Source organism: Rhipicephalus microplus, chromosome 3, assembly GCF_043290135.1.
Source record: "Rhipicephalus microplus isolate Deutch F79 chromosome 3, USDA_Rmic, whole genome shotgun sequence".
NCBI lineage: Eukaryota > Metazoa > Arthropoda > Arachnida > Ixodida > Ixodidae > Rhipicephalus > Rhipicephalus microplus.
The window spans coordinates 98352514-98640871 of NC_134702.1; the positions used below are offsets into that span (position 1 = coordinate 98352514).

Sequence of the window (288358 nt, forward strand, 5' to 3'; positions counted from 1 at the left end):
GTGACAGAAAACATGCTTAAACTCCTTGAAGATATGCATACCACCAGTCGTGTATGTAATTAGTGTGAGCGCAGTCACCGACTCTTCTTTATCAATTGGACGTGTCATCATCATTTGTATAATTTTCTCATCTGTAGATATCATCATCAGTGTGTGCCAGCTCAAGCTCGCCTCGAATAAAGCTCTTCCTCATAAGTGGTGGAGGTGCTTCTCGATCCCCAAGTCCTCTCGCACGTTACCAGTGGAGCTCCGCTCGGGTCATCGTCTACTACCACCTGCCATGGCAGTGCAAGACAATCCTGGTCCATCCAACACCACCAGCCCAGTGCAGCCTCCGCCGTCGACCCTGGCCATTTTCTTCTGTCCCCTTCCCTCCTGCCTCGAGAAGCTATAAGAAGACATGAAAATGTGTAAATAGTATTATGCCTTGAAAAAGACGGGGCTCCCATCGAAACATACACACACACACACACACACACACACACACACACACACACACACACACACATATATATATATATATATATATATATATATATATATATATATATATATATATATATATATATATATATATATATATATATATATATGTATATATATATATATATATATATATATATATATATATATATATATATATATATATATATATATATATATATATATATATATATATATATATATATATATATACACACACACACATATATATATATATATATGCCAAACCCACTCAACAACAGGGAGCCGAGGGACACAAGGAGCCATCCAGGGTCCCAGCAGTGACGACGTCGCCACTCCCACCAGCGAGGCCTTACAACACCAGGCGGACGAATGCGGCGAAGACCAAGGCGGCGGCTTCCAAATGACACGGGGAAACAAAAGGTACGGGCAGTCTTAAACACGCATGGTCCCACTCATTTCTATCGATTAGGAAAATCATTGAAAAGCGGGTGCAATACGAAAAACACGCAGAACAACTAAACAAATATCTATCTCACGAAATTGCACCTAAGGGTCTCCGCCTAGCCTGCAACCCCTCAATGTCTACACTAAGTGAAGCAGAAAGGGGGAAGTGGGAAAAAATATTACTAGAAGCGTCCTTGCAACTGACTCGGGTCATTGCGGACCATTGTGAGCGTAAGGCCGCCGAACACAGTGTCACGGAGGCCACGCAGAAAGTGGTATCTAATCTCGGAGAGCATGAGGCAAGAGAACTGGAAAGATATGAACTAAAGAAGAGAGGCGAAATTTCAGTAGTAAAAGATAGAAAATTCAAGCGGGATTGCAGTAGCTCCACTGCTCTGCAACAGGAAAATAGGAATGAGGCCGTACAAGAACACCAGGGACCACCCGTACCTCAACCTAACTTTGAGGAGAAAAATGGGAACTCAGAACCACAGTGCAATCCTAATCAAAACATCCTTACTCTCGAATATGACGCTGACACTCCCGTGCCACGTGATAGCCAAGAGCAGCCGAAAACTTATGAGGAAAATGTACTCAATCTGTCAAACACAACACTCACACCCGCTCAGCTTCAACTTTTGTCGAGAGGCTTGACCTTTTGTCCATCATCCGGTAAATTCAATGAATTTGAACTGTACCAAGACCTCGATAACTTTGCGCGTAATCTCCGCCTCCGTGAATACTTTCATGATCGCAAGGACTGTACGAACGAGAATAGAGTGATTGGTGGTGACAGATCATGGTGTCCGGGTGAGCAGAGGGACAAACACCTCGATATGTATATATCAGCAGTTCAAAAAGATATCATCAGAGCGTATGGAAAAAATCGGCCATTTCGAAACAACATATCAAAGTCAGAACGAAGGGCACTCGATGAACTACGAAAAAACACTGGAATTACTATCAAACCGGCTGATAAAGGAGGCTGCATAGTAATTCTAAATACGTCGGACTACTTAAAGGAAGGGGAACGACAGCTATCAGACACAAAATTCTACAAAGAACTTCCAACGGACCCGACTCCCGAATTTGAAAGGGAGATAAAAGTAACCCTAAACAATCTCCGCCGGGACGAGAAAATTACCGGCAAAATGTTAAAAGCAATGTTACCGGCCCACTCTGTTCCCGGTCGATTCTATTTACTCCCCAAAATACACAAGGCAGGTAATCCGGGACGTCCGATAGTATCCAGTAACAGCACATCAACAGAAAATATATCAGAATTCATCAATTCCTTAATAAAAAACATCCCCCCAAATTTTCCCTATTACCTAAAGGACACAAACCACTTCATCTGCGAAACTTCAAGTCTCGACATCCCAGGCGACAGTTTTCTGGTGACCATGGACGTCTGCTCACTGTACACCAACATACCCCACCATGACGGAATAGCGGCTATGGTTTCTGAATATGTAAAATCTGACTCATCAACTAGTGTAAGTGGCGAGGTACTGTTTACACTTCTTGAACTTGTACTAAATTATAACCATTTTGAGTTCAACGGCAAGCATTTCCTTCAGGTCAGTGGCACTGCAATGGGCACGAAAATGGCCCCAAACTTCGCGAGCACCTTTATGGCTTCACTTGAAATCCCATTCATTGAGGGACGCACCTTGAAACCTTTCTACTACAGAAGATACTTAGACGATATTTTTATGATATGGAACCATGATGAGGGAAGTCTTTTCCGCTTCATAGAGGATTTTAACAAATGCCACCCGTCAATAAAATTCACGCACAAAATTTCCAAAACTAGCATTAACTTTTTGGACGTTACTGTCACGGTCGAAAATGACCGCTTGTCAACAAACCTTTACAGAAAGCCTACAGACCGTCAAATGTACCTACATTTCAACAGCAGCCACCCAAAGCATTGCAAAACGGGTATTCCATATTCTCAGGCCTACCGGTACCGAAGAATATGCACCGATATGCGGGAATTTGACAGACACGCGGAACACCTAAAGCACTCCTTATTGAAACAAAATTATCCGGAAGACATTATTGACGATGCCATACTACGTGCTCGCAACGTGAACAGGAATGATATAATTAAGGGACCAAACAAAGTACCTAAAACGACTTCCCAAACGAACCTTGTACTAACTTACTCCTCATCAGCGCCACGAATCAACAACATACTTTCCCGCCATTTCAACATAATCAGGCAAAGCGAACGACTAACTTCTATTTCGCGAAGCCACCTCACGTGGTGTACCGCCGGGATAAAAATCTGAAGGACATTCTTGTCAGGGCAAAAACAAACACCCCCAAAATTCAATCAGGGTGCCATCCCTGCGGAAAATCTCGATGCAAGGTATGCCCACAGATGCTCACAACACGTGAATCCAAAGCGAACTTCTCGGATTTCAAATTCTGCATAACTGAAAGCCTTAATTGTGACTCCAGTAACGTAATATACATGCTACATTGCAACATCTGCGGACAAGAATATATCGGCCAAACAGACACGCCATTTCGGCTGCGGTTCAATAATCACCGGTACCACGCCACTTCACTGCCGAAGCTACCTTTATCTAGACATCTGCGCCTGCCAAACCACAGTTTTAAAAATATTAGCGTAACTCTTTTGCAGTCCGGTTTTTCAAACAGACGCGAGCGCGAACAGCGTGAGGCATATTTTATTTTCAAATTTCGTACATTAGTAGCCGGTATCAATGAGGACCCCGGAAAACTCAACTGCCTCCGAGAAGTAAGCCAGGAGAAAATTGGTGACAAAGATTGATAGCTGGAGACCATGCTTTTTTCTGACTGACTCGTACGTGTACACTGTCCTCTTCTTTCTTTCTTTTTTTTTTTTTTTTTCACATGCACATACAAAGTGTTTACGTTCGCCTACCACTTCATGACCGTTGAAGGGAAACGGACGAAGATTAAAGGTAAATAGCCGACCGACCCATTAACGAGAAACCTTTCCTTTACACACACCGCCCGCCGCCCGCCGAACGACCAAACGACCAATTACGGGGAAACCCCTTTCTTTAGGCACGCCGTCCCGGACCCTCCCGGCACCGCGGCGACAATCTTGGGTGGCCCGACACACGCCAAGAACTGAACAGCACGTGATATGAACCATAGGTGGATGTAGACGGACAGTTGGCTTCGTTCCCAGTGTCGACAGTGGTTCTTCCTGTTTTTTTTTTTACTTTCTTTCTTTTCTTTCTTTTTTCGTCTTTTCTCTCTCTCTTTTTTTCCTTCTTCCAGTTCCCTCTCACTCTCGCAAACGTCTTTCAAGGCGAGAGGGACGCGGCAGCAAGGAAGTTCATGTCAGTATAACTCATCCCCTGATGAAGGGAGGTCCCCTCCCGAAACTGTTGGGAAATAAATATATTTATCCTTGTTGACAACGCTCCCGTTGTGATATATCCCATACCTTCACGAAGACTAACTGGCCCATTGAATTATTACTCCCACTATATATATATATATATATATATATATATATATATATATATATATATATATATATATATATATATATATATATATATATATATATATATATATATATATGTGAAGAAGTTTTTCCAATGGGTTAAACGTACTTGGGAAGAGAAGAAACGCAACTTAGCGGTTGTCTCAATTTTATTACCAACGGTTTCGACCGGTGGACCGGTCTTCGTCAGACTTGTGTTCGCAAACCCTGACGAAGACCGGTCCACAGGTGAAAACCGATGGTAATAAAATTAAGACAACCGTGTGTGTGTGTGTGTGTGTGTGTGTGTGTGTGTGTGTGTGTGTGTGTGTGTGTGTGTGTGTGTGAGTGAGTGAGTGAGTGAGTGATCATACACATGCAAACACGCCTGAACATACATAAGGGAGGAGGAGCCTCTCCTACAAGAAGTCTATTTACCGATGTGCTCTGCCCTCACCACATCGAGAAGGAACTTTTGATGTCATAAAGTCTATGCCTGCTACTGGACGGTGGTTGTGACGTCAAGAGACCTAAATCGCGTTCAGATGACGGACCGATCGGACAAATGCCCCAATGCATTGTACACATACTGTGGTAGTGTGAACGGCACAATGTGCCGAATTAAAATTAGAAGTCACACGCCATCAGTTTTTCGACTGAGCAGTGGTCGTGGCGAGCTAAGCATTTTTGTTGTTCGTTTTAACGCCCTTTACCACGGAGGAAGGAAAGGTATCCTTCATCCGTGTCCTTTACTTTCGAGCGGGGCGAACTTGCCCGCGCAAAACAGTTTCGTTTTCAGTGGCGCTGGTTCCATGAGTAGATGTCGCCTCTATCGATTTGTTTTCATTTCGAAGGAATCGGGCGAAAGTTGCGTTCTCCTTTTCGGAGTATTTGTTGGTATTTCTGCTAGTTAGCAAACATGTGAAGAGTGGAGGCCGAATTTTAAGGTAAATAATGGTTGCTCCTGATCGGTAGTGGCTTCGGTGTGACGACAATGAATGTAAGAACCAGGAAAGCCGACGCCTTGCCGTGCTCTCACATGGCTTTACAGAACCGAGGAAAATGTGTGCTTGTGTGCCTGCATCATCGGGCCGAGGCAGAGCTTGTCAATTTTACATGAGATTAGTCGAACTGTTGTAGTGTTGTGTGAAGTGAGATCTTTTTGTTGTGCCTAAAAGCCAGCGGAAAATCCTGAGCCACAACTGCGTGCTACTCGGGAAAGGTGTGCCCCTTGATCGGTCCCGTCTAACACGCGCGCTTGCGAAAGGTCCGCCAGCATTGCATCGCTCTGCGGCTGATAATATTTCGTGAAGTGTTCCGCGCGTCACCGTGTTTTCTACTGTGCTTCTTCCACGCAGCTGCAAGCATGTTGGAAGGTCTAGCGGCGTGGGTACTCAACACCTATGTTGGCGGCTATGTCGAGAACCTCAACACGCACCAGTTGTCAATTGGGTTGCTCCGAGGTGAGTTGCCGAAACGTCTACATAATTCAATTCCGAATTGAAACGTTGAGGAACGGCGTTTCCAGCTCGCGGCGCTGTTTCCATAAGCCTCGATCTGAAATTCAGTTTCACGTGTGCAGGCCAAGTTGAATTGGAGAACCTTCCACTCAAGAAAGATGCGTTTCGACATTTGCTGCTGCCGCTGGAAATCAAAGCGGGTAAATATTGGCTTTGTGCAAATATCGGACCTGTTTGTCGAGTAGTTTTAGAGGTTCCAAGAACTTACCTAGCGTACGTGTCGCGTAATTTCACCTATTCGTCTTTTGGAAACAGGTTTCATCGGCAAGCTGAGTTTGAAAATTCCAGTGACCCGGCTGCGAAGTGAACCCTGGCTAATCACCATTGAACAACTGTACATAGTTATCGGTCCAGTCTCTCTTGACGATGTAAGTTGTGTATACTTCTACAATTTGCTAAAACATATGTGTGTATACATTGCTTTCTTGTGAAGTCCGACAAACTGTAGATATTGTACTTATTAAAACTTGCACCCTGAATTAGCAAAGGGATCAGCAGGATTTCATTCATTGATATTGATCTGAAAGTCGGTAAAATATAATGAACGTTCTGATGTGTCTTTAGTGCGCATCAAATAGAAAATTACGAATGCTGAGATTTTAGTGTTTACTGATATGATATTTGAGCTATCTACACAATTTTTTATTGTTGTTTTGTCACTCAATTGTTCCATATTGTCGTGAAATTCTGATCGAATAGCATTTTGGTGTGGACAAAATTCGGAAACTTTATGTACCGCGTATTAGCATAAACTTGAATCACTTCAAATGATCACATTCTGCATCACTCTGCCACAGTGTTTCTGCACTGTAAGCGTTTATTAAGGTGGGTGTCACGTGGCTTCCTTCTGATAGCGATTGAGGCTCATCTGGATTTAATTTATTTCTTTGATTGGTTCCCTCATTTCCACGGCTTGCGCAGATGAGCCGAACATGACCGAGAAATTACATCCTGATCAAACTATCTGACACTCTTGTTATCTTGGTGTCACATGGCACTCTGCTGATTGCAACTAAGCCCGAATGGAATCAGCTTTTTCAACAAAAATTGGCTCCCTTTTACAGTGTGCATCAAGAAGCCAATCACGATAAAGGAATTCTATCCGTACTATGCTTGATTGCGGTCAAAAGTGACTGTGACATGGCTATTACACAATTCGATTGATCATAATCGATCATGTAAACTTTCGTCTGGAAGTTAAAATTGTAGTATTCATTTACTGAATCAGGATCAATAAAAGCAACTCAATTCAAAGTATTTAGGATGTGGCTGCAACACCCTTTTCTGTGTTAGCATTATTAAACAAGAGAGATCTCATTTACACGCAAAATGTGTTAGATAAAAGCGGGTTGGCAGAATCAACATTCCCCGCTTATGCATATGCTGCATTTTATAACAGAAGAAAAAAATTTAAATCTGCAACACATGATCAGCGGTAGTGTTGTTTTTGTTCAGTGTCACTTTGAGAATGAAACATTGTTCTCAGTAGCTTTTGTATTTTAAAGTTTCGTCCAATCTTGATCACCATTCATCTGTATCGAACATTACATTTCTTTCTACAGTTGCACAAACAGCTGTGGTTTAAAATAACTCTTTGTGTAGCTTGCTTTTGCTCATGTCAGATCAGTGTAATGAGTGTGTGAGGTGACTGTGATCTGGTCCTAATAAGTATACTCTTCTGTAATAGAAGACAGCACACACTTAAAATGTGCGTAATCATATTGCTTAAATGTGCCCTGCGTTCTGCCGAGAACGCATTGAACAAATTATAGTATAATATATAAATTCAGTTTATAATATAAAAAAGAATAATTGAATTCTCAGAAACCCATGCTTGCAGTAAATAAACACTAAGGCAAATTATCTCCAACTCTTTATAGACTGGCTCATATGGATGCTCCTAACTTGAGATGTCCTTGTTGACATCTTTGTTGTACGGTGACCTTTCATTTGTGTAATAATGCGACCTTCAAAAAAAAAACAGTCTATGGTTGACCTGTTCGATGGAAGTGCTGCTCCAATTGCTCTAAACTGCTCCAAAATAGAAATACTGCTCCATGCTGCTCCAACCTGCAATTTTTGTCAGTAACTGCTCTAAACCAGCTCCAAATTAAAGCTGAGAAACTGGAAACAGTGAACTTCAATCGCGGGACCATCCAGCGAGCATTAATGAAAGCTAGTACATTGACAATGCTACCCGTACTAATATTGTGAATATATATATGTGACATGCAGACTATTTTTGTGAAATGTGTGTGAGATTAGTTCAGCATCATAATGTTTACTAACTGCTGCTGTGGCGGCTTTGATGTGTGGTTGATTATATTCGATGCTTTATCAGCTTTGAGCTCATTCATGTCACAATAAGAAGCATTGTAAGTGTACAGCTCATTTAGTTGATTTTGCTTTAAAATTTTCACAGCAGGCTGTTTTGGGGAAATATAAAAATAATGTACAGTCCTCGTATAGATTATAAACTGGAGCTGCGACAATAGTTACATACATGTGCCCATGGCTGCTTTTGTGATTTGGGGCTCAGCTTTATCGCTTTTATATATTTTCTACCACAGGTATTCGCATTTCAAATATAGGTAGCTCATCTTACTCGGTGTTCAATGACCATCTATTTGCTCAGTTATTTGTTTTGTGCTATTTGAAGTGATTACTGTATGTGCAATATATTTGATAAGTATGAATATTCATAAGAAGCTTAGATGATGCGAACTCCAGCAGTCGTTCGGAATATTTTGCCATCTGCTCCGAAAACATCTGTTGTAACTCCATGCTAACATTTTTTTCTGTTTCAAAAACACTTACGGCTGCTCCGAAGCACCATTTTTCTGTTCCGGAATCTGCTACAAAAATAAAAGTATTACTTCTATTACTGGTTCTATGTAAAAACTTTTTTTGTGTGATGTTGAATTGCCAGAGATGCGCATTGATGATGCATTTCTGTGCATGTATCTATGCAGTATGATGAAGCGCGTGAAGATCAAGTGTTACAGAATACCAAAATTTCCAAACTGGATGCCATGGAAGCCAAGTGGAAGGTGAGGCAGAAACCACCCGCATTCATTCATATTGCCCTCCAGCTCAATAATTTTGCCTGTTGTAGGTTGCTGCACTTTATTGTTGAGGTTGCTGCACTTTATTGCTTTTTTTAACATACACCAAATAACCGTCAACCTATATGAGTTAACTAATATCTGTATGTAACCATGCATCATGCTCGCAATCAGTGCATTGACATTTATTGATAAATGTTAATGTGTCGATTGCATAGGTTTTATTGTTTATCTGTCATTTATCTTTCTGTTTTGACAGTCCACAGTTGCTCTGATCTAGCTTATCTCATCAAAACATTTACAAAGGTGGTGTGAATGTGCAGGAGATATCATGGCACAGTATAGATGACACACGCAGAGAAAAAATTGGGTATTTAGTGACTTTCCTTGTTTTGTGCATGAATCACCGTCAAGGCTGACTTGCGCTTTCACTATTAATTGAAAAATTAAGTACGCACTGTAGTCATGAAACTAATGCTGCTTACTAAAGTATTTGTCAGGGACGTTTTACTGGCGCTGTCCTAGTGTCTTTGTAGTTTCTTCTGAACATCATATTACAATGTTGGCAAAGTCGTATCAGCCCTTTATATGAATTGTCAAATGTTTGCACTAAGATGAGTTACAAGCAGAAGAAGGAATGCTCTGCAAAACTTGAAACCGTGTCAACGGAATGAGCATCTGTAGCAGTGCATTTTAACTTGTAGGAAAGAGTATGTTGTGCAAACTGACCAGTACTGTAACTGAGTAATTTATTCATGAGGAAATTTTCAGAAGCTGTTGCCAACACATTTCGGGAAACATTGGGGCTAAATAATCTTTAATCAAGGGGATGAATGCCAAGTGGGATTTACCTAATGATCTGATGCAGCAGCAGCACTGACCGAATGCCAAGGATGGTATTGACGGCCTAAGTTTTCTAAACATTGAAATGGTTGCTGGTGCTATATTGTAGCTCACCCTGAAGAAATTTCTCAGAAGAGAGAAAGTTGACCAAATAAATACAGATGGAAAATGTGAAGGAGTGAAGGTTGTGTTAGTGTACCTTTGATTGGGAATGCATCGTTGTCATCGTCAGTCCAGTCTATGTTAACTGCAAAATAAGGGCCTCCCCCAAAGTTTGCACTAGTTGTTCCATTTTATACGCGTGGATTCGTTGATTTTGTATTGATATAACCTACCCTTCTGTCGTCCTCGGCCATGTCTCCCATCTCTAATTATCCTATTCTTTTTGCACATCGCTATATGCCTGTCTTGCAGCACGCAGGTAACATGCCTGATAGTTGTCAGTTTGGCACCTGTCTTTTTAACCTGTGTTCTTTGTGCACGTCTCTCTTATCCCATGATCACTGCTGACCGCTGAGGTCATTGTTTAAAATCTTTCCTTTCTTTGCACAGGCCAGCTACGAATCAAAGCAAGAACCTTCGTACTATGCATACTCCTATGCAGCGTGGTTGACTTGTGGCACATCTGTTATGAGCAACATAATCAAAAACTTGCAGGTGAGCTTTACTATATAAAAAAATAAATGAAAGTCCCACTGTGTTTGAAGACATCTCTACTAATTATTTTTGGTGTCCACATATATACGACTAATTCCAAGAATTAATTTTTGTTTTTTACCCGACATCAGCGGGGCACTTAATGCCTTTGTACATTAATTGCTGTTGTATAAATGCAGAATTATAATGTAGTCCTAATGTATTTAGTGCATTCAGACATATGGATGATTACCTTAGCACTTTACATTTACTGTTGAAATGAAACAAGAAGTTGTTTTAGTATTATTTATGAAATTAATTAACTGTTTGATGTCTTCATGTTGGATAGATGAGATGTGAAGCAAAGTGCTGTAACTATTAAATCGCTTCTTTTATATGGTGCAGTAGTATTCTTCGAGGTATTTATTGCTTGCTGGATATTTGTATTCCTTAAAACAGCTACATGTCTAAAAATTTGTTTAGTCTTATAAGCTCTTAGTAATTTGAAGCATGCCCGAAGTTCAGGGGACAATGGAAGCTAAAAGGGACAAGAAATAGTTGGATTGTTAAAATGTCGCTGGAGCCAATATTTCAGCTTGTCTTAAACAGAGCCATTGAAGACGGTTCCTCTTGTCGAAATTTTCACTTCGGCAATATTCAGTGTTCAATCATTTTTGTTTCTAGTGATTTCGTTATATACAAGATCTCAAATTTGATAACATGGAGTTGTGTACATATCAAAATAATTCCCAACTGCAACTCTAGTAACATTTTCTTGTTAACTGCATGTCATTATCTTTTCTCAAGACTATGCTCCCAATAAATATCTTGAGAAAGTTGATGTTTATGACCTTACAAAAAAATCAATGAAATATTTACATGTTTTTGGTGTTGCTGCATTTTTTTTTGTGAGAGTTACTGCTGAAATAGTACTTAGTATTGGCTAAAACTGAAAAAGAATATTGCTCTTAACCTGTGGAATGTCTGCTGTCAAGATTTTCATTGCCCTATATGAAAATCATTTGTCAGTGAAGATAGACAGGTTACTGCTATATTCTACTTACTTTTTTTCTTCTGAAGTAGTATATGTGGTATTTCAAATTTGTTTGGCAGTGAACCTGCGCGGCAGTGAGTGTGTGTGGCGATATCATAGAAATCCGAAGCACTCAAAAAGAATGCAGTTATCTATTTCTGAATGAAAAGAGGAACTGTTCAATCACAATAAAAGAGCGAGACAAGGGAACAAAACAAATGACGTGGCAACGTCTACATAAAAATAAATGTAGGTCTTGTAAAAGAGATCCCGTCCAAAAGTTATGCTTTATTTGGAATGTCGGGATGCCTTTTATTGCAGTAGCGTTTAAAAAATGTTTTATACCCTAAAAATGGATGTGTTTTTTTCACATTTTCAGTTCAAAATCAAGGACATCCATATTAGGTATGAGGATGATAGCACGGATCCTCAAAACCCATTTGCCTGTGGCGTCACCATCCAGACTCTCTCGTCACAAGCAGCTGCAGCAGATGAGGTCAGTTTGACGTTTCCATTTACTGGCGCCCTTCGCAAACGTCTTTAAGACTCGCATATTTCAGATCAGGCTAACTCTTGTCTTGCAAACTAACTTGTCTGATCTAAATAGACTTGCCAAATGTCTAAGCTGCATGTTACATGTCTGTCATCAATCATGCAATATCTAAATGTCATGATATATTATTTTGTTTTAATTTTCATTTTTTACTGTGAATTCACTGGCAACAATACTGTATTTTCTCTTGTGTAAGGTGCCCTTGCACTCCTAAGTACAATACAAGAAAAAAATTATTGTGGGAATCTGTTATTTACTTCTTCCTCAACTCTTCGTTGCCATAATCACCATAACTCATTTGTCTCTCTGTCTTCATCGTCACCTTGTGTCATTATCGTCATCATTGTGTGGGTGCGTGCTCTGCCCGTTGGTTTTCCAAGGTCTTACCTCGAATTATCGCCGTCGCAACCAAGACGTCATAATATATATTCCGCAAAGGCATGTATTAACGGGAAGCCACGAATTGCACTGTGAAAAAGCATTGGCATGAGGTGTTGTCAAAAGGCCACCTTGCACACTGGAATTCACTATAACCCCCCTTCATTTCACATTTTCTCCATCTTTTGTGTGGGCTATATACCAAAAAGATACAGTTTACATTATGTGTTCACTTTTTGTATTCTTTTTCTAGAAATAAATGCACTAATGAGTAGTCATATGTATTTAAATATTATGTGAAAAATCACAACAGATTTCGGTCGTGGAGCGAAACGTATCATTGATATCTGAGAGTCTAGGACACGTGTTTTAGAGATAACGGTGTACGTCTGGTTGTGGATTTCGTTTTGTAGATGTGTCTGCTTTATTTTCACAGAAGTTTAGTGCCATTCTCACCATTTTTCACCTCTCGATATTTTACAGGCTCCCGCACAGGAGCCAGCTTCTGGGGCTGCAGATGACGTTGCCCACCAGTCGGTGCAGCTCAGCGGCTTTGCAGTCTATTGGGACAATGACGTGACTCTGCTGGGAGGCCTGGACATCCTCGCGATGGCTGTGAGTCAACTTCCTGCTTCCCTGCACGTGCTTAGTGAGCATGGGGCTTGTGTGTGAGAGAATTGGTCGTTAGGAGAGGATGTGGAGTCTTGCATCCAAAACTTTGAGCAGTGTCTGACGGTCCTGTTTGCAATTCACGATGTGAACATATAACCTGACGACATCTGTATGAGGCTTCTTATTTGTCTATTAGTGTCAGGCTGCCAAGGTTTCTTTTTTTTTTCTCTTCGTCGTGCTTATTGAAAAAAAAAAAAAAGAGGTGTCATGATAGGAGGCACATCTGTTCTTTTTGTTATCATGATCCAGTGTGGCACTTGCGATTGCCGATTCTTTGAGAAGTGATCTTTTGTGTGTTAACTATTTATGAAACGGATTTTGCAAATTCTCATTGGCTGTTTGTAGTTATTTTATTAGATTGCTCGTCTGCTGTTGTTTTATTGGAAGCCATACTCATGCTATCTCATTTTGCCCACAGCCTGTCACAGCAACATTGTTTTTGCGGTTGCGTGCTCGCAGGAGGCCATGAAGAAGCAGCAGACACATGCCCTGAGCACTGCACGCACCGTGAAGCCACACTCGTACCTGTTGGCCACCACGAGCTTCCAGGCACAGATCTCGCGGAACTGTTCACCGCAGCCGCTCAGGGTTCGGTCCAAGCCACGGCTTACCTGCAACTTGCAGCTGGAAAAGTTCAGCATCACCCTCAACGAAGTACGCTTCAATATGTTGCTCTTCTGGGCTTTCACTGTCATGTTATAATGTTTTTTGTTCGTGTTGAATCTTGCAGGAACAGTACCGACAGATGGTGTTTTGCTTCAGGGAACTGGAGAGAATCAACGTGTCCTGGAAATACAGGCGGTGGCGGCCGTCTGTCGGGATTAGTGGAAAGTGAGCACTTGTTCATGTATGCTTGAATGGGCAATTTATTTAGCTTGATAAGAACAAAATACTTCATGGCATGCAAGGCCTGAATTTCTACGGCTTGCTTTTAAAAACATGAGAACTTCACATTTTTTGCCTTACCAAATCGCCTCTGAAAATCAAATCTGGGAGCTAAAGTCGGAACAGTTGGGGATAAGTCAAATCAGAAAGTGTGTTATGTTTTGCGTGCATTTGCATTGTAGCTTGTCATTAGGCATGCAGCATCAAAGGTACGTTGCGTTCATGACAACTGATTAAGGCTGTTAACCCAGGGGTGAAATTGTGTCACTGCAATTTACGATGTGGGAAGAATGGACAGAATTGAATACCGGACAAATTTTTATTTTAGCACTCTGTAGTTGAAAAAAGAGAGTAGAAAACATTTGGCAAGCATTGCTTAGTTGCGAGTTCATTTGCCATTTTTAGTTGTCTGGATTCCAAGAGCGTTCGAAATCTAAAAGCACTCGCCTACATACTTGGACAGGCATTGACTTCAAGTTAATCTCGGTGCTTAAAATTATTCTGAAGCACTTAACTGCAGCATCCTCCATAGAATGTGTAAACCCCGATTTGTTAACATCCTCACTCAATTTACGAAAACTTTGCCAAGCTGTAATGAAAATGTCTTGTATGCATGTAAAACTTAGGGCAGTTTTCAAAATTGTACCGTGGTTTTTTAACACATGCCATAAAACATTGTTGCACCAGTGCTGCTGTTACACTGGTATGGTGTGGTACACTTACCCATCGTGATACTGGCATTGCAATAATTGATTATTGGCATTGCAATGCAATTTAAAAAACCAGAGGTTGTTGGGGGACCGTCCTATGTACGGCTGACGCAGAAGCCTATAGCTAATGTTTCAGCCGCACACAGTCGTTCCGTGCACGGTTAACGTCCCCCAACCGTAGCTTGCCTCATTGCAGCTACTACTACGGGTTCGGGCGAATAAGGCAACTGGCCAGATCAACAACAAACACTTTATTGCTAAGCGTTAGCAATCGCGCGTCACTGTCGCGGGGAGATACTACAGATAACAAAGGTGTTGACGCTTACACCTCGGTCGTGGACGTCCTCGGCTCGCAGGAGGGTTTGCGGGTTCGTCCTCCTGGGATGGTCGCTGGTGTCAGAGGGCGAGCGCCCGTTTGCCCGCTCGTTTTGTTCCCCGACCCGATTTCCCTTTCCCTGACGAGAATGGTACCTTTCCTCGCTGAGGGAGAGGGGAACCTGTTCCTGGCGCCGGGAAAGGGGGGGGAATCGCACGCGCCGGCCGTGGGGGAAGGGGTCCCCGCAACCAGGCGCGTGCGCTGCCCTAAAAGGGAAAGGGAGGCTGGGCGCACCTGCTCCCCACATCTCCTCCCCCCTTAAGAAGGCCCCCGAACGACAGAGACTGCAAAGAGGGAATAATTCGTTTTATTCGTCCTCTAGATAGGCCAGAAGGGCCTGGTCTACGTCCATGCCCTCGGACCGTTCGGTGTCTGCCGCGGGCACCGCCGGAGCCCCCACCGCTCTCTCACCCGCCTCCAAGGTCATTGACGCCACCTCCGGTGTCAATGCAGCCGCCACCAATGTCTCTCCCGGCCCCGCCGCCCCCCGCTCTACGGTAGCCGTTATTGATAGCGGCGCAGGCGGACTCTCGCTGGACGCGTGGCCTGAGGCAACTCTCAGCAGCCACTGCGCGAAGTCCGCCTCCTGGGCCGCCCGCGCCAGCATGGCCCGAACCGCGGCGCCGGAGCGCTCCTGGGATGATTCGCGGCTGGATGGTTGGGTAGCCTGGGTGCGGTGCCGGTGTAATTTCCCCAATTCGTGGGAGTTATGGATCACCACGGCGCCGCACTCGCAGAACCGCGTCCCTGCGGGCACTGGAAGGCAAGCCCCGTTAGCCCTCCGGTCCGCGTCCTCTACCGTGCGCCCCTGAAAAGGGCGATACAGGTGCGCTGGGGCGACCCCAACTCGGGCCCTTTCCTGCCGGCGCCAGGGCCTCGAGGAGACGTAAGACACCGGAGGGTCGCCTCCATCCTGGCTGGTCCAGGTTGCCACGTCTCGGTGGTTGCGGCCGTGAGGCGATGCGGTCGGCTCGCCGCGTTGGGACCCTGGTCTCGTTCCCTGTGAACCGGCGGGTCGTGATGGTGACGGCGAAGCCGAGAGTTGGTGACCAGGCGGCAGCGCGCGCGGACCCCCTCGGTGGCGGCGGCTCGAGTGGCTCTGCCTCGGCGTTCGCGGCCGGGCCGCAGTGGGGTAGGGCTGCCATGTGGACGTTGGTGGGGGTGGGGGCTGGCCGTAAGGAGGTGGTCTCCTCTCCTTGCTGTTCCGGCGGTGCTGTTCCCAATGGCGCTCCATCTGTTCGGTGAGAGTGATACAGATAAAGAACGACAGGTTAACAATCGCACATGTGTTGCGCGCTAACCCTTGCACCCCGCGTCGAACATATCAAACGCGGCCTACCGTGCATAGTTGCCTCCGACTGTTACGCAGGAAGTAGCGCGGTTCTGGGCTCCTGACCCGGTGTCGAACCATCTCACCCGCCGCGCGCGGCTTGGAGGGGGACTGACCGTAGTCCTCATGCGCCTCCCGTGCTATGTAGCGTTTCAAGTCACATACATGCACCGGTCCGCCGCTCGGTTTGCCTTTCATGTTCGCGAGTCGATAAACGAGCGAAGAAACTTTCTCTCGCACTCGGTACGGCCCGGACCATTTCGGTGCCAGCGAGGCAGCAAACTGTTTGCTAGCATTACTGAGAACATGATGGCGCCGCATCACCAGATCGCCCACTTCGTAGTGTACGTTCCTACGCGTGCGGTCATACTGCGCCTTCTGCTGTGCCCTAGCAGTGCTGAGATTATGTCGAGCTTTATGTAAAGCTTCCGCTAGCTTCTCGCGCAGCTGCGTTGCGTATTCAGCGCGTGCTGATGTCGCCACTGGCACTCCACTGCGGTCCGCGAGTACGGTCTCCATCGGATTCGGCAGTTCTCTCCCCAAGTTCAGAGAAGAAGGCGAATACCCAGTCGATCGGTTTACGGTCGATCGTAATGCAAAACCGATCTCTGGAAGATAGGTATCCCAGTCCTTATGTCTTTCAGAGAACGCGACAAGCATGTGCTTGATGTTGCGATTGACTCGCTCCGTGGGGTTCGACTGAGCATGGTAGGTGGTTGTTTTCTTGTGCTTAATGCCCAACGCGGCGCACGTGTCAACAAACACCTTCGCAGTGAAATAAGACGCGTTGTCTGTAATCAACTGCTCGGGGAACCCGAACCTGGTAAAAACCTCCATCAACTTCTCTAAAATCACTCGAGCCGTCAGCTTCCTAAGGGGAAAAAGTTCTACCCATTTAGTGAAGTGATCCGTGATCACCAGCAAGAACTTATTTCTGCTAGGAGTTGAGGGGTACGGGCCCATTACGTCACACGCTGCGATTTGCCAGGGAGTCTGACTGTTAATCGGTTGCATGAGGCCGGGCGGACGTCCTCCTCGCGGCTTGACGCTTTGGCACACACGACATGAACGGGCGTAGCGAATCACATCCCGCTTCATACCTGGCCAGGTAGCGAGGCGACACAACTTAGCGTAAGTCTTAGGGCCGCTCGCATGCCCACCAATGCACGAGTCATGAAAGTAGCGAAGAAGCGCTCCTCTCAACGCGCGCGGTATCACGACTTTAAATGACTCACTTGTGTCATCGTCGGATGGAATGTACCTCAGCAGGACGCCGTCAGAATCTAGCAGATATGAATCCAGCGCGCTCACAGCACTACCAGCTGTTGCCGAGCGCTCCGCACCGACAGCAATACCAGCTGCCCCCTTGTGCGCGGTGGCCTCACTACCACCCGGCTCCCGGAGCCCGTCGAACACCTTTCGACAAAATGGATCTTTCTGCTGAGCTTCTAACAGCTCCCTTCTGCTGAAAACAATCCCTGCGCTAACGACAGCCTCTACGTGGTTCACGCTCTTAGCTCGAACTAACGTTTGCTCCGCTGTTTGCGTTAGCGCGAGTGTCTCGCTCTCAGTTCGTTCCGAATTAGTCGCGTGACTTGCCTCGTGTCGAACTGGAGCACGCGATAGTGCGTCGGCCGCGGCATTGTTCTTACCCTTGCGGTAGCGGACGGTGAAGTCATAACGCTGCAGCAACAATGCCCAACGCGCCAATCGGCCACTTGGTTCGTTCAAACGCCTCAACCACGTGAGCGCCATGTGGTCCGTTTCAATCACAAACGCAACTCCGTCTATGTAAAAGTCAAACTTACGGAGAGCAAAAACTATCGCCAGACACTCTTTCTCGGTTACTGAGTAGTTCCTCTCCGCCGGTGTCAACGTACGGCTCGCGAACGCAATCGGTCGGAGGGAACCTCCATGCTCCTGAAGCAAAATTGCTCCTAAGCCCAGGTCGCTTGCATCGGTGTGAATAACAAACTCCCTGTTCAAATCGGGTAGCTGCAGCTGAGCCGTGTTGGCCAGCAACTTCGTGAGGCGACGCAGTGCGGCCTCTTGCTCTTGGCTCCAAGCCCAACGCTCACCATTCCTCAAGAGCTTCGTTAAAGGCGCCTGCACTGCCGCGCAATCTGGAATGAATTGGCGATAAAAATTCACCATCCCTAAAAAGCGCCTCAGCTCACCGACATTGTTCGGCGATGGATAGCTCACTATCGCTTCAAGCTTACCCTTATCCGGCAAAATGCGACCCTCGTCAAGCGTAAATCCCAATAATGTTATTCGGGTCGCCGCTATCTGAGCTTTGTTTGGGTTCAAAGTGATGCCCGCAGACCTCAGCCGTTCTAGAACGTCTCTCAAGTGGCGCACGTGCTCTTCGAACGTTTTCGAGTAAACCACTATGTCGTCTAGATATGCGAGTGCGTGCTGCCACTTTGCATCTCCCAAAACACGGTCCATTAGCCTCTGATACGTAGCGGGAGCGCCCACCAAGCCAAACGACATTCTCCTGAATTGGAAAAGTCCTCTGTGGCACGTGAAAGCTGACTTCTCTTTATCCCGCTCGTCCATCTCAACCTGAAAATATCCGCGGCTAGCATCGAGCGTTGTGAAGTACTTCGCCCCGCCTAGATTGGATACTAACGATGAAATGGAGGGAAGAGGATACGCGTCCTTCTTCGTAATTTCATTCAGCCTGCGGTAGTCTACACAAAGGCGATACGTATCCTCTTTCTTTGGAACTAGAACTACCGGGAAACCCCATGGGCTGTTTGACCTCTCAACTACGCCTGTTTCGATGAGTTCGTCCAAGGCGGCGTCTAGTGCTTTCCGCTTAGCTAAGCTGATTGGTCGGGGATTGCATTTCCAAGGGCGTGCATCACCCGTGTCAATTCTATGCTTAACCAGCGTAGTGCGGCCGGGACAGTCAGTAAACATCGCGTCATATTCGTACAACAGCGACGACAGCTGCGCTCGTTCCCCCTCTAGTAGGCTCTGTGCCTGTACCAAAAGCGGGTGCACTGCCCTTTCCTGCAGCGCAGCACATTGCTCCGGCGGGGCGTTTACTCGCTTTCTCGGCGCGCTTTCCTCCTCGCGTACTCGCGCCTCTCCCTGCGATTGGCATGCTTTTGTCAATGCGGAGGCCTTCGAGAAAAGCTTCAGCGCGTCTCCGTCGCGCTCTCGGTAACCACCGTTTGCAATGTCAATGACAATACCCGACTTAGCGAGGAAGTCTCGACCCAGGATTAGAGACATTGACAGCCCTGGAAGATGCACGAAACGTTGTCGCCTCACGCGTCTGTCCCAGCGGATCACTAGCCTAGCCGCGCCGCTCGATTGTGCTGTGCCCGTAGCTAGACGGAAGATGGTGTTGCTTTGCCTCAAGCGGATGTTGTTCTCGCGGAGATGGTGCAACACATCGTCACCGAATAAAGAAGCGCTTGCCCCAGTATCCAAAAGTGCTACGAACTTTTTCCGAGCTATCGTTAACTCGATTAGCGGCGCGGGCGAGTCTACGGCATCACCTGCGCGACAGACCGACGGTGCAAGTGATCCGAACGCATCGGTAGGATTACTAATCGCCGCGCGGGGTCCCATGTGAATCACCGGCGGCGCCGTCCGTTTCCCGAACCGCGCGTTTGCTCCTGACCCGGCGTGCGGTCGCATTCGCGAGCGATGTGCCCTGGCGCGCCGCACCGATAGCAAGGACCGCGGACACCACGCCGGTTCGCTCGTAACTCGCCTCGATCAGGTGGTCCTCGCTCTGGATTGCGCCGCTCGTTAGGCCTCGCGTCAACCACGTGCTCCTGCCTTGGAATGTCACGCGCAGGGGCGGCGTGTGCCGTACGGAGCGCGTAAGCGTAGGGGTCTAAAGCGCGGTTTGACAGCTCCCAACCGCGTGACACGTGCTCATCAGCGTACGATGCTGATGCGTTACCCCTAAACGCTTCTGAAGTCACTGCGCCGCCGTTCCATGCACAGCGAGGCTCGATTGACTGCGCGGCGGGCGGAGGGGGGCGATACGAACGCGCTGCGAGGATGTCCCCTTGTATGCGCTTCGCCTCGGTGGCGAGCTCTTCGAGGTCTGCGAACCTGCATCCCCTGAAGTGCGCCGCGAAAGTCGGGTGCGCCTGTCGGGTAACACGCTCGACCTTTTCCGCGTTGGTGGCGTGAGGGTTCGCGAGACGATACAATTCGTCCATCGCCCGTACGTATTCCAGCAAGGATTCGTCCGGATGCTGGGTGCGCAGCTCCAACTCCCTCCGCAAACGCCACTCATAATTAGCCGGTAGGAATTCGCCGCGAAAGCTTTCGCGGAACTCTTCTACCGTACGGGCGCGATGTCCGGTTAGTCGGAACCACCGAGCCGCTTGCTCCGTGAGCGACACCGGGACCACGCGCTCGAGAAGTTCGGCATCAGAAAGACCCGTCGCCTGCTGATAATGGAGCAACCGGTCGAGATACTCGTTGGCGCTCTTGCAGTCGTGGTAACCCGTGTAGGTCGGAACGTCTACCTTGACACGTGGTCGCACATTTTGCACGGGGGCCTGCGCTGTGTTCTGCAGGGCGCTCGCGAGGCTTTGCATAACTGACAGCGCATTCTGTAAGAGTACCTCGCTCGAGGGCAAACTGTTGCCCGAAGACTCGCCTATAGTTGAGGCGCGTGTCGTAACTTGTGGCGGCGCCTCTCTGTTCGCGTCGCGAGATGCCGGAGCGCCATGCGGGCCGCTCTCCGTCGTAGGCCTACTCTCTGCTAACGCGGTCTCTGCACCCTCCTGATCATCCCGCGTGAAACGACCAAGCTCTACGCTGTCGGAAAGTCCTAACAGTACCCCCGCGTTAGCCAAAGGATCGCCACTCTGCGACGCGACATCCGACAACATTGACAAATCTTGGAATTCCGACATGCCTATTATCCTACGTGTGGAAGAGCGCCCTGGCACTTGCTCGCGTCCACAGAACTAGCCGCGTTGCCAAATTCGTTACGTTGGGCGCCAGATGTTGGGGGACCGTCCTATGTACGGCTGACGCAGAAGCCTATAGCTAATGTTTCAGCCGCACACAGTCGTTCCGTGCACGGTTAACGTCCCCCAACCGTAGCTTGCCTCATTGCAGCTACTACTACGGGTTCGGGCGAATAAGGCAACTGGCCAGATCAACAACAAACACTTTATTGCTAAGCGTTAGCAATCGCGCGTCACTGTCGCGGGGAGATACTACAGATAACAAAGGTGTTGACGCTTACACCTCGGTCGTGGACGTCCTCGGCTCGCAGGAGGGTTTGCGGGTTCGTCCTCCTGGGATGGTCGCTGGTGTCAGAGGGCGAGCGCCCGTTTGCCCGCTCGTTTTGTTCCCCGACCCGATTTCCCTTTCCCTGACGAGAATGGTACCTTTCCTCGCTGAGGGAGAGGGGAACCTGTTCCTGGCGCCGGGAAAGGGGGGGGAATCGCACGCGCCGGCCGTGGGGGAAGGGGTCCCCGCAACCAGGCGCGTGCGCTGCCCTAAAAGGGAAAGGGAGGCTGGGCGCACCTGCTCCCCACAAGGTTCAGTGCTGGCTGCGGCAATCTCGTTTGGATGGATCTTAAATGTAAAAGCATTCATGTGCTTCCATTTAGCTGTGGACTGCAAGCGGTCAAAGTACAGTGCAGTCCACTTATAACGATACCACATATAACGATATATCGGTTATAACGATGGGTCGACCTAACAGTCTCATTTTATGCATTGGGGCTATGGGGAAAAAAACCATATATAACGATATGTTATCCACCGCATATCGGATACAACGATGAAAAGTTTGCCGTGGACGGCATGTTTCATTCAGAATAATCGTAACATTTAGATTGATAAGTTCCTCTGAAACGAACTATGCCGAGACAAGACGAAAAGTTAGCGTAGGCGAGTACCTGCCGCCACTGCAGCACAGCGCCGGCAGCGCGTCCCAGCCGTGCAAAAAGCCGAGGAGAGCGTCGCGAGTTGGCGCGACGCGCTACAGATGGCGCCAGCTGTGTCACGTTTTGCGCCTCGCCGCGCGTCGACCGCGGAGAGGCTGAGAGAATTAAAAAAAAAAATTGCGAAAAGCAAAGCGCCGCGCTCCGCGGCTCCCCGCCTTCTACAACGGCAAGCCGGCAAGCTACGAGTAGCTTGCCGAACGAAAGCGATAAGAGAGAGAAAATAAAAAAAGCGAAAAGCAAAGCGGCGCGGCGGCATCGGGGCGGGGCCTCGTTGGCATTCCGGCTGTGTACCTCTGGCTGTGCTTTCTTCCTCCCACTGCTCCCACCCCGCCGTCGGTCAGTCTCTCTTCCTCAGCGAACCCGTGATGCGTTCTTCGGAGTAGGAAATAAAGTCTTGTTTTTGACATCCTACTATCTACAATATTTATTAATTGGTGAAAATAGCGAAATGAAGCCTGGAGCTACAAAAGGTACGTCCGGCGACGATTTTTTGGCGGCAGTCCAGATATAACGATCACCGGTTATAACGATCATATTTTTAGGTTTTCTCGATATCGTTATAAGTGGACTGCACTGTAGTCTGCCGTCCCTCAATATTTCGCCCCTCGCGATCGTTTCGTGGTTTTGTTGGGGAAAACACCAGCATTTAATTCTGACAGATGTACTCACGTCTTTTCGATATAGATGTCTCGAGGCAAATGCTTCAATGCAGACCCAGTAAAAGGTGATTGGGATTGTCATGGTACTTTTCAAGTATGAAATGCTTTAGCTTTGATTGTCAGCGACTTCTACATGACCTTAAACCAAAAGTCAGAGCTATCATTCAGGCATTCGCACAAACACCTAGGCAACAAGACTTGTCGGCATTAGATATGTTAGTTACTGCCCAAACAAATGACAAAAAAACATTTCTTCCGAGTTTTTCAAGATGTTTGTTCACAGCATCAATGAAACTGTAACTTGCAGTACACCCAACTTTTAATTTTCATTTCCACTGCTAACGGGTTTTGCGCCGCCTTCTATAAGGGATGGCGCCACACAGTCTGATGGCTCGGTTAGCTTTCAGGCCTGCATTGCGTTGTGTCCACATGTTAGACCGTGGCTAGTATCATCTCCACGCAATACGCTTTGCCGTCAGCCATTTCGGGCTTACATCTACAATTACGGGAGGGTCAGCCATTTTGAGGGGTCATAACATGCAGTTACAGTCGTATTTATTTGCATGAATATGAATGCTCTGACCTCAGAGCTTTGTATCACCCGCACTACATTGCCACTACGTTTCTTTTTGTACGCAGTGCAAGCCTTTGGTGGCAGTATGCATCGCAAGCTCATGTTCATCACTTGACCAAGAAGCGCAGCCAGGCCACTTGGGAATTTGCTCTTCAACGCGCCAAGGATGTGAAAAGATACGTCGACGTCTACCACTGCCATCTTGCAAAGCCGGAGTGCCTCACCACTGAAATGCAGGTGAGTGGTACTCTTGTTTAGTACACTCAAACCTAAATACAATGAGCCCGGATAACACAAAATCTCGGTTATACCAAAACATCGGTTATAACGAAGTAAATGATTGTGAGCAATATGAGCTCGAACACGCGAGCGCATGTCAAATAGCTTCGAACCCTACATCGGCCACTGTCGGAAACAAAGTGGAAAGGGCGGCACACTTCCGCTGGCTGTTGACACTCCCTCCTCGGTATCGTTGCTGCAAAACACAGCTTACAGCACGTCAGTGGCTGCTATCGGGGATATGAATTCACATCAATGCACACAGCCACAACCAGTTGACCCAGTAGGCTATGCAGCTACAAAGGTAACAGCTGTGACCTAGCTGGCCACGATGCGTAGGCCATGTTTTTATTACATCTGATGGTGCTCGCTGAACATCTTGATACGCATCCTTGTTTTCGGTAAATTTAATTTTCGCGTTATAATTCATTGCTAGCGGTTGATAGCATGCGATAAACTGCTGTTTCACAGCAACAATCATGCGGGTATGGCGATGTGGGAGTGCCAACAGTCAGTGGAAGAGCGCCATCCTCGTATCACGTTATCTGTATTTTGAGGCTCTTGGCCGTGCACTCGCATGTTTGAACTCATATTACTCACAAAAGTACTTTTGCAATAGACATAGCACTACGAATATACATTTATAACGAGTTTTCGGATATAACGAACCTATTTTTGTGTAAGATGCAAATTGGTTATAATGTGGTTTGAGCTTACATCACTTCTTGTGAGACCACTGGAGCTAAGATGCTAATGCCCCAACTCTCTGCTTCAAGATTCATGAACCCAATGGTTTTGCACGCCTTAGCCGACACTTGTGCACTCAATGTCGCTGATTATCACCTGCTGTAGGGGTTGCAATGATTAGTTGCATTATCCAGTGTGTGGGCTCTTAATGTAACACAGGTGTCATTGGCGTGAAATAGGACTCCAAACAAGCTGTAAATGGCTTTAATGCGCTACTGGCTTTACGGGTTTGTACATCCTTGTACAGTGGCTTTTCTCTCATATACACCGTACCCTCAACAACAGTTCGCAGAAAATTAAAAAAAAAATCAGCCCTGCATAATTTTGCAAAGCTAGCTTTCTTGCACCGCTGTGAAGCACTGCTGTGAAGCTGCCTTTGCAAATCGAAATTTGCACATTTTTTTGGAGGGGAGGGGGCTATACACAGAACATTGCTAATTGAGAATCAAAACTGCACATTTGTGACTGTTGTTTTGTGTTTAGAAGCCAAATACAGCGAGTGAGAAGTACCGTCTCTCTGTAATCGCCAGGATCAGTTGTGAGAGTCTATTATATTTCAGTTCGTATTTATACCTGAGTTGATTGTTCCTTTGAACCACACCGTTATGGTGCCTAGCGGCATCTTTTATCTGTGAATGACCCTTTTTTTTAGGTAGCACTAGTGCATCTGTTTTGTAGGATATTGTTACGTTCATGAAAGAGTCGTTCACATGTCTTACGAGACACTGCCCACCTCTGAACTCACACCTTTCCCACTACCTTGAACCTTTTGTGTTTCACATTTAGATGTAGGCAAAAACCAAAAATATTATTATATTAACATTTTGTGTCAGTTTATGACTGGCATGTTTAGTTGTTGATTGGTTCTATGAAAGTGCCAGATTTCAGGGCTTTGCAACAATTTGGCTTGTTTCATAAGTGCGATATGATGATGATGATCTGTGGGGTTTAACGTCCCAAAACCACCATATGATTATGAGAGATGCTGTAATGGAGGGCTTCAGAAATTTTAACCACCTGCGGTTTTTTAACGTACACCCAAATCTGAGTACACGGGCCTAAAGCATTTTCGCCTCCATCGAAAATGCAGCCGCCGCGGCTGGAACTCGATCCCGCGACCTGCGGGTCAGCAGCCGAGTGCTTTAGCCACTAGACCACCGCGGCGGGGGCCCTAAGTGCGATAGTAATGCACAGTGTTTGTTTTTAAACTTTTGCACATATTTCTGTCTTCTCCATTCCAGAAAGAGAAAAATGTGCTGGAACAACAGCTGGAGTTTGAAACCCTGCTGTCTCTACGGGAACTAGTCATACAGAAAGTGCGCAGAGAGCAGGTAAGCCATTTTGGCATTTGTTCTGTCTTCCTTTCAGGTGTGGTGCTTCCTTTGTTATATTGTAGATTTTACGTGTAATGTGTTTTTTGTTGCTTTTATTCGAATGATTTGTTTTTGCTGCTGCTTTAAAGGTGGGAACTGGTGGAGGAGTTTGGTTGATACAGGATATTAAGTGTATCGTAGGGTAGCTAATGGGGAAAGGGAAAGGCAAATTTTTTTCATTTGTCATCTGTAATTATACACGCACAAGCACTTCATCCCCCCCCCCCCCCGAAAAAATTTGTGGTTATGTCCCTGAAAATGTTAATGACTCAGGCCTGCACCTTCATTAGGTAGAACTGTACAAGTCAGCAAGCTGTTTCAAAGGATGTTAGCAGTTAGCCATTATATCGAAAAATCGCAGAATGTATAATAAAAAGACATCAAGGCTCATACAATGATAACAACTTGGCCATGAGTCCACAACTACAGCGTAAAAATGATGAGTGAGCAGTTTCGCTAATTTTATTGGAGAATTGGTTGCTGCATGGGGACAAAATTAATGATATTAACACTTGCGTATGTAAAGTATGATCCACTGTTAAAGGGAACACTCAGATGGGCACTTTTTGATATGTGGGGTTTAACGTCCCAAAACTACTATATGATTATGAGAGACGCCGTAGTGAAGGGCTCTGGAAATTTCGACCACCTGGGGTTCTTTAACGTGCACCCAAATCTGAGCACACGGGCCTACAACATTTCCGCCTCCATCGGAAATGCAGCCGCCGGAGCCGGGATTTGAGCCCGCGTTGTGGGTCAGCAGTCGAGTACCTTAGCCACTAGACCACCCCGGCGGCCACCCCGACTAGACTAGACTAGACTAGACCCACTAGACCACCCCGACTTTTTATATTGATGATTTTCTAACTGCAAGCAGATGCGGAAACAACGTTCATACACAACACTAGTCTGTTGGAATATGTCCGAACTGTCAACCACCAGCAGTCTTATGTAAATCCAAGGCACTGTGCTCTTGTTGGAAAAGTAAATCCATATTTGTGCTGTGCGCATGTGTTCTCTTTAACAGTGAACCTGTCTGTACATGTGAGCATTTGTGAGAAAAATTGAAGAGAACTTTATAGAGGGAATAGTCTACACTTCTTCACGTTATTCCGAATTTTACATTCAGAAAGTAAGGCTGTGCGAATAGGAAACATTGATGGGGAGTTTTCTTTACCCCTGTAAATTGCACAAGTTCAAAGTATAGTATATGGCGCTACTCTTGACTGGCTGTTAGTTTATGAAAATCATGTAGCTTGAGCAAATGCTCAAGAAAAAATGGCCCCGTATCTGCATGTTAATCTGCAAATGTCGTTGAAAGACGATAGTCTTGCGTGTGGAGAGAGTGAACAAAACATTTATTAGATGTTCTGCGCAAAAAATCGGTGAATGGTATTTTGGAGACGCTGCGTTAGAGTGTCTCCAGCGTGCAGTGAAGGCGAACGAGCGCATCAAGTCACGTCGCACGTGAGACATGAGCGCTATCTGGCAGTTTCTTCGAAAACGAAGCGCGTGGCTCTGAGATAGGCATGTGCGTCCATCTCAGAGGTGATAAGGTGTAGAACACAAAGTGACGGGTGGGTGCCCCCACCGTGTCGTCTAAGCAAAGCGCTGGAAACACCCGCCTTGTCGTGCCAGCGTTGCATGTTCAGCGCAGCGTGATAGACGCTACGGTCCTTAGAATTACCTATGTATGCCTTTTCTAGTTAAAGACGCAGATACAGGATATATATCTGTTGCTATGGTGCCTCAGATATGCGCAATTATTGCTTATTAATTGACAATTGCACAAGTATGAATGCTGAACCTTGAGCCTCAATTTTGGTCGCTGCGGATGGGGTCGGCCATTTGGGGTATGGGTTAGTGTGTTCAAGCATGTACCGTTAAGCATGTACAAACAGACAAATGTACAGACAGACAGACAAAATTTTTTTTTGCGTCGAAGGTCCCCAAGAAAGACTATCGTTTTCAAAAGTGGTACAGTTGTGTACAGAATTCACATTGTTTTATACATTAGTAACCCTCTACAGGGGCATAAGGCAAAGTATGGGACTTGTATTTCAGTTAGCTCTTTTCTGCATAGTGCATTATTGAAAACAAATTGTGCCATGCAAGTAAAGACTGTCAGAGTCCTTGCAGAGAAGTTAAGGTGTGCAGACCACCTCTTGTGATATGCTGTAGCTTTTCAACAAGTTTTGTATTACATTTTGTCGCCACACCAAGCAATTCAAATTTGTTTACAAAAACAAGCATGATATGAAGAAACATTGAAGTCCTCACTTGTCCAGGACATCTGCTTGTCCGTAACATCCTAATCAGCCAAAAACTGAACTTTTGATTCACTCGCGCCACTTCCCATAATAGCGCCAGGTTCTTTTTTTTGTAAATCAAACAGGAACGGACAAGCAGCATTTTATTACATTTTTGATACACGAAAGTTCTTTTTTTTATTGCAGCTTGTTTGATTACTAGTAATTAATAATAGGTGGACACTCACGTTATCGGGATCTGCTACTGTTCCACTCGTGGCGCACATCGTGTGATACATTTAGCTTAATTTCTTGGTAAGTAAGGCAGTGCTGCTGATGATATTGCCATTTTAGACATTGTCACCTCTCTAACATAAATTGTCCTTTACCTTTAGTGTCCCTTTAACATCTTTTTGCTATTACACGTGCAGTCATATTGGCCCTCCGACTCCAGAAATCAGGGTGGTGTCCTGCAGTACTGGTTCCCCGGCTGGACTGGCTGGTACACGAAGCAAGACGAAGTGTCGCAGCCACCTTCAGCCGAAGTGACTGAAGACGAGGCATCAGATGTCGACGATGCTTCATCTATCAGCACATCACTGACAACGCAGATTGGTGCGCATCTGAGCTCTCGTATTTTAGTATGCCCACCTTTGTTTTGTGTGTCCATTGAGGTTTCTACATTTTCTAGCTTTATTTAGCTTAGTTGAGTTGATATGCTAATGAGTTTTACAGTGGGGAGTAGGGTGGTTAGGAACTCGCAGCTTTATTGTGTACTACTCTTTCAACAACAGATAATGAAGAAAGAGAATGACTTTTCGCTCCATGTTAACCGGAGTGTGCTTTGGTCCTTGCTTGAAATGTCACGAGTGTGCTCGTTTTAGTGACCTTTCAACCAATCCAGTTCACATTAGGCATTGCTGAAATGTCGTTTCCTGCACAGCCAGGTAACAGCAATGGTGCAATGTAGCTGTGTTTCTGGAAACCTAAGCCGTTTATATTGATTATTTAGGAAGCAGTGCTTAGTTGAACATTTGTGCAGTGTGCTGTCGGAGTTTAACTGTTCCTTCTGTACACGTTGAAGGTTTTTGCAATGAATTGCTCTTGCTATCTGTTTGCTCGAAGATTTTTATCAGCTCTTTTTGGTCAATGTTGCACATTATCTTTGTTTCAATTGCTGGCAAAAACTGGCTGGTGGTGCTAGCAGTGTGGCATGGTCGTAACTTGGTTGCTATGACCTGAAGAAGTTTGTATTGTAGAGCAATGTCTTGCCAGTGCAAAATTCACCCATGAAGTTTCTTACCTCACTGTGTGATTGGTCTGTCCAGGGCATTTCCCCTGATATGCTTACTTGCATGAAAATGTTTCCAACTTACCTTTTGTTATTTTGACTAAGCCTTTTGCCACCATTTTTGTCTGGTTAAAAAAAAAAAGAATGTCCCTGCTTTGTTCTCACAGAAGAGGAGATCCTTGATGCTTTGGATAGCGTTGACCGGGACACATTCCTGATGCGAGATGCGGTGTTTGCAAGGGTCTGCTTCTCACTCAGTCAGTGTGGGATCACACTGGTTGGGCGGCATCGTGTTGCACCAAACATGGGAGCAGGGTGAGTAGAAAAAAAGGTTTTAGCTAGTCTAAGCCACTCTTAATATACATGACCATCTGGCTTGTTCCACATATCTGCTTGAAATGTGGTTAATTGCCCATCAGCATAGCTTTCATTTGTCTTAGCTAGAACTTTTGGATTTGTGTTGAGAGCTAAGAATGATAGAACTTTGGACTGGGAAGTGGAGAACAAGAAATAGTTGAGGTGTGGGAGGTATCTCTTCATTTGAATCATTTCCATCACAATACTAGGCAGCATTTGAACATATCAGCTAATTTACCTACCATAATAAGTAATGTAGTTAGCTAGCCTATCTACCGTGGTAAGTTAGCCACCACGTTGTTGTGCGCTAAGGCACAAGGATGCGAATTCGATTGAAAGGCACGACGACCGCATTTTGTTAAGGGCAAAATACAAGACTGCCTTTTACGTGGGTTTATGCACACAGCACGGAGCCTTATGTGGTCATAATTAATACTGAGTTCCTAGTATGGCATAACGTATCACATCTTGATTTTTCATTGAAACTCCAGACTTTAGCTGAATTTATTATTCTGTTGAACTCAATGTGAATATTTGGTTTCTCCCTAATTGGTTGTTTACCATGCTGGATTCAACATGACAGTTGAAGTGACTATATCGGTTGAATGGGGGATACCACTGGAACCAGTGTTACAAGAAGGGTATTTTGATGTCTGTAATGTTCCTCTCTCGACCTTTATTCCTCCATTGTCTCAGAAACTTCTCTATCTTGAGAACACTGTCTGATTGTATAGTCGGACATCTGCTTTCGAACATGACTTCTTGTTTACCAGGGATGAGGCTATGCAACCTTTGGTGGAGCTTCGCTTCGCAGAGGTCACCGTGGACGTAGAGAGCCGGCCGCGGCTGGGATCATTCTTGTTTGCAGCTCGGCTTGGCTCATTGCATCTGCAGGACCGCACTGCACCCAACTCGGCCTACCCATACATGCTGTCACCCCATGCTGTTGTGAGTTTGCGCAGTTAATTTGCTTTGTGTCGCACATTTTTAGAATGCCCTGTTTTAGCTGATGCTGAATACTATACCATGAGAATTCAGTAAAGAAGGCATGTCTCTGTTGCTAGGGTTTTGACAAAAGGACTTGTCTTTGTCAGTGTCCTGTAAAAGACAAGTTTACATTGTAAAAATATTGACTCGAGTGACACTTTTTTTACCTATGACATCTCACTGTTCCAAGCCTTCATCTTTTTCTGAATTTCTGTATTGTTTATATACTGTACCTTAACAATACTAACTTGTGCTTAAGCATGCCTCTTTTAACAGCCAGGCTGTTTAAGCTAGTGTACTGCCCATGGCCAGTGGCCGCTCACAACTCAGCCCAGATGTGCATTTCGAATTTAAGCATAGCATAGCCATAAATATTATACTATAGCGAGGGGGTGGGAAAGGTAAGGGAGGTTGAGAGGGTATACGACGGTAAGGAGGAGGGAAAGAGAAAGAAGGGTCAAGCATAGCATGATCATCTATAGTGTAGTACTATAAGAATGTGTGGGAAAGGGAAACGAAGGTAGGTAGAAGTGATGTGAGCATGATAAGGAGTGAAAGCAGCAAAGATACTAGTAAAGCCCCTCAGTTTCTTTGCCTAGGAGTCCTCATGTTCCTGAATTTGACTGGTGGCTGCTGGTTTCATGCCCAGGAGCAAGTGCACATGTTCCCCAAAGCTCTGCCTCTCGATGGGACCAAGACACAGCCTTCCATTTTCAAGTTCCTGCCTTTCACTTCACCGTCACCTGCGGCCTTTGGCATTTCGCTGATGCACAGTCAAAAGCCAGACTTCCCTAGTGCTCCACTCTTCGAGCTCACTTACGAGAAAAAGCCCCTTGGATCCAACGCTGATCACAGGTGAATAAATTGTGCATAAGTAGTAGTGCTTCTAAGGTTCACAGCTACTCACTAGAAGTGGTTTTATAGTAACGATAATCCTGCTGACAAATGCAACTTAGATACTTGCATGTTGGTCTCGAGAATGGTTCAAAAGGGCATTCAAAGGTTCCAACTGATAAAATGAGCTAACCTTTGTGGGGGGGGGGGGGGGGGGAGTGGTTGAAGCTCTAGAGGAGCATGGATTTGTATATATCACATGGTCTATAACGTTTTCACTGTCAGTTCAGGGATAATACAGGAACCAACCACTGCACAGACTACTTCTTAGCATACTCATTTTGTGCATTCCTTCCCCTCAACAACTATAAGGTAAGCCCTAAGGCTGAGGTATACCTGCGGTGGTAGCTTATCATGTAAAGTGTCGCTTTGCTAAAGTCGAGGGTGCAGGTTCAATTCCTGGCTGTTGTGGCCACATATTGATGAGGATTAAATGCAAAGAACATGCATGTGCTTTGATTTAGGTGTGCATTAAAAAAATTCTATAGCGTTGAAATTCATCTGGAGTCCCCTGCTTCAGCATCCCTCACCATCATATTGGGGTTCTGTCATGGGAAACCTCAGCAATTACTATTGTTAAGGCTGAAGTACGCTCTCACATGTAGCAGCAGTCAGTGTAATAGCTCCCCTGATTCATTATCTCTTGCAGCCTCACGGTGAACACCCAGTCCCTGGACGTGGTGTACAATCCGTCCACGATCCGGACGGTGAAGCAGTTCTTCACGCTGTTCAACTATGAAGGCTCCTCGTCGTCCGGTGGTCCCCTCAACCTTTCGGCGGCAGCTCGCACCCGCTACGAGATGTTCAAGAAGCACACCAAGGAGGAGCTGCGCCACCACTGGGACCTCATGCTCGAAGGGGAAGAGAGCACGGTAGGGATTTCAGGGCAGCACTGCAACTGTGCGATCTTTGGAGTACATCCGAGGTCTATACAGGTTTCAGTAGCTACGCGAATGCATCATAAAAATCAAGCTGCCCACAGTAATGCTTAACTTTGCTTTTTGCCCTATTTCTCAACTTGCTCAAGCCACCTCACGACTGCTTCATGCCTTGCACCTTAAATGTCTTGGATCACCTTTTGTTACGGCATGGCATTAGTAAGCAGAGGGCAAAAGAGCAGCATCGGTGCTGAGTGTTATAAAGACAGCAGTTCACTGCAAAATTAATCAAATGAAACTAGACACAAACAAGGCATGTGCGCTAGCCAGTATTTGTTACAGTTTTGTAGCGACTAAGGTGTTCTGCTGCTGTGCACAGCTTTATTTCTGGCCCTAATGGCTGCACATTTTGGTGCACATCAACTTAGGCACACTTATATGTTAACTGGTGCGCATGCTAAAAACTTCAGGTGGCTAACATTAATAAGAAGCTCCCGACTTTGGCATCCCCCATAGTCAAGTGTTCAATGTTAAGTGTTTGATATCTATAGATGAATTCTTCACAAACTTACCGGAGTAGTATTATGCCTAGTTTTGTTATGTTGCTAGTGAGACTTCATAACTACACACACATTTGAATGAACATGCTTTGTACTTGCCATGTTTCTTTCTGTCGTGCTGTAAATGATTGGGAATAAAGTGCAGGGTGAAATGAATACCTTGTTATAGTTATTTTAGCTGCTTATAGGATACCCGCCTTGGTGGTCTACTGGCTAAGGCACTCGGCTGCTGACCTGCAGGTCGTGGGATCAAATCCCGGCCGCAACAGCAGCATTTTTAATGGAGGTTGAAATGTTTGAGGCCTGCATGCTTAGATTTAGGTGCACTTTAAAGAACCCCAGGTGGGTGAAATTTCCGTAGCCCCTCACTGCGGTGTCTCTCATAATTGTACGGTGGTTTTGGGATCTCAAACCTCAACAATTATTATTAGTAATATTATTAGCTGCTTATAGAATAAACAGATGCCGTAGAATTGAAGGTGTGTTACATGTTACTTGAAACACATAAACATTTTGATTTTCCAAAGTTAGAGCAGCTCTTAGTTGTACAATGCTCACAAATTAGAACTCGTCATATATTTAGTGTAATAACTCTTATGCTGAGTTGTTCGAGACAACTGCCTCGTTTCGCTACTAACATGGCTGCTACAAATAATCTTAGCTTTAGTGTAAATGTAAAGTAAAAATTGTGGTGACAAAATACAAGCTGAAGAGAGTGTAAAATGTGTGGTATGTATACGTACATGCATCACACAGCCCTAAATTGTGACATTTCAGTCTGTGGGCATATTACATCTGAGGAAGAGCTGATATAATGAAAATGGGTCTCATTGGAATGCAATCATGTAGAATTGTTACTTAACCGAAAGCAGCAACTGCCAAAGTACTATTCTGAGCTCAAGATTTTTTTGTTTTGCCCTTGCATTCTATACTAAAGCCACCGAACTTATAGTAATGTATTTATTGAGAAACTAAAATTAACAGATAAATACATAAAATTACTGCTTGTTTGATCCTAGTTTTTTCTTCTTCAGTTGCAGATTGCCAAATGGGACATCCATATGGACATCTGTGCACCGCAAATCATTGTGCCCGAGAGTTTTACTGATCACGCCTCTGCCACGGTAAGGCAGCGTTGTCAACCCTGATCAAAATTTTTCATTTGAAACAGCTTTCATGCTCATTACTCTCGCAATTTTCAGAACTCGTGTGCACATATAATACCTTACTTTCTGGGATTGTGTACTTCAGCTTTTGTCGTGGTGGAAAGCAAGTTTCACTAATATTTTTGCATCTTCATTTCAGGTACTCATCGACTTGGGACGTGTGCAGTTCTCCAATTTGTCAACACCGCCAGAGGCGTCTCGTACTGACGTGGAAGACATATCGGACGATGAAGGTAATTAAGAGGCTTGTGCAAATAGTGAATTTTATGTTCGACTCGAATTTGAAGCGAATAGTGATTTTGGTCTAATAATTTCGAAATCGTATTTCACATGTCATAAAAAAAATACAATAATTTGTCATGATTTAACAAACCTGTGCAATGCTTTTTTTTTTAATTGAATGACAGCCTATTCAAATGCCATATTTTTGGTTCAAAGGAAGTGGAAACAAATTTGAACGGTAGAAGGATATGACTTTCGGTAGAATGTAAGTGATAACCCATAAAGTATGTCACGTTTTGAAATTTTCTATACTCAAGGCATATAAGTCGATATAACAAGCTCTTAAACTTAAAAAAATGATAATCGATGTGAAGGTAATATGTTCATTCAACCTTGAAGTGGCGGTTTGTGGCACTGTGAGTTTCTTCTGGATAGGTGTTTTGACAGCTTAGCCCTCTTATACGACAGCGAGACCAGCTTTGCAGCGGTTACATGCGGATTAATACACATCTTTTCATCCATTACGAATACTTTGAAATTTTCAGTAACTACAATTCGAATCGAAGCAAATTTGAGTACTGTGATATTTATTCGAATATTTACACAAGCTTAGTAATTAAAGATTAGTGTATTTCTCGTTACCTTATGTGGGTATGTTGTGGACCACTGTGAGAGAACAGTTCCAGAATGGCAACAATTTATGGGCCGAGCCACGATGATCATTCGAGTTGTGCAGATGTAGGCCCATGATGAAACAAGCGCAAAAATACACACACTCAGAGAGGACACAGACAAGCGCTTACTAGCAACTGAAAATTTTATTTCGAAGCGAACACTAATAAATACATCACACGCATGTACGTCATTCCCGACTTCCCCTGTCATCATCAACAACGTGATATAACAAAATATGCATGCGCCCACAACCGGAAACAAACACGTGTCAAGAACTAAGAAAAGAAAATGTAAAAAAACAAAAAAAAACAGAAAAAAACAAAAGAAACTAAAAACAAAAAAAAAACGTAACACAGAGAAAAACACTGGGTTATGTGACGTCCAAAAAATCAAATTCCGCATCTGTTAGTAGAACTGACGCTTGGTTGACGCAACTGTCATCTCTTTTCCTTATTCTATACGCTTCCATTATTTCTCTCGTCGTCCGCTTGTTGTGCCTGTCAATTAATCGTGTGTCGGAAAATTTCGGTTGGCAGGTCCACCTGCCACGTGTTTAGTTCTTGACACGTGTTTGTTTCCGGTTGTGGGTGCATGCATATTTTGTTATATCACATTGTTGATGAAGACAGGGGAAGTCGGGAATGACGTACATGCGTGTGATGTATTTATTAGTGTTCGCTTCGAAATAAAATTTTCAGTTGCTAGTAAGCGCTTGTCTGTGTCCTCTCTGAGTGTGTGTATTTTTGCACTTGTTTCATTATGAACCTTTACCAACACGACCAACTGGCAGTCATCCTAGATGTAGGCCCTCTAACATATCTTATCATCTGTGTCACGAGACGAGTTTGTGTAGTAAGAACTACTCAAGATGATTTGTGTGATCAGTGTGATATGAAGTGTGGTGTTGCTGGGAGTATCCGCATGGGGATGAAAGTGGTTTTCACGGACTTCTGGTGCAGATATACTAGGTGTTTCAGCGTCTTGCCGACTCCTTGTTTTAGTTTCCGTGCAGGATATGATAATTAATACCCAACGTTGTTGTCATATAGCTGACTTCAAAACACCCTGCTCTTCACCACCTAAGCAAGAGGAGCTTGAAACTGTGGTCTCAAGTCCAGTGAAGGAGACTCCACTGTCTGATGCTGACATTTACAGCCATATGTACAAAAAGTGAGTGATCTCTTCAAAAAGTTTTTCAATGAGGGCTCTGCGGGGTATGTGTGGGAACGTAGCTTAGCACATCATTTTCTTTTACTGCATTTGACTGGGGAGCACTTTTTTTTGTGATCACTTGGTCCATTCATATCATACTCTGATGGGCACGCAAATTTTTTTTATTCTTGTGCATTGAAATCACGCAAATGTGCGCATAATTTTCTATTCCGTGCTGTTAGAGGCCACATGAATGTTTCTGCAATATCATTATTGTTATGGTAACTTTAATACCGCACATGTCCTTGTGTGTCAGCATGGTTTCAGCTGTATTACACTGTTCGACGGCATTCTGTTTCTGTCACCATCAGGTACACATTGAACCTGCAAGACATGCAGGTGCTCATTGGCAGCGGCAAGGACAGCTGGAAGTTTGCACAGTCAAAGGGAACCAGCCGAATGCATGTGCTGGATAGGTTCTCCATAACCGTCCAGGTTGAAAGGTATGCAAGCACTCATTTGAAGATAGCATATTGAACTCCTTTTTGTTATCTGGCTCTGCCTTCTACTTTCAAGAACTTTAAGAGCCATGACCTAGAAATTAAATTGCTGAAGGCTTGTAAAATGAACTGTTAACTTAACTTGTTACTTTCTGCTTGCATCTATGCATTATAACTGTACAATTAACTGTACTAAGACTAGATAACATGAGCACAGTGTTGCCTAATCTTGTGCCATTTTCTTTCTTTCTTTTGGCACTGTTTCCAACTGTCAATACAGTTAGCAGTTGCCTGTGTACTCGAATCTAGGCCACCCTTGATTGTAGGCTGACCCCCAAAATTCATAAAACCAGGGGAAAAAGGGGGGGGGGGGGGGGGGAGAGTGAAAAAGAAAAACGTAGCTCGAATGCAGGCTAAATGAAAAAAAAAAAAAAACACCTTTTAGTCAGCAGAAAACCCAGAATTTTTATTGCATAAGTGCTCACTGTGTAAGCGTACGTTCGTTCATCATCATCATCATCATCTGCAGCATGGCTGTCCTCTTTACTTGAACAGCTGGTTAAGGTGGGACACTTCCAGAACTCTACCACTGCAACTGCACTAAACGATCGCTATCAGGAAACTGCCAACTCCATGCTCGCACCTCCATGCTTGTGAGAGGAGGAGAGAAGGGGGTGTCAAAATGCATGGTGATCGCGGGCGTCGTAATCACATGACACGATCCACCTTTGCCGACTTGACGGCAAAGGTGGATCATGCCTGCTTGACGACCCTCGCTGCATGAACGCATGACTGTCCAATTTCGAAACAATGGACAGTACGAAGTGAACAATGTGGTTCACCTGTGTAGCTACGGGGGCCACTCCTCCGCGGCTGAGCCTTAGTGACCACGTCACCGGGCGACGCTGCAGTAGAATGCCGTGAAAATGAGCCTCGGATGCGCATGCCAAACTGTGTGCACACGACTGTCTGAGATTGGCGCATGGTGAGCCGCCATGCTGCTAGTGCTTGGTGTATGTGGAGGCTGTGGTAAAGCCATTGTACCTGAGCCTAAGCCGACCACCCCCACTTTAGCACACCATTATTCGAAAAAAAAAAGAAAAAAGACGAGCCTAGATTCGAGTAAATAGGATAATTCTTACATGCTTAAGTGTACTGACACTGAGTATGCTTGTCATAAAAGCAGTCTTAATTGTCGTTGTTACATTTTCTTTCAACTTCCATGTTGTCTTACATATCGGTTCATTGTGTACATATTACTCTTGCTTTCCTGCTAGGCGTCTTCTGGCAACTGACGACCCTCACTGGCCCAGTGTCGTTCTCAACATGAAGCTTCCCAGGCTCACTGCTCATGTAAACGAGCAGAAGGTGAGATGTTTGTTACGGATATGTGTTGAAACTTAGACAAACGGCCCAATTGCTGTGCTAAACGTTGTCAGGGTGAAGACTAACATGCTACTATTAATGCATACCTGCCAGCTTTTCTGAATTTTCTGACAAGTTTCCTAGTAACAGCTCCTCCCCACCTTCTCGGCATCATGTGTGCACAGCCCTAATGAATTTTAATATCCACAGACTGGCAGTTGTCCGTGGAAAAACATGATTCTGCTTACACAAATAGCAACCTGGCTGGCAGTGTTTTAACCATTATATTTTACAGTAGTTTGCCTGTTTCAATGCAATAGGTTTGTCTGTTATAAATGAAACTGTGCTATTGGAAACTATAATAACAGTTGCCTCATCCACATTGCACAGGTTCATGCCATGCAAATGTGTTTGTCAAGGCTTAGAGAAAGCACTTCAACAAGACCCGCTGGCTGGTCTTCTCAGGGCCCCTCTTCACCATGTGCGTCGGCTATAGATCTCGACAAAGCATTTCAGCAGGAAGGGATGAGTGAAGGGTGAGGCGCTCGTTTGACTGATCCTATGCGGTCTGTGGTGAGTGCGGCAAAAGGCTGCACGTTCCATTGGCATAAGGGGAGACATAGCACTACAATATTTTTTTTTATTTCTAGATCAGTTTTGATGAAACTTTGTGAGTTAATGTATATTTATCTGCAGATATCTTATCTGTAAATAATTTTGTTGTATAAAGTGCAGTTTTTAAAATACAAAATATTTCATCTGCTTTTAAGGGAGGCAGTTTTTGTCGAAATTAAGAGTTACAAACTAAATCAGCATATCACAATAATCTGAAATCGGAAATGATTGCAGTGCAACAAAAATGGATGTTCTGAATCTATTAGAAGAAAAGTTCTGATATGTTAACATTTGCCAGTGAAATCCTAGCTTGAAATTGTCTCACTCACAAATGTTGAACATGCCATAACTTTTGTTCAAATTGATGCAGAACATTCACTTTTGTTGCACTGCACTAAGTTCTGTTTTCAGATTATTGTGATATGCTAATTTACTTTTTTGCTCTCTCAGTCTAGAAAAAATCTTGATCCTTAAAAGGCACATGAGATATTTTGTATTATAAAAAGTATGCTTTATACAAGAAACAATTTCATATTTGAAGTTAACACACATACATAAACTCACCACCTTTCATCAAAATCCGTCAAGAAATGAAAAACATTTCTTTTGGGAGCAGTGTCTTCCCATAAGATAAGTTAGGCAAGAATAGTAGAGGTACCCTAGAGATGATACTTTTTGTCAGTCTTGGATATTACTAGCGCCGCTGTGTACAGCAGAAAGTTAATTGGAGTGTTTAAATCAGGAAACTTGCAGTCATAAAATGGAATCAGCCTACTCACGACGTACGTTCAAGCTCATGAAAAGAGGCCTTTGTCCTTTAGTGGACATTGAGGCAGGTTGATGATTGGGATAATTTCTATGACATGTAATTGTCAGGCAAACTTGTAAACGTTACATATTGCTTGTTATATATTTGTTAATGAACTACTGCAATTTGAACTCTTGCTTATAATACACAGTGCACCATCACTAAATAAACATGACATTTGCTTAATAGTAGCCATTAGTTTTCTTTGTTTTACAGTATTGAAATAGCAAAAAGATACCTTGAAAGTGATTTCAGAGTCTACCTAGTAGTGATTGTTGTGAGCAAGATTTAAGTTTAACATGTTTTTGGGACTGTCTGTATGTGTACTAAACCTTCTCTTTCATATTCAGGCAACATGCTTCTGCTTGTCTCTGGAATGTGACTTGCATGCTCGTTTATATCTTATTTGGGAATAACTGCACGCTGTTAGTGGCCATGACTTGATTAAGAACTGGCAGAAAGAATTTAGCGAGTGGTGCGTTCCTCATGCCTGTAAGTTAAGCTTGACTGTCATGCACTCATATTTTGGCGGAGAACTGACTCGCTGCTACGTGCTGTATTTCACTTTCTTCATAAGTTGTTTATTTTTGTGCAATTTTATTGAATGCTTTTTGTTATGTCAAAAATAGCATTCAAGGCATGAATTCAAGAGCAGCTAGAATGCACTACGGTGTTGTTATATTGTTAAATTTTGCTGCAATTCTAGATGGAAGATTTCGCTTATTGTTGTTGATCTCTGCTTTTTCTCTTTCAGTTCTTTTGCAAACAGATCCAAGGAGTCTCACGACACATCACTGCTGCTGGTAGCCCAGTGCTCCATTGAGCAAATGTGTCTGGAAGTTCAGAGCCGAGGTAACTCATCTTCACCAGAATATATTGCCTTTGTTTCTTACACGGAAAGCTGTATTGATTGATATGTGGGGTTTAACGTTCCAATACTACCACATGATTATAAAAGACGCCGTAGTGGAGGGCTCCGGAAATTTCGAACACCTGGCGTTCTTTAACGTGCACCCAAATCTGAGCACACGGGCCTACAACATTTCCGCCTCCATCGGAAATGCAGCCACCGCAGCCGGGATTCGATCTCGCGACCTGCGGGTCAGCAGCCGAGTACCTTAGCCACTAGACTGCCACGGCAGGGCGGGAAGCTGTACGGTAGACAAAATGTGAGACGATGTAGCATCGGTAATCTCTCTGTACCTATTGTGTTAGCTCAGTTCTATCAAGTAGTGACAAAACAGGTTGAAAGAGGAGCGTTGCTGGAGATGATGTGACAGCAGAACTTCAACAAAGTGTTAACTTTCCCTTAGTAGTATTATGACTGCTGAGGAAATGAGTTGCTGCCTAATAAAGACAAGTCCTATCGTAAAGATGACTTCAGTCATACTTCAGTTTAGTCAAGATTATTCATTCGACTTTTGAGACTTTTTGCTTCAGAGCCCTCGCTGTGATGGAGTGAATAAGGTAAATATTTCTCTGCCGGCACATTCTGTATTGAAATTTACTATCTTTGTCTTCTTACTTTGGGCAGTTTGTGTGGCTATTGTGATTTTTTTAGCCACACTTAAGAGAAGAGTTACTGAGACTTTTCGTAGGCATTAAAATTTTATATACATAGCATTAGGTAAGCTTTTAAATGGGCGTCAAAGATGTGTGATGGAGATTAGCACCAGTCCACGTGACAAGCTGATCTGGACTCGAGCAGTACTCGTATAAATTCTGTGTGGTTAGTGAGTATATGAAAGAGCATAATTAGAGCTCATTGTGAATAATTAATTGACCTGGTTTTACCATTTGAATGGTTAGTTCAAGTGTTTTGCATCTACATAGTATTGCGAAAAACACAGAACTCTCATGTGTGTTTGGCTATACTGTAAGAAGAAGTTTGTGTGAACTGGTGTTGTTACTGTGCAGGTCGATGCATTGCGGAGCTACAGGTGTCAGGCATTCACGCTACGTTTTCTAAGACGCCCCAAGATCTGTCTGTCACTATGTCTGTGCACGGGCTTCTGCTGGTGGATGCCTTACAGACTTATGGGCCTGACTTTGAGTTACTTGTGGCTTCTCACAAGCATGTCAGGTAAGCTCAGTGCCATTGCATCCATTGTGTTTACAGCCACAGTCTACTCGCTATGGCCTGTTCTTGCAGCCCTGGGAGTGTGGCATTGCTGAGGCTGAGGCCATGGGTTTGATCCCCTTCATTTCCATCAGAGGCCATTGGAAAACCATTTAAGTACTTTATTTAGGTCACATTAAATAACTTCAAGCGATCAGAATTAATCCGGTGCACACAGCTATAGTACTTTGAATGTTGTTGGGGCTGTGATGTGTCGCAGGTGCTTAAATTGTGAGGCTTGGCTCGTTGGAATCAAGGTTGCAAATCTTTTTGTTTATGGTATTTTTATTGTGTAAGAGTTCATTTTTTATGTTTCTTACAACAAAAAACTATAACTTCTCTTATAACTAAAGAAAATATTATATTACATTGTCACACACTTCGAGTGAGGCCCCGCCGATCCAACATCGACGTGCGGCAGACTCGCAGGCTTCCACTTTACGCTTCGACCTGCGACGCCTGAAAGGCCTCGAAGTGGCACATTTCGAATTTATTTGCGGGTTGGTCGACCGTGCGGGGTTGCACGTGTGGTGATGTGTGGGCCTGACCAACGCACTCATAGAGCAGACACGGTGTTTGATTACACATAAACAAGCATTTAATTGAAACAAGGGCAAAGGCAGGAAAATAACAGAGAGGAATAACACTGATGCGCGATGGAAAGAACAGCTATATAACAAAATATGCTAAAAAAACACTACAAAAGATACAAACTAAAGAAGAATATGCGGAACATTAATGAAATAACAACAAGATGGAAATCGTAAAAGAGGGTTACAAGGAAATAATTACAGAATGATCATTGGTAATTTCTTTTGAATTTCTATGTGCGTCGCAGCGCACACAACTACACAGATTTCAAAAAAAAGGCTGGTTAAAACAATTTAACAGTTTAAAAAAAGCCACAATAAAAAGTTCCATACGGACCAGGCCAGCTCTTGGTGCACGTAGGGGAGTTGACGGGTGCCGCTGACGATCTCGCCGGCTTGGTAGACGACGAGGGTGCCCGGAATTGCAGCCGTCTCAGTACGTTGCGCGGGTCACTCCATGTTCGTCACCCACGCGAGACTCGCGACACCGACGACCGCACTTGTTGCTGGCTGTACGTCAACTGCTCTTCCGATGCAGTTCAAACCTCCTCAGGGGCGTCCACGTGCTCCCATCTCATCTGGGAGTAATTTTCCTTGTTGAGACCGCTGGTTTCCCTTCCGGTCAGGGGCAGGGAAGACGAGCCGGCGCCACGCTGGGTCGTTATAGTCGCCGGATGTCGTCTCCCAACACAAAAACGCCCTTTCTTGGAAGATGGGGCCCGCGGATGCTCCGAAAATTGGAGTCGTTTGTGACATACATCATAGGCGGAGAGTACCGTGGGGCTGGGGGCCCAGACCTCTTCCGGGCTTGCAGCACCTCCGAGCTTACCCGGGATATTTTTTTAGGGCTTGGCTAAGGCTCCCATCCAACCCCAAAAGACTATTGGCCATCCGGTCTTGCAGCTATTTCACAAGAGACTGTTTATGCCTGTTGCTTTTCCTTTCAGGCTTTATTATGGGGCAATGACAAGTAGCATGATGAAAATTGTAGCATTTGCCCGGCTTTTGCACAAAAAAATACGGGATGTACATGTACACATCAAGCAAATGAAAGTTTGTTTTGTAACAGACGATTGTTTATTATTTTCATAATACTTTCGATAAGACGATAAATCATTTTCTCTCTATCTCGCACACGCAAGCATGCACGCACGCATGTGCACACACACGCGCGCACACACACACACACACACACACACACACACACACACACACACACACACACACACACGAGAGAGAGAGAGAGAGATAAATGTGGAAGAGCAAGCCAGGTACTTCACCCTTTCTGGAACTATGAAAACGCTCCGCCTATGAATTACATCATAAATGCGAGTTAGCATCACAAGGCAACCCAGTAATGCTCTCGTCTAATACGAAGAACTGCATTTAAAACCCTATTATTCTTTTACTACATTGTTCTTTATAAAAATGTATTGTTCGACATTTTTTGGTGTATTTTTGACACTTTTTAATCTGGCATTAAGCGCTGAAATTCTGCTGATGCTGCAGCTTTGGTGTACATAGAATTCTATAATTTAGTTAGGGCATTTATAGCATCTAATATTTCCCCATAATTCCTTACATGTGATACAGGATGGTAGGGATGCATCTAAAGACGTGTGCTACTGTAGTTAGAAGCTTCTTTGTGCATGCATGCCACATGCACCTATAAATGTATCATGATTGTATGCTAAAATTGTATCGTGTGGGTAATGAGACTTGTGTTTCAATCATGAACGATTTGCAGCATGGACAGTCGGAGCGGCAGCATCAGGGACAGTGATCCCAATTCGCCAATGTCTCCGTCAACTCCTCCTCTGCTCACAATGCACCCCGTTGCACCCCCTATGCAAACCATAGCAGTGCCAAAGGTCCTCTCTGCAATCCTGTCCACCTTGCAGTCGTCGCCACCAAAAGGTGCCCACATGTTTTGTTTGTTGACAATTGAAGAAAGGGGCAGTTTGCACTAGAATTGTGAGGCTGAGTCACACCAGGTTGTGGTCTCCTAGACAATCCTAGCTTGGCTCATTGTCAATTAGGAATACTTTGCATAATTAAGTACAATTACCATTATTAAGACTTGTGAAGCTCAAGTATCTTATGTGACATTAGTTCGGTTGCACACAACTTAATTAAGGAAATCTTCATTTGGGCCTAATTGGTATACATTCGTGAGGTAAAAGTAACAGCGCCCTACATAGAAAGGACACGACATGCACGAGGGCTTTTCTTGTCATGTCCTTTTAAAGTGGGGCGTCTTGTGTGTTTGTGCTGTTACTTTTACCTCACTGCTTAATTGGTTTTAATATTGATTAGTCTTAATTGAGGTTGGTCATAATTAGCATGCATGCATTATATTTAGAGATGCTTAATTGGGATCATCTCATTCACTTATAATTAGTATCTTGCTGAGCTTGGCTTCACTAGCCTCATTGGAAATTTTACTTGGATTGTCTGCTTCCTGTGACTCATACCCATTGCTGATGATAGTTTTCTAGTGGTTTAATAAAAATCTTGACAGCTTCATTGTAAAAACATTGAAAATAATTGTGCACTGGGCATGTCATTTGTTGAGCCGATACATGACAGTCTACTAACAGAATGGTTGCCATGGAAAAAGAAGTATATTGAGGAATAAAAAAGTGACATTTTGAGGGGCTGGTTGTTGCCTGACTGTAATATTGAGTGCAAGAAAAAAACACAGTGCAAAGGAAGTTTGCACATGGGACAAGCGCTGCTTTCAACCATTTAGAAGTGGCACTTGTACCGTGTGTTTTGCGTTGTGTCCTTTCTCAAGCTCACTCATACTTTCAAAATAATAGTTTAGCTGGCACGAGAATATTTGAAAATTTGGTAGGTATAGCATGTTTATTTATCTGGGTTGGGGTAGTGGTAATGGAAAATCGCACCATTAAACAGTGAAAATTGAACAGTGTATTAAAGGTGGTGTTTGGGTCCTGCCTTCACTAACACATCAACCCCATTTCATATGTTATTGTTGAATAAAACAGGTGCGCAGATGATCAGCCAATGCACTCTGTCTTTAGCGATTAGCATCAGTATACTATTGGACATGAATACATGGAATTACTGGCTATAATTGGGTAAATGTAGTCTTTATTACTGATATCTGCACTTATTAAACCTAGTTTATATCATACATCAGATGTACCAAAGTCTCTTCTGTGTGTGTGTGTGTTTGATGTGACATCATTAGGAGCCAGTCCGCTTTCTTCTCATTCTGAAAGCCTAAAACTTATTAAGTGCTCTTTCTCAGCGGTATTCATGTTTAACTTCTCGGTTTTACGTCCTCGTAGTGCTGATGGACAGACAACGCATCTCACCTATCGGAATGCTGGACAATCACGAGGCAGATTCTCTAATCAATGTGGAAATCTCCGTGTTGAATGTTCCGAGCACCAGCACAAATTGTGCGTCAGAGCAGCTGTTCATCGCAGCTGTTCAGTTCAACAACCTGGACGTGATCGGTAAAGTAGTCTTCCACAGTTTTACATTCTTTTTAAACCCTTCTTGCACGTGAACACTTCCCTGCTATAACAGTCTAATGATTAATAGTGGATCAGTGACACGTCACGGAATATGTAAGGCTAAAGAAAAATAAGAATTTACCGGTTTGACTGGTCGCAGAAAGAGTTTCCGTGCAATGAATCTTTCACCTTGTTTATTTTTGACAGCAAACCAAGAGACTATCGTCGAGTTAGTAAATTTTGTTCGTTGTCTGAGCCCCTATGAAGCAGTGAAAGTGCCCTCCAAGACGATCTCAACGGCAGGCAGATTGAGCATGTCATCCCAAGTCGATCTCAGCCCATCATTCCAGGCAAGTGAATGAAGTAAATCTGCTGTGGTGCCATAGTGGTCAAAGGAACGCTAAAGTCAAATAGCAATTTAAGTCGGAGTGAAAGCTCAATGCATGACGTCTAAAACAACAATACTATCAACAGCGATGCCCTACTTACTGAGAAATAATGTAAATGCACGAGAACACATGTGGCACGAGTAGGGCATTCGCAAAATGATCCCAATGACATCAGTACCGCCTAAAATTAATCACTAGTAATCGAACTAGCTGCTCTAAATAAAGAACTTTCCGCGCATCAAGAGATGCAATATAATGCTGCTTGTTCGTTTTTGTTTGATTCATGAAAAGAAAAGAACCACCGCACGCTACTATGGGGAATGACGCAAGTGGTTCAAAGTTCAATTTTCGCCTGGTTAAACTGAACAGGTCGTGCCATCTAGCAGGGCCCAGTTGAACCAAGCACGCCTGCCATCTCGGAGGCCATGGCAGGAAATTGATCAATGGCCGTTGTTGCTGCTGCGGATCCTGCTACTTACGTTCTGCTGCTATTTGTGTCAGCTACCGTGCTGTAAAGCCGGGCAACGTTGTGCACGGCAATGGTGACATGAAGGTTTTCATTTGAGGCGGGTAATTTGAAGTGTGCTTATGCAATGCAGACCACTAAGACGGGATTCTATTTCAAGATAAGCACTTGCTTGGCACAAATGTAGCACTACGAGGTTTCTATACCATTATTTCAGCAATTAACATCGACTTAACATTTGCCTTTAGTGTCCCTTTAAGGTGCTTATCTGCTGACCAGAAGGCATGGGTTCAGTACCAGCCGCCGATGCCACATTTTAGTGGAGTTAAAAGGCTCATGAACTATGTGACGTAGGTGCACATTAAAGGACCCAGCAGGTCAAATTATCTGGAGCCTTCTACTATAGTGTGCCTCGTAATTGTATTGGGAATTTTGGCACATGAAACTTCATAAATTAATGGAATGAATTAAATGAATTAAGCTATATGACAGTGAAGGACAGACAGTCTATTTCTTTTTTTTTTAGCATTCTACCCCTCATCAGTGTTATTTCTGTCAGGTTGGTTGTAAAGATAGAAGAAGGGGAGTAGCCATAAAGCTTGTCACAGTAGTGACTAAAGACGTTGCATTCAAGAGCGGATAAGCTGTCCTCTTTTTACTTTTTTAAAATTTTATGCTGTCAGTTAATGGATGGGCCTCTTACATGAGTACTGTCCTGACTTGAGTTGACGCAGTGGCAATATATGGTGCATCGGTACACACATTACATTGATGTTTGCATCACACATTGGCTGTAGTGGCTTGCTAACACCTTCCCATTTTTTAACACAAAATTGACTTGTGCTGGGGCCCATTAAGACCTCCGAGATGTATTTCCGTCACGAAAATGACGTTAAAAAAAAGTACACGATCAAATGTCAAAGAAAAGAATTTCTGTCAATAGGCGACCTCTCGGTTCGCAGCAGTAGATGCCGAGGATGCTGTCGACTGTGCCGCAGCCACAGACTCCAGCAGTTTTACAAACATGTCTTTTATATCTCACACTTTCATCCCTCAGCTCTCTTAGTGAGGGAAATGATGTCGCCTTTTTGGACCACTAAAGTAAAGTAATTCATCACTACTGTGGCCTCTACGATTTGCAAGTGCAACGCGCATACGCGTTTGTCTCATTTGGCACATTTGAAATACGAGCAATACAGTTTTGTCAACGTCCTAACTCACCGTATGGTGCCGACCTTAGCTCAAGCGTCAGCCTCGCTCATAGCATCCATCCAACCCAAAAATAGATCTGTGATGCATGCGTCCCTCACCTGGATGAAGTACTGTGTTCCTTGCTTACGCTTGTCTCAAGGAAAATCGTGGGCTACAGGGGCCACACGAACCGCTTAGCGTTTCCATCTTGTCGGACTGTGGTGCTCAATCACACTTAACGTGTCACGAGATGGCAACCTTAGCTCAAGTTCTGTCCCATTAGCGATGCTTTTCTGGCTGTCACTCCCGTTTCTCTAATTATGCTCTCGCCGTTAACATCTGGCCATTAGTCGTCATATCATGGTTATATCAAGGCCGTTAGTCGTCGGGATGGAAATGTACTACCAAGTGTCAGCGTGGGTGCATCCACACTAAACGGCACTATAGCTTCCTAACACCAATATGTACATAGTGCAAGCTCTCCTATTTTAATGCACAGTCAATCACCTCTGTAGGGGCACATTTTACTTTTGTGTTGTACCGGTTCCTTATAATGAAGCGATCAACCATGTTATTTCTTTTGGTTTGACCCATGCAGTCAACACCCAATCAGCTCAGTAACTTGCAGCTGACGTTTGATTTTCATCGCTTCAATGTGCTGCTGTTGCGTGCTGTGAGTAAGAAGGGCAGTGTGTCAGGCCAGAAGGTGGCCACGGCAACTGTCAGTGGAGCGAGGATACAGGTGTCCATAGGTGAGTACATTTGGGCATGCAAGATTTACCAAATTGACTGGCGTGCTTGAGTTAAGTGGTAGAAGTGATCTAACTAGGCATGTTGTTGAAGTCATCAAGGCGTGGCATGAATGACCTAGGTACGATCTTGATGCACAAGACAATGTAGGTGATTGCAGGGACCATGCTACAAGGCGCAAATTTTTTCATATCTTGTAGACATAATGTTAATGTTGCATCCCAGCTTCACGTAACAAACCTTCTAGACCAATTGTAAGGACTATTAGAATATCTCCTGCCTCAAATATGTTGACTTTGGAGAATGTCTATGAGAATATGTCCTGCCCAAAATATGTTGACTTTGGGGAATGTCACAGTATGGTTCAGTATATTGGTTATTCGATGCAAGACTACGAAAGAGGTGCAGGTTTGAGGTAGGATGATTCACTGCATGGCAGTTTTTCTCCTAATAATATGCTTGAGCACATTACATCTGTCTGTAATATGGAGCAGCTTGCTAAACCAAGTTCGTCATTATCAAGTATACCCTTGTTTCACAAGTCATCTGTATCTTGAAGCAAATGCCTTGCTTTTTTTTTATTTCTTCACAGCATGAAATTTTCTTGAATGCCTTTCCTGACAGCATACGCCAAAACATCACCTTGTTCATAGTATAAATGCCATAAATATTTTCCAATACTGAAGCAAGCTTGCAAGGGTGCAATGTGAAGCTGCATTCGATATATCAAAAATGACGGTGAACTTTTTTGATAAACTTATAGTACAGTTGTATACATCTTCATTGGGTTTCTGAGGCGATGTTATAGCAGCTCACTATGAACGAGAATTTAGTACGACAATACTTCAATCATTTATTTTGATAATGTGTTCATAATCTTAAAAATGTGTTTGTGCACTGCATTGCTTACTAGGTAGCCGCTGTAACATTCAAATTGGGACACTATTTCGCATGAAAAGGTTATATGATAATATGTTTAACAAAGACATCTTGTGCCATGTTTCTTACTGCTCTTTCAGGATCGTCACTTGAGATTCAGGGCACCTTAGGTGGGCTTCAGGTGTGCGACCTAATTTCCGATAAGACCCTGCACCGAAGAATCGTTAGCATGGGCAGTGACCCACACCTCGGGCATGACTTGCACGACCTGCTGGGCAAGCGTCATCATGTGGAGCTCTACCGTTCGCTACCGCTGGCTGGCCAGGACTCCGCAAATGCCGAGAAAGCCTTTGAGTTCACCATCAAGCGTTACGGTGCTCAAAGCAAACAGTCCGAATCCGAGTGCCTGGAGGTCGTGGCGCGCATGGCGTCCGTCTGCTACACACACTCACCACTGTTGCTGCACGAGCTGGCATCATGCGCGGTGGAGTTCAAGCACTGTGTCTCGATGCTCGCCCAGTCTATCAAGAATGCTGCCACTGAGGTGGCGCTGGGCATAGTAAATTTGCCAGCACAGAGCATGGCATTCTCTTTCCACGTCTACCCACCGGACAGCACACCGATGCCCACTCTGCAAAGGGAGATTTCGATAAACGAGCCGTCTGACGTGCAGTCTGCCCTGCCGCTGGATGTGAAGTGAGTTGGAGGAATAGAAGCTCTTTTTTATTAACCTTTTTTATTAATCTAATTCGAATTGGCACTAGCGTTTTGTTTTTGTTGTATTTTTTGCATCAGATGTTGGGAACTATCTCTGTTATCCTGCCTAGGTGAAGCAAGAGCCTGTACTGTCACATTGTGTGATGATGAAGTCAGGAGAATACTAAACTTGTGCAAATAATGAATTTTAGGTTCAAAGTGAATAGTGATTTCGGTCAAATAGTTTTGAATCGAATTCCAATAGCGTATATATCAATCACATTTCATTGAAAAAGTAGGTGTATTTGTCATGACCTAACTAACCTGCACAATATTTAAAAAAATTGAAACTAGGCCTGTGAAAATATCATTTTTTGGTGCAAGAGAAGAGAAAACCACTTTGAATTTGAGGATTTGAGTTTCGGTAGAAAGCAAGCAATAACTTGTAAAATATGTCAAGTTTTAAAATTTGCTATACTTAGAGCATATAAGTCGGTATAACAAGCTTAAAATATGAATGGATGTGAGGGTATTATCCTAATTTAATCATGAAAGGGGGCTTTGTGGCAGGGTGAATTTTGCTTGAGTGCATGTATTCACGGATCGACACTACCTTATTGCAGTGAAACTATCTTTGGAGTATATTACATGCAGACTAATATACACTTGAGTAGTAGAACAGACAGCTGGGCGAGTCGGCATGTATCCATATTATAATTTTTTTAGCGCACACAAAAAACAAGACAAGAAAGAGATAGACGAGTGCTAACTCTCAACTGATTTATTTTTGAAAGGAACAAAACATATAAGTACCTGGGAACCAGCATAGCACTTGTGCAAGTAATGGCACAGGCAAAAATGAAAGGATATGGCTTTGCAGAATTTAAAAAACTGTACTTTCTGTCTGTTAGAGGCACCGAAAGTTGACTAATACATTTGTTTGTACACCTGTTGAATGGAAGGCTTCCGTAAGTTCAAATATTAGTTTACTAGAAAACTCATTAGGAAAAAAACTTTTTGACACTTGTCAGGTCATTGTAATCATGTCATTGGGATCCCCGTATTTCGTGATACAGATATTTTGTTCTGACATAAAGATAAACTAACACGTGAACTTACAAAAGCCTTCCATATGAATAGATGTACAAACAAATGTGTCAGTCAAGCTTCAGTGGCTCTGTGGAGAAAATCTATGGCAGCTTTCACATATTTAGTAAGTAGCATAGCAACTAAGCTGGATTACTTGTCTTCATCCTTGCTCTTAATGTAAGTGGAACACCTCAGCTAACCTTTCTCGACTACTTTTCTTTCAGGCTTGATATCCTGCTGCAGACACCAGTGATCGTGCTTCCCTGTAGTCCCTCCAGCCGCAACGTGTTGGTCGCCCACCTCGGTCGCATCTCGCTGCAGAACACAAACTCGTCTGTTCTGCAGTCGGCACAGTTTGCATTCAACTCGTGCGACCCGCACAAGGCCGGCCTCTTTTTTGTGCAGTTCAGGGACATGAATCTGTACTCCCTGAACATTGACGAGAACCTCGCGGCTGCATCAGGAAAGACGGGCCCCACGGTTGGCTTGCCGCCGGCCGATTCACTGCCAGTCGCGGACCTGTACAGCTGCCAGGCTCATGGCCGTCCCATTCTGCACGACACAATAATCGAGTTTACTGTTCAGTACAAGCAACCACTGGATGAACTGGATGGTGGGTGGTTCAATGAAGATGAGGGAAATGTGGGCGACACCTTGGTTCAACCAAAGACACAGCCCATCCTTGAGGTAGTGAACTTTATAAAACATTATTTCTGACACTGAGTATTGAAAAACGTTGTTTTATTACACTCCATTTATTTTAGCAATCTAAGTGGTAAAAATATTATTATTATTATTATTTTGTTTGGGCACATGTATACACTCTTAATATTAAGAAAAAGGTGCAAGAAGACTGTCAGCTGTCGTTGCATGGGACTTGATGCATGCTGTTCAGGAAGGCAGTAAAATAAATGTAGAAATGGAAGGTAGTAATAAGTGCAAAAAATACAGATATATTAAAAGTTTGAATGAAAGGTATTGTGCACATAGTTATCACACTGTATGTGGAATGGATGTGAGAAAAATTTCTGTACACTTTCTTGCAGAATTTCGAGTATACTAAGACAAATAATGAATCAAGATATAAAATTGACTTATGTGTAGCAGTAGCCAGCAATGCACTATGCATTTACTTTAATGGTAGCTTTTGCACTTGTACTCAGGTAAGGCTTTAGGGATGACCTTGGATCAGGACATCATCACTTGATCTGCTAAACATAACCTGAGAGCTAAACAGAATATGTTCATGGTCGCATTTCATGTACTAGTATTTATGAGCATCTTGTCTCTAACCTGCACGTCAAGGAGCAGTCTTGTTGGTTGAAATTATTCGTAGCGGGCTTTGCGCAAAAGATGCAGCTTCCGAAAATAATTTCAGTTGCTTGAAACTGTGCCCTTTTTCTTTACAGTATTATTTTATTTTGTGTGTGTAGCTTACTTGTTATATAACATAGCACACACAGTTCAAAAGAGGTTGTTTGAGATGAATTATTTAGGTACTGCTTTGGTGTTATGACTTATCACTTCGGTGAACAAGCTGTGCTATTTTCTGTTCTCTAGGTTTCTGGAACCGTCATAAATGTCCTCAAGTTTGCAGTGACAAAGTATCAGTATGAACTGCTGCTACAGTCAACCAAGAACATGACATACTGCAAGGATATTAGCAGTGAAGATGAGGACATGACTGAATCTCTCCATATCTCTGCATCTTGGGTACTGCCTTTGTTTTTGTGTATATTGTAGCTTGTGAAGTTTCTCAGTACGGTATTCTTAATTTGTAGGCTACAATGTTGCAAATATGACAAAGTTTTAGATTTTTGGGCTCAGGTGTTCCCGAAGTTTGGCTTTATCAATTTATGGTTAAGTAAGAAAGTGCCATCCCCCAGTTCAGCCAGAGCAGGAACGTCAAGTTTACAGTTAGTACTCAAAGCTTTTGAAGGAGTTAGCGCAGCTGACTTGTCATTATTTCTAGTTCCGGCAGTCGGCTCGCCACAACTTAGTGAAGATGCCTGTTCACTGAAATGGTCACATCATTAGTGTTCCTTGCCTAATATTGAGAAGAGTTTCACAATGCCATTATCACATTTTTAGCACTAGAGAGGAGGCAATCTACAAGCCACTTCTAATGTTTGGAACCTTCAAAAAGCATTATAAAAATGCATTCTCTATTATGTTAAATGCTTGGCATTAGGCTTGTGTGAATAGTTAATTTTAGGTTTGAAGTGAATTCAAAGCGAATAGTGATTTTGGTTGAATAATTTCAAATTGAATTTGAATTGTATATGTATTACATTACATAAAGAAAGAGGGGCATATTTGTCATGACCAAACTAACCTGCACAATATTTTTTGAAAACTCTAACAAGACATCTGCAAATGCCATTTTTTTTATCCAATTGAAGTGGAAACAACTTTGAACAGTAGCAGGATTTTACTTTTGGTAGTATGCAAGTGATAGCCTGTAAAATAGGTTACATTTTAAAATTTGCTATACTTAGAGCATATAAGTCGGTATAACGAGCTTTTAAAGTGAAAAAAAAAAAAAAAGGAATTGATGTGAGGGCAATATCTCCATATAACCTTAAATTGGGGCTTCTCAGCAATGCGGATTTCTTTCAATTGTGTGTTTTTACGGCTCTGTAGCACTTGACAGCAATGAAGCCACTTTTACCGAAAGGTAAATGTGAAATTATATTTTGATAGGTGCTTTCAATGCTTAGCATCCCTCCACTGCAGTAATGATATGCTAAAGGAAACTAACATACTACACGTGCAGCCTAATATGCACCTACTTGTTTTTCTCGATTCATTCAAAATTTACAATAATTTATATTCAATTTAGAATGCATTAGAATACTGAATTATTCATTCAAATATTAGAAGCATTCGAGTATTTGCACAAGCCTACTTGCCATAGCCCTATGCTACGTTTAGGCTTACTTCTAGAGTAAGGATCAAGCCATTGCTAGCAAGTTATCGTACAGCTTGCCACGGCGCTGCAATTAGCGGTTGTTCGTTTTGACCAAGTTTGGCTGGAAGTGGGCTTTGTTTCTTTGTTTCTTAAGCGGATTACATGTAGCCACATTTCGCGTGCTTTGTGTAACTGTTTCTATTTAATCAATCGATTGGTGCACGCATTGGGGCACAGGATGAATTGGCATCAAAGGATTTGCACGGTGAACATGAAAGGCCACAACAAAGCCTTGTCAACATCGTTGAAGATGGCTCGAGGCAGATGGCATTCAGCTACCATGTCAACTTCGTACTGCCAGAGCTCGTGATCAACATCTGCTCTGACCTGTGCAATGACAAGCAAGACCTTGTTGCCTTGTCCTTCCAAGAATTTGTTGTGAACTACGAGCAAGACAATCCGTACGAGACATTGGTTCAAGTGAGTTCGTGTTCTGCGCATTTGACATGCTCTTTCTGCAATTGTGTATTGTATTGGCTGCCTCATAGCGAGCAGCTTGGTTTAGTGTATAGCAAAAAAAACAAAATCCCCTCTGATATGTTTAACTGTAAGGTTTTATCGCATTCTAATAAAGGTGACTACTAGATGATGACTTGTCATGTTCAACAAAAGCTGTTTTGTAGTTTAAGGAAAATGTCATGGGTACACTCGCGTACTTGGTCTTCTGATAACCATTCGCTGCTTTGTACGTATTTCTTTAAATGTGCATCTAATTATGTAAAAACACATTGGCTGGTATTAGTTTGTGCTTCCTATATTACCTATATTTCTAGCTTAGCCACTTAGTAGAGTTCATTACGTCTGTGAGAGCTTGATTACTTTATTTAATTTTCTTCACCTATAAAACACTTACCTTTTTCTTTGCTATTTGCTGTAGTCTTTGAAGACTGGAGCATAGGCCCGCCCTTCTCTCGCATTAGCATGTGTTGAAGCATGTGTCCTGTGTCTGCGAGGATGAAGTGTTGATCATGCGTTTGCCTTGGTTTTAATCATTTGGAAGCTAATGGTGACATTAAACATAGAAGCATTACTAAGATCCTCGATAAGAAAGAAACCCATACGCAAAAATAATTCATTTTTTAAACATAATTTAGTGCCTAGAAGAACAGTTATGTTTTGGCAGTACTAATAATTATAGTAAAGCTTTTGTCAAATCTATACACTATGGCTGTGTGTCTCAATTACTACTTGGAGTGATCTAAAATTAACTAAAGAAATTATTTCTTTCGACATTTTTCTGGTGCTTATATTATTTTGCTCCTTACTGCTAAGCAATCTAAGCTGTTGAAGACTACATTGAGTGACTGACGACAATTGGCAGTGAAGGTTGAAGACAAGTACTTCCTGAACTATCATTTATCTTGCGACAGTTGGTGTCCATTGAAGAAAAATATGGTCCGGTGATGCATGTGGTGCGACTTTGTTAATGTTAGAAAACAAAATGCTTACTATGGTACTACAATGTGACGCCTTTCATTTGCAGCTGGCTCTGAAAGGCGTTATTATGGAGGACCTCGTCGAAAGCCCAGAATCTAGCCACCGCTACTTGATTCGGTCCTGTAACCCCGAGGAAGAAGCGGGGGACTCCAAGGATGCTCGGCCGCCCAAGTCGGATTTCATCTCGTTTTCCTGCCCGGACATGACATACCACATTCCGGCTATTCCAGCCCACCCATCTCTTCCCGACAGGCTTTGCACTCAAAATGTCTTCCAGGCACATCTGAAGAAGAGCAAACCCTCGGGTAATATTATTGTCGGGTAACCCGCCTGTCCCGTATTTATTTTTTTTCCAGCCCACTGCGTGCCTAGTTGCGTCTCTCAGGACCATAAACAAACTTCCACCATTCATCTATCCTTGCTAAAAATGTGCACATGCTTAAACATACGCATAATATTGAAAGCTTCTTCTGGGAAATGTAAATTTGAAAGATTTAGCGAGTGTTAAAAGGTGTTGTGGCTGCTGTTACTGCTTTATGAGTAGAGTCGAGCTGGTCACAATGGCCCAGTGGCCATAGTATCCTGGCATAGACCATGAAATCACAGATTTGATTATTTGGTATTGCAGTCTCATTCTAGTGTTTGTAAAATACAAATTTGCTTGCGTACCTGCATTCAAGTGTGCGTCAAAGTACTTTAGTTAGTAAAAGTAACCCTTGGAAGTGTTCAAAACAGCATTTGTCATGGCACCTGTATTGCTTTAAAGTGATAAAATATATAAAACAAACAAAATAACAAATAAATATTGGAGTGTGTTGTAACTATTGTAGTTACATTATGAAGGTGCATGGACATGTTTCTGCATGAGGATGAGCAATACATTCTTGATACGCATCCATATGAAAGTGAGCAAAAATGTTCTCACGGATTATGCCAACAACAAGCACATTTCCGTATTATATGTAACTGTTATGGTGTCGACTGGCTTTGCTTATCAAGCTCGTTAACTTGCAGAGCACGCAAAGAAGAGGGGCCAATGTAGCAGCACATGTGCTTCGCCGTCCACTCCACCTCCATCGCCGTGTGGTTCTGCCAGTCCCTCCCTTTTGCTGGCACAAGCGGACACCCTAATGCACATCAACATGCATCTCATCGACAGACACTGCCCAGAGTTTGCTTCCAAACACAACAGTGTAAGTGTCAAGCTTTCGTGGTAGTTCCATAACACATCTCAGTGTTCAAGACATTTCGGGGTTGCCCATTAGCCTCCCCTCGCGGCACAGAGGTGGTTGCTGTACTTTATGCATTCTGTTACTAATTCTGCCATCACTCCACCATCGCTCATAGTTTTACGGACCGTAAACCCTTCGAAAAGTACTGCCAAATGTCAGACCATTTCTGGACAGCAGGTGCATTTTTTGTGCCCAGTATGTGTAAATGCATTGCCACAACAGAATATGTCGTCTTGTTCCATTGCTGCAGCCAGATCAGGGACGCATTAAAGTGTTTGTAACAAATGTGTCCAGCATTCGTGCTTGTTCCTGTTTGAACAGCATTGTCTTACTTAGTCTCATAGCTATGCAAATCGGTCAATTCTGCTCAGTGTTGCGATGTCTTGATGATATAAAACACACGGGATTCATATTTCTAGATTGAATCTTGTATAAAGTAAACTATCTCATATTTTCTAAGCTTTCTACTTGTTGAGAACTTTTCTACTTGTGAGAGGCGCGTTTCTATTACCACGAATATATGTTGTGGAACTTATTCCACTGTCTTTAGGTCAGCAAGGCTGTAGCCGTTGATGTTAACAGCCTGGAGATGGTGATCAATTCTCAGACGTGGGTGATGGTGCTAGACTTCCTTGGCTTGGCTGCTGATCTTCCTGAAGAGCCTAGGCCCACCTCAAGGCAGGATTCTCTGCTTAGAGAAGACTTAGACGTAGAGCAAAGTAAGAAAGACGTAGTTTTGGAGGCATCGTGTTTAATACTTTTCCTGAATGGAAACAAACACAGAAAGTAATGGTTCTTATCGACACTACCATAGCAATTAAAGTGCATGCTTAAACAAACTTTGCTTTCAAACTTAGTGTTACTGTTTCACAGAAAGCTTTCCAGTCAGTTTAATAAGATAAGCGGGGTGAAGCAAGCCATGTCAGTCCCTTGTGCTTGTCAAAATTCAAACTGCTTTTCACTTTCTCACTGCTGCACTTGTGCAGTTATCAAAGGTCTCATAATTGCATGTTTTTTTAGATACAAAAAAACTATGTATTTATCGTGCTCTTGTATGTTTAATTTACCTTGTATCTAGTTGAGAACATTAAGTGTAGTCTCTCATGTTTGTTGAATCACTAATTTGTACTGACTGCTAATGTCCTGGATTGTTACATCCAAACATTAGTCAATTACCTCCATGTTTCCACGTTTGCAGTGCTCACTGAGTAATACTCGACATAATATTCATGATTGCTGTGCTAGCAATTGAAGGTCTGTTCTCGCAAACAAAAAAGTTTACAGAAGATTTCAAATCTATGCCCGGGACTTGCTCTTGTACAAAACAGTATCATTTTGCCGCACTTAGTTCAAATCTATCATTTCATTTGTTTCTACGCAGAGCGTCAGGCAGATGTCGACAACACAGAACTGGAAGTGAATATCCGCAACTTCATTGTGACACTGAACAAGCCGACTTACGAGCTGGCCAGAGCCACAGTGAGTGGCTTCTCGAGCCACCTGTCGTTGAGAGATTCCAACATTACGCTACAAGCGAGCCTCAGCAAGATATGCGTTCTGGACCTGACGGAGCATGGTCAGCTGTACAGGGAGCGCTTCATCACGGCCGGTTCAGAGGCGCTACACTTCACTGTGTTCAAGTAAGTGGGCCTGGAGTATCTCTCTTTCGTTTCTTTACCTATTTGTATTTTTACCAATTTATTTCATCAATTTTTTTTTAGTGTCTAATGTGACACTAAGTTTGTCTCTGATGCTCGCATCTCTGATGTACTGTGTTAGAAAACCAAGGATCACAGAAGATACTTGCCCAGTACATTACGTGGCATGATGCCACGTAATGCTCTCCTTGTATTCGTTATTTTCGTACATAAGAAAGCAAACATAACATTTTATTGATCATGCCTTATACTATTAGTAGTGTGTGTTCTTACCGCTGTAACGCCCATGTGAGATCCGGGTTTGTGTCGGCCATGAAAAAGTGAACGAGTGTCTGATGGGTTTACTCGGCAGCAAAGTGATAAGGGTGTCCTTATCAGAGCGCATTGCTCAAAGCTCAGCATTGCGTCTAAGTGGGCACCTAGAGTATTTTGACCATTTTCCAAGGTTGCAACCGAAGCTTGATCTTGCAACCTCTCATTGTGGTCATACATGTCATGCTAGTGTGAAAATTCAAACTATGCAGAAGAAGTTAAAAAATAGTGTCGCTGGAGCTTAACACTCCGACAAAAGGACTTTGTCAGGATCAAGGACAAGTGTGACGGAAAGTTAATTTGCCGAGACGTTGGCTCCAGCGACATTTCTTGTTCCTCGACCTCCCGTTAGTGTGTGGAGAGCTTAATGTACTGCAGTATGAAATCTCAGCGGAGTTTCTGATGCTTGCCTTGCTACTGTCCAATGTCTGTGGCACAGAACACTGTGTTGGTGTTACATTATTTGCAAGATTTAGCAGAATGACATATTTCATCTGAAAATTGTTAATTCCTAATTAAAGCTTTTCCTACCTTTTCTAGGTTTAAAGTTTGCATATTGTCGTCTTTCTTGCCTGGTGGGTTCAAAGGCAGAGGGGCAGAGAGTTGAAGGTTGTTTGCTCCTATTTCTTGCTATCTGACAGTGGAGATAAGTTTTATGTCTTGAAAATGGGCTTATTATGTTGGTGACTTATTGGCAGGCATGGGCACATATTCTAGTACATCGAATAATCGAATGAGTACCGCAGTATTCGAATTCACCTCAACATGAATTTAAATTATTCATAACTTCCAAGTACGGTATTCGATAGGAATGAGTAGATGTATATATGACCTCGTGTAAACTTACTGTAAAAGTGCTTTTGCTGCATTGGTGCAGGGGGTGTTATTTTATGAAACTACCTACACTGACATTAAAAAATTTACGTTGCCGTGAAGCCGCAATTCGAAGTTAACTGTGCAGTTCTCATGGATTGGAACAAGAAATTTAGAGCGAAGTAACACAGTTATTTTTATTTTGAACATCTTCAGTTCGAGTCTTATTGCCATATTTTTAACCCAAGCATGTAAATCACAGTGAACATTCTTTTTAAAGACCAAATTTTTCGTGACATGACATGCCTATCTTGAGAAATTGCACTTTTAAGTCATTATAGTAAAAAATTTTATATTGATTTTGAATTCGAGAGTACTGTACTTAGTACCTGCACCTCGATTATTGTTTTTGCTCGAATTCCAAGGTGTGTTTTGATGGCTTATAAGCGCTTAGTATAAAAATTTTAAACGTAATGTATTTTACCACTTGCACCCTGCTGTTATCCAAATCTTGCTGCTATTCAAGATGCCTTGTGGTTCACTTTGACCAAAAAGAGTGACATTCACACATGCCTACTATCATTGCTTAAAAATTTTGCGTAATTAAGTTGCCTTGTTTATGTTTATAATGTGTGGTATATACTACTCATTCCATTCAATGTGACATTGTCCGAAGAATTCCTTGTTCGCTTAGAATTTTCTTCAAACCTCAAATTTACTTTTCGCTAGAGCTGTGAAAATAGTAAAATTTTGGGTGTAAAGCAAATTTAATATTGAAATGCAAGTGTAAATCAAATAGAATATTTTTTTAATATTTCTCAAATACTTCTATATTCTTTTTTTAATATAGTTTGAAGCAAAATTGCAGGGAATTAGTTGAACATGATTTCTAAGCATATTCTTGTGAGATATAGCCACAAGAAAGTGTTTATTTTCGCTATGTTAATGACGTGCTGGCAGGGTAATATTTCATAGTCGTCTTACCAAGAATGAGGCAGTGCAGAGGCCAAGTGGTATTTGTACATGATTTGGTGCTACCAAAGTATTGCCGACAACACATGTGAAAGGCAGAGATGCTACAGTTAAACCTAGATATAACGGAATTGATAAATTCCCGGAAAAATTTGTTATGAAGAGGATTTTGTTATATAGAGGTTCGGTATGAAAGTTCGTAAAATGAACATGCAAATTAAACAAAAGGGGGAGTGAAGGCAGAGCTAACCCAAAACACTTATTTAGCGGTTAAAAACTGAGTTATTATTGCGATTGCAATTGTATGGACATGGTAGGCGTATTTTCGCAGTCGCCGCCATGTTCCGTAATAAGTCCAAATTGATAACATAACCCCACGCGTCGGAACTTTCACGATCAGGTAAAAGCGCGCGAGTGCTGCTGATGCTGAGATCAAATGAGTCGGCCCATCCCTATGGCCTGGAAAGTGCATAAGATAACATTTCCCGCTTGTTAGAACTACCGTAGAATGCTCAAACAGAAAGTAAACCACCCGTCTTGAATGAGCATGTAACAATGCAGGGAATGGGAGGGGGGTCGCACTCGAGTAGCAATAATGAACTTGGATTTTAAGGGCGGTCGCGATCGCTGGCACGCTTGCTATCTTGGCAAATATCAGTGTGGTTTCAACGCAAAGAGACTGTGTGAAAAGAGCACTTCTCCCTGGAGCGTTCATATTTGCTCACACCAGCGTTTGGTACGAGTTCTGCGATATCGGGTCCAAAAGAGTTGGCTGCCAGCCTTACTTCTTATAACGTTAAAATTTTTTGCTATCGCGTTCACTGCATTCCATTCAACGCGCCGTCATGTTGTTGCCAGAACTAATCGACTAATCGCGAAAGCTACCAGCCTGTGAACTTGCGGCGCAAGACGGGAAGCGCGTGATGAGTCCACTTCTAATGATCCGTCGTCAACGTGGTCTCGGAGAGTTAAATTCAGCGCCTAATCTGACATCCCTGCGGCAGTGATGACACGGTTGTCCGAAATTAAGAAAAGTCACAGTTACAGCGCAAGGGTGAAGCAATGAATGTGATAGAAACAACTTGGAAAGTAATGCTGAGAACGGCAAGCAGATCGAAACGTGCACCGTGAGGCTCATGCACAAATGACACACGAAAATAACATGCACAGGATGAGAGCGAACTAACAATGTTTACCGCTCGAAACTTAACGCGCTGTTTAAACAAAAACGAGGCACGAAACGTAATAGCAGGTTCAGATACGAGTGTGAACTAAGAAGTGCCCCAGTGTTTGCTGTATTTGAAGAGCGAACTATTTTCGCAAACGGCACCTGTCCAGTGAGCAAAGTGATCTTTGTGTGCCCGGCAACTAAACCAATCGTTCCGGTCAAGTAGAAGGCACGCGATTCTCCCCACTCAAGGATAAGCGCGGGAGCAAAAGCAAAGGCCGTGTTGTAAGCAAAGGTGAGGAATGGTAGGCGAGTGTCCCAGTTTTTGTAATCTGGACTGATGTAGACGGCTATCATATCAGCAAGGGTACGCTGAAACCTCTTAGTGAGACCGTTGGTCTGAGGATGGTAGCTTGAAGCTGTCTTGTGTGTTATTCCAGAGGCGCACAAAGCTTCATTTAGCACTTCTGACGGGAACACCCTTCCACGGTCATTCAGCAATACACGAGGGGCTCCGTGGCGCAGAACGATAGTGTGCAGGACGAAGTCGGCAACTTTCGAAGCAGAGGCAGTAGATACAGACGTTGTCTCCGCGTGGCGTGTCAAGTGGTCTACGGCAGTCACCATCCATCGTTTGCCAGTAGATGTGACGGGAAGAGGGCGGTAAAGGTCAATACCTACAACCTCAAATGGTGTTGTGGGGCACGGGATTGGCTGTAGAGGCCCAGCCGGTGCAGTTGTCTGGATTTTACGACGCTGGCACGGGGCACAGGAACTGACGTAGCGCGCGATGCTAGTATAATTGCCGGGCCAGTAGAAGCGACTTTGAATGCGATCGTGAGTTTTTTTAATACTAAGATGTCCGGCAGTCAAGTCATCGTGGAAGGCTTCAAGCACGTCAAGTCGAAGAGAGTGTGGTAACACAGGAACCCAGCGTTGACCATCAGGGTGGTAGATGTGACGGTACAGAACTCCATTCTCCAGCTTAAATCGCAAGACTTGACGACGATGCCGCGCGTTAGGTGGATGGGAAGTTCCTGAGAGCTGGTCCATAATACGCCTACAGTATGGATCAGACAACTGGCAGGAGTGAAGTGTGCGCTTGTTGTCCGATAATAGCTGGTCTATTGAGGCTAGCGCAGGCGCTGCAGTAGATGTGATGGCCGAACTTTGACCGATGCTGAGCTGGGTATTTGGTAGCGGGCAGCGCGAAAGGGCGTCGGCGTCTTGGTGTTTTCTACCTGGCTTGTAAATGATATCGAAGTCATACTCCTGTAAACGTAGAATCCACCGGTCTAAGCGTCCAGACAAGTTCTTCAACGTGGAAAGCCAGCATAGGGCGTGGTGATCGGTAACGATCGTGAAATGACGGCCGTGGAGGTAGGGACGGAACTTTTGCACTGCACAGACCACAGCCAAGCACTCCTGCTCAGTTATGGTATAGTTCTTCTCAATCGTGGTTAATACTCTACTGGCATACGCAACTACCCTCTCTTGTGAAGAGGTGTCACGTTGGAGCAGAACGGCACCTATACCGCGGCCGCTAGTGTCCGTATGTAGGATGGTCGGTGCGGCCTCATCAAAGTGGCGGAGTACAGGTTTGAACGTGAGGGCACACTTTAACAGGTCGAATGCCATTTGAAATTCTTCCGACCACAAAAAGGGCATGTCAGAAGCAAGAAGCTGGTGCAGTGGAGCCGCTATTGATGCGAAGTTTTGTATAAAATGTCGAAAATAGGAGGTAAGACCAAGAAAACTTCGCAACTCCTTCAGCCTTTCGGGTTGCGGAAAGCGAAGCACCGCAGCAATTTTGTCCGGATCGGGCCGAATTCCGTCTTTGCTCACGACGTGGCCCAAAACCTTGATAGCTTTTGTGGCGAAACGGCATTTTTTCTTGTTGAGTTGGAGACCAGCGGCGGCAAGGCACGTCAGAACGTCATCCAAACGTTGCAGGTGCTGAAGAAACGACGAAAAAGTGACGATGTCGTCCAAGTAGCAGAGACAGGTCTTTCATTTAAGGCCGCGCAGCACGGTATCGATCATGCGCTCAAATGTAGCGGGCGCGTTGCACAGCCCGAAAGGCATAACGTTGAATTCGTATAGCCCATCGGGGTTTGCGAATGCCGTTTTCTCTTTATCCTCTTCGTGCATAGGAATTTGCCAGTATCCGGAATGCAGGTCGAGGCAGGAAAAGTATTTCGAGCCTTGTAGAGAATCAAGGGCGTCAACAATGCGAGGCATTGGGTACAGATCCTTGCGAGTGATCTTGTTGAGCGCCCTGTAATCGACGCAAAAGCGCACGGAGCCATCTTTCTTGCGCACCAGAACCACAGGTGACGACCAAGGGCTAGATGAAAGGCGAATTGCCTCTCGTTTGAGCATGTCAGCTACGTTTTCTTCGATGATTTTTCTCTCAGCAGGAGACACGCGGTAGGGCCGGCGGCATACAACAGATGTTCCGACTGTGTGGATTCGATGCGTTATAGTAGTAGTGCGGCCCAACGTCGAGGAGTAAACGTCGAAGGAACTTGCGTGTTTCTTTAACAAAGCAAGTAGCTGTTGCGTCTGTGAAGGTGTCAAGTCGTCGCTAATGGCTGCACTAAAGGCGGAAGAAGAAGCAGGCTTACTCCTAGGGCTGTCGTTGGAGGAGACGGCATGAAGTGGCATGACGCACGCAGGCTCGGGATCCGTCACGCAGGCCACCGTGGTGTTCTGGGGAAGTAGAATTTTTTCGGATGTTGTATTCACGACGGTGACAAGTGCGGAACCATAAGCAACCTAACTACACCGGAAGAGAGAATGATGCCTTCACCGACGCAACTAAATGATGGTGAGACCAAGACATCGCCATGGTCGATGTCCTTGGAGGTAATAGCTACAATCCGCTCTTGACCTGGTGGTAATTCGGTATCTTCCGCAGCTGTCAAACAAAGTGGCCTCTGGGGGTCGTCAGTGAGCGTGCAGTCCGTGTCGGTGAGGTGGACGACGCGTTGACCACAGCAAATAGCCACGGAAGCAGAAAAAAGAAAATTCCACCCTAAAATCAATTGGTGAGAGCAGTCAGTGAGAACGGCAAACTGAATGTGGTGTCGGATACCATCAATAAAAACGCGGGCTGTACAGAAAGTTGAAGGGTGAATGGTAAACCCCTGCGCAGATACCAACATGGGTCCATCGTAAGGGGTCATCACTTTTTTCAGACGCTGGCCTAAATCGACGCGTATAACAGAAAATGCCGCACCCGTGTCCACCAGAGCATCCACGTACACTCTTTCCACTACCACCGAAATCATGTTGCACGGGCATGATGGAGGAATATCAGTCCTAATTCAAAATGCAGTTTTTCCCCCAGAAACTCCATTACTTAGTTTTTCGAATGATTGTTAATGACGAATGAGGCAGGCCGAAGTGGGGAGGAGGAGCGGCGAAAGGGTGATGGTGAACGGCGCCTTGAGTTCCGGCTGTTCCGAGGTGCACTGGATGCGGGCGGAGAGGGAGACCGGTGTGGAGGTGATGAATGGCGTTGACCTTGATAGTACACATCTCGTTCACGCATGTCGTAACCGTGGCGCTCGTGTTGCTGGCGCTTGCGGCAGAAACGAGAAATGTGGCCGCGATACCCACAGTAATAGCAGACAGGGCAGGACGAGCGCCAGGGTGGGGAGTAGAAGGCATTAGGGGCACTTGGAGATAGCGCGCTCAGGTGGGCCGAAGAAGGGTCAGGTGGCATCGAACAGTAGTTGACCAGGGGAATGGCAGCAACCGACGCGTAGGATGGTTGCGGCAACGTCATGTGTACATAGCTCGGATGCGCGGAAGCGACTTGAGCGTAGGTTGATATGGTGCGAGAAACAGGTGGTTTTGCAAGATCAGGGCCGGTCATGGATGTAAGTTCATCCCTAATGAAGTCACGCGAAGGAACTCCCGAAAACTGTGTTGAACGCGGTGAAGAAGGTGTGAAGCCCATAAACCGCAATTCTTCTCGTATAATGTCCTGGATGAGGTCACGTAGTTGGCCATGGGACGTGGAGTGGTGGTCGCCAATGTCCGTTTGGAGACGAACGGAATCTAGCGAATCAAGGCGCTGGCATGTCGTGACGACGTCAGCGATGGTAGCCGGATTTTGCGCAGCGAGGGCATTAAAAACAACCGGTCCAATGCCTTTCAAGATGTGGCATACTTTGTCCGATTCTGGCATAAATGAATTGACAAGCCGGCACAGTCCAGCGAATCAAGGCGCTGGCATGTTGTGACGACGTCAGCGATGGTAGCTGAATTTTGCGCAGCGAGGGCATTAAAAACAACCGGTCTAATGCCTTTCAAGATGTGGCGTACATTGTCCGATTCTGGCATAGATGAATTGACACGCCGGCACAGTGAAAGGACATCCTCAACGTAAGAAGTGTAAGATTCGCCGGGATGTTGTAGGCGAGTATCGAAGGTCCTCTTCGCGACGGCAAAACGAATGGCCAGTGTCCCAAAAACATGTCGCAGCTGGTGCTGGAAGGTCGCCCAGTCGAGTAAGTCAATGACGTGGTTGAAATACCATGTCTTCGCCACACCGGCCAAGAAGAAAGAGACGTAACGGAGCTTGGCGCTATCGATCCAGTGATTAGCAACACTCACGCGGCTGTACTCATCGAGCCAGTCTTCCACATCTTCCCCGCGAAGACCGGCGAACAGAGGGGGATCACGCTGGTGGCTGTGTACGTAAACAGGAAGCGCGGCTGAAGACGGCGGGGGAGAGATGGCAGCAGCGATGGTAGCAGCGCCGGCAGGCTCGTTCTGTGACATGCTGTCAGACAATGGGGGTAATCAGCGGCCTGAACGCAGCTCCAGGGAGTCGAGCGAAGCGAGAGAGGACTGAGGACCAAAAATCCATCTCCACCACGTATGACGTCTGGGTTGAGACAGCATTTATTCAGCCCAAGGGCTCAGCGACGAACGGGCAGTCTGAGACTGAGCGTGCACACAGACGATCATGATTGTGAAGATGAGGACAGGGACCCAGATGGATGATGATAGTTATGATAATGCATATATGAGAAGAAGTACATAATGAATGCCCACAATATATATATATTGTGAGCACTGACTATGTACTTCATCTTCATCTGTATGACCAAACCATTGTAGTGATCATCATCGTATGTCACGCGGGCTGTCGCGCCAGCCGGTCACTGTTGGATTGTTACTGCCGTAGACCACCTTACTCGCTACGCGGAGACGGCAGCTCTTTCATCTGGCGCTACCTCTGAAGTAGCCGATTTTTTCCTTCACGCCATTATTTTACGACATGGCGCACCGCGTGTGCTCCTTAGTGACCGTGGCAAGACAATTCTTTTACATGTCCTTGCTGAAGTCTTACTGGCCTCTAACACCATCCACACGACCACATCAGCGTATCACCCAGAAAATAACGGTCTGACTGGGCGTTTTCACCGAACTTTGTCCGACATGATCTCTATGTACGTGCAACCGGATCACAAAAACTGGAACACAATACTTCCTTTCGTCACGTTCGCATATAACACTGCCATACAGCGTACGACGAATTTCAGCCCTTTTTTTCTCGTGTATGGCCGTGTACCGACTTTTGTTCTGGACACCACCTTTTTGTCCACATCTTCCGATCCATCTTCATCTCTCCCAGAAGAGTTCGCCGCTCGCGTTGCCCGCTGCCGTCAAATCGCCCGCGCCAACACTGCTGCCATTCAGGACAACAGAAAAATCGCCCTTGATGCGAAGCGTCGAGTTGTGTTCCGCCCAGGCGACGAAGTCCTTTTGTGGACACCTGTTCGTGTACCTGGGCTCTGCGAAAAATTCCTTCACCGGTATCTCGGTTCATACACCGTCCTGGAACGAACATCTGAAGTAAACTATCGCGTTGCTCCTGTCAACGCGGCTCCTGATCACCGTCGCCGCCACACCAAGATCGCCCACGTCGCTCACCTGAAACGATATATTCGGCATCCCAACCCTTTCTAACTTGCTGCCCTCTTTCGCGTAGGGGGGAAAATAGTGTGAGCGCTGACTATGTACTTCATCTTCATCTGTATGACCAAACCATTGTAGTGATCATCATCGTATGTCACGCGGGCTGTCTCTCTGGCTCGTGCGTCTGGATTAAAAAGATAACCTGGTTGCTGCCGTACCGGACGTGGTCTCATAATATATATATATATAGGTACTTATACATATACGGTGAATGACAACTGTGGCGGCGGTGACAGCAAAAAACCAGCCGAGATTGTTCATATGCACAAAAAAAAAAAAAGCAAAGCTGAACGTCGTCTGGGGCCACACCATGCGTGCGCAGTGCAACTATGCACGCACGCACGGCATCAAAAAGAAAGAGCAAATGACACGGACACGGACACGGAGCAAGTTATAGTGTCAGGCTTCAAGAAGAGACATGGTCCTAGCTGAACATGCTGGGGCTTGTCAGTTGTGGGTGTTTAAACTGAGAAAGGTGACTCAACATTCTCCATGTCTTTGCATAAGCAAACCGTGCTTGTACAGGCTATTCACACTAAATGACAAGCCGCCTTTAGTGGTTCAAAAAGCATAGCAGGAAAATTTAAGAATTTTGGAAAGGGTCTACTGAAGGGACTCCTTATGTATGTGGTTTTAGCCACAACACAAAAAAAAAAGTTGCTAAGTGCGAAGATATACAGTTGCCTGCCCCTCTGAAAGGATGCATGATGTGCAGGCGTGTCAACAACAGCAAGGTGGAAACAGCAAATGGGAGAACAGGAAGAAATGCGTGCCACGCGACTAGGGCGTATTATGCAGCATAGCCCAGGCATGAGGTTCCGTGCACATAGTGCAGACAAGGCGCTTTGTGGACGACGGATTTAGAGAACGCGTGAACAATGCTCAGGCATGCGCTGTCACAGGCCATCTTTCAGCCTATTGTCGAACTTCTGGGAGGCAATCACTTTTTGACAGCACTGAAGTGATTGCCATAAGGATGGATGACACGGACGCTCGTGTAATCATGGAGGCTATTGCCATAAAAGCGAAAGGCACAGCTTGTATCAGTGCTCCATAAGTTGTGCTGTCCTAAAAAAAATTTACTGCCTTCGTGACAAGTGTCCCACTCTGTATAATCTTGTTTAACCTTTCTAATCATGGGTCACTAGTTTTTAACTGTAGGTTATGTTCTGCTGAGGGTTTCAAAAAAATGCCAGGTTTATTCAGCAGTTCTGTTGCTTTCTTTTGTCCATGTAATTTTTGCTGCAACAACTCAACATGCAAAATCACCAACTGGCCCAGATAAAAAACCGGTACTGTGTTCTGTTTATCTGCAAGCGTAAATTTTTGCTGTTGCGACCGAGGACACTTGTGGTACAAATTCTGGGATGAAATCGGTTGTAAGAAAGTTCAGGTAACGCTGCTGTGCATCTCTTACTGTCTTGTGTCGTTTTGTCCTATCAGTACCTTTGTTCACGAGAATCCCCACGCTATATGGCCGTGGGGTTCACATGAATTTTTTCTTTGTGTTAATTTTATAAACTCCAAAGAATGCCAACCTTCAAGGAAAAGATTCAATCATGCATTCTCTGCCTAGCAGTGCATTTCAATCTTGCATCAAATCTTCAGGTACGGGTCTCTGGACCCCAATCTTCAGCGGGACTGTGACATCAAGGTCAAGTGCGAGATGTCCTCAGTTCATGTGGTCCACACACAGCGCTTCCTTACTGAGGTCACCGACTTCTTTGCCGACTTCAGTGACCTTCAGATGCTCTTGAAAGCTGCAACCGCTGGCAATAAGGTGTGACTGTTTTTGAATCGCTTTTCCCATTATTGCTGCCTTTTTTTGTGTATGGGCGTTTTTTTTTTTAATTATAAATGAATTACACTAGAACCAAAGTCCAAATTAAAGGCAGGAGTCAGGGGAAGATGGAAGTGTGAAGTAATGAGAAATTTGTAAACAGGAGATATGCTGAAGTGAACGTTTCGACAAGTGGACTGATCTTCTCCAAGGCTGCAATTCAGTTGCCTGCTAACCTATTTTTAGTCTCAGATTGGCTAGAGTTTAACCAGCAGTGTGCACAAAAGACAAGGGTATGTGCAATGAACAAAAGATCGGAAATTAACTTAAAGGCCCATTCTTTGTTAGCTAGACCCAAATGTGAAGTCAAGAGGTAATGAAGCAAGCAAAGTTAGCGTAAAGGCTCAGAATTTGCCGTTCCCTTGTTTTGTGCACAGATGAATCTGGAGGCCTGCAGGGCTCCCAGGGTTCAGCTGGAAGTGACTGCGGCCTCACCGGTGATTGTAGTGCCCCAGTCGCACAGGAGCTTTGACGTGCTTGTCGCCAACCTGGGAAACCTTAACATCACCACGACGTTCCGCTTCACGGGAGAGGGAAAAAGCGCGGCTTCCTCGCGCCGTGCTTCGCTTGAGACGTAAGTCGTTGGTGTGAAGTGCACGTGAAAACCATTAATTCGTGCGTTTTTAGAGCGCAGCTCATAGGCTTCTGCATTGAGCGGCGTCAGTATTATTGGGTGATGTTACCGTAACCTATGAAACAAACGAGGATTAAAGAGCGCAAATGCGAAGTCTGTTATTATCACGAGCCTCAGGCCTCAACTTTTGTTCACCATCACACACACTGGCCGCTTGGTTGGAGCTCGTGCGCATGCAGGGCTGGCATGTGTACTGCGGTTGGCTTCACTTGTAGTAACACAGCTGTCGACGTATCGCTCGGTTCGTGACGCCTACAGTGCAAATAGTGGTGCGCGTAGCGCTCGTGCGCTGACAGTTTTTCTAGCAATATGTAACGAATGTTACATTGCTTCAGCTGCCAAAACTTGCCCTGCTGTGCTGGTCTTGTGGCTAAGGTACTCGGCTGCTGACCCGCAGGGCGCGGGATCAGATCCTGGCTGCAGCGGCTGCATTTCCGATGGAGGCAGAAATGTTGTAGGCTTGTGTGCTCAGATTTGGGTGCACGTTAAAGAACCCCAGGCGTTCGAAATTTCCGGAGCCCTCCACTATGGTGTCTCTCATAATCATATGATGGTTTTGAGACATTAAACCCCACAAAACAATCAACTGCCGAAACTTCTATCAGAGTTGGCACTGCCCAACACAAAGCTATTCTTAGAATTTACATTAGGAAGTGACAACGAATTATTTCGCGTGTTTTGTTTGATATTTTGAAGACCTTTATCTAAAGAATATCTTATGTCATTGCATGCTAATATTTTTCTTCTTTCTCCTAGTTCACAACTGGAACCAGCAAGGAAGGGCTGTACTGTGATCAGTGCTGAAGAAGTTATGAAAGTGCTGGATGACCTGGATGGTAATCATATTGTGTTTTTGTAATTGGATGCCATTACTTTACAAGCTGATCAACTAGAGATCAGATGTGACGAGTAATAGGGATGTTACCTAATGAAGGAACAGCAATGATGGTAAGATTTATGTGCAAATGGAGACTGCAATTAACATGTTCATGTACACTTGCAAGGAAATAAACGAAATAGTGAGCATTCTTTCACGTTTGTGTTTTTTGTGCTATGTGCGTTTTCCTGCATCATTATTTGGTGAACTTGTGCTCTTAATTACTACATGCAGCGGATTCATTGCCCAGTAGTTATCTTTCTTATGTTACATATATGACATATATGGTAGCATCTTTAGATCACCAACAGTTAGGTAAATGTCATTAAGGTCGGGTTTAGCACTGTTGCTAGAAAATGAGACATACCGAATCTGTCTTGTTGTTTTGGATTTGGACCTCGCGCAACAAAAGAGATTAAGCTGAACCACAAAAGGGTTGTACCATATGTCGACAGTGGGCCGTGTTTGCCTGTGTTTGAGTCCTGTTTTGCGAGAGTGACTAAGAGCCTTAGAGTAAGGCTCTTAAATCTTAGAGTAAGGCTGGTGTCGTTGACAGTAACCTCAGCGGGTATGCACCACAGAAGGCAGAGAAGTGATGTGTGTGTTGGGAGGAGGCAAAGGGAAAGATAGTCATATAGAAGAAGATAAAGAAAGACAAAAGAAAGAAGAAAAAGATGTAGAAAAATATAAAGAAAGAAAAAAATTTTACTCTGCGTTCGCAAGATGGTGGCGCTTGCTCTCCAACTCCATTGTTTACTAAGATTTCACAGGGGTAGAAGTGGCTGTAATTTTAAAATTTTGATCGCATTGCCTCTACTCTAACTGCTTAATTCGCAATGTTTCGTCTTCTTTCAGGTGAGAAGTGCCTTTTGCAAGTCATGGATGTGGAGCTGGTTGACATGGATGTCTATTCCGGTGTGTGTGTGCCAGCTTGCCAGGCTCTGCCCGTGAATCATCCCGAGGGCTCATACACAGTCCAGTTTCCATCCATCTTCATAAAAAAAAATGTGGGTTTCAGCTTCTCACATCGCATAAAGTAGGGCCAATGCCGATTCTCAAAGCTGTGTTTACTCTGCCGTACAAATCTCAATATACAGAGACGGCTTTGAGCAAGTGTGAAGCTGAGGAAATGCTGATGAAACATCTAACTCTAACATGAGCGTCAATTTTTGCGTGGTGTACCTAATGACACATTTACAGTCGCAGGATGTCAGGCTACATTATCACTTTAGCAGCTACATGATATATTCTGGTGACTTCATGTACCAGCGTGTCTTGTTTCGATTACATCTTACGGAATGGCCGGGTGTGCACCATCAGCGGAGTCGCCAAGTAGAGTGGCTGTGGAAACATCACGGTACCTTGCCCAAACACATGATGAGAATACCATCTTGCGATGTCAGGGTACAGTGGGTACCAAAACTAGCTTTTAAAGGCATGGAATTAGTTTTTCAGGGTACACTTGCCCTTACCAGTACAGTTTCCAGGCCCTTGACGGCTTGACCTTTCGTTTCATGCAGAGGAGGGGGAACTGGAAGTTTTTGCGTCAGTTCCCATTTAACGTCCTCAGTAAGGGTCAGCTACTTTTCTTCAAGTTGTATACGCTGTCGTGAAGGGTGATGTGAAATCGGACGAGCATTTGGTAGCATAATCTCCACCTTTGTGTGTTTGTTTTTATTCTAGGGTGGTCCACTCTTGAAGCGCACCCTGATGTTGCATCTGCTGGTTGAGAAAAACCTTGACTCCTGTTTCAACCACACAGGTAAGTTTATGTGCTGCAACAGGGTATGGGACTAGGGAGCATTCGATTACATTTGTTTTTACTTGTTTAGTTTTCGTTATGCATTTAATGAGTAGCTTTTTTAATGTAATAGCAGTGATCAAGCTGTAAAGTTTGTTTGCTTCATGGTGTGCCATGGACGGATGGACAGACAAAGGGACGGCCGCACGAACAGACACACGGACATACAGACAGACGCATGGAGAGACGTACGGAAAGACGGATGCACCGACGGTCGCATGGAGGAACGGACACACGAATGGATGCACGGACAGATGCATGGACGGATGCACGGACGGAGGGAAGCAAGAACGAATGGGCGGACGAAAGCACGGACGGACTGACGAACGCTTCGCCCCACCAATCATCATTCACTCCGTGGATATGCTGTGATTTTTTTTCATTCACAGCTTCGTCCAAACTGTGGGTGGATAAAAAGATTTAGCTGTTAATTCTAACTTCAACATTAGTGCTAGAGGCACTCTAAGCTCCAGTCAATTGTTTTTCATGCAGTGTACATGCTCAAATCTCTTAGCATCTTGGTTCGCATTCCACTGAACTAGTATAGGACATAGTTACACCTCCAGTTTAATTTGTGGTTCGATAGTGTGGTGGTCACGGTGCTCTGCTGCTGATCCAAAAATTGAGGGTTCAATCCCGGCGGCAGCGGTCGCATTTCGATGGAGGCAAAATGTTAGACTGTGTGACATCAGTGCACGTTAAAGAAACCCCAGGTGCTAGTAATTTTCAGAGCACTCCTCTTTGGCATCCTTCATAGTTACGGGGACCCTTGTCTCTTCTTGCGGTGTTGTCAATATAATGGACCACCAACGGCTCAATGATTTGCACTTGTAACTCTTATATACATGGAGACCTGCCCATCATCGCTACTGTTAATGAAATTGTAAACTTTTGACAGTATGTAATTTTTTTTATGTTATTGTCACTTTCACTGTATAGCCTGGCTAGCTAGTGATAGACATACTGCACAACTCGGCAAACGGTACCGACAGCGACATATATAACAGGCTTAAATATGTGCACTAGATTACACATGTCACGTTTTGATATAAAGAAACAGAAGTATGCTATGTATGTAACAATGCATACAAATTGGGAGCTCAGTAAATTCACTGACCGCTAAGTCATTGTACCAACCTCTGGGCTATTTTCATAGTACACAATGTTTTGTGTACTATGAAGATACAGAAGTGATGTATCAATTTCGACAAAGCTCTTTAGAACGGCGTTTGCCTTAATCAAGAGCCTTTTGCTTCCAATTAGTGAGTTCTACATCAAAAAGATAGCTGATGTTTTACTGTTCTTCCCCGCCATAGGTTAGGCAGACCTGTAACTTTGTATAGAGTGTTCTCTAGATATATTCTAAGCACATTATCATAATGAAAAAGAGTTTGCATTGTGCAGCTGGCAAGAGCTTTAGAAAATGGTGCTCTGCCCTGTTCGCTGTTTTCTTCATATGTTTTTTGTTTGCTTGGCGTCTGATTTCAGTTCCGGACTGGACGGTCGAAGGAAGCTTCTCTTCGGTGCACGTCACTCTCGACCGCAGTCAGTACGCCTTGGTCCACGGGATCTTAAGTCGCAACCTCGGGGAGACAGTGGAGCGTGCTTCCGCATCCAACTTGACCCTCGGGGAACTGTTTCCAGGACAGGTGGGTGGGCATTGTAAAAACTTGTCTTTCGCTGCCGGAACACCACCACTGAAACCCTCGGCTATTATTTATTGGCAGTCGGCACTGGCCATCTGCTTGCTGTAGAAGCATTGTGGTCTGTCTTCATTATTTGTTTAGAACGTTTTGAGGCAATGTTGAAGGCAAAAGTTTGATCGTTTGGGTGATTGGGACTATAGCACTCTTATGCTGAGCAGAAAGCTACGTGTTTAATATTTAGCTATTGAGACTGGCATTCCAGTTTGGGGCAAAATGCAGAAATTCTTGCACGCTTATCATGTTTCGGGGCGCATGGAAAAACCCCAGATAGGTGAAAGAAATTCAGTGTCCCTGAAACAACAAACATAGCACCTGTTGGAACCTGTGCTGCTTACGATGTAACTTGATTTGATTTTAAAATGCTCAGTACAGTTCTGGTGTTAATGGCCTTTATAGAACCTATGCAAGCTTTCTCTTGTGCATTTCGTTTCGTATCACACTTGGTGAACCTCTGAGCCATCTTTTATTAATTGACACATAGCTGTCAGACACTTCGACACCGCAAAAAGAACTATGTTTTTCCTGCTTGGCTGAGCTTCTTGAATATGACTTCATGGCTTGATAGCATGCTTCACACAACAAGATATAATGAACACGAATATAACAAATCATATCGAAGTGAATAATAGCTTTGTTATAGATAGTGTTATGACTATACATTTATAACAGGTTTTTGGATACTATAACGAAGTATTTTAATGGCAGTTGTCACTTTGTTATAATGACGTTTGAATGCACATTATTCTCGCCACGTCTTACAAGCAGGGAGGCCAGAATGGCAACAGCTGGACATTCCTGGCCATACGCATGGCTCTGGTGAACGTAACATTGGAGCTGGTTCATGCCCACGCCCGACCACAGTGCGCCAATGCTGAGTCTACGCTGGCAAAGGTGGAGCTCATTCGGTCGAAGCTAACCCTGGAGCGATTCTCTGACCAGTCGAACGACATTGACCTGGTCTCTCACGAAATACGCATCCTGGACACTCGCTTTAAGGGTAAGGCTTTCCGCTAGGTTGTGCTTCACCTTCTGTGTGTCTCGGCAGTTGATGTGCCCGGTGGCGAAGTTACCGTTTCGAATAAGGCACCAGCAAGATGTTCTGAAACAGAAACAACTGGAGCAAGAGGACTCGTGCCGGAAGGTTTGGTCATCGTAGCACTGTCAAACTGGTTTCATGATTCGGGCTTCTTTCCATTTACATTATATTTTTTTGTGTCATTTTACACTAGTCGACTTTCGATAATTGTATTACTGTATCTCCAGATGTTCCAGACAGCACTTATGGACGACATTATTGATCGTATTCTAACTTAATGCGAGAAAGAGGGCTTTCACAGTGCTTCATGCTGGGCTTCACTGATTTAGCAAAATGCTTTTAACAAAGAGCTAAGTAATATGCATGGAATAAATTTAGTACAAAAACAATGTTTATAAAAATAGTTCTCAGTATCTTTTGTTGTTTTGTATCAAGATGTGTTTCCCTCTTCAAATTAGACACTTCACCACACATTCACAGGGTCGCATGCATCGGCACGTGTGTCAGGCTCATATTGCAGGCATTTGTTCGAACAGTGCACGATTGATGCTTGACCTGGTTCACTTCTAGATGCACCGGTAAACAACCGACCCAACGTCTTCACCAACATCCTCTTTCCGACGAAGAATGCCTCGAAGGAAAAAGTGTTGCAGGCTGAGATCCACTACCGTGTTGCGCACAACACAGCACGCTTCACTGTCCTGCTGAATAACATGCGCGTCATGGCCATCTTCAGCTGGATCAGCGAACTTGCTGAGTTCCTCACTCTGGGTGAAGAACATCATGTTTTGCCCGGCGGTAATAATGCTTTCTTCATCAGACACTTTGGAACAGGCATGTGCGAATAGTAAATTTTAGATTCGAATCGAATAGTATGTATCACTTATTGAAAAATGAGCATATTTATCATAGCCCTACGCAATGCAGTGTAGACCACTTGTAACATAACCACTTATAAAGCAGAAGTGGTTACAATGTGGTCGTTTTTGACTCCCATTCACCCTCCTATAAAATGCCATGTATATGCATACCGCTTATTGGGCAGTCCCCCAGGATGGGAAACCGGTTATAATGCGGTTGCCGGAAAATCTTTGTGACAATTGTGGTAGCGAAGGGGCTTCTGAAAGGAGGCACGATGGGTGCGCTGATAGGGAGCGAGCGACGAGGTCAGGGAGTGAATGAACGAAAAGTGAAGAGAATAAAAAGAAACGAAAAGAAAAAAAGACTGCGGCATGCTGCACCGGCTCCCTGAGTAGGAGAGGAGGGCAGTTGCTCAGGCGACATATAAGCCTTTACACAGGCACCGATGCGGTTATACAGTGTACATGCGATCCTATACTTATCAACTGCGCTTAAGTTTCCTGTTGGGAAAAGCATCGTCACTGTCGTGCTTGCTTAAGATATCTCGTTTGCTACCACGTCCGTCAGCTTCAAATCTTTTACGGCTTTATGACGCGAGCTTTTTACTTCGCTGCCAGTGCACTGTCTTGTGTAAAGCTTGGCAGGTTTTCGCCATTGTTGATCTCCCGACCGTGAACGCGAACCTCGCATCACGCTTGTTGTTTTTGGTTCGGCACTTGAGGGTGGTCTTTTCGACGCCAGGTCATCATATCTTGGACAAACTTCCCAAAACAACATACCAAATGACAGACTAGGCCTCATCGGCGATGGTTGCATTTCGGTAGCGGTTGGTGCAATTGAAGCTGCGGTTTGGCACGGAATCAATGAAACTCTTTGCGATAGCTGCACTTTACTGGAAGGGATGCATATTGTTATTGAAAACGAGGGTGGTACGTGTAGCGCTCGAATGGTGGTTCGCGATTCGATTGCGACATCTTGAAATCAGATGCGTGCCCCTGAATTCGGTCGATTGGCATTTTTCAGAGGGTGAAATTCCGGATGTAATTCGACATTCTCTATAATGTGCACAATCTAGGCAGTCTGAGAAGCAGTCGGCAAATTTCTGCGATGGTACTTTCTCTTGTTAGAACCCTCCCTCCTTTTTTTGTTTCTTTCGTAGGAAACGCATCTTTGGATGTTAAATCTTTTTTTAACATTTGGAAGTTGAAAAGGTTGTAAGCACCATGCATCGCATGCTTTGATTCTTTGACATGCGAGGCTACTTGCTCGACATTTTTTGCGCGATTTCAGCCCTTGAAAAAGGTTTGTTTGGTTATGTGCGATATTGCTTATAGTGCAGATATTAGCGACTCCCGGGACTTACATTATAAACGGCCTATATTTTATATGTATGTTTTATTTAAAACCAAGGCATATGCAAATGTTGCTCTTTTTTATTCAAACGATAGTGTGAACAACTTTAAATGGTTGCACTATTTGACTTGCACCAGAATGTGAGTGATAACCTATAAAATATGTTATGCATTAAAATTTATTATAATAACAGCATGTGATCTGGTATAACAAGCTTTTAAACTTGAAAAATGATTAGTAGATGTGAGCATAATATGAAATTTAACGTCGAAAGGATTGTTTTGCGGCAGTGCGAATTTCTCCTGGATAGGTGTATTCATGGTTTATTTTGAATGTTTTGAAATTTCGAACAATTAAAATTTATATTGAAGCGAATTCAAATACTGCAGTATTCATTCAAATATTTGCACATGCCTACTTTAGACGCATTGTTGTGAACATGTGGAAAGACTTGCTTATTTTTTTGTTACTCGATAGCGTGAGTTTCTCATGCCTCTGTTTGCGTGGTTACTATGTTTTGTGTGTTTTCAGTTAAGCAACTCACGTCAGCGGATCAACACGTCACACAGAGCCTCTCTACAGCACGACGCATGACCAAGGTAATTTTGTGTATTTCTTACCCGTTTTACTTTCTATTGAAATAACAAATCCTGTGTAGCTGTATGTCAGCCCTGGTAAAATAATCGGTTCGCGCAAATAGGATGAAACATGCTCGTTTTCACAAGCAATGCATCACCTACATATTGGTTATAAATGTATTCCAGGAAATGGTCTAATACCATAGAATCAATTCTCGCCATAACTCGTTTAACAAGCAGCTTTGTTAAATTTCTTTGATGTCTCCTCCTTGTTAAGAGATAAATTTGCTCTTGCTTAAAAATAACAATCAAACATAGGATGTGATGTAATTGTGCAGTGCATAACTCAAGGCCTTTCATAAGGGCATTTACCAATTTTTTGGTCTTTTGTATAACATTTGTGTTTAGTTCAACGAATCGGAGATTTTATGCAGTACAGTATTTTTAACTTATTGTGTGCACAGTTAGTACTATTTGAGTTCTGGTGTGAATTCTGGTGGAGTAAAGGCTCATTCGCACTGGTGGTTGGCAGAGGTCGTGCGACTGATTGTAATTCGCAACCAGGAAGCAACACTGTGCAACTGATGTTCACAGAAGCTAGCATGACCGACTAAATGCCACGCGGGAATGCCTTACGATCAGTGCTGTTCATGTCTACTTGAACATTCACCGTGTAGTTAAACAAGGAGGTGGCCTGTTGCTCCGTATCTGAATGACTCAAAACTGTCGCATTTCAACTGAAGCAACATGTCGCACGACTATTGCAAATTGCTAATGTGGACAAGCTCCAAGGTAGAACTAGCAACTACTGTAGACATTGGACACGACACTTGCTTTGTGCATCTAGTCTGAAATTTCGATTAAGTAAACGCAGTGTGAAAAGGCCAGAAGGTGTGCGATTGGGCAAACCTATGCCTGCAGATGTGTTTATCATTCTATTTTTTATATTATTTTTTTCTTGTCTTTTAGCAATGGCAACAGCAACAGCTTCAGCCACCCATTCCAGAGGTTCCTTTGGAACTGAAGTTGAACATGACCGACACCGAAATTGTTGTTGTTGAAGATTCTGCTGAGTGGGACACCAATGCAGTTATATTGAAGGTATGCTGGCTTCTTTTCTTACTTGTGTTTCTAATTATGTTAGACAAACATTTAGGTTTTTGAGATGTTAGTACACGTTTTAAGTATGTTTGCTTTGTTATTAGTAAACTGAAAGTCAGAAACTTGTCGTCATTCTTGGCTCATTAGCCAGGGTCATTAGTGGGCTTAACTTTACTAATGTGCTTTCCTTTAATCTTATCTGAAGTATATATTGTATCCTCCCTCTTGTCCTCCGTCTCAAACAAACAAAAAAAACCTTTTGTACATTTTGTTTTTTTATCTAATTTATTATGTTCTTTTGCGATACTTAGGTGGTGCAGACAGGGCATTCTTTATTTATTTTATTTTATTAGTATTTTATTCTTCATTACCTTTTTTGACACCTTGTTGTAATGTCTCCAATTCACATCATTGTTTTTCTCTTTGTGTTAAGTCTGTCCTTTTTCATTTTATTGCTTCTTATTTGGCTGTCTTTTTCTTAAGCCTCTTTGCTATCTTTATATGTTTCGACGCGTAGTAATGTGTGCCTAACTGAGAATTTGCCTTTTTAGAGAATAGCGGTAAGCTGCCAGTCGTGATTATTAATGCCTTCTGTCTTCATTTTCTTGATTGCTTCTGTCTGAGTTTGGTTATTTCTTTCCTCTGTACTTCAATTCTTATCTTCATCTCCCATTTCTGTTCCCACTTTTTGAAAAAGTAGGCAAGTATTGTCCCCTCTGACAGTGGCTGTGGTCAGTTTGCTTCCTGCCCATTTCCCCTCTTTGTCACTTGTATGTGTGCTTATGCCTGTATATCGAATAATAATGATAATAATTATAATAGTAATTGTAAAACTTTGTGCACCAACTCATTTTTGTTTTCTGTTCGTATACTAACTCCATACATGATACTCGGTTTCTGCAGTCAACGGCAGTGCTGTCCTACCACAAGGCACACACCGAGAGGCCCCTGTCCTGCAACCTTCAAAACTTGGAAGTATTCTCGTGCATTCTGGGCCTGGAGGATGACACTGCGCTCTCCATTATCGACCCCATCAGTGTTTACATCGACCTCGTGGAGCGGGACCCCACCGCACCTGGTGAAAAGACTGGGCATGTTTTGCAGGCGAGTATCCGTAGCACACATCGTGTAAGTTTTAAGTGCTCACTCTGAATGTAATGTGGCTGGTAGAAAAAAGGCAGCAGCTAGACGGTTAAAAGGTGTAGTGAGACTTTTTTAGAACTATGGACATTATTCATTCGTTGGTTGCTCTGTTGGGCTGGGCCCGGTCGGTTCAGTTTGGGTTGGGTCAGGTCTGTTGCATTTAAAACCACAAATAGTGCATGATGTATTGAAGAATGAAGTAGTAAGAATTACATAGTTGTTTAACATAACATAGTCTCATTCATTCATGTCCGCCTCAGTAGTGTAGCGGTTACAGTGCTCAGCTGTTAACCCAAACATTGCAAATTCGATCCCGGCACTGGTGGTTGCACTTTGATAAAGGTGAAATGATAGTAGCCCGTGTACTGTGGGATGTCGGTGCACGTTGAATAACACCAGATGGTCAAGAATTTCCGGAGCATTCTACTATGGCGTCTCTCATAATCATACCATGGTTTTGGAACAAAATCTCAGAAATCGTTATTATTAATTTAGGCTGTGAAATGCTTTTGGTTTTGGAACATATAATCCCAGAAATCATTATTATTGTGATTAATTTATGATGCAAAATGTGTTGCAATTATTTCATCAACAGCTTTGTATATGGAATGGTATTTAGCATTGAACAAGTTGGCTTTATTGTGTGTCACTCTAACGATGTGATCAGTGCAGTAATATCTTGTTCAGTGCTGGAAGGATGAACAGTCAAGTAGATATTTAGAGGGTGTTGTCTTAGAACATGCATTTGTAGTGAAAGTGAGGCATGCCATATATATTGTCTGTAGACAGTGTCAATTACACATACTAACAATAAAAACTGAGTGAACAGGAAACTTGCAGCATTTAGTTGCGAGGTCGCTAGTCGAGATATTGCCTGTTCTTATGTATCTTAGAAAAAGAGATGCAAGGATGGCAGTGCCGCACCTCGAAAGGTAATTATGCATCTAACGAGAGCCATGCAGGCGAGCATTTCGCAGTATCACCTTGGGTGATAAAGTGAGTGTTGCATCTTCTTTCGAGATGCAACCCTAGACCAAACACGTGAGAACGGCAATATTAAAATGCACAAGCGGGGGCATGAGCACGCGGCAATAAACTAGGTGAAGTCAAAATACTCCCAGAATACCTCAGTGGCAGCCAGCCAGAGTGAAGCGAAAAATCAGATTTGGCAAACTTTCAAAAAGGCACAGTGCAATAAGAATTCTTGCTAACAGTCATGGAAAGCTGCACCGCCTTCATAAGTACATAGGCTATGTGATGCTTCATCCTGAAGTAATGTTTAGAAGTGCTCCAACTGGGGCTAGTTGGTATGGCATACTGAAGGGTAATGATGTGCTGCAGCGGTACACACAGATAAATAACGTCAAGAACACCTGGTCCGTTCCAGGTTCTCGTGATTACTCGTCTGTGTGCACGTCTGCGGCTCATCATTACCCTTCATTATTTGTCCTGAAAGGAAGAGTCTTAAACGTTCAGTCAATGCTCTGTGTGTTTGCTCGTGACCATTTTAGATTTGTTTTCGCCATTTTACATGCATGGTGGCAGCCTCGAGAGCACTAAAAGAGGAAAAAAAAAAACCCTTGCACTTTTTTTGTTAAAGATAGAAAGTGCAGCGAGGTGTGTGCTAGGGAAACTTGTATGCCTTCACTAATCATAACTGCATCGGTTTGTGCAATAGAGATTGACATACTGCGAAAGTCTCTGCCTCTTTTATAAAAAATTTTCACACTTGCAGGTGGGGACAATGAATCTCAACCTGAGGCTTTCTTACAACGATGTCAAGATGTTCCTCAGGATCCTGGATTCAATACCAAAGCAGTTGCTACTTGGCGGCAGCAAAATGGAATGTGAGTGTACGTGTACTTCAGTCAAGTTTCCTGCTGTCGGTCGTGCTGCCTGTGCAAAATGTGACTGGCCCCATGACGATCTCACACTTGACCAAATTCAACTTTCAACTGGAATTGTGCAGTAACAGTAGGCTTCATATGATGTGGGCGGTGGTGGTGGCAGGTGAGGTTAGACATTGAATAGCAAAGTGGTGGGTATCGTGGCAAATCTGTTCTGTGGAAGCATCAAAGCGAAGGAAAATTCATGAAATTGAAAAAGTGTCATTCACCCATTCGTAGTACGAACAGGGGCGGCGCCAGGATGTTTTTACTGGGGGGGGCAACCACGAAAAGTGAGTTCCTCCGGGGGGGGCAAGCTAGCTCTGCTCCTACTAGGTTTTCAATATATGCTTCCGGGCACTTGGGTGGGCATAGGGGGGGCAGGCGAGAATTTTGGGGGGGCTCCAGCCCACCCTTGCCCCCCCCTGGCGCCGCCCCTGAGTACGAAGCTCCACTGCATGGAGAACTCATCCATCTGTTTTAGTGGAGTGGACGCAAAAGCTTCACTTGCACAAGTTGTAATGGCACGCGGCCTGTGCAAGATTTTTAATCAGTAGCATTCGGTGGTGAGTTGATCGAAAAGTCACTTGTAAAACCAAAGAACTTCTTTGGACACATCCACTTAGATTGAACACCCTCCCGAGGAATCAAGGTCAGGAATCAGCACTGGGTGGGGGGAAAAGAAAAGCTCAAGAAGATTCGTGTGTGGAATTCTAATATTGTATATAATACGTGTAAGAGTATATATTTATTTTTTGTCTTTAATAATGCTGCAACAACAATGCAAACATTCCGCCTCAGTGGACCAGTGGCTAACGTTCTCGGCTGCTGACTGGCAGGTCGTGGGTTCGATCCCGGCCACGGTGGCCGTATTTTGGTGAAGGCGAAAAGGTAGAGGCCCATGTGCTGTGCAATGTCAGTGCACGTTAAAAAACACCAGATGGTCAAGATTTGTAGAGCCCTCCACTGCGACATTTCTCGTAATGATATTGTGGTTTTGGGATTTTAAACCCTGGATATGATGATATGAACAACGATGCAAACACCACTCTGACTGCCATATGACATCACACTTTTCCGGAACAGATCCCAATCAGGAAGGTATCGCTCGCCTTCTTTTCTAGCAGCGAAGCTGTTCTTAGTTCTGGCTTTCATGTATGGGGGCCGTCGTAGATTGGAAACGGGTAGGTGCCACTACTCGTGACCGCCACCACTCACTTCTCATCCCAATACTACTCCCACTACTCCTCCCTCTTTATACTCCCACTTCAGTCCCACCTCATTCAACATCACTTCATTCAATTAGCTAAAATAACTGGTGAAGTGAAGGCTTCTTTCTAAGCCAACAGCTTTGTTGTTTCACCAGTACCCGCCATGCACAGTTGATTGAACTTCTTTTTTGTTGCTCTCTTTCTTTTCTCTGCGACACAGCTTCAAACATTGACAGTCTCCTGGAGATGGGTTTCTCCCGGGACGACTGCCTGCGCAGCCTCGAGGCCTGCGGGGGCAACATCGAGGATGCTGCACTCTGGCTGACTCAGAATGCCATGGCTACCAGCATTTACGTGGGCACTGCGATGAGCACGTCTCAGACGGGCGTTGCCAAGCAAGACATAGTCGTGTCTGCCGTTGAGCTCAAGGTCTCCTACTTCTGTCTCTGCATAATTGACGATTGCATGGACGCCGATGTGCCACTGCTGGAAATAGATCTCAGGGGTGAGTGACGAATAATTCAGTTATTTGCTTTTTTTGAGAGAATGGAGGGAACCATTGAACTTCGAGGTGCTGTTGTAGCTTCCCTGCAACATTTTCTTCTTTCGTGAAATGTACTGCTATGAGTGTTTTTACATTTGAATTGTAGTCAAATAGGAGATGGCACAAAACTGATCACAACTGCCGAGCAAGAAGCGATTTATGGCAACTGATGCTCATTTGGACTGGCACAACTCGCCTATTTGCAAGCGGCAATGCCTCATAATCGGCACTGCTCACGTGTGCTTGCAGTGTCAATGTCTCGTAGAACAACCAGATTTACTGTTGCGCTGCATGTATATGGTTCACAACTTTCACAACTGCAGTTGCACAACTTTTGAATCAGCAGCTAATACAGCCAAACCTCATTAGTGCATACCCACTTTAAGTGCACTAACGGTTAAAACGTAGTTGCAACAAATCCCCGACCGAGTCTCATAGAGACGAATGCATTCGCGGACCGCTGAAGCCGTAGTGTTCGGCTTATGCCGACCCGTTAGTGCATACTAACTGTGTACCGTGATAATATTGTGCACCACAAAATTTTACTGTGCCACTGAACTTGCAGACATCACAGTGTGCCATGAACGGTTTTTCGTCATGTTGATAAGTGCAGAAATCCGCCAATTAGTTGTTCCGACTTCTGCACGATTGTGGTGATGGCATATTGCGAGTAATCATCAAGGGAAAAAAAAACAAAGGCGAGGTGGCGACCACTGACAAACGCGCCGGTGTGACTTATCGCCCACAAAAAGCCTTAGCACCGTAAACATCCCTGGTTATCTGCTTGGGCACGCATGTGGCGTAGCGTCACTTCAGGTCTTTTGCACGCTTTTGGTAGGCGACTACCTCAATGCGCTGGGCCGCCGATAGCTGCCGCTGCATTGTGCGGGACCTTGTTCAAGACCACACAGCTTTACTGAAAAGTAAGCAGCTCGCTGATGCGGCTTTTAGCGTTGTGGGTCACCGGCACCGAGAAACCTTGCTGTATTATGTCAACACGCGCACTGTACAGCAAGCGTAGCGCTGTTGTAACCATGCTGCACACTCTTATACAGCGACAGCCCAAACGCACCTCCGTTCGTTGCCAGGACTGCTAGAGCATTGCGGAGAGTGCATATTGCTTGCGGAAAGCTTTTCATCACCGTGTTAATACAGCAGGGTTCTCGCCTCATCGGCGGTCACGGTGTGCGACAAGTGAGCGAAGCACTGCAAGCCATGCAGAAAATGATTTGGCTCTCTACGACTGTACCACGTTTAACAAATGTAAACTGCATAAGTTTTCGCTTAGAAGCAGACTGCAGAACAACTGTATCACGGACAGCCGATTGTGTCCGTTCTGTTGCTGTACCACACTGCATATCCCGGACCCAACAGTTGTTTCGAAATGCTCATCAGCATTGCCACTGCGTGCTATCGGGTGGTTGTGCGAGAGTCGGTAACTTTTCTGTACTTTAGCAAAAAGAAAGAAATGGCTTTGCAGTGGGCACTTTAGGCAACTATTCCTTGGCACTGAGTTTATTTCTTTATTGGCAGTGATGGCGCATGTCAGAAGATGCAAGTTTGTAGCTGATGGTTAATGCATAGTGCGTTTAGTGCGTAGTTATGCCGTCATCCCCAGCAGGTACGTATTAACAGGGTTTCAATCTATATTGCTATGTACAGAAACATTCCAACATGGCATTCCACCAATAATAATACACAGTATAACTTGGAGGTTGACAGGAAAAGCTAAGAAAAAAAAACACGCTTGTACACACACACTCACAAGTGACTTCTCACTCTACCTCTTAGACAAACATGGAGGTGAAAGCCTCACTGCTGGCAGATTAAAGACTGCAAAGATTCGTATGTCACGGCGCGTCTCACTCGAGCTGAATCTTTCCTTTTTTTTCCCCGCTTGTTATCCAAATGAACGCGACACCTTGCTTGTCTTGACACTGGGTGGGACTATGCTTGTTTCTACAGAAACCTACATCTCTCAAGAGCTCTCAAAAACATTCAGTGGAGAGTCGAAGTTTTTCTTCAGCATTGGCTACTACAACAGAGCACTTTCAGGATGGGAACCCATCATTGAACCTTGGAGGTAAGCACATTTTTCATAACTGCAACACATTTTTCTTATGGCAGTTAGATTGGGAGTGGAACAGTCCAAATGAACCTCATTCTTTATTTCGAACAGGTGCAATTGCCAATGGGAGGCTGCTTTTGGAAAAACAGGCCTTGCAAAATGTCACTTCAAAATAAACGGTAGGATTTTAAAAATCTTTGATCTGCTGCACAAATGTTTTAATCTTGGCTTAGAATCTGCAATGGCCTTTGTGTCTAGTTCTTGTGCAAGAGCCATTCTCACATAGTTGTGAGTTTTATATTAATGATACTGATATGAATCTTGTGATATGCATTTTCATTCATATTCGTGTGTTGCATTTAAGGGTTAAAAAGGGCTACCTACACAAGAAGGCACTCTTTCCCCTCTTCATGCTGTTTCCCTGTAGTACATTGTGTATGCTTAACTACGCAACATCACTCTACTGCAGTGAATCTCTTTGAGGACCAGGATAGTTCAATGCTTCATAAACCCCATTGCTTTCTGCACTTCGAAGCTGCGGTTTGATATGGGATCAACAAAACCCTTTGCAGTGGCGGCGTCTGACGAGAAGGGGTACACATGACTAATGAAAACGAGGGTGGCACGTGTAGCGCTCGAATGGTGGTTCACGATTTGATTGCGATGTCTTGAAATCGGGTACATAACCGTGAAATCAAACGATTGGCATCTCACAACGCACGAAATTCTGGGCGTGATTCGACATAGTTTGTGTGTAATACGTGTAATCAAGGTGGTCTGAGAAGTAATCGACAAATTTTCGTGGTGCTGCTTTCTTTTGTTAAACCCCTCTTTTTTCGCGTTCGTTTCGTTGGGAATGCGTGTCTATCGACGCTAATTTTTTTTACTATCGGAAATTTAAATGGTTGTAAGCACCACGCACCGCATGCTTTAATTCTCGGAAATGTAATGCTGCTTGCTCAACACGTTTGGCGCAAGTGCGGTCCTTGAAAAAAGCTGTCTTGGTTATAATGCGGTACCGCTTATAGTACGAATATTCTCGGCTTACGTCATAAGCGGTCTATACTGTATGTTAAGTTTATGAGGTGCACTATAGCAGTGAAATGGGTTATCAAAACATTCGATATATAATGACTGATATGTGCAACTTGAGAGCACTGTGTCAAGAGTGAGAGCACTAGAAACTGGCCGCTGAAGGTATGGTTAGCTCAGATGTAAATGTTAAGATCAGAACTGATTGATTGGTTGATTGATATATGCAGTTTAATGTCTTAAAATCACCATACATTTATGATAGATGCCGTAGTGTAGTGCTCCAGAAATTTCGACCACCAGGGGTTCTTTAACATGCACCCAAATCTGAGCACATGGGCCTACAGCAGTTAAGATCAGAACTATGCTGATAAGACGCGAACTGAAGATGGCAGAAAGGAAAGCATTTGGCCCTAAGTTATTTTATTTTAATCTGTGAGCTCTCTACATGGCAGGGCTGTCAAGGTGTCTGGATTATCAAGCATGTACAAAAAAAATTGTCCAATAGGCGTTGCTTGCATTTTTGTATATTTCTCTTTGTAGTTATTTTATCATGTTGACTATGTTGATCATTGTTGACTTGTTGTCTCAGCAATCACAATTCAACACTTGGAAGCATGATGTTTCTCTCTTCTTTCTCAACCAGCTGAGGACGTCCTCAAAGTGAACATCACCACAGCACTACTGGACCTGTACCAGAAAGTGAAAGTGTCCTGGGCTGCTGATTTCTATCAGCTCTTTTCAGCTGAAAAGTGAGTTGGCAGCATATTCACTTATAGCCGTTGTGGCACGATAGCGCAACATGGTACTATATTGTACTTCAGACGTAACTATCCCAGCGAAGCGTCAACTTTTTAAATTGTTTCGTGTGCGTCTTGTGTGCTAACCCATCATGGCCTCTCATATATTGCTATCGTCAAGCTTACTCATTTTCAAATGAGACAGTGTACCTTTGTTTGTTTCTTTGACAAGTTTGAAATTTCACAAAGGTAGTACATGACCACTCTTATTTGCTGGCCATTAGATGATGAACGCAAAGAACTTCGGTGGCCCCTTGTTGATTTCAAGCCATGGAACATGTGATATCTTTTTGTTTGATCATGTGGCTATGTGCAGAAATGAATTAGCCTGAGCTGTGTGGTAGGCAACAGTAAAATGTCTGTTTTTTAATCCTCTTCGAAATATGAAAACCGACAGTAATTCAATCGTCTTGTTTGTGGTTGCAGCTAACTCTATTAATGTGGCTGTTTGCATGGCAGCCGCTAGTTTATTTTTATTTGACACCTTTTTAACTCTACTGTGAGCGTTACATTGGGAATTACAGGAACTCGGAGAACAGTGATGCAGTCGGCCAAGGAGATACACCGGTCAGGCGCCGTTCCCCTTTCGTACCCTTTGCCATCAAGAATGACCTTGGCGTTGCCTTCCGCTTCACCGCTTTTGTCTCTGCTACATTTAGGTATGATAACTTCTTTCCTTGCATGTTGTCCTAATGCTCCTATCGCTGAAGTTATGTGTAGTATGCTGAAGAGTGCTAGTGTCAAGCAGTGCTTCTCAAACTGAGCGTCTCACAGAAGTCGCTTTAGGACCTTGCTAGAGGCCAGGATGAATCTAGCCTCATTCTGATTGTTCCTGCTAATGTATAAAAGGTATCCACTTAGAGGAGAAGTTTTGCACTGATTTTCGTGTTTGATAAAGCCATTGCATGCTGCATCTGTGCTTGGTAATCAATCAGCATCAAGATACCCACACAGACAAGTCATGCAACGCTCATCATAGTGTGAATAGAAGGCATGACTTGGCTGCGCTGAGCTCTTCTAATTTATTATTGCGAGCCAAATTCATAACACGCAATCAGCGACTGAAGTTTTTCATGCTTAGAGCTTCAACGAATGACAATAGGGTTGTTTATCTGGCATTTTGCGACCATCACGTGCAGCGTGTTGACACACTTTTCTTTTTGTGACTCGTGCACCGCCGTTTGTGCGGGTCTAGTGGTCCCTGCCGTCGAAAATAAAAAAATAAACAGTGGTCTTCCTTTTCCTAACATTTCTTTTTCTTATATTTTATATGTCTATTTCAAGAAACAGCTAACCTTTGTTCTTACTTCAGTGGCAAGAAGGATGAAGCCTCCTCTTCCAGGCTTGACTGGAAGGACGTCGAACCTGGTCAGGTTGTGCCTTTCACGTTTGAAGGAAGAGGCAAAATCAGACACCAGGTGATCACAACTTGCTGGCTGTATGGCAAAAGTGTTTCCGATTGAGACATCATTGAAACTCGTTTGCGATTCACGTAACAGGAAAGTTTCTAGGTTGTCGTGAGTTTCGTAGTATTAAATGAAACTACCACTTCTATTGAGGAAAGAAGTATTGACAAAAAATATGTTGAACTCTAATTTCATTTTCGCACAAACTCCTTACGACAGCAACTGTTTTCTTTTTTCCATTACATGTATGATACGCAATGTGCGAAAAAAAAAATAACTCTTTGCTGAATTGCGGGCGAAACTTGTCTTGATAGATTAGCCTTCTTGGCAGTGTGGTGTAATTTTGTTCAGCAGCAGCATGTTCTTTGTGTATGGTTTAATTGTAGTGGGTTCATGATATACAAGCTTAACACACACATGTAGCTGTTCAAACCCTCTTCATCGGGTTCTATAACATACAGAACTTCATTGACAAGCCACTAAACAAAAAAGCAGCACATCAGCCTCTGTACATGCACACATCACACATGCAGGAAACCATCTCTTCAGCTGCTGTCATTCTCAAGAGACTTTGACAGTACCCGTACTGTTGCTGTTTTGTGTACTTGGTTGCTTTGTGTTTATCGTTCTTTCTCTCTTCTTTTGCACTCTCCTTCTCTTGTGCTTCCCTCTATCATGCATTGTAACTGAAAGTAACTTATTTTCTCAGGTATAACCTGCACAATATTTACAGAAAATTCAAAGCTGAAGTGGGGTGCAAGTTTATTAGCAAAGCCGACTCTCGTTAATCCAAACTTGAAGGGGCATTTGAATTTTGTTTGAAATATCAAGAAGTTTGAATTATAGGGACAATTGAATTTTGTTTGAAATACCAAGAAGTTGGAGTTATCAGAAGTTTTGAGATATATAAATCTGGGTTCGGTGACACCACACATTATAATTAGGCATTGGTTTTATCACGTTTAAAATTTTTTAAGCTAACTGCACCCAACAAACAAAAAGCAGAGGTGTAAAATCCACAAGGTTATTGACCATTTACTGCTAATCTAACCTTTTAAAGAAATTGTGAATTGCCAACTGCTTCTTTGTTATATGTGCCTTCACAAACCTCTATATACCAGTTGATAAGCATCACGGTTTATTGTGCGTTAGCCTTATTTAAAACATTTGTTTACTAACAAAGCCTTTTTGCTCAAAGGCCTGAGGCACTTATATGTCATTTTGAGACTGTTAGGACATGTAAGCACACAAATTTCCAAATAGTACTGGGAAAGCAGCAGGTATTTTTTGTATGGAACTGCAATAAGTATGAATTAACCAGATGATGAGTTTGAATTAAGAGGAGTTTAAATACATTGGAAGTATGAAGGACCAACCAAAAAATGAATGAATGAATGAATTACCAGAGTTTGAATTATCACGAGTCTACTGTACGTGAATTTCTGAGTGCAAGTTGCCTTCACGGCACTGCTTCATGATAATGCAAGGAAAATGATTTAATGGCTGTACGCGAAGGTCTTTTCTTCCTCCTCTTCCCCTTCCCCCCACACACAGTTTGTAGTTGGAGGTGTGAGTTATAATGCAAGAGCAGGTTATAAGTGCCAAAATGTGGTATATCTAGTTAACCTTCCTGCTTTTTTATGCATTCTGTCTATCTGCTCTTGTTTTTAACACCGAGGCATATTTCAAACTGCTTAGCTGCTGTTCTGCTATTGTTCATTTTCCTCTTTCAGGTTACTCGCTATGTCAACCATGTCGCTATAGAACTATTTTGAAATCAATGTTTTTTTCACAACTCGAGACGGTTGATGATATTCGTTCTTACTTTCGATAGGCTAAATTTTTGTCCCCATTTCACACTTTCTTTTCTAATTCATGGGACACACAGGATTCCCACGAGCTCAGGATGCACCGGCTGGTTCTGAAAATTCCAGGCTACACCCAGCTTGACCCAGTGTCTGTGGAAAAAGTGGGTGTCTACTTCAAGTACGCGAGGCCAGTCGAGCGTCAGGTGAGTCTGCTTGCATGTCTGTCTTATTCATGTTTTCGCCTGTCTCTGCCAATTTGCTGCTGTAGGTGTTTTGCCATTGCCTGCATCAAAGATTCCATTGACATTTTTTTAAAGTATTATGTTTATCTAGGCTTGTGCAAATAGTGAATTTTTGGTTCGAAGCTAATTCGAAGCAAATAGTGATTTCGATCGAATAATTTCGAATCGAATTCGAATGGTATGCATGACATAAAAAAAAGGAAATATTTATCATGACAAAACTAACCTGCACAATATTTCTTTTAAATTGAAGCAGGGTCTCTATGCAAATGCCATTTATTTTTTCATTCAAGGGAAGTCAAAACAACCTTGAGTAGTATCTTCGGTAGGATGCGAGTGATAAACTGGGATATACTTAATGTTTTAAAATTTATTATACTAGGATTATATAAGCTGTCATAATAAGCTTAATAAAATGAAGAATTGATTTGAGGGTAACATGTTCCTTTAAAGGGGCCCTGCAACACTTTTTCAAGTAGCCATGGAGCCAGTAAACATGCTTGTTGCCTTAATTTACGGCAGCAGTTTCTAGAACCAGTCCAGTATGAGCAGAGTTCCAAAAATTGGCACACTCTGCAATTGCATTCTCTTTCTAGTCTTGACAAAATAGCTGGAAGCTAAACAGGGAGGAATGGCACAGCGAAAGAATTAAAATACTCCACACGCACCTTATGACCTTGAGCACCTCTTTTTTTTTCTTCGAATACGCGGCTTTTCAGTGCGATCGCACACGTACTCGTGGACAAGCGCACCATGCTCAAATCAGCCAATGCCTGTGACCAGAGCCATACATTTCTTCTAGGTTATGATAAGTGATTGTTGAGCTTGCAGTGTCACTTCCTGAGGGAAAAAAGCAGTTTTTAGCTTTGAAATTTTATTGTGAATTACAGGCCATGTACTGCGCTACAATATTTGCCTCGCGTGTTTTCGGTAGCCTCGACTACCGCTCGGCAGCATTTTCTGACCATGTTCAGTTATTGTTGCAAGGCCCCTTTAATTTGAAGGAAGGCTTCACGACAAAGCAAATGTTCTTTAAGTAAATGTTCTCACTGTTTAGCACTCCTACATTGCAGTAAAACCACCTTTACAAGCGGTGACCTGCGAATTATACATTTATTCGTTCATTGCAAATACTTGAAAATATCAATAATTTAAATTCAAATTGACATGAATTTGAATACTCAACTATTGGTTCAAATATTCGAAGCATTCGAATATTCGAAGCCTATGTTTATCCATTCAGAATAAATTCTTCGAGGAAACCTCAAAAGAAGTGTATTACATAAGAGGCAAAGACATCATGTGATGTTATATGCAATAGCAGTTGTTATATAGGGATGGGCAAATATTCCAGCTCTTCATTCAAATATTTGAATAGTTATCACGATATTCCAATTCGCACCAACATGACTTCAGATCATTTGAATTTTTGAAGTACTGGGATGGAACGAATATGTAGTTTAAGTACATATAACCCCTTGTAAATGTGGTTTCACAGCATTAAGTAAGCGCTATGTCAAAAAATGACCAATCCAGGGAAAATCTGCATTGCTGTGAAGTGCACTTTAAGGTTAAATGAAGATATATTGTGTACATAGTACTTAAAAAAATATTAACTAATATCTATTTCCAATTCTGAAAAATGTTGTGCAAGTTAGTAGGGTTATGACAAAAATGATTTTTTCTTATAATATGTTATATATCCTATTTAAGCTATTACTATTATATACTATGTAAACAAACACCATATTCATGGATTTTTCAAAAGCTTTCAATAAAGTGTCACATCAGAAACTGCTGTATAAATTAAACATAATTCCTAATTATCCGCAGCTGATATAATTGTATTTCGACTACCTTAGTGGACGTAGTCAATTGGTTACCTTTAAAAATCACAACTCTGCTAAACTTTCTGTTGGCTGGGGTGTTCCCCAAAGTTCGGTTCTAGGCCCTCTTTTCCTTTTGCTGTATATAAATGATATGGCAAATGACCTACCTGTTTAGATTAAATTATATGCCGATGACTGTATTCTATACTCCACAATCGATAGTCATTCCGATCAAATGTTACTAAATGATGCATTTCAGCAAGTTGTTGCCTCGCGTAGAGATAGTCATTTTGATCAAATGTTACTAAATGATGCATTTCAGCAAAAAATACTAGCTAAGTTTCAATTACTTGGCTAGCAATATTTTCCTCTCTGAGGTAACAGAATACAAGTACCTTGGCCTGCACATAACAAACACTCTAAAATGGAATCGACACATTGAAAAAGTGACCTGTAATGCCTACCGTTGATTGTTTTTTCTTATGATGGCACTCAAACTGTCAACACCTTCTGTTCGCTTGTTAGCATACAAAACAGTTATACTTCCAGTACTTAATTATGCCACAATTATTTGGGACCCGTTTACTCAAACTAACATAAAAAAAAACTTGAACGAGTGCAACGGATGGCAGTCCGCTTCATCTACAATAACTACTCCCGTACCTCTGCAACAGAACTCCCAAAGCAAGCCAATTTGCCCGCACTTACGAAACGCAATCGTGTTTCCCAATTAAAATTCTTATTTCAGCCTATAAATAAACATTATAATATTGATATTTTTGACATCATTACTTTTTCCTTTGGGTATGCGACAAGACAAAGGCATCACCTAACAATAACTCCATTCCGTGTAAAAAATAATTGTTTCAAATATTCTTTTTTCCGAGAACTGTGACTGAATGGAATAGCCTAACGCTCAAGTTGCTCAGCCTTCACTGTCTTCATTTGCTGTAAATATTTCTTAATTACTTTCCTATTTACAACACTATCTCGTTCAAATATGTACTTTTTTGTCATGTTTATGTAGTTGATGTTCTGTATGTGTGCTCTGTGTTTATCTGTATTGTATTTTTTTTTTTCAAGGTAATGTTTGCTACCGTTTGTTGTTTTGCTGCCTAAAATTTTTTTTTACCATGACGATGTATATCCACCTTGCTAAAATTGCCTATGGCGATTGCAGTATCTGTAAATAAAACTCTTCGATTTAAAATAATGGTCTAAGTCACTATATTTGCTTTGAATTCGCTTCAAACCTCGGACGTACTAATAATTTATTCATGCAGTTGTAACTATATCACAATGGTTATTGTAACTATAAAGTTCTTATCAACAATATGAAAACTCTGAACTTGACAAAGTAAATGTCTAAATTAAAGAGACTAACAACCAGTTTTTATGGTGGAGTTCTTTTTAATGGAACGCAAAGCTTACTGGTCAGACAGTCTAATCACAGAATTTCAAAGTGGAAATTGCTGCGAAACACTTGTAATCAGAGTTTTTCTATCTGCAGTGAATATGAAGTCGTATACACACATGCTGCAAACAGTGAGCGCACGGCAGTTTACGGTGCATGTGTGCACTCTGCACGCATGCGCCACAGCTTGAATTGGTTCACTGGAGGCCGCTACGGCGGCGCCACTTTTCACCACGCTACTCCTTTTACACCGTAAGCAGCACAGAATTGAGCGGTGCTGTGTAAGAATATGAATACTTTAATTTTGAGAACTGGCGCACATGACAGTATCATTCTACGCGACTACGTAAAGCAAAGTGATGAACTTCATATTTCATAATTCATCCTCTATTATCTCCCGCTAGGCTGCACCACATGACGGCTTTTTGTAACTTTTAGATACGATTTAAAAATGCAAATCCTACTCGCAAGGGGGAAATAATGCTGAAATCTTTTACTATATTTCACGGTCTTTCCATTTCTCCTTGCATCTGATCACACTTTCTGACCAGTTCTTGGTCTCTTCAATACACACTGAAGCAAAGTAGGACACCTTGGGTAAGAAAATAAGTCTATTTCACAGCAAAAACGAACTTACCATGGCAACACTTCAGGTACACCAGCAATTGGGAGTGAGCTTTTGAGACGTGTTTCTTTAATGCCAAAGCAATGCCTGATGGCACAACAATTCGTCTTTTTAAAGTGGAAAATTTATTGAACGACCTGGCATTAAGAATATAAGAATTTAAGTGGCAAAACCAGAAATAGCGAAGCCACTTAAGTATGCACTCACACCACAAAGAATTCTTCCTCTTGTTCTTTAAGCACTTTGATTATGATGTTAAAGCAGGCAAAACCCTATAAAGCATAGCCAATTAAGGGCACGCTTGTGCCATAGAGAAGACCTCTTCCTCTTGTTCTTCAAGTTCCTTGATCATGATACTAAATGCCGAGCAATTTAGGGGCCTGGGTCGTCTGCTGTCATCACTTGAATTGTTTTCAAGTAAATTGTTTTTATAAAGCAGAGCTGATGGCAGATATACAGGAATTAGACATGCTAAAACGGGCATTTCTTGCAACAATCTTATTGAAGTGTACACAGCACTCTCCGTGAAGCGATTAAAGGGGCCTCACTACACTTTTGCATGGAGCATGGTCAGAAAATGCTACCGTCGGTAGTCGAGGCTCCTGAGAACATGCGAGACAAACATTATAGCGCAGTATGCAACGTGGAATTTCTAATTTATTACCAGTCAGCTTAAAATCTTTGTTTTACCTCGACAAATGGTGCACCAAATCCAACTGACCGTGCTTCAAGTGCAACGTCTACAGCCGCCACGGGAGGCTGCCACATGCGCACGCACTTGCTCGTGATCACACTGAGAGGAAGCCCCATGTTTAAAGAAGAAAAAAAAAAGGAATGAAAGCTCTTGAGGTCATGATGCATGTTGATGAATGGGCGTAGTTTCCTGCCCCCTTGTCCTCCCCTCCTGCGTAGCTTTCAGCACGCTCACTCGTACGAAAGGAGAAAGAAAGCACGTAAAGCGTGTGACGAATTTCTGTAACTCTGCTAGTACTTCGCAGATTGTAAACATTTTTACAATCTGTTTGTTTCGTTTCATTGTAGTTATCATGGTATGAAAGATATGGCCGGAAGTAAAAAGAGCAACTCACTGTGAAAGTGTAATTTGGTACTTTTGAAGAACACCTAGGGCAAAAATCTTGCACTGTGACATGTCACTAGTGGCGTCATGCTATTCAGACGGCATTGACTTTGATAAATATATGAATAATGAGCCAAGAAAACTGAAATTGAAGTGTCATTTTCTTGTCTCTTAGAGTCATAGTAAGGAAACCTTGTACATTGACCTTAACAATTCTTATTCCACTAACTTTGTCATTTGCCTTTTTGATGGATAATGGCTGGTGCTTATGAAGAAAGTAATAATTTGGTTTCATTTATTCATTCTTAGTTATATACATGTGCACACCATGTTGAGATAGAGTATTTTTTCTACTGTAGAATCTTGCTTGTTGCTCATGTCAAGTACATAATCCAGCATGCTCATCACAAATACAAAAGTGCATAAACAAAGTGTTTCCTAGCTATAGAATGATATTTTCACGGATCATCCAGTGCGACTTGCATGACCTTTTTCCGTATAAAGATTCATTAGTGAGATTGTTCGCATCGCAGTTAGTGAACTTTGCAAATGCTAATTTCCATTCTTCATAAAGAGATGTAAAAGCTTGCCTTTTTTTGGATTAGCTCAACCTTGGATTGAGACCTTTTGGCAGACACAACGTCACATGCAGAGAAAATGTGGCTGCAAGCTATCGGAGAAGCTCTTATAGAATGCAATCTGGGACGCATTTTACAGTATGATGTAATGTGCAATACGTAAAAGCATCTTTCTCTCTCTCTCTCTCTTTTTTTTTTTTTAATGTTCGTTTCAAACAGCACCGTGCTTCGGGTACAACGCGTGTGCTGTTCAACGTGAGCCTTGATGGCAATGCCCGGAAGCTGATCACCGTGCAGTCGGCCTTGGTGATCAAAAACAAGGTGGAGGTAGCTGTGGATCTGAAGCTAGAAACTGTTGGAGGTAAGTGACAACACTGTTACGGTACTACACCCAGCATGCTCCTGCAGTAGAGTCCCGTTATAGCAGTATTTTTGTTTATTGAGCTTGACCACATGTCCTTCCTGACACCTATACAGACCAATTGGTGGGCATGTCTAGTATAAATATAACTCAAATCTTGATGTAAGGAAGCCAGATATAACGAAATATTGGTTATAAAGAAGTAAATAAAAAAATAGTCTTGCAAACCTGCTTATAACGAACCTCCATATAATGAATACCTTGATATAACAAAGTTTTTATATTCCTCGCCGTTGCTCTATAGAAGCACATGTTTTTGTGACCTCTATGTAACAAAGTAACACCTTGATATATCAAATTTTCCTCACTAACAATCTAGGAATTTCGCACCGCATTTTGGCATGAGCATGCATTTTCTGTAGCTGCCCCGCCGCCGATGAAGCGCGAAACGGCGACAGCGCGCAGGGGCATCAGGCGAGAGCGAGCGCTCGTGAGGCGGGCAGGCGGGGGCCTGCACCCTACGAGTCGGCGTTGCTGCCGTTCTCGCCGCCGCATGCGCGGGTGTGCTCCCCCCCTCCCCTCCAAACAAAAAAAAAAACCTACTTTTACGCATTGGCAATGTCACTTTTATTAGTTAGCGTCACATATGTGGGGCCATGCTGCATATGGTGGGCTCTTTACCGAATAGTTTCCCGCGGAATCCGTGTCTGTGGCGATCCATGTCGTTCGCTTTTCGTTTTCGACATCGTGGGCGCGTGCACAGTTTCACTGCACACGTATGGTGTGGCCCCCGACAACGTTCAGCTTTGCTGTTTTTTTTATTGCGATAGCAATTGTATGGACAGCCTGGCGTGGTTTTTTTGCCGCCGCCGCCATTCACTGTATATGTATACGTATCTATTATATGGAAACTCAAGAAAGAAAATAAAATGGCCCCGTATCTGCATGTTAGATGATAGTCTTGCGTGTGGAGAGAGTGAACAAAACGTTTATTTCATGTTCTGCACTAGAAAATCGGTGAATTGTATTCTGGAAGCGCTGCGTTAGAGAGTCTCGATCCGTGCAGCGAAGGTGAACGAGCATCGAGGCACGTTATCGAGACGAGCGTTATCTGGCACTTATCTTCGTAAACGAAGGGAGGTGTGCGCGCCGGCGGAGAAAGATGCACGCCTGTCTTGGATGATATGGTGTAAAATGCAAAGCGACGGGTGGTGTCACCACTGTGTCGTCTTACCAAAATGTTGGAAACACTTGCCTTTTTGAGCATTGCGTTGCACTGCTAGCGCAGGGTGATAAACGCTACAGTCCTTGGAATTACTTGTGTGTGCCTTCTCTAGTAAAAAGGCACACATACAAAACATTGAGGTGTTGTTGTCGTTATAGGGGGATCGTTATAGTGGACAAACAGACAAATGTACAGACAGGCAGGCAGACCAAAATTTTGGCGTCGAAGGTTCCTGAAACGACTATCGTCTATAAAAAACTCCCTGCGCTCGGCACCGAGCTCGTAACGATACGTCGATGCGCGCTTATCTCCCACACGTATTTTACGCCCCGGAGGGGGGGGGGGAGATAAATGCTTGCGCGCGTGCACTTATTCTTCGGTGGGGAGAATCGAGCGCCTTCAACTTTGACCGGAACGATTGTGTTTAGTTGCCGGGCGCACGAAGATCAAGATCATTTCTCTCGCTGGACAGGCGCCGTTTGTGAAAAGAGTGCGCTTTTCAGGTAACAACTGGGACACGTGTTAGTTTGCGCTCATATCTGTACCTGTTATTACGTTTCGTACCTCGTTTTTTTTTTTGTTTAACCAGCACGTTAAGTGTCTACAGTAAAGGTTAGTAGTTCACTCTCGTCTTGTGTATGTTGTTTTTGTGCGTCATTTGTGCGTGAGCAGCACGCTGCACGTTTCGATCTGCTTGCTCAGCATTACATTCCAAGTTGTTGCTATTGCATTCATTGCTTCGCCCTTGTGGCAAAACTGTCACTTTTCTTAATTTCTGACAACCGTGTTCTCACCACCGAGGGGATATCAGATTAGGCGCTGGTGGAAACTGTCCGAGACCACAGTGACGACAAACCTTTGGAGGTCGACTCGTCACGCGCCTCCCGTCTTGCGCCGCGCAGCGAGTTCATAGGCTGGTAGCTTTCGCTATTAGCTAATTAGTTCTGGCAACACGACGGCGCGTTGAATTCAATGCAATGAACGCGATAGCGAAAAATTGTAATGTTATGAAAAGTAAGGCTGGCAGCCAACTCTTTTGGACTCGATATCGCGGAACTTCTACAAAACGCTGGTGTGAGCAAATGCGGCGGCTCCTGGGAGTAGTGCTCGTTTCACACAGCCCCTTCGTGTTGAAACCGCACAGATACTCGCCAAGATAGCAAGCATGCCAGCGACCGCGACCGCCCTTAGAAATCAAGTTCGTTATTACTACTCGAGGGATCCTCCCACCCCCCCTCCTCGGGTTGTTTCATGTTCGTTCAAGACGGGTGCTTTACTTTCTGTTTAAGCATTCGACGGCTGTTCCAACACACGGGAGATGTTATCCTATGCACTTTCCAGGCAATAGGGATGGGCCGACTCATTTGATCTCTGCTTCAGCAGCGCTCGCGCGCTTTTACCTGCTCGTGAAAGTTACGATGTGCGGAGGTATGTTATCAATTTGGACTTGTTACGGAACATAGCAGCGATGGCAAAAACCTGCCAAGGTGTCCATATGATTCCTATCACAATAATAATACAGTTTTTTACTGTAAATTAAGTGTTTTGGGTTGGCTCTGCCTTCACCTCCCCTTTTGTCTAATTTGCGAGTTTATTTTCTGAATTTTCATACCGAACCTGCATATAACGAAATCCTCTTTATAAAGAATTTTCCCGAGACTTCATCAACTTCGTTATATCCAGGTTTATCTGTATAGTGATGGGGAACAAAGCTTTACAATGAATTTGTGGATATAAAGAAAATATTTTCTGTGTATAAAGAAATATCGAATATAAAGTGCCATTTCATGGCAGTGGACTGCAATGAAATGGCACTTTGGAGGAGTTGGTACATTTTGATCATGTGTAGAGTACAGCGCACATGGGAATGACTGACAAAAAAGAAGAAGCAAACAGAACTAACGCTGTAAAGTTCAGTCTGTGAAGTTGTTTATGAAGATATGTCTATAAATTGCGATAGACGCTACTTCAGAACTACGAACCCTTGTACCTCTGCCACAGTGCGGCCGTACCAGATCTGCCTGCAGCCCAAGTGCACCACCGCAGTTCCCTTGCCGTATGTGTTTGCGGACATGTGGGTGCGGCCGATCATCTCCCTGATTGCCTACTCGGCCCTGGAGTGGCAACACGTCGCTGCCAAGGAGCAGGGAGGTAGCTACTCCATCACATGCTGCCCGATACGCAATGATGCTGCCGTCTTCAGGTGCGCACAAAACTCTGAAACCCGCCTGCAATGTTCACCGTAGCACTGTTCATATGGCCAAATTGTCATTTCTGGCAGAAGCAAAGTTATTTCTAAAAAGTTCGATGGTTTAACCTAATTAGACAACCTTTCAGTTAATGTGACTTTTTTGCTGTTGGAAGCATGAGTATGCAACCGATTTGCAGTTGTCCCTGCCCCAGATGTGTTTACACCATTCGGTCATCATGTAGAAAGAGTTCTCACATGAACAAGTGCTGAGTAGGTGACCTATTTTTGGTAATGCTGTATTCACTCACGTAATGAACACACTCACATAATAAGCGTGCCCCCAACTTCAGTTGTCAAAATCTGGATTTTTTCACCTCACGTAATAAACGCACCCCCTACATTCATCCACTGCAGTCAGGCTAACCGACACATGGTGCCTCTCAGCCCGTTCGATCTCTTCTGTTTTTTATTATTGTGCCAACTAGCCCTCGACCACCTCGGCTTGCTTCCTCCCCCCTTTTGGCCTCTGATGCGTGCCGTGTTGTTTTTCTTTCTATCTGTGCACGGCACGTCTTCAGTCTTCTTCATTTATCTATGCACCACAGGGGGGGTTCATGAACTGTGCGAGTGTACAGACATCGCAGCTGATGAGCACACAGCTAGCGAAGGTCACGAAACTGCCCGCGCCAACCAGCGGTCGCTTCCTGCAAATTCGAAACTTTAAGGCCCACCCACATGTTCGAACGACAACAGGATTTGCTGTCGCCGGGGATGTCACGAAGGGCCATTCGTCACCATTGTGTCGCAGGTTTCTGGAAAACCAGAAAAAAATTGCTTGTCTCCCAGAAAAGGCTGTGACTATTTCTGCAACATGGTAGCACCCCCGATTCTAGCTTCGATTGCAATTTGCTCTTTGTGCTTGTTGTCCGCACATACTTCAAGGAACGCCAGATACAGGCTACCGTTTCTACAGTAACTTCTTATGTGGACTGCGAGCCAGTGGCTATATTTTGTCGTTAATCTTGTTATCTACGGCTTGTTTTGATGCTTCGGTGGTAGCTTGCTGCAATGTTAATTACTTCCTACAATGTCAACCGCGGCATCACGGTCGTCGTGTGAGGTTGCCGCGAAGCTGGAAAAGTGCGTCGTAGCGCACACTTTTGGGCGTCCCTCGAGATCACAGCAGATACCACTGTTGTGGTTAAACGATTGCAAGAAAAGATAGCCTACACGCTTTTATGGCATGCGTGGGCAGCGCAGGGACAGCTTGCAGAAGACAGCGCCATCAACCACTGAAGATGAGTGAAGTGAAACAAAGAAAGTGTTTCCAAACAGTGTACGTGTAAGCCACTTGCGAAAGGCTAAGCGACCTAACTTTTTTTTTTTTTTTTTGCATTGCCACATTTTTTTGTTCATCCCGAAAAAGTTTACAGAAAATTTGCCCCGCATAATAAACACACCCCCAACTTTGCTGTGGGTTTTCAAGAAAAAAAAATGTGTTCATTATGCGAGTAAATATAGTATTTCATTATTCCTACATTCTCGTGCAATGAAAACTCCAGCCGTCTTCACATTGGCTATTGTCATCACTAGAACAACTTTAGTTAGGTTTCTCGGCTTGTATTTCTTCAGTGCTGTGATGTGAGAATGTTTGTTAACCATTAGAAGGCACCATATTCTCCTTCTTGGGACTTATAAGTCATCGCTGCACTTGTTAAACACACACGAGTTTGTTTTCGCTGTAAAACACGTAGAGAGAAAATACTATCACTGTCTTTCAGTGCTTACATTATGAAAAATATGGACTAATTTGTTCTAGTGTTTAGCGAAAAAGTGCCTTCTAATGAAATTCGATGCTGCTAGGTTTTTAATCAGTGGTCGAGAAAAATAAGTTCCAGGAAAGTTCCGTTACAAGAAAGGCACTAGTGCACTCAAGCGCACTGGGTACGTGTGCTTTTTGACATGTAACTATAACCGTTATTTTCACATGTCAAAGGGGGCCAACAAACAACTTAAAACCATTAAACCTATTTGCAGAACCCCTGCGAGAGAGAAAGTGGACGTGTGGCCTCTACCATTCACTTGAATATACTTTATGATCATTGTATTAGTCATCCTGTTACCCTAAGGGCATTGGTAGGTTACACTGGTGGGTATACATTATGGTGACCCCGCTACTAACTGCAGCGGACGATCACCGCGGGTTCACGCTTATTGAGCCACAGGGCCGCTACTCCGTTTACTCGCGTGTAGCGCACCGCTCCGCGCGCGCTCAACTAATAAGGCGTTTAGCGCGGTGCGGCAAATAGACAGTGTTCTAAGCAAAAATACACAACACTTTATTGCCTCTGGCGGCACCCCGAACAAACAGTACAACGTCCGCTCCCGGGACGCGGGTAGCAAAGGCACCCGCACGTGGACGTTCACAATAAGGGGAAAACCGCGAGCACGTCACAGCTGGCAATGGCGAGCTTTGACACGCCGGTCAGGAAAAGGTCCCTCGCGGCTATGCTGCGCACTCTCACGATGGCCAATGGGCCTGGTCGCGAGTGTTAGGGCAAACCTCGTACGCGTAGGCCTACGGCAAGTGCGGCTCGTTGTGGTACGACCACTTCAAGCACTAGGCACTGCTGTGGGCTTAGCGTACGCTACCGAAGATAGTACTCGAGTAAACACGCCTGCCGAGGTGCCCAAGGCCACCCCAGGCAGGCTACAGTCCGGCGATTCCCAAAGGGGACGCGGGCAAAGAAAAACACGTGCTTACCCGGCGCCGACCACGGAAAAAAGAGCGCTCCCTCGGCGCGCGCGTACCGCGTGCCGTGCTTGCGCGTGGCGCCATCTATCGCCACACGTCTTTATCAGAGCAGGAAAAGCAAAAGGTTGTGGCCGTGCGGCGGAATGCCCGCGAAATGGTCGCGGGCGCGCCTCAGATCTCCACAACATTAAGGGACCTTGGGTAGCAGAAATTAGTACAGTATTTTATATAAACCATATTGTTAACTTAGTGGGTAAAGTGCCATGATGCTTATTTAAAAAAACATATGTTTGATTCTCGACCATGGTGGCTGTATGCTAATGGGGGTTAAATACATAAACATCCATATGCTACTTCGATTCATGTGCATGATAGGGAACACTTGGTGGCCAAAACTGATCGGGAATCTCCCCACTGTAGCATGCCTCACATTGGAGTTTTTGTGCAATGTAATTTCAGTAGGTACTTCTTTCTATCTATGAGCTGAATTGGGATGTTAAGCCCCATAATTTTATTTGATTTTGGCTGTGTACAGCCAATCATGATACGCTGAAGTTATCTCTGTGAGCAAATGAATATTTGAAAATGTTAAATGTTCATAAGTTGAATTGGGATGTTAAGTCCCATAATTTGATTTGCTTTTAGCTGTGTAGTACAGCCATTCATGATACGCTGAAGTTATCTCTGTGAGCAAATCAATATTTGAGAATGTTAAAATTATTATTCGAAATATTGTAATGGCTGACCCTGCTATGTTAAATGTAAAGTTATTTCATGAAATGTAAAGTTGGTAGGAAAGATTCATCGTACACATTCGTGTGTTTGGCTAAGTGCACAGGCCTCAAGCAGTCTTTTCTTGAAACAAGTCTTTCATGTATTGCTTCAAGGTCTGTCGTCTATGTCACTAGGTTGTAGGTTGTTTTTTTAGATTAGCATCACACTGAAAGGTTGATGAAGACTGGAAAAAATGCTGCTTGTGGTGATATAGCAAATAAATAAGCCGCTTCATTTCTCTGTGATGTGAAAAGCCTTGCTATATGACCTTGTTAATTTTCTTTTTTTTCTGGCTGTTTTTTTTTCATCATCTCTCTATGCTCTTTTTCTCTCACTGTGTCATTTTCCTTTCTTGTGTGCATCTGAACCTTTTGTTTTGTAATATCACGCTTCAACTTTGTGTCTTTCTTTCTTCATTTCGCAGGTTCTCAGTGGATGTCAAGCGTGAAAAGTACCCTGACAGGGACACCGTGTCCAGTAGTGTGCCGGGGCACACGATCAGTCTTCTTCCTCCCATCCGAATATACAACCTGCTTCCCTGTGAGCTGAGCTATGCGGTAAACGAGAGCCAGTGCAGGGGCATCATTTCTGCACAGAAAAACCAGGCTCTTCACGAGGTACGACTAGCATCACAAGAAGTCTCACTGGAACCCGTTGTCCCAAAGATGTGTGCTCGCGTTTAGCACATCAGAAAATATAGTAATGACCTTTGGCGTTTCACACTCAAAAACCACAATATGATTATGAAAGAGGCTGTAGTGGAGGGTTAGGGATATTTTGGGCACCTCAGGTTCTTTAGGATGAACCTAAACCTGAGAACAAAGTCTGCTAGTATATTGCCTCAATCGAAATGTGGATGCCGTGGCCAGGATTTAATACTGTGGCCACTGGGTCAGCATTCAAGCTCCATAACCATCAGGCCACTGCGGCAGGTTCGCTTCGGAAATTGGAGTGTTGCACCGTGTAGTACTACTACATTCACTCTTAAATTTAGACCTGGACTAATGTTTGGATGCCTATTGCATTCTGCCACTAATTGCAAGGTTGCAGGTTGCATACCTTGCCTCAGCGACCTCATCTCAAAGGGCTTGAAAGTCTAGAGTGACATTCACTCAAAGTAACTGACGAATTTGAAATCGCTAATTTGAAACCCTTCAAAAAACAGTCTTGTTCATAGCTCCAATGTAGCTTTATTGACAATAAGCACCATCTATCGATCGAAACGGCCCATATTTCACTTTCAACTTGGGTGTCTGAAAAAAATCGGTGGTGTTTGGATGCTGTCGTGGGCTGTGCCTTCTAGTAGTAGAACCTCTCCGATGTGTTAGGCAGGTGAAGAAAACGAATAGTGTGTGAAAACCCTGGTTATCGGTGATATCAGTGGTCTAATGAAGTTGAATTTTTGCTGTTTGCTTTTTCTTTTTGCTGACTAACTGTAGTAACTTGTGGGCTGTAGTCTTCTGTTTTAGAATATAATATTGCTCATTCAATTGGGTGCTCTAATCACGACATTTCAATAAGGGTAGAATAAAAAAAATATGTTCATGTACCATTTCTTTTCACGTTTACTTCTGCTGTTAGATTCAATCATTAGCCTTTCACTATAGGAATACCTGTGGCGTAGTACTTGTAGCTCAGAGATGTTACAAAACATCATGTCTTGATGGATCAATGTGTGTAGTATGCATTGTAAAGAAACCTTTTCATGATGTTTTGAAATGACCTATGCGATGTCTTCTCGAAGGTCTTGCCCAAAATTTCATTTTGTTCTGCTACACACAGTTGAGATTGAGCAATCGAAAATGCATTGCTTTTTTCCACAGGTGAACACCGATCAATATGTTATCGTTGGCTTCTCGCTGGAGAACTTCCGTCAGTGCACCAGCCTGGTCATTCCGCCCGGCTCGAGCAGCTTCTCCACGAGGCTGGAGACTCACGACACCGAGGGACGGCTACTCGTGCTGCACGCTCGTGTCAGCGTCCTCCGTGCCAGAGCGCTCAAGGTTGCTGTTCTACATTTCCTGTGTCGTTGACAGAGCACTTAAGCGAGTTCCAAGTGTTGCAATAAAGCGTTAAACTAAAGTGCTGCACCCTAAGCGTCAGTCACACATTGTTGCTTCGGGAGAAGAACGGCTATTCGGACTAGTTTCCATTGGAGCTGTTAATGTGGTCATCATTTGGATCAGGCACCTGTAGGATGACAAATTCAATTCAAATCCTTTGGCAAAGTAAAATTTAAAAATCACAACAAACGTTTGATCCTGTAGAAATGTATGTGTGCCGGCCGGCACATTCAGTCATCATTGATTTTACCCAAGATTGATATAACTGGAGTCGTTATTATTTCAAGTGTTTTGCTTATGTGTTGGGATAATTTAATTGCCAGTGGTCAGCAAATTCAGCATCGCATGTCACCTGTTTTTTTATATTGGGGGAGTTCTCTTTTGCTCGTCTGCTTACTGGCAGTCATATTTTTGCGCTGTTTTCTCACTGTGTCATTTTCCTTTCTCGTGTTCGTCTGAAACTGCAGGTGTATGTGTCTGTGCCTTACTGGATCATCAACCGCTCTGGCTTGCCGCTCATCTTCAAGCAAGAAGGAACCAACTCGGAATCTGCTGGCCAGTGTCCAGAGCACGAGCAGGCACGAAGCATGGTGCCCCTGCTGTTTTCCTTTTCCGACACAGAAGCATCTATGATGTACGTGTGCGTTAACGCCTTTCATGCCATAGATGAGCAGGGTTTGTCCTCCTTTCATTTGTCATCAATCGGCCCACCACGCTGATGTTCCCTTTTAGCATTGCTTTAGAAGATCGAAAATTTCAATACTTGTAAGAATGCAGCTTGGTGAAACCTTCAAGATAATTTTAGACTCTAGGAGGACTGAAAGGTGGGTGGGTTGGAACCTGTCTATCATCGGGTAGTGTACAAACGGACAAGACAGAAAGGAAGAAGACTGGACAAGCTCTGTCCTATCCAGCTCTTCGCCTTTCTTCTTCCCTTGTGTTGTCGATTTTTGAGCTACCCAACGATGAATTCATTTTAGAGAGCTGTGTGCGTAAACTTGCATCATGTAATTGGCATTGCCTGACCAAGTTACTTCCACGTTTTGTCACATGAGTATTGCATTTAGCTAAGAAACTTGAAGGTGTCTCCTTTAACTCATACATAGTGACATTAGTATAAACATAGAACAGAATCGAAGCGGGCTAAATAGACTGATAAAGATGCGAAACCCCCTCTGTTTAGCTTTCTGCAGCTGCATTGCGTGTAAACTTTTCAGTTGGCAGACTTTGCATCTTCCAGTCCTTTTACTTTTACTGTGTAGTCTCAATTTGAGTGCTGTTTTAGCAGATTATGTTCTCTATAAATTATTTTAACATGAAAGAAGCAAATGTACGGTGAAAGTGTTCCAGACTTGGATCTTTCTTGATTTGATCGGTTTCTTGTGCAGGTGCAGCATGAGGGTGGGAACCGAGCTTCACCCACGCAGCTTCCCCCAGTGGTGTACGTGCTTCTCCCTCGAGAAGGGCATCAAGGTGCGACGTCTCATGGTGTCTCCAAACGATGCCCGGCCTGACTGGTGGGTTCGATTGCCTTCCCTTTTTAATTTGAAAGGAATTAGAAAGTTTCTTGTGAGGGGAAAGCCTCGAAAAAAACATGATCGAGTTGTCTGTCTGTCTGTCTGTCTGTCTGTCTACCGTACCAGTGCCACCTAACGTAAAGAACGAAAAAAAAAAGGAGAAATCAACTAATGTGAACAAAACTTAACAGCAGTATGAAATAAATGAAAAATAAAGAAAAAATCTAGGGAAAAGCTTTATGGAAGTTTCCACACCACTGTACACAGCCTGTTGCACAGGAGTCGTAAGCATAACTATTATGTCATTGAAGCTTGTGTTGGCAGCGTGAATAAAGTGCCCTAAAAAATTTCCCGCATGCAAGCTAGTGTGTTGAGATGTTTTCTCTTGCATTTTTTTTTTCTGAATGCATAGGTTACACTAGCTCAATGCTGCATTTTGATCTTCACCGATGAGAAAACCCCTAAATTTTTTTAAAGCTGCAGGCATTCTGCATAGCATATGGTACCCATGCATATCATTTTGATTTTTCTCGCTGCTGTTATGGCCTGTTAGTGCAAATATCTTTTTACCTGTGCTGCTCATAACTGGCGCTGCACATGGTCATTGCCAAGGGAATCAATAGAACTTCATGAATGGGTACAAGCCTGTACAAAGAAAATCGGGTCCTAAAGCCTTTGAAAGCAACAACACTGTTGTGACGCTATGCTGTGTCTCATTGTTTCAGGGTGTACACAATTGGAGTGGAGATTCGACAAGGGCGTGGCAACTACATGTGCACCAACTATGTCGTGCTCTCGCCAAGATTCCAGATTGACAATCAGAGCAGCTCTGTTGTTCAGATTGCCCAGAGGTTCGCCATCAAGGAATTGGTGAGCGATGCCGGATAAAATTGTGCTCATGTCATGAAAATGAAGTGTCTTGTTGTATATTTGAAAGCTGTCGTTTTGGAGCTATACGCTCCTCCTAAACCTCAACAGCGGCTTGTTGTTGTTGTTTCATCGCTATTAAAATTTTTTAGGTTGCATTCATTAAAGGGGCCTCGAAACACCTTTTCTAGTAACCATGCAATGGATTCGCTAGAAGAGCTTATTGTCTTACAAATTCAACGCCGCTAAAATTTTTAGAATTTGTCTAGTATGAGCGAAGTTACAAAGAATTGTCGCACGCTGCTATCGCATTCTCTTTTCTATCGTCCTCGCAAAAGCGCTGGAGGCGAAACAGCGAGGGATGGCAGGGGCAGAGAAAATACGTCACGTGCGCCTCGTGACTTTGAGCACCCTTTCTCTTTTTTCTTCGAATGCACAACTTTTTCCGCGTGATCGCATGCGCACGCGTGGGCAAGTCTCGGCCTCTTGGGGCGATCCCTGTAATGACCAAGCGTGCCATGTTCAGATCAGTCAGCGGCTGATAGATGGCCTTTTACGCACGATTTTAAGCATCTTCCGTCATTTCTCGACAGAAGAGAAAGAAATGTTAGGCTAACTTTGATAATTGTGAATTCCAGGCCACGTGCTGCGCCATAATATTTGGCTCGCGTGTTCTCGGGAGCCTCTACTACTGATCGGCAGCATTTTCTGACCATGCTCAAGAAGTGTTGTAAGGCCCCTTTTAGTTATAGCTCTTGTGTAAGCTTTTAAGGCGCTGTATGCATCTAAGAGCCACAGAACCGATGTAACAAAAATATGACAGCGGAGTCTGTCGATAGTGTCCTTTTAGGGTCGATAATTGCGCCGAAGTGGTAGATAAAGAAGGGATAGGGGATGGAAAAGACTTTCGTCCATCTACTTTTTGTATCACTCCAGCAGTCATCCTTATGCAGTTGTCGCACCAACTAGACCAGCAATTCACCTTTCCAAACTCGAAGGTAGTCTCATTCACGCGGCCATTGGGTGCATCATCGTATCACTGCCATAGTAAAGAAATTGGCCTGTTAGACTTGAACTGTTTGGATACATGGATACACATTCCTTTTATAATTAAACTTTTCAGAGTCAATGGCTTCATTTTTCTTTTTACTGAACCTTAAATCAGCTAGGCTCGATATATATTAGTTCGATTTAATATACTGTAAAAGCTTGGGAATGCATATCATGAGACGGAAAAAATTGTCCAAATTAACTAAATTCTGAACTATAAAAAATTCCAAGAAGATGATAACCAAATATCTATGAAATCAACATCCTTTAATTTTCGGAGTGAATATGTATTAGTATGCTGCACTTATTTGGTACAAAAACAGCTTAAGAAGGGCAATTTTCTTCAACTTCAGAATTTCGACTTCTTTAACAATGCTACTGCGATGCAAAACCTCCCACATCTTCGTTAGCCCAAAACAACTCTGCACCTGGCTCTACCTTATTACTTATCACCTTGACCACTGTCGCCGTGTGCATGAGAAAATACTTTTTTTTTTGCCAGAAAACAAAAGAATTTCGCTGCAACCGCTAAAGGCTTGGTCACCGTGGACACAATAGTGGATGGCGACCACGCCGTTTGAATGCCTGGGGCCAACGGGATGTCACATGCAGTGATGAATGCAAATTGACGTGAAGTGCTCAGGCTCTTTTGTTGTTACCGTATGAATCATATTGATTGCGATGGAAATGTGAACTGCACCGTCCCTTTCTGTTTTTCCGCGAATGTCGTTCCTGCTTTTTGGTGCCGTGCATGTGCAGCGTTTCGAGATCAGTGCGCTTCCGCCATTGTGCGAACGAACCGGGTTTTCGTGAAATATAATGGAACCAACAAGAGCTAGATGGCATTAAACACCATAAATGCAGGCTGAGACCGAAGTACCTGCTTCTGATCATCTGATTTTTACATTAATGAGGGTCAAATTAATGAGCTTTTACTATGCATGAACGTGGCATGTCGGCATTGTGCACAAGTTAGCTGTGCTTTGTGTTTCTTCATTATGTGTGCCAGCCTTTCAGATGCACCTTGCCTTCCAGCATCAGCACAGGCACCACATCTCCTTGGCGAAACCAAAGTCCAGCCTGCCATTCCACTGGCCTCGGGTGGACCTCGACAACCTGCTGTGTGTGCGGCTTGTGGACATGCCCAGCTGCATCTGGTCTGGTGGCTTCAAGATTGACGAGCTCAACTCCTTTCACATCCACATGAGGCAGGTCTCCTTCAGGACACGGAGGGCTTTGAAAAAGATCCTGATTATAGTGGGGTGCCATTTTTTGTCATGTCCACTTTTTTTTATGTAAGCTGCTTCTACTCCATGCTTTCTTTAGTGCGAAAATTTTTTGAAAATAGGGACAAAAAGAATGCGACGCGAAAAAGCGTTTACTGAAAACTCGTGCAGAAAAGTGTGTCTGTGTGTCGTTTATCGCCCTTTACGAAAGAATAGTGCTGTGTGTGTGCTGTGTGTGTGTGTGTGCAGCTTGTAATAGGTACGGGTGAAATGTGCTGGTGCAAGTTTTCAGTTAGCGTTTGTGTATGTCGAATTCTTTCTGTCTCTTGTTTCAGTAGCTTTTTCTACTAAAAAATAAATTGTGAATTACCACCTAGCCAGAACACATTGATGTTTTTATTCAAGGTCATGGGAATAAATGCAGAGCGTAATGAATGATTTGTTAAGTCTTTGTGCAAGAATCCCGGTTAGCCAAAATTAATGGGAGAAATTGAGCAGGCCATGGAATCCAGAATGTTTTGATCCATCATGCAAGGATGCCGAGTGTATATGAATGCCCAAGTCAACAGTAAGGCCAGTCCTGCAAAGCACACTGACAAGTATACTGTTAGTCTGCGAGCAACACCGTCTTAAAGCCAAAAGCAGCCAATACGTCCTCTTTTTCTCGAGTTTCCTCACTGTCACTTGTGCCGTAGTCGTGTGTGTGCTGCAGGGAAGTCAGATTCCAAGAGTTGTTATCTATGCAGTGCCAGCTATGCAGTGAAAACATAGGAAAGGTTTACCAGTGCAAATAGACGTAACAATTAAGAAACACATACACACGCAGCACTGTGTGTATGTATGTTTGTTCTTAAAGTGTTTCGTCTTTTTGCACTGGTAAATCTATTGAAAGCATGAAAGTCAAGCAGCAGTTTCAAAACATAGGAAGATGTGCTTGTAGTAGTGTTCTTGCATATTTTACAAAACCTATCATACATCAAGGCAACATTAATCAGAATGGCACTTTCGTTCCAAGCTTTTTAGGGCAAGTATTGCATAACTGGTGGTTTAATAACAATGTCTGCTAACGGATCTGATAGACAAATTAGTTACTATGACAACAACAATGAACAAGTCGCTTTCACACAGGCTTGAGTCCTCTGGTACTTGAGTTTAGAGTGCTAAAATGAAAAAAATGATCATGTTGTTTTTCTTTGGAATGTGGTTTCAAGCATATACGTAGTAGGAATGCAGCCCCTCCAAGCTGATAATCGCACATTTTGTGCAGGAATCATTTGCAGGCGGATACCCTTTCGTTTTGCATGTTTAATGGTGCCATTTGATGCCAGTTTAGAGTTGATGTGTTTTGACATATTTCAGAGATGATCTGGGCAGGTCACACTTTCTTCGAGTGGAGGTGATCATGAAAGGCGCAACATTCTTCATCATCTTCATGGACTGTGCCAAGATCCCACCACCACTGCGTGTTGACAATCAGTCGGAAGTTCCTATCACTTTCCACCAGACGCATGTTGGCAACGAACTGCTCAGGGCCACCGTCAAGGCGCACACTTCGGGTACGGGTTGCTTGCATGCTCCACTTGATTTGCTGGAACCATCTTAAGGCATTCGACGAAGAGTGTGTGGCACTATCCTGTCGAAAGATAGCGAGTAACAAAAGTGTTCTTGCTAAGAAAGAGACGAGCGAGCAGTGTTCCCGTTAAGCGATTTCTGGCCACAACGGTTGTATTATGACGGAGTAAAAATGCAGAAATATATGTGGGTACCTGTATTCAGATGCGTGCTAAGGAACTCTGGGTGGTAAAATAATTAGTGAAATGCCTGACATTATATTGCCTTTCATAGTTGCAGTGTTGCTTTGAGATGTTCAATTCCACAGACAAGTTACATTTGAATGATCTAAATTAGATGTTGTGGATCTGAGAAATACAACATACAGTAGAGCATCCTGCTCGGCTTTAGTGAAGATTTATGCTAAAGTATATCTAAGGAAGAATAACGTAGGAGTATTAAGGAAAAATATCCAGAAAGGGCATTGGATCTAAGCAATATTGAAAGTAATTGAGTTTTGCTTTAAAAGTTAACAAAGTAATTTTATAGCAATTTACTTTAAAACCACACTTTTTTCTGTGTATGTGTAACTTGCAAAAAAAAAGAATTAGTTTGATATATCGATTAATTCGATATATAACTTATAATGAAATTACTGCATTTGCAGCATGTATTTCAGTGCTCAAGGTTGGTTTGCGACACTGCCTCATGACAAGTGAAGAAGATGCCTTCATGGCAACATGCGGCTTTTTAAATATTTTATCTTTTTCCACGGTTCGTAGTGGGCTATGGGGGGTAACATGTAAAGGCAGGTAATACGTGGTAAAGTGCATTATCAATGCATGTAAAGGCTGGTAATACGTGGTAAAGTGCAGTATCAATGTAAACAATGCCTCAAAGTCTTGATACTAAGTCACGTGTCATTAGGCGCCAAAAGCATACAGTCTGGCTTGACCTTAATGTCGGCTTTGTTTTTCGATATCTTACTCAACAAGCGTCTCGGGATGCTCAGGTACAACTGAATTGATTGTCGCAAGCTTTGAAGAGAAGTTCAGCTTCTCTTTCACGGTGTCTATCAAGTGAACTAAACTAGTGGAGAAGTGAACTGCGAGAGAAGGACGACAGGCTAGAAGCGCGGCAGTGATGAATCATGTTGGTTGAAAGCCCGTGTTGGCAAACAGTAGTTCCTATGCTCTCCATGCAGTGTTATCAAATTGCTTTCTCTTAAATGCATTCAGGACTGTCCTCATCTGAGAAAAAAAAAAGCCAAAAATTTGTGAGGGAAAGAGAACTTCTTGAGGTGTTTCGTGCAGCCCAATGTTCGAAATATCTACTGTTTTTGTTCAATGCCGCCTTAAATTTTCCTCTGCATTGACATCAAAGCGTTGCTGTAATCTAAAATAGTTCTATGTAAAGGATAATTTGACTTAATTGAGTGCGGTATAGTCGACTTTGGCTGTACATTATTAGATGACGCTTTCTTAATCTGAACGGCTCTTGTAGTTCCTTATGCCTGGGACGAGCCCACACTGCCTCCGCATATCACAGTCACGGCGCCAGGAGGGATGACCGAGACGTACGACATGACCATTTTCCGAGCTGGCAAGAAGCTCTACTATGAGAACTTCTTCTACATTGCTTTCTCTGGGACATTCTTGGAGTGAGTGCATTGGTAATTTCTCAGGATGTGCATTTGATGCATCGTTAGCTGCGTGTCTTTGTGCCGTCGTGCTTCATTCTAGTCTTGTGTTTCCGAACGTGACCAGGCTCGTCAAGCTCTGCTGACTTTTATGAACGAAAGAGACGTAGCCACATGTTTATAGATTTTTTTTTGTATGTTTACTTAAGCTTGTCTTTGTCTTCGTCATTTTTTTTCTTTACTTCCCTATCTTCTTTCCTCTTTCTCTTCTCCTATCTTCCTCTTCTCTGTCTTTTTCCTCCTCCCAAAAGAGTGAGCAGGCGTTGTGCCTCTTCAGGTGGCAGTAGCCAGCTTGCTCTCTCTCTCTCTTTCTTCTGTGTCTTTTGTGTATCAGTGTATGCAAATCAAATAATAATAATAATAATAATAATAATAATAATAATAATAATAATAATAATAATAATAATAATTTCTTTTCTGGGCAAAGTGCATGACTGTCACAAGCACTGCTCAATGAAACTTGGTCTGCTAATGCTAAGATTATAAAAAACGTCACCGCACGAATCTGTTGTAGGTTCCTGCGCAAAAGTTGAGTGTGTGGGGGGCAGCAGAACTGCGATCTTTCATGCCATACTTACTCTTTCCAGACCAAGGGCCATGGTGAAAGTTCAGCCAGGTTCTAAAGATGTCAAGTGTCAAGAACTGGTACTTGATGTTCCTCAAGGGACTCGTGTCGTCATTAACAAGAAGGTAGGAGCCAAGCTTGAGACTTGAATTTTGCTTCTCCAATTCCTGCCCTCTATAGAGTTTCCTGTATATTCGCTAGAGGGAACTCTGGCATCAGTGTCTATGGGAGGTGCAACGCACGGCGCTTCGGTGAACATAGAAATGGTGGCGAGCATGGGAACTCTGGCACTGTGATCGCTGAACGATCGCAGTGCCAGAGTCCCCTCTAATTAATTTTAGGAAATGGTATGCTGCCCACGCATCAGATGTGATGTCATTTCTTCTGTGAAGGGGCCTCAGTGTCATTGATTACTGTATTTACTCGCATAATCCTCACACTTTTTTCGGCGTAAAACCGATGCAAAGTTGGGGGGTGCGGGAATTACGTGGGAGAAACGTTCCACGAAAACGTACAAAGCGAAAAAAGAAAACGAAGTGGCCGCAAATCGGGATTCTCACACCAGCAGCAACTAACAGCAAGCTTTGAGAAGTAATAGTTAAAATTTACCTCAACAATAAAGGCAGATGTTCAACACAAGGCAAGATTTATTTGAGACACAAAAAGTGCAAGCAAATAGTCGAAAATTAAAATAGCATACGCAAAGCAGTAGCGGTAGGGCGTTGTGGTAGTGTTCGTCACTCAACCGGAGCCTTCAAAAGGTAAGCGTAGGATGTCAGTATTGGGCTGATGGCTATTTAACAGAATCATCCGTAGTTTCCTTCTTTAGAAATAAAGTTTATCATTAATCCCAGTCCTAGGCACACGGCAGGCCCAATGCATTTTGGTGGCTTTCAGCTGCCGTCACCAGCAGCGAACACAAAACTTGTCGACTCCAAAGGGTCTCCCGGCGGCCCTGTTGCCATTGTTTAGTGCATGATCAATCACTTTCAACTTGAAAGCAACCGTGTAGCTTCAGTATCGCCCTATAACGTGACAAGATTACCGATACAACATACAAAACACGCCGTAACGCGCACTTGACACTTTGGCTTGGCTTGGATTGGATTGGATTGAATCTCCGTGCAATAATAGTACACTTGATCAACGCCTCCTCTAGGATAGATGCCTGAGGAATGGCTCGCGCTTCCAGCGGAGTTGGCCTGCCTTCAGTTTTAAACAAGCTCCGCACGGTGGCGCTCGCGACCGACACTATTATCACGGCGAAGGGCGGTGCCAGCTAAACGTTTTTCATCTGCGGCCCATAGGGGCGCGTCAGTCGAGAGTTGTTCGAGACCTGCAACTGTGCATCACTGTTTCAGAGGCTATGCAAAGTGTTGCGTTGTTGCACCGTCCGCCACAGGTGACGCTAGTGACCGAGAACATTTTAAAATGAAGGAGGGAAAGGGTGTGGCAGCTGTTTTTCTGCTCATGCGGCAGGCATCTTCCTAGAGGAGGCGTTGGCTTGATGCTTAAGAGATGGCGCCAGATGGCGAGCGTTATCATCATTAACGGCTGGAACAAGCAGATGATGTTATTGCGGCAATTTTCGGGGGGGGGGGGGGTGCGATAATTACTCGAGGGAAAAAAATCGTATTTTTGTTGGGCGATGTGAGGGTGCAAGAATTGTGCAAGTGCGAGGATTACGCGAGTAAATATGGTAGTAAAGGTTGTTTTCTAGCTGTGATATGCATTATAAAATTTCAAAGTGCTGAATCATTATTCACGTTAGACTTGTTTTTTTTGTTTTTTTGTTTTTGTGACTGTTTTGTGGTTTGTCTCTATTTGTGTGGACATCCTGTGTACCATGTTGGGCACGCATCGGATATGCACTTGGCAAAAGCTGGGCCTTAAAATAATGGAGTGATGTGGAGGCCAGTGAGCCAAGTCAACATATTGTAGAGACCAGTATGAGAAGGAACACATATGTTGAATTTGGTGCTATCTTGTTTTTATGATATTGAGACAGTACATAGTGGTAGGTTTTCAATACAAACAAGTAAGAACTACGAAGTGCCAAGATGTGAAAGCCTAGTACCTGCTGTTTAGGTTGAATGATTAATTAGTACTAGCCCTAAGAAAGTGTGTTTATTTGCCTAGTTTTGTTCTATTGTTATTCAGTGGATGTAGGGAACGTCCCATGTAAATCGTACGTGTTTATCAACTTGTGATGTTCCCAAAAAAAATTTATTTATCTATTTTACATTCTCTACACAGGGACCACTCTAGCAGCTTTTGAGTATCATTTGACTTAATGGTTATGCTCTGTGCAAGGCACCATGTACTGCTCTGTAATCTCCTAATTTCTCTTTGTTATTGCAGTGCACTAAAATTCATTATTTAAATTATTTTTGCAGGAACTGGGAAAGCGTTCGCAGCTATGGCGGATGACCTCAACAGGGATGCTGCAGCACGAGGGCTCTAGCACGCCGCGTGAACCACGGCCTAGTGCTGAACCTGGCCGCATGCTGGTCCTCGACATTGCTGGACTGGGACCCGAACCCAAGAAGTACACCGAGCTCATGTTGCGCAAGCCTGACAGCCGACGTCGCCTGACGCAAACATGGCAGTTTAGTAGCGACGGTCGCCTTTGCTGTCAGCTGCCGGGCATGTATGTGCAGCCACGTGATGGATTTCATGGCTTGAGAAGAGGTCAGTGTGCATGCTAAGTCTGTTGCACATTCGGCACTTTGTCTTATGACGGTGTCTTTATAGTTTTTGAATAGGGTTCATTCCTTTGCTTTAACATTGTAGAATTAAAGATTCCAAGATGCTGTGCTTGGGGGTGTAAAAAGCATGAGGATGATGATGGCATCCCACCGCTGCCACCTGTTGGAAAGGGCTCGAGGTAGATGTTAGGTACGGCGGGTTTTTTTAGTGTAGCTGGCTCCCCGTCGTCGTCCGCATAGCCGATCTTCGCCAGTGAGGAGACGCGTTCGTAAGAGAGATAGAACGAAGGTTTATTTACATGATAGTTTAAAGATGGAACTATACAGAGATTCTGCAGAGAATCAGCTATGTATAAAGATTCACCTCATGATTCAGCACATAATTCAGCTCAGATTCAGCTCATTTTTTCAAAATGCTTCGGCTTTTATAGCTCGCCGTCTCCTTACACGGAGGTCTGAAGAAGGCGGTGAGCACACTCGCCACAAATCAGGTGACAAAGTTCTAATGGTCCACCCATCAGAAAAGGTGCAGATATTGCACCACTCAGCTGGGCAAAAAGGTCCAATGCTAGCACGAGCGCACCACACAATGACGCACCCGGCCCCGCCTTGAAGGCACCGCAGGGCGAGGAGGTAGAGCGGAGAGGGAAGGTTAAGCTCCTCCGGGGAGATGGCCGCTGACCCGAACGTCAGCAGCGGTCCATGGCTGCTCTCATCTACAGGCTTCCAGAACTCTCTCGAACATGGCAGTCCAAACGCTCGATCCCTGAGAACGGCTTCTTCGATGTCTTCCCACGCTTCCGGACTGACGGTGCTTTGCGATAGCCTCGCCTAGATGACAATAGCCGAGTTGAGAGATTGACTTAATGAGACCAGCCACAGTGGCGCCATCCCACGCTGTTCGAGCCCGTTCAACAAAAGGTTTGTTGCGCGAAACTTTCGTTTAGACCCGATCACTACCTGGAACCTCTACAGGACAGCATCTTGCAGACTGGGCGCCGATGGAATCGAAAGCAACCTAGCAGACCGGCTTAGGCACAATGGCGTCTGCCCAGATGAATTGCCGGGCCAAATGTAACAGGGGGAATGTTGTGGTGGGGAATATTCAGAAATTGCCGTAATTACTCGAATCTAACGCGCACATTTTTTCCGGTTAAGCGAGTTCATAAATCGCATGCGCGTTAGAATCGAGTACGAACAAAAAAATTACGGTCAATCTATTGCCATCGGCAAATTCAAAATGGCCGCCCCCTACGTGCGTCGGCATGGCGCGTCGGCCATTTTTGCCTGTGTTTCCCCTGTGCGGCACTTCGTACGTGTGCTGCGGAGTTCGTCATCTACTAGTGCATTAGCATCGACGGCGTGGAAGGGCCGACTCCAAAAACTCGAGTGCACCACGATGCCGCTTTTAAAAAAAAAGTCATCGCATGTGCAGAGACGGACGGAAATCGGGCCGCATCGCGGTCGTTCGGAGTTCCCGAAACGTGCATGCGGGACTGGCGGAAACAAAAGCAGAAGATTGTCGACAGCAAAGCTTCACGCAAAGGCTTCAGTGGACCACAGCAGGGTCGGTTTCCGCAAATTAAAGAGCTGCTCGGCGAGTATGTGCTTGGGCAGCGAGCGGCACAGCGGCCCGTGACGACAGAACTGCTCCAAGTGCGGGCTATGCAGTTAGTCTTAAAAAAAGGTCTAATGTGGAGCCAGTTTAAAGCGAGCAGGTGCTGGCTAACTAACTTTATGAAGAGGAAAGGCTTTTCCCTCCGAAGGGGAACATGCATATGCGAAAAGCTTTGCGGAGGAGTACGATAAAAAGCTTCACAGTTTTCAGAGGTTCGTCCTAAACTTGCGGCGCAACAACGGCTACCTGCTTGGGCAAATCGGGAATGCCGATCAGATGCCTCTTTACTTCGACATGCCTGGCACCACAACCGTCGAGAAGAAGGGGGCGAAGCAAGTTCGCGTGCTGACATCGGTCCACGGTAAAGCTACAGTGACGGCAATGCTCTGTTACACGTCAGATGTGCACAAGCTTCGCCCGTACCTCATATTTAAATGGAAGATGCTCCCGAAAGGAGTCGTTTTTTCGAGTGGTGTGATCGCGCGGGCCAGCGAGAAAAATGGGTGTGCGTTGCAATCGATGTCTTACTTTTTTTTTTTTTTTTTCGCGGTGGAAATCGGGTGCGCGTTACAACCGAGGGCGCGGTAGAATCGAGTAAATACGGTAGCACTCTTTTTGATTGTATTGATAAGTGCCACATGGTATTCATAAGTGATGGTATTGATAAGTGCCCAAAGGGTGCCACATACCCCCCCCCATAAATAGCGATAGTTGTCCTCACACCTGTCCCTTCCTTGAAACGTGAAGCTCCCGCCCTGCTCACCATAAAGGATAGTATTAGACGAGTTGGTCAACATGGGTCTTTCCACAAGCTTTTCCAGTCTCCGGGTGGACGAGCTTGAAGGTATTGGAACCAACATGTCTGTAGATGCGGAATGGACGATTTCGCTTTGGTGCGAGCTTTGACGGGATGCCCCTTGCAGCCTCACTGTAAGTGGGTGTCACGCAGGACAAGGTCGCCTTCATCCAATGTCTTGACTCACCGTCGCTAGTCGTAGTGCTGCTTCTGTGCATGCCAAGCATGCTGCTGATGCTGCCGTGCAGAATCCATTATCTCTCTTAAGTGGGACCAAATTTCTGCTGCAAATGCATGAGAAGACGATGCAGCAAGCTCAGCATCCTGCTTCTCTTCGGAGGGTTGGCAGAGAATTCGGAGTTCACGGCCATAGCAGAGGAGTGCTGGGGTGTACCCAGTAGCAACACTTACGGCAGTTTGCATTGCAAAAGCAATCTCGGGAATGTGTCGGTCCCAGTTTTTGTATTAATTGCAGTATGCACGAAAGCACTGCTTCACAGTGCTATTATGCCGTTCTACCATTTGTCCGGCGGCCTGTAGGCTAGGGTGTGGTGCTTCGAGATGCTCCATTGTCTCGGCAGGTTCTTCCATAACGTACTAGCAAAGGGTTTCCTGTTATCGCTAGAAATAGCAATAGGTAACCCATTTATGCGGATGTACTCTTTCACATGGCTTTCTGTCTGCTGTGTTGTTGCTGTGCAAAGAGGGAAGAGCTCAACGAATTTGGTGAATTTGCTAACAATGATTTGCAAGCGCTTGTGCCCCCGAAAGATGGTAAGTAATGGCCCCATCAAGTCTATACTAAGTTCTTCCATTGGTGCTGCAGAACATTGGCTAGCCATAAATCCCTGGGGTTTGCATGCAACGCTGTGCTTTCGTTCTTTGACAGACTGAGCAACCGTGACATACTTTGATATTGCTACATGTCATTGCTCATGCCCAACCACACAACCTTTTCCCCTGATGCGCCGCAATGTTCTAGAAAAACCTTGCATGAGCACTTCTTGGATGGTCATGGGCCATCCGCAGGATTAAGGGGCCAAGGTAAGTAGGCAACCAAGCTACTTTACGGCCGCTGCGGCATTGTACTAAAAGATCTGATGACTCTAAATGAGATGTGGATACCAGGTCCTCCATAAGATGGGTTCGGGCGGTGCCTTTCTGCAGGTACTCTCTCTGGATAGACTTCATTATGTCACACAAAAGAGCATCACGTTGTTGTTTTTGTGCTAGTTTTTCTGCATTGTTTATAGCACTGAGGTCTTTAATGGTGGTCAGCAGGCAGGTGTTAAACGTGACACCGCCTTCGTCAGTGTCCAAGTTAAGTGGCAAAAGTCTCTCAAGCAGGCTTCTAGCTGCTGTCTTTTGTCTGGCTCAACAGCTGCCCGGCTTAGGGCGTCAGCAGGGATGTTGGCCTTCCCGCGATTGTGCTAATATTGCACTGAAATCTTTGAAGGCGTAGCACCCAGAGCTGCACACGAGGAGATACCTGTTCAGTGGTGAACACCCAGGCCAATGACGCATGATCACAGTGGACTTCAAATTCTGTGAATTAAAAATAGGGTAAAAGTTTCTCCACGGCCCATACAACAGCCAAACACTCCCACCCCCGAACTGTGTAGTTATGCTCCGAATCCGACAAGCCTCTCCTGGTGAAGAAAAGTGGCTTCATTATGTCATCCCAACGTTGCAGCAGCACTGCTGCTATAATCACTCGACTGACATCTGTTTCAACTACAAATGGTACATTGAGGTCTGGCAAGCTCAGAATTTCATCTGTTACCAGCATTGCATGGAGAGTTGCAAATGACCGTTCTTCAATGCTCATCCACTGCCATTGCAGTTGCTGCTTGAGTAAGTTCATCAGTGACTTAGTAGTGAGGGAAAACCATTGCATAAAGTTCCTGTAGAATCGGCCAAGGCTCAGAAGCACCTGCAGTTGCTTCCTGCTGGATGGTCGTGGGTACTCTGCCACTGCAAGCGCCTTCTCTGGGTCTGGCCGGCACTCTCCGGGAGAAACAACAAGATCGAGAAAGCTGAGGGGCTGAGTTCGCTGTTGTACTTTGGTGGGAATAACTGTAAGCCCTTCATTCTTGATGCTTTGGAGAACTTCACGGACACGTACCAGGTGATCTTCTATTGTTAGAGAGTATACCAAGACATCATCAAGGAATGCCATGGCAAATTTGTAGTTTATGTCCTCAAGAACCCGGTCCATTAAAACTTTAAATGTGGCTGGGCCTCCAGCCACACTGAATGACATCCTTGTGAGCTTGAAGGTGCCCCTATGGCATATGAATGCCGTCTTCTCAACATCTTGTTCCCATAGTCGAACTTGAAAGAACCCTTGGGACAGCTCAAAGCTTGTAAACCATTGGGCATTACCTAGTAGCACCAAGTGCCAGTCAGTGCGAGGCATCGGGTACATTGGTACCTTCGTGCAGGAACTCTAGCGTCTTTAGTCAACAACCACATGGTAGCCTCCGGATTGTTTCCCCACCAGGACCAGCGTACTTTCCAGCTACTTGTGCTCCGCCTGATTAGGCCTGCTTCCAGCATCTCGTCAAAGCAGGCATCCACGATGCATTGTTTTTTGTATTGACTGGGTGCGGCTTTGTGCACACTGGTGTGTTGTTGCCTTTGTCAATACAGTGCTCAATGAGTGTGGTACAACCAGGCAACTTTGTGAACAGTGCCTTGTACTGCAGGCCCCTGAACTCATTCATTACCTCTGCTAGCTTTTCTGAGCCACTAACGGTGTTGCATGCTACATTGTCTGGCTGTTGCTCAAGCAGACTTCCAAGGAAATTGGCACCATACACTGGATCTGGGACAGCCTTTTTGTCAGATTTGGCAAGGGCACAGCAAGCTGTAGTTCCATGCCTAGAGTCCACCCTCCCAAAGTTAAGTGCAACGACATGCCAGTGACTGTAAAGTCACTTCTAAGCACAAAATCTTGGCACAGGTCAGGTAGACAGAGAAATTTTTTAACCCGGGAGCTGCCATCCCTCTCTATTCTGCATTTAGTAGATACAGAGCTTAGGGACCTAACTGATGCAGGGCGAAGTGTTCGAGTTTCGCATTTCTTTTTTCTCCCCGAAGAGCACGCCGTACTGCTGACCAGTGGACCCAGGAGGCTCACGCTGGACCCGGTGTTAAGCAAGGCACGGAATGTCGTGCTACCGATTCAAACGTCCAAGAGTGGCTCCTTCCCTCCTCCAGTTGCAGATGCAACTTGCATAGTAAAATCGCTGTAGGGGCTCGCCGAGCCAGTGCCTACTGGCACCCGTTTCCTGAATACTGCGCCTTGAAGTGCCCTGGTCGGTCGCACTGGAAGCCAACGACCTTGTCTTGGCGTGGTCTACTCGCACAGTTGCGTGCAATGTGGTGGACACCACCACACCGTTCGCAAACAACTTATTTCAGTGTCTGCTAAAGTCGACATTCCACTGGTGGTCTGTACTTTGGTACGACGACACGTTGGGCTTGAATTATGGGCCACTGGTCCCGGTGGTACAATGGTTGCACAGCTTTGAGGTGGAGGGGTCAAGTACGCCCAGGTTTCCTACTGGCATTTGGTGTGAAGATGACCGATGTGGAGTGCTGGTGCACTGCCGTTGCGTCAGGCATGCCGTGGCGCCAAATATGCCCAGTCTTGCGCAGCTTGGTTTGTTTTGGGTGGTGGACAAAATTGTAGCAGGCGCCGCGCTAACTCCATTAGGCCATCAGCTGCATCTGCCAGGGCCTTCAAACTTGAGAAGGTAGTTCCCGCTACGAAGTCTTGCAGCTGGGGGTGCATCTGGCACAGCATTCTGTTGACCTAGACGTCGTCGGCAACTTCCATCTCCTATTCGGTCGTAGAACTTTGAAATAACATATATAAACTCCTTCAAGTTTTTCTCAGGGTGCTGGGTGCATTCCTCTAATTCATCCTTCAGCCACTTCTTTTTGTTGGATGGCGCCAATCCTTGCTGGAAAGCTGCGACAAAGTCATCCCACATGGTGAAGAGTCCGGCAAAGTGATGCCACATCTTCAAGTTATTATCAAGCTCGGTTTTTCAGAGGTATGCCATTAATCAGACAAAAATTGTCTACTTTGCTGAGGAATTCTTTCGGCATCTGTACATCCCTGAACCCCACGAACCTTGGCAGCATGGTTGCAATGAGTGATGTCACCATCATTTGGGTAGCCAGTGGCCATTTGGGTAGGCCACTTGGCTCTCGTTGCTCGCGGGAATCACGGGAGCATCCATTAATTAGCGCTTGCCACAGCTTGGCTGCTAGGCGCTCGTGTTCAATAGCAGATCCATTCGTTTGTCTCGGCATAAATTCCACGAATTCATCATGGACTTCAATCGAGTTCGTCCCTGGCGAGCCTCCACTTGTCATGTTTGTTAGGCCTCACTCCCTAGTTTCCGCAACTTCCTACGCAGAACACCGCCCGCTCACACTCCCACACAGGTCCGATGTCCCCAGTTGCTACCTCACCCAGGGAATGCCACATCGCCCCCTCCCCATCAATATTGATGGATGTCCTCACAACTATAATGAATGTATTGCAGCATTGGTACTAGAGTGGTTTCATTATTGCTCAGATATCAAGTACCTTGATTTTTTTTACTTCAGGGAACGACGTTGTACTGGGCCCTCCACAGCCAGTAAGCTTCGAATGCATGCCCAATGGCGTGCCGTTGGAACAGGCTGTGACCAACCAGAAGATGCGTGGTGGCTCTGGAGTCCTTGTGGTGCGAGTCATTCCAAAGGGACCCACAATTGTGCTGTGCATCTCCGACTTTATGCAGAAGGTATGTGAATGGAAAGTTGATGGGCATGTGGCCCAGATATGCTCCAACTGACGGACTGCATTGTTTGCGTGCAGCAAAAGGTTCCTGTAGGCATTGCAAGCCCAGACGTCAACCTCCTTGCACAGAAAGCAACTGGTTCAGAGGACCAACAAGCTCCGCAACTGGACGGAAAGTTCAGCTTAGACCTTGAGGCAAGTGTGCGATGGAACAGTTGTAGTGTCAAATTCATAGCTGGACATATTTATTAATTCATCTATTGCTACACATTTTGGTGGGCTTTTTTTGTTGCTGTTATGAAACAAAACAAAAAAAGAAAAGATTCAATTTGAAAGATCAACACGAAAAACTAGGCTTGTGCGAATAGTGAATTTTATGTTAAAAGTGGATTTAAAGTGAATAGTGATTTTGGTTGAATAATTCCGAATCGAATTCGAATAGTCACACATATATACAAATGGGTATATTTATCATGACCTAACTAAAGTATTTATTTAAAATTAAAACAAGGCCTCTGTGCTAATGCTATTTTTCTTTGTTCAAAGGAAGTCTAAACAACTTTTAGTAGTAGCAGGATTTGACTTTTGATAAAATACAGGTGATAGCCTTTAAAATATGTTGCATTTAAAATTTACTATACTAGGAGAATATAAGCTGGCGTAACAAGCTTAAAGAAAAATGAATAATCGGTGTAATGGTAATATGTTTATTTAAAGGGACCCTGCAACACTTTTTCAAGTAGCCATGGACTCAATTCACTAAAGGAGCTTATTGCTTCATGAATTCACCACAACAAAAATTTGTAGAATCTGTCTGGTATAAGCGTAGTTACAAAGTATTGCCGCACATTGCGACTGCATTCTTTTTTCGCTCATCCCAACGAAAGCCTCGGAAGCTAAGAAGGAAGGGATGGCACAGGGGATGAAAATACACCACGCGTGCCTCGTGAACTTAAGCACCCTTTCTCTTTTTTTTTTCCTTCCAATACATGGCTTTTCAGTACGATCGCATACACATGTGTGGACAAGTCACAGCCCCAGTAATGACCAACGCGCCATGCTCAAATCAGCCAATCACTGATAAATAGCTGTGATGAGTGATTCTTGAGCTTTTTGCAAGATTTGTCGAGAGAAGGAAAAGCAATTTTCAGCTGACTGTGAGAATTTTTTGGGGATTTCTAGCTGGGTGTGCTGCGCAATAATATTTGGCTCATATGTTCTTGGGAGGCTTGACTACCGATCGGCAGCGTTTTCTGACCACGCCCAAAAAGTGTTGCAGAGCTCCTTAAAGGGGAACTCCGCCGTTTTTTTTTTTTTATATTCACCAATTTCAATAAAACTTTGAACAAGTGTTCTCGTCGCTTTCGGGGTGGTATGTGCCAAATTATACAACCGTAAGTCATATAGTTTTCTACAAAACAAATTTTAAAATTGGTAGCTGAATCTAGAACCGCACTTGTAAACGCAGGTCACACTGTGTATGTGACGTAAAGGTCTACTCTTTTTCAAAAACCCCGCCTTTCCCAGCAGACGGATGCAGCGCGCGCTTTTTTCTACGAGGCAACAACCAGCGAGGGCAATGCAAGCACAGTTCAGTTTTGTCAGCTGCATACAGCGTGTTAGTCGTCGTTGATGTCGGGTTTTACAATATTGAGTTATGAGTAAATTCATTCGGGGAATGTCAGAGGCTTCACGCACCGGCGGGTCGTATCCAAAAGCGATGCTTCTGCGCTCAGACAGTAACTGCAATCATCGCTGAACTTGTCACTGGTAAGTTCAGACGAGCTGGCACACCTTGATTCCACGTCGAATGACATCGCCAACTTTACTTTAGTGCATCAGAAGAGCCACGTGAGCTATGTTTACAGCCTGGCCAGCCGTGGCGGCGTGTAGCAGATATCGTGACGTCATTGGCGACGGATTCTCGTGACTTCATTCGATACCCACTATGGACAGGTTCAGTTTCTGTTTTGACTCGTCGTTTATTGCTTAATTAAAATTATTGACGATTGTCTGAGCAAAATTAACCACCCTAGCTTTTGCAGGACTGTCAGTACTATTTGAAAACAGCATTATCTCAGTGTGGTCGAAAATGCACTGGAGTTCCCCTTTAAACTTTGAAAAGAGCCTTCGCGGCAGTGCATCTCTGGATAGGTGTTTTCGGGGCTCAGCACTCCTATGCTGCAGTGAAACTACCTTTACAGGAGGTCATGTGCAGATTAGTATACAATTATTCGTTGATTTGCAAATACCTCGAAATTGTCAGTAATTTAAATTCGAGTTGAAGCGAATTAGAATACAGTACTATTCTTTCGAATATTTTAAGCATTTAAATACTCGCACAAGCCTACAAAAAACACTTGACAAGGATCGGCTTCATCAATCCACGTATTGTGTGCAAACTTTAGCTACTCATTCAATTTCACTATGAAATTTGCTGCAGATGGCATGAATTTCACAGGAGTTGCGTGTCTATAACTTATCTTGAGAATAGCGGAAATGTCACTTTAGCAGAGCTATGCAAATAAGAAAAATTTTTAATGCAAAGCGAATTTGAATTTTTTACTATGAGTGCAAACCGAATGAAATATTTATCAAATATTTCTCGAATACTTCTAGGATATTTTTTAAATACTAGTTTGAAGCGCGATTGCAGTATGAGGATGGAGAAGATTCCTAAGTAAATTCTTATGAGACAGCCACATGAAAGTGTTTCTTTTGGCTAGGTTGACAAAGCACTGGCATGGTAGTGTTTCATAGTTGTCTTATCAAGGATGAGGCAATGCAGAGGCTGAACTGTATTTTATGTACATGATTCGTTGCATTCAAAGTGTTGCTGATAGCACTTTAAACGTGAATGGCAAAGATGCTATTTTCTCAGCTTCTCTTTTTTCAAGTTATATGGAAGCCCAACTGATGGGGCATATGAGGGTGTGCTCTTTTGGTGCAGAGTTCCCAAATCTGCCTCATAAACGTCAGTAAATAAGAGCATCGAAAATTTTCGATGCTAAATATTTTTGGCATCAGATTTTTTTAAATTCATGCCCTAGTTTCAGGTACAGAATGGCATTAACTGAGCCCCCATTTCTGCCACATATATCATCTCCATGTTGAAACCAGCATTCTTTAAGTATGGGCATGTGGCCATACCTTGAAGCTTGGCCGTACGTTTGTAACTGTGGCCGAGCCTGAAAGACAACTTTGCCGCAACATGAGTGTGTGTGTTGGGTGAAGTGTCTTAAATATCTGAAGGGGCCACAGACGTTGACTGTATTTGTCTTCAGGAAGTTCAATTAGTTTGTAATAGTAAAATTGCAGTGTGAATCGAATCAACAGCAAACACTATTCGAAAAATATTCGAAATTTTGAGTATTTGCATATGCCTAGACTTTTTCTAGATGAATGCTCGGCTTTAGTATCTGCGCGCATATGTTTTGCAAGCAAGATCTGTCTGTCTTATTTGTTCTTGCTTAATTAATGCAGCTCAACTTGCACCTGTCGGGAGGCCTCGGTGTGTCGGTAATCAACCACCTGAGTGAGGAACTCGTTTATGCGGTGCTTCAGAACATCCGTGTCAACTTTATTCAGAGCCCATCGTCACAGCTCCTTGACGCCAGCGTTGAGAACGTTCAGGTTGACAACCAGCTGCACGGGGCCGAACGCCCTGTGGCACTCTACGTGACTCCCTTGCACGAGCGTGACAGGCAGCGCCATTTGCCAGCTATTGTCATCACTGCTGAGCGCTTGCCCCAGAAGGACAGTGACGTGGTCATCTTTCAGGTGGGATCAACTGATACGTGTAATGTGCACGATATCAAGTAGATTTTTGATGTAATGAAACTCAATTATAACTGTATGTGCCTCTGTGGTGACATTAAATATATAGCTCGAATAGTTCCATTTCTTACTCTCTCTGATTATTTCTTTTGATCATTGAAACAGCTGCCCCCTTGTCGGCAGCAGTGGACAGTGCGACTACAGGAATGCTCATCAGACAGGCTTTTGATAATGAACAGATATGTATGAATGAAACACTGTTGTTAGCAACAGTTTTGTTTTAATGAAAGCCACTTAATGCATTTCAGTGTTCCTCTTTATTGTCCTCGGATAGGCCCAGGTTTGCACACTTGGACTTAACAAGATAGTTTATACCACACTTGCTTAGTTACAAGCCACTTCTTCTTGCTTCAAATTCAAAATTGAAGGGTAATAAAAAGTAGTATGTCAAGGGACAAGTAGTTATTCACAACATGAACACTCTTATGAGACGATTGTGTAACTAGTGCTGGTGTCTACCATGAACAGTGTAAACTGCACTTCTTCTGACGTGGTTAATGAGAGATTTATATCAAATTACACTGGTTCGCCTCGTAATTACTCATCTACGAGTTATTGGAAGATTGAAACACATGGTCATGACACCGTTGCTTTGTTGCTTTGACATTGCAGAATTGAAGGTTTTGTGATGCTATGTGTGACATTAATGTTGTTACAGGGCAGCACTGGAAAACGTTTACTGCTTCATTTTGTGACGGCACAATAGGTTTAATATTTTATAAACTGCCAGGCTCATGAACGAGCATCTTTTCCACTCTTCCAGTTAAACCAATTCCTATCTGTTGCCACTGCGTGCAGTGTACAAGTCATTGAGAAATTGCTGCCGCTCACTTTAGAGAAAGTCACGTGTGTGTGCATTATTTCTTTGCAGCATTTCATAATGCACATGAAGAACATCACGTTGGCCCTGGAGGAATTGCTGATGCTGAAGATTGTACAGTTCTTGCACCACGTGGTCGATGATTTTGGGGATGACATTTTCATTGACAATCAGCTGCAGAGGTAGGCTTGCCCAGCTATAAGAATTCCTTTATACCATGTTAATCATGGTGTAAGTTGTTACAGAAGCTGAAAATTTTGACATAACCATGTCTAATTGAGCTAATCTTGTGTTATTGGAACATTTTTTTTTTTTTTGCTAAATGCTATTGCTTCTTTTTTTTTTTTTGCTAAATGCTATTGCTTCAGCTCCTTATTGTCGCTTTTTTTTTCTGTGAACTGCAATTCTCTATAACTGTTCATTATTGCTTGAATACATTAATTGATGAAAATACCTTATGAAAAACTAACCGACAGTGATGCCAAGGAAAGTGTAGAGAATGTTATCGGAAGTAGTTGTAATGAAAATGTGAAGAAAAAAAAGGGGGGGATGAAAAAATTGCTTGCCCTGGGCAGGGACCGAACTTGCAACCTTCTAATAACGCGTCTGATGCTCTACCTTCTGAGCTACCATGGCGGCTATTCCCCCGTCCACTTTGTAGGTACATATGTGCATTTCAGAATTTTGTTACAATTACTTCCTATATTGTCCTTTATACTTTCTTTGGCATCATTGTCTGTTAGTTCCTAATAATGTTGTGCCTAGCAAACAAAATGAGCCTTCAAATTTGCATTGTAATTCCTTATTACGTGGTTTATACTTACTGGTTCTTTTGCTTTTCTAGCTATGCTGCATGAACTAATTGATCATTTTAGTACTACAGTTCCCCTTATGATCTGGTGCATACTACCATTGTTCTTGCATGTTGTGTATTCAATATATACGGGATGATGGCTTTTTGTTTTATCTCCTTTGCACAATGCATTATCTCAGAGCTGTAAGGCATTTTAAATAAATAAGTTATAAGTAAATGCAAAATCAAGTAGGCCTTGAAATATTACATTTAATATCACGCTTTAATAATCATGTGTCCATCTTTCATTTGGTGGCAGTATTGATTTCGCCAATCACCTGTGTCTGCATTTGTTTTTTGTGTCTGTGACTAAAGTTGTCATGTGTTACTGCAGATTAGAGTGTGCTATTGTGGGCAGGTGCGCATAAGAACTCGTTGACGTGTCTTTAACTGGAGAATCCATGCCATGAGCGCGCTGTATTTTATTAATGTGTCTGAAGCAGTTTGCCAGCAAGTAGAGCTTTATGTACACTGTGTAAAATTTTTTGCATACTACAGTGAAACAATATTGACGAAGAACAAAACACAACACTAGCCGTGTTGCACAACACAAGTTGATACGGCGCAACACAAGCCATGTTGTGTCATATCGTTCTTCGTGGTTCTTGTTTTATCGTAGTGTGCAAAAAGTTTACACTATGTACAACCAACTAACCCCTACCGTGGCTCTTCTAGGCCCTTATGAAACAGATAATGGTAACAAATGTTTTTTTTTTTCTTTACTGTACACGCAGAGCACACGCAGCAGCGTCGGCCAATGCCAGGCGCTTCTACTTCAACACCTTGAAACTGAGGGTGGATCAAGTCAAGCTCAGCGTGCTGACCATGAGCCACCGTCCTCCTGAGCTAGACGCCATCAAGAAGAAAGTTGGATGGAGTCTCATGCGTTTTGAGGATGTCATCGTCGAACTCGGCAAGTGCCATCTGATTCTGAACCTAGAAAATCGGCTCTTGGGATGAAACTTCCTTTTAATTGTTGGATTCACAAACCGTTCCACCACTCGCTGTTAGACTTCCTGCGACGAAGGATCGTCTGGCGAGAGATCATACTTGTTCGTTATATTTTTACCTTGGCGAGTGTATGTTGATTGCGCAAATGGTAGACTTCCTGCATGAAGTAAATTTGTGTGTGTGTTTATGGCACTTTATAGTACTATACATGAGGGTAGGCTTTATAAATTCGAAAAGATAAAGCTGAAGCAGTTAACGATTTGGGGCATTAAGAAATTTGGACCAACCTTGATCCTACTGCTAACATTGTAACGCAGTTCTCCTGCTCAAAAAAGTTACTCCTTTAGCGACTCGCATTCAACAACAATAATTTTTTTTTGCCGCGAGGAAAATTTTAAAGTTTTATATTATGCTGCCTTAGTGTCATGCAGTGTTGCTTCAGTTGTCTTGTACAATGATGTCTAGTTAACTGCAAACGTTATTCAATCAACTGATTTGCCACATCTTATAAGTTATTAAAACGAAAACAGAATTTACTGTGGATAGATATTTGTCTTATGGAATTTACGAACACTCGCAGGCCAGCTGCAAAGGGAATTGCTTGCTTACTCATCTTGATGTCAGCAAAGTATCTTAAATTTTACGTATTTATTACATTGCAGATTCTTTTGTGAAGTCACACCCCTTCGAATCTCTCGAATTTCTAGTCAACAACGTGGCTGAGCATTACAGAGGGGTAAGTATCTGTGATGCTTGCCGTATATACTGATAACGTTGTGAAACATTTGCCTAAGTTACATTGGTATAAACACGAGGCACCAGGCGGTGGCACTGTTGAAGGAATCATCAGAATTTTCGTTTCTTTTGTGTGTCTGTGTTCAGAGAAGCCACAACTTCTTTCTGGAACTGTGATGTGCTGTAGTGCATGGCTTGTTTGCTTCAATTGTTATTTTTCTGTCAATTGTTTTGAGTTGTAGTCCGTAGTTTAGGTTATAGAGTCCTTACTACAAGTTATGAAGAGCACATCTGCATAATTGGTTATTAACTTAGTGCTGACCGTGTGGCCTCAGTGTCCCTAACAATTCTAATTGACTGATTGACTGTCTTGTTGATTTTGATTGATTTATTGATCAGTACATCGATTTTAAAATCCTAGAGCTACATTGGGGAATCAATACAAATTCACCTCCTAAGGTTCTTTAATGTGAGCTTAAATGCAAGCACAAAAGATTTTTATATTGCCCCTGTTGATATGTGGATTCTCTAGCCAGGAATCGAAGCTGTGACTTTGAACTTGACAAGCAGTGTCTTAACGGACGCGTGACTCCAGAGAGTGCGACAATCTTGAATGAATTCTTGTGTAGTGTCCTGCTTGATTTAAAAGTTAGCACTTTGCAGATATTCAAATGAATATTACATTATTTAAATTTGCTTCAATTTGCATTTAGAATAACCAAAAATGTGAAGCATTTGAAGTGAAGTAATTGATGCCTTTTACCGTGTAACGAACTTGTAAAGGTGGTTTCAATGCATCACTGGACCAATCATGACATGAAACGGCATGTTCAAGGGAAATCTACCCTGTTGTGAAGCCACACTAATGTGTGCCTCTTAGTGTGCACATTACCTCTAACCCCTGTGGCTAAGGTACTCGGCTGCTGACCCGCAGGTCGCAGGATCGAATCCGGTCTGCAGCGGCTGCATTTCCGATGGAGGCGTTGTAGGCCCGTGTGCTCAGATTTGGGCGCACGTTAAAGAACCCCAGGTGGTCGAAATTTCCGGAGCCCTCCACTACGGCGTCTCTCATAATCATATGGTGGTTTTGAGACATTAAACCCCAAATATCTATCTACCTCTAACACCTCCCTCCTTTTTTTTTTTAGGCCTGAGAGCATGTTATATGGGCTTACGTGGACTAAGTATTGGAATTTTTAGAATGTAACATTTTGTACCACTTATAGACTCTCACCTTGTTACTACTCACATCTTGCTACTATTAATATTCGCTTCAAAATTATTCAGTACTAGCTGCCATTCTGTAGAACCAACAGGTGGGCAAGTTGGTTACCATTCACGGGAAAATCTTAGTGCTCGTTTGTCTCCCACACTTCATTCTTGTCATTTCACTTGCATGCACTGAAGTTTCACCATGAATTACAATTAACTGTGAGCTCACTTTGAATCAGGAAAGTGATACACAATTCCGTGAAAAAAAAAAAAAAAAAAAATTCAGGCAGTCACGCATTAGTGGTGAGAAAACTGGGGAAACAGTGGTGCTGGTGGCTTTTCTCTCTTCCTTTCTCTAATCCTCACACTCACATAACTCCTTCTCACCTTCATTTCCTTTCTCACCCCTTATTACACTATACTACCCATGGCTGTACTATGCTACCCTCTCCCCTTTTCTTTTCCCCACTCCCTCATCACTCCCCCTCACCCTCGCTTCCTTCTGCCACCCCTTGCTGCACTGTGCTATAAATGGCTGTGCTCTACTTTACTTTCTCCCCTTCTCTTTTACCTCGCCTTTGCATCACTACTCCTCATCCCCACCACTGTACACTAAAATCTCATCATAACCAAGTTGTATCTTACATGAAAATAAGTGTTATATTCAAAAATTCGTTATAAAGGTATATTCTTAAAACTACCTACATCTATCGCAAGACTATTCTTCATTTACTTTGTTATAATATTTCGTTATATCCAGGCTTGTGATATCGAGGTTTGAGTGTAATATGTGTGGCTATGCTATACCTCCACATTGCTTTGGCACAGCTTGTGCTGAGTGTTGATCGGTTGCTGGCCACGGCTGGAACTCGAGCTTAAACAGCTGCACTGTTAAAAGAAGGTGCCGTTTGCTCTTTGTACCCTCCCAGGAGTTCCAGAGCCATGCGGCAAAGATTCTCGGAGCCGTGGACTTCCTGGGTGACCCTGTGGGACTCATCAATGACGTCTGCACGGGTTGGTCCGATTTCATGAAGGACGGCAACGCCGCTTGCCTCATCAAAGGAGTCACCCATGGCCTGTCCAACTCTACTGCCAAGGTGATACCTCTGATCCAAGTCTCGAAATTAACGAGTATGATGTCTATCTCTGCTGTGGCTGTGCAAGTATTCAATCATAAATAGTTTTTTACTGAATACTGAATAGTGGATGGTAATTTTTTATTACCGTCCAACTACCCAGCACTGACGCAACTGTCATGCAGTGATGCATATTGTGGGGCTTTCATCTCTCTTATTGTATTACCAAAATATTTAACTATTTTGTGGTCACTTTCACATTCAACTTATGTGTGTTTTAAGGTAGCATTTATGGCAGCATGCATCATATTACCACTGCTCATATTACCAAGCAGCAACAGTTTGTTGCTGCTTACAATCCTGGCAGCACATTGTCAAATATGCCAAGAAATGAAGGATCGGTGAAACCGCTGTTCTTGCATGTGTGGAACGAGTCACTTACCTATGCACTTTCAGTAAGCTATGCATGGCCTACTTCTTGCACCCTTTCTTTCCAGATGGCTGGCTCACTCTCCGAGAGTCTGACCACGGTGGCCAACCCTGGGCGACAGCTGGAGCAGCGCAGCCGCAGCACTGCGGCCCCCGAAAACTCGAGCGAAGGGCACCTAGTGACCGGACTGCGTCGACTAGGCAGTGGAGTGGTCGGGGGCTTCACCAGCATTGCTAAGCATTCGTACCACGGGGCCGTCAACGAGGGCGTCCAGGGCCTGCTGACGGGACTGGGCAAAGGCCTCATCGGGACAGTGGCCATGCCAGCCGCTGGCTTGCTGGACCTGGTGACCGAGGCGGCGAGCATTGTGCGCGACACCAGCAAACCCCCGTCGCACATGCACCCACGGCGCTGCCGGGCGCCCCGTCTCTGCTCGGGTCCGGGTGGCCTGCTTCCATGCTACTCGACCACACAGGCACTCGGGCAGCAGTTCCTCTGCAACCTGACCGATGGCAGTGGAGATCTGTGGGTTGTGCTTCTGTCTACTTTTTTAACCCTTTGCAGTGTGTCGTCCCCCTCTTGACTACAACGCATGGTTGCAGCGCTTTATGATAGGGCAGTGCTCGACCAGTTCTTTCAAGGTTTCGTCATTGCATTATGCATCATCTCTAAATGATAAAGTAAACTTATTTTACTTCAGTTTTGATCTTATTAGTTTCAAACAAGAATGGGCAATAGGTGGGTAAATGTTTTGGGCTACAAATATTAATGAGATAGTAAGGTTCATCATAATGGGAGAGTGTTTGTCATTCACAACAAAAAAACAATGGTAAATGAAGCCAGATAAAGCACAGAAAAAATTCGTTGCTATGTTTCATTCAAACATTAATAAAATAAAAGGAAGTGTAAGCGTATGAAAATATAACTTGCTGCTGGTGAAAGCCAAATTTGCTCATCTGCATTACATATGCAACGCTTTTTCAATTAAGCTACGGCAGTGGCTTCCATTTTCTTGGGTATTTCTGCGTGCATGTGGCCTCACTAGCTAATAAGATGCTGGCATGCACATTAGGCTGCAAATATGAAAAAGTGACTTGTTATCTACATAAAGGTACCTCGGTGCGAGAGAGTGCATAAATAATTTGTACATCAGAATGGTTATGCACCTGTGTGTTGTGCGTTTCTTTGCAGGTTTGTAGCCATGGAGCAGCTGGAGAGCCGCCCTGACGGCCTGCGAGTGCTCATATCGACCGAGCGTGCCTTCATCCTCAAGCGTGAGGGTGCTCATGCCGAGAGCATCGTACACGTAGTGCTCTACAGCAGCCTCAGCTATTGCCGCTGGTTCCCTTCCAATCTGGGGCCCCAGCCACAGCCGCCCTTCTACGTGGAGTTCTTGCTGAGGCCTGAAAACCAGCGGCCCTCGGCCAGCCTAGACCTGAACCATGGATCACTTCGCGTTGGCTGTGAAAGTGAGACCACGGCGCGAAAGGTGGGTCGATATTTGACGCTGCGAAATGTCAGTAAGTAGGTAGGCGTAAGGATCGTACTGATGTATTATGGCAGTGCTGCAATGAATACAAAAAAAAATATGATTTATTACTGTACTGCTGTAATACATCAGTAAGAACCCAAACCAACTCGCCCACATAGTCGTTATTCGGCAAGGCACAAGGCTGCTACTTCATTTTGTGTTGAATCACCCTGTTTGGTCTTGTATCCTAATGGCTTCATCCGGCTGATATGATAACAACATACTTTCAATAAAAAGGTATGATTATGTCAATGCATTTGATTTAATTGAACTGTCATACTTACTTTCACGCTTACAGAAGAGGCTAATACCGTATTTACTCGAATAATCCCTGCACTCTTTTTTGCGGAAAACCGATGCAAAGTTGGGGAGTGCGAGAATTACGCGGGGAAAACTTTCCACGAAAACGTGCAGAGCGAAAAAGAAAACGAAGTGGTCACAAATCGGGATTCTCACACCAGCAACTAACAGCAAGCTTTGAGAAGTACTAATAAAACTTACCTCAATATTAAAAGCACGGGCTCAACATAAGGCAAGATTTATTTGAGACACAAAACGTGCAAGCAAATAGTCGAGAATTAGAATACCGTACGCAAAGCTTGTGGGCGTTACGGGCATAGCGGTAGCGTTCGTTCGATCAACAGGAGCCCTCAAAAGGTAAGCGTAGGACATCAGTATTGGGCTGATGGCTATTTAACAGAATCGTCTGCAGTTTACTTCTGAAGAAATAAAGTTTACCGTCAATCCCATTAGGCACATGGCAGGCCCAACGCGTTTTGGTGGCTTTCAGCTGTTGTCACCAGTAGCGAACAGAAAACTCGTAGACATCGAAGGGCCTACTGGCGGCCCTGTTGCCGTTGTTTAGTGCATGATCAATTACTTTCAACTTGAAAGCAAACGTGTTGCCTCAGTATCGCCCCATAACGTGACAAGATTACCGACACAACATACAAAACACGCCGCAACGCGCACTTGCCGCTTTGGCTCGGTTTGAATTGAATTGAACCTCACTGCAATAATAGTACGCTTGATGCTTAAGAGATGGCGCCAGATGGCGAGCGTTATCATCATCAACGGCTAGAACGAGCAGATGATGTTATTGCGGCAATTTTCAAGGGTGCGATAATTACTCAAGGAAAAAAAGAAGTATTTTCGTCGGGTGATGGGGGGAATGTGAGAATTATGAGAGTGTGAGGATTACGCGAGTAAATACGGTATTTGCTAAATGATGGCTAACGTTGGCTACATCTGTTATAACAGAAACACTGTTTTCATCTGTTTTTGTTCCAGTGATCAAGTTGTCAACAAAATCTTTATCTAGTGTCACCTTTCAAAGCACTGTCATTGCAGTAGCAAGTTTTTAATGTTGCTACTTACCCATGTACAGATACGCCACTGTTAAAGGAAACATGTGTGTACACAACATGTTTAGATTTTCTTATCTTGCAGAAGCGTAGCAACTTTGATTTGCATAAGACTACAAAGTTCTGACTCCTATTGACAGACTAGTGGCATTCATGTAGATTGTTTCCATATCCACTTGCTGTTAGAGGGTCAGTAATATTGATGTTGTTCATTTGAGTGTTCTCTTTAACAGTGAACCATATTGTACAAGCCACAGTTGCAGTTAGAACTCTCATTACCGACTATAGCAAAATTTCGAAACACCCTCATGGTTGTCTGCTTTGCTGTTTATGTTAACCACACTGATGTTAACGACCCACTTTGGCAGCTATGATGTGGCATGTTAACATTTAGTGAGTTGCATGCTTGCTAACGCAATGTGTATTTGTGCTGAGATCTCAGATATGTAGGCCTGTGCGAATATTCAAATGCTTCAAATATTCATACTCACTTAGATTCGAATTTATGTTATCAAAAATTTCAAAGTATTCGAAATGAACGAATAGGTGCATGTTAGTCCGCATGTAATTTCTGTAAATGTGGTTTCGCTGCAGTGTAAAGGTGCTAAGCTGTGAAAACATTTATTGGAAATTCTCACTGCCGTGAAGTCCCCCTAAGGTTAAATGAACACATCACCCTCGCCTCGATTCATCATTTGTGACGTTTTGAAGCTTGTTATACCAGCTTATATTCTCCAAGTATAGTAAGTATTAAAACTTAACATATTATACAGGTTATATTTTGCATTCTACCTTAAGTCACATCCTGCTGCTACAATTGAAAGTTGTTCCCACTTCCTTTGAACCAAAAAATGGCATTTGCAAAGGCCTTGCTTCAATTTAATATATATATATATATATGCCCATTTTTTTTTATAAGATGTGATTATTCAACCAAAATCAATATTTGCTTTAAATTTGCTTCAAACTTACGATTCACTATTTGCACCAGCCTACAAGTATGCCAATATTATTCTAGTGCACTATGCAGTTGTATACTATCAAACATGCTATGTGCCTTTTAGAGTGCATTGTTTACATGGCCGTATTTTGTTTGACCTTGCTCCCAAAAGAGGCACCTGAATTGTTGTATACTTTAAAAAGTACATATTATACTACCCAAATAATATTATGTCTTAAATCAGCACACGAATATACATAAACGCTACAAGATTCATTGCAATAGATAAATAACTTCGTGATGAATTCGGTTAAAGATCAGTGTCATTAAGACAAGGTTTTTATGGGAACAAAGCACTCGTTTGAACAATACCATTAAATTTGAGCACTGCTTTGCTTTTGACTGATTCGTGTTTCTTGTGCAGGTTGTGCAGCTAATAAATTATGCAAGAGATACCTATGAGGAAAGGAAGTACACAGCTCACTTCAGTGACGATGACGAAGATGACGACTGAAACGCTTAGAAGGAAGGAGAGCAACAGGACATTCTTTTCAACGAGAGCTGTTAGCTGTGATCGTAGTGTATTTAAAGAACTATTTTTGCGTGGGCACAACTAACTTACCTCCCGAATAGCGCGCACACGTGTAATAAAAATACATAGCGCCATGTCTTACCCATACGGTGACAAGTTTGTCTACCGCCATCATTTGTTGTATCATAGTAAGAAGAATCACATTTAGGATTGTTGTGTAGAAGGAAGATGTTAAAAGTGTTGATAGTTCTTGAACAAAACTATTTTCCTTCTGATGAGGTGAACATACTTAGGTTAAAGCCAAAATAAGTTATTGTTGTAGAGACCCAGATGCAGGAGATTTATTTTAATATATTTTACGCGCGAAGGTGCTGCAGCAAAGCATGACATTGCTGCGACGTTCATCTCTTAGTGCGTCATTGGTGCTGCAATTGTTGCGACTCCCAAGCCTTACGATTGTAAATAAATGCTTTCTTTTTATACACTTTGTTGTATGCCTCATGTTCGTTGTGCCAAGTGTATGAATAATATAATATAGTGGCCACACATGGGTGCACTGATACACTAATCCTGCATGACAACGTGCCATGACAATGCCATGACAATGTGTAATAGGTAGTTCATTTTGAACAAACTTTTTATGCCACTAAACATTTATGTGCTAAGATATTACTAGCTAATATCGCTCTACATTAACTGTAGAATGCAAATAACTATAAGAAAGTGAGTATAAGACATTTTGACAGACAAGAAAAATTGTAATGTGACAATTCTTAAAGGGATATTGAACAAAAATCAGAAAAACTGACAAAACTCCGAAATTCCTCTCGGAAGATGTTACTGTTTCGATAAACGGAGTTTATTTCTCGTATTTTCGAACAGTTGGTTGTGTTTTTGATGGATCGTGAGGGCGCGGCGGCTGTTCGCGAGCGCGAGCAGTGATGTCAAACTCACCGAGGCGAGTGCAGGATGCACATGTTCTTGTCCTCCTCTTTCTTATCTCGAGCTGTCCTTTCACTCCACTCTTTCCCTTACACAAAAGCGCTGGTGCCAGAAGCATTGTTCGCTGCAGTAGCTGTTCATACCGGTTCTTGGAAACGAAGTGGAAGATGAGCAAGTCGAGAGAAGCGGGCGATGGCTGGCATTGTTGGCTTGCCATTTTTCGGTGAGTAACGTCACCCAACATCACATCCTCTTGTTCACGGCGCTGCCGCTAGACGCGACAGTTTATGAAAAACGCATTAATTTATTACTTTCCCGTAGTTTCTGCTTCGAATGAAGGTTGTCTGTCGATTTCAGGGTCCAATTTATCGATTTGGCTGAAAACATTGGCGGCAAAACTTTTGTTCGGTATCCCCTTAAGAATCGTCTCCCCGTACTGATTGTGCACTTGAGGTTCATAATTATTATACAGGTCATATCAAGTTTTAGAGAAGATACGTACACCCTTCACGTCTTAAGGAATAGATGGGCAACATTTGATCCCGATTGTCCTATCCAAAAAACACGATGTCTAAATTCAACAAGCTGCTCAAAAATTGATTTTGATTGATATGTGGGGTTTAACGCCCCAAAACCACTATATGATTATGAGAGATGCTGTAGTGGAGGGCACCGGAAATTTCGACCACCTGGGAATCTTTAATGTCCACCCAAATCTGAGCACACGAGCCTACAGCATTTTCGCCTCCATCGAAAATGCAGCCGCCATAGCCATGATTTCATCCCGCGACCTGAGGTTCAGCAGCCGAGGACCTTAGCCACTAGACCACCGTGGCAAGACAATGGATCTTGAGAAAAACACATTTTAAAGGCATAAGTGGGAGCTCATCTATGTGGAAAAGATAAGTTTTTCAAGATGATTTATTCTATTATGAGAGCTTGGCATTCATGGTTATTTTGAGTTTTCGGCATTAATGAACCCCTCACACAAGATGCTATGGCAAGTATGAGGTGACAATTTTCACAGGACTCTAGAAACCTCCTAGCTCTAGACAATGAGCCCCTTTTATTGTCAATAGCCACTTTGTGCTCTCTAAAAGTGCTTTTAACCAACTTTCAAGGTAAATTGAAATATTCAGTTTTTGCATTGTGAAAGTAGAGCAAATAAAAACAAAAAATGTGTACTTTTGGAAAAAAAGCTTGTTTTTCAACTCTGGTCTCCTCTTAAGCAGTCAACAAATTGTCTTTGGTGCAGGCAAAGCTGCTTCCTTTCACTCGTTGTACACCAAACAAAAGCACAGTAATGTGAAAAGCGAGGCCCACTGTCGGAATGCAAAAATAAACACATAAAGAAAGGTGAGTCAATGTACTAATTGACCTCACCTGAAATGTGGCAGCATAAAGTTCATGTCAACTAAGTGCACAAGCCTAGGCAGTGTAGTACATTGTTAAAGAACACATCTTTAAGGAATACCGGCCACATACTTTCAATAGCTCTTGAAATCTACAAAACTCTATTGGCTCCTTTTTGCAAGCTCACACTAAAGAGTCTCACACAGAAGTAGGCATTCTGGAATAAAAGCCAATTGTGGGGGCAGGCTATGGGAATTCCTTATTTATGCTTTATTGTAGGACAGCATTGGCAGCAAGAACCTCATCTGGAAGCGTACATGATTCAATCTTGTGATGCTCGTCTAGAAGGTCTAAAGAGATAGGCTGGCGTGGATACCAAAGTAGAGTGAGCTTCAGTAGCGGAGATAATGAAGTAGCTTAGCTTAGTGCACAATATGCCTCAATTAATTCATTAAGTAATGAGCAGAGATCACTTCAGCAGTGCTGGGCAATCAGATATTACAGCCAATTTGATGCTTATAAAGGCATACCTGCCAATTTCAAGGATTCTGAATCCGGGAGATTTCCACAATGGGGGGAGGGGGGTAGCTGAATAATTTGCGCCTATTTTTTCTCGGCACCAAAAAAAAAAAAAAGCAAAGGACAAAAAAAAACACCGAAAAACAAAAGGGGGTGGGGTGGGTCTCAATCGCAAGCCCCAACATCAGCGATAGTTATAGCGCGAGAATAAAACGACGACACAGAGACAAGAAGGACACGAAGAACACTGTGTCGTCGTTTTGTTCTCGCGCTATAACTATCGTCATGCCATACCGACTAGCCCAAGCTGCCACACTCCCAACATCACCGTTGCGGTCTTATAGTGGCTTGGAGAGGCCGAACACACGAGGGTAAGGTTTCGTACTAAGTTGAGTCTAAAAGTATCAATACAACTAGCAGAATCTATTTCCACTAAAACAACTGGCTTATGTCTTCCTGGGACGCACGTGAACGGACAGGACAGCGCGGCTGGCTGTCGCAAAAGCGCGCGTCAAAGCCTTGCTCACTACTGGATTCTTTTTACAGGAACGGCAAAACGCATCTGGCCCCTTTTTATTGTTATATCGACGGCCTAGGCTGTTTTTTTTTTTGGTTGACGTATCTATATATATTGTCATGGGGGTGAGAGAATGAATGAAATAAATATATTTACAAAATATACAGGGAGAGTCAGAGGCAGCTGCAGCCAAGATGGAAAAACAGCAGCAACAACAACACGAGTACGGTCGCTTTCATCGTCTTCGTCGTCTATGATGCTCTTTCGTTGCCGATGTCGTGTAACATATAACCCCCCGCTGCTGGCAGCGCCGTCTCGGCGCCTAAAGGAGAGTAGAATCATATGCGGATATGTACGGTTTGAGGCGGGTCACGTGGACGATGTCTATAGCGGGTGCGGACGACGATGACTGTCCAACGGAGGAATCTTGTATGTGACATCGGTAAGCCGGCGTAAAACCTTGTAAGGCCCCGAGTAGCGAGACAGGAGCTTCGAAGAGAGGCCAACGTGGCGGCATGGTGTCCAGAGGAGGACCAATGAACCTGGAGAGTAGGAAAGTACTCTGTGATGGCTATCGTAGCGGGCCTTCTGAGAGAGCTGCGAGCCAAGAAGACGTTCCCGGGCGATTTGGCGGGCCACTTGAGCCCGAGTAGTGGCATCCCGGGCGTACTCTGTAACCGTTTGCGTAGTTCATGGGAGAAGAGTCTCGAAGGGTAATGCTGGATGGCGGCTGAACAATAAATAGAAGGGGGACAAGCCAGCGGTGTCGTGGCGTGACGAATTGTACGCGAATGTCACATAAGGCAAATAACACGAGCGAAGGATGTCACTTACTACTTTTGAAAGAAATGAGCGACCACGATCAGTCAGCAGCTGTCGAGGAGGGCCATGGTGAAGAATTACGTCATGAAGCAAGAAGTCCGCGACATCAGTGGCACAGCCTGTCGGTAGCGCTCGTGTGATAGCGTATCTTGTGGCGTAATCAGTTGCTACGGCTATCCACTTGTTTCCAGTGAGAGAAGTAGGAAATGGTCCAACGAGATCAAGACAGACGCAGTGGAAGGGAACGGTGGGTATGTATATTGGCTGGAGCGGACCAGCTGGTGGCAAGGTGGAATGTTTGGAGCACTGGCAGGACTCGCATGCAGCAACGTATCGGTGCACAGAACGGTAAAGGCCTGGCCACAAGAATCTATGCCGCACGCGATCGTACCTGCGCGTGACCCCGAGATGTCCCGCCGTTGGGACGTCATGAAGCTGTTCAAGTACAGCGGAACGGAGTGTCGCAGGAACTACGAGTAGTAGCTCTGGTTTTTCGGCGCTGGTGTTGCGTCGGTAAAGAATGCCATCGCGTAGAACGAACAAGTGTAGCGACGGGTCTACGTGGGGCAAGTAGACTCTGCATGATAGACCGCAAATGGACATCGCTGAGCTGTTCCTTACGTATGTCGGTGAAAGCCGACATGGCGAAAACACAAGGGTCAGAATCATGTGCTGAAAGGTCAAGTGGGTCCACGGGGTGACGGGATAGACAGTCGGCATCCTGGTGCAATAGGCCAGATTTGTATGCCACGTCGAAGCTGTATTCTTGTAGTTTCAAGGCCCAACGGCCAAGTCGTCCTGTTGGATCTTTAAGGGACGACAGCCAGCACAAGGCATGGTGATCTGTAATCACCGAAAAGGTGCGGCCAAACAAGTATGGTCGAAATTTTTCGACTGCCCAGACTAGTGCGAGGCACTCGCGATCTGTAATGGAAAACTTGCTTTCCGAAGGAGAAAGGAGGTGACTGGCATAAGCAATGACGCGATCCTGTCCTTGTTGCCGCTGGGCGAGAAAAGCACCAATTCCATGTCCGCTGGCATTGGTACGAACTTCAGTATGGGCTGACGGGTCGAAATGGGCCAAGATGGGTGGGGAAGAAGTAATGTTGTAAGGGTGCTGAAGGCAGTTGCTTAGTCAGTACCCTAATAAAAAGGCATGTCCTTCTTCAGTAGCTCCGTAAGTGGTCGGGTAATGTCAGCAAAATTCTTCACGAAACATCGAAAGTAAGAACAAAGGCCGATAAAACTCCGTACATCTTTTGCGGAACGTGATATGAGAAAATCTTTGACAACTCGAATTTTGTCAGGATCAGGTTGCACGCCTTGAGCACTGACAAGGTGGCCCAGCACAGTGATTTCCCGACGGCCAAAGCGACATTTGGAAGAGTTGAGCTGAAGTCCTGCTTTCCGGAAAACCTCAAGTACAGCCGTCAGGCGGCTAAGGTGGCTTTCGAATGTAGGTGAAAATACGATGACATCATCAAGATAGCACAGGCACGTGGTCCATTTGTATCCATGCAGGAGAGAGTCCATCATCCTTTCAAATGTAGCTGGCGCATTACACAATCCGAATGGCATAACCTTGAACTGGAAAAGTCCATCCGGTGTGATGAAAGTGGTTTTCTCACTGTCTCGATGATCGACAGAAATCTGCCAGTATCCTGATCGCAAGTCGATAGATGAAAAGTAGGCAGACCCATGTAGGCAGTCAAGAGCATCGTCAATCCACGGCAGTGGGTACACGTCCTTACGTGTTACTTTGTTTAAGTGACGGTAGTCTACGCAGAAGCGCCAGCTGTCATCCTTCTTCTTGACTAGCACGACCGGCGATGCCCATGGACTGCAGGAAGGTTCGATGACGTCTTTTGTGAGCCTTTCTTCAACTTCGTGCTGGATAACTTGTCGCTCAGCATTAGACACACGATAAGGATGTCGTCGGATGGGGCTGGCGTCTCCAGTGTTAATCCTATGAGTTACAAAGGATGTCTGACCCAAAGGGCGGTCATCAAAATCAAAGATGTCGTGGTAGGATTTCAGCAGGTGCCGGATGTCAGCTGTCTGTGCTGGAAGAAGGTCCGGAGCGATCATCTTGTCAATGGTGGCATCGGCTGCGCTCTTCGAGGATGAAAACGGAGCAGAGGACAAAGAATATTCGGCAACGAACGCCGAAATGGCAGCATCTATAGAAAAAACTTTTGCCAAAGTCATACCATCTGAGATAACTTGAGCGCACCAGCTGAAGTTTAGGTTTGGAAGAGATACTGTATTTCCCGTGACTGCCAAAAGTGTGTGAGGCACGGCAACATTTTTGGCCAGCAGAACGTCAGCAATAGGTGTCACCATGTAGTCACCATCGGGAACAAGAGGGACAGATCCCAGGTTCGCGTAAGTAACGGCTTGAGGTTCTAGGCGAACGTGATCTGCAGAACACAGATGGGGTTGAGCTGGTGTTGGGTCATCATGGTAACACGGTAAATCAAGTTGAAGCATGCCGGTTCCACAATCAATAAGGGCAGAGTGGGCGGATAAAAAGTCCATGCCGAGGATAAGTTCATGGGAATATTTCTCGAGCACAGCAAATAGCACTGTCGTGGAGCGATCAGCCACACTTATACGTGCGGAGCACATTCTAAGCACGGGAAACGTGCCGCCATCGGCGACCTGGATGAGTGCCACTGTGAGTGGCGTTAAAACTTTCCTAAGGCGACAACAAAGTTCTGAATTCATCACTGATATGTGAGCCCCTGTGTCCACAAGTGCAACAACGGGTGTGTCATCTACTTCAACGTCAATAAGGTTGCGTCGAGTTGGCAGCATGGTCAGAGGATTTGGCGGGCAAGTGGTCGATGCAGCATCACCTCCGGGAGCTGCATAATCTAGTTTTCCCGCGGCAGGTGGTCAGTCGGCGACGTTGGTCGGCGAAATTGGGGCGAGCGAGACGGGCGACGGGAGAGCGGTGAACGGGACTGGTGAGCATGCGGAGTTGGAGAACGACGACATGGCGGCATAGAAGGCACGTCTTCACTGGTGGCCTGAGGTGACTCCCGGTATGTTTAAAAGCGTCCATGATCCCTTTCTGGCCGATGGGGGTACCCATAGGATGCCTGATGCCAATACCGCCGAGTGTTACAATGGCGGGCCACGTGCCCGATACGGTGGCAGTTGAAACAAATCGCGCGATCGTCAGCAGTCCTCCACTCGGCTGGATTGCGAGGGTGCACCGGAAGGTTTTGGCTTTGAGCATACGAAACGGGGGATCGACGACGGTTGATCGGCCGAGAGGGAGTCGTAGTGCACTCGGAGGCCAGTCCAGCATTGGAAAGCTCTTGTCGCACAATGGCATGTACCAGTGGCACCATCTGAGGGCTAGAGTCACAGGCATGGGAGCACGTGGACGCAGGAGACAGAGCTTCAAGTTCACGTCTGATGATCTTGGTCAGGTTCTCTGCAGTTAACGGCGTCTGTAGTGCAGGCCTGTCTTCGCACGACCAGGTTGCTGCTGTGTTTGGTAGTCGAGTGAAATTATGGGCGATACGTCGACTTTTTGCAACCTCAAAACGCTGGCACTCCTTGATGATGGCATCGACCGTGTTGCAGTCCTTGCATATGAGAAGGTTGAATGAATCATCTGCAATGCCTTTTCAATATGTGAACTACTTTTTCGGTTTCTTCCATACCGTTGTCCGCTTTTCGGCAAAGGGCAAGCATGTCCTGTATGTAAGTCACGTAGGACTCTGATGACGTTTGCACGCGAGATGCCAACTCCGTCTTGGTTGCTGCCTTTCTACCCACAGACTTGCCGAAAAGGGCGCGCATCTTTTCTTTGCACGCATCCCAACTTCCAATTGCATCTTCGTGGTTCTCGAACCACACTTTTGCTGTTCCTTTCAAGTAGAACAGGATATTGGCTAACATAAGAGTTTCATCCCAGCAGTAATTCTTACTTGTACGTTCTTACAACGGCAATTATTCTTTGATGTCGGACATCATCCGTGCCACAGAACGTGCCAGGATCTTTTAGCTGCGGAAGGACAACAGTTGTTGTCGCCTCGGCGGGAGCCCCTGGTTTGCCATGGTGGAAAAATCGAGCGTCGGCCACTGCGGAGCTCCGTTATATCGTGTTGTACCCAGCACCACCACCAAATGTCACGGGGGTGAGAGAATGAATGAAATAAATATATTTACAAAATATACAGGGAGAGTCAGAGGCAGCTGCAGCCAAGATGGAAAAACAGCAGCAACAACAACACGAGCACGGCCGCTTTCATCGTCTTCATCTATGATGCTCTTTCGTAGCTGATGTCGTGTAATAATATGAACACTCAAGAAATAAAAAAGCCACCTGCGGTCGGTGCCCAGCTCCTTGCGACGCGCCTACGCGCGCTTATCTCTCACGCGTACTTTGCCCCGCGGATGGGGGCGGTGGAGGGATGGTTAGATGCTTGTGCGAGCGCGCTAGGCGAAACTGCGACTTTTTTTACGTATTTACTGCCTTTAATCTACCGCTGCGTGCCCTCGGAGCTCGTAGATCGCCATCGCGTCGGCGCGACCACGGTTTTGTGTTGTGCGTGGCAGTTGCGACAAATGGCAGTTCTTTTTACAATCGCGCTTTGCCATCAACGATCACATCTGCCGCAGTTTTGTCCCCGGAGTTTGCGGAAAGCAGCGTTGCTTTGGCTGGTTGAGCACAGAATTTCGGCGTTCTGTCAGTAACGTCGTCGCCATACATTATCGTGTCAAGAGCGACCGCGGTTTCGTACACAGCGGTTGTGGCAATGACAATCACACGCACAGTAGAAGACAGTGCGTACGCCGGTCGCACGCGTACTTCCGAAGCTTCGAGTACGCTGCTTTCGGCCTTAGTTTAACGGTTTACGTTCTAAATTCTTATCACCCGCCACGATTAGGAAATGTGTTCAGAACATTCAAATTTAGTCCCAATGAACATAGTGGAATTAGGCTGGGGAAATTCACGAATTCGTATCTGCCACAGTTTCACATCACTGTGATTTTACTGTACATTTAGAGGAACGCCTCCTAAATTCGTTTATAATAACATGCAGTGGGTTCGGAAAAAGCTCGGAGCGGACTCATCTGCATTTTCGTCAATGCGGCCAGATCACGCACAAAAATTTCTATTTCCGGGAGATTTTTATGACAACTGTACAAACGAAACCAACAGTCGAAATCTGGGAGTCTCCTGGCCAATCCGGGAGACTTGGCAGGTATGCAAAAGAATTTCACCAAATAGCCAGGTTTGTGGAAGAGCTGCACACCATCAAACTTGGGAAATATAGTTTGAGTCTCCATCAAGTGAGGTTTCTCTACCGAAACTGTGTGGTTTCTCTTTCTGCTAGAGCAGAAGCGTCTTACAATCTACAAACAGCAACAAAGATGCAAAGTTGTTTTTGGCTAAAATATCTTCACAGGAAATATAGGGCGAATGCACAGAAAGACAATATACAAACAAAACAGTAGGAGTGAAAGTTTTTTATATTTTCCATCTGAAACAACAACAAAGAGAAATGTCAACCAAAAGCACCTCTTTTATCAACAGCTTGTCACAAGAAATAATTCGGCAGATCACAGGTCTTCTCTTCACTTCATTTTGATGCTGCGTGTCACGCCGGCACGGATGCCAGACAACTCTCCACCGTACTTCTGAAGCTCCGTCCTGACCTCTCGTACCTGCGATGAAGCGAAACGTCTTCGTCAGCACAACACGCTCCCTATTACACTGTGCGTGCAACACTGAAGCTAGCGCAAGAAATTTTGGCTATCAAAATTTGCGTCGCTGAACATGTTGAGGTGAGCCTAGATGGTAGCTGCAACGCAAGGTGTTGCAATAGGCTGCCAACTCAAAAGAAGTAACAAAGCACAACTTGGTGCCAGACAGTTGGGCTTGTTGGCTTATGATCCTAAGTGTTGAATTGCGCAAATAAGACTAAAAGAAGAGACGACAACATACAGAGCACGAACACAGAGTGCACTCTGTGTCGTCGTCTCCTTTAGTCCATCTTGCTAGCACAGTTCAACAAGTAGACACAAAATGGCCATGTCTGCAGTTTATCTTCGAGATACAATACTTTTTTCACTTATTACTGACTGTAAATATGAACAATATGATTTAAGGACTGCTAAAACAGCCAAAATATTTCCCAAGCCATTCAGCTCCTACAATGTGCCTGATCATCTTCGGCATCTTTGACAACATAGTTACGCCTATGGAAATGATGACCAGCCTGTCTGTAGCCCACAAGTCCAAACAACCCCACAGCACATTTTTCATTAAATAGAATGAGTTAATAAGAATTCAACTTCGCCATGTGAGAAGTTCGCAAAAATGGTGGTACTGATTATTTTCTGCAGCAAAATGAATTCCAATCGATTCCAGGGAAAAGGAAGAAAAAAGGCAGCAAGAACCTTCCAACAACTTTAGTGAAAAGTTTATCTGCTGACGTCTATGACATGGGAACATCCACCATTCGTTTTCTATTTGCTGCACCCATTATGGCATGCACAGATAATTATGATGCATATGACGCTTTCAGGCTTTTCAGACAATCCTAAAGCACAAACTCTCGAACAGTAACAGTGACCCGCTAATTTACTGTCACCCCGTCTCTGTGCATTTCTCGGGGGTTCTGCCCTCCTCAAAGGTTCGCTCCTCGACATCTTCCACCGTTGCCTCTCACAGCACGCGCTTAGATCTCACAGCATGGTGCAGCCCTTCCCTTCCTACCAAGCCGCACTTTCCCCACACTGCAAGGCCAGGCGACTACCACTACGCCGCCCCCTTACATGACAGCCTCACTGAAAGAAGAGATAACTCACCTGTCCCTTCCTGCTGATCTTTGCCTTGCGGTACTTCATCTTGTGCCTCACACGTGGGTTGCGGTACTCCTTCTTTCGCTTGGCTGTCAGGCCCTTGTTCTTGGCAATCTGCAAGCGTCATTGAGGAAGGCTTGCTGTGCATATAGTTTCAATTTCACAGATACGCAAGGCCCAACATGCGTTTTGAGATGACGGCAATAACTCTGAGCTCTAGATTTTTGGTAATGTGCCACTGTAAAAAGCTGCAACAACTGGCACACATACGACATATACAAACATTTGCAGCACATTGAACAGCCATCTGATGGCAGTATATACATGGGAAATTGCATGCAACATTCTACTGAAGAAAAACCAATTCTAGCTAAACCTTGACACTTGAACTCACACCCCAATATAACCAACCCGGATATAACAAAATATCCCATATAACGAAGTAAATGAGAGATAGACTTGTAATCTATATAGTGTCACAAATATACCTTTAGAGTGAATTTTTCAATATAATGAAACATTTTCGTGTAAGATGCAATGTTGTCATAATGAGGTTTGAGTATTTTAACTCACACATGTTCATGCATATAGAACACCTTGTATTTGTAACTTCACGCGACGTTCGACCACTGTGAAAAGGACTTCCTTGCCAGCACAGCAGCCAAGCGGCAGTCGCCACATCTCAGCTTTAAGGAAATTAATTTTTTTCGCTTTGTAAGAGTTAATATCTTGTACTCCTGTACTACTGAAACATTCTTCCAGCACTTCCTGAGTTTGGTGACTAGACTTTGCTTAAAAAGTCACATTTCAATATAAAACAGCTTTTACAAAATAAAGTACGTTCCCAGTTTGCAACTTCATTATACCGAGGTTTAAAAGTAGTTCATTACCTAATCTGGTGCTCTTCATGCCAACTATACATAGCTGCCGACTCAGTGAGCTGGTACTAAAGCTAGGCCATAGCTTGTCATCCCAAACTCCTACTTTTGACATCTTCACGTGTTTATACCTGGTACGTGATGCCACGCCTCTCATCTCCACCTTCTTCCTCGTTTTCATCGAGTTGTTCTTGATCCTCGGCATCAAAATTCTCCACGTCGACATCTTCCTCCTCTTCATCCTCACTGCAGTGCATCAAATGAATCCAATTGAGTCAACACAAACTCCCACATTTCAAGAGCAGCCATCATAGAACAGAGTTCTCACAAGCAAGGATGCACTATAATAAAAAGTGCATTAAACCAGTGGCTTGCGCGGCTTCTCCAGTACTTATCCACAGGGATGTTCTGGAAGAGAGGCATTTCCCAAACTTAAGCCTTCCACTGAGGCTATGAGCGATTCACTGCACTCCGTGGTTTACGAATCTACTCACACACGATGGAACTCAATTGCATTAGATTATTCCTTCCTCACATTTTAACGTGCTTCCATGGAGTTAGAGATCTAGTCCAGCCAAGTAGCAAAGCACTGCACGAATACTGAGCAGTGAAATTAGATAACGCAGAGAGAAAATACACAGAACTGGCAGAAGGTATTACTCGATGTCAGTCTAGAGTCATCGTATAATGAAGTAATTCTCCTCAATTTCCACGACCTGCAGTGCCAAGCGGGTAGCCATTGTGATAAAAAAATCAGTCAACAAGAAAATGCAGCAGAAAGAATGAAAACTACATTAACAGTTCAATAAAAAATCTTACCTTAGGCAGATAAACTGTTCCTTTACGCTACTTAAACATTGTCAAGTTTGTAGTGCAAGTACCTGCGTGATAAAGGGGCAGCGCATATGTGCGGCTTTGCCTTTTTCACTGTGTTGCTTTTCCTTGAGTGTGCTTGTGCTGAAGACTCATGAAAATGCACATTAACGCCCACATCACCATTCGCCTTGAATGCTACTAACACAGTTTAGCGTTCCCTAAATGTGAGGTCAATCAGCATAGTAATCCACAACATCTTGTGAGACACAGTATTTGCAAAAATGTTGACGTTTCAGCGAATCCTGGGCAAATAAAATGCATTAATTTAAAGGTTTCAACTAGTAGCAGTGGTCCATATGGTGGCAACAACTAATACTACTTGCAACAACAAAAATTTGTCTCTGAAGTTGAACCCATGTCCTGTAATTGACAGAGTTTCCTAAAGTTAACTAGAGGGGAGTCAGGTGCTGTGATCGTTAGCGACCATGGGAATAATGGGTACTACACGGATTTGGCTACTCTTCGTGCTTGCGGGTTTCGAACGCAGTTATGGCTTAGTTTATTGCAGTAAACAAACCATTCGAAACTTTGCGATCGGATTTGAATTTATGAGCTCAAAGTATTAAGGCGGTAAGGCGTAACTAATAAACTATTGCTGATTGTTGTTTCGTGACAAAGCAGCTTCAAGCCACATGAAGCCAGGCGGAACGTAAAATACGAAGATTGGGAAAATCACATCATTCCCATGGTCGCTGAAATGCCATGCGTTGTGCAGCTCCCATAGACGTTAAGAGTTCCCTCTAGTGTATTTAAAGGAAACTCTATGCTATAAGCTTTCCGGGCAGATGAGATATGAACAAGTGCACGTACCTGCCAGAGCTGCCCTCGAACCGCGACTTTTTCCGCATCTCTGCGTACATGTCGAGGATTGCCTGCTCTTCCTCTGTGTTCTTGCGTTTCTTGTCCTGCGAGAGTAAGACCTCCCTTGTATAACACTTCATGGCAGAATACGAGTATGATATGATATGAATACGAGTATGATAAGGAACTCATGTTACGTGATAGGGCACCATTACTAGGAGAGAGCATGTTGTCGGGGCTGCATTCTCAAACCATTTCTCTCAGATTCCCATTGCAAGATTTTACATGATTTATTACACAGGTTTCAGCTACACACAGTGAAGCAGCCAGCACTGTGCGGAAGGGATGGTATTCACAAAAGTGATTATTTAAAAGTACCGTTTCTGAAAAAGTCAGGTTTATATTGAATGGTTAAGGATCTTTCTTCCTTTTTACAATACACATATGTTTACCTCCTTCCCCTTATTGCCTACCATATTTACTCGATTCTACCGCGCCCTCGATTGTAACGCGCACCCGATTTCCACCGCGGAAAAAAAAAAAAAAAACGTAAGACATCGATTGCAACGTGCACCCATTTTTCTCGCTGGCCCGCACGATCACACCACTCGAAAAAACGACTCCTTTCGGGAGCGTCTTCCATTTAAATATGAGGTACGGGCGAAGCTTGTGCCCATCTGACGTGTAACAGAGCATTGCCGTCACTGTAGTTTTACCGTGGACCGATGTCAGCACGCGAACTTGCTTTGCCCCCTTCTTCTCGACGGTTTTGGTGCCAGGCATGTCGAAGTAAAGAGGCGTCTGATCGGCATTCCCGATTTGCCCGAGCAGGTAGCCGTTGTTGCGCCGCAAGTTTAGGACGAACCTCTGAAAACTGTGAAGCTTTTCATCGTACTCCTCCGCAAAACTCTTCACATATGCATGTTCCCCTTCGGAGGGAAAAGCCTTTCCTCTTCATAAAGTTAGTTAGCCAGCACCTGCTCGCTTTAAACTGGCTCCGCATTAGACCTTTTTCTAAGATTGCATAGCCCGCACTTAGAGCAGTTCTGTCGTCACGGGCCGCTGTGCCGCTCGCTGCTCAAGCACATACTCGCCGAGCAGCTCTTTAATTTGCGGAAACCGACCCTGCTGTGGTCCACTGAAGCCTTTGCGTGAAGCTTTGCTGTCGACAATCTTCTGCTTTTGTTTCCGCCGGTCCCGCACGCACGTTTCGGGAACTCCGAACGACCGCGATGCGGCCCGATTTCCGTCCGTTTCTGCACACGTGATGACTTTTCTTTTAAAAGCGGCATCGTGGTGCACTCGAGTTTTTGGAGTCGGCCCTTCCACGCCGTCAATGCTAATGCACTACTAGATGAAGAACTCTTCAGCACACGTACGAAGTGCCGCACATGGGAAACACATAGGCAGAAATGGCCGACGCGCCATGCCGACACACTAGGGGGCAGCCATTTTGGATTTGCCGATGGCAATAGATTGACCGTAATATTTTTGTTCGTACTCGATTCTAACGTGCATGCGATTTATGAACTCGCTTAACTGGAAAAAAGGTGCGCGTTAGATTCGAGTAATTACGGTACTACCAATTGTTGCGTTAAATGACAGTAAAAAGGACAAGCCGTTCTGGTGCTCCTCCCTCTATCAAGATCAGTGCCCTTAAAACTGTCAGCATCAAGGGGTAAGGACTGATAGTACGACCAAAGCTTGGATTCAGATTCTTCTCGTTAGTGTGAATAGCCTTATCATGTAACACACAACCAAGACCAGCTTGCAGTTGCAATGGTAACTCGCTTACAGAAGAATGAAAGGTCCTGTGCATGCATTGGTCATAGCCACGGTCTAAATCGGTCACAGCTGTGCATTAATTGATCAGAGCCCATTTGATCAAGCTGAACATGTTACATATCCTACTCCTTGCATCTTTGGTAGCCACAAGCAACAAATTTATCTCACTTATTAGTCTGTATTACAAGTACGTGAAGGCTACATCTTCACGATTATATTCATTGCTGTGATAAAGTCTCCAATGCCAACTTTTTCTAGCAGCCTTTCAAATGAACATTGATTTCTCTGCTTGAGACACGCTGCTGCCTTTCCATGCTTCTAAGTCATAAGTTCAACCAGCATCTGCCTTTGACGCAGGTTAAAAGAGCAAACATGCTCGACCTTAAAATGCCTGGCACAGCCCTCCACTTGCAATACTACATGCATGACTGAGAACACAAGTCCGGTAACCAGAGGTGCTTTGAAGCATCTTCACAGCTGAAGCATAAAAGTGTCAATAAATTGGTGCAGCTTAGTCATACAGCCCAAGCGTGGTCGTTTAACTAGCACAATGCATAATAATAATACCCAGGGTTTTACGAGCCAATACATTGATATAATTTTGAGGCACACCTAACTGGAGACCTCCGGAAACTTCGATTATCTGGCGTTTTCTAGAGTGCACTGACATCGCCACGGTATATGGGCCTCATAGCATTTTCCCTCCATCGAAAAATGCGAGCGCCATGGCATAGATCACACCCACAACTTTCAGGTCTGCAGCTGACCACTACAACTACTGTACCAATGAGATTGACATCAACCGACATCACAGTTGAAGACAATGCCACTTTCCATGGTTGTGCTAGCAGGAGTTTGAAATTTTTGCTGATAATGTTATCTAAGCTTGTGCGAATAGTGAATTTTAGGTTTGAAGCGAATTTTGATTTTGGCCAAATAATTTTGAATCAAAATTAAATAGCATATATCTCACGTTATAAAGCGAAATGGGCATACTTGTCGCGACCTAACTAACCAGCACATTATGGATATTGTCCATAATACTTTTGGTAGAATGTAAATGATAACCTGTAAAATATGTTACGTTTTACATTTACTGTACTTAGAGCACATAGGTCAGTATAACAAGCTTTTAAACACCAAAAATGATCAATTAATCTGACAGCGATATGTTCATTTAACCTTGAAGTGGGGCTTTGCAGCAGTGCGGACTTTCAATGAATAGAAATTTTCATGGCCTAACACTCCTTCACTGCAGTAAAACGACATTTACAAAAAGTTACTTGCAAACCAATATACATTTGAGTAGGTGCTTTCACAGCTTAGCATCCCTCCACTGCAGTGAAACCTCCTTTACAAAGATTACACGCGAATTAGTGTACATTTATTTATTCATCGTGAATAGTTCGAAACTTTTCGAATTTATTTATTCATTTATTTATTCATCGAATACTTCGAAATTTGCTTCGAATCGAAGCAAATTTAAATTTTGTCGTATTTGTTCAAATATTCAAAGCATTTGAATATTCACACAACCCTAATGTAATTTTTTCTTTCAATTTGTTGTACTTCTGGAGTTAGCAAAAATAAAACAAAGTGACTTCTAGGACCTACTATGTCTGAGCATGACACTGGTCAACATTTCCTTAACGTCTGTCATGCACACTTATAGCAGAATGCAGAAGAAATGAGGGAACGTGCCTAGCATTTAATTCTTCTGACAAAACAAATACACTAAACAGAAGTAAAGACTTGCCTGTTTCACAAAACTACCCTTTGAAGCTTCTTTCGTGCTACTTGAAGCGTCTGACTGCACCTGTTGAGTGATCCTAAGAAGAGATAAAAAATAATGCAAGGTTTATGACAGCTAAAACCAAATTAAAAAAAAAAATATGCACACACACACACACAAGGAAAAAAACATCCACCTTTTTTTTTCTAACCTAACAGGAACTGAGTTTTTGTGGCATCATAATAAAAATGTACCCAAGTAAAAAGATGGCAGCTTTCTTGCATAAAACTGATGTGCCCCTGTGTAGACAATTAGAAGAAAAGTAAAAAAAAAGTGACAGGTTCAGTTCGCCTTCTAAAATGAGAACTTTATTATACTGGTAATTCATTTGCTTACGTGAACCAGTTTTCCTTTATTTGAAGATTGTTTCTGTATATGTACAGTCAAGCCCGCTAATAACGAACCTGAGCGTGACGCGGCATCCGTTTGCTGTATCCCGAAGTTGGTAGTAAATGAAACACCGCGTTTAAAAAAAGTTGCAAGTGAAAACACAAACTTTTATTGCCCCAAAAAGTCCGTGATGCACGTGTTTCGAAGAGCAGGAGCGATAAGGGCGGTCTCGAGTTCATTTAAAATGGCAGGGTGCTCATTCGCCGAGGTCCATGGCATAAGCTGCATGAAGCACTGGCTCCAAAGTTTCGCAATATGATTCCTCCAAATTGCTCCCGCCACGTACTTCATTCACAACGCCCCAATCCGTGCGCGGTTTCACAGTGTCGGCATCATCATCAGCCGTAATTAAACCATCGCAACAGATTCCCCACCCGCTCTCCCAGGTCGGAGTCGACAACGCGCTGCCACACATCGCCACCGCAGTTCGCAAGCTTCAGGCTCGGCATTGGGCCCAACGTCGACGAAGTCGGCCTTGCAAAAATAGTTTCATGCGCATCTAGCCGTCACTGCCGCCCACGAAATATTCACCACCGCTACAGATGAATAATACCGGGACCCCCAAAGCGGCAAGTTGGCTGCCAGGTAGTCAACAGCTATGAGCAAGCGCTCCACAACGTGGCACCTAACGCACGGATTACGCTCATGCCAAGCGAGCGATCACACTTTCGACATTTTGTTGAGCGACAGGAAAAAGCGCGCTAGTCCTCCCGTCAGCCATCATGACCACACATGCACGCCAAGAGCGAGCAAGATGCGCACACGCGACACACGTGCCCGAACACGTGGAACAGCTCTGGGCCTGTTTACAGTCAAAAAATGAAACTAATTTGAGCCAGCGTGGCGGGTGTCGCGGAGCGGTGGAGACAGGCAAAGAGGTTGTGATCAAGAGAGGAGAGCAGACTTGCGAGAGAAGGGCAAGGAGTTGCGATAAAAAGAGAAGAGGATGTGGCGGGAGGGCGACCTTGAGAACCAAAACACACGGGAAGGAGGCAGATTGGGTAGCTTGCTTGAAAGGTCCGCGAAACTCGCACGTAGAAAAACTTGGAAAGAGTGCCTGCGTGCGCAGAATTCAAAGCATGGCGGCATGGATCGGTGTTCAAAAAATCGTTTTGCTGTGCTGACGGGTTTGCGTGGCCTCAGGAACTTCGATATTTCACGATTTGTTCCGCGCAAATTAACAGCCATTCTCGCGCTCCCGCACGTGCGCGGAAGGCATGCTGAGTCGAGTGCAAAGTGAGCGAGAACAAGTCCTAAACATGAAACAAATCACAAATTCTCAGATTCGGTGGGGTAGCGTACGTGCGTGCGCTAGACGCAGACTATCTGATACAGTCGGTGGCCGACAATGTTGGCAAATAGTCTGGTCACTCTAGGCCAGCGACGCCAACGACAGTATCAGCGCTAAAAACAGGGTACAGTCGCCGACCGTTTATTCGGACTCGACGGGAACCACCGAAAAGTCCGAATAATCGGGAGTCCGAAAAAACGGATTCACTCGAAAAAAAAGCACTTTTATTGGCCCGATCGCCCAAAAAAACTGTCTATGCGCGTCTGCACACACGCACGCTTACGCGCGACCACGTCGGCCTGTACCTCTGCGAGTGTCTGGCCGTCGCTGTAGACAGACAACAGCATCGATATGGCCTGCGCTAAGTCCGCATTTGATGGCTGTGGTGCGGGCGGCGCGTCATCGTCGCAGTCACTGTCCGCCAGCGCCGGCTCGCAGACCTGACGGACGATCTCGTCATCGTCCAACTCTGCGCAAGGCAAAACGGCACTGTCGAAGTTGGCGAACTCTTCAAACGTACCCGCCCCCACATCGACCCTGCTAGCACGAAGGTCGTCCAAAATGTCCGCTGCTGCGGTAGGCGGACTCTCAACCGCGGGGTTCTGGCCTGTGGCACTGTCCTCCTCAATCCCAGTAATAAATCCTGCGTGGCGGAAGCAGTTGTGGATCGTTTCCTGAGTCACTGACTTCCAGGCATCGGACAACATGCTGATGGCCGTCAGAACATCCACGACGTAGTTTTTGTTACTGTCGACGCATAACAGCACACGATTCAGGAGGCGCGACCGGTAATGAACTTTCAAGTTTTTGATCACGCCCTGGTCCATGGGCTGCAACACGCTTGTCGTGTTAGGCGGCAAAAACTCCACTGTCATAGCCTTCAAGTTGTCGATATGCCCATGGGCACCGCAGTTGTCGACAAACATCAGCACCTTGCGATTTTGCTGTTCGTACCGGCGGTCGAGCTTGCGAAGGTACTGTTCGAAGAGGTTTTGCGTAATCCACGCCTTCGAATTTGCTTCATACCACACAGGGAGTGATTTGACGCCTTTAAAACATCTTGGATTTTTTGATTTCCCTATCACGAGGAGCGGAAGTTTCTCCGTCCCCGTCATGTTGCCTCCTACAACAACTGTCAGTCGCTCCTTGCCATGCTTCCCCCCATGACAGGGTTCGCCAGACAAAGCTAGCGTCTTGTTGGGCAGCATCTTATAGAAAAGTCCAGTCTCGTCACAATTAAAGACGTTTTCTGGTGGATACTGGCGCAGCAGTGCGCACAGCTTGTCGGCGCGGTAGTTGGTCACGAGCGTTTGGTCGACGGAACCACTCTCGCCGCACATTCGCTTGAAGGCCATGTCGTACCTTTTCTTAAAGTTGCGCAACCACCCGTCACTGAACTTGCAGCCGGTAATACCCATGCGCAGGGCGAGCGTCTCTGCTTTCTGTCTCAGCAGATCGCCAGACACGGGTATTTTCCTAGCCACCGTGGCACTCAACCACATGTTCAGCGCTTCTTCAAGCTGCGGGTGGCTGCCGTCCCGGAAATTTTTCTGCGTACCCGCAGACGCTTTCTCAGCTGCCTCCAGGATCTTAGCCTTCTGCTTGAGGTAGTCCGAGACGGTTTGCTTGGAAATGGAAAATTCCCGAGCAACTTCAGACTGAGGTCGGCCGCCTTCTACCTGGCGAATTATCTCCGATTTCTTCGCCATCGTGAGCGTCTTGTAGCTCCCACGTTGGCCGCGTTTCTTCACTCCCGACGGCGCAGCAACGGGTGGCGTCGGAGCCATTTCAGCACGCCACGGAACACACAAGAGAGCGAGAACACAGAGAACAAGACAAACCAGGCCTACCCGCAGAAGCAACTGACTGACACCACTGACACGCTGACACAAACGCCAAGCCACGCCAAACGCCACAGCGAACAGACTCCGTAAGTGGCTTGGCTTGGCCGCTCGACTGGCTAAAACCGAAAAAAACGTGTCGCCAAACATAGCCTTCGAGATCGGCAATGGCGATTTCTGCGTGCATTTTGACACTGGCCCGACGTCCATCCATAGCTAGTGCAGCATATCAGTGCTGGCAACCTAGCAAACGTATTGTTAACGTCCCTGTCAGCGTGTCATGGCGTACGGCGACGCATCCGGTCAGTCAAAAGGAGTCGGAATAATCGAACGGCGCACAGCGGGGCGTCCGAATTTTCGGTCGTGAGTTTACATTAGGTTCAATGGGGCGAGTGGCGGTGCCACGAAGATGTCCGAATAAACGGGCATGTCCGAATTTTCGGCGTCCGAATAAACGGTCGGCGACTGTAGATGGCCGGCCGGTCGTCGAAAGATCGGTGACAGTGTAAAAACATGTGCCTCGTCTGGCGAAGCGGGTTGCTCAGAGTAGCGGGGGGACAAAGGACGGAGGGGTGCGTAACAAAAAGCAGTCGGGGCACGGAAGAAGGAAACAATTATGCTTCCTCCATGGGTTGGGGAGAGTGGCAACTAGAGGGTCGCAGAGGCAGGGTGGGTGTTTAACAATAAGAATGTATGGGCACCTCGCTGATGCCTGATCGGTGGTCGAAATTTGTTTCCCGGGAAGTCGGCAGACTGTTCGCTGTAACCGATCAGCGGCGCTCGAAGACGTTCGTTGTAAGTGCGATTTTGTGCCATTGAACTCATGTATATTTTCACGGTCACGCGGATATTGTTCGTTTTATGTGAAAGTTTGTTTTAAGTGGGGCCATTATATGTGGGCACGACTGCATATATCATGTGCATATTCAAGGGCCATTACCTACACAAGCTTCATCTACACGGAGTAGCTTCAGCTAGTCGGCAAGCTCGTATTCCAGAATATTTTCATGTTTTCAGCCTGTGAAAGCTTTTTCTCATCAATATACAGATGATGATTTGTACTACTCACGGTCCCAAGCCCTAAGCATGCACGAAGGGAATCACATAGCCATCTTCAGCATGTAAAATAACATACTTGAAGTAACCTTTCATGATAAAAGCAGCCGACCACTTCAAAGAGAACAAATACGATGCACACAGCTTAGTCACGCATGAAATCATCCACAATGAACTTGAAACAAAATGTGCTACGTCGCATTGATATGAAGGCGATGACACAGTATCCGACTCTTCTAAAGAGAGGCTGTAGCCAACACTGTTTCAGTTTCGTTTTCATATGCAGATATTTTTAGGCCCAATTTCGTCGCAAAAAAGGTGTGCGCTAGATTCTGTATTCTTTAAAGCTGAGAAATACGATCCACTCACATATTCTCTAAAGCTTAGCTCTCATTTTTAAAAATAATTTGATCTACCTTCCCTGGAGAAGTGCAGGATCAGGCGACGGGCTTATTCAGGTGGATTGTACGTTTTGGGGAGGGGGGGGGGCAAGACTTAGAGTCACTGCCTATGTTTTTAGTTTCAGCGATGCTATACGATGCCCTGATTATACGACGGTTTTGTGTGGTCCCCTAAAGTCACGTAATCAGGGTTCTATTGTATATTATTACTCTGGTACAGTATTAATGACAGTCTTACAATACTAGGCTATACACTAAGAACACCTTGCAATCTGGGCATTAAAGAGCTCCTGGCTAAAACCAGTGGCCGGCGTTGCAACAGGCGTCACATCTAAATAGAAGCACAGAAGGAACACAAACTTTACCTTAGTTTAGGCTTTTGCTGTGGCTTTGTTGCTGATGCAGTCAATGGCACAATGTCTTCACCTTTTGATAACTTGTCCAGCAATATGTTCACTTCATTGGCCAGCCGTTTGTCAACTGGTTCCAATTGCTTCAGAAGCTGGAACACATCACACACTTGTAAGCATGCAGGCGAGAACATGAACATGGTGCCTCATTTGTGCGAGGCAAGAATATTTTCAGTTCGAGTGTTTAACACACAACACATAAAGCTTCGCATGCATCTCGGATGAGAAACGCCCGGGTAGATGACAAATTAGGGTTAATAACAACATCAGGAGTTTAACATCCCAAATCCATGGTATCACTACGAGCGATGGCGTTGTACAGGGCTCCAGAAATTTCGACCATTTGGTTGAATGGATGTTTGAAAAAGCGTTTGGCCGAGTTGCAGCGATCTGCAGCGATTCACAGCTTTAAAGCGTTGCAAGCTCAAATTGGTTTATAAATGACCCTTGGGGCTAGGTCTACCAGTTCAATGTATTTGTACAAAATTGTTAAAACCTTTTCTGGGCCCTTTTAACAAATAAAAGTCTTTAAACGGAACATATTTTTGTGGTATTCTCAGGTTCCGTTTACTACTACAGGAGCCTAACAGCTCTGCTGTGACCCAGCCTTGCACGACTTAGCGCAACCTGTACAAATTTTTTTTTAATGAATGAGGTTTTGGTGTAAAAATATGTAGACGTACATACATGGCGTGTACATAAAATGTCACAATTACAATCTCCAATATTAGTTTCATCAATCTATTTACAGGGTTCAACAGCACTACAGTAGCCACGGATTTTTCGGACTTCAAAATTTCAGACTTCATAAATGCACCGTCAAAGTTCCCATTGCACTAATGCATTTTTGTGACCAATTTGTTGAAGAATTTACGTTCCGAAGTTCTATTTTCCGGACTAAATTATTTGTTTTGAGCTACGCCGTTCCATTTTGAAAGCTACCATGTTGGATTTTTTTGTTGGCTTGGTCGAGTTTGGTTTTTCAGTGGCTGGATGTGTAGCCTTTGAGCCTGGAAGCGTGCACAATCTTCCAGCTTTGGACGCCATGTCTGACCTTCCTTGGCCGGCAAAATGGCAATGCTTTTCTTTTTTAGTCAGCCTTATCATCATTATTAATATGCCTGTAGGTTGCTATTTTCTGGACATTTGTTTTTCTGGTCATGAATGCGCACATGACCGTGTTAATGGCGTGCGAAATGTTCCAGCCGTCGTGCACGTCACATGCTCGCTGCTGTTCGCGGTTCCTCGGTAGCACAGGTGTTCTGTGGTAGCATTCCGTGGTCATGGTGCTCGGCTACTGGTCTAAAACACGTGGGTTCGATTGCGGCCGGGATGGTAGCGTTTTTATGGTGGAGAAATGCTGGAAGTCCCCGCGTTGTGTGGCGTCGGTACAGGTAAAAGAAGCCCAGACTGTGTTGCCAATTAAACAGGCGAGACGTTGCATGTATCTTTTTACAACTGGCATCAAGTTTTCCTTGATTGGTTCCATGGAGCCACCAACTTTGCCTCCCCCTAACGGTCGGCGGCAGCGATTGCCAGCGCGCTTCCCAACGATGTTACCATAGCCCAAATAGAACCAAATTGGGTCGTCCCAAAGAACAGCATGAAGCACGGAATTATTGAAGATTTTTTTAAGGCATTTCTAAAGCAAATAAAGTTCATTTTCATGGCCTGACTATTATTCTGGATTGTTGGATTTTTTTCGGAGTATTTAGCAGTCCCCCCCAGGTCCGGAAAATCCGTCGGCAACAGACTGGCCTGTGCTGACAGTAGTGCCCAGACTCACTCTTGTTCCCGCCTTTGAGAACAGCCGAGGTGAAAATCGTGCAGCAGCGGAGATGACTTACGTTTCTAAAGGAGATGAGTCTTTTTATCACAGGATGGTTTGCGACAGGCGCTCGCTTGGCCTTCAAGATCATGTAGAAGGTGATGTTTGTACAGTACCTGGTGACAGCAAGTTGACAGGCCATTTAGCAAGCTACAGTCACACTTCTGTGAAAACCACCCACTCCAGTAATTTGGGGAACAATTTCAAATACTACACCTCAAGTGCCACAATGATGCTCTATATATAAAGCTTCGGCCATAAACATTACAATCTGATGTATAGAATTCTTTTTCTTTTTTTGAGTGGCCAATGACAAATGTCTTTTGCCACACTTGAGGCACCCAGAACAATCACTTTTAAGGCTGTCACGTTTGATATGCACCGAATGAGAAGCTAGCAGAAACAGTTTCAGAAAGCTAACTGCGCCATTTCGTGGCTAGAGGCAACACCGGTACATGTAGTAAAAAGATCAGTGGCCTTGCTTTCCGTCTTGCAGCATCACGTGCCAAATCAAGGATCAAGCAAGACACCTTGTGGTGCTGCGAATTCAAGTCGCCACTTTGCATTGGCTGAAGAAAAAAGAAGTTGTGTATTTTGGCTTTATCACAGAACATTTATGTAACTATACAGAGCTGATGGTAATAAAGCTGGTAACTGCAAGCAGCCAAAATAATACTGGTCCGATGCTCAAAATTTGTTGCAGCCATACTCCTACAGAAAAAACACACCACGTTTCATTAGTGGCAAATGCACCTGTAAAGACTGCTTTTTGCTGGGAAATAGTTCTTTCTAGGGTGCCAAAAAGCTGCTTTCAAGTTAGGGTCACAGATGGCAAATTTTGCGATATCCTCAAGCAAGCAGCGACATTTTCTCATTGATCGAGATCACTTGCAAGGTATAAACCTTGCGGAGACAAGTGTTTCGTCTGATCTCTCAAGATAACTGAGAGCTCGTTGCGCTTGCTGCTATCGCCTCTAGGACTGCTCATGCTTGTTACTTGACACAGCAATACAAACACGAAAACGGCACTGACGCACGGAGCAGACAACACGTGGTGCACAAGACAGAGCTGCACTGCATGGTACAAGAGAGCATTGATGTGCGCCATTTCCCAGCAGCACCAATGGCTGCTCTCCGTTGGACAGAGGGCCATTTGAAAAACGCGTTCACAATCACAAAAGCAATGTGCAAGTCAACTCTGATACGAGCACAAAGTTCTAATTTATTGCCGTGGTCTTACCACGTAGTAGCAGCAAAAATTCATTGCAATGAGATGGTGGATAAACACGCTATGTTGCATGGAGGCTTCCAAATAGTACAAGGTTTTTTATGGACACGAAGCAGTAAAAACTGAAATATTTCATTATATTTCTTTGAAGTATTTAAGTTCATACTATCAAGGCCTAACTAATTCTAATTAGTATTTTATATAGTGAACAGGAGTCTTCAGTACAATGTTACTTACTGAACAATGAGCTGTCTCTTCAGGTTAACATACTCAATTGCCGGTACGGAGATGACTTTTCCACTATCGACCAGTTTGGCCAGCGGCAAAATTGTGTCTCGTAGCTCTATCATCTGCAACGTCAAAAGCACTGCACATATTTCAAGCAACAAACTTTGTGAAACAGGAATCTGACCTTTGCCTTGAAGTCCTCCACAAGCTCAAGCAGTTCTGCGCTGTCTTTGGATAGCAACTACAAAAAAAAAGGCACAAAACCACACAAGTGAGTAAACGTAAGATTACACGAACCTCGGCATTGTGCACAGAACACTAACCTTCAATTTCTCCCGCTTGGAAAGTTTTGACAAGTCCTTTGAAATCTTCTCAGACACCTCTGTGGTGTCTTCTTTCGGTAGCTGTGCAGACGAGCATAGAAATAAACAAAAGGCAGATTGACAGAGAGATACATTACATCAAGTAAGTTATAAGCAAGTACCAACATAACTGCATTCTATAAGTTAAAGATTTTAAAAGGTACATTGAGAAATACACTGAATGCGATGAAAACATTTACGAGATATCACTAAAAAGTAAGTTTAGGTAAACACCTGGCCACAAGGATATGATCATGACATAACGCAAAGCAAGATTTCCACGATCTTGTGTAGCAACAAGTATGATCACCGTTCACATTAAAAAAAAAATATGAGTGCTGCCCCCCCCCCCTCCCTTTTGCTATGCTCACAGTAACCAAGCAAGACAACGTTCATAAGAAACATTTTCTTGGTGCTGCAGCTAAAGCCGGTTTGTGGAGGCAAGTGTTACCTTAATCTAATGAATGGTCAGACTAGCCTTAATGTTTTTTGGGCTTTAGAGACACTAGATGGTCATGTGACAAAAGAAAATGACCATAGTGACAAGTAAAAAAATAGTCACATCGGTATTCCTCTAATTACATGTTTCTGTACCTAACCTGTGAGGTTTTGCTCTGCGAGCTTGACTTTAATGTGTTTTAAGATAAAAAAGCCCGACACCAAATTTTGGAACTTTGAAGTGCTTGAGTCGTTCCGATTCTCCTGCATATGTAAGAGCATATGATGGAGCACTAGGGGCAAATGACACCTTGAACACATTTACAGTGGTGATCCAGCCACTTCAACTTTTGGAGCAATTTTTGGAGCAGAGAAAATGCTCTTTTGGAGCACCTTTGTATCGGCACTCGATTTTGGAGCAGCAATTGTAGCAGCAACTTATTTTACAAAAATACATCTCTCATTATTGCTGAAACTAAAGCTGTGATAGCAACCACAGTTCTATAAAACCGTATTTGTCTCAATTCTCAATTATTAATTAGAGTGTCACGTGCATGCCGATTTTAAAAGCCACCAAGAAATGGACCAGTCCATCAGATTTAATGCACTACTGAAAATGAAGGTAGTGCAGGTGTAGCATTAGTTTATTAAAGTACACTAAAAGCTACGACGAAAATTCCCAGAAACCGAACTGTAAGGAGAGTTTTGAACTTTCATTTATTTACAGAAGAAAGATGTGCATGTTGCAGCATTTACGTCCTCTTGCTCACCTTCTTGCTTAGTTCTTCCAGCTGTGAGAGGGTTTGGCTCAAAGCGGAGTTGCCTTCAGCTAATAAAGTTTGCCCAGCTTCAACTTGTTCCAGGCTCTTAGAACGCAGACCAGAAGAAATTATGTCTTCTGCTCGTTTCAGCAATGCCCTACTTGAGGTGACCTTTTCTTCCAAGTTCTTACGAAGTCGCTTTTCGTCGACATCAGCACCAGTGTCTTGGTCTCCAAGCCTTTTCCTGCTTTCTGACTGCTGTGCACTTGCAGTTCTCTCTGTGTATCGGGCTCTAGATCTCCTTACACTTTGCAGAAGCTCTGTAGACAAGGGAACTTTAGTGGCATCTCCATCATACCTGCGGAGGTATGTCTTTGTCTGGCGCAACCCGTTAATGCTTGCAATGCATAATGAGTAGCGGTTCTCATAAAAGCGCTTATTTTCGCTAAATCCTCGTTCGCAGTCTGCGTTGCCATGTGGCAGGCACAGCAGACACTTGACAAGCCTCGACAATAATGGATACTTTGGTTGACCTCCAGGAGACTTCAGTTCAAATATTTTGCCCCAACGAACATCAATTCTTTCACCTCCAAGTGCCAGGAGGTCACTGTTTGAGTCACACTTTAACATATGCCACTCATCGATGGCTGAGGAAACTTCTTCATGTTTGATTACCTGTGGAAGCTGAGACACAAGGTACTTCAGTGCTCGCACTTCCGATTCAACATTTGTTGACTGCCAATTGAGGAGGCTAGCAGATTGAAGAACTCTATTGTCGAGTGGAAGCTTCTGAAGAAGATCCTTGGCACAGGCCAAGTAAAAAGCACGTGCTCCAAGATAAAACCGCTTCTTCTCACTAGAGTCCCACTCAAGCATTGATTTTTCAGTATCTGTACCAACTTCCGGCCTTGATTTCCAAAGGGATGCATCCATCACATCTAGCCTTTTCAGTTGTTCAGCGGTCTTGTCTGCAAAGGCTTCATGACGAAGAAACCGACTGAGGACTCGTTGGACTAGAACAATAAGTTCAACGTGAAGTATGTGCAAGAGCGGCTCTTGCTTTTGGAAGAGCAGCTGAAATCCACTGAAAAGCTGCGCACAGTTCTTAAGGAACAACACTTTGGCCAAAAGTTGTTTCTCAGAAAATGCCGACACAAGCTTGTTGTGTAGGCTTTGGGTGTCAGGTCGTTGACGAGATGAATTGCCCTTAAAAAAATAGGTGCGAAGCGCTTCAAACTGTTCCTCAACTCGGCAAAGTGAGTCTTGTAGCGTCAGCCAGCGATTAGCAACGTGGCGCAGAAATACATGACAAGAGATTCCCAAAGTATCCTGGCATTCTCTGAGTGCTTCAGCGCGGACAGCACCTTTGAAGTAGTAGTAAATATTTCTCACTACTTCTTCTACATCTAAGCCAAATGCATCCAGGCCTCTGCCAAATGCATTGTGAACCTTATGAAGATTGCAGTTGCCAATATCAATCAAACTTGGTGCCACATGCTTCTGAAGCTTGTTTCTTACGCTCTTCATAACATTAGGGCCATCACTGAAAAAGCAAACAAGTCCTTGCTTTGGAAGATCTGCTATTGCTTCTTCTATGCAGCCAACAATTATTTCAGCGGTTGCACGCCCAAGATCAAATGACTGGACATGTTCAACAACAACTTCCTGTTGGCTGCTGGAAAAATAGCGTACCAGCACATCTAGTTGCTGCACCCTTAGCTCTGGCTTTGGCGTCTCATCAATCATAATGGAAAAATAGACATTTGGCTGGCACAGCTCAGTCACCACTTGTCCTTTAAAGTAGGGACCCAGTCCATCTGATACAATGCGGGCCAACTTTATTCTGCCGCAACTAAACTTTTTGGCAATGTCACTGTCGGGGAACATGCAGTGATAAATCGAAGTTGCCGTGTCTCCCCATGAAAAAGGAATTCCCTTGGCCACAACAGACAAAGCAAAAGTAGTTTCTGCCTTGCTGACTTGGTGCTCAAGTGATGTATTAGCAGACCCGTTGGAGAAGTCCAGTGTGCCTTGCACCAATTTGGGTGGAAGAAGATTCCCGTCCTTGTCTCTGTGTCTAGCAGCTGCATCAATATGTTTCTTCATCCCAGCATGACGCTTCACTGCTGCCGCTCCATGCTGTGCGCAAGAAATGGTGCAGTTGCAAAGAATACAAAATGCATCTGTATTTCGGGTTCCACTCTTGCACCACCGACTGATCGGATCATTATTGGAGTCCACCTCGTTGAGTACAGAGGCGTTGAACTTGGTGTTGCGATCTGAAAACATGAGCGAAACGAACTTTATGACAGTAAACTTTGCCAAGTTTTTTTTCAGAGCGTGAATATAGGTAAAAGCAACAGGGTAGACAGAAAGAGCACTGACTTCTAACTTTATATCACAGAGTGGCAAGAATATATATGCCCAAAAAAAGGATGATTAAAAACATGACAAAATACAAGCCTAGTCAATGCGTCAGTATAAAAAACTTGCAAATGTGACTACGCACCAACTAGCCCAAGGTTCCGCTCTTGTAAATTTTCCCACGACAAAGGCACGCTAGTAAAAAGAGCACGTAACTACTAGATTTATTTTTAGGGTAGCCCGTAACATAATGCCACCCTTACTTCATTGGAAGATCTAAATACCAACTCTAAGGCGCCAACACCAAATATTTGCGCAAGCATTTTGGGTACAGCCTCGACAAATGGCGCGAATCGGGATGCCAGTTGTCTGTCGACCATTCACACCTAAAACTCGCGACCAACTTACAGGAAGTTGCCATGCGGATGACGCGTGGGTCTGACGGCCGCAGACAAACGCATTGCCCCAGCTGGCAAGGCGGCATAAGGCGCTAATGTATGTTGGAGGTTTGCTTCCTTCCGGCGCGGCGCGCGATGACCAGAGCAGAAATAAATCGACAGCAATGTTTTCCTTAAATTAAATATTTAAAAAAGCTGATTGGGAACGGCACGTCACGAATAGCGGATTCCCAACGATCGGCGGCCGCTAATGCGGTAACATTACGGTGCTTATTGACTTGCTTGTGTTGACATGGTCGACGCTCAATCACTCTTTTCCGACTATTCTACAAGCAGCTCGCACGGTGGGGCGCCCGATCCGTGACGCGCCGGCAGCACATACGGCCCATCTAGCGATCTGCTAACGTCAACAAAAGCGACCCGCCTGCAGAAATTCTTTGTGTATTCCGCGTCACTCGCTCGTACGTTTCGCACTATTATATGTTCCGAACGGTAGCATGTAGGAGGTGTAACTGCTGCATGCCGTACGAGCGATTGCGCGTTTCAAATGCGGATATTCCGCACTACGAAACAAGGCACGGCGCACATTCCTAAGCCTACGTACAGCGCTCGGACACTCCGAACACAAAAACCATCAGTAGCGAGAAATCGGAAGAACTATAGGCAAGTTGCAACTTCTGTACTGATTCAATAGCAAAGTGCGGCCGGTAATAAATGCCAGCAGCGCTACGCGATCGCCTAAGCATTCACTAAAGTATTTCACGGGCGCTATTAAGAAATGCCACAAAATTTAAAAAGAAAGCGACTTACTTTTGTCCATTTCAACAGCGGGGGGATGACAAACATTCGCTGACTGGTTGTTCACAAGCACATGGCGCACATGCAACGACACGACGTGCTGTGCATGAGCGCGAAAACCTACAGAAAACACCCGAACGACACCGACGAATACCAAAGCTGCAAAGCACATGGTAAACAGTTGCCAACCTAGAAAAAAATTCACTTGTTGCCAACTGCAAAATGAACATCCGCTAAAGTCGGGTTCTTTCGTGCAATTTGGCGCATTTGGCGCAAACAAAACAACACTTGCGCAGTAAGGCGCAGGAAGGTATAATTGTAGCAAATTGGCGCAAATGGCGCAGCTGGATCACTACTGCATTTACTTAAACATGGTTTTCATTTGGGTTGGAAGTACTAATCGGAAATCACAACACCTTAAAGACCACTATGATGTATTATGTTGTTCTCTCAGCTCTCTAAGTGACATGTTATTAATGAGACCTAAGAGACAATGATGCTAAGTATGAGGGATATTATCAGAACAAATTGTAATGTAAATGCAAAGGAAGATAGACAGAAGGAAGCAAAGATAGCTTGCTGCTGGCAGGTAACGAACCTGTGTCCTTCAAATAACGCATCCGATGCATTATTCCTAGTTCGCAGGTCCTATCTTTGCCGGCAGCAAGCTATCTTATCGTCCACTTTCCTTTCTTCATGTTTACATTACAATTACTTTTAATAACTTCCCCCACACTTTGCTCGGCATCATTGTCTATTAAGTCTCATCAATATTGTGTCTAACAAAGAGAATAAGCCTTTAAATTTAGACTGCCTTCCTTCATTAAACAACATTTTGCAGCTTGAAACATTAGTGCAATGCATGATGAGATAGAGATGACTTGCTTTTGTCCCCTTGATCACTCCCTCGTTACACCAATCATGCAAAGCTTTCTATATCCAACTGCTGACGTTTGAACACATTGTCATACTGAGACACTAGTTTGATGTGCAACAATGCACAGTGAAGCAAAAGGATAGCACCGTAGCAGTCACATTGTTGCATTTTTCCTGCACACAGTGGTGTGCATCGTTCCACACCCATGAAATATCACTGAATTCTAACTGATATGTATTCATAAACTACGAGAGCCCCATACAAAGATTTTACTGTTATGATGCAATATTGATATGACATCTGCGATAAACGAAGCAGTTACGAGTGAGCCCTCGTCCAGTCATCTGATTTCTCTGCTTTTGCTTTCTCGAAATGTTTGTTAAATTAAATTGGTAAGAAAGTAATTAGGTAATGTAATTAACAGCACCTGGAATAAATCAAGCCCGAAGTCTTCCTCGTCCAGTTGTTCAACAAGTCGCTTCTGAAGTGCACGAGCCTCTTGTTCCTCTAGTCTTGCTAGCTCGGCTGCATCCTCGGTGATGCCTTGCCAGCACACGAAACGAAAAAGTCGGGGTTAGGAAACGAAATGTCGTTCTTGTAGAGCAATGATTACTCAATGTCATCGCTTTGTCAAAGTGAACCATGTTTTGCTCTCGCATCACCCATCAGGTCAAATGCAACTGACGAAGTCATACTATCGAGACAAAGGAAAAGTTCGTGCACTGCACTTTTGAGGAATCGTCAACGCTTACGTTCGCAAACATACGCACGAATATTTAAGAAAGAAAGCAATGCCTAGGTCTGATCGGTAACACGTTCGCAGAAAGCTTTATTTACGCAGGGCGCGCACCGGACGCATTTACGGCGTCAAATTACGAAACAATGCTTACCTGCGTAGTCTTCATCGACGAAGTCAGTGTGGTAGTACGTCGATTTCCTCTTTCCCCATGCTTTCACGTCAGGCAGGCCTAAAACAACGGCAAAGGTGGCATAGTATCAGAACTTGTCCCCAAAGAAAACAAACACCGCGAAAACCGCGGAGCAGCCTCGTGAGGTAAACGCACCGTCTTCTTCATCTTCGAGGTCACTTGCCATATCATCCTTCTGGATGCTCCTCGCATGGGCCTCGCTAATTGGGCCAAGTTCGTCTTCGGAGTCGTCCAAATCGAGGTCATTATCGCTGTCATCATCGTCCTCTCCTAGCGACAGAACCTCTTCCTCCTGCGAACGCGAACGTAAGAGATGCGACGCGTAAGTTACTTAAGATCACACATGTCCGAAAAACAAGCGAGGCTACGACGACGTCCATGACACTCACCTGCCCTGACGAGCTATCGGCGTCCGAATCATCGAGCAGCACCTGTTTAGGAAACCAAACATACACACCAGCTTGTGATTACAAACTTGCGAGCCGATACAGACAACTGGGACGTGTCGCAGCTGACACCGAGCGAAATTCGCAGAGTTTACCTTATCGCGGTCGGCATGAAATGCGTCAACCACGTCTTGCAGGTGATCGTTGGATTTCTCGTCTGGTTGCTCCAAATCCGAATACAGGGCTTCGTCATCGGATCCCAAGACCGTCCGACCTTCATTCTTTTGCCACTTACCAGATCTAAAACGAAAGCAATAACAAAAGATACTTGGTTTTCTTTATATTTTTTCTTTCGGTGAATGGCCTCGCTTGTCCACCCGTCGAGACATTACCATACACATCGCTGCGCAGTAGGCTGACCGCCATGTACTCACTTTTTCTTGCCCATTACGTTCAGCTGAGCAAATATAGCGTTTAAAGCCACAAGTGTACTTCGATAATAAGTGGCACTAGCGCTATATAGTCAAATTAAGTATGAATGAAGTGAACGAACGACGTTCAAACAGCCTCAGCGGCCTCAGCACCAACGCGAGACTCGCTGCTTGCGATGGATTCGACCTTTGGATTGTCTTGGATGACGGGTCTTGGTGACGTCACCTGCTTGCGTGGCATGTCTAAGCAAAAATTTTTCCTTAATGATACTTGAACAACTATTTGGTAAAACTTTTATTAATTTTTTATTGTTTTCAAAAAGCAAATCAACATTTTTTGTTTTTAATTTTAATGCGATAAGTTTAAATGGTGATTACCCAATAATTTCTCGACTAGTCGTGGCGGGTTCTTTAAAACAACAAAGTCTGGGAATATGGGTGGGTGGGTGAAGCAAACGCTTAGTAAATATTCGAAAAGAATGCTGTTAAAGGCGTCCCTCCTATTACGGGATGCCAGTGACCACAGAAGTATCTCGCGTGAGAACGGCCTTCCCGATGCTTTTTCAGAGCCGTGACCAAACGCTACCGTGAAAATCATGGGTGCCTCCATTGGATTGTTCTTGCATTCTCAGTGATCCGTGCTGGTCTCCGCTCGCAACAAGGTGGCTTCCATTTTGAGTCATGTTTACCAGGTGCCGTCTACCTAGTGTAAGTATGTATTAACCTGAGGCTGTCCGCCTCTTCCACTTTCTGTGACATATTGCCACAGAGACTATTTACACTATCCGACATTATGACGAATCAGCGTCCACAGTCTTGTGCGCACTCCTGCTTGTGGCCGCACGACTCATTCCTCTTGTTCACGGGCGCCAGTCATTGTGGGTTGGAGCTGCGAAGAAGAAGAAGGTACGTTGGCGGATGAACAGTTTTTGTTTTGGAACGCTCTAGCAGACTCTTCCATCTTTTCGCACATAATTATCAGGGCACAAGTTCGCCCATAATAAACTAGCTTTTGACGTTTCTTTTCTTGCACCCGTTACATTCTGGTGGAGGTGCTGGGTATGATTGGAAGCCCCCTTGGCGCAAGAGAGCGAAGCCCAGATTCTCAACGATTGGAACCTGGCGAACTGACTCCGGTACACCAGCGTTCAAGCCGCCGCCTCCGAGGAGAGCCGCCTGAATTTGCACCCCTCCCCAGTGATCTAGCAACACAAGCAGCATCCACAGACAACGGAACGATGGCTTACCAGGTGACATCATCGGAACTTATTCTGTCCCCACCGTGCTTGCCTGAGCCCTTCCACGGCGACACGTTCGAAGACGTAGAAGATTGGTTAGAACACTTCGAGCGGGTTGCGAAGACCAACGGCTGGGATGAAGCAAGGAAACTGCGTCGCGCGTACTTCGCATTGGAGGATGCAGCGAGGACGTGGTATGAAAACCACGAAGCGTTCATACCGACATGCGAAGAATTTCGACGACAAATAGTAGCTACATATGCCAGCACCGATCGTCAGGAGAAGGCAGAGAGTGCTCTACAGTCCAGGAACCAGCGCACGAACGAAAGCGTTGGCATGTATATTGAGGACATGTCCCGCCTTTTCAAACGCGCTTACCCGAACATGACCGAAGAGAAAAAGCTGCGCCACTTGTTGCGAGATGTCAAACAGGAGTTATTCGTCGGTTTGGTACGCAACCCACCTCGTACAGTTGCTGAATTCCGCACCGAAGCCACCTCCATAGAGCGGGCATTGCAGCAGCGCTCCCGGCACTACAATCATGATACGAGTAGTGTTCCTGTGGTTGTCCTCTCAGCAAACCTGGGCAGCAGCAGCGAAGCATAGAGGTAAATGGTGCGATTCATTGTGATGGAAGAGCTCCAGAAGCTGCTGACCTCACAAGTCCCAACGCCAGTTTCGTCTCTCACTATCCTGGTCAAAGATGAAGTTCGCTACGCCATTCTAAAAGGGGAACACAAGGCGCAACCTGTTCGACTTGAACAGCGATTGCAGAAACAACTCGTATCGACTTACGCCGATGCTGTGCTCCAGCCCGCCGTGCATTTGCAGCTCCCAGTGGCTACCGACTGGCTTCGCGTGGCTCAAACTATCCAGCTAATTCAAGGCCACGGAAAAGTGACGTGTCGCACACACCCGACAGGACGCCGCTGTTTTCACTGCGGCAAAGCTGGACACCTGTACAGAATGTGCCCATATCGATGAGTTGGTCTCCGTGGGTTTTCTCCAAACCCGCCATGCCCCCGAAATGGCGAAAGACCCGTTAAAATCGAAGATTACTTGTCCGGGCATCTGTTTCCAACTGCTGGTTTCCAGCATCAGCCTAGATCACCAACGCCTGCTCGCTATCGATCACCAAGCCCTCGACGATTTAGTTCACCTTCTCCACCTTCAACTTCAACAGACCGTCGTTCAAGCAGTCCCCATCAGGAAAACTGAAGTCAGCGACCTATGGAGGCAAGGTCGCTGATATCCGACCAACTGAAGATCCTCCGTCAAGGTCCCAGTGTAGCAACGACGAGCAGAACACTACAACTAGGTTAGGTAAAGACAAATCTCTTCAGACTTATGCGTTACCGTAGACGGGTGTGAATTTAACGTCTTAGTTGACGCAGGTGCTGATTATTCGGTTGTCAGTTACACTGCCGCAAAGGATTTAAAAAAGTTCCGACGCCTTGGAGTGGACCCCAATACGCACGACTGGGGGTCATCTCATTACATCTCTGGGAAGATGTACCGCAAGAATCGGAATTCAAGGCGCTACTTACGTTGCTGACTTTGTCGTACTTCCGGAATGCTCTAGAGATTTAATACTCGGAATGGATTTTCTGCTAGCAAACGGAGCTGTAATCGACCTGCAGAATTCTAGTGTCTCTTTTTCGACCAAACTGGCCATAGACACAAATGAGCCAGAGTACACTGCATTACGTGTTATAGATTGTGATGTTACCGTGCCACCACGATGCAGCGTAATAGTCGCTGTAAGAAATGAAGCATTCGTTGATTCTGAAGGTATAGCGGATGCAAACATCGAACTACTGCTCAAGAAACGCATTTGTGTAGCTCGAGGCACTATTCAATTACGTGGTGGATGCGCCGATGTATTGCTCACGAATTTCGGAAACGAAATTCAGCATGTTGCAAAGGACACTGCTATCGCCTTCCTGCACGGTTTTCAAACAGTGACGGACTTATGTGGTCTGGTGTCAGGGCTACCTACTTCGGAACCTGCGCCCGATGTCGTGGCAAGAGTTGCAATCTGCCAAAATCTATCACCAGCCGAGAAGAAAATCATCCAAGACCTTCTAAAAGACTTCACCGTATGTTTCTCTACCTCGCCAAAAGTACGGCGGACCCAGGTTGTTAAACACCGAATAATAACAGATGAAGTTACAAGGCCGGTACACCCAAATCCGTACAGAGTGTCACCGAAGGAACGAGAGATCATAAAGAGCCAAGTGAAAGAGATGCTGGAGGACGATGCCATGCAGCCATCCAATAGTCCGGGGGCGTCGCCTGTAGTCCTTGTGAGAAAAAAGGACAACACGCTGAGATCCTGCGTCGATTACAGAAAGCTGAACAGCGTGACCAAGCGGGATGTCTACCCTTTGCCGCGTATTGATGATACGTTGGATCGGCTACGGCACGCAAAGTATTTCTCTTCATTGGATTTAAAAAGCGGTTATTGGCAAATTTAAGTGGACGAAAGGGACCGTGAAAACACTGCTTTCGTAACCCCGGATGGTCTATATGAGTTTAAAGCACTCACATTTGGCCTCTGTTGTGCGCCTGCAACATTCTAGCGCATGATGGACAGCGTCCTTTCAGGCCTCAAATGGCAGTCGTGCTAAGTCTACCTGGACGACGTTGTGGTGTTTTCAGCAACGTTTCAACAGCATGTAGAGCGACTATACGTTCGGTACTTCAGGCTATCCAGTCAGCTGGCTTGACGAATAAACCAGAAAAATGTCAGTTTGGATTCGAGAAGCTTCGTTTCCTCGGTCATGTAATCAGTGCTCAAGGTGTTGGCCCGGACCCGGAAAAGACTGTGGCCGTGGGGCTGTTTCCCAAGCCAAAAGACAAGATGAGGTACGCCGATTTTTGGGTTTATGTGCCTATTACAGGCGGTTTGTGAAAAATTGCCGAACCTCTAACAAGACTCACAAAAGAGGACGTGCCATTTATTTGGTGCACCGAACAAGACAGTGCTTTCAACGAACTAAAAAAACATTTGCAAGCCCCACCTATCCTGGCCCACTTCGACGAAACCGCAGATACGGGAGTTCATACAGATGCCAGCAATCTAGGCCTAGGTGCGGTCCTGGTGCCATGGCAAAATAGAGAAGAGAAAGTGATAGCATATGCTAGCCGCACCCTCTCAAAAGCGGAAAGAAACTACTCTGCAACCGAAAAAGAGTGCTTGGAAGTCATATGGGCGATCAGCAAGTTCAGGCCATACCTCTACGGCAGGCCGTTCCGTGCCGTCAGCGACCATTACTCACTTTGTTGGCTGGCGAGCTTAAAAGACCCATCGGGACGGCTTGCGAGATGGAGTCTCAGGCTCCAAGAATATGACATTACGGTCGTATATAGGTCTGGCAGAAAGCATGATGATGCTGACTGCTTATCACGTTCACCAGTCGACTCGACTCTTTCAGAAGAAGAGGAGTTCCCACTCCTTTGTGTGATAAAAACCTCAGAAATCGCCGAACATAAACAGGCTGACATGAAACTGCTCCCATTAATAAAGTATCTCGAAGGGCACTACGAACAAGTTCCTCGAGTATTTAAAAGAGGGTTAGCCTCATTCTGCCTCCGAGATAATGCACTTTACAAGAGGAATTTCGAGCACAAAGAGGAGAAGTTCTTACTTGTTGTACCATCAGCCATGAGGCATGAAGTCTTAGAAGCCTGTCCTGATGAACCATCTGCGAGTCACTTGGGCGCGAGTCGAACATTCGCCAAATTCCATCAGAAATACTACTGCCCAAGTTGCTAGCGTCCGTGAAGCATTACGTCAAGACATGTCACGAGTGTCAAAGGCGCAAAACACCACCCCTCAAGACGGCCGGCCTTCTCCAGCCTATAGAGCCACCTGCGACTCCATTTCAACAGGTTGGAATGGACCTCCTCGGACCTTTTTCAATGTCGGCATCAGAAAAAGGTGGATAATAGTTGCGACTGACTATTTGACACGATACGCTGAAACCGGCTGCCTTGAGCTAGGAACGGCAACGGAAGTCGCGAAGTTTTTCGTTCAGAATATTGTTCTTCGCCATGGAGCCCCACTCGTCGTGATTACCAATCGAGGAGCAGCGTTCACGGCTGATTTGATGCAGTCCTTAATGACAATGACCAACACCAGTCATAGGAAGACCACTGCATACCATCCCCAAACCAACGGGTTGACAGAACGCCTGAACCGCACCATCGCTCACATGCTGTCGATGTACGTTTACATTGAGCATAAATTGTGGGACGAAATCTTGCCATACGCAACCTTCGCCTACAATACGGCCGTGCAGGAGACCATCCGCGTCACACCATTTCAGCTGGTCTACGGTCGCACTGTTACTACGACACCCGATGCCATGTTGCCAGTAGACAACGACAATTACGAGCCATCTGAACTTGACGACTTTCTGCTGAGGGCTGAAGAAGCACGCCAGTTGGCACGACACCGAATACATCAACAGCAAAACAAGGACGCAAGCCACTACAAACTGCGCCGCAGAAAAGTTCTGTACAACCCAGGCCAGCGAGTGTGGATATGGACACCTATCCGACGCCGCATCCTATCAGAAAAGCTTCTTTGTCGATGCTTTGGCCCCGATAAGGTTCTCCGACGAATTAGTGACCTAAGCTGCGAAGTCATCGCCGATGGACACATTCGTTCAAAGCAGCAAAACAGTGCAGAAGTCATACACGTCGTTCGTATGAAGCCCTATTATAAGAGGGAATGAAATCGCTCCCTTTTTCAGTTTGCCTCCCTCCATCGCGCATCGGGACGATGCGTATATCGAAGGGGGACTAATGCCACAGAGACTGTCTACACTACCCGACATTATGACGAATCAGCGTCCACAGTCTTGTGCGCACTCCTGCTTGTGGCCGCACGACTCATGCCTCTTGTTCACGGGCACGAGTCAGTGTGGGTTGGAGCTGCGAAGAAGAAGAAGGTGCGTTGGCGAATGAACAGTTTTTGTTTCGGAACGCTCTAGCGGGCTCTTCTATCTTTTCGCACATAATTTTCAGGGCACAAGTTCGCACATAATAAATTAGTTTTTAACGTTTCTTCTCTTGCACCCGTTACAATATTGTCACGACGTCAAAACAGAGGTCTTGCCGCAGAGATCGACACACCAGAAGCAGGTCTGTCTTTTTAATAGAACGCGCAAGCGAGTTCTTCTTTTAGGGGCGAAGCTCCTTAGGGCGTGGGCTGTGCGTGCCCTGTATGTAGCCACCTCTCGTTTAGTTCTTGCAGTGTTCACTAGATGGCGGTACCGTACCCTGGATGTAGCCATTTCTCGTTTAGTTCTTGCAGTGTGCATTAGATGGTGGCACTTGTAGCTGATGATGAAAAGATGCAAGATGTTATAAACTAGACGGCGGTACTTGTAGTCGATGATGAAAGATGCGAAATGTTATAAACTAGAAATGATGTCACATATGGCGCGTGTCATTAGTGGAAGGCAGTCGTTCGATTTAGTGCGGCGACGTACGCTAGGAGGAGCGTTGTAATAAAATAGAGTGGGCAAAATGTACGGAGGATTCATGGTTTACCAGGTTTACCTCCGGAGCTTCGCCCACTCATTATCATTCACTTCGTGGATATGGCGGCACTTTTTTCGTCCATTCCATAGTCCTTCATGGCGCATGCACAACTGCCATCGTCTTTCTTGAGCAAGCACGTGACATTTGCCTCCCTCCGAAAGAGGCATCGTCTTGATGCGCAACTTAGGCCATAGCCTCCTCTATAACTTTGTGCCCGAGCGGTCGGTCCCTCAGCGCTGTCCCCCGAGCTATTATGGGATGCGAGCGCTCCTGGCGGAGCGCCGAGGCGCAAAACGAGAGAATGGATGGCAGCTATGGAGAAAAAACCGGCTTTGAGTAACTACCGAAAGGGCAAAAATGAAATAAGGAGGGAGGCATTTTACGATAATTCAAGGGGAAGCGCTTTACTGTTTGAAGCGAGATCGGGTTGCCTTAGAACGCGTAGTTATAAAGCAAGATTCAGTAAAGAAGAAGAACAATGCACATGCACCAAACACCTCTGCGCCATCGGATGCATTAATTAGGCACCAGGACAGAGGTGGACTCCTGTATCCGTCAACTGAGCTCGTAATGGTTCTAAATTCTCTAAAGAATTACGCGGAAGTTTTCCTCGCAAGAGCGAGAAAGATGAATCAGCCACTGAAGGCTGCCGTTGACAACGCCGCGCAAATACTACAGAAACGTGACAAACTCAAGTGCTCGACCCCGGGACATCATAAAAAACTTTTGGAGGTTGTGCTCGTGAAGTTTCTCCGCCCACTTTTTCTGAACTTCGCGACGAGTGTGACTGACAAACACGACTTGGCAAAAGATTTTCATGTCAAACCATTGTCTCGAAAAGTGCTCAAGCTTTGAGCGCGAAATCAAATAACAAAGCTCACATTGCATTCTGCATACAGTGCTTGTGTTAAAAATTTGGTGTGTGCGCACTTCTTAACGTATACGCATAATCCAATGCAATGTAGACGGTTTCTAGACCGTCATAAACGCAAGCGTGCATAGGCCGCGTCGTCTGCTGTTATTATGGGATCGGTGCGGCATCTGGCGGCGAGCGCCAAAACTATAAGGGACGGATGGCGCGTATGTATTTAGCGCTAATGCGCGGGCACAAAAAAATATAGGAGGCTATGCTTAGGCGCTCTACCAGGCGCATGAAGTGGTCGCGCCAACACGGTAACCGGGAGCTAATTAACTCGGTAAATACGGTTTCATACGCACGACGCGCACAACTTCGGGTAAATGCGTTTGCCGCTTAGAACTACAGTCAGTGTCGGGAACAACTTCGTAGTTCACGTCGTTCAAGCGTCGCGTGACGCTGTATGGACCAAAGTACCGTCTTAGCAGTTTTTCAGACAGTCCACGTCGACGTATTGGAATCCAGACCCAGACCTTGTCGCCAGGTGTGTAGCTAATGAACTTGTGTCGGGGGCCATACCATTGTGCATTTTGATGCTGATGATGGCAGATGCTCACACGCGCGAGCTGTCTGGCTTCTTCGGCACGCTGAGTGAATTCTTCGGCGCCTACATGGATGTCGTCACCCTCATGCGGCAACATGGCGTCCAACGTTGTCGTGACTTCGCGACAATAGATCAGACTGAACGGCGTCATTATAGTGGTTTCTTGTCGAGCGGTATTATAGGCAAAGGTCCCGTACGACAATATCTGATTTAAGTTTTTATGTTCCGTGTCAACGTACATGCTGATCATGTCTGTGAGGGTCCTATTGAGGCGCTTCGTCAGTCCGTTTGTCTGCGGATGGTATGCAGTTGTTCTCCGGTGAGCTGTACCGCTAAGTGTGAGAACCGAGTCCAAAAGCTCTGCGGTGAAGGCAGGTCCTCTGTATGTGATCACTGCTGTCGGAGCGCCAAGCCGAAGGACGATGTTTTCGATGAAGAACTGAGCGGCTTCTGCTGCTGTGCCGCGCTGCATAGCTTTAGTCTCCGCATAACGGGAGAGGTAATCGGTGGCCACAATAATCCATCTATTCTCTGTTGTGGAAGTTAGAAAGGGACCCAGGAAATCCATTCCGATCTGGGTGAACGGCTTCGCTAGTGCTTCGACTGGATGTAAAAGACCAGCTGGCTTGCTAGGAGGTGCTTTGCGTCTTTGGCAGTCGGTGCAACTTCGTACGTGATGGTTAACAGCACCTGGTAACTTTGGCCAGTAGTACTTGCATCGCAGTCGGAAAATGTTCGGGTGTAGCCTAGATGACCAGAACTTGCTTCATCATGACACGCTTCCATAATTTCTTTTCGAAGAGAGGCAGGCATGACAAGCAAGTGCGGGTTACCGGTTGTTGAGAAGTTTTTTTTATAGAGAACATTGTTTCGCAAGCAAAAAGATGGCAGTCCTCTACCAAATAACCCTGGCACGTCTTTACGTCGTCCTTCTAAATATTCCATGAGTGGTAACAGATAGGGGTCACTGCGCTGCTCTCGTGCATAAGTGGCCATGTTGACAACTCCCAAGAATGCCGCGTCGATGTTTTTGTCATCATGAGCGACAGTCTCCACTGGCAACCGTGAGAGACAGTCGGTGTGCCTCTTCCCAGATTTATAGATGATGGTCATGTTGAATTCTTAAAGCCTTAGGCTGCAGCGTGCCAAACGGCCAGATGGATCTTTAAGGTTGGTGAGCCAGCACAAAGAGTGATGGTCGCTAACAACCTTGAAGGAGCGGCCGTACAACTATGGACAAAATTTGATGACCGCCCACCCGAAGGCGAGACACTCCTTCTCGGTAGTCGAGTAGTTCTCCTCCGTGCGAAAGAGAGTTCTGCTGGCGCAGGCCATTACTCTTTCACAGACGTCTTGCCACTACCAGAACGGCCCCCAGACCTACATTGCTGGAGTCAGTGTGAAGTGTTGTAGGGGCTTCCTGGTCGAAGTGTGCAAAGACTGGAGGTGTTTGCAGGCGCTGTCGTAGTTCATCAAATGCCATTTCCTGTTGTTCACCCCAAAAGAAGGGAACGTCCTCACGTGTGAGTCGTGTCAGTGGCGCCGCAATATACGAAAAGTACTAGATAAATCGCCGGTAATGTGCGCACAACCCTAAGAAGCGTCTTACGTGCACGGCCTTTTTGTCGCGTGGTGCAGGAAATTGCGCTATGGCGTCTATTTTGGCCGGGTCAGGTCGAATACCCTCGTGACTGACGACGTGGCCTAGGAAGCTGAGTTCGTTGAAACCAAAATGACGTTTTTCCGGTTTTGAAGTAAGGCCGGCTGAACGTATGGCTTGGAGGACGGTGAATAAACGGTTGAGATATTCCTTGAATGTTGCTGAGAATACAATAACATCGTCCAGATAGACCAAGCATGTTTGCCACTTCAGACCTGATAGTACGGTGTCCATGAGGCGCTGAAAAGTGGCTGGCGCCGAGCACAACCCAAAAGGAAGCACCTTAAATTCGTAAAGGCCATCGGGCGTCACAAAGGCCGTTTTCTCACGATCTCTCTCGTCGACTCCTATCTGCCAGTAGCCGCTTCGGAGGTCCATTGAAGAGAAATAGCGCGCATGACGCAGCCGATCGAGTGAATCGCCTATGCGAGGCAGTGGGTAAATGTCTTTCTTCGTGACTTGGTTTAACTTGTGATAATCAATACAGAAGCGCAAGCTGCCGTCTTTTTTCTTGACAAAAACCACGGGGGACGCCCAAGGACTTTTAGAAGGTTGTACGGCGTCACCCGCGTGCATCTTCTGTACGTGCTTCTGAATCTCCTCGCGTTCATTCGGAGCCACACGGTAGGTGTTCTGCCGAATCGGTCACGTGTTGTCTTCAGTAACGATGCGGTGCTTGGTCAATGGTGTTTGCTGGACCTTTGACGTAGGCGAAAAGCAGTCTTCGAATTGGTGTATAAGTTCAAGCAGGCGCTTCCTATCAGAGGGCGGTAGCGCGGAGCAGATGTCCACCGGCAAAGTTGTCGAGGCGGGGACAGTCGCGTCATCTGGTTGCAAAGCACAACAATCCCCGGCTTGGTCTACATCGTCGAAGTAGGCAATAGTGGTACCCTTCTGGATTTGACGGCACTCGTTGCTGAAGTATGTGAGGAGCACTTCTGCCTGTCCACCAGTAAGCGCCAGGACGCCTCTCACGATGGAAATGTTTTGCGTGAGCAAAAGAGCGACTATAGTGTGCTCCGCTATCACATCTTTATGGCAAGGCCACCCACTGGACACCGACGCAAGGCAGCAGGATCTCGGTGCGAGTGTCACATCGTCGGATATTCGCAAACGGCTGCGTGGTTCGTCGCTGCTGTTGTCGGCATACGAATGTGCGCAAAAGGTCACCATACGTTGAGGTAAGTTAACAGCGCCATGATCTTGAAGAAAATTCATGCCCAAAATTAGCTCTTTGCAGCAGTCTGGCAACAGGACAAAAGTGGCCACGAAGCTAGAATCCCCGATGCGAAGTCGAGTGGTGAATTTACCAGTGGGAATCATCAGCTGACCACCAGCACTCTTTATGTGCGGCCCTGTCCACGGTGTCTTGACCTTTATAAGGCGGTCAGCGAGCTCTTGTCGCATGATTGAGAAGTCGGCGCTAGTGTCGAGCAGTGCTGTAACATGATGTCCGTTAATGAGAACGCCAAGATTGGCATGTACAACTTCATCGGCATTAGTATTCGTCGTCATATTCGTCGTCGTTGTCGTCATATCTTCTTGCAATGATAGGGGGAACTTTTCAGCGTCTCAACGATTGGCAACCTTGCCCCCGGAGGTCACAGCAGTTAGTTTCCCCGGCGCGGGCTAAGCGAACGGCCTCTGGGGACGTCCGCGTAGCTCTGAGGGAAGTCACGGTTACGCGCAGGTGATGGAGATCGCCAGCGACGTGGTGGAGTTGCTTGGCCAGGCGACAGTTGATCGGCATCGTGGACACGACGGTCTTACGATGCCGACGGGCACGGCGGCCACTAGTCTAGTCTTACGTGATGATAATGCCCAATGGTGGGGGGGGGGGGTGCGAACTCTGCCCTATACATTGACCTGATTGGGAGGGCGATGCTGCGACGAGCCTTTGTCCCTGCCAAAATATAGACCTATTCCATGTTTGTAAACCGACGAGTGACGTTACGGTGCGTTGGTTCCGCCCAGTCGTCCCAGCTGAAAGCAATACACTGACCTCTATGAACACGTGACGACGAGCGCAGCAGGTGCGCAAGCTGCCTTCGAGAACAGCGCGTCGAGACGCCTCCTCGCATGTTTACAAGCGGCGGCCGCAACAGAGGAACAGAGGCCGCAACAGAGGGGTTCTGAAATGAACATATGAGCTATGTTGACGAGTATCCCTAGCTTTGAGAACCTGATCAAAACATATGAGGCATCTCAAGTGCGGCAATGTAGCTCATTTGCGAAATTTCATCGTCAGTGCTGCAGCCTACATCGACATTTCTAGAACCTAATTCTAGAAACGTTGACCTACATCACACGTGCACACTTTAATTTGTAATAATGCAAGGAGAGACCAAGCTCAGCAAGGGGCTCTAAAGTACACATGCAAATGCACGGTGTAAAAATACGTGGCCACGAATCATTACTGTAAATGGTCGCATATGATAATGTACTGGAGAAGTTATCCATGCAAATGACCGGAGCAACCTCGGCGATACTTTCATCCGCTGTACGCTTGCGATAATCAACAACATGCTTCGGAATATACGGTTACGTACTTGTAAGGTCCGCGGCTCAATTCATACGCTCAAGCCGACGCCGCGAAATGCAGACGACTGAGCAAGTTTCCCGCGTGATGTTTTTTTCTCTGAATTCACACAGACGTGAAAATCTAGTGAAGCGCACAGCCAGAACAGCTTTCTCCAATACACTTGTGTCAGGCGTGTCATCGTAGCCACATATAATCAGAAAAAAAAAGCATAGCCTAAGTCACCCTTTCTTTGGCTGTTACTTTAATGAACCGTACCCACGCAGAAAGAAACACATGCTTGGTCGTTGGCTCGAAGACCGAGTGACACGTTTAGTTCACGCCAGTATGGCGATATCATTTTGACGTGTCGAAGACTTTCGTGGTTATATCAACAATGGCGACCGTGAAAAATGCTTCACATATGGCAATGCTATCCAGAACTTTAACGTGCTTCGAGGTAAACGTTCTGGATACTCCTCAATGGCTTATTAAAAAAAGCATAATTCCACGGCTTATTACAATGCTTGAGAGAGCTAACCGCTTTTTATGGGTAAGCCGCTTCAAAACATAACCGGTGAAGCGGCGTCGAAGACAAGTTGTCGCGTTTCACAGCTGCGGCTGATCGGCAATGGTTTTCGTCAACAGAGAACTGAAAAAAAAAATGGCCCCGGATCTGCATGGTACGTTGCAAATGCCGTCGAAAGACGATAGTCTTGCGCCTGGAGAGAGTGAACAAAACATTTATTTGATGTTCTGCGCACGAAAATCGGTGAATGGTATTCTGGAGAGTTCCTCGAGCGTGCAGTGGAGGCGAACGAGCGCATCAAGGCACGTTAGCCACGAGCGCCACATGGCAGTTATCTCCGAAGACGAAGGAAGGCCTGCGCGCCTGCGGAGAAAGATGCGCGCCATTCTCGGAGGCGACAAGGTGTAGAACGCAAAGCGACGGGCAGGTGCCACCACCCTGTCGTTTCAGCGAATCGTTGGTAATACTTGCCTTTTTGAGCACCGCGTTGCACTGTCAGCGCAGCGTGTTTAACGCTTCGGTCCTTAGAATTACTTGTGTGTGCCTTCTCTAGTATAAAGGCACACACACAAAACATCGACGTGTTGTTATGGTACCTCAGATATGCGCAATGGTTGCTTTTTAATTGACAAATGCACAAGTATGATCGTTGTACCTTGAACAATATTGGTGGTCGCTACGGATGGGGTCGGCCATTGGAGGTATCTTTAAAGGCGGACAAACAAACAAATGTACAGACAGATGGACCGACCAAACCATTTTTTGTCGAAGATCACCAAGAAAGACTATTGTCTTTAAAAAAAAACAAAAAAGACCTAGTCCATCTCTCCTGTGCCTTCCGTGCAAATCACCGCGAAAGTTCACCGGTACAACACACTTTCTTTGCGCGGCCAAAACAGCGCACGCGCCAGTGAAAACACAACAGAAACTGGGATAGGTGCCGTTATGGTGGCTAGAAGGAGAGGTGTCAGCATCGTCTCGGCCGCGCCATGAAAGGAGGCGTGCTGGTATTTCATTTCGCCATGGAGCGGCGCGCAAGTCGCCACCGTGATCGGTCGAGAGCACTGGCCAGCTGCTAGCGCGGCACTTTTAGTGGCTTGCTCGTGTACTCGCAAGTCGAAACGTCTGCGCTCTGCCTATTTGGACCTGTTCGAGATCAGTGCGTGCCACTGTGACCATGCCACAGGGATGCGTAAACAGCAAATGCACTGCTTTGCACCTAGATGCAATGTGGCATATGTTTCGGCCTGCAAACTAAGGAAGAAAGCGTCTCTCTCTCTGCTCCCGCCGAGGATGAACGGCGCAATGCCTGTGAGCGTGCGATTCTTCGTGCTGACAAACCACTGAAAAAGAACTGCGTTGTGTGCGAAGCCCATTACGACGAAGTATTCATAGTTCGTAGCTACAAGCATGCTATCAACGGGTTCTTAGGAACTTGGGAAAAAGCTGTACCTAAGGAGGGTGGGTTCCTGAGTGAATCAACTGCCGAAGGACTCCACGTCACCCTAACCAGCGCCCTTTCCATCCTGCACTATGTCACAAAAACATTCTGCTCTATAATTATAAATACTTGAAGACGTCTTGCCTCTGCCAGGACGCGCTTAATAAAATCTTTTTGATATTCTGAAACAAATGTCTGGCTGGAATGATCACCTTACGCCGACACAGTTTTTGATCTCTATGAATTGCCTCAGTTTTTACAGTTTGGCCTAGTCACCCTCCAGCAGCCTTCCATGTACGGGCATCCGCAATAAATCAATAAAACTGCGGAATAAGCTGGATGAGCTGCTAGATGCGGATTGATTGATTGATTGATTGATTGATTTGTGGGGTTTAACGTCCCAAAACCACCATATGATTATGAGAGACGCCGTAGTGGAGGGCTCCGGTAATTTTGACCACCTGGGGTTCTTTAACGTGCGCCCAAATCTGAGCACACGGGCCTACAACATTTCCGCCTCCATCGGAAATGCAGCCGCCGCAGCCGGGAATCGAACCCGCGACCTGCGGGTCAGCAGCCGAGTACCTTAGCCACTAGACCACCGCGGCGGGGCCTGCTAGATGCGGTGTGCCTCAATGGGGTTTATGAAATTATTGTTCCTTGTGAAGCCCTCCCGGACCACACTTATCTCAATGGACGCGAAAGTAACTCCCGGATTATTTATTACGTCAGGGGCTATGTGGCCAGGAAGATAGTGAAAAAGACGAAGTGCAACGAATGTAGCAGGTTTTTGCTTCCCTCTGAGAATTCCAGCTTGCTTCCGGCAAAATCATGCCTCACACGTTATAAGTGGCCGTGTGTACCCGTCCGAGTCCTTAACAGACCTGGTCAAAGCCATGGAAGGTGCATTCACCTATTGCTTCTGTTTCAACAAGTTGCTTCTGTTTCAACAAGAGTGACAGCATAACAGACCTTATCTCTTGCCTGTGTGTGAAGAGGTTCAATACGGTCGGCTGTGAACACCACGAACTGGAAGTGACAAATCAGATAACTAGATTCTTTACACTGACCAGAATGCATTTTCTTGTTGCTGGAGAAAATGCGTCCAGTAAAAAATAGAGATAAAAAATGAAGCTCTTGAAGTTGAGACGTATGACTTAACTGTCATAATGTTAACTCAGTGAACAAGGTTTTATTTTATGTTATTGTGCATTACTCACCCTGTGTTGTTTTTTGTGATTTTACTATTGTCTTCTTCACGCTGTTGCAAATCTCCCATTAGCAATTGTGATGTCACTGTCTCGCTGGGTTTCACATATGCAGAAATCAATTTTTTCGTGAACTGGTTGTGACTGTACCTAAGTTTGCAATCAAATCTTAATGTAAGGTGTGTATGTGTGCCCATTTATCATCGTATATTTACTGTTCTTTTTAGTTGCTTTATTTACTTGCTTTATCTGAGTTTCGTTTGACTGTATCTATGTTTACCAATGAAATTTTAATCTAAGATGTGTCTGTGCGCCCATTGTATCATCATATATATACTGTTATTTTTAGTTGCCTTATTCACTCGCTTTAGCTGAGTGTAGTTTAACTTGCAGTTCTCTCCAACCTTAATGTATATGTTGTGTTTATTTTTCATGTTTATTAGCTTTCGTGAAAATACAAGTCTTGCTTGTAGAATTAGACCTTGATTGCGCAAGTCATAAAAATAACGGTTGCCGATACCTTTACCTGCATTGGGACTTCACGGAGAACACTGCGGCATCAAAGTGAAAACTGCACGGACTTTGTTTTGGTGTCAAGCTCACGGCAAGTCATTTGATTCGCTCTTTTCTAAGCTTTGTAGCTGACATACTACGAAGTGAATTGAAAACACTAGTTTTCATGCCTGTATACACGCTTTGCAGCACACCGCCAGAATTGTGACAGGTATACTTCGTTATATTACGCAGGGTAGCGTGAAAAGATTTCAGCGAAAAACGACTGATACGCGCGCACGGGCACGAGAAGGGCATCTCTAAAGCGATTGCAGCGCCGCCGCATTTGGATGAATTCTCGCTCGCTCTCCGGCGCGCCGATGTTGACACCTCTCTTTCTAGCCACCATAGCGCCGTGGCTTTTGCCAGAGTCCTTCAAGCGAAAACAACGCCCTACAACAGCGCCACCGTATTTTTGTGACGTGTTTTCGGAGGAATCTCCATTGTTCTTCGCTTTTATAAATCGCAAGCTAAAGCGCACAGCGAGCGCATTGAAAGCTGCGCAGAAAGGATGGTGACGAAAAGGAGGCAAGAAGACAACATACAAGAAGGTTCGTCTGTTCGTCAGCACGCGTCGACCTTCATCGCTTTTTTTTTTCTTCTTCGAACCACCACCTCTTCTGGTCGTGCTTCGATTGCGTAGCTTACCTTCAATGTGATAGCCAACGTTCGTGATAGCATGACGATAGTTATAGCGCGAGAACAAAACGACGACACAGAGACAAAAAGGACACGAGCTTGTCTCTGTGTCGTTGTTTTGTTCTCGCGCTATAACCATCGTCATGCCATACCAACTAGCCCAAGCTGCCACACTTCTAAGTTGGTGATAGCACGCGCTAGAGTGCCTCGATGATAACTCCTCCGCTCAGAGTGAAGACATCTGCGTCGTCTGCTACGGCAGCCGCCATTATCACTCTCGCTGTATACCGGTTTCGCTGTGGCGGGACGTGACTTACTAGCTTACCGCGAATGGTAGTTGCACTAAGAAACGCGACATCCAGGCAAACCTTGCCGAAGAAAGTGGCACGTGAGCCCTACAGCTGGACGAAGACGCTGCAGGCACTACAATGGCGGAGAAAACAGCAAAAAAAGTGGCAGCACCCTAAACGGGGGATCACGCATCGAGACACCCTAGCACGCACTGGCACGTAACGGCATCTCGCGGCGGCAGTGGTAACTATGCAGCCCAAGACATGGCCTCCGAGATGGTGGGCGCGTGGCGTATTTCTCTCCGGCTTGTCTCCGGCTTGAATGATTCTACATAGAGTTTCTCACAAGAATACCTAGAGTGAAGTGTGGCGCCACCGTCTAGGCGAATTTCTCAAGGGGCCCCGTTTGAGCACTGGGAATGATGGTATGTAGGAAGCGAACCAGAAAATCGACAGGTAAATACTTAGAAAAGAGCAGTGGGCCAAACCAAAAAGAACTATCAGTTAAGAAGAAGGTGAAGGAAACGGAGATCGACATGTGGAGAATTGGCATGATTAAAGTGTCGGTACTAAAGATCTATCGAACTTTTAAGTAGGAAATTGCCAAGGAAATGATCTGTAATAGTACTCGGGGAAGTTCTCTACTGTTTGAAGCCCGGACTGGAGTATTGTGAACAAAGACTTATCGGGCCAAATACGAACGGGTAGACACGGTATGCAGTTCGTGTGTAGAGGAGGAGGAACCTGCGAGAACATGATAATGTTCTGTAAAGGGTTTCACCTTGTAGTTTAGGATGATGGCGCACAAGTTTTCAAAGCACTGGGGTTTAGGGACAGCAAGGGCAAAATAGACTTTAAGCGGGTAGAAATAACTAGATGGAGGTTATCTCATTGGTGGCTAAAATCAAGGCACGAGTGAAAAGTGAACCCTTCACTGCAAAGTACCAATCCTCAACTTCACTTAAAAAAAACATAAGTCTATTCGTTCATTCACCAAGGTTTACTTCTATAGGTGGCGTTAGCCACCACCCGATATAAAGGGTACAGCCTTATCCATCCATCCATCCATCCATCCATCCATCCATCCATCCATCCATCCATCCATCCATCCATCCATCCATCCATCCATCCATCCATCCATCCATTCATCCATCCATCCATCCATCCATCCATCCATCCATCCATCCATCCATCCATCCATCCATCCATCCATCCATCCATCCATCCATCCATCCATCCATCCATCCATCCATCCATCCATCCATCCATCCATCCATCCATCCATCCATCTATCGTGTCTGCGAGACTTCGGCTGAAAAGCCAATACGACTGCGTAAATAAAGCTTCTATAAAGCAAAACGTTTATAAGCGGATCTCATTCACGCGTCATATACACTAAAATAAAAGTCCACAGCGGCAGCTCACATCTTTTCATCATATATTCATCATATTTAAGTACCACTATCCAGCCAAAATTCCAAGGTTGAAACGAGAGGTGGCTACTACTACTACTACTACTACTACTACTACTACTACTACTACTACTACTACTACTACTACTACTACATACATTGCGGATGCACGACCCACGGCATAAGGAGCTTCGCCCATTGAGTACATGGTATTCTACTATAGGTGAGCATAAGCCATCCCGTTGGCCTTACACTTTATAAGGCAGTGTTGAGAAAAATTCTGTTTGGAAAAATTGTTAACGATTTAGAGTACTTGGTACTCTACTATGGGAGAGCATAAAGCCGTCCCGTGGACGCTTCATGAGGCCGTGTGGACCACCGACAGATGACGGCGGAATTGTGTGTGTAGAAAAAAGTGGTGAATGATTTTGAGTACTGACCGGCACTCTACTATGGGAGAACATATATCCGTCCCATACCAGTTAAACAAGATGTGTGTGTGTGTGTGTGTTTGTGTGTGTGTGTGTGTGTGTGTGGTGTGTGTGTGTGCAGAAAAAGTGTGTAACAGTTTAGAGTACTATACATGGGTTGCACGTGACGTCATTTCCGGCTGGAAAAGTGAGAAACCACCATAATTGTCAACATTGAGCCAGGCTAGTCAGGCTGCGCGTGCAGCTTACCGCCGGTTTGGGAGCTTGCAAGCGTCATTCATGCGATATGGCGAAATGAAACGAACGTGCGAGCGCTTTGCCCGTCGTACTTCGAAGAGCATGTGGGGCCGACTTGTGTACGTTACCGAGCGAAAATTGAAATGTGCTATCGCATATCGACCCGTACAAGCTGTGCATCGGTATAGATGCTACACCGACCTGCTGCCTTCCGGGACACACGGTGACATCCTCCACTAGTAGTGCTTTCGACAAGTCATGTCACACTAATGAAGGTCTGCAAGCCGCTGGACGGCCACAACCATTCCACCATGCAGTGGATGGGTGAAGAGCATAGCAGCAAAGCAGCTTCCAGCACAGTGTCGTTGTCCTAGTCAAGGATAGTTACGACGCTCTTTCCCGGTTGAAGTAGAACATCGGCTTCGACGGTATTTTGTAGTGAGGAGTGTGAACCCGTGTTGCACCGTGGTGGGGGAAATTTAGGTGTTGTTTGGTAGGCTCTAATGCCCCTTTTACACGCTCCTGTCTACGGCCATGTCCAGACGTCACAGCAGTTGTGCTCGTTTCAGTCGTGTTGCAGTGCTTGGTTCATTTTCCTCTCGTGAGCTACGGTTTCGTGAGATCTACTGCTGAGGGTTCATCACGATCTGGTGCTGCGCCTACGGCAGGCAGATCGAGTGATGTTCCCGATTCCGTGGAAGGCATGCCCCCTGCGATTGCAGCCGGCGTGTTCGTCTATCGCTATTTAGAGCGGTGAAATCGCGCTGATGATGCGGCAGTAGTATGGTCGTAACGGCCGTAGCCCAGCAACTAGTGGACTCGGTGCTCAGTCGCGGTTCACGTTGTTTATTAAATTAGCGAGTTAAAAGAAGACACGTTCCGATATGTTGCACCGTTAACCTGAGTTAACAACACGAGACGCGGCTATTGAAGTGGAAGAGGTCGGCTGTACATCGCTGTGAACCAAGGTGGCATTCCAGAGAAAGCGACGCGATCACGTAAGTTAACGCGACAAACTGGGACATTACTCGAAAATACCCGTATACCTGTGATGAAGCGATGACTGCAGTAACGGATTGAGGTTTAACGTACCAAAACCACTACATGTTTATGAGAGACGCCGCAGTTGAGGGCTGCAAAAATTTCGATCATCTGGGGTTCTTTAACGTGCCCCTAAATCGAAGCACACGGGTCCAAGCATTTTCGAATCCTTCGAAAATGCAGCCGCCGCGGCCCGGATTCGATTCCGCGACCTGAGGGTCAGCAGCCGAGTGCCTTAGCCACTAGACCCCCGTGGCGGGTACTATTCTGCATCCAAAAACGGCCCAAAATAGTCATGGTGAAGCAGGCAACGCGACCGGAGACCAGATTTCACCGTGGCATAGTTCTCGACTACGCTTCTAGGCAGCTGCAGCAGCTGCTTATGTTGACAAACATGGCGGTTCTCAGTCCTGTCGTTACCGGATGTGACGTACGTGCAACCCACGTATAATAGGTACTCTACTATGGGAGAGCATAAAGCCGTCCCGTGGCCCTCACACTTGATGAGGCCCTTTTCACAAAAAATTAAAACATTACATATGTGTGTGCATGTAGGTTGATAGCGTTCACAGCCTTGAATATTTAAAATGTCTGACTTGTCACATGCGCAAGCAACCAGGGCAAAGTTTAAATACTTGCTATAGCGTCGCGTAGCTTTGGGCTTTGTGGCCAAGATGCATGTCGCGGTATAATCTCGGCAACAGCGCCCAGCGCTTCGCGGCTGCCATCTGTGAAAGTAGCCCAGGTCTCGTGTCGGAGCGTTCGCGGTGGCCACAGTACTTGCAGTAGGCATTTTATGATCGATCGAAACGCTGCAGAGTTAGGCGCTTAGTCGTTAGTTTCCTATCGGCACGGCTGAGGCACGCACCGAGAACCGAAACGAGGCTATATAGCAATTGAGAAGGCGATGGGCACCGGGCCAGATTATACGCTCTCGCGTTTTACTTTTGAAGGCGCAGCTCAAGCATCCTTCAAGTTTTGTTGATAATAATGATCGAAGTCTGTTATTCGCCACTTTTACCACCGAGAAGCCGGGAACCGAAACTTGGCCACTGTGATGAGCAGGTCATCGCCCCACTTTAATATTTGTATTGCCACGTTCCATTTCCCAAGTTTTTGTTATCGTCCCAAAACACCACACGTTTCTAAGCGCAAACCGCGCCTGCAGTTTTCTAGAAGGTTCCGGACTGTAGTAGATCATTTCGATAAGATCACGCCCACTGTGCGAACGGTACAGATTGTTTTGGAACCTACGCCACCGCCAGCGATACCGCTAGAACATTCGACGGCAAGAGTATAAATGCCGACGCGCTTCGCCACCTGTGAGTTGTTGATCGAAGGCCCACGCTGCGTTCGCCGCTATCAGTCCGAGACTGCTACCTGTGCAAGACTGCTGCTGTAATTAGACTTTCCCTTTACCGGGCACAGGTTCGCCCAAATAAACAGTTAAATCCCAGTACGAAGTTTCCTGTCTTCGGCCGCGTCATGACCCCGTGACATCTGGTGGAGGTGCTGCTTCGTTCATGTACCGGACGCCCCCGTCAAGCCGTGAACCCAGCCCCCGTCGCGGAGAAGACACCGACGCCAACCAAGAGCAGCGAACAAGCCGCCGACAGCAAGGTCTCCCACCGGAGTACGGCCTTCTACAAGACAAGGCACGGAAGACCAAGACCATGACCTCGACTGCAGCGACAATGGCAACCGGAGCGTCCCAGCCCGCGATCGTCATTCATCAACCCAGGGAACCACCAACGTTCCATGGCTCATCGTTTGAAGACCCGGAAACCTGGCTAGAAACATACGACCGCGTGGCCGCCCTCAACCACTGGGACAACGAAGAAAAGCTCCGTCGTGTGTACTTCTACCTGGAAGACACCGCAAAGACCTGGCTAGAGTATCGGGAGTCCACGCTCCGAACGTGGGATGTCTTCTGCGGCGCATTTCTGCAAACGTTCGCGAGCGTCGCTCGCAAAGAGAGGGCCGCTGCTCTACTCGAGACCCGGGTTCAGCTACCAAATGAAAAGGTTGGAATTTTCACAGAGGAGATGTCCCGCCTCTTCCGTCACGCTGACCCAGACATGCCTCAGGAAAAGAAAGTTCGTTTCCTCATGCGAGGGGTCAAACAGGAGCTCTTCGCGGGACTAATGAGGAATCCACCGAACACCGTCCAAGAATTTGTATCCGAGGCAACCACCATCGAAAAAACCCTGGACATGCGCACCAGACAGTATAATCGTCGCCTGACTCCAGAATGCACTGCTGCTCAAGCCAGTGACTCCGACGACCTGCGTGAAACGATCCGAGCGATCGTGCGGGAAGAGCTGCGCAAACTGTTGCCTTCGGCGCAGCCTCAAATGGATTCCATCGCGGACATTGTGCGAGATGAAGTCCGGCAATCGCTTCAAATTCCCCACGCACCGCTGCCAGAGCCGGAAGCTATGAGCTACGCCGCTGCACTGCGCCACAACGCTCCTCCACGCGTCCACGCCAAAACGCCGCCCCATCGCACTTCCGTCGACAGACGCCACCGCCGCCACCACCCCCACCGACGTCATACCGTTCGCCAGCAGCCCAGCGCAGTGCACCGAGGAAGACTGACGTCTGGCGCACCCCTGACCATCGCCCGCTCTGCTACCACTGCGGCGAGGCCGGACACACATACCGCCGTTGCCAGTACCGACAGATGGGACTGCGTGGCTTCGCCGTCAATGCACCGCCTCCACAGCCAGGAGAACGACCACGTGACATCGCCGACTACCTGACAGGAACTCGGTGGACACCACGAAGCCCTTCGCGTTCGCTGTCGCCCAGCCGCCGCACGTCACCGCACCACCGGCAGTACTCTGGCCCAACGCGGGGCCGGTCTCCTAGCCCGTATCCGGGAAACTAAGGGCAGCAACCGGTGGAGGTGCGGTTGCTGTGCGACGAACTACCGAAGATCCTCCTCCGACGACGACGCCGCGACGGAGCTTTCCGAACACAACGCCAAACAGGCAAAGCCCTGACGGTGAAAGCTCACTTACCATAGGTGGCCTGACGACGCAACATGGAAGCAGCGGAACAAGCCAACGCAGCCGTGACCCGACGCCACGCCCTAACTGTAATGCGAGACGGCGAACTAGCGACCTCGACGTTCTTATCGACGACCACAGTGTGACCGCTCTCGTCGATACTGGAGCCGATTATTCTGTCATCAGTGGGTCGTTCGCCGCGACGTTAAAGAAAGTTAGGACAGCTTGGAAAGGCCCTGAAATCCGCACAGCCGGAGGCCATCTCGTAACGCCTGTAGGAATGTGCACAGCGAGAGTCACCATTAACGGCCGTATTTATCCTACAGACTTCGTAGTCCTACAGCGTTGCTCAAGAGATGTCATCCTTGGCATGGACTTCTTACGCCTCCATGGTGCTGTCATCAACCTAAAAACAAAGTCGATAACGTTATCCACAGAAGAAGCACTACCGCCACGCACGCCGTCAGAACGCCATGCCTTGAATGTGCTGGAAGAACAAGTCACCATTCCGCCTCGCTCAAGCGTCATTATTTCAGTCGGCGCTCCTAAATCACCTGACTTGGAAGGCGTCGTTGAAGGCAGTCAGCATCTGTTGGTCACCCGAAATATTTGCGTCGCAAGAGGAATTGCAGAGCTGCGGGGAGGCAAAGCAACGGTTATGCTCACGAATTTCAGCAATGAGTACAAACATCTGAACAAAGGAACAACGGTCGCATACATCGAAGAAATTGTCGAAGCCACCAGTGCTTTCGCCCTCGCCGATTCTGCGGAACCTGCTCAGAGGAACCAAGCCCCTCCCATAGCTTTCGACGTCAATCCCAGACTTCCGAACGATAAGCAAGAACAGCTCAAGGCCCTGCTCCTGCAATACGAAGATTGCTTTTCGTCGTCATCGAAAATTCGGCAGACCCCAATCACGAAACATCGCATCATAACCGAAGAAAATGCCAGACCACTCCGTCAGAGTCCGTACAGGGTTTCGACGCGAGAACGTGAGGCAATGAAGAGACAAGTTGATGAAATGCTGCGGGATGACATTATCCAGCCGTCCAAGAGTCCATGGGCATCTCCCGTGGTGTTAGTGAAGAAAAAGGATGGGACCCTACGTTTCTGCGTCGATTATCGCCGCCTGAACAAAATCACAAGAAAGGACGTGTATCCTCTCCCACGAATAGACGACGCACTTGATCGGCTCCATAACGCCAAGTACTTTTCGTCAATGGACCTCAAGACTGGCTATTGGCAAATCGAAGTCGACGAAAGAGACCGAGAGAAGACGGCGTTTATAACACCGGACGGCCTCTTCGAGTTTAAGGTGATGCCCTTCGGCCTTTGCTCAGCGCCTGCAACTTTTCAACGCGTTATGGATACAGTACTGGCAGGATTGAAGTGGCAGACTTGCCTTGTTTACTTGGACGACGTCGTCGTGTTTTCCTCGAGTTTCGACGAGCATCTTCGGCGCCTTGAAGCTGTACTTCAAGCCATCAAGACTTCCGGACTCACACTGAAGCCAGAAAAGTGCAGATTTGCGTATGAGGAGCTCTTGTTTCTGGAGCACGTTATCAGCAAGTCTGGAGTTCGTCCCGATCCACGGAAAACAGCCGCCATCGCCGACTTCCCGCCGCCCACTGACAAGAAAGCCGTGCGCCGATTTTTGGGCCTGTGTGCCTATTATAGGCGGTTCGTGAAAAACTTCGCCCGCATCGCCGATCCTCTCACTAACCTTACCAAGGCCGACGTGGAGTTTAAGTGGGAAACGCCGCAGGAACACGCTTTCCAGGAGCTTAAACATCGCCTCCAGACGCCTCCGTTACTTGCCCATTTCGACGAATTCACCGAGACAGAAATACATACTGACGCAAGCAGCGTAGGTCTTGGCGCCGTTCTTGTGCAGAGGGCTGACGGACTTGAAAGGGTTATTAGTTACGCCAGCCGATCGCTATCCAAAGCAGAAGCAAATTATTTCACAACAGAAAAGGAGTGCCTCGCCATCATCTGGGCTACGTCGAAATTTCGCCCCTACCTCTACGGCAGACCCTTCAAAGTTGTGAGCGACCACCACGCATTGTGTTGGCTAGCCACCTTGAAGGACCCTTCAGGTCGCCTCGCACGATGGAGCCTGAGACTTCAATAATATGACATTACTGTCATTTACAAGTCCGGCAAAAAACACTCCGACGCCGACTGTCTCTCTCGTGCGCCTGTCGACCAACCGCTACCCGACGACCCGGATGACGACTACTTCTTAGGAACGATAACTACCGACGACTTCGCTGAACGACAGAGGGCCGACCCGGAACTTAAGACCCTAATAGAATACCTCGAAGGCAGGACCGCCGAAGTCCCGAAGGTATTCAAGCGCGCACTTGCGTCGTTCTTTCTACGAAACGGTCTTCTACAAAAGAAAAACTTTTCACCGCTCCGAGCCAAGTACCTCCTTGTGGTGCCTTCAGCTCTGCGACCAGAACTCCTGCAGGCCCTGCACGACGATCCGACGGCAGGGCACCTCGGTGTTTCTCGCACGCTCGCGAGGATACAAGAAAGGTACTACTGGCCACGTCTTACCACCGACGTTACTCGTTATGTGAGAACATGCCGGGACTGTCAGCGACGCAAGACACCGCCGACAAGGCCAGCGGGACTTCTGCAGCCAATTGATCCACCTTGCCGACCTAGCAGATTGGTATGGACCTTCTGGGGCCGTTCCCGACGTCGGCTTTCGGAAACAAGTGGATCGTGGTAGCTACCGACTACCTCACCCGCTACGCCGAGACAAAAGCCTTGCCAAAAGGCAGTGCATCCGAGGTAGCTAAGTTCTTCGTCGAAAATATTGTCCTACGTCACGGAGGTCCTTATCACCGACAGAGGAATGGCATTCACTGCCGACTTAACTCAAGCGATCTTGGCATACAGCCAAACAAACCACCGCCGCACGACAGCGTACCACCCACAGACTAACGGCCTCACCGAGCGGCTTAACAAGACGATCACCGACATGCTGTCAATGTACGTCGATGTCGAACACAAGACGTGGGACGCCATTTTTCCGTATGTGACCTTCGTATACAACACGGCGGTGCAGGAGACGACGCAGATATCTCCATACAAATTGGTCTACGGAAGGAGCCCGGCAACGACGCTCGATGCCATGTTACCCAACGTCACCGACGAAGAAAACCTCGATGTGAGCGAGTACCTTCAACGCGCCGAAGAAGCCCGACAACTTGCGCGTCTCCGTATCAAGAATCAACAGACGACCGACAGCCACCGTTACAACCTTCGACGACGCTTCGTGGAATACCAGCCCGGTGAACGTGTTTGGGTGTGGACGCTGATACGCCGACGTGGACTATGTGAAAAGCTTCTGCGACGGTACTTCGGACCGTACAGGGTGGTTCGACGCCTCGGCCCACTTGATTACGAGGTTGTCCCCGACGGCATCACGAACTCTCAACGACGCCGATCGCGACCTGAAGTCGTCCATGTCGCGCGCTGCAAGCCGTTTCATGCGCGTTAACAAACTGAACCAGTTTTTTTTGTATTATTGTTGTATCGTAATTTATTCATTGTACCTTCTTGCATTATTATTGCACTTTCATCTTTAGTTAAAGCATCGGGACGATGCCTTTTTTTGAGAGGGGGGCAATGCCACGTTCCATTTCCCAAGTTTTTGTTATCGTCCCAAAACACCACACGTTTCTAAGCGCAAACCGCGCCTGCAGTTTTCTAGAAGGTTCCGGACTGTAGTAGATCATTTCGATAAGATCACGCCCACTGTGCGAACGGTACAGATTGTTTTGGAACCTACGCCACCGCCAGCGATAACGCTAGAACATTCGACGGCAAGAGTATAAATGCCGACGCGCTTCGCCACCTGTGAGTTGTTGATCGAAGGCCCACGCTGCGTTCGCCGCCATCAGTCCGAGACTGCTACCTGTGCAAGACTGCTGCTGTAATTAGACTTTCCCTTTACCGGGCACAGGTTCACCCAAATAAACAGTTAAATCCCAGTGCGAAGTTTCCTGTCTTCGGCCGCGTCATGACCCCGTGACAGTATTCACTGCTGAAGTTTAATTCTTATCTTTCGGACTCGACGAGTAAAGGGGGGGGGGGAATGACGTAAATTTAAAAAGGTCACGAGGGTGGACAAACATCTTGCAATGGCGGCCATTGTGCCTTTGTATATGCGCTTTCTAATCATATAAAACTAAAACTATGGCTCTAATAATAATAATGTAAAGGGGGTTTATTGAAGGACTGAGCAAGCGGGTGGTCGCTCTAAAGGAACGCAGGCGGACCCAGATGACGGTGCTTTATCACTGATCTCGTGCCTTTTTCTTGTGTTGATAATAGCTGACCTGATGGTATCAACGTCTTTCTTATTCACTACAATTACCCCCGGCGAAAAAGTTGAAGCCATCCTGGCAATCTAACACGTGGGGACAAGCGGGTCAAAGTACGGCTTCAGACGGTTTACGTGAACGATATCACGTCCACGCCGACGACGGTCGCTCGGTGGCGTGAGGGGTTCAATGGCGTAGTTCACGGGTGAAGTACGCTCGACCACGCGGTAGGGACCATGATAATTAGAGAGTAGCTTGGGTGATACACCAGGGGCGCAGGACGGTACATGAAGCCATACAAGTGCTCCAGGAACGAACGTTGGTGCACAACGATGGTCGTCGTCACGGATCTCCTTCTGGCGCTGTTGGTCGGATGTAGTAAGCCGCTTGGCTAGCTTGCGGCACTCTTCTTCGCAACTAGCGGCTTCCGAGACAGGCTTGCATTCGGAGGGATCTGGCGAGTATGGCAGTAAAGTGTCGATGGTTGGCGACCGTACAGGAGAAAAAATGGGGAAAACCCGGTAGTGACTTGCGTAGCGGTGTTATACGCGTATGTCACAAATGGGAGAACGGGGTCCCAGTTTGTTTGATCAGAAGCGACATCATGTCCCCCAGAGTACGATTAATCCGCTCAGTCAAGCCGTTAGTCTGTGGGTGGTAGGCTGTACTCTTCCGGTGAACAATATGGCACTGTTGAAGAAGTGCTTGGATTACATCGGAGAGGAAAACATGCCATCGGTCACTGAGGAGTTCTCGAGGAGGACCATGACGAAGCACAAAACGATTGAGTATGAAAGTTGCGACGTCTTGTGCTGCAGCTGTGGGGAGAGCAGCAGTTTCAGCGTACCGTGTTAGATGATCCACTGCCACGATAGCCCATTGGTTGCCTGCCGTTATTAATGGTAGTGGTCCGTAGAGGTGAATTCCTACACGGTCGAATGGGCGGTCTGGGCATGGAAGTGGCTGCAATGAACCTGTTGCAGGATGTGGCGGGTTCTTTCTTATTCACTACAATAATAATAATAATAATAATAATAATAATAATAATAATAATAATAATAATAATAATAATAATAATAATAATAATAATAATAATAATAATAATAATAATAATAATAATAATAATACGAGCATGAGCGTCGGCGCCTGGTCAGAAGAAATAGCAGTGAGTTACTTTCGGACAGCACTCGTAGGCATGTAGCGCGAGCACTTCTGCAGCTGCATCATTCTAGTAAAAGCATGCAATAAATATGGTAGCACTTTCCGTGTTAATGATTAAAGGTATTTCCCATCGTGCGTACCGGCTAGAAATAATTATAATAGCTTATGTTCAAGAAAAGAACTTCAGACTTCAGAGTTGGTTTTGCAGATAGTGCGTTGTCCTTGACTGTCAAGAAATTCAGTGGGACATAAGGAAGATAAATTTCGAGGAGGTACACTAGCGGGGAATGGTGGGGTAGGAGTACCTTGTGCTCAATCTCGGCTACCCCTATAATGGAGAACCTACTGAACACATGTGATTCCCATCATCAGTTCCCATTCATTTCGTTCACTGCATGCTTCTACCACTGGTATACCTTCATTTACGAGAGTTCTAGTTTACGTTGATTTGACGCAAGCACCTAAAACATACACCTATATGAAAGACTGAGATTTTTTTTTGTTATTAACAGAGTTCACAAAAGTTCTGTCTATACCGCCGTGCTCGTAGAGGGATTCTCAAACGCTCAATTGTTCGAACATAGCGGTAGCGAATTTTCCCACCACCGTTTGCACCAAGCAAGACGAAAGCAGCCACGGCAGTTGTGGGCAGAACTCCGAGAGCAACTCCGCGCGTCGTAGATCTTCCCGCATGCCACTTCGAAAAGCTGGAACTGACCATCTGTCCGGCGTAATTCATAAGTAGTGGATTGCCGTTGCCGACAGGCCGCAGGCGTCGGCAACAGCGAGCTGCCCGCAGATGCGTATAATAGTCCACTCACCCTCCGCGGTATCCTTCTTCGAACGAGGAATGGGACGAACAAAAACAAGCATATCTGTGAAGAAGAACTACTAAACTCGACAGCAGCAGCAACAGCTGCTGCTGCTGCTGCTGTCGAGTTTAGTAGTTCTTCTTGACGCATCGTGGATGTCTCGTTTCTTGATAGCTCGTAAAACAAGTCTAGTTTTCGAAGCGGACACAACTGCAGCGTCCCACGACTACTCGTGTTCCTTTTTGAAAGTATACGTGTCTCCACTGTGGTCTCCAGGACTTCTGGGTGACACGGCGCTGAGGAGGGAGGGGAGTTGCGGGTGTACTTCGCGCCTCTTGGACCCTCCGTACGCACGAAGGGGTCGCCGGAGGTCGCTGTCATCGCGTGTTACGCATCGTCTCTCCCTTTCTTTCCATCTCATCTTCCCAAACTGTCTCGCCCTACAACACGCCCGGCTTGCAGTGTGCCCTGCCGGAAAGCCCTGAGAGTATATGTGTATTTACATAGAAAGCTTATTCCATGGTACATCAGGAGAGAGGGGGACGGGCTATAGGGGGTAAGCGTGATTCTCTGAACACGGATGTTTGCAGTTGCACCGCGACGCAACACTAGTTGCGTGTTCCCTCGCGGCTTCTGCGAGTGTCGAAAGATTTGTACGCAGCTTACGACTGGGCTTTATCGTGTCGTCAGGGCCAGATATATAACATAACGAATTTTAACAACCCCTTGTCGCAGACAAATGGGCCAATTGGGCTGTCACCGAGGCGCTTCGCAGCCTTGACACCCACGTGGGGACCTTTGACGTGCATCTTAAGATGCACCCGTGCCACTAACTGTGGTGCTTGAATGTGCGCTGAACGTGCGTGCTATTCCGCCATCTGCGACGCTTGCTATGGGACCATAATCTTACGAATGCTGACAGAATATAGTGGTTTCCTCAAACTGTCACGTGGGAGAGAGATAAAGAGAGGACTCTTAAATGAAGTGCATAGAATTCTGTGGGCCTGTATGTAGGCGCTTACATGCATTAGGAAAATGATCAAATAGATAATTGACCTACGAGTAAGAGGGTAGGAAATGAAAAAAGAGTAAAAGTAAGAAAGTATGCATATATGACCGTGGTATGTGCGAGTACGTCGGCGATGTCGAACGCCACAAGATGGCGAGGAAGGTTATGTTTTCGCCTTGATCTTTATTTGGAGTCTATACTGGATAGGGAAACTTAGTTTAGGCGACAAAATTACATATAGTCGATTTCTTTCTACGTGGGCGTATTTTTTTATTTTCTTTTGCCGTTGCCAATGCGTCTAGTAGCAAAATATAACCCCAAAAATGTGACATAAATCTATAGACTTCTGTGTGTAGCTAGATACATTTTTTCCCCTATTTCTGTATATATACCAGTATCCGGCAATCCAGAACACTATGGAGTGGTTCGAAGCAGAGCGTCAGTGGCGCATCGATGATTTTATTACGAGGGAGGAGGGGCGTGGTTTTAATAATAATAATATCTGGAGTTTAACGTCCCAAAACCACTATATGATTACGAGAGACGCCGTAGTGGACCATTTAGTGTTCTTTAACATGCGCTGATATCGCACAATACACGAACCTTTAGCATTTCGCATCCATGCGACCACCGCGGCCGGCATCAAACCCACGACTTCTGGGGGAGTAGCTGGACACCGTAGCCACTTATCCACCGTGACGGACAGGGGAGGGGCGTGCTTCGAACCTTTTATATGCAGGTCTGCGCGTGTGTTCGTATGTGTGCGTGTATACACAGGGCACTCCAGCAATAGCCAGTTACAAAGAACATGCCGACACACTGACGATGGGACTGAATGCATGTTGCTGATTATTGCCTGGAGCCACGCCGCAGCAGTGTAGTGGCTAAGGTACTCGGCTGCTGACCCGCAGGTCGCTGGATTGAATCCCGGCTGCGGCAGCTGCGTTTTCGATGGAAGCGGAAATGCTGTAGGCCCGTGTCGTCAGATTTGGGTGCACGTGAAAGAACCCCATGTGGTCGAGATTTCCGAAGCCCTCCACTGCGGCGTTTCTCATAATGATATGGTAGTTTTGGGACGTCAAACCCCACATGTCAATCTATTGCCTGGAGTACGTCACAAAATTCCTTGCGATTTTCAGAATTCGCATGTTTATTCAACTATATCAGTTTGCACAACGTCCGATTGGGCAGCTTCTAACCTTGTATTAGGTATTAGTGTTTTTTGCTTACAGCAGATGCCCACGATATACGAAAAAATAATACCACATGATATGCCCACGCACATACTCACACAAAAGTGATCAGATATTATGCTTGAAACGATCGAACGTGTTATATAATATCAGATAGCTCGCTGATTCGACCCTTGTAAATTTAAGATGTTGGATCATTCGGACGTGTTACCTGGTTCTGACAAGCATATTAGTTGCTTAATGGCAACAAACTTTCGTTAATTAGGTCAGATGAGAAATGTTTTCCGCAGAGTATAGCTGGAGTCGTGGGTATGAGGGTACCATTCTGTACCAACAATGGTTGCTTCTTATAGCCGCAGAGCTAACAGTGACCATACTAATATCGCATTCGTAAAGTACTTCGTAATGTGTATAAAAGTCACGTTGACTCCGTGTTTTTATTTTTCCTACATGACTGTATTTGAAAATTTGAAGACTGTTGGATTGGGCGTGTTGGTGCAGCATGATTACGATAAGATGTTGTTTTATTACATTATGATTACACGATTAGCATTAGTGCAACATGCTGATTCCGCGTGTTGGTACATGTTGGTACAACACGATGTAGGATTGAGCGTGTTGTTACAACCCTCTGTCGCTCTCACTGGTAAAGAAAAAAATGTATTTAGGTTTGTCCACGTGATGATTTCTTGCAGCATCGTTGTGTTCCGCGTACGGCTGGTGCAACGGTGTACTCTAAGTACATAAAAGCAAACTGGCTTTCCAAAGAAATAAATTGTTGGAAGTTCAGCCACCGTGTCTTCTCTTCTGTCCCCTTCTGTCGTTTGCGCTGACTTGCACTCGTAGGTATGTATTTAAAAGTGTGAGTGTGACTCGAAATTTAACCTAAGTGGTTGACATTGAGCTCGGTAATTAATACTGCACCACCTCACGCCATTTTTATAATGAATCTATAACTATAAGCTTATCGGCTAGAGATCCGTAGCATCAGAAATATGCACACGTATTTTTGGCGAAAAAAAAGAATACGCAAACTTCCTCATATTGTTTGATAGGGAATGAAACTGAAGCATTCAAAATGAAAGGCACGGCAGACTCGTGAGTGCGTCACTCGACGTCATTAATGGCGCGGTCTCGCGCATGAGCCTCATTAACAAGTTCATGAGACTTGCTCGAAACACGTCGAACTTATGAGGGAGATATAACGCGGGAGATGCATCAGCGCCTGTCCAAGATGGCGTCAAGGCGGCCTACATTTGTCGTGTTGTTCTTTTTTTTTTGTCTAAGACAACACTGAATAGCTGGCATATATTCAAGAGCAAGTTCGCGCGATATAAGAAGATTGCAAGGGGAACACCACTCATGCGGAAGACAACCGTACAGATCAGCTTGTTTCTCTACTGTGCTACTCCTGACCGCATTGCTTCAAAGTTCAAACTTGCACTCAATATTCCCATCTTTCAACAGCGAGCTGCATGCCTCCCCAGGCTCCCCTGCCCTCCACCTCCGTCGTCTTTTCCCTGTACTTGCAGAGGACAAATTCGTGTGCTCACCTTCGTGTATGTATACATAAACCAGTTAGTCGCGCGCCTTCAAACCCTCCCCATCTACTTCTCATTTTCCTCTTTATTTTCCCGTGCGTAGCTTTTTTCCCGCAGAGCAGTTTCGGTGCACGCTTTGCTACACTGCGACATCGAGCTGTGTGGGAGTAAACTGCGACACTCTTTCCAGCGACCGGCAAACCCGCGCGCTGAAAGACACTCCCCACCCGGGGCGATCCCCCGACTCGCCAGTGCATGCGCGCCGCTTGTGCATGTGCCACGACGCAGTCCCGACGAGCATGTAGGCTTCTTTCTTTTAGCGCGCCATACCCCGTGTGTCGCGCGATGCTTCGTGCTCCTTTCTAGCACGACGAGGGGTTTGAGACGCGCGTCGGCACCTCCGGGCGGGAGAGTCACCGTGGCAGCTAAACTCGCGAAGGACGACATGGTCGCAAGAATGCGGGCCCCCGGGATATGCAGTCCTGTCAACACGTCGCGTGTTCGCGCCTTTGGTTCACGCGGCACGTCGCACGGAAACTATTTGCCCTCCCCTTTTACCTTATACCTTATCTCGTCCCCCTCGATGCGCCCGGGTCCCGTGTGAAAAAAAAAAAAAAAAGTTGCGTAACTTGGCGTTCAGCGCCCTAGGTTCCGAATTCGTATGACTTCGAGATGAATTTTTACAGCGGATCCTGCGTACGTATTTTATTGTATATGGGATGTTGCAATGCGCAGGGGTCATTGTCATGCTTCCCTGGCAAAAGAAATTGCCTGTGACCATGTAAGGGAATAAGCATTCCATCGGGGAAGTAAAACTTCGAACGGAACGGAACGAAGAAGAACACTCGCGGCGTGAAGTTCCGAACGTCCATATTAAATGAGAACTGACAATAATGACAATTATTTGTAGTGATTATCACGTAAATTAGAGGAAAGGAAAGTGGAGGAAGAGATCCAGAATAACATTCACCGACTTTCTTGCGCAGGACACCAAATAAACGTTTTGTTCACTCTCTCCAGACGCAAGACTATCGTCTTTCTACGACATTTGCTGTGTAACATGTGCAGATACGGGGGCTACTTATTTCCTTTCTAATGATTTCATAGTATATACTATAGACTGCGCTCCGTCTTTCCTTTTTGTATACTGTGAAACTACACTTTATCGTAGCCTGTCATATTTTCCTTTTTGTTTCTCTCTTTCAATCTACATTCCGCTTCCGTGCGAGGGGTCGACGTCATGGGCATGTCCCCCCCCCTCCCCCACTTCCACACACACACAGTAACTAGTGGGTGTAGTGAGCAAACGTAGTTTGATGTGTAAACAGTTATATCGTCACCATCGTGGCGCTGAAGATACCACATCGTGTCCTGCTCGTTGACGGGAATGTTGACGACCTGTCCCTCGATGCCGAACTGAGCCTCAAAAAACGCATGAATGACCACGAAAGGAAGTTGAAGCGAGACAAGCGTCGCCACCCGTATTTTTCTATTTGCGTATTTTTTTTGTCTTAACAAGCGCCTTCTCGATGCAACATCGACTCTTCCTATATTATGAAAATGTAATTTACTGATAGGAGTGAAATACTTTTTCTCTTTAGTGCAATTGAAGTCCCTTGGACACACGTGTACGCTCATTCGCTTGCACGTGAACGTGGAAAACCGCGTTGGGGTTCTGCCGCCATGACGTTCTTCCGCGATGAAGGATGTTGCCGCGGGTTCGGTTCCCTCCGCGGAGGCCACTTTTCTGTAAAATAATAACAAAAAAAGAACATGCACTGTTAGCGTACACCCGTGAACCACTATAGACGACACAAGTCCGCACAGGATTACGGTTCTCGTGCATATTGTGCAACGTGTGTCCGCGTAACTTTTTTGCGCTCCCTATAAATGTAGCGCAGTTTTTTTTTTCTTTTCAATCATGCAAGTCCAGCTAGCCCAATGCTGCACTATGCTAGATAGCATAAACGGCAATTTCGGCACGCACTCCCATGTTGCGTGTAATAGGTGACCGTTAATATAGGAAATTGCAGGGAACTGTGGGACGACTGCTTCCGGTTCGACGCACCACGCGGGTTAGCAGCGGAGCGAGTGCGTTTTTGTTACGCTTCGTTAAAAAAGCACCTCTTCGTGCAATGTCAGTGCTTTAGAAGTTGGTTTTTTGTTTCTGCTAACCGTGAATGCGACGTTGACAAGCTACAAAAACCATGAACGGTAAGGAAACTTTCTTTATCTCACCAAAATGATGTGCAATGTTTTTATGCTGCTCGGGGGTACTGTCAGTTTTTCTAGCAGATCAGTCGATACAGAAGACGGTTTTCATTGCATGATACGTTACTGCAGATAGAAAACCACAATTTTAAAGACCTCAAGGGTTGGGGAGGACTGTAGCAGTGTGCTAAAAGTTCATTTCGTGATTGCTGCTTCACCCGACATCGTCGGTCAATCGGCACGAAGCGCAGCACTTATTGAGCGCGTTGAGATATCATTTTTTTCTAGCCTTCAGCGCGCTATATGATGCATTTTTTAGTCGAAGCCAGATGCTTATTTGAACGCTGGTCTTGGTCAAACTGCGTAGCATGGCGACACATAAACAATATATCCCACATAGATGGCGCTGAAGAATAGAAATCCTGCTCTTGTTTAACGCACTTCTTTTGGGTGCCGTCCCGGCGCACAGTTTGACCAAGATAAACGCAAACGGACTCCAGATCTTCGTGTAAACTTACTCTTGAGTGAAACTTTCGCGTTTTTTGTCATATATATGGGTGCAATGGCCGGCGCTCATCTCGTACGGCAGGTATATATAGATTTCGCCCGCGCGTTCCCATGTCTGAAGGCAAGTACTAACAGAAACTCTGGTCGCATGACGCAAAAGCAAGACTGGCCTTGGGAGACTACTTATGGTCTCATGTCGGCTCCTTAAAAAGGAAGCTCCTATTCGTTTTTTTTTTCTGCTTGGCCTCTAATAAGTGTGCCTTTTTGCTGTTTCGGAAATGGTATCTCTGACCTTTTATTCATTTTCGGCTGAATTATTCATTTTAGATTTGACGTATTCACAGCGATGCAACAAATGGGAATATAAACCTCCTGCAAATAGAAGGTAATCAGTAAACATGTGCAGACCTCACTTTCCTTTCTTCGTTCCATGGAAATTGATACATGCGTTTTTGCCTTTCACGCGCGAGTTGGAGCAGCCAATGACTGAAAAACTGACCATGGTTTATCAGGACGAAGATAAACGGGCGACCGCGCGCGCGCATCCCGAATAATCTGAGGATTAAGGCGGAGCGGTTCACCGTCGTCTACTCTCCTCGAACCGGAAGCCGCCAGCAGACGCTGCATCCCACAATCCCTCGCTCTTTTACTGGTCACCTATTTGCACACGGATGTGCGCACCCATATACACACATACGCACATATTTACAGCTCTGATCAAAAGTTCCAAGGCCACGCTTCTATAGAAATACATGGAAAAGTGACCTGGGAGCTTTCGACTCCCCCTGTACATACATATGCACACGCATGCACTTTTCTATATATGTACCAGAAACATGACAAGCTCACACATATGGGACGCCGTATGTACACTGGAGTCTTTTGTTGCAGACAGGAGGATGAACAAGTATAGATCCAGGATATTTGACAAAAGTCCTACGTAAAGATTCGTAAGCCATGCATGTACCTCATTTAGGTAGTTTTGTATTCAGTGTAATATAGTGTACACTGTAAAAAAAGAGCGAGTAAAAAGGGTGTCTTTTTGTCCCAAAGCAATAATCGTCATCAGGCTTGCATGCGCTTCCTTTCTTGACAACTCGGCGCTGGCCCCTTTCCTCGCGAGAATGCAATGTAACCCTGATAATGGGCATGTCGATCGTGACCAGAATGTACCAGGCCCGGGGCGATAGCGCAAGGATGGAACGCAATATAGATGACGAATATTGTTGTGGGACAAAAAGACACCCTTTTTACTCGCTCTTTCTTTAGAGTGTAGAATGTTAAAATTGCCATTTTATACTGCAGTGAGTGTTTATAGTATGTAGTGTAGATACCTTTGTGTGAAGTGCAAAGTTAATGTTACTCATTTTTTTAAAGAGAAGTAACAGACAAACATGCTAAATAAAGTATAAGGAATGGTATCAGAAGTAACTGTAATGTAAACGTGAAGAAAGAACAGTGGACGGAAAGATACCTTGCCGCTTGCAGGGACCGAACCTGCGACCTTCGCACACCGCGTCCGATGCTCTACCACTGAGCTATGGTGGCGGTCATCCCTCCGTCCACTTTCATAGGGTGTGTACGTACATTTAAACTTGGGAGTAGGGTGCCTTGATGCCCGCGCGCTCGAGGCACTCTCGAGCGCGCGCGCATCGAGGCACTCTACTTGGGAGCATCGATCAGCGCCACCTGTTGCCATTGCGGCGAGTGTGGAACGCTCTTTATCGCCTGTTGGCGTCACGTAGCACAGCGTGATTATGTTACAAGCTGGCAGCTGACCAATAATCGGTCGTATATACTTGAAGGTATCAAGTCTGCCTGAACGAGACTCTCACTATCCTTGTCTGTTCTCAATAATATTTTGTCTAACAAAGAAAACGAGCATTTCATGTAACACTTCTTTTCTTTATTGCTCGATCACTCGATCGAGAATTGTGATGAGATGTTCTCAGTATTTGTACATAACGCCCACTTGCTACATACAGTCTGAGGAGACTACAAATGAATGAATGAATGAATAAATAAATAAATAAATAAATAAATAAATAAATAAATAAATAAATAAATAAATAAATAAATCTGTCCGTAAGAAGGCACCCACCTCCTCAAGCTGCTTAACGCAGCAGCCTTTTGCGTGGCCTCCTCTTTACTTTTTTCTGTTGAATGGGAAAGCACACATTTAGTTTTATTCGATAAAAAAAAAAACGTAGGCTGGGTGGTATACGTCAGTCTGGGTGTTGAATATTAAGCATTGTTTTGCAAAGGTAACAAGCATGTGAGACCAGGAGATGTGAAAACATGCACACGCAGGGAGCCCGGAAGCGTTATATAGTTTTATGTAGGCGATTGCTGACACACCTTAAAAAGATCCCACGGAGCCCGAAGTAAACAGAGTAAGAGAATAACAGGATATCAAAGACGATAGTTTTACTTGGGATACTTCAATGCAGAATTTTTTATGTCTGTCTGTCTGTCTGTCTGTCTGTCTGTCTGTCTGTCTGTCTGTCTGTCTGTCTGTCTGTCTGTCTGTCTGTCTGTCTGTCTGTCTGTCTGTCTGTCTGTCTGTCTGTCTGTCTGTCTGTCTGTCACACAATTCAGCCACCCGGTCAAAATTTAGGCACTTGCTGAACGCCCAGCCACCTTGAACTGGTGGCTGCGTTCATACTTGTGATCATTGTCATTCAGAAAGCAAATATTACGCATATCTGAGGAACAAAATCAATACATAGGCACTATGTAGTGTATTCGCTTACTGGAAAATGCATATATACGTAATTTTAGGGACCCTCTCTTACGCTGTGCTGAAAATGCGACGTTAGGCTGCTTATGCACGAAAAGGATGGCCAGCAGAAGACTGTCGTCTTTCGACAGCATTCGCAGCGAAGCGAGCAGATATGTGGCCAATTTTAGGGTCCTTACGGCGTGGGTTGTATTTCCCGTGTCGTCGTCGCAGTAGTAGCCACCTCTCGTTTAGTCATTAGAATGTCCGCTGGATTACGGTACTTGTATATGATGAATATATATAATGAAAACATGCGTGATGGCGGTACTTGTACTGTTAACTAGATGGACGGACGGACAGACAGACGAACAGACAAACGGACGGATGCACGGAAGGACGGACAGGCGGAGGAACGGACGGACAGGCAGACAGACAAATGTACGGACGAACGCATGGACGGACGGATAGATGGACGCTTCGCCTGACTCATCGTCATTCATTCCGTGGATATGCCATGATTTTTTAGCAGAAGTTGGTACGAATTCTAGCTAATCAAACTAATGCTGAGCTTGTCAAAGACATTCCGTGCAACTTTATACTACGACGTTCCTCCGCTGTATTGACGTCATCGTCGGTAGAGACTCGTCTTGAAGCCTTCATATGTCACACGTAACAAAGCGTCTGACCACCGTTGCGGACCTCCTCGGGATTTACGGCAGGTATAGTCATATAATGCCACATTTACAGATTTCCTGCGAGTCTCTGACATATAACTAGTTAGTACGGGGAAGCACATTTGCGCGTTGAGGAAGGAAGGAAGGAAAGAGGGAAGAAAAATAGGGGGAAAAGAACGGCAGGGAGGTTAACCAGCCTATAGGCAGCCGGTTTCCTACCCTGCGCATGGGAGAAGGAAAGGTGAGAGGAAAGATAGAGCAGAGAGGGAAGAGAGAAACGCAGCACATCCGGCAGCACAAGCGCGCACATTCAGTCATAGTCCAGTCTTGTCTTTCGCGGTGTGTGACATTGCTGTTACAACCGCTTGTTCAAGTCCGTGTCACGTAGGAATTTCGACAGAGCTTTCGTCGCCTTCTGTTGCAATGTCTTCTCTCGGGCACTTGACAGAATAGTGTTCACAGACATTTGACTGTTGTAGATGCGCGCAAAAGCGGACGCCAGTGACTGTCTCTGGATTTCTTACAACGGACAGTCACACAGGATGTGGTGTAGCGTCTCTTCGTAATGACAGGCATCGCAAAGAGCGTTGTCGGCCATTCCCATGACAAAGGAATAAGATTTTGTAAATGCCACTCCTAGCCATAAGCGATGAAGAAGGGTGGCTTTTCTTCGGTCGAGTACAGTGGGCATGCAGAGACCCATCAAAGAGGACAGGTGGTGTTGACGATTCGTATCGATGCTTGGTGGGCACCATAGTGAAAACGTGATTTCACGCGCAAGTCGTCTAAGATTACTGGCAGCATCGGCCCGCGAAAGTGGTATGGCTTCTTCTCGTGTTCCTTCAAGGGCTGCCCGCGCGGCAGTATCGGCATGTTCTTTCCCTATCATGCCGCAGTGACTTGGCAGCCAGTGAAGCGTCACATGATGCCATTTCTCGTGTGAAGTGTGGAGAAGGCATCGAATTTCGAAAACAAGCTGTTCGTATGGCCCGCGACGCAGTGCCGAGAGCACAGATTGTAGGGCAACCCTTGAGTCGCTGAAAATCGACCATTGTTGCGGTGGTTCCCGATTGACCACACAAAGTGCAACCCGCAAAGCAGCTAGTTCCGCTGCTGCAGATGCCATGGAGTGGTCAGTCCTAAAGCTGAGGGTAACACCTCTTGCTGGGACAACGACTGCCCCTAACGAACACTGGCGGTTCGTGGAACCATCGGTGTATACATGTATGCTGTCTGAATATTTCTCGTGCAAAACAAGAAGAGACAGTTGTTTCAGCACGGGCGACGAAAACTCAGATTTCCTCCGGATCCCTGGTGCACTAAGATGCATTGTGGGTCGAATAAGACACCAAGGTGGTATGGATGGTTTAGATGCATGAGTGAAGCCCGAGGGCAGTTTATCGTTGTATTTCACGATAATTTTGGCGAAGGATGCTTGGCGCCTCTCTGAGGGCAACAGTGCAAGGTGATGACAGGGAGCACGTGCGAAGTGTCTGATGTGCGTTCTCAGGACTTCTACAACAATGTGAGTTTGTATCGGATAGTCACCAGCAATTGCAATTGTTGCTTCTGTTGACGTACATCTGGGCAGACTGAGGCACACTCTCAGCGTTTGGGCTTGTGCTGCCTGTAGAACACGAACATTGGTCTTGCAGGTATTGCTAAGCATGGGCAAGCTATATCTGAGGAAACCGAGAAACAGGGCTCAGTAGAGCTCCATCATTGCGTCTACTGACATCTCCTACGTCTTTCCTGCCAGGAATTTGAACAGTTGGGAAATAGCGGCCAGGCGCTTCTTCATATAGGTCACATGCGGACTCCAACAGAGGTCCCTTTCAATAATGATGCCCAGAAACCAGTGGGTTTTGGCGTAAGAAATCGGTCACCCGCAGATTGAGATGACATAAGGAGTCATTGCTTTAATAGTGAAGGCCACAAGCACGCATTTTTCTGGTCATATGCTGAGACCTTGTTTTAATAAGTAGTTGGCAATCATAGTTGCTGCTCTTTGAAGCCGGGAACGTATCTGAGGACGTGTGACTTCCAAAGTCCAGACACAGATGTCGTCTGCGTATATTGAGATTTTAATGGTGCTTGGCAAGTATTCAGCAAGGCCAATTAGTGCAAGATTGAGTAGCGTTGGGCTAAGAACTCCGCCTTGAGGAACACCCCTGGAAGTATAGCGTTGCGTAGTTGGGCCATCTTCTGTTAACACAAAGAATGATCTTGCAGCCAGGTAATTTGAAATCCACCGAAAGACTCGACCACCAAGGCCAACCACCGCAAGAGCACCCAAAATGGCTTCATGTAGTACATTATAATAAGCGCCTTTCACATCTTGAAACAAAGCTGCAGATAGTCGCTTACGGGATTTTTCGTGCTGAACGTACGAAACTAGATCAACGACATTGTCAATAGAAGAGTGGTCGCGTCGGAAACCAGCCATTGAATTCGGATAAATCTTGTAGTATTCAAGATACCACCCCAGGCTGCCAAGTATCATTCGTTCCATTATCTTCCCTACGCAGCTGGCCAGTGCTATTGGGCGGTATGAGGCGAGTTCGAGTGGGGATTTGCCCTGCTTCATGATGGGTAACAAGCGGATTGCTTTCCAGTCTTCAGGAACATTGCCATCCTGCCACGAGATGTTGTTGAGGCTCAACAGTTCTCTCCTTGCTCCTTCCTCAAGGTTGCACAATGCTCGGTACGGAATACCATCTGGGCCCGGAGAAGTTGAACGCCTGCAGAGAGCTAGTGCCGCCTCGAGCTCTTCCATTGTAAAAGTGAGGTCCATGTGGTAGTCACGGGAACGGAGGACGTCACCTCTCACTGGAGAATCTGGACGAGTGGCTTGCTTGGTGATCTGCGCACAGAAATCGTCTGCGACATCGATGTCTTGCCTCCTTTGAAATAGCGCGAGCGCTTTGAATGGAAAACGCTGTTCCTTAGGGTGACGCAGACCTTGCACCGTTTTCCAAATGTGTGAGAGTGGCTTGCGAGGGTCTAGTGACTGGCAAAACGTTATCTATCGTTCTGACGCTAATCTACTCATGCGACGCCAAATCTTCTTTTGCATCCTCCTGGCTGCCCTAAGATCGTGAATTGATTTTTTACGCCGATACCGACGCTCCGCCCGGCGTCGCAGTGCTCGGAGTCGCTCCAACTCTATATCAAAGTCGTTTCGTGTGGAAGATATCGTCACCATGCGAGTGGCGTTTTGCATTGTGCTCTCAATTGTTTGCTCTAACCCAGATCGTAGGCCATTGCTGCAAGCATCTTCCATGTCAGATTTGAAGTTGGTCCATTGGACTGCTCGAATGGTCGTCCATGGACCATAACTAGACAAGCCTTTGATGTTAAGGTAGATTGGAATGTGATCACTTCCTCGTGTCTCAACATCTGGAAACCACTTGACGTATCTCGCGAGGGAGTTGGAGACAAAGGCAAGGTCGAGACAGCTGCTGTATGTCACCCCTCGAAGAAAAGTGGGGCTACCGTCGTTCAGGAGAGTAAGGCCATAGTCGCATAGTCGTAGGCAATGTTTGCTAACCTGCGTCCTCTTGCATTTGTCCACCTACTTCCCCATGCGTGATTGTACGCATTGAAATCACCCATGGTGACCCATGCGGCAGGACACACTCTCAAAATATCCGCTAATCTCCTGGAATCGAGATTATTCGACGGCGATATATAAACGCCTATGAAAGTAAACATGAGTTTGTTGTTTTTCACAGTGATGCAGACATACAAATTGTTATCGTGAGGTGCAATTGGTTGCACAACATACGTCAGTTCACGACGAACAAAGACGATGATTTTGCTGCACGCACCGTTCGTTGAAGACATGACAGCTTCGTACCCCGACAGTCTTATTGGTTTCGACAAATTGGGTTCACAAATGACGATGATTGGAAACACGTTGGTAAACACAAACTGACGAAAATCTGAAAGGCGTGATTTTAGTCCTCTGGCGTTCCATTGGATGACGGATGCAGCCTTGACTTCTTTACGAAATGATGAGGTGTGAGAAGCCATCTTCCTAGTTGAGAGATTCAAGCACTGGTCTTAGGGCGTCCAATAATCCAAGTGCGCTTCGAGCAGATGGTGTCTTCATGGCGACTAATATCGCTCGAATGGCTTCTATGAGGGAACGCAGCACCAAGATCACTTGTCGATTAGTTTTAAGCAAATCTTCCATGGCAGGAGACGTCTCTGGTGTGGCCACAACCTGCAGAGGTTCCTTGGCAGAAGAGCGCGTCGAGAGCAAGGGTCATTCCTCCAGAGAAAGAGGCTTCTATGTTTCTTTCGTAGAAGTGGTGGGCCCTTTCGCGGTGCTACTAAATGGAACCGCTAAATAGTGGAAAGTAGCGTCTCGGGAATGTGCCTTCTTTGAAGACTTTCGATGATGCCGACGTCGACGCCGACGCCGGATTACTTCGGCTGCCTCCCTGTGTGTCGAGTTGTCTCGGGCCATTTGTCTGAGAACCGCGCGCTCCTTTTGGATTCGAGGACAGTCTTTCGACGAGGCAGCATGAGGACCGCTGCAGTTGCCGCACTTCAGAGTAGTCGCCCGACAGGCGTCTTCAGCATGAGGTTCAGCGCAGCGGGGACACAGTCGTAAGTTGTGGCACACGCCCTTGACGTGTCCTAGCCTGAAGCATTGATGACATTGAAGTGGCTTTTGGATGAATGGTCAAACCGGATGTCGGAAATGTCCAACTTTAACGTGGGACGGTATGCAATCTCCCTTGAAAAACACTTTTACGCAGCGCGTATTTTCAAGGTGCCGCACTTGCGTAATGACAGTTCCCTCGTTTGCAGGCTTGATGAGGGCAGACAAGTCAGCATTAGGAATGGCAATGTCGATGTCATAAATTACACCGACAATTGATTTATCGTCCATCGGGATAAAGAGGCGCATTTTAATGCCGCCTAGCTCAGTCATTTGCTGCAGCTGTCCTAGCGCACATCGTGCACGTCTATGGCGAGAATGTTCTTCCTTGGGTTTACTCGTACGTCCTTAACTTGATGTGGCACCGCACATTCGAGAGCAACGGAAAGGGCTTGCCTGTTCAGAAGCCGTAGGTTGCTTGATGGATCTTCGGGCATGAAGATGATGACGTGCGGCCAGCGCGCAGGCCTTGACTGCACAGTCGCTGTGCTTGCAGGAGCTGAGGCTGCTGTATTCGCCGTCCTTCTCTTCGCCCTCTTGCCCCGGACAGGTATAAAGCTGTCATCGGATGTGTCGTCTTCCGACATAGAATAGAGATCGGTGTCCTCAGTGTGACTGGGAGAGCCAGCTCGTTTTTTGTGGTTGACGGGTGTGAGGACCTGTGACCAGGCGGACCTCTGGCATGCTCCACGGCCATCACCGCAAGACGGGGAGGCGAGGCACCTCAAAATACCGATGATTTCACTAAAAAAAAATACAGAGCGCAGAAACAAGCGTTCTCCTAAAGAGGCACGTCTTCTTCTTCTCCCTGCGCGTTTAGTATTTGCAGACACCACTGTCATGTGCAAGAATGGACAATATGCATGCAGCTGGAACGCGGCTTGGCCGTATCCTGTTCTAGTTTTTTATTGCTTAAGTACTGATGTCTCGGGCGCATACATTCGGCACGCGACTTCACTTACCTGCCACAATCTTGCTTGCCATTGGGGCAGGTTACATTCGAGACTTGGCACAATAATAGCAGCCCGTCATGCAGGCCTGCTCATGCATGCACGACTCTGGCGTCTGCAATGCAGGTCCCTAGTTCAGTATCACACGCTTTCCAAATAGTCTAGCACCGACACTGGTTGCATTGCGAACTGAGAAGGTAGAGACTATCCGGCGCATCTTCTGTATGCATTTCTAACCGGTAGAGAGAATTATTTCTGACTATAGCGTAATTGCACACCGCCCCGCCGTGGTGGTCTAGTGGCTAAGGTACTCGGCTGCTGACCCGCAGGTCGCGGGTTCGAATCCCGGCTGCGGCGGCTGCATTTCCGATGGAGGCGGAAAGGTTGTAGGCCCGTGTGCTCAGATTTGGGTGCACGTTAAAGAACCCCAGGTGGTCGAAATTTCCGGAGCCCTCCACTACGGCGTCTCTCATAATCATATGGTGGTTTTGGGGCGTTAAACCCCACATATCAATCAGCGTAGCTGCACATGGTCAGCGCTGCCTAAACAACGGCTAATGTCGACTATAGTGAGGACTGTGTTGGCTAAAGATGGCCTGACGGTATCTTATGTTGCCTAGCGTTGCTAAATGACGACTACTATTGGCTAATTGATGATAAATGTTGACTAGCGTTGACTACTGCTGACTGGCTGCTCTTATGGCAGCCTCATTGTTTTTATTTTATATCAGTCCAGTGATTGACTGTTCAGTGTGTATAAACTTTCAGTAGCCCTGTATCCTCTTGTTTTCATCGCCACATTCAATAACCCTCAGTCTGATCCTAGCAGTCTTATTTTAAATTTGATTATAAATAATTTCGTAATTTGCGTGCGTGCGTGTTATGCCTGTGAGCCTGCGATCCCGTCAGTTTGGAGGCGACCCAGGAGAAAGCTGTCGTCACCCTCCACGGATGATCCCCCATCTGCTTCCCCGGGCGCTGATTTCGGGGCTTGTTTACCTTAGCTGACCCCGCGCGGCAGTGCAGCTGACGCGAACGACTCCCTTCCAGCGAAGTAAAGTGAGCCCTCGTACGGGTCCTCTATTTTGAGAGTGATAAAGCTGCTCCAAGTGCCACCTCCGCATTATCCGAAGTGCGTGCGAGCTTTTATGTGTTTGCTTCTTGGCCGCATATAGCTGCTGCCTTCTCTCTGCATGCTTATGCGCTCGTTCTTCCGCGACCGGGTGACGACACGCCAGCGCACGCTTGGTGTTTCAGTTTTGCGCTTTACCATTCTCTACACGCAGATAAGTGACGGGGATATCGCTTTCTCAAATGCAAATATAACTTCCGATAGCATGACTAGTTTGAAAAGGTTTCAAAAGTGTGTTTGGACGTTACAATCACTGTCTCCTCGTTCTTCATTGTCACACACACACACACACACACACACACACACACACACACACACACACACACACACACACACACACACACACACACACACACACACACACACACACACACACACACACGCACACGCACACACACACGCAAACACGCACACGCACACACACGCGCACACATACATGCACACACACACGCACACACACACGCACACACACACGCACACACTCACACGCACACACTCACACGCACACGCACACACATACACACGCACACATACACACGCACACACACGCACACATACACGCACACACATGCACACATACACACACATGCCTACACACACACACGCACACGCGCACACACACGCGCACACACACACACACACACACACACGCACACACACACGCCTACACACACACACGTACACGCGCACACACACGCACACACACACACACGCACAGCACACACACACGCACACATACACGCACACGCACACACACACGCACACGTACACACACACACACACACACGCACACACGCATACACACACGCACACACACACGCACACATACATGCATACACACACGCACACACGCGCGCACACACGCACACACACGCACACATACATGCATACACACACGCACACACACGCACACACGCGCGCACACACGCACACACACGCACACATACACGCATACACACGCACACACATGCACACACACGCGCACACATACACGCACACGCGCACACACACACGCGCACACACACACGCACGCACACACGCACACACATGCAAGCACTCGCACACAAACGCACACGCACACGCACACACACACGCACGCACACACGCACACATACACGCATACATACACACGCGCACACACACACGCACACACACACACACACATTCACGCACACGCACACACGCACACACACACACACGCACACACGCGCACACACACACACACGCGCACACGCACACACGCACACGCACATGTGCACGCTATATTAAGCGATCAAACGTGTTGTATATATTATGAGACCACGTCTGCTACGGCGGTAACCAGGTTATCTCTTTAATCCAGGTGCATGAGCCAAAGAGACCCAGCCCGCGTGACATACGATGATGATCACTACAATGGTATTGTCATACAGATGAAGATGAAGTACATAGTCAGCGCTCACAATATATAGTAACAGCTCGCTTATTCGGCTCTCGTTAATTCGGAATTTCGGATGATTTGGACGTGTTTACTGGTCCTGGTAAGCATATACATTGTTTAATGGCATCATAATCTTCCTAATGAGGTCACATGTGAAACGTTTCCCGCAGGGCACAGCTGCTTTGTAAGTAGCAGGGATATGTGGGAAAAGCATGCCGTCAGGCAAACATATTGCACTTTTTCTTTTCCCTCCAATGCAACAATTATGTATCAATAATGGTTGCTTCATTCAGCCGTGGAGCTGTCATAATATTAATATCGTATTCGTAAAGCACTTTGTAATATGTGAACAAGCCACGTCGATTCCGTGTTTTTTTCTTACACGATTCACGATTTTATTTGAAGCTGTGAATATGACTTGCAATTAAATTTACATTGTTACATCGTACTCGCTAATTAATATAGTGCCACTTTATGCCATATTTGTAGTGAATGTATAGCCAGCTTTATTGACTGGGAATCCAGAAGTCTTGTGAGAAATAGTCGCGCATCTTTTTAGTGAAACTATTAGAGCAATCTTCTTCATTAATTTGATAGGGAACGAAACTGAAGCACTGAATAAAATGATCGGATTTGCGAGCTTACGCATGCTTTCTTCGACACCGTTTATGACATGGTCTCGCATGAGCCTCATTACCATGTTCGTCAGACTTGCGCAAAACACATGGAACTTATGAGTGAGACTCTAGTCAGATGCGTCGAGTCCGTGATGAAGGTGAAGTCGAGTACAGTGGCGTCTTGGTACAGACAGCGAGTTTCTGCTGCGTGCTTGTGGTAGCCCCAAGTTGGTTTCAACGCTTGTAAGCCGCAATACTCGATCGGCGTGTCGCAAAATGCTGCGGTGCTGACTGTGTGCTGTAATCTCTCGAATCTACTGGTTTCCCTGTGGTAGGTTGCCCTATAGACGTTCAGCAATACTGCTGTTTGGCCCAGTTGGAACATAGCATTCAAGGCGAAAACTTAAGTGCAAACCAAGACGCACCGCGAAGAATAGAAGAGAAAACTCTGGCACTTACTATTATTTTTCTTGCAACAATTAATATAAATTCCACAACCACAAACCTTCCATGCGCACGAATAACAAAACTTATAGAATACCTGATAAAATTGCAGATCCCAAGTACAGTTGGAATTGATGATATACGAAGCATGAATGAGAAATGTTGATACGTCACTTTAAAACCAACACAACGTTACGAGGCGGAGGTAAAGGATGCCGTGCATGACTTCCGTGTCATGATTATCATGTTTGGATGTGTCGTTTACCTTCGTCATCTATATATTCACGTCACGTGATATCAAATTTAGTATATTTGGAGCTAGCGATGACCGCGAGCATGCTATGAACGTGGTATGTTGTCATGTTCTTAAATGAAACGCGTTTCAGGATTGTCATATTTGCACCAGTCATATATTCCGTCACTTAACACCAAATTTGGTATATGTGGAGCTAGCAAAACGGCCGCGAGCTCAACATGAAGGGCCTTATATACCCCAATGTACCGTTGACGCGCGCGCACGCTGGGCACAGCGATGCTACGTTAGCAAAATGCGAGAACTATACAGTCTGACGCCAAGCGCGACCAGCGTCCGTCGGCGCGGCCCGACGGCAACCAGCGCGAAATACGACATGCTGCATTTCGCGCTGATGCGTTACCCAGACAACACTGCGTCTCCCTCTTTTCGGGACGTAGGGACGCCGGATGCGCCGAAAAGCGCATGCGTCAAACCAACGCAGCGTGGCGTGTGCCTGCCAGTATATGGCAGGACCGGTGCCTGGCGTTGCAATGCCGGTTTGACGTGACGAAATGAACGCTGGCGAGCACGCGCACCGCGTCACGTCGAAATGTATTGGCGCCTTGACTGTGGCATGTAGTCATGTTCTCACATGACACGCATATCATGATTATCATGTTTGCACCAGTCACATACCTTCGTCATCCAATGGCGTCACGGAATACCAAATTTGGCATATGTGAAGCTAGCGAAACGGCAGTGAGCGCATCATCAGTGTGGCATGTAGTCATGTTGTTACATGACACGCACGTCGTGATTATCACGTTTGGATGTGTCATTTACCTAACCTATGTCTTCCATTCATGTTGCGTAATACCGAGTTCAGTACATGTGAAGCTAGCGAAACGGCCACCAGCGTATCATGAGCATGGAATGTAGTCATGTTGTTATATGACACGCATCTCATGATTATCATGTTTGCACGAGTCACATACATTCGTCATTCGTTCACGTACTGTTATATCAAATTTGGTATAAGTGAAGCTAGCGAAACGGCCGCCATCGTATCATGAGCGTGGAATGTAGTCATGTTGCTATATCACACGCATCTTATGATTATCATGTTTGCACCAGTCACATACCATCGTCATCCATTCACATCCCGTAATGCCGAATTTGGTATGTGCAAAACTAGGGAAACGGCTGTGAGCGCATCATGAGCGTGGCATGTAGTCATGTTGTTACATGACACGCATTTCATGATTTTCATGTCAGTGTCTGTCAATTGTGATCACCATGCAATCGTGCCATACCACACCAGTTTTGCAACATTCCATGTGAAACCCCCGCAATTGATTGATATGTGGGGTTTAACGTCCCAAAACCCCCATATGATTATGAGAGACGCCGTAGTGGAGGGCTCCGGAAATTTCAACCACCTGGGGTTCTTTAACGTGCACCCAAATCTGAGCACACGGGCCTACAACATTTCCGCCTCCAAGAAAACCCCGCAAGAGCTGCAGGACCATGAAATGTAAATCATGACATTAATGACGTACATGTCATTACTTCCATGTTATGACTAGTCGAATATGTTCTTCATACTGTTATGTTATGCCATACCAATTTTCGTATTCATACCATTATCGAAACGGCCAGGGGAGCTAAAAGTCATAGGCGGCTAGATCGATCGATCGATCGATCGATCGATCTATAGATAGATAGATAGATAGATAGATACGCTCAAAGTCGCCGAAGTTCGCAAAGAAATGCTTCGGATCTAATAACGAGGAATGAATTCATACTCAGAGGGGTACAAATACAGACATATCACTAATATAACCAGCTCCCCTTCTATTGCTGTACGCTTCCAAGGCGAGCCGTGCGTGTTCAGTGTTGCTTTTTCAGAGTCAACGTCTCGCTGAATCGTGGAACGCAGCCGTGGCAGGAGGTAATTGAAGAGCAACATCATGTGGTCCTTTATGAACATTATTTCTTGTTACTTTTCGCTTATGTTCCTTACGTCGCTCCTTAATGGGTTGCCCTGTTTGCCCGTTGTAGGTCTTGACAGATGACAATGGTATGACATGTACGACACAGGTGCTGCAGGTGCTACCAGTACATGCAGAAGCGTCTTAGTGACACGTCCCCGTTGGTCATGAACGGAAACGTGCCATCTCAAAACACCGCGTCTCAAGAGCCAGCGTTCCAGCCGAGATAGTGGTCATGAGAGACGCCCCACGCACGCATCTGGACGTGGCGCTCCACGCATCTGGATAGGGAGCCTTCATGTGTGCGCGCCTCTGGGCGGCGGCAAGTGGTGGGTCAAATGCTGACACCACCATAAAGAAATGGAGCCGGCGCGCACATGAATGCTCCATATTGGACACAACTGAACAAAAAAATTACGTCACCTGACATCCGTCGCAAGGCACCACTTACAGGGATCCTCTGCCCCATCGATGCAAACCAGGCGCAAGGAGTGGAACACAGAAAACCACCCGCTATAGTAGGACGAAGCCACTGCGAAGAACATCTGGCATCTAAGAAGCGAGCTCTTCGTTCTGACAAAGCCGTAAGAATTACCGTTTGCATTCGTGCTACAAACGAGTGGTTGTCCTTTTACATTTTCTTAACCCTTCCGCCATCTTGCGGGATTCCGCAGAACTCATTTGCATTACTTGTGTCTTTGTGCTTCGAGTTTTCGGTGCTCTCGCGCTGCCTATATGCTAGCTTCCTGATTAGCTCAATTGGTAGAGTGACCACCCAAGAAATGACGTCGGTCCTGGGTTCGAACATTGACCTCCAGTCGACATCGTTGGGTTTGAACCCCGCACCAGGATGATTGTTTTGGCAACTGAAAAGTTTTCTTTCTGAGAAATCCGCAGGAATGTCCTTATAGCAAGATGGTGGTTGTATGTTCCCTTTCTTGACCCTTCGGTCACATTGTGAGATTCAGCTGAACTCATTTCCACTGCAGCGAAAATGTTAGCCGACGGGGAAGGTAACCGCTGGATTGGTTAGATCGGGTGCGCAAAATTATGACTCTAGTGCATCAATTTTACAATACAACATCGCTTTGCACGGAAACATCAGGAGCGTTCGTTTAGAACAAATGTTCAACGATTTAGAGTCCGATGTACTCAACTTCTGGAGAGGATTATGCGGTCCTAATTTAATGGAAACACACAAAGTGAGTGTTTATGAAAGAAGATTAACAATTTAGAGTATTTTGTACTCTACTAGTGGAGGGTGGAAAGCTGTCCCAGAAACGAATTTCAGACTTTTAAGGGTATGTGTGTTTAAAAAGAACTGTAAAGAACTTAGAGTGCTTGGTACTCTACCATGGGAGAGCAAGAGGCCGTCTCGTAGACCTTTACCAGCTGTCAACACAGGGAGTGTGTTTACAAAAAGTGGCTAACGATTCAGAGTACTTCGAACTCTACTATGGGAGAGTGCGAAACCGTCCGGCCTCAATACTTCAACGACACGGTGTGCACTCGTGTGTTTAGAAGAACTGTTTAACTATTTGGAGTACTTCGTGCTCAACTATGGGAGAGCATTGAGCCATCCCACTGAAAGCAATTAACTGTGTTTAGAGAAATTTGTTCTCACGGACAATGAACATTATTACAATCCAACAGAACATCGCGACAGGACACAACATCCCCAGACACACCAAAAGTTGTTACAAAAATATGTGTTTACATATGTACACAGAACACAACATACACAGGTACACAAGAATAGTTACAAAAAGATACGTCTACATATGCACAATGCATGGTAAATGAAGAACACACAAATGAAGTATAAGAATCTCTATGTTAGGTATTTACATTGTATTTACAACGTATTTGTGCGAGTACTAAACAAACATTAACCTACCAGTGCCAGGCAGGCCTGAAAACAAGCTTTACACGACTCTCGCAGATGAACACAAAAGGGCAGGATCAGTGTCGAAGGGATTCTTCCTTACTCAGAAAGAAGAGTTCCTCCGACAAAACAGATAGTATTTCTTTGTACAGTCGCTCCAAAATCGGGAAGAGAGCACGGTGGTGACGACCTGCTGCAACAGCCTCACAGCGGTTACGCCAAAGACAGTAGGCACCAGCAACAATGAGAAGGCAGGCGAAGCGACTTCGAGAACAACGTCCGGAAGAAACAAAGTGGTTTACTCCGAGGCCACGAAATCCTGCATGCATAGCCCTCCAGAAAACACGAGCCACGACGCATTGTCTTAAAACATGCTGATTTGTTTCCCGTAGGGAGCACTTCGAACATGTTGATGACTGGACCATTCTCCACCTTTCGAGGTGGTCAAGGGTAGGATGAATGCCCCACCCCAGCCGCCACATGAAGTCCTGGAGGTGGCCAGGCAGAAATGATGCCGTCTGCGTGCTCCAAGACACACGACTAGAGCGGGTGCGGCGTGCCGGAGAAACTAACGGGAGCAACAAAGCGGCTGTTGTGTCAACGATAGGATTGTCTAACACATCTACTTCAGGACAAAGTCGACTGCATATGACGAAAAAATGCGACAGCTGTTGCATAAAACGGAGGAAGTATTACTGATTGTGGGCCCCTATTAAGGTGCACATTAGGCATTAAGTACCGAAGGTGAGTGCCTAGAAAATAATATGCCAGAGTTCGTGCTGGGGATTCCTCTCCTCGTACGAGGCGCAACAGGAAGTGCAGGGCCAATAGCCGGCATCGTATTGATACCGAAGGGAAAGCAAAACCTTCCTGGGAACGCTGCTGTCCTAACGCCGCACGAGAAACCAACTCAGTGCCACCGGACCAAAAGAAGGAACACAAGGCAGATTGCAATGACCTCACGATGCGTAAAGGCGGCTGCTCCTCGTGAGAAAGGTACCAAATGCGACCGCAGAACACAGTCTGCGCAAGGTACCCCCGCTCAAGAAGCGAGAAGTCAAAATCCCGGGCATTCTCAATTTTTTGTTTTACTTCATCGAGGGTGTTTGACCAAACGGAGTTACAAACGCCGTAGTGGTTGTATAAAATTCCTAAAATGCGAAGAGACGCAGCCGGATGAAGAAGAGATGTGAAGCTAAGTCTCGAGTTTGGGCAGCCGATGAACAAATACCAGGATTTAGAGAGGTTCAGCGCGGCACCTGAAATGTCACCATACTGAAAGAATAAACGCAGGCTATGTGAAAGACTATCTTCATCTGAAAGGTACAGGGTTATGTCGTCAGCAAAAGCTGTGACTTTTACGGCACTGCTACCCGGAAGCGCAAGACCCCGGACATGCGAATCCACTTCTAGAGCACACAAAAATGGCTCAAGGTTGAGGACAAATAGAACAGGAGACAATGGGCATCCCTGACGGACACCACGTCTAATAGAAAAGGCAGCACTCTCCCAACTACCTAAAACTAGTGTGCTTTTTATACCAGAGTAGGTATGTCTAATTCCACAAAGTACCAGGAAAACCAAGGGCTGTGAGCACTTTAAAGATATACGAGTGCTCTAGTCCGTCAAATGCTTTCTCTTGGTCCAAAGACACAAGGAGACTATGCGCTGATTGCGACAGAGTATAGACTACGAAATCCCGGGTGGTAAAGGATAAGCTGTTTATTTATCGTCCAGGCATAGATAAAGCCTGGTGATGACCCACCAGAGTGTTCAACGGAGCCCTCAGACGTTGAACGTTCACCGTCGCGAATATCTTATAGTCAACGTTAAGAAGCGTGATAGGTCTCCAATCTTCAGGATTAACAGAGGAAGCATCACCTCTTGGAATAAGCAGAATGCGTCCATCTCGAAAACGTGATGGAAAGACACCATCCTCGAAACAGCGCCGGATAACCGCGGTTAAGGCAGTACCGAGCTCGTTCCAGAATGAGAAGTAAAATTCAACTGGAAAACTGTTTGACCCAGGTGCTGTCCCCCATTTCATTTCATAGCCTTTACCTATTCAACTTATGGAGGGGACGTTCATAGAATCAGCAGCTTGTTTAGGAACGCGAGGCCACGGCCAGACTGGAAAGGCTTCGAGTTTTCGGTGCTCTCGCGCTGCCTATATGCTAGTTTCCTGATGAGCTCCATTGGTAGAGTGACTACCCAGGAAATGGCGTCGGTACTGGGTTCAAACACTGACCTCCAGTGGACATCGGAGGGCTTGAACCCCGGACCGAGACGATTGTTTTGGCAACTGAAATGTTTCTTTCTGAGGAATTCGTAGGAATGTCCTTGTTGCAAGTGGGTCGCTGTATGCTACCTTTCTTGATCCTTCGGTAGCTTTGTGAGATTCCGCTGAACTCATTTGTACTGAAACGAAAATGTTAGCCGACAGGGAAGGTAACCGCTTGATTGGTTAGATCGGGCGCGCAAAATCATGACTCTAGTGCACCAATTTAAAAATACAACATCGCTTTGCACGGAGACATCAGGAGCGTGCGTTTAGAACAAATGTTCAACGATTTAGAGTCCGATGTACTAAACTTCGGGAGAGCATTATGCTGTCCTAATTTAATAGAAGCACACAAAGTGAGTGTTTAGAAAAGGAAATTAACGATTTATAGTATTTTGTACTCTACTATGGGAGGGTGGAAAGCCGTCCCAGAAACAAATTTCAGACTTTTAAGGGTATGTGTGTTTAAAAAGAAGTCTAAAGAACTTAGAGTACTTAGTACTCTACCATGGGAGAGCAAGAAGCCGTCTCGTAGACATTTACCAGCTGTCAACACAGGGAGTGTGCTTACAAAAAGTGGCTAATGATTTTGAGTACTTCGTACTCTACTATGGGAGAGTGCGAAACCGTCCGGCCTCAATACTTCAACGACACGGTGTGCACTCGTGTGTTTAGAAGAACTGTTTAACGAGTTCGAGTACTTCGTACTCAACTATGGGAGAGCACTGAGCCGCCCCGCTGAAATCAACCGTGTGTTCAGAAAAAATGTTTAACGATTTCGAGTACTTCATACTCAACTATGGGAGAGCACTGAGCCGTCCCGCTAAAAGAAGACACGTAAAAGAAACAGCTCTAGTTACTGCATCGTGAATCCGCTAACTATCGCGATTCAAGATAATGAATTTTACACTGCCATTATCTCTATTCATGGAGACTACACACAGTATCAACAAACCTTTGTTGTAGCCTTGGGTAAAACGTAGTTTTTCGCATTAGGTTTCGGTGAAGTAACGTTGTAGTAGCCAAACACGAAAACTGCCTGAAAGCTTTTTTCCTCAAGCATGCGTCTTTTAAAGGGCAAGTGACAGCTTCGGAGTCCAAAACCTCTAATGAAGAAATAACTGCTCACTTGCACCATGCGAACATGGTGTCGCAAGAACGTTGCGAAAAATCGCACACATCACCCAGTGAATGGAACCCTGAGTATTATGCGAAGCTGCCAAGGGTTCTGTGAAGAGGTGCTCTTTATTCATCAGCGTAGACCACAGAGTTTCATGCAATAATACTGATAGGGAGGAATCTGGCGCTGCGATCGTGTACCTCTATTGGAATTGTCGGAAGTACAGGCTTCGGATTGGATAGGGTTAGCTAGTGAACTGCCTGCGGTCTTTACTTTCCAGCTTCAGCATCGTTCTTCGCGTAGCGTGGCTAGTGGGGTGCGGTGAAAAAACGACAGCATATCCACGGGGTGAATGATTGAGAGTAGGGCGAAGCTGGGTCCTCACGCCGCTGCCGCGCCGCAAGTTCAGCCTCCCGTTCTCGTACACCGGGATCTTGTCGGCGCCGCCGCATAGCTTCACGGTACGCTTCTGCCTCGCGCGCTCGCATATCGGGGTTCCGTCTTCGAGCGCGAGCCGCTGCCGCCTTGCACGCATGCCGCTCTCCAGCCTTGCCTATCCTCCGACCTTCTGAAGGCGCGCACGGGCCAAAACGGCTTTTATTTTACTAAACCGTGCCCCCTAGCGTACAACGCCACCGACGAACACGTGATCGTCAACGTCTTCGTGTGACGTCATTTCTATTCTTGCACGCTCGCACATCGGGGTTCCGTCTTCGAGCGCGAGCCGCCGCCGCCTTGCACGTATCATACCTTTTAACGGAAAACCATGAATCATTCGATCACCGCGTCTGTCCGTCGTCTGTCTGTCTGCCGCAGCGACGGGCACAGGAACAGACGGACGCATCGACGAACGCAAGGACGAACGAAGGCACGGATGGACGAACGAATGCACAAGTGGACGGACGCACGGATGAACGGACGGATGAACAGACGGACGCACGTACGGACGTACGGATGGACGGAAGCGCGGATGGACTGACGGACGCTTTGCACCACTAATCATTATTCACTCTATGGATATGTTGGGATTTTTATTATTTATCATACTAGAAGTAACGTCCTCTAGTATTGTACCATTTGCACTTTTCAGCGTATATGCATTTCGTTATATTGTCACGTCGCTCCAGGGGGTGTCGACAAGGTTTATTGACGTCTGAGCAACATGGCTCTAACCAAGCGCGACGGTTGGGCTTGTTTGCCAGAGCGGGGGCCCACGCGCACTTCTTTCTTCTTAGTGGTGTGAGCCTTCACCTTGGCATACGACCCACTACTAGAAGTAGGTGGCAATATTCCTCCTCAAAAAAAAAAAAGAAAGAGCATCGCCCCGATGCTGTAAAGTTATTGCGAAAAAACAAACAAAACAAAGTAGCTTAAACAATGAAAAAGGGCACCAATAATCAAATGTTAGACGCGATAAGTTCACCAATTATGAGGCAATTGTCGGAGCACAAATAAAAAAAAACACAGCAAAAGTGGTCTTTTAGGAACGCGCAAAATAAGGCTTCATGCGCAACACGTGAACTATGTCAGAGGTCGGTTGTCTTCGTTGTACCCATCGTGACGATGTAGCGTCCGGAACCACTTCGTAGTTTACGTCACTGACGCGGCGTAATACTTTACACGGACCGAAGTATCTGCTGAGCAACTTTTCGGAGAGACCATGGCGTCAAACAGGGGTCCAAACCCAAACTTGGTCTCCCGGACTGTAAGATACGTCATTGTGACGCATATTGTAACGTCGTGCATCAACCTGTTGCTGCTGACCAATGTGTAGCAGGGCGAGCTGGCGAGTTTTCTCGGCACGCTCTGCAAATTCTTCTGCGTCAGTTGTTAATAGATCGGCGTCTTCACAAGGAAGCATCGCATCCAGCATCGTCTGAACTTCGCGGCCGTAGAGAAGGCGAAACGGTGTAAATCGGGTTGCTTCCTGAACGGCGGTGTTATAAGCGAACGTCACATAAGGAAAAATGCGATCCCATGTTTTGTGTTGACGTCGATGTACATGGAGATCATATTTGTGACTGTCTTATTTAGTCGCTCGGTAAAGCCGTTGCTCTGCGGATGGTAAGCAGTCGTCGTTCGATGCCTAGTGTTACTTAGTCGAAAAACTTCATCAATAAGCTGTGCAGTGAACGCTGTTCCTCTGTCGGTTATCACTGTAGATGGAGCACCATGGCGCAGAACAATGTGGCACATGAAGAACTGCGCTACCTCAGAAGCCGTGGCTCGTGGTATCGCCTGCGTCTCAGCATAGCGGGTCAAATAGTCAGTTGCAACAATGACCCATTTGTTGCCGTCGGATGATAAAGGAAATGGGCCGAGATTGTCCATGCCGACTTGGTCAAATGGCTTGTGGGGTGGATCAATTGGCTGAAGTAATCCAGCCGGCTTGCTTGGTGGCGACTTTCGACGCTGGCATTCACGACAGCTTTTAACGTACTGCTTCACACTTGCCGAAAGTCCGGGTCAGTAGTACGCCTCACTCTGGCGAGCGTTCGCTTGTAACCTAGATGACCAGATGTGGGCTCGTCAGGATACGCGGAGAGGACTTCGTCCCGCATGTCCTTCGGAACGACGAGGAGGTAAGCGCGGCTCGTAGAACGGACATTTTTTCTTGTACAGGACGTTATCTCGGAGGCAGAAAGACGTCACGACGCGAGATAGATGGCGAGGTATAACGGCGCTATGACCCTCCAGATAGTCGATGAGCGGTCGAATCTCTTCATCCTCTCGCTGGCGTCTGCTCAAGTCAGATGAGCTAAGGGCGCCCAGGAAACCGTCATCGTCCTCTTCTTCTTGATTCACTAAAGGTATGGGTGCACGCGACAGCGTATCAGCGTCTTCATGCTGATATCACTTCATTTCATATCACTGATCGCGCCAGATAAAGCTAGCGCGATCAGTGATATGAAACCACCGGAAAATGTAAGCGATATGCGCCGATTCTTTGGTCTCGCAAATGATTGCTCGCGCTTTATCCCCGACTTAGCAGATAAGACCGCACCGTTACGTCAGTTGCTGCAAAGGAACAAGGAGTGTAGTTGGGCTGCACCTCAGCAGATGGACTTTGACAGCGTAATGCAGACCATCTGTTCCGATAGATGTATGGCAAAGTTCGATCCGCATAATCCAACTATTCTTTCTGCAGACGCATCTTCATACGGTTTAGGGGCAGTTCTGCTTCAGGTACAACAAAACAAAGAAAGACGGCCTGTTGTGTTTGTTTCCAGATTATTGACACCAACAGAAATGCACTATGCGCAAATTGAAAAGGAGACCCTAGCTCTAACCTGGGCGGCCGAACGTCTTGAAAGTTACGTGCGTGGGCTTTACGCTGGAAACAGATCACAAACAGCCAGTCACATTGCTAGGAAAGACCCCGCTTGATTTGTTGCCGCCGCGCATTCAGCGATTTCTAATGCGTCTGATGCGATTCAGTTTCGAGGTGGAATATGTTCGAGGGAAAAACTTGGAAATCGCTGACGCACTTTCTAGAGCGCCAATGCGACAGCAAAACAGTAAGGGCGTCCATCCAGTAGAGGAGGTCAACTCGTTTGTTTCTGGGGTGTTGTCAGAGTTGGGCGAGTCAGACCAGTTTCGACTGGTAGCCGATGAACAGGCAAATGACGAGATCTGCCGTATGTTGTGCCATTATCTTCGTGTAGGATGGCCGAGATCAGCTTCGATGTCAAGCGTATTGAGGCCATATTGGCAGGATCGTGCAGCTCTGAGCGCCTGCAAAGGAGGGCTCATGCATGGCACGCGCCTCGTTGTCCGCACTCGCTCCAGAATCGAATGTCAAGTCTGCTTCACGAAGGCCATCAGGGTATCGTGAGGTGCAGGGCGAGAGCAAGAGAAACCATTTGGTGGCCTGGTTTAAGCTCTCGGCTTGCTACCATGGTTGGCGATTGCCGCACTTGTTCAGTTTCGAGACCAGTCGAGTGAACGTATGATCCTAACCCAGACACCTAATCGCCCATGGCAAAGGGTCGCAGCAGATATCTTCCACCTCCATGGCCAGAACTAGTTGCTTTTAGTGGACTATCTATCGCGCTTTGCTGAGTTGTGTTTGCTGACATCTCTTACCAGCACCAGCGTTGTTAGTCACATCAAAGATGTATTTGCAAAGCACGGTATTCTGGAAGTGCTGTTAACAGACAATGGTGCTCAATTTGTTAGTGAGGAATTTAAGGCGTTCGCGAGGGCTTATGGATTCCAGAGTGTGACGTGTAGCCCGAGGTACCCGCAGGCAAATGGGGAGGTAGAACGAATGGTGAAAACAGTAAAAGGACTACTCTTAAAATCTCATGATTCCTCTTTGGCTCTGTTAGCCTACAGGGACACCCCGGGACTACTAGGCAGAACACCAGCAGAGCTGCTCATGTGACGGCGGCTTCGTACCACCCTGCCTCTCCATCCAGACATGTTGATTCCAAAGACGCCCAACCTGAAAGAGGTGCGGGAAAAGGATGCGGCTGTCCGGAGCAAGCAGAGACAAAATTACGATCACCGCCACGCTGTCCGCCACCCTGTCTCATTGGCACGCGGGGTGGTGGTGGTGGTAAAAACATTTATTTCAGAAAAAGTCTACTAGAGAATGCCGACGTGGTCCATCGGCGTGCTAGAGTGGCAAGACCCTATTCCGGGACGCCAGTGGAGCTGGAAGCTGCCCGTGCGCGCTCCACCAAGGAGCGTTGTGCAGCCAAAGTAGAGCAGCCTAGCAGGTGCTCCTCCCAAGCCTCTCTAGTTGGGATAGGAAAAGGGGATGAGAAAGGGACGGGATTAACTGGGCACGATGCTACGACGTGATATGTATCGGCGAGGACATGACAGGTCGAGCAGGTGCCATTGATTTCCGGCAAAAAGTGCCTGGCGACCGCCGGACTGATAAAGGTGTTCGTCTGCAGGTGGCGTAGCAGTCGTTCGTCCGCTTTCTCCAAGCCGCGTGCGAAGTCCGGGTAGAGGCGGCGCGAAGCCCGGTAATAAGCCAAAATTTCGCGAAAGCGCGTCAGGTTGGTATTGCCAGATTCCGTTTCGGGACATGGAGGGACAACGGCCCGGACAGGAGAAGCGCGGGCAGCGGCATTTGCCGCCTCGTTGCCGGGCAGGCCCGAGTGGCCTGGGGTCCAGACTATACGAATGGGATGAGGGTTAAAGCGCCAAGAGGCTGCCTGTAGCAGGCTAGCCGCCAGCGGGGCGATGGAACCCTGAAGGTACTGAGAACAGGCCGAGCGCGAGTCCGTCAGGATGGTGCGTGAGGCAGGGTGAGAGGCGGCCAAAGCTATGGCAACCTCTTCAGCGTGGCACGCGGGGACACTGTCTGGGTCAAGGACTGCAGACGGGAAGGCGTCATCTGTCGGCGCGTTAAACGGTCGCAGTCGTATGTTGTTGGTTTGGAAAGCGGCCTCCAGATCGAACGCAACAGGAAATTGCTAGTCAAGCAAGCGCCAAGCAGAGTTCCAGAATCCTACGACGTGTCGTACGACTTTTCCCCTGGCCTGGAAAGTTCAATTGCTAGCAGCCAGTTCAACTCCCAAGCTCCCCCATGCGATTGCACAGACGATCCCCCCACCCCCCTGCGATCACACAGACGATCACAGAAATGTTCAACTGCCACGAATCCCAGGCGAACATGTCACCCGATTCGGTAGAATTGTAAGAAAACCAGACCGGTATGGTATTTCTGAATGTTGTGCTGTAGGTAACTTTTACACTTCTGTGTGTAGGTCTCTTTTGACTGGTGTGTGGCTCTTTTCGTTCTGTTTGGTTAGTCTGAGTGGAATAAAAAATGCCTTTTGCGGTGTTTTTAAAGTTCTTCTGTTTAAAAGAGGAGATGTGGCGTAATCGTTCAGTTGTTATCATGTTTATGTTGTGTGATGCCGCCCCTACCGGGGCAACGCCCTGCGCATGCGTGCCATATATTCAGAGTAAATAAAGAGTACGGGGGCGTTTTCCCGTTCGTGTTCAACACGGTGTCGTTCGTCATGGAAACCCGACAAAGACCAGCATTGTAGAGACTTTGTACTCTGTGAATGATAGAGTGTTAGAATAAGTTGGCTGGTACATGCAATGATCGATTCTTTCTGGTTAAGTTACGCGGAATACGAAAATTAGTACATCTGGGAAGTAAAGGGCAGGATATCATACCATGAACTAGCTTGTAAAGAAATAACAGATCAGCGAGATTTCGTCAGCAGTAAAGTGATGGCCATGACAATATTCTAGCAGTGTTAAAACGAGATTCAGAGTCATTTCAAGCAAACGATGGTTGTAAATGCTTACGAATTTCAGCTGGAGGTCGGTCAATGGCATTACTGCTGGATTTGGCAATGCCATTCCAGATCACAGATGCATACTCAAGTTGAGGGAGACATACTGCGGGGTACAATTGGTGGAAAATTGTAGAAGAATAAATTTTAGAGAGATTCTGCAAACACAGCCGAGAAAACGAAGGCACCTATCGGAAAAAAACGAATGGTGGGCATGGTGGAAACCACCACCCACCATTATAGTGGATTAATGTAGTGGGTGAATGGTGGGAAACGCCCACCATGGCGCATGGTGGGTATGGTGGGTGCTGCAGTGCCGGTAACACTTTAGCGCGAAATGACGTCAGAATCACCGTGACAAGCTGCCACAAGAAATAAAAAAGAATTCTATAAAAACGGTATAAAAAACAACCGTCCCGTAAAAAAAAAAAAACAAGGCGCCACGGAGGATCGAACGTGCAACCTGCGGATTCCCACTCGAAGACGCTAACCACTGTGCCACACCAACATGACGTTGATTGCGTGTTAAATACTTAGTTGCCATACAAACTTAAGGTTCAACTTAGTTATGTTTGTCGTGTACACAACATAAACAAGATCTACACCTGCTACTAAATATTGCACATTTATTAAACACAAGCAACTGCGGCCTGTAACGATTGCCACTATGTTAATGACACTAGTGCTATTTTTTGCAATTCACAACTTCAAGAAAAAAAAACCAAGTGGACTGGGGAGCAGCGACAGTTTACCGGCGGGGTCTGCCAAGTTTAATATCCGTTTCGCGCTCGTTCTAAAGGGCGACATCTGCTCACGCTTTATGACGGTTCTAGGCTCATTCCATAGATACGCCCGCCTAATTTATTTGATTGAGTATTGGGATGCTTTTCGCGCAATGTAGAGGGCGGTCGCGCCAGCGCAATGCTGTAGCTCTTTCGCTAAAGCAACAACTACATAACGGCTCGGCCAAAACGAATGCAGTGTGCCGGAAACATTACGCTATCATATTGGTTCACCAAGCACACGAATTGCCACGTCTGAGTTCTCGTACAAAAGCTAGAGAAGTGCCGGCGAGTGTGACCGGCGGCTGTCGGTGAGAAGACACTTAATTACGTTCTCTGGGAGTGCTTTAATCGCGTCGCATCGATGTTTGTTGCTTCTTGAGCGGACACCATACACAATGAAAAATGCTTCATTTAGGTTAATTGATGCCATATGGCTGCGCTGTATTGTCATACTTAATCGTCGTAATCATGTATTCTGAAACCCGGAAGCACGGATAACACAATTGTACGGGCTCGGTCAGTGGGCCTAACCTTTGGTGGAAATCATGGTGGTAGAACATGTAGTGTACAGATCCCAGCTGGGTACACTATATAAATTGCCCGCCATTATAAGCCCACCCATCATCTGCTTACTGCTTCCCAGCATTATCGCGATGGTGGGCAGAGCTTCTCAGCTTGGTACACCATGTGGCCCACCATAACAAGCAGCACCCATCATCTGCTTAGTGCTTCCCAGCATTATCGCAATGGTGGGAGTAGTTTCTCAGCTTGGTACACCATGTAGCCCACCATAATAAGCACCACCCACCATATGCTTAGGACTTCCCAGCATTATCGCAATGGTGGGCAGAGTGTCCCATTATTGCCCACTATCTAGCCTCTGCTTTCCACCATCATTTCCACTTTACCCATCATCTGTACACCATACCACCCAGTATGTCCCAGCATAACCACCATATTTTCCACTACGTCCCACCATAGCCATCATAATTTCCACCATGCCCACTATTATTTCCTCTACTCCCACCATGTTTTCCAGTATCCACCATGGCAATTTTTCCGATAGGGATCCCGTGGTAGCACGTTTAGTGTGAGCAGAAAAATTTAGCGTACTATCTACAGCAACAATAAGATCACTGATCTTACAAACCTTATAACGACACGGTATAGACAAAGCATGAAAAAGACGTGATGCATTTCTTGCGATATATACTCCTGAATTTCGTCTTTGAGGTATTCAAAGAAAGGTTACTGTTGTTACATCATTCGGAGCAAAAACACAAATCTGACTGCAGGAAGGGACGCTCGTTAACTGAATGAACTTTCTTAAATATTTTGATGTCATCGGCATACAAGAAGAAAGAAGAATAACGAATTGCAAGAGATACCTCGTTAACGTAAATTAAAGAATAAGAGTGGGCCTAACACAGATCCTTGAGGGACACCACTAGTGACTTTGTTCAAGGCAGACGTTTGACCATTTATGGCAACATGGCATGTTCTATTAAGCAGATAGCTGTGCAGGAGATTCCCAGCAGACGAGTCAACATGAAAGTTTACAAGTTTAACCAAGAACAGTGAGTGTCTAACTACGTCAAAAGCCTTGAGCAGGTCACAGTAGACTACGTCAACCTGTCTTCCGAGAGAAATGGAAGAGATTGGGGTCATGAACTACGTAAAGCAAGATTTGTGGTAGTTGAGTGGCCAGGGAAAAACCTGTGTTGATTCGGAATAATAATAATAATAATAATAATAATAATAATAATAATAATAATAATAATAATAATAATAATAATAATAATAATAATAATAATAATAATAATAATAATAATAATAATAATAATAATAATAATAATAATAATAATAATAATAATAATAATAATAATAATATTAATAATAATAATAATAATAATAATAATAATAAATTTATGCAGGAGGGAAGTATTTTACGTATTTCTCAGTGTTAGGTAGGTTTATTTGCCTCGCTGTTGCGTACACCGTCGAACTAATCATCCATGAGTAGTTACGGAACGATGGCACATGTACGTATACACCGAACGCATTTCCAAGTCACAGATGGATTTCGAAGTGAGCGCGTATAGCGATCCGCATTATTCTCTGGTGACTCTCATATGTGACCGCACAGCATAAAAAAGAACGTCATTGTTGCTTTTTGTATCGGCTGTGTACAGTCGATACAAAAAACATCAATGAACACATATCAACGTTATGTATAGGACACATTCATCTGTGGTTCAGATATGTTCATAGTCTGCAAGCATCGGTATGCAGCTTAAACATTGAGATATTCGCTTAGCGAGCGTGGGGGATGCATGTTCGACCACGGCCGACAAGTTATGTTTTGTTTGATAAATGTTTGTCTGTATAGCGATACCTAGACAGTGGGACGGATGGAAACGTAGTTTCATTGAGTCTGGGTATGTATGCCTATGCATTTCAGATATAAAGTCTGCCCACAGCTATCGCCTTTCATGCAAAAAAGTGGAAAAAAATAACAGCATATCAATGAAGTACATGATGATGAGTGAGGCGAAGCGTCCGTCCGTCCACCCGTCCGTGTGTCCGTCTGTCCTTGCATGCGTTCATGCGTCTGATCGCGTTCGAGAATGCAGGCGGCGCGCGGGGAATGCAGATGACGAGACGCGAGCCAAGAAAGCCCCGCTGTTCTGCTTCATCCATGGCCCACCAACGACCCGCCACGTACGGCGACACTCTAGGAGAATGGAGAGTTTCAGTGCTGCGGAATGGTGCTACGCACGCATCACGCAAGCGCCTTGCGTTACGTGGCGTCGTTTGCCACTAATCGGCTTTTAGTACGCCGTAGTACCCGCGTACGTAACGAGCGTGAAGCGTGTTGCGCCATCTGGTGTATGAAAATAGAAGCACGTGTTGTTGACAGCCAATTTGAGCCAATCCAAGTGTTATAGCCAGATTATGGCCATATTTTAAGCCACAGAGCCAGTGTGCTTGCCTTCGATGCCGCCATTTTGCAAAACGAAGTCTCGCGCTGTCGCGAACTTGTTCGAGAGCGGCGCGATCACCTCATACGTACGCACGCACGCATCTCATGCGTGCGTACGTAGCGGCTGCGTATGTAACGCGATACGTGTGCGTTGTGGTCTGCGCATGCGCACTACGCAGAACGTGGCGTCTTTACGTACGCAACGCCGCCACGTACGCAGCGTACGCAGTACTAAAACTCTCTGTTGAGAGAGGCACTCGTTCGCGCACTACGCAGACGGCGCACGAGTAACGCCATCGAGACGCGAGCCAAGAAAGCCGAGCGCAAGCGTCTTTAATGTGTGCGCCACTCCGCTCCTTCCATGCTGTACTAACGATCCACCACGTACGGCGACATCAGGAGACTGAGAGAGGCACTCGTTGGCAAAGCGCTCGCAACAACCAATCGGAGAGTAGCGGCACTTCGGAGAGTAGCAGCAAAGTAACGCCATTTGCGAAATTAGACGAAAAATGGTCATCCATTTCTTTTGCCTTCTTTTCCTTCTCGTCTCTTCTTGTCTCGGTTACGCGTGACTAGTCACAAGGTTAGACTATAGGAAGCTTCGCCCCCTAAAAGAAAAGCAACAGCTTTGAAGCAAAGGCGTAGCAATGAACACGATAGCAACAAATTGGAAGATCATGCGCAGAATGAAAAGCAGATCGAAACGTGCTTCGTGTTTCTATTATGTGACTCTTAAAAGTAAAATAAGAGAAAAGTGAGCCTCGTAACTGTCTGCATCAGAGTGCGACGGCTCAACAGTAGCTCACAAGGAATGGGGTAAGGAGGGATTAAACGAATGGGATTAAAAGGTAAACAGATAAAGGAAAAAGAGAGCAAGGCGCAGCGACAGCAAACGACAGAAAACGACGGAAGTAAAGAGGAGATAGGAACGATGGACATGGTCGCAGGAGTCTGAGGAAGGCGCACCACTCGGTGAGAGCTTTTGTTGGCGTCAGGGGATGGGTAGGGGGAGCCCAGTCGGCCAGAGCGGCGCTGTCGTCGGAGTGCGGAGGCACAACCGGTCAGCACGAAATTCAGTGAGCGAGTCCCCCGTGTTTCTCACGCACAAGTGATGCAAGAACTCACAGGTACAGATGCACGACAATGAGCGTCTCAGTTGTTACTTTGCTGTGTCTGAAAAGCGTGCCTTTTTTCGCTAACGGAGACTGTGCTACGAGTCCAGTGACCATTGTGCACCCGGTAGCTACAGTGGAATCGTTTCAGGTAGAGCCCGAGGCCAGCCAAGACCTACGATCCTTTCCCCTCCCCACTGCGCGCGAGGGAGCGTCGCTCTCTTTCTCTAAGTGGTTCAAAGTACGCGTGGGAGATTAGAGCGCGTGCCACCGCGCGCTCATTGCACCATCTTGCTGGTAATGCTGAGAACACAATAAGTCCCCCTGAGATGCCTGTGAGCAGCAGTAAGTGGCAGATATAAATAGCTTGCCGTTTGAACGGTGAAGGACGTGCTCTTCGGTGGCTCAGTGGTCAATCCGTCCGCCTCGCACTCACGATTGAGAGGACCCAAGTTCGATTTCGTGCGCCGGAGTCTTTACATTTCTTAGCGAACTTCGGCTACCTTGAGCATATCTATCTATCTATCTATCTATCTATCTATCTATCTATCTATCTATCTATCTATCTATCTATCTATCTATCTATCTATCTATCTATCTATCTATCTATCTATCTATCTATCTATCTATCTATCTATCTATCTATCTATCTAACCGCTAACGTTTTGGTGGCGGCGTGAACAAAAATTAGCATGGGAGAGTATGATCATTTGACGAATGTGACGCGCTGGTCAAGACATAAATAATGTCACAATCTCGTCGCGTACGTCATCAAACACTTCCCGCCAGACAATGGCACATACCCACGGGCAGGTACGTGCCGCTGCTTTCCGGGTAAATGCCACCGGCTATGGACACTTAATATCTACACAGGAACGACGACAAAACTTGCGGGTAATTTTAACGCGCGAGTGTTAAGAAATACCCGACATCGGTAGCGTCGACCCGACGAATGCAAAGAATAAATGTCATGGTCCCAGCTGGAATCGAACCCAAGCATTCTGCGTGGCAAAGAAGAATTGTATCACAGAGCTACGCCAGGTCTCGGAACAACTTTTCAAATAGACGATAACCTTCGTAAAACGTCAATAGTAGTTGCAGTGCTGCCTACCCAGCTTTATAAGCATTACATAAGTACCCCTTTGATACAGCCGTCACGTCAAGTTAACGTCAATTGTGGTTAGTTGTCATGCTCTGAAGTTGATTTATTCCAGCGTCTTCGCGAGCGTCAGTGCTTGATATCAGCTTCTGGTGTTGCTAATAGGCGTGCTACAGTTGGCATCGTTGCGCAAGTGCAAAGAACTGATTATATGAACATCTACAATTTTTAAACATATGTCTGTGCGTGCAACAGTTGTACATATATTTGGCGACATTTCAAGACGTGTCGCTCAATAAAAAAATGGTAACATGGTCACCTTCTTTTCGCTTGCTTCGCATAAGGTTGAAACCCAGGTACGTGGGATCCGCCGAATTTTGTTCTGGGTTGCTTCTTTCTTGCATTTTCTTATATATGTATATACATATACATATACTGTGAGTGACGCCGACGTCGACGCCGACGCCGGCGGCAAAATCTAGCCGAGAGTGTCCATATATTTACTGTCGCAATAAAAAGAAAGTGGAGCTTGCATTAAGTCATGCAAGGATGGAAATAGCGAAACTGGTCGATTCTTGAAGCCAATCTGGCTGATTCTAGGCTGTTTATATGCCTTTGCTAGGTATTTCTACGCTGATTAGAGTCTCGACTTGAAGTGCAGTCACGTGGGCATACACGTCGTCGTTGGCGTATACGCCTTCTACCGCTTCGGGGTCTTTTCGCAGCCGCGCCGTCGCCCTTCCCGATCCATATAGTAATCTATTGTTGTGCGTTTACTTGGGGTATCCGGTTCGCCACAGTCGCTTCGCAATTATTTGTCGGGCTAACTGTAGTCGTCGTCATTTTTAGTGGACCACTGGGGAGTAGTGGCATTTACCGATGAACGCGACATAAGCCCGTTTATGATTTTGATAGTTTTTCTGGCAGGCCGCGCACGCGAATTGCGGCCAGTTCAAAGAGCTTCACTGTTAAAAGAATTCGCGCTAGCTGCTGTTGACGATTTTATCCACCTCATTACGATTAAGGGTGCTATGAGCATCCTACTGCGTGTTATAGTAAAGGTGTCCCAGTTCAATGAATGTTTACAAACAATGCGAACAATGCAGAGTAATTTGAACTATAATATGGTAGAGCTGTGTGTAGCTGTCACGTATTTAAAACGTGTCCAGAAAAAGAAATGTTCGGTGAGTTCGAGTATTTCGTACTTACCTATGGCAGAGCAGTGAGCACTAAGACTGTGTTTACAACAGATCTTCGGTTATTTAGAGTGCGATGTACGTTACAATAGGAGAGCTTTGAGCTACACTGGAAGCGCACTGGTTAAAAGGAAACTGTGTGTTTAAAAATTCTCAGCATATCCACGGAGTGAATGATGATGAGTAGGGCGAAGCGTGCATCCGTCCGTGCGTCTGTCTGCCCGTCTGTATGTCGGTGGTGGTGGTGGTGGTGGTGGTGGTGGTGGTGGTGGTGGTGGTGGTGGTGGTGGTGATGGTGTTGCAGCAGGCAGGGTTAGCCTGGTCTGCGTGGCCGGCAATTGTTCTACCTGAACATCTCCTGAATTTGGAAATTGTCACCACGTGTCAGACAGCCCAGTGTCTCGCAGGAAGACCAACAAAGTTCGTTGCACGTTCCTCCTAGTTGCCGCGGGTCCTTTAGGAAAAATGACGTCATCAACTGTTCGGTGCCTATGACAGCCTTTTCGCAAGGTGCGGATCATCGCTGCTCTTTGCACATCAAACTGTGGGCAAAGCCAAATAAAATGTTCAATATCCCCGATGTCACCACAGAAGGCACAGTACGGCGAAGCGTATCTCCCAGTCTTGAATGACCAGGCCGGGGCGTATTCGGAGCCGGTTCTTACGTGGTACAACAGCGTCACTTCTTCACGAGAAAGTCCATGAATTACACATGCTTGCTGTGGAAACTTGTAGATCGCCTTGAAATGATTGCGTATCACATCATTGTTGTTCTGGTAAGTCTTGGGAGTTCTTACTTTTGGAACAGATGTACGTGCTTTGCATGCAAGGGCATCAGCCTTTTCATTGCCTTCAATGCCAACGTGGGATGGGATCCACTGGAACTTTATGTTAAAACTCTTGCCATTTAGGTGTTTAATTAGTACCAGAGATTTCCTGGTGAACTTTTCTTGAGGTAGGCCACGATGCAGTTTTTGTAGCGCCGATTTGGAGTCCGTCAGCACGACAACATCTCGTGCAGAAAAGCATCGCAATTTTTGCAAAGCCGCCGTGATTGCAGCGCTTTCTACCATTGTGGACGAAACCACGCGATCCAGGTGGCCCGCCCATGACACACCAAGGCAGGGTATGCAGAAAGCCGCTGCGCAGTTATCTGTTTGTGTGCACACTGATCCGTCTGTGTACACTTGTAGGTAGCTGCGGTACATGGTGCTTAAGTGGTCCAGCGCAAGAAATTTTGCTTTTGCGGCTGGAATGGTGCACTTCGCTGGTAGATTGAGTACTCTGAAGTTACACGCAACATCCACAAAAGACCATGGCGGGTCCATAGGGCGCCGTTTAGGCAGTTTCAAGCCTAAATATTGAAATGTGTTCAGTGCCACGTTGAAATGTGAGCCCGTTCTTGCACTTAGCCGCCGGAGAAGCGCCGTGCCTGCGAAGGACTCGCCCAGTCTTGACAGCTGCGTCAATAAGGCCTGAGACGCCAAAAGGCGGAGCGGAAGAGACTTGGCTTCATTGGTGACTTTCGTGTTAGAAGCCGCCTGAGGGACTCCCATCGCCAAGCGAAGACCCTTTCTGTGCACTGCCTCTAGTCGTTCGAACTGGCTCGTGATATCAGGGGCAGCTGATAAGGAATGCGGTTTGTTATAAGCGCGTCATTCAATTTAAGCATTGACATAGGATTGTTGCCCCAACCGACCCCTGCCATGCGACGAAGAGCGTTGATCCTTTGCACTAATGCAGTGATTATACCATCAACCGCACGTCGCCATAATAGCTTGTTGTCGATGGTAATGCCCAGGAAACGGGCACTTGTGGCACAACGAATTGAGTGGCCTCGAATTTTCAGCGACAGACGTGTTGACTTCGGTCGCGCTCTCGGGAAGAGCATGAAGGCCGATTTTGTCAACAAGTGACGTTCGATGATTAAAATAGCGCTCTGTGCTATCCGGGCCAAACGTTTGTGCTGGTACCCTGAGATAGAAATGCAGATGTCATCGGCGTAGATGAATATTTTAACTGCTTTCAGAGCTAAGTGCCGATTGTCAGGAAGGCTGGCCATGGCAGCGTTCAAGAGCAAGGGAGATAGAACACTTCCTTGTGGGACGCCGAGGGAAACGCGTCTCTCTTCGCTCATTATATTTCCAAGCTTAACACGGACACAGTGGTCTTTGAGAAATTCGTGTACGAACCGAAGAGCATTTCCCGACACACCCATGGATTGGAGTCTGTTCACGATGCCTGCCTGAAGCACACAATCATATGCCTTGGCAACGTCCATGAAGACGGCGAGTGTCGAGAGGTGGTGGTGGTCAAAAACATTTATTCCAGAAAAAGTCTACTAGAGAGTGCCGACGTGGCCCATCGGCGTGCTGGAGTGGCAAGACCCTATTCCGGGACGCCAGTGGAGCTGGAAGCTGCCCGCGCGCGCTCCACCAAGGAGCGTTGTGCAGCCAAGGTAGAGCAGCCGAGCAGGTGCTCCTCCCAAGCCTCTCTAGTTGGGATAGGAAAAGGGGATGAGAAAGGGACGGGATTAACTGGGCACGATGCTACGACGTGATATGTGTCGGCGAGGACATGACAGGTCGAGCAGGTGCCATTGATTTCCGGCAAAAAGTGCCTGGCGACCACCGGACTGATAAAGGTGTTCGTCTGCAGGCGGCGTAGCAGTCGTTCGTCCGCTTTCTCCAAACCGCGTGCGGGGTCCGGGTAGAGGCGGCGCGAAGCCCGGTAATAAGCCAAAATTTCGCGAAAGCGCGTCAGGTTGGTATTGCCAGATTCCGTCTCGGGACATGGAGGGGCAACGGCCCGGACAGGAGAAGCGCGGGCAGCGGCATTTGCCGTCTCGTTGCCGGGCAGGCCCGAGTGGCCTGGGGTCCAGACTATACGAATGGGATGAGGGTTAAAGCGCCAAGAGGCTGCCTGTAGTAGGCTAGCCGCCAGCGGGGCAATGGAACCCTGAAGGTACTGAGAACAGGCCGAGCGCGAGTCCGTCAGGATGGTGCGTGAAGCAGGGTGAGAGGCGGCCAAAGCTATGGCAACCTCTTCAGCGTGCGTTACTGTGTCTGCTCGAAAGGAGAGGCCATCTACGTGTTTGCCCTCTGTAATCACGGCAGCCGTGAAGTGACCCGAGGGGGAGGGACCCGAGACGTCCACGTAGAAAACACCAGGACGATCGGAGTGTCGCGTATGAAGGGCCGCGGCGCGTGCTAGTCTACGGCCAGGATGGAGGTCGGGGTTCATATTACGGGGTAGAGGTTCCACCCATAGCTTTTGACGCCAGAGCTCTGGTACCGGCTCCAGAGGGTCTTGGTCAGATATTGTGTTAAGGCCAAGTCTGTGTAGAAGACGGCGCCCAGAAGGCGTCTGTAACAGTCGATTGATTTGGTTAACGCGATGAGCTTCGCGCATCTCTGCAAAGGTGTTGTGTACCCCCAAAGCCGTGAATCGGCTGTTGGAAGTTGCAATAGGTAGGTCCAGAGCGCGTTTGTATACTGAACGAAGAAGGACGTCCAGCTGGTGCTCGTGTCGACGACGCAGGCGAAGGTAAGGCAAGGCGTAGAGGATGCGACTGGTCACAAACGCGTGGGCCAATCGGAGGGACTGAGACCCGCGGAGGCCGCCGCGCTTGGTAGAAACTCGCCGTATCATGCGGCTCACCTGTTCGCTGGTGTGTCTGAGGCCTGCTATTGTGCCCTTTGGATCCAAGGACGATGTGAGGTGAAGGCCAAGAACCCGAATATTTTGCACTGACGGGACGGGCCCGGACGGAAGAAAAATTTGAGGCGGCGGTAGCGGAGAGACTGAAAGAAGAGCCGATTTAGCTGGAGAGCACTCCAGGCCGCATGAACCTGCGTAGATGTCCACCAGAAGGGCAGCCTTTTGCAGGCGTTCTTCGATTTGCGCTAAGGAGCCGGTGTTGGTCCAGATTGTGATATCGTCCGCATATAGTGCGTGTTGTATTCCCTCGACCTCGCTTAGAAGAGAGGGGAGGTTCATCATCGCCAGGTTAAAAAGCAGAGGAGACAGGACTGCCCCTTGAGGTGTACCCCGCGTGCCTAATAAGTAAGGGCCGTGTTCGGTAGAATTAAGGCGAATGAAGGCGGTGCGATGTGATAGAAAGGCGCGAATGTAGTTGAAAGTCTTCTGCCCGCAGTTTGTAGTAGACAGGTTAGTGAGTATAGTGCTGTGTTTGACGTTGTCGAACACCCCGCGGAGATCGAGAGCGAGCACGGCTTTATCGTTATGGCGCATAGTATTCGGCTCTATGATATCGTGTTGAAGCTGGAGCAGGACGTCCTGCGCCGACAGATGTGGGCGAAAGCCAAACATCGTGTCGGCAAAGGTCCTCCTGGCCTCCAAGTAGGCGGAAAGGCGTTCGCGAACCATGGTTTCCATGAGTTTGCCTGCGCAAGACGTAAGTGAGATGGGTCTCAGTGCCTCAATACTAATGGACTTTGCCGATTTGGGAATGAATGTCACGACCGATGTGGTCCATTCCGTTGGAAGCGGAGAACCATCCCATATCGAATTTATAAGGTGGAGTAGCGAGAGGTGTGCTTGGTCGGGAAGATTTGCCAGGAGTGATACTGTGATTCCGTCGCGTCCAGGGGCCGTGCCCCGTCGCATTTTCGTGAGTGCAAATCGTAAATCAGAAAGTGTGTATGGGGCGTCGAGGTCGGTGTTCGGGGCGCCGGAATATGTATATGCTGGGCCTGCGGGATCAATTGTGCGGCAGATGTAGCGGTCACAAAGTTCTCGCGCGAGTTCATCCGTAGTGCCCTGAAAGGCATGCAGAACACGGTGGAGCTGGCGTTGCGTTTCTCCCCTGGTGGTGGAGGGATCGAGAAGGCTTCTAAAGAGTCGCCACGCACTCTTAGAGCTCATCTGCTTTGCAGCCTTCGAACAGGTGTCTGCCCAGTTAGCATCGGAAAGTTGTGCGGAGTATGCGGCCGCCTCTGCAGTGAGCGCCTCAATGCGAGCGCGAAGTTTCCGATTAAGTTTGTTGCGTTTCCAGCGCCTTATGAGCCCGCGGCGAGCGTGCCAAAGATGTAGGAGGTGTGGATCGATTGCAGGAGTCAAATTAGAGGTTGCAAGGGTGCGAGTGTTCGCTTGTTTCATATGAAGAGCGTATGATGCCCACGCTGCATATTCGGTCGAGGAGAGGCCGGCGGGGAATGGTTGCATTCTGAACCGAGTCCAATCGGTGAGACGGGCTTGGCCCCAGTGTTGGCGCATTTTCTGCCGCGGTGTGAACGAAATGCGGAGTAAAAAGTGATCGCTGCCTAGGGTTTCGCCTAAATTCTCCCATGTAGCATCGCGGATGGGACGGGTGAGGGAGAGGTCGGGACATGTGTCTCGCGTGACCGAGTTGCCGGAACGTGTGGGTTGTGCCGGATCGGTAAGAAGCGTCAGGCTCAGCGAGGAAATGAGCTCCTTGAGCTCTCTGCCCCGGGCCTTCTCGTAGTGGTAACCCCAGTGAGGGCTGGGGGCATTAAAGTCCCCGTGTCGAGAGTCCACTGACGTGGTGGTGCTTGATGTGGCTTAATAGGTCCAAAACATTGTCCTGGGCACTCAGTCGTGGGCGAAATCCGGTCATAAACGATGTCCATCGTCTTCCTTGTTTAAGGTACCAAGTTAGTCTTGTACATATTAATCTTTCCATCAACTTAGATACGCATGATGTAAGAGATACTGGTGGATATGATGCGAAGCTCGCAGGATCCTTTCCAGACTTTAGGACTGGCACCACACATGCTGTCTTCCCAACAAATGGGATCTCTCCCGTGCTCCAGGCATGATTAAATATGTCCAAAAGGGCCCTTTTTCGCTCATATGGCAGACTTGTCAGCATTTGATTGCTGATCAAATCAGGACCCACGGCACAGCGTCTTCTTAATTTGCTAAGTGCCATATCCAGCTCTCGAAAGGTGAATGGCGTATCCATCGTGTGAAAAGACTGGTGTGACAGAGGAATCTCCGCTCCTGCTGATTTGCCAGATGTGTATACGTCTGCGAAATCCTCTGCAAGGGTTTGCAAATCTATCCCTTGTTTCAAAGCAAGTGCTTCGAATGGCCTGTGTGAGCGGATCTTCCCAGAAAGACTATTTATTACTGCTCATACCCTTGTCAAGGGCGTAAACGTTGATAGACACTCACAGAAAGCGGCCCATTGATTTCGTCTTAGTTTTTTGTATGGTGACGAATCGCAGCATTTATCCTGTTATATTCGGTTTTCGCAGACGTATTTCCTTTTGTTCTCATTAGTTTCCGCTCCGCTCGTCTACGTGCTGCGCAGAGGTTCTTCAATATAAAATCAGGAGCAGGGAAATGGTCGGGCAGCTTCAGCAACGAAGTTGCTGCCCGCTTGCTTTGCAACATATCTGCGAACAGCTCAACAGTGGATTAAAGAACCCCAGGGGGTCGAAATTTCCGGAGCCCTCCGCTACGGCGTCTCTCATAATCATCAGTGATTTTGGGACGTTAAACCCCACATATCAATCAATCAAATCAGCTCAACAGTGGATTTGTCCAACGCTTCTCTGTAGGTGTCCCAGCGTGTTAAATTGCATAATTGTCGACGAGCAGTTCGAAATCCCAGGATATTGGTGAAGATGGGGAAATTGTCGCTGCCCATCCTGTCTGGAGCCGTGGTCGATGATACCAGAAGGTCTGTGGAGTGAAGTACAAGGTCTATTGCACTCCATGAATCTGATGGCCTGAAAAATGTAGGTTTGCCATCGTTCGCCACACATAAGTCGGCAGCATCCGCACCTGCGTATGTATGTCCATCTGTGCGTCCGTCCATCTGTCCGTTCATCTAGTGAACACTCCAAGTACCGCCATCTCGCATCTTTTCATCATATATTCATCATATACAAGTACCGCCATCCAGCAGACATCCTAAGGACTAAACTAGAGGGGGTTACTACTACGACGACGACACGAGACATAAGGACCCATCGCGTAAGAAGCTTCGCCCCTAGAAGTAAGTAACAAGTTAGAGCACTAGGTACTCTACTGTTGAAGGGCATTAAGCTGTCCCGTGGGACAGCTTCATGCAGGCGTGTATGATATCTCTGTGCAACTTAAACACACTATCGCTGTTTACAAATACAGGCGTTGGATGGCTTCCAGTTCTATGTGCCACATTTGATGAGACCCTGTTGACAAAAGTTACGTCATATTGTTACGCTGAAGTGGCAATGTGTGAAGTAAAAACTCCCAAGCATTTCCCCGAGGGTGAACATGGTTAAGTGCGAATACATGGGGTAATGCTATGAGGGGTATTTATTAATTCGCACTATTATCTTTATTAATCACACTATGGTGCCTTTATGGTGTAATGGTTCCTGGGATCGCAATTTGATCACACGGGGGAGTTTACGTTAACTCACTGGCGAATGCCAACGGATTTTAACTTTACTCCCCCTCACGACCCGCTCTCGACGGGAGACTGAGAGAGAAGGCGGGCGTGCGAGAGAGAGAGGTGCGCGCGCAGCTGCAGCGAGCGAGGAGAGTGGAGGAGCGAGCAAAGGGGGAGGGGGTATAAGGCGCGTTACTGACACCGATATCAGCGTCGCGTCCGTGGCTTATTCGGTAGAGCGTCGCGGTGCGGCCCGCCAAGTCCTCTTTCTTTTAAAGATAGAGAGAAGACTGCGGACGCCGCCGACGGCGGTGGATGGTTTGGGGTCGCTTATAAAGTGTATTCACACTTAAAAAAGAAGATAACGAAGTGGTCCGTTTGGAAGCAGCTTGGTGTCGGCGCGCCTACCCTTCGCCATTCGTTCTTGAATAAACACGCCCAGTCGTAACAGTTTTTCACTGCTGTGAAAGGATAAGGATTCCATCTGGACAGCGGAGAGTGATTCCTCGTTTCGTGAACTTAAATTCCGTCTCACGTCTGGACCCATATACTGCGCCATTTCGACCCATCTGCCATGACAGAAGTGCACACCGACGCAGTGGCATCGGTCTCGGCGCCGTGCTCATCCAGCGCTTCGATGACGCCGAGCATGCCATCGCCTACGCCAGTCGTTCGTTGAGCCAGGCCGAGAAGAATTACACCGTTAATGAAGAAGAGTGCCTCGCTGTGGTTTTTGTTGTGAATAAGTTCCGTCCATATCTCCATGGGCGGCACTTCACGATCGTGATTGACCACCATTCACTATGTTGGTCGGTTGGTCTCCGTGACCCTACTGGTCGCCTCGCGCGATGGGCGCTACGTTTGTAGGAATTCAACTTTACAACACGCTACAAGAGTGGCCGCCATCATGCAGACGCTGACTGTCTCTCGAGGCTTCCCCTACCAACCACTCTATGTGACGCCGACAATTTCGACGATTTTCTAGCTGCCACCGACGATACCGCTTTTCCTGACCTCGCCACCCCCCGGGAGGAACAGCGCAACGACCGCAGCTTGGATGATCTCTTTGACTCAGCCGCTCAAATGATAGGCAGCCATGATTTTATCGTCCGAGATGGCTTGCTTTACAAAAAAAAAAAAAATACGCGGCTGATGGTGCCCGCCTTCTTTTAGTGGTTCCGAAGAATTTGAGGAACGCACGTACTCTATGATATGCACGACGACGCATCAGCGGGGCACATGGCGTTCGCCAAAACGTACCACCACCTGCTGGCTCGATTCTACTGGCCTACCATGCGACGCAATACAGAAAAGTAAGTGGCTAGTTGCGATAAATGCCAGCAATTCAAGCAACCAAGTACTACCCCCGTTGATCTGCTCCACCTCTTGACGTCACCCTATAGTCTCCTTTCGAAACGATTAGAGTGGATCTTCTCGGTCCATTTGCGCTCATTGAACAACAATCGTTGGATTGTCATGTCATGCGGTCTGTCATGTCATGTGGCTATGTCATGTGGTCTGCGTCGACCACATGACACGTTATGTGGATACCAAAGCGCTACCAACAATATGCAGGAGTGTGTGATGATTGGGTGAAATTAATAGACACTATCGCTGTTTAAAAAGAATGGCTTCCAGTTCTATGAGCTGGCCTAGCCTAGCAGTATTGGTGAGGAACAGAAGCCTCAATGAGTAGCCAGTTTATTTTCAAGAGTTTTCTCTCTGTGTCGGGTCAAGTACTTCAAAGACATTTTTTTTACGCTATAGATACAACATTATAAGAGTTGGTCCTTAACTTCGAGCACCTCCCTTTCACATGAAAACGGAAAAAGAGTCCACTTACTCTAGCACAACCTAAAACAGATGGTCCCTGCTTCGGTGTTAGAGAGGAATAAATGAAGTGACCGGAAGTGTCTTGGGTAGTAACACGTACTGCTGCTATTACTACGTTGAAACCGACCGAAAAAGCTGTGTTTGGAAAAAGTTGTTAGCGATTTAGTGTACCTGCTGCTCTACTAAGGGAGAGAAAAAAAGCCGTCGCGTGGGCCCCACCCACAACGTGCAACATCGACTTCTCTAATAGATAAACTCTCAGATCGCTAATTTTCAAGACGTCCCTGTAGTTACGATTTACCGAATATTCCCACGCAGATACATGTTTGCGTCGCTGGTTTTAGCTTTAAAAAAAACTTGTACACACGCGGCAAACAGTGTCACAGTGGATGACATCAGTCTCAGCCAGAAATCATATCATAATCATAAAAGGCAGCCTTTTATTTTTTCAATCATGCGTGTGGTGTTTGCATTTCTACACGTAAGGCACCTGCACTTCGAAGAAAGAAAACGCCGACGCTTGCGACACTGCCTACACTCCGGGAAACGGGAAATTTTTCGTCTTGTTTCCTGGATATAGCCAGAATTTATCCGAGACCTTATTAAGAGTGTAATGAAAATTATGAGCGTAGCTTCGCGATGGAACAACGACGAATCGCCGCAGCAGTAGCAATGCAACAGTTTGTAATGTTTCCAAGATGCGCTAGCTCGCTAACTTTTCTCTTTCCAACGTGTAAATATAATTTTGAACGTGCACTCAGCGTGTGCATGCTACTCGTCCTATAGATGCGCACCGGTATACCCCTCTGTACTCCGGTGTAGTCGTCGAAGTTGGTCGCCGAAGCTGCTGGACGAAGGAGCGTGTTCGTAAAAGAAACTGTCCCGATCCCACCGTTACACTTCCCCGCTCTCTTCTCCTCGGAGGCAAGAAACCCGCACGCGTTGTTCGGGGAAGTGGGCGCTATATATCAAGCGTCCGTGTATATAAACACCACCACCAGCCGCGAGGAGCAAGGCAAAAGCTACTTGCTCTTCTCGTATACACGCACGTATCGCGAGCGCAGTGCCCACCCACCCATCGGGCCTCCCGCGCATAAGATACGGGCGGAGAAGTAACTCTCCGTTCAAGTACAGACAAAGGAGAGACTGTGTTTAGCCTCCTGGGCCTGACCATACCCTACATCGTCCTGCCCGCCTTCTAGCTGGGCGTCCTTTGTTTGGTACCCCCTGCAAAACACTCTCGAAGCTTCGCTTCTCTTTCCCTCCGCTGGGGGGAACGCAGTTTGCGAATTAAGGGCTTCCTCCGTCGCACAAGCACGTGGTTCGAATTAATCCTTTCAACGCCCATCAGCTCCAATAACTTCGGTCATGAGAAACAGAGGAGAGCAAAAACAAAGTAGTGTGAAGCTAGGGCTGGCAATGTGATTACTCCCGAGGAACAAGAGGTTGCTTCCACGGGTGGTTGCATGTCGTGGCTCTCCCTTTACACTGACGTCTCGACCTTCGATCAGTTTGATATATACCCGGTTTATGCGTATTTTGATGGCCGTTCAAAGTGTAACGATTGTGTTGGGAGGTGGGCTGTGGCTTTATCGAGCACGTATAGCTACGTCATTATGGAGGGGGGAGGGGGGACATTTGCTGCTACTGCTTTTGGGCCAGGAAGCCAGACACACGGGGGCCCTGCTCAATTCTCTCATTATTTCTCCCTCTGTCCCTGCTTTGTTGAACCAGTTATTTACGAAGGTTGACTCACCAGTCCTTGTGTTCAGCTATATGATGTGCCACGGTGGTTTTAATGGAGTTCGCACGCCTGCCGCTTTTCGTTTTCGTAAAGCGAAGTGAAGCACGAGTTCTCGCGCACACAACTCCACAACTCGCAAGGGATGGTAGAGGGATGGCGACCGCAGTCTCTCGCCCTCACTCCCTCTCTCAATTTCTTCTTACTCTCTTTCTTTCTCACACACACACACATGGATGAATAGGAAGAGAAGAGCAAATTTTTGCTGATCGTGTGTTTATGCTCTCGGGCTTATATGTTAACTTTGCGGTAAGATGCGCTACTTAAACGATGTTATCTGCATTTTATTACTGGTCAGTTTATTGGGCATACTCGTGCGTCGCAGCTTCGTAATGCGAAGGGCCCGCCATGATAGCTCAGTGGTTATGATGTTCGACTGCCGACTCGCAGTTCGCTGTATCGAATCCCTGCCGCGACCCCGGGTGGTCGAACCGGAGTCAGACGGTATAACTCGGGTAATTAGTATCCGAGTACCGATAGCGACTTTCCAAGAAGCTCCAGTCATCCCGCACGGCATTCTGCAGACGCAAAGAAAAGAAAGGCAAAAATTCAGCCCACCAAACCCTAAACCTGGTATCGGGCAGGCGGGCTATAGGGACTGGCGCCGGTTACACACTAACGCGTATTCCAGTCTACTGGTCCTCAACAATGAGCAAGCGGACGCATGTCCGCGGTGTTGGGAGCGGCCATCTTTCACCCACATAACGTGTACGTGTTCAATCAGGCCACCCGAAATCAATTCACCCTTTTTAGGGAAAAACCCATTTGAGAGGCAGTGGGAAGTCTGGCATGCGAGCAAGGATCGAGTGAGCCAAGATGCACTGCTCGGTCAGGCCCAGCGAGCCGCCAAGGCCAGTGGGGCCCTATCGACTGATGGAACCACCGATTCGCCCTAACTCCCTCTAGCGCAATGAAGTTTCTTCTCTCCATTGCGGCGTCCCTCGTAGTCAAATTGTGGTTTATGGGCGTTAAACTTCATCAGTTGCTACACTCTAAGCCGAAAAAGACTAAAGTGGGGTATGCCATTGGTCCTTTAGGGGTCTAAATGCGCTGCCACAGATTTTGAACCAATTTTGGACTAACTGCGGGAGTAACTGCAAGGGCTCAACTGTTGCCCCAAGCACTTACTCCACTTAGTTTAAATGTTGGCCCCAGTAGAATGCTCCAGCCGAACTAACAGTTGAACCGTCTGGACCAATGGCAAAAAAAAAAATGGCGACACTGCGTTTGTGCAGTATATTTTATGTTTATTCCAATTTAATCAGCACTGAAGATCATGGTATGTTATTCATGCAACACACAAACACACACACACCCATACATACGCACTATTATTTCAAAGTAAAACACCGCAAACACTGACTGCCCGCGCTGTACTACAAGAACATACTCTCGGGTATATATAGCACAGTATTTTGACCTCCCATCTAGTGCCTGTGGGCGACTTTTACTCGGCTTAAGAAAACAATAAATATTGACACCGTAACGCGAAAATTTACATGGGCTTATTCGTAGCACCGATGCGCATCGATCTTTTAATATGGATCCATCTAATCTTCAACATGCCTCCAGCCCGAGAATACGAATTATCAGCTGGTATTCGATCATGTCGGCCGAACCAGCGTTCGCAGTGCTGGCGCACGAGTCCGCAAACACAAGCATAGCAGCGGCGCTTGTGCGGGAAAGCCGGCGAAGCAGCCGCAGGCGCCCCGCCGATGCCATACCGTGTCGGCTTGCCGACGGCGTCGCTAGGCTTACGACGAGTACGGCTTAACGACCGCCGGCGATCGCAACATGCGGCTCGCGTGAAATTTTCGTCGTCGTTATTTTATAGTCACAAATGAACAATAGGTAAGTGCCCCATGTTCGCTGTGTCTTACGGAGTGATGTAGATATCTGTATATTTACAGCGACGAGATCGTTCGCAGGCACGGTTCTTTCATCGTGCTGGTAAGGCACAACCTGTGTACCGCTGGCCGCACGATTAGTCGTATCCGCGATCGCATACACGTTGGATTTTTGATAACGATTGTCGCATGGATAAAAAGACATAAGTTTGCCTGAGCTACTATTTTTGTGAACTTGTACGCGACGTTTCCTTCGCTTGTGCCGGCAATGCACTCACACCGGCAGCTCGCTTGATACCGATGACGTACGAAGCCTACTTTTCCTATATATCGCTTTGAACTTGTGGTCACTGTGTGGGTACACGACCGCTGATGAACAGCTTACCTTTATTAGCATTGTCAGTGTTCACCGTAGTTTGACCTTATTCAGCACATTAAAGCGAGTTCTCGGCATTGCCAGTGTTTGCGGAGACTTTCACTTGGCTTCGGCTCGCCCGTGCCGGCATGGTGGAAACGCGAGGGCACTTGCTGTGTGCACTGACAGCGTGTTGTACTACTTCTCTCTAATAACATCTTCTATTCGTTTCATAGTGCTTCACTTTCACAGTGGCGTATAGCCTATTTAACTTGTTTTCATGATCGCCGACCACGCCGAGCATTGCAGTGCAGCATCGACAGGAGGCGATCGCGGCGCAGTTGCCCTCCCCGTTGGTCCCTTCATTGCCGGGCGGTTGCGCAAGACACGCATTGTCACACATTTAGTCCCTGTTGGACGAACCGTTCGTCCATTGGTTTAACGACTGCAGTTAGTCCAACTTTGCCGAATTTCGGCTTAGAGTGTATAATGGTATTACTGAGGAGGCGGTCAGTTAGCGCGACGGACTGTTTGCCAAGAGAAAGAAAGCGTAGGCAAAGACACAGGTGGTTAGATGGGGGTGAAAGAAAAATTAAGAAATTTCTAGGCACAAAATGGAATCAACTCGCGCAGTACAGACCCAATTGGATGCCATTCAGACAACTGGTCTCAGCCCTGTAATAGACAAAAAATACTCATCATGATGATTGATTCGTTTCGAGATGATGATGATCAGCTCGAGCTGTAGTCTTGTGTATCACAATATCTCCGAACTTAGAAAAAAAACAATAAAATAAAGGTTTTAAAAATTGAACTGGCGTCCTAACGTTGGCGTACCGCACGCATGTAGATAGAAATTGAAAGTTTAAGGGCTCGTTTTTCTTTGTATGGGACAATATCGAGGGACCCTGTGTTTAGATAAAGTGGTTAAATATATCGAGTACTTGGTTCTCTACTTGCCTGTCTTTGGAAAAGTGTTGAACGATTTAGAGTACTAAGGGAAGCGAAGCTCAAGTTTGCGAAGCGATGACAATGCCGCGCCTGGCCCTAGCGGCGAGCTCTGGAAAACTTGAGGAGAGACGCAGGACAGGTGGCAGGCATGTCAGTCTGTTTCACCTAAACGGGAGCGCGTGCGACACACACGCAACGCGTTCTGCAGTCGGTTCACCGTGCCGTCAGCTTGGCATGCAAAATTTGTGTCTCTTATTTACCTTGAAGTATTTTTTGTGTTTGTGTGAACCATCGAATGTACATGTTCTTTTAACGTCATCTCATATCCATGTTCATGTCAATGACGTCTGTTTTGTCATCATCGTTACAGTATGTCTAAGAAGGAAATGTTCTGTTGAGTGTTATTGACGTTTGTGGCAATAAATTTTTTTCTAAGGGAACGAGGAGGCTCATTCCGTCGCCCGAGGTCTCACCTACCGGTCGACCCCTGGAACCTCCCAAGTTACCGAACAAAGAAGCGAGTATATGCGCACATACCATGAAATCGTCGCACACTACAGGCTGAATCGGCAAGTATACCCGAGAGCGGACAACTCACTAAGTAAGAAAAACGAGATTTTGTGGCGAAAGTTACAGACCGGGGTTTTTCCAAACCCCGCACTTTACAGCAAGTGGCACCCCGCAGTTTTCCAGTCCCAGTGTAAATTTTGTGATGACGTAGCGAGTTTGGTCCACATGGTGTGGACATGTCCAAGTAAAAACGATGGTTCTCGCACTGTAGAATCCTGGGAGGCCCTGCTCTGCAGCCCAGATCCCAACGTCCAGCGCGACATCATCAGTCAAGCCCTTGCTGCTGCCGCGTCCCAAGGGATTCCGGCCGACAGCTAGGGGCAACGGGCCATGCCTGAGCAATTGACTGACCTTTTAATAAAGTTTTCTCTCTCTCTCTCTCTCTCTAAACAAAACGAGACGCTCGCTGTGCGAAGTTGCCTTTCCGTGATGGAAGAAGTGGCCCCACGGAAGCGTCGGCCAGGTCCGAAGTATTGTTGTGTTGTGGGCTGCCACAACAATGCGGACAGCACCAAGGGACGCCCTCCGCGTGTAAAGCCGTCACCCCCGGAAGCTTTTCAGGCCTGCGCGTCACGTGACGTGACGTCGACGACGTCACATCGCGCCGGCCGGCCGGCCGCCCTTCGCTGGGTGGCTGCGCCAGCCGCGAGCGCTTGCCGCGAGCGCCCTTCACGCCTACCGACTCGGGCGAGGTGCCTTGACACCATGTCCGCACGATTTATCAAGGTATCGATTGATTGTATGGTTTAACGCGCCGACGCAACGCAGGCGATGAAGCGCGCCGTAGGGGAGGGCTCAGGATCAAGTTTGACTACCTGGGAATCTTTATTGTGTGCCGAAATCTCGTACACACGGGCGTTTTTGCTTTTCGCCTCCATCAGAAATGCGGCCGCCGCAGCCGGGTATCGAAACCGCGCCCTAGTGCTCAGCAGCGCTACGCCTTACCCACTGAGCCACCGCGGTTGGGGAACTTATCAAGGTATCAAGAAATAATGAATATCGTGAATGGAATAATGCATATTTATTTATCACAGCCAGACGCCGTCTGTACAAATATCACAGTGCGCATTGTTCTCGGTCCAGGCAGACGACAGGCAACACAAGGTGTTGCCCTTAATGCTGAAAATATGCCAAAAGTACAAAACACAATATCTTGCCACATAAAACTCAAAACAAAACAGATTGTAACAGCAAAAACATCCCCGAGCTTTGGAACAGAAAAAGCACACTTTCATTTAAATTGTACGTTAGAGGAAAACATACCATTCGTTTATCATAGTAGCAGTAGCAACACAAGGTATCAGGTTCAAACACTTGCCAAAAAATACAATACATAAGAACACTGGTGACTAAATTGTGGTCCACAGCATGATAAATGACAGAAAGAAAAGTAATTGTACTGCCACAGGTAGGTGCATGTCCTAGGGAAAAAATCAAACAAAAATCTAAGAAAAAACAAATCACAGTGCACAACATGTCTGTACACAGAGTGCACAAGGAAAGTGTACACAGCTTAGGTACCAAAACGGACTGTACAACTGCTACAGTAGGCACCGAGGCAGTTCGAGTTAAAAAAAAAGAAAAAAGTACAGCACTTTTAAAAGCTAACAACTTGTAAAGAGATACAAAACTGGAAACAAGGCTCATTTTACATAAGGCAGAAGTATACCAAGGAAATCAAGTCATGACATGCAATCAAATACACTCTGTGCAGTTTCACAAGAATAAATGTGAAGAGAAAGACGCGACGCTTGGAAAATTACTTTCCAAGAAAAATTCGGGCCTTTCTATTTTTCGCCTTCTGATCTTTTTCAATGCGTAAAAGATCGTTCCTTTGCTTGCACACGTTGTTGAGCATTATATTTGCTGCACAGTTTGCAACCAATGTGATGAGGAGCTCGTAGGTGTGCCCGTTTTCACACGTATCTATGTCCTCAAGCCTTGGCAGAGAGTCCAGTGTAAGTTGCCGAACGACATTCTTTTGGTTCGGCCCATGGAGAAACTGGGTAGAGGTACTTTCCGTCATGAGCTTTCTAACTACAACCTCTGTGTACATAACTACCGTGATTACAAGAGCAGAAGGAAATTTGAGGCCACCCCGATCCAGTTGTGCGATTAAAGAATGGGTGTCCTCTCCTGTTTCGGCCGTATTTCGGGTAACGACCAATTGCCTCTGGCAGCTTTCACACTTGAGAACTTTCATTGCAGCGTGTGCACAATACCCACCAACATAACCAATCACCGGCATTTGTGCTCTGAGCTCATCAAGGTCAGCATCGCTAACATGAACACTAAAAGAAGTGCCCGCATCCCTGACACTGTCCGTCTCTTCGATGCCTCTGAGATCATCGTTGCTCATCCTTGGAAGGGCATTTTGAAGGCGAATCCTTCCCTCGGTTTCGCAAAGCTGGCGAACAGATATGTGATACTGCCCACCAGCCATCTGCCTGTACTGTCCAAAGCGACTCTCGAGGGTATCCGTCTGGACTTTCCCTAGCAGAATATACTTAAAGTGAAGCTCACTAACGCAGTACTTCACCAATGCCAAAAGGGATTGAGCAGAGAGCCTCAAGGCACTCAATGTCTCCTGGGTAAGCACTCCGGTGTCGTGCCTATAAAATTCCCACACATCGAGCCATGTGATAAAAGCGCTTAGAAAGCTTGCCTTTGGGTCATCTGTGTGGTTTGACATGGGCTCTTCGTAAACATTACGGTGATGGAAGCCCTTACTAGGTGTCTTTACATTGACAATGCTCCACCAACGAAGAATTATTTTGATGAACTCGGCGGTTGCTGTAGCATGTTGAAAATCAGTATGACCCTTGCGAGCGGCCAGGGCTTCGGCTACGTGTGGATTAAAAACCTGCAGTACGAGTTTGACGTCCTGTCGTTCAAAGCTGCTTGGATTTAGAGCTTTTGACGTCAAGCCATACCCAGACTTCAGAAGCAGGGGTGACTCCTCTTTATGCAAATCTCTCAAATGCTTAAATGAAGCAGTCATCTTGCATTCGGGATGAACTTCATTGTTCGAAAGCTCGAAGCGTGGGTAGAAAAAGCAAGTTCCAGCATTTTTCTGGTTGAGCCAGTTATTTCTTATGCATTTAAATAGATGCACAGCATCCACCACGTAAAATAACGGCCGATCTGGGTCTGCCGGATGCGGGTAAACAGGGCTAAGCTTTGGTTCTGGCAGAAACATCTTCATTGCCTTCCTGTTCAGCGAGTTATTCTCACAGACAACGGCTATGACCCTGTATCCAATTTCTTCTAAGCCCAAGATCACCTTCTTCAGCATGCAATGAAGATCTTCACCCTGTAAGGCTTTTACCGGAAGAATGTGCGCCACCTCCTTGAATGCACTCAGCAAACTTTGTATCATAAACACGTGCACCGATGTGGCCGCTTCGTTGGAGTTAACTGCTGCACCACATATGTTCCCACCTTTGTAATCTAAACAAGGTTTGATATAAATCTCGTCAAGCATCAGCGTCACAGTGTGTTCATGTGCCTGCAGATGTTTGAATCTCTGAGACACATACTGAAGGAAAGTGTCGTCAGAAGAATCAACTTGTGGGCACATTTGAATAGACGAGCACACTTTTCTAATAGTGCTTGGGTGGGGCAAAGTTAGTGCACCTGTGCTTCTCAGGAACTTGTAGGCATGTGGTGATATTGTACGCAAGATGCATGCAAAGACCATCACCTGTGCGCTATACTGAATGCGCTTTGCAGAAAGGAGTAGTAGCTGCTCCTTCATAAAGTTCACAGTCTCTTTCTTGCCTTCATCAATGCTGGCTTCCAATTTGTCCAGAAGGGAATGTATTGCTTGAGCCAGGTGGCGATAAGTGCAGCGCTCCTCAGACAGCATCGACAGGTTGTTCAAAATTTCCAACAAGGAACTTACTTTTTGAACTGAGTCTGGTACAACAGCGCTACCAAGGTTCTTGATTGGTGAACCTTGATAGCAGGCAAAGACTTCAACGTTTGCAAACACGGTCAATGACGCATTCAAACAAGGTTCACGATAGTCGATAATGTTCAAAAACATGGAGCACTCTTCTTTATGAATCACAGTCCACTTCGGAGACACTGACACCCCTTGCAGGCGAGCCCTTAGTTCTTCGAGGGACGAAAACCGGTCTCGTTCTTGCTCCGCTTCATATGACGCCAGCGACTCTTCTACAGCACGGGCGAGTTGGGAGGCTTCTTGTCGGCTCCTCTTGGCGTCAGGGGTTTCTCTCGTGCTCTTGTCTCGTACTGAAAGGTAGGACAGACAGCCGGGAAATACCGTTGGGACAGATCCAGGACGCAACCGTGGTACTGGGAGTGCAACTTCAATAACTCTCCCAGTCCTTGGATCCGTGTACGATGTCGTCTTCTCGATGCATGAAGCGTCGAAATGATCCGCGCACACCTGCACAAACGTTTCAAGAACGTCTGAGACGCCACTTCTCAAAAGAAAAAAATGCGCTCCCGTTTGCATGACCGTGTTTACAGTCCCTGTAGCTAAAACAAAGTCTACCTACGTTTCGCAAGCATCTAAATAAAAGCGCTGCGCTAAGCGGTACAAGCAACATGAAAGGAAACACGGGAGCGTGATGTCACCGCACTCCACGAAGCGCTTCCACCGAGAGCTTGCAAGAATGGACGACACCACGGCACTGTTAGTGAACAAAGCGCAGCTGACCATCCTTGCTGCGAACGCTGCTGGCGTCAGCGCTTCGCGAGGCCCGGCGGCCACACGCTCAAGTATTTCCCATCATAGGTGATTTCTACCCGAACAAGCAACGACAAGCTAAGAACAGGAGCATCTCAAATTCTTACCTTAGTGCACGAAGTCGGCACGAAGTCCTTCCTAGGAATGGCGCGTAGCCATTGTTTGAGAGCGTCGGCGTCTTTAGGGAAGGAAAACACTTGTATCTTCTTTCCTGTTTTGTAGTTGCCGGTGCATCCGGGTACACAACACTTATTCGGCATTGTCGCATCACTCCAGCATCACGCACGGAAACGAAATTGCCGCAAAACAACAACGGAAAGCAACAAACGCGAAACACCGTCAACACCACGCCGCCGAACCGTCACCACCGCCGCCCGCGCTGCGCTCGCTGCCGCTGCGGCTTCCCCGAGAGTCGGCCGGCCGGAAATGACGTCAGATTGCTGGGCGCAGGCCTGAAAAGATTTTCCGGGGGTGACGGTAAAGCTGTGTCGGTTTCCCAGCAAGTAAAAGCCGGCGAACACAGCCGCGTTTGCGAAAGATATAGCAATCATGACACGAGTGCCGAAAAAAAAAGAGGCGAGCACTTTACCTCGACTTCCTGTGGTTAAACTTCGGCTTGCTGCTTCGCGGTGACGTCAGCGTGTCATGCTCCCATGGCACGGAGGACATGACTCCAAAACTTCTCAGACATTTTAATGCTATGACCGTATTACTTTCGTTTTTATTTATTTTTCAAGCACGTCGCAAACGTTTGAACATGACAGCACACTGCTGCTACTGCTAGATACCACATCAAAACAACGATTATATGGTTTCCATAAACGTCAACACATCACATTGATACAGTACGCGGCTTCATGCCGGCAGAATGAGACTTCCCTCGAGGTATACGTCGTACACGGTGTAGTCACGCAGGTCCTGAGAAATGCATTTCCCAGTGACTCGGGCATTCTCCTCTTCCGTCGTCTGCTCCACATCATAAACTTGACAAACGAGCTTTACTCGATTTGACTGATATGTGAGGTTTAACGTCCCAAAACCAACAAACTTTACTGCTTTCGTTACATTCGCTTCTCGGAAGTGCTTGTCCAGCTCAGAGATCTTTATGAATCCGCACTCCAGGTGGTACATTGCGAGCTGACTCAAACGCAGCGCGCGCTCGTTGCACGAACACTTAAGCGAGCGGCAGTGCATTGGCGGGAAGGGAACACGCGCGATATGCGTCCCGAATTTCTACTTTTCTACCAGAGGTGGCGCTGCTTGTGCACAGTCACAGCGCCACCGCGCGTTGCTTTGGCTTCCTATAGGAGAGCACAATGCCGCCCCTTTGACGTCCTTACGGAAATGCCCTACATGGCCCTTATACCGGGTGTTCAAAATTAAGCTTTATGATTTTTTTAAAATTAGGCGCTCGAAGGCACGTGAGAACCACTTGTGCAAATAAGTTAAGCGGCCAGGGGGACAGAAAGTTAGATGATAATTATCGCTGTCAGCAGCCCAATTAACTAAAATTTAATAATTAACTTTTTACTGGCTGCGGTAAGTTGGCATGTTTATATTGAAAAAATGTAGGCAGTGGTGTTTGTACACAGTTTCAGTTGGAAGATTTTTTCTAGCACGCCTGTGTTCCGAGATATCCGGCTCCAAAGTTTAATTGTCTTTCGCACGATTACGCATGCAAGAGGGTGAGGGTCCGCGCAAAGCTCCTCCCTAAAGTGACGCATCTGTTGCGTGTGGTGTTTAGTGTGTGAAGAGGGTGGAAGCGTAGGCATAGGTGATAGCAATTACCCTTGCCCTCTTCGGCCGTCGAAATCAAAAATCGAAGAACGCTTGCAACCAGTGTCGTAACACGCAACTGCAGAGCCTCTAACGATAGTGGCAGATACCATGCCGAGATAATGGTGCGAGCGGAGAATCTGGATGCCAGTGCGCGTGCGTAATAATCACTAGAGAAGCATGCGTGGTCGTTGCCTGGGCTACGCGAATAGCGTGACTGCTGATGTCCGAGTACTGTAACTTTTATTGAAACAAGAGCAACAACTCCACCAATAATAACTGAAACAGTTTTATCCTTGCTAACGCATATTTCCTGCTGCTACATAAGCATATTTCGGTCATGCACAAATCTCATCGAAACTCTTCACCTCTCAAGACGTCAATGCCCCAAAAAGTGTTCAAAATGCCTGCCTTCGGCAGCAACGCAAAGCATGAACCGCTGTCGCGTCGACTCGATGACTCGGCGCAGTACTTCTGCAGGAATACTCGCACAGGCAGATGTTATCCTGTCCTTCATGTCATTAACATCGCTGGGCTCTGTTACGTAAACTCGATCTTTAACGTAGCCCCAAAGGAAAAAGTCGAGCGGAGAAAGGTCAGGTGATCTTGGTGGCCAAAACATCGCTCCTGCGCGCCCAATCCACTGTTGTGGAAAACGTCTGTCCAACCAGTTCTTCGCCCTGGTAGAAAAATGTGGTGGTGCTCCATCGTGCTGAAACCATACTTGGCGCAGGTCATTCAGGGAAAGACTGCAGACAAGATCATCAATGACAACACCTAATATTTCTTCTGTGTACATCTTTCCGTTCAAGTTGTCCTCAAAAAAGTGAGGTCCGATGATCCTGTCCCCGAGTATGCCGCACCACACATTCACACTCCAGCGAACTTGATGCTTGTGCTGCCTCAGCCAGTGTGGGTTTTCTTGTGCCCAATAATGGGCGTTGTGAAGATTAACACTTCCATTTCGGCAAAACCGAGCTTCATCAGTCCAAATTATTCTGTGCAAAAAGTCATTTTCTTGATCAGTTTTGATGAGGCCCCAATTGCAGAAGTCAACTCGCCTTTCAAAGTCCGCCTCATTTAGGTCCTGATGAAGGTAAACGTGATATGGATGGAACTTGTGCTTTCTTAAAACATTTGTGACTGTTCCGATGCTGCGACCGCACTGATCGGCAATCTGTCGGATGCTGAGCTCTGGCATCGAGGTTACGCACGCGACAACGTCGATTTCAAAGTCTTCATCGACGATTGCCTTCCTGGTCCGTCTCGGAAGGTGGACAGAGCCTGTTGTGCAGAAGCGTCGAAACAGGTTTGTGAAAGTGGGCCTTGTTGGAAGGGGACGGTGTGGGTGGCGAGACGCGTAAAGCTCCATTGCTAACGAAGCGTTGCCATTCATTTCAGCCATTGCAAGCACCACGTCTACTTTTACTTTGGTAGAATACCTCACGCCAGAAGCAGCCATATTAGCTCGAAAGGACTCCACGTGGATTTCCTTGGTAGACCTTCAATGCAGAGACGCTGTGCTCTAACCGGAGGCACCCTAGTGCAGGACGGTCCTGCTAACGCGTTCACAAGAAGATGTCTCAGTGTGATCTAAAGTCACGAAAAAACGTCGCGAAAAATGGTCTCCTGTTATCGCGTTCATCAGGATCATGCGTAAGGCTCATGGCGCACCGCGCTGTCACATTTTGATTTCGCCGGCCGAAGAGGGCAAGGGTAATTGCTATCACCTATGCCTACGCTTCCACCCTCTTCACACACTAAACACCACACGCAACAGATGCGTCACTTTAGGGAGGAGCTTTGCGCGGACCCTCACCCTCTTGCATGCGTAATCGTGCGAAAGACAATTAAACTTTGGAGCCGGATATCTCGGAACACAGGCGTGCTTGAAAAAATCTTCCAACTGAAACTGTGTACAAACACCACTGCCTACATTTTTTCAATATAAACATGCCAACTTACCGCAGCCAGTAAAAAGTTAATTATTAAATTTTAGTTAATTGGGCTGCTGACAGCGATAATTATCATCTAACTTTCTGTCCCCCTGGCCGCTTAACTTATTTGCACAAGTGGTTCTCACGTGCCTTCGAGCGCCTAATTTTAAAAAAATCATAAAGCTTAATTTTGAACACCCGGTATAGGTTATATGTGGCCACATGTAAGCATATATGTCAGCATATGTGGCTTCCATTTACCATATATAGATGTATATCTGGCGGAGTCGGTTCATGTATGGGGTTATATACAGCCATATATGACGCGGTTGGCCCATATAAAGAGTCAAATCCGGCCTTATATAAGGCACGGCCACACCATATATAACATATCAGGTGGACCCTTCTATGTGGAAGTGCTCCCTTATTTAGGATGAACCACGTATATATTTAGCACCATAGTCACACACTTTTATGCGGATTGTAAAATAAAACAATTTGTGCACAGAGCTGACTTGCTTATTTTCTACAGCAACAAGAGTATTATTTATATTTGTTGTTTCTGCCATGCAAAAGAAAAACGAAATTTCAGGTCAGCTTTGTGTACGTGATATTTGCAACTATGCATGCATTCGTATAATTTAACTCATACATATTTCATGGCATTTAGGTTTGAAACAATAAGTTGCAATTATTACGACGTAAATAATGTATACGAGAGCAGACATGTTTTACGAGGAAGGAATCGTGTCAGGTCACAAAACGTATTGAAGCTCCCGAACCTCGCTATTATTATAGAGCAATCCTATATAGTATTATGTAAAAACAAAATGCATGCAACTTATATTGTTCACATTAATGCATTGTTTGGAATGGCAGCAAAAAATGGTAATTTCAATGCACCTTTAGCTTTCACATCGGTGGACAAAATTTCTGACTATTTGAAGGTTTTGATGGCTATATGCTTCCTTCATATAGCAAGATTTCAATTATTCCTGTTGACCGCTTATCTGCGATTGCTTTCAGCAGCCATTTACCATAATTGCATGCGCAGTGCAATGTTTAATGGGTATTTACAAAAACAACAACAAAAAAAGAACTTACGTGAATGCAACTTGCAGGCACCATTATGATTACATTCAAGATGGAAGTTGTACTAATTTATTGCGAAAATACATCTTGCCTTTCCTTTGGCTACGTATAGTGTTTTTGGCTGTGCACATAGTAAATTTATTGAAAATTTTATGATTGCACTAGTAAACAATTAATTTGATGTAATGTTTGCAAGCGTCAAATGAATCTCACGTCATACACATGTACGTTAGGAAAGGTGCAACTGACTCACACGTGATACACATTTAATGGACCATGTATTGAAATGCTGAAGCTTTTTAGCAACATTTAACGTAGGCTGTCGAATTAACAAAACTTCTATTTTGTGTGGGTATGTCATTACTTGGTCGAGGTCACTAATGCGCACATGCCATCATCAGGATTAGCTTAAACATTACCTTTTGACTACAATTAGTATGACACATTTTTGCGGGCTGGCGTGATGTTAAGCCAAACTCTACATTATGTAAACTGCCCCTTGCTGTACAGGCGCGTAATGATTAAAACTGCTTGCGAACATATCCCTTCAACACCAACACTGTGGTGAATTTACCTATAAGATATGTATGCCGGTACATACCCACCTAACTGCGCAACTACACACTCCCGTATAGAGATTCATGGGCACCCGGACACAGCATTTCATTCAATGTGGCCCGACATTTTCAGCCCTGTCGGAATGATATGAGTGCATTATTATTATTATTATTATTATTATTATTGTGTTGTGTATTGTGTGTTGTTGTTGTTGTTGTTGTTGTTGTATCTCGCAAAACGTCCAACGTTTCAATTCCATATGCTATCAATACTGTGTCGTTATGTAAGTTTTAAGAGATCAGTGATCTTGGTGTTCTTTTTGATAGCATGCTGAATTTTTTTACTTGCATTAAATGTGCTGCCATGTGAGGCCTTCGTTCTTTCCCCGTTGGCTCAACATCTCTCGAGAATCCGGTTCTCCTACAGCCTTCTACAAATTGTACACCGCGATATGTCGTGCTCAACTTGAGTACATATGCATAACAGATTTGGAAAGGCCTTGCTAAATCCAGCAGTAGCGCCACTGAGTGAGTCCAGAAAAATTTCATAAGCATTTACCCCCTTCGTTTAACTAGAATCCTTTCAATCCTGCTAGAATATTATATTCTCCATCACTTAACAGCCGACAAAATTGAGCTGAGCTGATATTTTTTTACAAGCTAGTTCAGGGTGAGATATTTTGCCCTTCTCGGTTGTAATAATTTTCAAACTCTGCATAAGTTATCCAGAGAGAATCGACCGTTGCATGTACCCGCCAGCTTATTCAACACTCTATCCTTAACAGAATACCGATTCTTTCTGACGTCAACTTTCTTGATTAGTTATGTTTTTCATAGCCTACAGTCTTTTTTTTTTGTCAGTGAGGGCTGCCCTGTCCTAACGTAGATTTGCACATGCACAGATTCCTCCCTTTTCCCTCTTTCAGGAAGCTTTCCGCACGGTTGTGTATATTCCACATTATTTTTCAGTCCGATTTCATGAATATCTACTCTTTTATTTGTTGTTCAATTGTGCGTTTATTTCTTTTTGACTGGTCGTTTTCGCTCTTTTTATTGATTTGCTTTTATGTGGATAGTCTGTATAATATTGTTTATTTTTGTTTTTATTTTTGCACGCGCCAGCACGAAAGACTGTACGGTTGTTCTTGAATACGTTAAAAATGGTCGATTGATTATTGGTTGATTGAATATTATTATTATTATCATTAAAAATGTTTGAGAAATAAGATGAAAATCTGGCTGAAACGCGTCTTTGTAGCCAGCGTACACGAAGCAGTGATTTCAGCTCCACGGAATGCCTGTCTCAAAGGTCCGGCACGTGCAGCTTTCGGGGCACGCGGGAGGATGTTGAAGTCCATTGTCCGAAAAAACTCGCCTGACTGCACTGCAGCTGTTGGCAAGGTTGCAAGGGGTGCACACAGTAAAAAAATACAAATTTTGCGCCCGCCGGAGGGGTGCAAAATTCGGAGAACGTTGTTCGAAGAAGTGCGCGTAGGTGCCCTGTAGGTGCCTTGGCCTACACTAGTCTGTCGACACAGCAGGAAAGAGAGTGCCACGGCCCATTTCAAATAACGACAAAGAAAATAGTTTGCGCAAACATTCAGTCGTATGGTAATAATATTGCGTCAATAATTGTTAACAAATGAAACGTCGTTCGCCAATAAGCTCAGGAAAATTTAGTTCTAGTGAAAAGTGCGTAAATCATTGATCTCAAGGAGTAATGTAATGTTCATTTTAAAGTTCATTGTCAAGCCTGCATGCACTGTATCCATCCATGCCATTGTTGCTTTTTTGCTCGCCGGAGTCATGGGTGCAGTGCTGATCGAGTTTGTCAATTTTCATTCCTCTTGCTCTTATTTCGTGTTCAACTGCTGCTCCAATTTACACAGGATAATCGCGCAGCTCTCAGGAATCTACTTCGCTGTACGTGGTGAAATTGTGGACGGACGTGGAAGTGTTTTTGTGCGCGTGTGCGTGTGCACGCCGCTGGATTGGCGATCGTCAACTTTTCGTGCGAAAAAAAAATGGACACCTATGCTTGCGGGCAAGCGTTCATTCAAAATTTTTTCCTAAAGCAGTACGAATGAACGTGTTGGATTTAAGGTGTAAATAGGTTATCAGGATTAACAAGCTGCTTGAAAGACAAGTCTCGGTTAAATGTTAAGGTAAGTTCATCATTTTCATTACCTTCGCACGTTGTTCATAAATATTATGATAACTCAGAAAACATAGCGCATTGCATGCTTGCTGAGAAAATAACTTCATGCTAATCGTGGTTACGTCATTAGGCTGTTTTGTTTAAGCGATACGACAACACTTTCTTTTTTTTTTCACTTGATCCAGACAGTGCTCTATTTAATCAAAAAATCTACGCCAGGAAAATGTTGGTTTTGTGCCATTGTACTTTTTATAAATATATTGATGTAAATATACTTGTGTCTTATTTTTCTCATTTTAACGCTTGAGGAAAAACCAAGGATAAATTACAACTTGCGCAATTACAAATAAAAAAGAGTTGCATATCTCAAACTCCAAGGGTGTCATGAGATTTATGAGCCCACGTTTGAATTTGTCTTGCGTTTGAATTTATCTTTCTTCGTCTACGTTCTACTTGTTTTTATATTTACGTGTGTTTTGACAAGGACACGCAGTTAAAATTTTGTTGCTAGTTTGATTCTTCAAAGCAGGGTGCTATGTCACGGATCCAAATGGCAAAACTTAAGAATAGCCCGTAATTTAGTTTCCGCCATCTACAACCAGGGTGATATAAGTGTAAATTTGACTGCAATGCGTATATCACAGGCGACATTATCGTTACTGATGTCGCAAAATCGCGTGGTTACCTTGAGGAACTGCGCATACCCGCATACATAGTTACACAAAATAATGTTATGTCACGTTTTAATCCGCGAGCACTGTAGATAGTTTTACGCAAGCCGACAAATAAACTGGTATGATGCATTAGGGCTTGCAATGTGTGAAAAAACTGGGGGACCGTTAAGCTCCGTTTTTCACAGTTTAACGTGATAGCAGTATCGATCCTGTTTCTTGTGCGTAATTCAATCACTTAGTGTGTACTCTTTATTGCATGATGCTACTTGAACAAATTTAATTGTGGAATAGTACTGTGTAATTGAGAAGGTTGAAAGTGTCTCAATGAAGGTTTCGCACATGGCTGCATTTTGTGTAAAAAAGGGGTAACATAGTTTAAAGAGCAAGAAATATTATGTAATTACTGAGTTGCGCGAAAAAATTGAAATACAAAAGGAAGACACTTAGACGCAGCACACATTGACAACTGAAACATTGTTGGAGAAAACAGACATACGTATATATGCGGTTACGAGAACACGTGCGGTGAAAGAAAAGGATTAGATGAGCAGACAGATTGTATTAATGATGCATTTCCAGAAAAGCTACCTCAGTAGCAAGCAACATAAGCGAGAGTTACGCGACACATGAATAACCAGCTTTGTTTATGAAATACGCCTCTTCGATTTCCCGCGCTACCATGTCACTGAATCTTGCTTTAACTACCGTATCATCAAACAAGGGCAGGCAGCCACACTCTCTACAATGTGATGATTGGTTAGAGAATGGTTGTCCCTTTAGAGAAGCTTTGTGATCTACAATTATATTATTGAATCCTAAATAACACTTCCCACACGACAGCGCAGTGCCGCACACCACATGATGTCCACACGGTGAAAGAAAATGATTGGATGTCTCTAATCATTTTTTCCACCTCACGCGTTCTCGTAACCGCATACATATGTCTGTTTTCTCCAATAAAGTTTCAGTTGTTAGTGTGCGCTGTGTCCAGGTGTCTTCCTTTTGCACTTCAAATTTTTTGGCGCAACTAAGTTAAGACGAATTACCAACTCGCCCAGCAGACCGTGCTTCTCAATATTATGTGTGTAAAATGTTTTATAACTTTATGCACCACTACGCAGTCGTGAGGGAATACGTGCAGTAACCAGTGTGCCTTTTGTAATGGTTGGCTGTCTTTAGACCGCGAATTCACGTTGGTAATAACGTGCTGTGATGCCCGATGACAATACACGCTTGCATCATGCAATATAGCTGCGATATTAAATGTTGTGCTGTGAAACCTGTATGCAGGATACGTGTATTTGTTAAGCATGACAGTTATTTTCCTTACATTTCCAACAAGAGGAAGTTATTCATGCTTTATTTCCAAGCAGATGCATAGCTGTGTGGTAGAGCACTTGCTTGCCATGCAAATGAGTGGGCACGGAAGCGCGATGGAAAGAACAGCCAAAGGCTTACGCACCTGTCTTTTCGTCTTGCAGTACGTCGCTGTTTTCGCGGCCGGCGTACCAGTGGCTGGTCTACGGGAAAGCTTCGCGCTCTCGGACGGAATTCGTGAAGCCGCCCCTTCCCCGGATCTTCCATTATCGGACGGAATCTGTGCTGTTGCCCCTTCACCAGACCTGCCAGAAACAGCTTGCTGGGACCTGACCAACATCGTCGAGCGCCACCTGCAGCACCACCAGTGCGCAGCTGCGACATCAACGTCATCTCGTCCGGATAGGATAAGACCCAGCATCGAGCACTATCACTGCAGTGGGCACGGAAGCGCGATGGAAAGAACAGCCAAAGGCTTACGCACCTGTCTTTTCGTCTTGCAGTACGTCGCTGTTTTCGCGGCCGGCGTACCAGTGGCTGGTCTACGGGAAAGCTTCGCGCTCTCGGACGGAATTCGTGAAGCCGCCCCTTCCCCGGATCTTCCATTATCGGACGGAATCTGTGCTGTTGCCCCTTCACCAGACCTGCCAGAAACAGCTTGCTGGGACCTGACCAACATCGTCGAGCGCCACCTGCAGCACCACCAGTGCGCAGCTGCGACATCAACGTCATCTCGTCCGGATAGGATAAGACCCAGCATCGAGCACTATCACTGCAGTGGGCACGGAAGCGCGATGGAAAGAACAGCCAAAGGCTTACGCACCTGTCTTTTCGTCTTGCAGGTTAGTTACCTTTCTAAACTGCCTTGTCGTAGCTTCCGATCTGATGAACCCTTTATTGTTGTGCTTCCGTGCCCACAAGCCGTTCTCTTGCCTTTTTGTTCTTTGCTACTACTTCTTTGTGGGGATGTAGAAAGCAACCCAGGTCCTGACAACTTAGCAGAACTAGTGAAAACGATGAAGGATTTGAACGAACGTACAAAAAGAATGGAATCAGCGCAAACAACAATATTGGACACCGTATCTGTGTTAAAAGAACAACAACAGTCAGTTTCAGAATCAATGAACGAAATAAAGGACAGACTGGCGAAAGTTGAAAACCAAACCTCCGTTTTCGAGCACTGGCAGCATGAAATGAAAGAACTACGCACCACTGTTGAGCGCCTTGAAAAAGACACTAGTAATATGCATTCGCGTCTTGATGACGCAGAGGATCGATCGCGGAGAAACAATCTTGTCTTTTATGGAATTCCAGATGCCGCAGATGAAACTTCTTCGGAATCGGAAAAAAAGATCATCAACCTCCTGACTAATACTATCCAAATTGATGTCACAAGTTCTGATATATGCCGCGCTCACAGAATAGGACGCTATGATTCAGCGAAAGCTCGACCACTTATAACGAAATTTGAAACATTTAAAAAGAGAGAGCTGGTTTTTTCAAAACGAGGTTTGCTAAAGAGCACTGACATAGCAATGAGCGAAGATTTTTGTCAAACAACGCGCAACATAAGAAAAAAACTAATAGAATACGGTAAATCAAGGACCACGTCCTTCAAACTTCGGTATAAAACGCTGACATTCGATGGCAAATCTTACGGATACGACGAAGCGAAGAACTGCATTTTCGAAATACACAGAAAAAAACCCACACACGAGCATGAACGTAGCAGAACTCTTCGCTCAGGTCGTAGGTTACCGCCGAGTTAGGGACATCTGAGGGGAGGAGCCATAAACGAGTGCAAGTGTTCAGTCCTTTTTACCAACATTCGTAGTTATTTTCCCAAGAAAGATGAATTCTGTGGTATAATTGATGACTGTAACGCCGACATTATTGCTCTGACAGAAACCTGGCTAAGTAGCAAAATAACAAACCCCGAACTCTTTGAGTGTGCAAACCGTTATACTGTTTACCGAAGTGACAGAACTGGTAGGATTGGTGGTGGCGTCTTGCTCGCTGTTAAAGAATCCATAAATTGTTCTCTTGTGCCAATCAACTCGAATTTAGAGCTTATTTGGTGTTGCCTAACAATTAGTTTTAAGAAAATATTATTAGGTGTCTGCTACAGATCCCCATCAAGTGACTCATCTTTTTGTGATGACATTCACGACAGTTTAAATGCGGTTACCATGCGTTTCCCGGGAGTTCAAATTATACTCTTGGGTGATTTTAATTTTCCTGACATCATCTGGTCTCATTCGATCCCTTTTTCTAACCCCTCAACGGCTGAAGCCAATCGGTTCGTTTCAGTTTGCTCTGACTTCGGCTTATCCCAGATAGTCAAACTTCCAACACGTGTAACAAAAAACAAATCATCACTCCTTGATCTGATTCTAACGACATCAACTGATAAAGTTTCTACAGTAACACACATGCCAGGGCTGAGCGATCACGACATCTTGCTCTTCACGATTACAACACCTCATCAAAAGATAAAGCGACAGCGGAAAAAGATTCGAAATTATAAAAAAGCTAATTATGAGGCCATCAACAATGAACTGTGCCTGTTTCTGGCCACTTTTTTACCTAGTTATCTAGAACGCTCCGTCGAAACTAACTGGTTCATTTTAAAAAATAAAATCGGTGAGCTAATAACCAAATATGTCCCCCTTCGGACTGTTTACGCTAACAATAAATCACCATGGTATAGTACATATTTGAATCGATTATCCAATAAGAAAAAACGTTTATTCCGCACAGCTAAACTTCACTCAACACCGTCTCATTGGCTAACATACAAAAACGCTGCAAGCTCATATCTCATAGCACTAAAATCAGCCAAAGTCTCCTTCCTTAAATCCACGCTTCCAAACTTAATACAGGCTAACCCAAAACGCTTTTGGGAGATTATCCGGGGAAATGCTCATAAAAATGGTATATCACTGCTGACAAGTTCTGGGGGCCCTGTACCGGAGCATATGTGTTCTACTCTGCTCAATGAAACTTTCGCTTCGTCATTCTCATCACCTAACCTTCCCGGTCCGATGCCTGAGATCCATCCTACTCAATACCACTCAATGCATCCCATAATCTTCAACTCCACTGGTATCAAAAGCATCATTCAGAAACTAAAATCTAAAGCATCATGCGGGGTAGACGAAATCAATGCAATCTTTTTAAAAAACACTGCCGAATATTGCTCAATCATACTAGAACATATTTACTCGCAATCTTACAACTCGGGTACCTTACCGTTTGACTGGAAAACTGGCAGAGTCATCCCTATTCACAAATCAGGACCATCCCATGACCCACAAAATTATAGACCGATTTCTCTTACATCAGTGCCTTGCAAAGTTATGGAGCATATAATTTACACACATCTGGTTAATTTTCTCGAACATAACAACTTCTTCACAGCTTCGCAGCATGGATTTCGCAAAAACTTTTCCTGTGACACTCAGCTCATAGCCTTCACTCATTTTCTCCACTCTAATCTAGATGGCGGTTTTTTAACAGATTGTATATTTCTCGACTTCTCTAAAGCATTCGACAAAGTGAACCATGCACTGCTACTTCATAAACTAAGCGTTCTAAACATCGACACAGCTGTAATTAATTGGATTCGCGCCTTTCTAACATCACGTGTTCAGTTTGTAGCCGCTAACGACGTTAACTCCTCATTGATTCCTGTTGATTCTGGTGTCCCGCAAGGGTCTGTGCTTGGTCCCTTATTATTCCTAATCTATATTAATGATTTGCCTACTAATGTCTCTTCGAAAATATGCCTGTTTGCAGATGACTGCGTCTTGTATAGAAAGGTGACGGATGCCGCAGACATTTCACTAATTCAGGAAGATCTTAATAACATAACTAAATGGTGTCAATTATGGCGTATGGAATTAAACGTTAGAAAATGCAAAAGTATGAGGATTTCCAGTGCTGAAGTGACTTCCCCTACTTACACACTTAATAACATCCCACTAGAATGCGTAACATCGTACAAATACTTGGGTGTCCATATTACCAATAACCTTTCATGGAAAACTCATATTGATTACATAGCCACCAAGGCCACTAGCACATTAGGATATTTTCGCCGGAAGTTTCCTCAAGCGCCATCTTCATTAAAACTACTACTGTACACAACTTTCATTCGTCCGAAGCTTGAGTATGCATCGTCAGTATGGGACACCGGATATCAGAACCACATAAAATTACTAGAAAAATACAAAATCGCTCAGTCCGTTTCATTTTAAACAATTACCAAAGAACTGCGAGTGTTACTAACATGAAAGACATTCTACACCTTCCATTGCTATCACATCGCCGAAAACTATCTCGACTCTATCTTTTCCATAAAATCTACTACCACAATTCATATTTACATTCTATGCTTCTTCAGCCACCGCCGTACATTTCATCCCGCATCGACCATCGCCAAAAGGTAAACATTCCACACAGCAACACCGTCGGCTTTTCACACTCATTTCTCCCCACAACGACCAGAGACTGGAACAATCTGCCTGCATCACTCACAAGCATAACTAACACCAATAATTTCAAAATCGCACTTCGAAGTTTCATTTCGAGTTAACATCGTTCAGTGTTTGTTTCATACCTTTAATTTTTTTCTTTTTTTATATGTTTCCCTTTTGTTGCTATGCTTCTCGTATTCTAGTTTTGCGAGTGGCTACTTTTTGTACATTTTTTTTTTTTTTTTTCATTATATCTCTTTTGGCAGTGCATCCAATGATAAAATCTTGTAATTCCTCCAGGACAGTCCAGTGTTTTGATTCCTGTGTTATTCATTTTGGTTCATTGGCCTTTGTTCTTGTAACTGATATTTGTTTAAAGTGTCATCGTGATAATTCATTTCTGTATTTTTAAAACTATAACCAAGTTATTATTACGTGTTAACTTTCTTTGCCCCTCCCCTCTTCAATGTACGTTTGTACCCTGAGGGTATTTGAAATAAATAAATAAATAAATGACCTGCATGATTTCGATCATCACTCAAATCCAAAAATTTATAATATTTGTTTTATTTGCATTCTCTCAATTTTCGATCATTGACAAGACGATTTTTCACGGAGAGCCACCGAAGCCTATGCCGGAATTTTCGCAGAATGAGCTCTTTACCGCTGTTACTTTAATGATGCATTATTGCTAGAACGGAAAAGTAGGTTACGTTTACAGAAGACATTTTTTAGTGTCGAGTTGGCAAGAAATATCGCTAAAAGCCCCCGTTCCCACGCGCAGAGATACCTATAGACACCTGTTTTAGCAGTCGTGCTGTAGGCCATTAGTCACAATACTTGTACATGACAAGCTTGCATACCAATCACTTTGAACTGAACCCCTTGAAAGTTGTTTATCAAATCATTTAGGTTATTCAATGCACACGCAGTTCATACGGTCAACAGCAAGTCAATATTTCGTTTTGACTGACTATGGACGCTCCATTGACACGCCAGAAAAGTTTGAAAAAAAAAACACACTGTGAAAAAATATCTTCACGAAACTCAAATTGGTTTCTTTTATGGTATTTATTATTGTCAAGTTGGAATCGATAAAGCGGAATATTTACTTGCACCGTACTATGTCTCAGACCGTGGTGACCATAGGTTCAAGATAAGAAAAATTGCAAGCCAGACTGGTGTATTTCAAAATGATTTTTTACCCAAAAAATTACAGAATGGAACCAACTGACTTCTAGCATTGCCTCTACTATCTCAAATAATTGTTTTATTACATGTTAGAATTAGTGTGTTGCATTTTTAAGGTGTGTTACATTTTTTATTTATATATGTATTTGTCTTGTAGATTGTGATTGAGGTGACTTTGATTATTTGTTTGGCTGACTATGTATTTTTTGCATTCTACGTTTCGTAAACACTCCCCCACTGTAATGCCAATTGGTGCTGTGGGTAATGAAATAAATAGATAAATAAAAAGTGTCGATAAATAAGCAATAAATTTAAACACAGACTGTATCTCTTCAAGGCAAAAGGACTAACAGTGACATGTGCCCACCACAAGCTTTAAATATGATGCCAAGTTACATTTTAGCAATTAATTATTGAGAATAACTCGAGATATAGTGAGGTTAACCTAATTGAACAAAAATGTTCAGGGGGTATGTACTGTCTTTGTTTTGGAGACGATGGTGACTGCATGCAGACCTTTCAACAAACAGCTATATTTCTAGCTGAAGAATGATTTGAGCAGCTATAATTTTTGCTGGCGACACAAGCTGAACTAATATAGATGAATCATCTGAATAGCTATATATAAAGGTATCTATATAAGGCCATATATGAAAGCATCCATATAAGACCTTATATCGATGCTTCTATATACAGCCATATATAGATGATGGCCATAGATGGCCATATACAGCTACACCCATATATGGGTATATAAGGCCCATATATGGCTACATCAGGAGTTGGGCATATCAGGTTATAAAGGGCCCATATATGGGGATTCCATAAGAAGTCAGATATGCCCAATTTCTGATGTAGCCATATATGGGGATTTTTATATAAGTACATATACAGAAGTTTTGTAAGGACTCGCCCACAGGATTTCAATTGTCTGACTTGTTAGACGAGGCAGCAATTAGCGTGAAGTTTAACCACTTGCTGAACGCCCAGCAGTTTTGAACTGGTGGCTGCGTTCATACTTGTGAACGTTGTCGACCAATAAGCAAATATTATGCATATCTGAGGTGCAAGTTTGATACGTAAGCATTAGACGGTGTGTTCCTTCACTACAAAATACATAGATACATATTTTTAACGATTCTAAAGTTCCTTAGGCTGCGCTGAATAGGCGACGCTATGCACAAAAGAAGGCCGGCTGAAAACTGTCGTCCTTCGACGACATTAGCAGTGAAGCACGCACATACGCGGTCAAATTTTACGGCTTGTTGGCGCACGTGACAGTTACTACTAGAAAGAACATTAGTTTGGGTGGGTTCATGCATAATGAAACTTTTTTGGGGTACAGCGCTATGAAACACACGTATAGACCCTTTCAAGGTTTAGAAACAAAGCACCTTTATGGCTTCAGGTTTTGTCCACCAATGTGCTTTAATAGCATTGAAGGACCAGAAGAGCTTTAGAAAAAGCCCGCTGATTTTCTACAATTTTCTTCCCTTATTTGGCAAAATATATTGTTACGGGGAGAAGGTGTCTGAAAAATACCTTTACTTTTGGCAAACAGGCAGGCATACAATATGGAGCCCCGTCTGCACGAGCTCGCCCTCAACATCGTCCTCTTTTCTACAATGTTCATTTGTGGCACCCCGTAGCATCACCCCCGGCGGCGAAGGCACCGTCTCGGCGCTTGGTTGGTCCGAGTAATATCGCTTCAGCCGAGTGACGTGAACAACATCAGAACACGATCGCGCGCTGGTGGCGTTAAGAGGTTCAATTTCATATGTCACGTCGGTGACTTGGCGCACCACACGGTACGGACCCGAGTACGGTGAAGTCAGCTTTTCGCACAGGCCAACTCGCCGCGACGGCGTCCAGAGAAGGACTGTGTCACCTTGACTGAAGTGGACATCACGATGGCACGCGTTGTAGACCTGTTGTTGTCGTTCCTGCGAATCGTTCAGACGCCGGCAAGCAATCTCACGTGCCTCTAGAGCTTTAGAGATCACATCGCGGGCATATTCTGACGTGTGGCTAACGGCAGGAAGGAGCGTGTCAAAATTCAACGTAGGTTCTCGTCCGTACAGGAGAAAAAATGGCGAGAAACCTGCAGTGTCATGCCGAGACGTATTATAGGCAAATGTTACAAATGGAAGGGTGAAGTCTTAGTCACGATGGTCAGAAGAAACGTACATGGCGAGCATGTCCGTGATGGTTCTATTTAGCCGCTCCGTGAGCCCGTTGGTTTGAGGATGATACGCCGTTGTGAACTTGTGCTTTGTAGCCCAAGAGTGAAATGTGTCTTGGATAACTTGTGATAAAAAGTAGCGACCACGATCGGTAAGCAGTTGCCGAGGAGCGCCGTGGTGTAATATGACGTCTTCTAGAAGAAAGTCAGCGACGTCGGTCACACAACTGGTAGGAAGGGCCCGTGTGATGGCATACCGAGTGGTGTAATCCGTGGCGACTGCTATCCACTTGTTTCCGCTGGCCGATAAAGGGAACGGTCCTAGTAAGTCATCATCATCATCATCATCAGCCTGACTACGTCCACTGCAGGACAAAGGCCTCTCCCATGTTCCGCCAGTTAACCCGGTCCTGTGCTTGCTGCTGCCAATTTATACCCGCAAACTTCTTAATCTCATCTGCCCACCTAACCTTCTGTCTCCCCCTAACCCGCTTCCCTTCTCTGGGAATCCAGTCAGTTACCCTTAATGACCAGCGGTTATCCTGTCTACGCGCTACATGCCCTGCCCATGTCCATTTCTTCTTCTTGATTTCAGCTATGATATCCTTAACCCCCGTTTGTTCCCTAATCCACTCTGCTCTCTTCTTGTCTCTTAAGGTTACACCTACCATTTTTCTTTCCATTGCTCGCTGCGTCGTCCTCAATTTAAGCTGAACCCTCTTTGTAAGTCTTCAGGTTTCTGCTCCGTAGCTAAGTACCGGCAAGATACAGCTGTTATATACCTTCCTCTTGAGGGATAGTGGCAATCTATCTGTCATAATTTGAGAGTGCTTGCCGAATGTGCTCCACCCCATTCTTATTCTTCTAGTTACTTCAATCTCGTGGTTCGGCTCTGCGGTTATTACCTGCCCTAAGTAGACATAGTCTTTTACAACTTCAAGTGCACTATTACCTATCTCGAAGCGCTGCTCCTTGCCGAGGTTGTTGTACATTACTTTCGTTTTCTGCAGATTAATTTTAAGACCCACCTTTCTGCTCTCCTTGTCTAACTCCGTAATCATGAGTTGCAATTCGTCCCCCGAGTTACTCAGCAATGCAATGTCATCGGCGAAGCGCAGGTTACTAAGGTATTCTCCATTGACTCTTATCCCTAACTGTTCCCATTCTAGGCTTCTGAAAACCTCCTGTAAGCACGCGGTAAATAGCATTGGGGAAATTATGTCCCCCTGCCTTACACCCTTCTTGATTGGTATTCTGTTGCTTTCTTTATGAAGCACTATGAAGTAAGTCAACACCTACCATATAAAATTGTTCGGATGGGATCTGAATGGGTTGAAGGCATCTCGCTAGAAGGGTTGCTGGTTTCTTGCGGTGTTGACAAGATTTGCATGAGGCGACGTAACGGCAGACGGATCGGTACATACCGGGCCAAAAGAAGCGACGTCGAACGCGGTCATAAGTTCTTGAAACTCCCAGGTGACCAGCTGTCGGAATATCATGCAACTGTGCAAGGACAGTCTGACGCATATGTTGTGGTATGACCAACAGCAGCTCAGGTCAGTCAGGATGCATGCTGTAGCGATATAAGACGCCATCTTGGAGCAGGAACATGCGAGGAGACGGAGGAGTTGTGGGACCACTAAGCCGAAGGATTATATCTCTGAGGTGAGAATCACGGCGATGCTGATCTCCGATGTTGCTAAACGCGGAAGTGCCAAAACGCAAGTAGACTCATCGCTCTCAGAAAGGTCTGCTGGGTCTACTGGATGACGCGACAAGCAATCAGCATCCTCATGGTGGCGACCTGATTTGTAGACAACCGTGTAGGAATATTCCTGTAGCCGTAGAGCCCACCGGCCGAGACGTCCACTAGGATCTTTTAAGGACGACAACCAGCATTAGGCGTGGTGATCAGTGACAACCGTGAACGGGCGTCCATACAAATACGGCCGAAATTTAGCCACTGCCCAGACGAGTGCAAGGCATTCGCGTTCTGTGATGGAGTAATTTCGCTCTCCTGGCGATAACAGACGGCTAGCGTATGCAATAACGCGCTCGCAGCCATGCTGTCGTTGTGCCAAAACGGCTCCGATTCTGTGGCCGCTGGCGTTGGTACACACTTCCGTTGGAGCGCATATATATATCAAAGTGGCCGAGAATCGGTGGCGTCGTAAGTCTACTCGTCAGCTCAACGAATGCTCCGGTTCGTTCAGGTCCCCACACAAAAGTCACATTTTTTTAGTAGTTCCGTGAGCGGGCGTGCGACGTCAGCGAAATTCCGCACAAATCTACGAAAGTAAGAACAAAGGCCCACAAAGCTTCGAACATCGTTCGCAGAGGTCGGCACAGGGAAATCTTTGACGGCGCGGATTTTCTCAGGATCGGGACGAACACCAGAAGAATCGACAAGGTGTCCAAGGACAGTGAGCTGCCGGCGGCCGAAGTGACATTTCGACGAGTTTAGTTGGAGCCCTGCTTTGCGGAAAACCGAAAGAATTGTTGAGAGACGCTCGAGGTGAGTTTCGAAAGTTGGCGAAAAAGCAATGACGTCATCAAGGTAGCATAAGCATATTTATAAACATCTTTATAAATGTTTTTTGAGCTACATAAAAATTACAAAACATTCCCTTGCACTTCACACACGTTTCTTTTATGTGAAAAACGAGATACTTTTCTTACCCTTGTAAAAAAAATTAAAACGGGCCTTCAGTTTCAGCGTTAGGAGCTAGTGAATGAGGTGACCGGGAGTTTTATTGGGTACAATGCTTGTGACCTTGAAACCGTCTATAGAAAGACACATGGTAAACGCGTCAACCATGTGTTCCTTTGTCCGTGTGCTTCACATCGCTGCACCCCGAAAAAATCGACAAATAACATCCCCCATGCTTTCCGTGGTATAATTGTTTGTCATGTCTCATTATTGTTGTATAACGCATGTGGTCATCTCGTGTGCTCCCTGTGCGGTGGCTGAGAGGGGGTGCCTGTCGCGCATCCCCGCTTCCTCGCTGTTAGTCCGCGGAATTCTCTCCCTCTCTTTCCTGCTCCTCATTATTGACGGGCATTTTTACGAGCTTCCAGCGAGGCGGAATAAACAACCTGCCCTCTGCAGTTGTTTATTCAGGCCCTGACTCTCGTGCGTCTAGTGGTGCAGTTCATGTAGTCGGCCGTCTCCTCGGGGAACCGCATACCTAGGTTTATAAATACAGCACCGCGGACCTTGCATTCTATATAGGCTCGTGCGGCCTGTCCGCGGTACACGTGTGGTCCCGGTCTGTAAATTTTATACTTCTTAACTTTTTTTCACTTGGTCTGCGAAGTTAATGTTCTTGCACGCCTGTTAACTTCTGCCGTCCCCTTCCTTAATGCGCCGACCTTCTGCTGACAAGTTGTTTGTTTAGTGGCTCAAATTTAGGCGCGTCTGCACGCCGTCGAGAGCATCTCGAACAGCACGCATATTAAGCGCTACTTCATTTTATTTCCTTCGCATTTTTCCCCTTTAGATTTTGTTGGTCGTCTCTCCAAACGAACGCCTTCGACGCTCCTGTCTCGGAGCCGATGACTGAGCAAGATTTGCGGTCTCGATGAACAGAGCGAGCAAGAAGCATCCAACTGACACAGTTTACAAGTTTACGTTACAGAGGTTGCAAGTGTGGCGCTGTAGTTATCTAGGGGGTTGGACGTCATTTTTCACGGTGTGCCTTCAGTCGACGTACCGACAGCTTGTGCGACGACACGAGTGCCTTATACTCGAGCGCCCATAGCCCGCCCGGCTTGGGCGGACCATCTATAACGACACCGCGCTCGGAGATCATGACTGAATCACGAAAGATGCGAGCGAGTCGCTTTTCTTTCATAACAACGCGAGGCAGGCTCGGGGAATATAAGTGCACGAGCACGCGTGCGAACATCCGCACGCAAGCTCGCGATGCCACCAGCGCCTGCTGCAAACTCTGACGCGCCCCAGAGAGCTCGAAGATGCGATGTATGATTAATGATGGTCGCCGAGGCACTAAGCAAACAGGATGTGTTGGGAGTTGGTGCTGTTACAAAGTAAGAAATTCGCGGTTCGGTGCATTGTGCGCGCTGGTCTACGTCGATTCGAACGCGGTTGGAACTCGATTTAGTCAAGCGATGACTATCGCTCGAATAGTTTATTTAGATCGTGAAGCTCGTAATATTGTAAATTGAGTTTTAGTGGCACTTCCGAATGATGTGACACGTCTGGTGCGATACTATACACTTCTGCCATTCTATGCCAGACGTGTAACCGCACCTGGTTATACTACATTACGCCTGTGTAAGGCTTATTTTTTTCGTTTTCGTTTTTCTGTTCCGAGCCAGTTTCAAGCTCTTCATAAAATAGCTCTGTAATAGAACAGCTGACTGCCGCTCAGAATGTCTGGGTTCGCTTCCGGCTCGAACTCCTCATTTTTCTTTTTATTCTTCGGACCTATCGCGGTTTTTCGCTCAACGTGAAAGCCACCGAAGCCGGAATTTCCGCGACACCTGGTCCTTAATGCTGTGGCGACGTCCGAATTCTTCGGTACTCGCGGTGGCTTCCGAGTGGGCAGTTCATCTTTAACAGTCCATGCTTGACCACGTGGGATCGTAACACCGAAACCACGAATGCGCGGTGAACAAGAGGGGACGAATTTCAACGACTGCTAGGCATTGCTCCATTCTAATCCTTATTAGGTCGACGGCTTCACGGGAATAAGCGACGCACTATCCTTTCAACGCTGTCTTACGTGTAATCGTGGTTCTCGTATAAGTAAGGATTTACTTGTCGATTCACGACTCCATCTCTACCGCTTTGGTAGTCGTCATCATCATCAGCCTGACTGCGCCCACTGCAGGGCCAAGGCCTCTCCCATAATCCACCCGTCAACCCGGTTTTGTGCTTGCTGCTTCCACGTTATACGTGCAAACTTTTTGATCTCGTCGGCCTGCTAACTTTCTGTCGCCCCCTCACGCATTTGTCTTTTCTGGGAATACAGTCAGTTACCCTTAATGACCAGCGGTTACTTTGCCTATGCGCTGCGTGTCCTGCTCATATGTTCGTTTCTTCTTGATTTCGACTGTGATATTCTTAACACGTGTTTACTCCGCGACCAATCTGCTCTCTTCGTTTCCGTTAAGGTTACACATATAATTTTGTTTTTGATTGCTCGCCACATCGTCGTTAATTTTAGTTGAGCCTTTTTTGTAAGACTGCAGGTTTCTCCTTAGGTATGAATCGGTAAGATCCTGCTGTTATATACCTTCGTCTTGTATGTATTGTACACAGGGCGTTTGAAGATATGTATCCACTATTATTGAAAAATTAGAGAAAAAAGTTATCTGCGTGCTAGTTCCAGCGTTCCTTTTACTGTGGCAGAAGGCCTCATCAGATACGTACAAACATTAATTACGGCAGTAATTATAAAAATAACACAATGAACTGTTTAACCAGTGAAAATAAGCGGTTCTATTTTCAATGCACTGCTTTGTATGTTTTACTTCAAGATAAGTGTTCAAGTTTCACTCAAGGGCTAAGGAGTAGCCGGCGCCATATTTGTGCGCCAACATGTCCTTATATATTATATCAATAAAAAAACGGTCGAGTCAAATGGTGTATTCTAGTCACTTTGAAATTTCTGAAATGCGGCCAATGGTAATCACCACGGTCGTGAAATCTGGCCAACTTAACGGGCGAAAGCGAAACCAACACATCAAACAGCGCACCTACCATTCACTTCGAAAACACCCTCAATGATACTGAGGGAAATGACACTGCTTCCCTCGCATCGGGGGAGGAGTATAAACTAGCGTTGATAAGCGGCCATGCCACATGATAGCGCTGCCACGAAACGAAGTCTACACACTGACGGCTGATGACGGCGAGAGAAACAGTGGCGTCATTGAGGGTGTTTTGGTAGTGAATGGTAGATGTGCTGTTTGGTGGGTCGGTCTCCCTTTCACCTGCTAAATTATCTAGATTTCATCACCCCATGATGATTACTGGTGGCTGCTTTTCATAAATTTCTAGTGGCTATGGACTATTCGCAGCAAGTGCTTGAAGTCGCCCGCGTGACTCAACCGTTCTTTTTTTCTCCTTGTGTTTAAAAAGTTAAGTGTGGGAGTTTCAGTGATTACTGTCGTAATTTATATTTCATGCATCTGAAGGTGCTTTCTGCCACAGTAAAGGGAATGTGGCATGTAGCACACAGATACCTCCTTTTTGTTTGTTTTTTTTTTCTAATCCGTTTCTTAAAACACCCTGTAGAGTATACCAACGACGCTACTAATGACTGCGCTGCCTTCTAAACCACCTGGCGGCGACTCGAAACCACGTTGGTACCTTATAATGAAGGCAACCGCTGTGTCTAAGTTTTAAGGGTAAACCGCAACTCGCTGTCTACGCCAACCTTCATCTGACATGGAGCTCTAAACAATGTCTGCACCACTTGCGTCTGCAAGCTGTTGCACCCGACCGAGCCAAACTTGAAAACCCTCAGCGGGACTTCAAACTCTAAATTACACGAAAGGGCAGAAAAATAACTGTTTCGCCAAAAGGGTGGCAATGAATGCGATAGCAACATATTCGAATGTTTTACAAAGCAACGCTAGCATCCGATCTCACCCAACTCTACAAAGCGCTGGTGTAAAGGCGAGTTCACACTACAGCGACAAAACACTGACACGACCCCGACCAAGATACGATGCAGACGCAGATGGTCGGCTGACGAGTCGCCCGCCGACGAAGTCGCCAGACACCATAGTCACACTAGGCCGATGACGACGTCGACGCCTCGAAAGACAGCATGTCGTCGTGTTGTAACACGATGACGGACTGAAAACACCAGCGAAACGCTTCGGAAGACCTGTCGTCGAAGTGCCGTAGGGAGATCTGCGGCTGAGCAAAAATTTGCTCATGTCTGCTTCAAACAACCACGAAGAGGGTAATATTGGGGGAGATAACAATGCAACTAAAGTGGCTGCTTGGGCGTGTTGGTACGACATAGTGAAAAAAAAAGCGTGAAAAACAAGAGACCAGACAAAAAAGTATACACCCTGCCGCAAGGATAAGTACGCCTGTGCACGTGGCATGTACTGATTAAAACTATCCGACAATGCACTTGTAAGAACACCATGCAAGAGGTTCGCTAGGGCGTAATTTTTTTTTTTCTGAGATCCTGGAGGTTACACGCGTAAATGCGTAGGAGCACACTATTTTGATGGTGTTGCTGAATTCTGATGGAGGCGGAAACGTTGTAGGCCCGTGTTTTCAGATTTGGGCACAAGTTAAAGAACACCAGGTGGTCAAAATTTCCGGAGCCCTCCACTACTGCGTCTCTCATAATCATATATGGTGGTTTTGGGACGTTAAAGCCCACATATCACCAGATGGTGTTGCTGATAATGATGATTACTTACTCTTGTGCACTTCGGAATCAGTCGGATTTCAAAGCAACTACTCATCGTGCAATTCGAATGTACGACGAAAGTGCGCTTCAACACTTCTGCCACGCAGTATTACATGTGTGATGGGGGCTCCTCGTACTACAAAACATTATAGTTCCTTTTTTATCAAAACAGTGTAGAACACGTGTTTTCAGTGCGAAGTGCAAGATTAGAATTCCGTTCCAGCTAAATATTCATAATGTTTATTCATTTGTGGGTTCAAATCCCGGCTGCGGCGGCTGCATTTCCGATGGAGGCGGAAATGTCGAGGCCCGTGTGCTCAGATTTGGGTGCACGTTAAAGAACCCCAGGTGGTCAAAATTTCCGGAGCCCTCCACTACGGCGTCTCTCATAATCATATATGGTGGTTTTGGGACGTTAAACCCCACAAATCAATCAATTATTCATTTGTGTGTATGTCCAATTCTGGTTCCTGGGAGACGCTTATTTTCGCTAATACTCAGCCACCAATGAATGCATGCGCTGCTACAAAACGTGTGGTTGCATGGTGTAAATTATCTGTAGTAACATTCATCGTTCGCATTAGTGACGCCTTTGCTAAGACAACTACTCACTGATCGTTGTTCAAATAATAATAATAATAATAATAATAATAATAATAATAATAATAATAATAATAATAATAATAATAATAATAATAATAATAATAATATTAATAATAATAATAATAATAATAATAATAATAATAATAATAATAATAATAATAATAATAATAATAATAATAATAATAATAATAATAATAATAATAATAATAATAATAATAATAATAATAATAATAATAATAATAATAATAATAATAATAATAATAATAAATATTTTCATCTTGAGTATAACGCAGATATCAGGCATGTAGAAGCCACATGGTAGCTTGGATAACTAGGCCCGGCATATCGGCAAACGAGAGATCACATACATACATATCAAAGAGCTTGTTACGTAAAATGATCACTGAAAGAAGACATGTAACTCTTTTACATTGCACTTAAACAGAATATAATAGAAGCACCAAATTAATGAAAGCAATAGTACCTAAACAGGATAATGTGGAGATGAGGATTAAACAAACTCTCAACAATCTTTTAACAAGTCATCTAGAGAAATACGCGTCAGGTTTTGATAAGCGATGGCGCCACATTTTTCAATACAATCGCGTTACAAAGAAGAAGCTGATTGTGTGACAAAGAGTAAGGAAAAATTTGGTGTCATTGCAATCAGAACTTGACGGCTAATTCTGTGGATGGCTTCATGGAACTGCAGGACTTTTTTTACCTTAGGTTGCCCTAAGCAACTAGGGATAATGATGTTTATTTGTAACGAAAAGGAGTTTGCATTGGCTAGCGCTTGGAACCCATATTGAGTGATTTATTTTTGGCTATCCTTGATCGCATGGTTCAGGAATGCTTAACTGAATTGAATATTGCGAACGTCTTCCGTTACGTTGACGATTTTCTTGTATTGTTTGAAGTGGGTACTTGAGTTTTACTGGTATCAATGGTCAGTATTCTAGACGATTTTCGTGCGTGCATGTCGCCTCTGGTTTTAACTCATGAAGTTCCT

The 288358-nt window shown here is 45.5% G+C and overlaps 4 protein-coding genes and 1 long non-coding RNA gene across 8 annotated transcripts; 1 reads left to right on the top strand and 4 right to left on the bottom strand.

The window, feature by feature from the left end:
• The first annotated feature begins 5243 nt into the window (after positions 1 to 5243).
• Positions 5244 to 139905, top strand: LOC119159782 (intermembrane lipid transfer protein VPS13D-like). Of its 3 annotated transcripts, none has more exons than XM_075890045.1 (78): positions 5244 to 5355; positions 5767 to 5871; positions 5991 to 6068; positions 6184 to 6296; positions 8901 to 8978; positions 10389 to 10493; positions 11885 to 12001; positions 12920 to 13051; positions 13568 to 13762; positions 13839 to 13939; positions 23653 to 23824; positions 25855 to 25944; positions 28667 to 28850; positions 29694 to 29841; positions 30657 to 30831; positions 31520 to 31725; positions 32414 to 32636; positions 34237 to 34326; positions 34508 to 34601; positions 36315 to 36435; positions 36789 to 36920; positions 38195 to 38285; positions 38673 to 38818; positions 40460 to 40557; positions 41623 to 41788; positions 44162 to 44331; positions 45732 to 45902; positions 46110 to 46252; positions 48547 to 48700; positions 49718 to 50273; positions 51587 to 52049; positions 52923 to 53075; positions 54511 to 54753; positions 55817 to 56075; positions 56785 to 56963; positions 57553 to 57721; positions 58384 to 58642; positions 69531 to 69702; positions 70140 to 70336; positions 71153 to 71232; positions 72129 to 72280; positions 72957 to 73035; positions 74563 to 74723; positions 75546 to 75777; positions 76387 to 76614; positions 78562 to 78629; positions 79578 to 79709; positions 80613 to 80813; positions 82588 to 82705; positions 84170 to 84454; positions 86459 to 86576; positions 86673 to 86740; positions 88240 to 88345; positions 88918 to 89052; positions 89706 to 89811; positions 91688 to 91810; positions 97593 to 97734; positions 100961 to 101162; positions 105104 to 105296; positions 106503 to 106682; positions 107210 to 107376; positions 108131 to 108259; positions 108985 to 109129; positions 111212 to 111384; positions 112762 to 112958; positions 114457 to 114613; positions 115240 to 115342; positions 117614 to 117908; positions 124966 to 125144; positions 125219 to 125335; positions 128624 to 128920; positions 129849 to 129979; positions 131385 to 131563; positions 132264 to 132337; positions 134478 to 134645; positions 135122 to 135579; positions 136246 to 136543; positions 139314 to 139905. In XM_075890045.1, the coding sequence occupies exons 2-78, from the start codon at positions 5775 to 5777 to the stop codon at positions 139401 to 139403; spliced, it is 12906 nt and encodes a 4301-aa protein (XP_075746160.1). In that variant the 5' UTR covers positions 5244 to 5355; positions 5767 to 5774; the 3' UTR covers positions 139404 to 139905. The 3 variants fall into 3 exon arrangements, with proteins under 3 accessions (XP_075746160.1, XP_075746161.1, XP_075746162.1); XM_075890046.1 differs by having other exon boundaries at positions 82588 to 82699; XM_075890047.1 differs by having other exon boundaries at positions 34243 to 34326.
• A 9144-nt stretch (positions 139906 to 149049) lies between these two features.
• On the bottom strand, positions 149050 to 173112 carry LOC142803846 (something about silencing protein 10-like). Its single transcript, XM_075890049.1, has 16 exons — positions 172955 to 173112; positions 172676 to 172820; positions 172524 to 172565; positions 172270 to 172426; positions 172096 to 172173; positions 171633 to 171748; positions 165531 to 165611; positions 165392 to 165448; positions 165217 to 165329; positions 163771 to 163867; positions 161879 to 162015; positions 156499 to 156571; positions 152967 to 153061; positions 151412 to 151526; positions 150409 to 150516; positions 149050 to 149262 (listed from the first exon to the last, which is right to left on the bottom strand). Exons 1-16 carry the CDS (start codon positions 172966 to 172968, stop codon positions 149173 to 149175), a joined length of 1518 nt encoding a protein of 505 aa, XP_075746164.1. The 5' UTR covers positions 172969 to 173112; the 3' UTR covers positions 149050 to 149172.
• On the bottom strand, positions 166706 to 170633 carry LOC119169257 (uncharacterized). The gene is made up of 2 exons (XM_075890048.1): positions 170341 to 170633; positions 166706 to 169047 (listed from the first exon to the last, which is right to left on the bottom strand). The coding sequence occupies exons 1-2, from the start codon at positions 170498 to 170500 to the stop codon at positions 166760 to 166762; spliced, it is 2448 nt and encodes an 815-aa protein (XP_075746163.1). The 5' UTR covers positions 170501 to 170633; the 3' UTR covers positions 166706 to 166759.
• A 34590-nt stretch (positions 173113 to 207702) lies between the features above and the next one.
• LOC142803847 (uncharacterized) lies at positions 207703 to 274762 on the bottom strand. Of its 2 annotated transcripts, XR_012894327.1 has the most exons (3): positions 271632 to 274762; positions 211050 to 211104; positions 207703 to 207977 (listed from the first exon to the last, which is right to left on the bottom strand). It is a non-coding gene; the product is annotated as an uncharacterized LOC142803847 (long non-coding RNA). The 2 variants fall into 2 exon arrangements; XR_012894326.1 differs by lacking the exon at positions 211050 to 211104.
• LOC142802639 (uncharacterized) lies at positions 253973 to 262439 on the bottom strand. Its single transcript, XM_075887624.1, has 3 exons — positions 262083 to 262439; positions 260467 to 261672; positions 253973 to 254053 (listed from the first exon to the last, which is right to left on the bottom strand). The coding sequence occupies exons 1-3, from the start codon at positions 262233 to 262235 to the stop codon at positions 253973 to 253975; spliced, it is 1440 nt and encodes a 479-aa protein (XP_075743739.1). The 5' UTR covers positions 262236 to 262439.
• Positions 274763 to 288358: the final 13596 nt, after the last annotated feature.

Coding starts and splice junctions, on each gene's coding strand:
- LOC119169257 (XM_075890048.1), bottom strand. CDS start 170,500: ATGTGCTTTGCAGCTTTGGTATTCGTCGGTGTCGTTCGGGTGTTTTCT. Junction 169,048..170,340: donor CGCTGTTGAAATGGACAAAA/GTAAGTCGCTTT, acceptor TCATGTTTTCAG/ATCGCAACACCAAGTTCAAC.
- LOC119159782 (XM_075890045.1), top strand. CDS start 5,775: ATGTTGGAAGGTCTAGCGGCGTGGGTACTCAACACCTATGTTGGCGGC. Junction 34,602..36,314: donor AGACATATCGGACGATGAAG/GTAATTAAGAGG, acceptor GTTGTCATATAG/CTGACTTCAAAACACCCTGC. Junction 73,036..74,562: donor CTCCTGTTTCAACCACACAG/GTAAGTTTATGT, acceptor GTCTGATTTCAG/TTCCGGACTGGACGGTCGAA.
- LOC142803846 (XM_075890049.1), bottom strand. Junction 172,427..172,523: donor CCGATAGCTCGTCAGGGCAG/GTGAGTGTCATG, acceptor TCGCGTTCGCAG/GAGGAAGAGGTTCTGTCGCT. Junction 151,527..152,966: donor TTCGAGGGCAGCTCTGGCAG/GTACGTGCACTT, acceptor GATGCACTGCAG/TGAGGATGAAGAGGAGGAAG.
- LOC142802639 (XM_075887624.1), bottom strand. CDS start 262,235: ATGCCGAATAAGTGTTGTGTACCCGGATGCACCGGCAACTACAAAACA. Junction 261,673..262,082: donor TGCCGACTTCGTGCACTAAG/GTAAGAATTTGA, acceptor ACGTTTGTGCAG/GTGTGCGCGGATCATTTCGA. Junction 254,054..260,466: donor ATAACTCGCTGAACAGGAAG/GCAATGAAGATG, acceptor TTGCGTCTGCAG/AATGCCGTGCGGGATGACTG.